The sequence below is a fragment of the Balaenoptera musculus genome, chromosome 11 (genome assembly GCF_009873245.2).
Source record: "Balaenoptera musculus isolate JJ_BM4_2016_0621 chromosome 11, mBalMus1.pri.v3, whole genome shotgun sequence".
NCBI classification, from domain to species: domain Eukaryota; kingdom Metazoa; phylum Chordata; class Mammalia; order Artiodactyla; family Balaenopteridae; genus Balaenoptera; species Balaenoptera musculus.
Genome location: NC_045795.1, coordinates 34,770,654 through 35,014,446, shown reverse-complemented (window position 1 = coordinate 35,014,446; position 243,793 = coordinate 34,770,654). Strand labels below are relative to the sequence as shown.

At 46.9% G+C, this 243,793-nt stretch overlaps 2 protein-coding genes, 1 long non-coding RNA gene and 1 pseudogene across 9 annotated transcripts; 2 read left to right on the top strand and 2 right to left on the bottom strand.

Moving 5' to 3' along the window:
* The first annotated feature begins 1,082 nt into the window (after positions 1-1,082).
* On the top strand, positions 1,083-111,561 carry DAAM2 (dishevelled associated activator of morphogenesis 2). Of its 3 annotated transcripts, none has more exons than XM_036868024.1 (26): positions 1,083-1,140; positions 66,675-66,900; positions 72,631-72,720; positions 75,898-75,972; positions 76,411-76,505; positions 79,066-79,399; positions 80,600-80,710; positions 81,903-82,006; positions 83,434-83,500; positions 84,534-84,651; positions 86,653-86,782; positions 90,423-90,481; positions 90,625-90,809; positions 91,343-91,642; positions 95,928-96,035; positions 98,209-98,235; positions 99,266-99,372; positions 100,550-100,634; positions 102,220-102,326; positions 102,458-102,546; positions 106,633-106,801; positions 106,980-107,087; positions 108,020-108,080; positions 109,146-109,277; positions 110,376-110,546; positions 110,769-111,561. In XM_036868024.1, the coding sequence occupies exons 2-26, from the start codon at positions 66,733-66,735 to the stop codon at positions 110,988-110,990; spliced, it is 3,222 nt and encodes a 1,073-aa protein (XP_036723919.1). In that variant the 5' UTR covers positions 1,083-1,140; positions 66,675-66,732; the 3' UTR covers positions 110,991-111,561. The 3 variants fall into 3 exon arrangements, with proteins under 3 accessions (XP_036723919.1, XP_036723921.1, XP_036723920.1); XM_036868025.1 differs by lacking the exon at positions 1,083-1,140 and adding an exon at positions 1,577-1,820; XM_036868026.1 differs by lacking the exon at positions 98,209-98,235 and having other exon boundaries at positions 1,091-1,140.
* On the bottom strand, positions 107,101-109,592 carry LOC118903205. Its single transcript, XR_005021748.1, has 4 exons — positions 109,511-109,592; positions 108,978-109,148; positions 107,734-107,820; positions 107,101-107,639 (listed from the first exon to the last, which is right to left on the bottom strand). It is a non-coding gene; the product is annotated as an uncharacterized LOC118903205 (long non-coding RNA).
* Positions 111,562-114,406: 2,845 nt separating the features above from the next.
* MOCS1 (molybdenum cofactor synthesis 1) lies at positions 114,407-150,015 on the bottom strand. 5 transcript variants are annotated; one of them, XM_036868027.1, is made up of 13 exons: positions 149,815-150,015; positions 146,778-146,836; positions 145,188-145,236; positions 142,562-142,688; positions 140,945-141,112; positions 124,460-124,624; positions 122,154-122,215; positions 121,750-121,861; positions 121,225-121,337; positions 120,610-120,720; positions 118,202-118,322; positions 117,685-117,732; positions 114,407-115,745 (listed from the first exon to the last, which is right to left on the bottom strand). In XM_036868027.1, exons 1-13 carry the CDS (start codon positions 149,935-149,937, stop codon positions 114,985-114,987), a joined length of 2,019 nt encoding a protein of 672 aa, XP_036723922.1. In that variant the 5' UTR covers positions 149,938-150,015; the 3' UTR covers positions 114,407-114,984. The 5 variants fall into 5 exon arrangements, with proteins under 5 accessions (XP_036723922.1, XP_036723923.1, XP_036723926.1 ...); XM_036868028.1 differs by lacking the exons at positions 145,188-145,236; positions 146,778-146,836 and having other exon boundaries at positions 142,562-142,703; XM_036868031.1 differs by lacking the exons at positions 145,188-145,236; positions 146,778-146,836 and having other exon boundaries at positions 117,670-117,732.
* A 28,270-nt stretch (positions 150,016-178,285) lies between these two features.
* LOC118904368 lies at positions 178,286-178,581 on the top strand (annotated as a pseudogene).
* Positions 178,582-243,793: the final 65,212 nt, after the last annotated feature.

Genomic DNA, 243,793 nt, shown 5'->3' with positions numbered 1-243,793 from the left:
CTTTGGGAACCATGTAGGATAAGGCATTACACTCTCTTTCTCTCTACTCTTCAAGGATGGCCTTTAAATCAAGCCATTTCCCTAAACCCCTTCAGCTAGATGGAGAAACAGATGACCATCAGAACCCAGACCTAGAAAACTCTACCTGGGTCAACACCCAGCATGGGCACCATCCGCTTGCTCACTCCTGGGAGCGTGGGGGTAAACAGAGAAGATCCAGACTCACCCTGAGGATGGTGTCAGTCATGGAGGAGACAGTTGTTCTTAACTAAGGCAATTTCCAGTCCAGACCAGCAGATGGATCACAATCACATTTAAGAAAAAAAATTAAAAGCAATTTTAAAAAGTATGAATAAGAGCTATTGTAAACGGCTCAAACTCTGTACGTAAGCAATGAAGTAAGATGAACTGACTGGTACTGAGTTGGAAAAGCTATACAGAGGCAGGGAGTGTGGAACATAATTTAATAAAAAGAAACTTTTTTTTCACGCACCCACTCCCAAAGGAGAAATGGAAAAGTTGTCAGGGTGTGGACCAGGGCTTCTAATTAGCTGTTCTGTTCTTCCTGATTTATCCCCTTTCTTGCCCTAGCACCTTCCTGGCACTTAGTGTCCCATGAAGGGACTTGGTCGAAGGAGAAGTCTCCCCACCTACCCCCAGCACCTGACTTCCCAGCCGGCTCAGACCAGGGGAGGAGGGAGGAGAAACCCACCCACCCCCTAGGTCACCACTTCTGCCTCCTTGACCCTTACATGTTTGCAAAACAGAGGGAGCCCTGAGGAGGCTCCTCGCCAGCGTTAGAAACAGCTACCCTCATTGTCTGCCTCGCCCTGCCGGCTGCGCTCTCCCTTCCTCCCTCCCCTGCTTTCTGTCTGAAAGTGTGAAAATTACAAATCCCAAGGAACTGCAATCAGAACTCTACCTAGGGAGAATTCAGAGTATCCTTGCCATAAATATCCCGCTCCAAGACGCCTGACGTCAGAGCGGGGCGGGCGGGCGCGAGGCCGGCCCAGGGGGAGCGGCGAGGTTTCGGTCGGAAGACGGCGAACTCAGTTCAGCGCGGAGCCGGCGCGGCGGGCGGCGGGCGCGCAGCCGGGCGCGGGGCTGCGGGAGCGGCGGACGCGCCATGGGCGCCCCGGGGTAAGTGCGGCCGTCCGGCTCTCCTCCCTGCTTCGCGTCCGGGGGCGGGGAGACCGCGGGAGACTTTCCGGGGCACTTCCCCACTTCTCTCCCCCTCTACTTTCTTTCCGACGCTGAAAGGGGATTGGAAAGGCAGCGGCTCCGCGGGCTGCCTGTTTTGTTTCTCCAAAATGCTTGCAGGAGCCGCCGAGGGTACTTGAGTGGGGCTCCCCGGGCCTGCGTGCGCGTCTGCGCCGATGGGTGTGATTTGCGTGTCTATCTGGATGGGCACATCTGGACACAGGAAATGTCTTTGGAAAACTTTAAAAAACAATGTTTGTGGCTTTGAAATCTGATTCCTTGTTGTCACAAGTGGACAGACATAGCCGGTGCCCCCCAAACTGACAACTTTTTGGTGGTGGCTTTTCCCGGTTCCTTCGGGTGATTTAACTCTTTACAAGCCCCCCGGCTCCCACTTGCAAGCCTGGCTCCTGGCCAGCAGGCTGGGCAGAGGGAGCGGGGAGGTTCTTGCTCTCAGAAGCAGTGGGACTCGGGAGAGGGAAGGAGCATCCCAGGAAAGGGGTCCTGAGTGGGGAATCCCAGCACCTGCGACTGCTGCCCATCCGTCCGCCTGCTGTGGCCCTGACAGCGCCAGGCATTGCGGCTTTGACTTAACCGGGAAGGATCTGGTCTGGAGGCAGGTAATTGCAAAGGGGGGGGGGGAGGTAGGAGGAGGAGGAGGTGGTGGCCAGGACTGAGCTCTGTGTCCAGCCCTGCCGGAGAGTGGAAGGGACGTGTCTGCCACATGTGCCCACGGTGGGGGCCGTTGAGGGTTCTCTGGGAGCGCCCTGGTGCCCCAAACAAGATGCAAGCTCGTAACATAAAGAAACATGTCTGAGCTGTGGGGTGGAGGAAGGGGAGTGGTGGGGGAGAGGGAGAGAGATTTTTATCAAAATTGAACACAGATTGTTGAGGTCTGGGCTTGATTTAACTCTTCTCTCTCTGCCTTGGCCACTTTTCCACAGTCCTGTGGTGGATTTGCAAAGTTTCTGGGAAGGTGGGAAGGAAAAAAAAAAAAAAAAAAAAAAAATCACACCTCTCCAGGAAAGAGTCCCTGGAGATTTTCCTTAAAGCCTACAAGGGAAAGAGAGCAACTTCTCATCTTTAAATAGTTTCAAGTTTTGTGTTGCCCCCGGCCCTTCCGAGTTTGGTGTCAGTTTCTTGGATTTCTCTGAAAAGTTGGCAGAAGGAGGGAATGGATTTCCCCTAGGTCGTAGAGCGGGAATTGTGCCCTGCTGAGTGTAGGCGGACGCGGGGCTGTATGGATCCACCAGCCCTGGGTTGCCCAGTGCACGCACTGGATGTCAGTAGTTGTTCCACAAAGAGAGCCCTTTCAGCTTCATCCCACCCGCGTCTCTGGTTTTGTATTTTGCAACAGAACCAACCTACAATGTTTGGGTGGGGGGAAGATTACTGGACTCTCCGTGTGTCCTAGAAAAAAGGAGAGAATAACAATAGAGGGACAGGGAGGAAATCTGGATACAGAAACGAACCCACAGGAAGTCGAAGATTTGGGAAGGATTTTAGAAATTATACAAATTGACCCCTAGGGAAGAGCTATAAAAGACGGAGCAGACAGCAATGTCAGCTATAGACTCCTTTAACTTCAGGAGTATGTCTTCAACTTGAGTGCAGAGAAGAAGGAAATCGCGCTGAGGGCCGTGTAAACAAAAGTGCGTGTGCATGGGTAGTGGGGTACCCGCGAGATGCACGTGTAGGCGCTTGTTTCTGTATCGGTGACTGCGTGGGGTGGTCGTGGCCTCAGGCCTGGAAGCGTAAACGGGCCATTTCTCAGTTGCTCTGGGAGCTGCATCGACCCCCATCTCTCCCTTTTTAAAAACAAAAAACAACAACTGTGCTATGACTGTCTTGTTCCCTGGTAGTTGCATGCTGCGGCTCCTAACTCCTCGCTGAGTTTACAGAGCTTTTCATCCAGACCCTCAGATGTGGAGGGAATACTCGTGCCACCATCAGGACAAAAAGAGGAGAGAAACTTCTCCTGGGCCTTAGAACTGAGAAGAGAGTCAGGAGTTCAGGAAGGGGGAGGGTGTGAGGGGGGTGACCAATAGAAAGGCCGGTGGAGGTAGAGGTTTTTAGTTTTGGTGAGTGTAGGGGAGGTTGAAAGACTACTGCTTTCTGTGGGAAAATGTCCCCTCCCCAGTCTTCATTCCCAACCCCCTGTCCCCAAAGTTTTTTGACACAAAACAGGTTAAACTTTTGCCATTACTTAAGAGCCTTGGATCCAGAGGTAAAGAAGAGGGCGGGGCGAAGTGTAGGCGGTCAGGAGGGTGCAAAGATCATCAGTAGGCCCAGGCTGGCGTCTTTCTTACAGTGCAGCCGATGGAAGTAATGATTTAAATATTCCCACTCATCCCCACCATTTACACATAGAAGGCTCAGTACCCAGGGGTGGAGGGGACCCATCTGGGAATCTAGGGTGGTCTCTTGTCCCAGCACAGGACGCCTCGGGGACAGCTGAGGGTGAGAACTGGGCTCTCACCTTTTCGTCACCCTCTCTGGAGGGTCAGTGGAATCCTGACCCTTTTGAGTTTGCTCCGGGGAACATTTCACCAACTTCAGAGCCGGGATGGATTCTCAGGCCACTGACTCTTGGGCCGATATGGAAGCCTGCTCATTGGCTCTTCTATCAGCTCAAGCTTCTGGCCCACTCTTTGGTCATCTCTCTGAGATCAGAATGCTTAGGGTGCATTCTCAGGCTCTCCAGAAGGTCCAAGGGGCAAAGGCACCTGACAGAAAGAACCGCTTGGAGGATGTCCTTGGCTTTGACAGCAGATGACCCTCTAAATCTCCACAGCCAGAGTCTCTGTGTTCAGGGACCCTGTGTCCTTCGGCTCTGGACTTCAAATGCAGCCTGGAACAACGGGAAGAGTACAGACATCAGAGCAGTCTGCCCTGGGAGAGAACTAGTAACCTGGGATACGTTACTTATTCCGTCTGAGCTTAAGCCTCAGATGATATTTACCTCACAAGGTTGTCACAAACATGCTATTTATGCAAAGGGACTAAAACAGAGCTAGGAATGTTGTAGACCCTTCATAAAGGGAATCCCATAATTTTATTTTCCAGTTTTTTAGCCATCAGGAGCCCGTGTGGTTTGGAAAGGACCTCTCCCCAGATCTGGCTACGTATTTTCCATTATTGAAGGCCACTGGGTGGAGTTTCTAGGGCTCGGGTCACCCTTACTTCCTCCCTCTAGAAACATCGGCTAGTGGGGATTATCCGGGAGCGTGGCTGGTTCGTTAACCTGAGGGGCGGGGGAGGGCACCAGGCATCCTGGATATCTGGTCTGGAAACCACTCCTGTTGTTTGAGCTCTTGGGAGGGAGGGCAGCAGAGCCAGTTGTATGTGTGTGGCTCGGGGCAGCGGGTGGGAAGGTGGGAGGGAGACGGGAAGATCAAGGACCAATGGAGTCTTGAAGGACAGGCCCGAGGTCAGAGGCAGTCACTGCCCCTCAAGCGTGCTCGGGTCAGAGTGAGAGGGGAGAATCTGAGGGGTTGTAAAAATGGAAGCTTCAGCCATCTGTAAACATCTTGGTGGGCATGGGCTGGGGAGGCTGCCCCCTCCCAGATCGACACACTGTCTGCTGGCGTGGCGTGGCTGGTCCAAAGGACGGAAGGAGCATCTGATGTGGAGAAAGCAGCTGCAGGTTCTCTTGGCGCATCTCAGAGCTTCTAAGTTATCCTTCAAGTTGACATTTAAGACTTTGAAGATCGCATTTGTTTCTGCTTTGTACACACTCGCTCTTTAACCATGGCCTGGGATGACTTTTCAGCTTTTAAGAGGCTCAGCCAGTGGCCAGCTTCTCTTGAGATGGCCCAGATTGGGGGTCAGTGAATTCCTCACTCCTGGCACTATCTATTTCTCCAAACTCTCTCCTCACATTTTTCTGGTTTGTTTGTTTTCTTGTTTCATTATGAGGTTTTAAAACTGCACCGTCCAAATGCTGTGCAGTGAGGAAATGCCTTTTCTTTCGACCCGTGGATCATCATGCTAGTGCTGGGTGAGACTTGTCAGACTATGGGCATTAGCAGGTGTTGTGGAGTTCTTTCTGGGTCTCCCCCTCGAAAAAAAGAAAAGAAAAGAAAGAAACCTGGGAAAGCGAAACTCGAGGGAGTTTGGTAGCTCTTTGAATCCTGGCTGAAGAGGAGCTAAATTATTTGTAGGATGCCCCACGGGTCTGTGCAAAGAGCTTCAGAATCGACAAGACCCAGGTTTGAGTTCCAGAACCGTCGGGTCACAAGCTGTTCAGCCTCTGAGTCTTCTTCATCTGTCAAATGAGAACAAGAGGTATTCTCACATCCCAGGGTTGTTCTGAAGATGAAATGGAATAATATATGGGAAGAACCTAGCACACTGATCAGTGCTCAGCAAAATGGTAATGTCCTTCCCTTTTTAGTTCTAAGCTCATGAAAGTACGTGGGTTTGGACATTTGTCCATGAGTCAAAGTAAATAAGCCACTTATTCAAGGCTTCACAACAGTGCTTAAAGGTCAGCTATCCCTGCCTGGAGATGGAGACCTTCACTATAAAAGTGGGGCACAGATCTGCGCTCCCCATGCCAGACAAATGGCAGTCCCATGCGATGCTCTACTAGAACAAAGGAAAGACCACCAGCTCACTTACCCATAAACCTGGGCCATTAGTGAGCTGTGCATAGAGCTTGCTTTAAAAATCCCATACACTGTCTTGGGTCCAAGGAATCGAGGTCAAAACAGGGGAGGGAAACCACTGAGGTAGGACCTAGCATTAAAACTGAAAAATAATGGCACGATGACAATAATACCTGACATTTGTATAGCAGCCTACAGGTTGAAAAGCATGTGGCCTCATTTCATCCTCATAACAATCCTATGAGATGCGTGTTATCCACATTTTACAGCTCAAACTGGGGGCTTAAAAGACTTACCCTCACAGGGAGATCAGCTCAGTGCTTTGTGACCACCTAGAGGGGTGGGATAAGGAGGGTGGGAGGGAGACGCAAGAGGGAGGGGATATGGGGATATATATATAGGTATAGCTGATTCACTTTGCTATACAGCAGAAACTAACACCACATTGTAAAGCAATTATACTCCAATAAAGATGTTAAAAAAAAATCATCTTTACCTTTCAAAAAAAAAAAAAGGCTTCCCCTATTTCACACAGTAAGTGGAAGAAACAGGAGGTAAGCAGCTACCCAAGCAGTATGTCTCAACCCATCACCTGGGAAGCTTGTAAAATTATCAGTGCCTGGACCCCCCCCCCCCACCCCAGGCCAATTAAATTAGAATCTCTGGGGTGGGGGGCCCAGGCACTGATTGTTCTACAAGCGCCCCAGGTGATGTGAAGTGTAAGTTGAGAGCCACAGGTCTAAGGGAATCGTGAAGAGGACCAAGGTGAGGAATCAGGGTATCAAGCACAGGTGAAACAAACAACCAAATCATTGCTAGGATTTAAGCTCCATGAGGGTGGAGACTTGCGTGGTTCTCTCTCTACCCAGAACCTAGAACGTGCTGGGCATAAGGTAGACACTCAGTGAACACTGGCTGAATGAATGAACTACTATAGATGAGGAGCCGACAATTTCAGCAGCCAAGTCCAGCCTGTCGCCTTGTCATGTAAGTAAACAAGCCTTGTATGTTCTTGGCATGTAGCCATGGCGTTTCTTTATGTGTTGTCTGTGGCTGCTTTCATGTGAAAAGGGTGGAGTTGAGTGCTGTAACAGAGGCTGTGTAGTTCGCAGAGCTGAAAATATTTACTGTCTGGCCCCTTAACAGAAAAATTTTGATGGCTCCTGCCCTGGTTCTCAGAGTGACCAGAGCAAGGGTAGCGTAGGGAGGGTTGTTACAGCCTGGTGGTCAAGAATACGGATTCTAGAATCAGACAGACGTGTGTTGGAACCCTGTCTCCGCCACTTACCTGTTGTAAGACCTTGCATATTATTTCACCTCTCTGAGCCTCAGTTTTCTCATCTGAAAAATGGGGAGGTTAATAAGTAATACCGCCCTCACAGGATGGTTGCGAAGATTGCCAGCCCCTGGCCTAGAGTAAGCACTCAGCAGACGTTAGCTATCCCACCTGTGATGGCCGTGGTTGTAGTTCCTGGCAACTCCCCAGTATGAAGGAGAACTAAAGTCAGAATCTAAATCTAGTGTCACGAACAGAATAAGGGATGTGGTAGGAAAAATAATCAGTCGGTAAGTTGGTGGGAGGGAGAAGGACTGACGTGAGGCTTTCGAGGTAAAGGGGGTCTTTGTTTTTAAAAAAATGCATTTATTTATGTATGTATGTATGTATGTATGTATGTATGGATGGATGGATAGCTGTGTTGGGTCTTCATTTCTGTGCGAGGGCTTTCTGTAGTTGTGGCAAGCAGGGACCACTCTTCATCGCGGTGCGTGGGCCTCTCACTATCGCGGCCTCTCTTGTTGCGGAGCACAGGCTCCAGACGTGCAGGCTCAGTAATTGTGGCTCACGGGCCTAGTTGCTCCGCGGCATGTGGGATCTTCCCAGACCAGGGCTTGAACCCGTGTCCCCTGCATTGGCAGGCAGATTCTCAACCACTGCGCCACCAGGGAAGCCCAAGGGGGTCTTTTTAAGACAACACAGGTCAGGTCCCCCAACGTGTGAGTGAGGTGCTGCTTGGCTGACGGCTGTGTCAGCCAGTAATGCCCATCGTCCCTCAAGGGTTAACTTAGGCTTTATTGCACTGAGTCTAGTCACAAGCATGTCCCACCTCTATGCCCTTGTTCGTAGTTTGTTCTACATGAAAGGCCCTCCCCCAGTCCTCATCTTCCTGGGCTACTTGGCCTGCCAGGCTTGCTCAGGGGGCCCCTTCGCTCCCAAGCTCCCTTAGCAAGCCTCCCCACCCCCCCCAGTCACCCCTCCCTCCTCCCTCCCACAAACTTAGCCTGCAGCTCTGACGTAACATCTAACATGCTGCGTCACAGTCAAGGCAGGAGTCTCTGTCTTGCCTTCTGCGTGTTTGGAGTGCATTAAAGCCAAATTGCATTGTAGAAGCCACACCTGGTAGCCAAACAGTGTCAATTAAACCCTTGGTTCAACTCAGTGACAGCTGAGTTAGCTCTTGGGGAATCCGTATGGGACTTGCCCAGGAGCGAATCCCCATAGCCAACCAGATAGAGAAGAGCGGTCCAGTTTATAGACTCCGTGGACCCTTCGTGTCCTCATCCCTCTGTGCTGTGGTGGCTCCTGCCCTCTGGAACACCTCTCCTAAGGGGTAGCCAGGGACAGGGAAAGAGGGAAGAAACTTAAAACCAACTCTTTGACTTCTTGTCAGCAGATGTGGTGAGCAGTTGGGTTTTGGCTTCTCTGGGCTTTTCATGTCTATGTGCCAAAATAATTGCGAGTTGGCTTGGTGTGGTCAGCTTTCATTAGCACGGTAACAGAGAGAGGCATGGTCACAGATAATAGCAAACAGCAGATAATTCACAGCATTGCCATCCAAATACATAAGTTGGTGTTGTATAATTTTTACGGATTTTAGTGGCAGATTTATGTTGGTGGCAAATATATATTGTATATGGAATAATATTAAAATTGTTATTTTCTAATGATTAAGGAGAAGGCATAGAAAAATCTCAGCCTTAAATTAAATATTCCCTTTGAGCAACCCCAAATGGACAATTAGAAGCTGATTTCTAAAGGGGAGGGAAGAGAGGGACTGAAATAGTATTTTTTTTTTAATTTTTTTATTTTATTTATGGCTGCATTGGGTCTTCGTTTCTGTGCGAGGGCTTTCTCTAGTTGTGGCAAGCGAGGGACACTCTTCATCGCGGTGCGCAGGCCTCTCACTGTCGGGGAGCACAGGCTCCAGACGCGCAGGCTCAGTAATTGTGGCTCACGGGCCCAGCTGCTCTGTGGCATGTGGGATCTTCCCAGACCAGGGCTCGAACCCATGTCCCCTGCATTAACAGGCAGATTCTCAACCACTGCGCCACCAGGGAAACCCTGAAATAGTATTTTTATAGAGCTCCCCACTATGCACATGGCACTGTGTCGATAATTTTTTAAAATAATTTTTAAAAATGTATTCTTTATTTGATTTTTCAAAATTATGACAGTAATTCTCGCTTGCTTAAACACGTGAATCAATATCATGCAGAGATACAAAAACACAAGTGGAAAACGAATAGCATCTCCACACCCTGGGAATTAATGTTTAAAGTCTAGAGTTAATCATTCCCTATCTTTTCCTTTGTTCATACAAATACTACAGCTGTGTATACATGTATGGTGGGGTCTTGTTTGAGTGTTTTTCACCGAGATGGAATCTGCGTATATTACTCTGCAGTATACTTTTCTTCCCTTTGACCGTTTATCAAGGTTGTCCCTATGATGGATGGAACTCTTTATTTTTTTCTGATTTCTTTATGCCTAGACACACACAGCTCTATATATCAATATTTGAGATCATGCCATTCTTCTAACGAGGTTCAATTTTTTTTTATCAGTCAGTTGTTAAACGTGGTTTCATCCTGGATGATCACCAGTTTGGGTCCCTGAGTCTGACATACCAGGCATCCATCACCCAGGAGAGCTGAGTGACTGACGTACCTAGTCTGTGACCGTCCTGGGTATGGCTGCATGCTGTGTGTGACCCTTGTTTGTCCCCTAGGGAAGCTGTTGAGCATCAGGCCCTGTGGCTGCCCCCTCCTTCTCATCAGATTCAGTCTTCCCTCCTTGGGTCTCCTCAGTCACTGACTATGTAGGAAGAGCAGCAGGAAACACCAAAGACGGGTACGTTGGACTGGAGAACGGTGTTGATGGAGCAAGTCAGGCAGTGCAGGGTAATGGTCAGGTGTGTGGACCCTGCGCTCAGATCAGCGCACTGCACCCCCCGACCCCGCAGGACCGACTCCCAGTGGCAGGCAGTGCTGGCCAGCCCTCTTTGGAATTGCCTTCGCTGAAGAGAATTGCCCCAGCGGCAGTCTCTCTACGGGGTCACCTGCATTCAGTGACCAGTGGGGCCCCTCTGCCCCAATGTGGGGAAATTCTAAAGGGCATCCCAGCTTCAGGGCTCCCCATGGGGCCGGCTGAGGCCTTCACTGAGGCTCCCTGGCAGCTGTACTTCTCCCTCTGCCCGGTGCCACCTCCTACCCGAACCTCCCACCCATGAGCGATTGATTCCAAGAACCCTTCCTACCTGCCCCAGAAGTTTTACTTATTTTACGTGAAATTGTTTTGGAAGAGTCCATTGTTTTCCAGATACTTGGTGGTGGCTATGTCAGAATATGAAAAAGTGCATTTTTTTTCTTGTGCTCTATTTTGTGTGTTTTCTAGGTGAGATCCAGCTGATTTCTCTACAGATAGAGTTGTTCATAACTGGGAAGGCTGAACAAATATTTTGATTTTATTGCCAAATTTGTATTTGCCCCTGCTCCCTCCCCCGAACCCCCAATGCTAGGCTGAGAGGTGTAGGCGTATCAGGCTGGAAGCGTGACCAGATGGCTTTGTTGGCATCCTGCCTGGAGACGGGCTGGACAAGTTGCCCTTTGGGAATTCCTCTCTATCTTACCAGTGCTTCTGCTATATAAAGGGGGTGGTCTCAGGGGGCTCCTCTGGCCCACTGGGAGCCACCTTCCTGCCTGTATAGGTATTCACATCATGCCTGCCTGGGTCTCTGCCAGATCTGATTCGTCCTTACGGGGGTGTTTGTTTCTTACTGCTTTGTCCCAAGCAAGGGAGATCTTTGGTGCTGTGTATTGAACATTCCACCTTCCGGATTATGTACACTGATCGGCTGCCTGAGTGCCAAAGCAAAGCTTGCCTGCATGATGGATTCCCGATGGGCCAGACTTGGGGACCCCAACTCACAGCTGACGTCTGACCCCGTTCCTGGGGGTCAGTGTCAACACTCCCTCCCTCACTTCCCCTCAGACACCACTGCCCCCAGCCTCAAGTTCCCCTGATCAGGCAGTGAGGGAAGGGAGTGATTCCAGGTCAGTGGGAAGATCCCGCAGTATCTCTACAGTGCCAGAGGCAGCTTTGAAGTTCTTTTGAAGCAAATTCAGAGTTTCTGTGGACTTTGGTCAGTGGACTTTGGGCAGTAGAAAGGCCAAGCCATTTTAACTCTTCTTTTCTTTTTTTTTTTAATCTCCATCAATATATTTATCAGTCTGTTCCCGATCATGTGATATTGGGCTGGCAGCTGCCCAGAGAGAGAGCTAGGAATTGCCTCTGCCTTTCTGAGACACTCAGTTGATAATTTACCATTACCACTGCCCTGAACAGAGGTGATGTTATTGATGTCTGTGGCTGCCTACATGGAAGCTGGGACTTACAGCTGATAAACAGACCAGACTTCTGAGTAGAAAGCTGTGGGTCAGAGCGTAGGCACTGGCTTCAGATTCTGGCTCCACTACATGTTAGCTGTGTGGCCTTGCGTGAGTTACTTCATCTCTCTGTGCCTTCATTTCCTTACCTGTAAAATGGCTTGTTATGAAGATAAAGTTAATGCGTGATTTGGTAAAAAGAAAAAAATAGTACTTGAAACCATGGCTGTCGCATAGTAAGTGCTAGGAAGTGTTAGTGATGATGATGATGGAGATGATGATGGAGAACAGGGACCCAGCCTCATTAGCGCTATTGGCCCCGCATCCTGCACGATGCTCGGCACAGAGCTGGGGCCCGATGAGCATTTATCAAGTAAAATATGCCACTGCCTTTTGCTAAGTGTCTACTGCCTGCTTAGTCTGCTCAACTCTCTACCAAAAAATATGTTTTACATTTAGAATGTTTAGTTCATTTAAAATTTTTATTGAAGTTCGACATGATTCAGAAAAATACAGCTTATAAGTATATAGCTCAATGGGTTTTCACACCTGTGTAACCAACATCCAGATCAAGAAACACAACATTCCAAAGCTCCCACCTCCCCCGTCCCCAGAAGTCCCTCGTGTCCCCTTCTGGTTACTCCCCTTCCATAATCCTAACTTCTAACAGCAAAGATTAATTTTGCCTGTTCTTGAACTTCAAGTAAATGGAATTGTACAGTGTGTACTCATTTATGTTCATCTACTTTTGCTCGGCATGATATGTCGATGACTCCTTCTCATTGTTGTGTAGTATTCCATTATGGGACTATCCACACTTTATCCACTCTTCAGTTGGTGAGCATTTGGGTGGTTTCCAGGTTTGGGGCTGTTGTGAATAGGCCTTGCTGTGAACACTCGTGCACTTGTTCACGGGTAAAGGTAGGAATGCTTCTCTGTTGGTGTGTTCCTGGAAGTGGAACAGCTGGAACCTAGGGAATGCATATGTTCAACTTTAGGAGATATTGCCAAACAGCTTTATAGAGTGGTTGTACCATGTTTTCCACTTTCTGTAAAGATGAAGAAGGCGTTCTAACTTGGTAGTGTAGGGGCTTGAGGCCTGGTAATATCCTGGGCTTCCTGAAATGTGCATATCCTCCGAGCTCTTGGTATCTGAGAGCTCACATGTTCTAGAAATCCTCGGGGCGGGGGTAGGCATGTCCTTTTTACCAGGCACTGTACTAGGTGTTTCACTTATACTCCTTCACCAAATCCTCGTAACCATTCCATGAGCTGAGATTTGGTGTTATTAATCCCTCTTACAGATGAGGAAACAGGCTCAGAGCAATTGAATGAGATACCTAAGATCCTACAGGAAGAAACTGTCAGAGCATGTAAAACAGGTGTGCCTGCATCTAAAGCCATTTTAGGATCTGATGGTGAATCATTTTGGCTTTGGTGCTGACACCGGAGAGAAACACAGACCCGCTAGAACCTGTGCCAGCTGTGGGTGGTGGCTTTGAGAAGACGTTCTGTGAGATGGAGCAGAAATAAGGCAACTCAATGACCTTGGGAGGTCAAATTGTTTTCCTGCCCAGGGACAGCTGGAGAAAGTCATAACTTTCCTGGAATGCAAGGGCGACCATGTAATTTGCTGTGTAAACCAGGACTCTTTCAAGAGCAAAAGGGCACTAACTGGATAGGATGCTGGGAAGCAGGCGTGAATTGGGACTGTCCCAGTTTTGCTCACTCCCCTGGAAGTCTGAGCCGGCATCCCTCTCCTGGTCAGTGGACTGTACAGGTTCTTTTTAACTCTTTCAGAACACTGTCTCTCTGGACTCTGCCCTCATGTGATGTACTTCTAGTCTCCTCTGTTTATCTTAAAAATGAGTCTGGTTTTCTTCTTCCCCTCTACACAACATTCCCCGCTCAGATGGGGCTCTGACAAGGTGAGCTTCCTTTAACAGATCTTGTTACCATTGAGATGCATTTGCCAACAGACTAGAAGCCTCTAGAAGTCTAGGGCTGTGCCTTAGTCACTGTGGTATCTATGGCACTTAGCCGGGTGACAGACACAGAGTTAGCACTCCAGGAATATTTGACTGTGTATGACATTTATCCATGTGCTTGTTCATTCATTCATTCATAGTTCATAAAACCAGAGCTTAGTTTGGATTCTGTCCTCTTTTTTTGATCTGACGCCTATTCCACTGGTCCAGAAAGAAAAGTCAGTTGAGTGTGTGTGGTGGGGGGGTGTGTGTGTGTGTGCATGCACACAAAGGACAAAGAATAAAAGGGATCAACTTAATGAGTAGCAAATGCATCATGGAATTTGGTGTCAGGATCTAGGTTTGAATTTCAGCCATCCACTAATGAGCTGCACTGGCTTAGATAAGCGATGTAGCAATTTAGCATTTCTGAGCCTCCATTTCAGCCATGTGTGCAGTGGAAACGACAGTAATGCCCGGGGTAGAGGCGTGAAGTAAATCTATGATGCAGGGTATATGGAACGTGCTCAGTACACTGTAAAGTGCTGTGTAATTCCTAATTGTTAGTGGTTGTGGTGGTTCAACAGCTATTTGAGAAACACCAGTGGGAGGCGCTGTGTGCTGAGGCAGGTCCTGTGCAGTGAATCCTCCATGAGCAAAATCTACACCCCCTCCAGGGCCTCTGGTCTCTCAGTGAGGCATCAGCCCGTACGTGGCAACCCCATGTGGCTGGGAGCTTTTATTAATAAACGAGGAAGGGATCAGCAAATTCTTCAAGGTCTTAGGGATTTGATGTGGGTGTCAAAGATAAGGATGCAAAGGATAATTAATTTCTCATTAAGCCCACAGCTGCATTTTCACCAGAGCAACAGCAAGAAGCATTTAAGGGCTTATGTGTGTCCTGCAGTATCTTTGGTATACTGTGGTGGCTTCTTGTGCAGATTTCTGGGGTCAAACTGCTGGGATGCAGGTTCAGATTCCACCCTTTATTAGAATTGTAGCCTTGGGCAAGTGTGTATCCTCCCTGAGATTCAGTTTCCTCATCTGTAAAATGGTGATAGTAATAGTACCTACCTCCAAATGAGGCCAAAAGTTAAGACTTGTAAAGTACTTAGTGCAGTGCCTAGAGCAGAAGTATGTACTCCATAAACCTATGCTGTTATTATTGGCCAAATAATTTGTTTTCCATTGGAATACGAGGTACTGTATGTGCTGATGCAATACATAGAGAAGGGAAGATTGTTTTGCGATGGGGGATGATGTCAGGGAAGGCTTCGTGGAAAAGAGGCATCCCCAGGGTTGGCTTCTTTTACACCTGGAGCAAAAAGGCAAAAAGTTCATGTCCATGATTACTTTGTTCTTAAAGCTCAGAGAAGAAGATTTAGCGTGGAAGAAATTCCTTTCCTTAAGAGACATAAGTTGAATGCCTCCTGGAACTTTGCAGTTGAATACCATGTGTTCCCTGCCCTCATGCACTTCCAAACTGGTTCATCCATCCTTGTGCCAGGGACAGGGCATATTAAGATGAGTCCTCCAAAAGTACTAACGGTGTTGTCGAGGAAGGATCTAAAAGTGAAGAATACTATCCCATGTCATCAGTGCCGTGAGTGGGAGATGCTCAAAGTTGAGAAACTTAGATTCCATTTAAGAGTGTTTGGGAATGTGAAGAAGTTATGGAATCTCCTTCCCAGTTTCTGTTGTGATGATAGGATGGTAAATACATGGTGCTTCCTGCAGCAGGAGGATGGACAAATGGTTCCTGTGGTTCCTTCGGTGCGTCTGTGATGTTCACATAGTTGTGTGTCTTACAGGTAAAGGGCACAATGAACACACTCTGAACTTTTCCTAGACAGTGTTGACAAGGTCTACAGAAATGCATTTCCCACGTTGCCCAGGGATTGTTGGCATTTCTGTTTCATGGGCTTCATCTCTAATGTTATGACTCATTTAAAAAATCTCTATCTCAAAGCCAGTTTGCAAGAGGAAGTCTTCCCTCTGGCTCCGGCCACAGCTCCTCCTCCCTCTCCAAGTTAAGAAGTGATGAAATACTATCCAACTTGTTCAAACTTTTATAAATTAAAAGAAAAATTCTTTTGGTTTTTCAAAGCATGCAAATGCAATTCTAAGACTGCAGTGATGCTGTAGAATAGTAAACACGTGAACAAATGTTCAACCTGACTCGGAATCAGGGAATTAACCATAAACTGAAGTCTTAAGGAGACAGCCATTTCACACTCATCAGATTGCCACCCCCCCCAAATTATACTCCTCCCATTGTATGTAGAGCCGAAGACAACTCCCATTCACCAATGGTAGGAATTAAATTGGTACGGACACTTTGGGGAGCTACTTGGCACTGTCCAGTAAAATTGAAGACATACTTACCCTACGACCCAGTGATTTCATTCCTACGTAAGTCTAGAGAAACTCTAATACTTGTGAAAAAAAAAGACATGTTCAGCAATATTCATGATGGCATGTTTTTTTTAAGAGCTAGAAAACTACCCAAATGTCTATCATCAACCAGAAGACTGATGACGTAATTTGATTTGTATGTACAATGGAATACTACAGACTACAGTGAAAAATGAATAGACTGTGCTATAGGGATATAACCCCAGAAACAATATGAAGTGGAAAAAGCAAGTTGCAGAAGAATGCCATTGCTATTAAATCATACAAAATAATATGCTTTTATTTGCACATATTTACCTGTGTAATTAAAGTGTAAAAAAACCATTATTTTGGAATAACCACCAAATTCAGAGAAGTGGCTCCCCCTAGGGAAGGCAGGAAGGAAGACCAGGGAGGGGTACGCAGGGCTTCCATTTGTATCTGCGGTATTTTATTGCTTGTGATGGCTACACAGATGTTTATTATCTATATTTTGTAGAGAGGTAAAATATTTTCTAATTGAAAACAAGGTAATTTCTAAAAATGGGCACAAACTCCTGCTCCATCCCCTCTGCCTGTTGGCAGACACACTGTAGAGTGACTGTGAAACTGCTCTCCATTTGCTCCAGGTCCATATGGGACATTTTAGGTAGATGTGATCATCTTCAAATGGAACGTTCTCCAAACATCTATACTGGACCCTGTATGCACACGGTATTCACTGTTTTTTGAACTTAAAATCTTGACCTATTTTTTTCTGACTTGTTGGTTTGTTGGGATCATATTTTGATATGTTGGTAGAGATGCAGAACAGGGCCATAGTAATAGAAACCAAACAGCAGCTCTCTGGCTCATTCTCTAGCGAATTGCTGGAGCTTCCTCTCCTCCCATCTCTCCCTTGGGAGTTACTGGGATCCCTTGCTGGTGCTGGCAGGTGACCATGGCCACAGTCCTGACATCCCTTTGATAAGGACGTGGGACCAACATTCTCAAGTATTTCTGACTGCCTGGGTTGGGGAGGAGGAAGAATTTCCCTCTCTGCACCATAACTTCCTGGTTTCAATGAAGTTCTCCATCCCTTCTGAGTTCCATCAGTTCAGCCCTGGCTCTGTTACTCTTGCAAACATCCTCAAGTGGGAAAGCACCCACCACTGGCAATTGCTTCACTTTCTTTTACTTGACAATGAAGCCGTGCTGACTTCTTCCCTAGGTGCCTATTGAAATGCAGTCCATCCATCTCTTTTATGTGCCTTCCTCTTTTCTGCAGCCCCCTCTCCCTTGGAATCTGGTCCGAGCTCAATCCCAGTGACACATACTGTGTTGGCCTTGAGTGCCCTGTCCTGTGTTGTGCGGCCTCTGTCCTTGACCGAGCCTGTGAACCTCAATGCTCAGTGGTTCTGCACCAGTGAGCCCCCTTCTCTGGCTTGCGTGGTGCTTGCACTGGGGACTGAAGCTGGGGGTGGCTTTCCTCTCTGCCTTCGGCTTATTTATACATCATATAATTCACCTTCGTTAAATGGGAGAAAGTTGCACGAAGCTGGGACTTCGGGGAGCAAATCCTGGGTACGTGGTTGCTCTGAGAATGGACACTGTAGTCCATATCAGTCAGGCTCTGGGCAGGAAACAGTTGGCACTCCCAAAAGAGCTGAACTGATAAGAACGTAATGAGAGGGCTATTTGCAGAGAGATGAAGGGCTAAGGAGATGGTGAGGCACCCAGGGGCCAACAACAGCAGGAAGCTGTTAATACTCCTACCCCTGAAGGGGTGAGGTGTTATCAGAGCCCTGTGCCAGCTGGAGCTGAGGAGGAAGGGCTGCTTGGCTGGAGCTGTGGCCCTAGAGGAACACAGCCCCTGCCAGAGCCGTGGCTTAGCAGAGAGACAATAAGGGAATAACACCTGAGATCTCTCTCCTCCCACCCTCCAATCACCTGCTGTTGCTTCCAACTGGTCGAGTCCCAATGGGCAGCAGAAGCCCAGGAAGTTGGGTGATGCATTCTGGAGAGGCCAACCTTCCCATTCCCCCCAGGGTGGGATCGTGGCAGAGAAGGGCAGGGAATGGAGGCAGAGGGGCAAGCAGAGACTAGGCAGCACCTTGTATATTTCTATGTATATTTCTATGTATATTTCTATGCAGTCATCATGTAACTAGAAAGACCAGGTGTAATGAGAAGTCCCCTGTGATTCAACCTGTAATAGCATTTAGGCGGTTTGGGCTATGGTTTGGGGGACTGGTTGACCCCTGGCTTCGATGGGTAAGCAAGGAAGGAGGTCTGGGAGGGAAAGGAACTGAGATTCGTGGTTATGGGTCATGCATTTTGTTCCGTGCTTTGAAAAGGAAGATGATTTGAATGAGGCTCAGGGATTGGCTATTTATCATGCTCCAGGTAGTTATCATACCTTAAAATGATTGAGCTTGGTGGTCTCAGGTGGCAGGTTGTGGTCTTGAGACCTGTTCCGAGCCCAACCCAAGTGACACACACCACGTTGGTCTTGAGTGCCCTGATGGAGACGCATGTGAGGCTGAGGACGCCCTTAGCTGGAGCTAATCTTCCGGGAGTTTTCCTCCTGGCTCCACTTTAATCCACATCACTCATTACCCTCGCCCTGAGGCTCACCTGAACACATCTCACCTGTGAAGGCTATGATAAATATCAGAGGCAGCCTTGATCGAATGACCCTAATTGTGGAGACATGGTCTCTAAACACTGTGGCAAGGTACAGAGAAAGGAGAAAATAACATATCTGAACTCATAGGGGTACAGGGCCTGCCCTGGAGAATTCCCAATCCAGCATGTACATGCCAAAGATAAGGGGCACCTGCAAAGCAACATATCAAGAGAAAGTTCACAATATACAAACAAAATGTGTACTTGGTAAAGAAGGGTAGGAGAATAGAGCCATTGAAGTTGGTGGGCTTTGGTAGCAGAGAGAGTAATAGCCCTCTGACCTTGGCTAAACATTTGACATCTCTCAGTAGGCCTCAGTTTCCTCATCTGTAAAATGGGCAAACTAAAGGTCTATTTCTCATTAGACAGCTGCAGGGGTTACATGGGAACATGATGTGAAGCACAGGGCCTAGCACACAGTAAAGGTTGGCTATTATCAACATCATTATTATTCCTGAAGGTGAATGCCAGTCATCACTTGGAAAGAGGAGTGAGGACTCCAAGATTCCAGAAGACTTGGCATCCCCTTGTGTCTTTTAATTGACCTAGTTCATTGCCCTATTCCAGCCAACTTCACAGGCCTCAGTTCTTTGACTCCCATTCATGTCCCGTCAAGGGTGACATGGGTGCTTGTGGAACTGTCCATCGGCTTGGTCCCCTCTGGGTGGGGAGTCGTGAAATGTTCAGGAGGAAAAGCATGAAGGGTCATCTTGTCTCGCATTTCCCAAACCGCATTTGATAAACCACTGGGTTCCCACAGTGGCCCTGGGAAGAAAGTTCTGTGGTTAAAGAAGTTGAAGCAGCCCTTCCATCTTTGCTCTTCTTTCTCTCATGGAGCTACAATGCTCAGAGAAGCACTGCAGTCAAAAACTGGTTTCACAATGTTTAAATGAGTATTCTCTCAATTTATTTATCTAAAGAGGACTTTTTCCATGGGACACCCCACAGGACTAGTGTTTTCAGGCATATATCGGTTAGAATTTGTGTTCAGCTACATGGTACAGAAGCCCAACTACATGGTACAGAAGCTTAACTAGGGTTCTTTATTTTTCTCATTTTCAGGACAGCAGATGCAGTCCTGAGTTGGCAGAGTGCCACCACAGTGCCATGAGGAACCCAGGCTCCCTCTATCTCTCTACTTCAGCCTTCCTTAGAATGAGATTTTTGCCTTTGTGCTCACTGCCTCTTGGTTACAAGATGGCTGCATCACCACTAGCTTCACATCTGCATTCCAGGCAGGAAGAAAGAGAAGGACAAAACACAAAAAGTGCATGTCAGCTAATTGTTTCTCTTTAACAAGCTTTTCTGAAGTGCTTTTAACAAGCTTTTTTTTTAACCTCTAGAAACTGGTTAAAACTGCTAAGGAGAGACTTCAAACTAAAAGGGAGTCTGGGGGGAAGCTAAAAGCTTTTTAAATGGGCATTTTGCTGCCTCAAACCAAAGCAGGGACCTCTTAGTATGGAAGAAGGAGAGAATTAATGTTAGGTGGGCAATTCGCATCATGTGCCACATACATTGATCAAACCTTTGCTTCTCTCTTCAGTGGGTCAAATCTAAAAGCATCCCATGCAAAAGAAATAAAAACAAAGGAAGCAAAGAAACCAACCAACCTTTGTAATCAATAGAAAACACACATTCTAAGCAACAAGGCACTTGGGCCCAAGACTCATTGGGAAGATGCTGTTGGTGCCCTGTGCAGGTCTTGGGGCTGCCGTGGGTGTTCCAGCTAATGGCTCACACCTGTGGGGACTGCCCTGGGGTTATTGAACTCTCTCACCCCGAGGTGCCTGGGAAGTACATCATGCTTACCCCACCCTCTCCTGCATCCTGTGGCCAGTGACTACCTAGGGAAAAGGTACAAAGGCGCCACTCCCTTGCCCCAAGCGGGGGCCGGGGGGCAAATGTGGCAGTGCCCTTCCTTCTCCAGAGCTCCCCACAGGATCAGGCTGAAGCTAGACGTCTCCTAAAACCACATTCTCGCCAGATCCTTCCCCTGCCCTCTCTTCTTTCCCTCATTCCCTTCCTGGTTTCTCCTGAGAGCATGGCCTAAGTACATGACATATATATGAATCTCTGTCTCAGGCTCTACTTCCAGGAACCTAGATCTAAGGTGTCCTGGGTCAAGCGGGGGGCGGGGGTGTGTGGTCTTCACCTCCTTCTAAGGGATTTGGTGTAAAACCCGTCCCCTCGGTCCTGTTTGTGGCCACTTTGACTTAGCCTGGGTGCCGTGGGGACAGCTCTTCATTTCACCTCGGTGATGGTTGAGGGGGGACAGCATCTTTGCAAATCCCGTCAAATATGTTTGGGGAGAACTCAGTGCAGGACACTCAGCAAGCAGAGTCTAGCACTGTTATCTTCTCAAGGCAGATATTCTTAGAAACATTGATTTGCATTCTTAAGCCCACGAACTGTTTGAAAGGACTTGTCATGTGTGGTGTGTGTGTGTGTGTGTGTGTGTGTGTGTGTGTGTGTGTGTGTGTGTGTGTGTGTGTGTGTGCGCGCGCGCGCGAGATTTTCCATCTTGTGGCAATGGCAGTGGGGTATTTATAGCTGGATCTACAGGGCCATTCTCACATGGCTAAAGAAAATGAAAACCTCATGTGGATTTTGTTTTGTGCCCCCCCCCGCACCCCCCGCCCCCCGCCTTTGCCATCGCAGACTCTCCAGTTCTTAAACCCTTGTTGTTGTAACTAGAGCCGCGCGGAGCATCGCTGCGATGGTGAGGTTATGTAAATTTACTATTTCAGGCAAAAGCGCCGGTTCTGCCCCAGTTAGGCCACAGGGCCTAAGAGGGGACTTTTGGGGCGAGCTTGCGGGTGACCCTAAGTGGCAGCCCCACCCGTCACCTCTCTCTCTAGAAAGTCTCCCCGGATTAACTCTGTGGAATGTGGATTCCCCAGGTCACCCCATGATCCCTCTGTGCATATGAGCTCCTTGGAAAGACAACTATTTTCTTTCCCCCTTGTTTTTTGGTATTCTTAAGCCTTTCATGTCTGTGTTTTGCCTTCTCGGTTAGACAGAAAACACCCCGGGGGCCTGGTCTGTTTGCCCAGGTTAGTCTGAGCTCTTGGCAGCGGCTGTGTGGGGAGCTTGGGGTGGGCGTGGCAAATGCTCAGGCCCCTGCTTTCTCTAGATGGATGAAGAACTCCTGGGGTTCTCTGGGCAGCAAGGTCGGGGTGTTGACCTGATCTTTATGGAGAGGCCGGAGTGCTTCCTGACCATTTCAGCTGAGGAGGCCAAGGGACCCAGGACCCCTGTAGACCGTCTACCATTTCTTTCTGGTGACCTGGAACCCACACATTAGCACTTTGGATTAAAGCAGCTGGGGCTGCAGAGGGTCTGCGCTGTGGCCTGGGGAGGGGTGCACGGCCCTAACCTGCCAGAGCATTCGAAGCACCCGAGGGGCGTACGATGGAGGGCGCTTAGTAAGCTTAGCTGCCGTGACCCCGGGAGCTGAGTCTTCTCACTGCCTGGCCATCCCCAGGGCTGTCAGGCCTCCTGCAGCTGGCCCACTGCACGGAGAGCTTTGTAAACTCCCACTCGTCAATCTCTCCATCAGTTGAAGGCCTACTGCGTGCCAAGCACTGGGCTGAGCACTTGCACACTTCAACACACCTCATTCTCATAACAGACTTGCAAAGTGGGTGTTATCCCATTTTACAGAAGAGAAAACCGAGGTTCTAAGAGTTTAGGCACCTTGCTTGAAGCCACGTAGATAGGTAGGGGCACAGAGGGCCTGTCTCCAAGAATCACGCCCTCTGTACTGCACCCTTATACATCGTAACCATCTCCTTTCTCCATGAGCTGAATAACCCACTGTGACTTCCGCCGTCCTGTAACTCTGTAGCATCAACAAGCATTATTCTGTATCCCCGCCTCCCCACCCTGCCTTGGTAGGCTTCTAGTCGCAGAGTGGAAGGTGCCTTCTGATCTGGGGGTCAGTGGGGAGCTTCTGGAGAGCCTGTGCCTTGAGCCCTCGGGTCCTGCACCTCCATCCTGCTGCCCTCCTCTCTGCCATGCACCCACCACACTCTCTTTTCCTGCGTCCCTCCTCTTTCCACTCCTGTGAGTTCTAGAGGGTTTCCAACCCTAGGGTAGAGCCAGCAATTCATTAGTCTTTGTCCTATTTCCAAGAATCCCAGATATACAAGAATTCCTCATTGAAAAGTCAAGCATTCTTGGGGAAAGTGTGTGTCACCGAGAGAGAGAGATTCCTCACATTGGGAAATGAGATCCCAGGCCAGTCCAGGAAAATAACTGTGGATTTCAGAGCCAGATGGAAGTGGATTGGCTCTCCCTGACACCCCATCCCCTGGCTACTCACCCCCTCACAAACCACATCTGGGGAATTTGCCTTCCCAGTTCATCTGAGGGCATTCACCGGATGACATTTTCCTCCGGATACAGAAGGGAGGAAGAGGCGGATTGGGGTGCACGCGTGTGTGTGTGTGTGTGTGTGTGTGTGTGTGTACACATAGATCTCCTCACCTGCAGGTCTCTTTCTGTGCAGTTCCTCTTGGTGTGAGCTACTCACCTCATGCAGAACATTCTAGTGAGTTTTGGTTGGGGGGAGTGGATCCCAGGATACAGAATGGCAGACAGTGAGTTCAGCTGGTCATCTCCTTCTACTTGGGGGCAGCTCCGCCTACCAGAGTGTCTCAGGTCAATGCAAGGGAAGGTGCTCAAGGACACTGAGAAAGGAACCTCTCATGGTTACAAATTCACAGGCTAGAAATAGAGGACAAGAGGCAGCGTGTGAACAGAGGGCAGAGCAGGTGCAGAGTGGGATATAATCAAGAAAAGCTTTGGAAGGATATGAAGGTAAAATACACACACACACACACACACACACACACACACACACACACACACACCTTTCCCTCCTTGATTATAAAAGAAATACAGGTTTATTATAGAAAATACAGAAAATACATAGAAGCAGAAATACAAAAATAAAATTAGACTGTAAACCCATCACTGGAGGACTGAAAGGGGCTTGGACCTTTCTGTGCCTCCACCCCTGCCCCCCAACTCCTGGCCACCAACACCCTTGGAGAACTTGCCCCCCTCCCCAGTCCAGTGAATATTTGGTCACTCACATTCCGGTCTCTCTGCACATTTTTAAAGCAAGGTTGAGTACATACTGTTTGAGCAGATGTTAGACAGTTTTGTGCATTGATTTTGTCCCCTCCCCTTAGTGTCACCAACTTTGTAAATGAGAGAAATTTTAAGCTAGGTATGGAAAGAGGTCCTGAGGCATGGTTTGGCGGAGAGAAAGCTCAGAACTGGAGGAAGGGCGCTTCAACACTGGAAGGTACCCACTGGGATGAAAGAGCTTTTAAACGATGGAGGGAGACAAGGATCTCAAGCTCAACCTCCCAACTCCTGCATGGGCTGTGAGCACCCAAAGCCTTTGACCGAGGCTTGGGTTCCCTGGCCACACATTTAGCTCTGATGCCATTACTGAAGCTTATTCTAGGGTGGGCACTGTAATGAGCCCGTCACATACACTTCGTTTTTACAACTCTGAGTTTTAGGTGGTTAGTTGTTCCACTTCACAGGTATGGAAACTAAATCTTAGAATAGTGAAGAACCTTAGCAAGGACGGTTCCACAGCAGTAGAGCTGTGATTTGAATTTATTATCTTCTAACCACTGCCCTGAACAGCTTGCCATCCATGATAGAGGGTGTTTCCTGGTTAAACGTTTCTTGCTCAGACTTTCTGGATGGACTCACCAAAGAACAAGAGAACACCTTCCCAGTGGTTCCAGGGAGGGCAGGTAATCAGAATTATTGTGTTTTCCCTGGGGCGGGACTTGAAAGCCTCAGCCCTGCCATCCGGAGTGGGCATCAAATCAGTAATCCCAGTGTCGCCACTACTCACCACTAGGCTCTTCCTCCAGGAAGTCTTCCAGGTTGAAGTCCAGTTGACACTCGTCCCTCCCTTCCTCCATTCTCTTTGTTAGTAGCCTTCTCCAGTTTCCAGCTACTCAGTAGTTGATCTTGTGGCCAGTTGTCACCTGAGCAGCCCTGTCTTTGAGATTCAGAATAAATTAGCTGGATCCAGCCCGCGCAAACACAGGAAGCCTGGCATCCCTCCAAAGGAGCAGTGGTTCTCGAAGAATGGTTCTGGACCAGCAGAATCAGTATCCCCTGGAACTTGTTAGAAATGCAAGTCCTTGGGCGCCCCCCAGCCCCCGACCCGCTACAGCAAAAGCAGCAGGTGCAGCCTAACTGTTTGTGTTTTATCAAGCCCACCGTGTGATCCTGGTCACACCAAAGTCTGAGAACCACACTGGTCTAGAGATTCCCAAGTAAGAGTGATGGCTTCAATTTTTCCGGTCACCTCCGGCTCTGAGTTCCTATTTCCATCCAACTAGTTAAGGTTATTAATTATTGCTGGTCATGAGCAGGGTGACCATGAAGTTACGAACACGGGCTCTGGAACTAGACCACTTGGATTTGAATTCTCGCTTTACCTCCACTCACTGTTGTCCCTGAGTGGGTGGCTTAAATTCCCTCTGCTTCAGACCTCTTATCCCAAATAAGGTTAACCATGACATTCCCCACAGGGCAGCTGGGAACCTTTGGTGTGTTTGCATGTCAAGTACTTGAATAGTGCCTGGCACATAGTAGGCCTGCAATAAACGTTCACTATTATTACTGGTTTCAGGCACATGGGCTCTCTTTTGCACTGTATTAACCCAGTTGTGAAATTTAGTCCTTATACCCTGATTTACAGAACACATACACATACCATTTATACAAGGGCTTTGTGAACATGGTAAACTTTAAGGAGGTTTGAGGAAACCAGTGGTGTTTACATTACAACAATGCAAACAATTGACATTGAAGATTGGGCAACCTTGTTCTGAGAGGTTGACTGCTCGGCCGGAAGTCCTATGGTTTGCACTTCTTGGTGCTCACCAGCAACTCAACCGACTCCCTGTTTATTGTGCTGAGTGGTTCAGCTACCTTTCCTCTCCAGCCCCACTCCTAAACTTTGGTCTTTGCCTCCCTTGGACAACTTCTAAATAATGGACCCTCTTATCTGATTCTTATGCTGGTTTCCGCCCCGTCAGGGAGGAGAGAGCAGCAGTGAAATGTATTTCCCTTCCCACGTGAGCTACACTGCCTCTCAGAGTGCTTTCGTGGCACGGTCAACTTTGGTTTATCTATATATGTATGTGAATATTGATATGGATCTGCTTATCTGTATATATATATATATATATTTTTTCCTGTTGGAGCATGTCGCTCCGTGAATGTTTTCCCTGCTGTTTGTTGTAAACCTTCACACCTGCACAACTAGGGATTTAGTCTCAACCAGGGTCTCTCAGTCTTGGTGCTAGCCTGGATAATCCTTTGTTGGGGAGAAGTGGTGCTGTTCTGGGCATTATAGGATGTTTAGCAGCATCCATGGTCTTTACCGGTTCGATGCCAGTAGCATTCCCTGGTCGTGACAACCAAAACTGTTCCCAGACATCGCTGGATGTCCTCAGAACTGACCCCCCCCACCCCAGTTGAGAATGACTGGTCTAAGCTAAGTTCTTCTGTAATAGCTTAAATCCATTACATCTTAATCTGTCCCAGAGTTTACCTCTGTAGTGTATTTATGGTTAGGGAACTGGATTTATCCATTGAGAAGAAGGATGCAGGGTCCCGGCAGCCTCTGGGTCACCAGTGATTCCTAAGGAGAATCATCAATGCTTTGTAACTGCATTTCCTTTAAGGCTCCACACTTAACCTACATGCATTTAAGCCAAGGACATCCTGCTCCCTTCCCAGTACCCCCTCTAATCTGCTTGACTCCCCCCACCGCCACAGCAGGGAACCTCACAAGAACTAGGAATGGCCTTTGGGTTTCGGCTTATAAATACTCACGGTCTCATTTTTCTTACTGAGAAAAATTTTTTTATCATGTTTAACATTCTTGTTGCCGTAGTGGAAACTTTTGTTCTTTGGAGACTTTCCCATTCCAGGCCCAGGGTCAGATTCCTCAGCGGAACTCTGAACGTTTTCTAGGGAAGTTTCTTTCACCAGTGAGATTGTACCTTTGATACATTTACACGACTGAGGTTGGATTCTGCGTTAAGACGTCCCAGGATCCTAAGGTAGACAACGAGGGAAACTGGAGGAAGAGCTGTATATCTGGGACTCAGTGGGAGGCTGTGATTTAAATCCTCTTATGGTTCCATTACATTTTTGGTTTTTTTTTTTCTCCTTACACTCTAGCATCTCAAATCTAAGACGAACAGACAGTGTTTCAGTCAGTATAAGTTAGATTATGCTGTGGTAACACATAGTCCCTAAAGTTCAGTGACTTAAAACAACAGAGGTTTCTTTATTACTCATGCTACCTGGTTTGTAGCAGGTCAACACAGGACCTGTACTCATTACAGTCACTCAGGAACCCAGGCTGGCAGAACAGGCACCTCCCTAAGTGTAGACGATTGCTGTGCCAGAGGGCTAAAGAGGGTCTGGTTCTGCCAATTAAATGCTCTAGACCACTAATGACACTTGTATTAGTCAGGGTTCTCCAGAGAGACAGAACCAATAGGATGTATATATCTCTATCCCTCCCTTCCTCCCTTCCTTTCTCCATCCCTCCCTATCTTTTATTTATTTTAAGGAATTGGCTCACTTGATTGTGGGAGCTGGCAATTCCAAAATCTGCAGGGCAGCCCTGCAAGCTGGAGACTCCTGGAAGAGTCGATGCTGCAGCTCAAATCCAAAGGCCGTCCAGAGGCAGAATTCCCTCTTCCTCGGGACGTCAGTCTTTTCTTTAAGGCCTTCACATGGTTAGATGAGGCCCACCCACATTCTGGAGGGTAATCTGCTTTACTCAAAGTCTACTGATTTAAATGTTTGTCTCATCTTAAAAAAAATATCTTCATGCCAACATCTAGTTTGACCAAATATCTGGGACCATGGCCTAACCAAGTTGACAGATGACATTAACCATCACAACACTCAGCTTCTACTCTCAGCTCGTGGGCCAGAATTAGTCACGTGGCCCCACTCAGACACAAGTGTCCAGGAAGTATGATCTGTTGTGTGCCTGGAGGGAGGAGTGGGGACCAGTGATATTTGACGGAGCATCAGTAATGATCACAGCTGTGACTCCTGTTACCTGAGAATGAAAGAAAGCCTCAGTCTGTGTTGTCCCCATTCCGATGGGTTCTGCGAAGTCGATGTGGAAATGGTTTTGTTTTTTATATTTTTTAATTTTATTGGAGTATAGTTGATTTACAGTGTTGTAGTAGTTTCAGGTGTACAGCAAAGTGATTCTGTTATACATACACATATATTCATTCTTTTTCAGATTCTTTTCCCATATAGGTTATCACAGAATGTTGAATAGAGTTCCCTGTGCTATATAGTAGGTCCTTGTTGGTAATCTGTTTTATATATAGTAGTGTGTATATGTTAATCCCAAACTCCTAATTTATCCCTCCCCGCCCCCCCCCCACCCCTACCCTTTCCCCTTTGGTAACCATAAGTTTGTTTTTGAAATCTGTGAGTCTATTTCTGTTTTGTAAATAAGTTCATTTGTATCATTTTAAAAATTAGATTACACATATGAGTGATATTGTATGGTATTTGTCTTTGTCTGACTTACTTCACTTAGTATGATAATCTTTGTGTCCATCCATGTTGCTGCAAATGGCATTATTTCATTTTTTTTATGGCTGAGTAATATTCCATTGTATATATGTACCACATCTTCTTTATCCATTCTTCTGTCGATGGACATTTAGTTTGCTTCCATGTCTTGGCTATTGTAAATAGTGCTGCAGTGAACATTGGGGTGTATGTATCTTTTCGAATTATGGTTTTCTCCGGATATATGCCCAGGAGTGGGATTGCTGGATCATATGCTAACTCTATTTTAATTTTTTAAGGGACCTCCATACTGTTCTCCATAGTGACTACAGCAGTTTACATTCCCATCAACAGTGTAGGAGGGTTCTCTTTTCTCTACACCCTCTCCAGCATTTATTACTTGTAGACTTTTTTGATGGCCATTCTGACTGGTGTGATGTGATACCTCATTGTAGTTTTGATTTGCATTTTCTTTTCACATGCTTTTTGGCCATCTGTATGTCTTCTTTGGAAAAATATCTATTTAGATCTTCTGCCCATTTTTTGATTGTTTATTTATTTATTTATTTTTGATGTGGAAATAGTTTTAGACTTAGACCTATCTGCCCTCTTTGCTCATAAGAGAGGTTCTGGAGTGGGTGGGTTACAACACAGCCTGACTTCTAGGGGACTACATTTTAAGACTGTTACTGAACACCTTCCTCTGTTTTTTCTTTACTGATTTCTTTATTACGTGTTTTCTGTGTGTGGTGTCGCATTCAAGAATCCTTGTATGTTGTGTACTTGAAGAATGCCCTGAAAAATAATTTAGCCTTTGTGACTTTGTGTTAGTACAGAGTCTTCAGGTTGTGTCTTTCTTGCTTGGATCAGGAACGGCTCGGGTGTCAGCCCTCACTTTGCCACGGTGTCACTCTGTGCTTCTGACAAGTCCCTTCCCAGTCTGGGCCCAGTTTTCCCAGCTGTCTAGAGGGGCATTGAACAACGGGGTCTCTAAGTTTCCTTCTGGCTCTAATGTTCTGTGTGCCTTTGGTCCACACCCTCTGCTAAAGACCCCTACCGCCACCCCTACCCTGAGCCAGGGTTTGTGGACTGGCTGCCTGGTTGGGTACAGCGGGGGCTGCAGGACAGTTTTCCTCCGTGAAACTGGCAGGATCATTCTGGGTTCTCACTTGAAGCTGTGGCCTCGTTAGTGCCCTGGCCATGCTGTGTTCACGAGCCCAGAGAGAATCCGTTCTACAGCCCAGCTGGGAAGCACCATCCCCCTGCCCGGCAGGTGGGGGAGCCCAGGGCAAGGATGTGTTAAGCTGGAGCACTGGGAAGCATGCAGAGGGCAGGGCCAGGATGTGGGGACCATCTGTTTTACCTGAAAGTGAGGTCTGGGAGCCAGGCCAGCCCTTCATGGCCATCCGGTCAAACCTAATGCCCAAGGGGCAGAGTTTCAAGGACCTCAGCACTACTTGCTTCCACAGTATTCATATTTGACCCTTCCATTACCCACTCCAACCAGTTGTTTTTTAGGTTAAACGAGATAATGTTAGAGGAAGGGCCTGGAAAACTATGCATGCTCTTCAAACAATAATAATTACTATTATCATGTGCTGCCTTATTCCATAGGTATTTTGGTGCTAGGGATGGAAAAGTGAACAAAGACACTAAATTAATTAGAATACAGAGTGATGCCAACCCTAAGCATGCTGTGGATGGGCAGAGCTTGCGGGAGCTCAGAGAAGGGCGCAATCAGCTGTGCTCGTCAGGGTGGAAGCCTCCATAGGAACGGTGACCATTAAGCCGGGTCTTAGTGTCAGGGACTTTACGGGAAGAAGAAAAGGGCATCGTAGGCAGAAGGTACTGCATGAGCAAATATCAGAGTTCTGGCTAGGCTTAGGGAAACCTCTGGAAGCCTGGCCTGGCTGCTGGGTGGGGTGGGACAAAGTGAAGGGAAGCATCAGAGGGGGTTGGTGATCACGTACGTTATGAAGGGTCTGGAATAACATATGAGGAGTTGGGTCTTAACTGAGTTTTTTTTTTTTTTTTTTATAAATTTATTTATTTTATTTATTTTTGGCTGTGTTGGGTCTTCGCTTCTGTGCGAGGGCCCTCTCCAGTTGCGGCGAGCGGGGGCCACTCTTCATCGCGGTGCGCGGGCCTCTCACTGTCGCGGCCTCTCTTGTTGCGAAGCACTGGCTCCAGACGCGCAGGCTCAGTAGTTGTGGCTCACGGGCCCAGTTGCTCCGCGGCATGTGGGATCTTCCCAGACCAGGGCTCGAACCCGTGTCCCCTGCATTGGCAGGCGGACTCTCAATCACTGCGCCACCAGGGAAGCCCAACTGAGTTTTTTTAATATTTTAATTACCAGGTATGGAAAAAGTTTTAATTTCAGTTTTGGCTGAAAAAAAGCTATTGCTTTAATTTTATTGAAAGTCTGCCTGTCGCTTGATAATGGGCAAAATGTAAATAGATTTCATCACAGTGTTGCCGGGCTGTCCTGTTCCAGGACATTTTGCTCCTCTCCTTCCTCTTAGAACTGCCGTGTAGAATAGAGCAGAGAGATCTTCCTGCTCTAGTTTTGGTCATTTTAAATATTCAGGTAGGAGATAGGAGGCAGAATATTTATTTTTTTCTCTTTATAAAAGGAAGAGCTGCTTATTTTAGAAAGTGTAGAAAATAAAATGGTAAAGATGAAAAAAACAAAACAAAACGAACACAAGTAATTCTACCCTCCAGACAAGTTTGGTGCTACCATTTGGGTAATTCCTTCCAGTGAGCATTGAAGGGCAGACACCTTGTCTTGCATGTTGCCTTGTTCACAGCATGAACCTGGCCCTGGTAGGCGCTTCATCAGCATTGTTGACTGATACAGTGAGGTTCCTCTAGACCCCTCTAGGGAAAGCTTAGTGGTTGAGTAGCACCACATATGTTCAAATCCTAATGTTTCCATTCATAACTTGCAGGACCTTGGCCATTTCCTCTCTCTAGGCCTTAGTGTCCTCATCTGTAAAATGGGAACAACAAAAATAACAGTATCTACACACTCAAGTGTGGGGACCAAATAAGTTCTTTTGTGCAAAGCGCATAGGAAGGGGCCTCGCACACAGTAAGTGATTCACGTTTGTCACTGGTTTTTGTACTGCCCTCTGGGTGAGTCCAGCCCTGAGGGAGGAGCTGTAGGTGGACAACCGTCCCTGTGAGAACAGTCTGTCTCATTGTCCTACACAGCAGGAGAGGGGTCAAGCTTGTCAAGTCCTCAGGATTAGACTTGTGAAAAAGCCAGGGTCCCGGTGCTTGTCCCTGGCTTTTCCCTGGAGGAGTCTGGCTCATCCCCACTGGCTCCTTCCTGTGTAGCTTTTTCCCCGTGGGCTCCCCAGACAGGCTGTCCCCTTCAGAAAGCAGCCACACTCTTTGCTGTTCCTCCGTGGCCCTGCCTCCCCTGCTCGGTGCCTCCCTGGGCTGCAGCTGGGACCCTCCAGCGGAGGGAGGCTGCTTTGAATCAAGTGCACACTCCCCAAGAATCCATGCCCAAGGAAGGACTTCCTGGCCACAACGCCCACTGCAGCGTTGGACTCCCACCCCTCCGCCCTGGCTCTGGGACATACAAGGATCATTCTTAAGGACTGAGCTCAGGATCCCTAAAAAGAAAGTTGGAAAATAGCTGGATAAACTTGGGAAGTGAAAGAAACCGTCATATCTTCCTGCTTGGATTGTGGATTGCAGTTTTGGGGTTGAATCTGGTGATTCTTGCCGGATGGAATCTGATGGGCAAACGTGGGAAGGAGGGAGACGGGGGTGGGGGGGTGGGGGGCTGGTGCTGGGATTCCCAGTGGGTAGTGAGCCTTGGACTTGGGGCTAGCCCCCTCCCCTCCTCCCAGTGGTTGCCACCCCTGAGGCAGGGAGCTGAAGGTTGACATCTGGAAATATCTGGAGCCTGGCCCAAGGGGTGAAGATCAGGGAGGGACAGATGTCAGATTTCTCTCATTTGGGGAAGACAAAGTGTGGTGAGTAAGGGCTGTTTGTGAAGATGCCCGAGGCCAAATGCAGTGAGTGACACTGTGATTTCTGTCTCAGCTGGGGACTCAGGGGTGAGGGGACAGACCCGGCCCCGGGCTTGTTCTCCAGGCCCCTTGGACAGGGCAGCTGCCCCTGAGCAGCAGCAGGCAGGGCTGTAGCGAGAGGAGGTAGGTCTGCCCCGGGCCGGGAAGAATGGAAGGCCTGTTGTTCTGAAGCCTGGGAACGCCGCCCTGGAGGGAGGCCCACGCTGCCGCCCCAGCTCAGAGTGAGAAGGAATCGGGGGGAGGGCTCCCTGCAGCAGGCAGAACGGGACTGAGCTGGCACCTCTACCCTCTGCAGAGCAAGTGGTCCCCCAGCCCTGTTTCCTGTGGCATGGGCACAGGTGAGCTCCCTGGCTTTGAATGCCCAGGTGCAGTTTGGAGGGCTGGGAGGTAGCCTCCCACAGAGAAGGCAGGATACAGAAGCAGCCTCAGCCCCTGCACTTACCCAGTCCCTGAGCTCCAGATCAGAGATGCTGTCTGCCAAATTCTGCTCCAAGAGCTCTTTCCTATGTTCTATCGTGTGCCCGGCTCTGGCTGCGGGTTTACCGAGATTAAAAAAAAAAAAAAAAAAATGCCATGATGGAATTGGGAGGGTGCGAAGATCTGGAAAGATGTTTTGGATGTGAGATTAAAGCTGTCTTTGAAAAGTAACAATAATTACCATTTATTCTGTACCTTGAATGTGCCAATCACTGTGCCAAGGGCTTTATGGGTACCGTCTCATTTAATTCTCGCAGTAATTCTTGGAGTCATGAATAATTGCAGAGATTTTATGGATGAAGAAACGGAGGCTCGGAGAGGTAAAGGACCTTGCCTGAGGACACAGAGCTGGCAAATGGCGGAACCAGGACTTGAACTTCTTCATTCATTTAATCATTCATTCATGTGTTAGTAGGCCATTAGGCTCAGCTTTATTAAACTATGTGCCAGCCATTCTAATGGACACTGAAGACACAGCTGGGCATTAGACTGGGGAAGGCCTGGCCAGCCTAACTCCACCACCTGGTCCTCAGCCCCATGCAGAGTCTTTCGGATGATGAGCCCAGAGACCCTTGGGGAGAGTTGTGTTGAGGACTCAGCTTGAGAATGTTCTTTTCCTTAAGAAATGTTTCCTGTTGTTTTCACTTTAATAATAATCTGAAAATTGAATGCATTCATTGTGAATCATCTGAATGGCCATCATAGAACCTACTACTGGCCTGAGATTTTAGTCCCCGAGTTTATGTTTCTGAGCAAGTTGGCACCAAGTGTGGTTTCCTAAAATGATAGTGTTTAACTTTTAATGCTTTGTTTCTTAAACCGGATTCTACATTGTACGCTTGGAAGGTCCAAATACCAAAGATTAAGAGAGGCTTCACTGATTCTACTGCAGGGAGGGTGCGGTGTAGTAAGGGTCTCCCATGAGCAGAGGGTTCAACATCCCCTTTCCTTGGGGCAGAGTGAACTGGGCTCAGCCGGGGCAAAGCAGCGTGGGCTTCCGATCTTCCAGCCTCCTGGTCTCCAGGATCAGGGGGCACCCAGCCCAGAGACTCAGGGAGGAACATGCAAGTCAGGAAAGAGGAAAGTCCCCGAATTAGGGGCCAGCAGCCCCTCTTCCAACACAGCATCTCTGACCTCTAGCAAATGGATGTTCCTCTCTGAGCCTTTCCAGATGGGGCAACTTGTGCCGAGGCTGGGAAGGGAAAGTGCCAGGCCTCCCGGGAGCGCTGTGTGATCTCCTCTCCAAGAGGGGTGTCCTCTGGCCACCCCAGAACTTCGGACCTCTCCGAGGGTCCAGCTGTTGGGTGACAAGGCTGTGGCAGGATCCCTGACATAGGGAACTGTAGTTGTGATCCAGGCCTCACCACCCTGAGTATGAGCAGGCATGTTGTGCTGGCCTGGTGCCTCGGCCCTTGGATGGGGCTGGGCGGCTGGTGTGGATCAGATAACCCCCCCAGTGCAGGCGGCCAGAGACGAGAGACCCAGGACCCAGACCTCCTTTTCTTCTTCGTCCATCTCCTTTTTCTCCTCCTCCTCCTGCTGCTGAGGTTTTGGGTCTTGCCGTGTGGTCACGCCTCCTTCTGAGTAACGATCCCGTGAATCTTTACTCTCTCGTTACTGTCCCTCCCCTAGATCCTGGGCGATCATCCTGGGCGATCATCCTGGGCTTCCTTTCTCCAGACCTCTCTCTGGCCCCGTCCATCTTCTACGTTAGGAGTCGCCAAGCTCTGAAGTCCCGAGGGCACAGAGTTTGGCTTTGGGGGCCGTAAGGTCTTTGTCACATTCGCTTGACTCAAGCACCAAAGCAGCCCGTGACAGTATGGAAATGAATGGGCGTGGCTGTGTTCCAGTGAAACCGTATTTACAAAAACTGGCGGACAGTGGGCCAGCTTTGGCAACCCTGACCCAGATGGAGTTAGCCTGTGCGGAACACATTTGCTAGTTGCCTGTGGCCGGCTGGACTCCTTAGCATGATGGGCCTACCCCCTGCTACATCTCTGGGTGCATCTTCTTCACTGAGTCCTTCTTGTGCTCCCGTGAGCCCCAGCCTCCATCCATCCCACCCAGCCTGCCTTTCCTTGAACTTACTCTTCCCTTTCCTGCCTCTGAGCCCTTGCCTGTTCAGTCCCCCCGCCCAGTCCTATCTACTCGTAAGATTTTGACTCCTTGTTCAGGTCAGATGTTCCCTCTTTGTGTCCTGCCATGACCCTGAACCCCTGTACCCTCTCCAACACAGGGAGTTCTTCCTCTCCTCTGTGACTCTGTCACTTTGTTCTTGCCTTGGAAGTGACCCTTCGTATGCTATACTTTAGTAATTTGTTGTTCCTAACTATATCTCCTCAAGGGCAGGAATTGATAGGATAGGACCGGGCTATCTCCGCCACCTCCCCCATCCCTGGCTCCGTGCCTGCCAGGCAGTAGGCAGGCAGGAAGTAGTGTTGGCACAAAGGCTCATGACCTCTCCCTTTCCCCCTCTAGAGCCCCTGTCACAGCTGGTGACTCTTTGGGGTCTAGCTGAGCCATTTTGGGAAATCAAGATCTCATCACGTGTCAGGCCCTGAAGCATCCTGGTGCCAAATCCATCTCTGGCCCTGTAACCTGAGCCTGCTTATTCCCTGCGCCCCGTGATTGGGTGGCCCTGTTTGTTTTGACATCCCGAGAGGGGCATGAGTGGGAACACGAGAGATCCAGATTTCAAAGCAAGAATTTTCTCTTATAGCCGCTGTAGGCCAGGCCCCTGCCAGCTCCAAGGCTCCTGTGTTAGCATTTTCAGTTAATTAAGAAAACAAGCCCCGAATCCCTGACCGCGATGGTTCTGCAGATTCAGGACAGAAGATGCATGTCAACGTGTAGGAGAGGCCTCCAAGCTCCTGCAGGCAGGGTGAGCCAGAGGGGTGCCCCCCGTGCCTTCTCAGCAAGAGAAGATGCGGCCGAAATTGGATCCTGGGCAGCCAGCTCCAGACGGGGCCCAGAGTGTGAATTTCTGCTCCCCCTGCCCCTCCCGGGGTGTTTTCTGAATGGATGGAGTATGGAGCAAAGCCAGCGGGATGAGAAGAGCAGAGGGGGATTCCAGAGCCTGGAATCTGCCACTCTTCTGCTCCAGAGCCAGGTTATTCCAACTGCCTGGCTAGTGGAGGACAGTGGAGAGAGGTGGCCCGGGGATGGCTTCAGCTGAGCCCACGGGAGCTGACCTGCCAAGGGGGAGCCCCAGTCAGGGCTACCCCTCCCCCATGCAGAGCCTTGGTGTGAATGTAAAAAGGGCATCCTTCCTTAAGGGAAATGTAGCTAAATATACTGCTGTAGGAGCAGCCCAATCCACCCTCTCCCTTGCCCACACTCTCTCTGTGGTACCCAGGAGAAGATGCTGGGCCTCCACCAGCACCATTCCCTGACCCGGGTGTCATTCAGCTGGTGGGGATTGGAATTGGGCCTCTGGGTGGTGCAGGAGCACAGGGGCACCAGGCATTGGTGGTGAGGGTCTGGCCTGCACCTTCTCTCCCAGGTGTGCCTTCCCTGCGGCCACGATGGATTCACACATCCCCGTGGAAGTGGGACTCTCTTGCAGGTCACAGCCTGGACATGGCATACGGTGGTCCTGGCGCCCCTTGGGCAGAGTGCGGCAGGAGAGAGACCCAGTCCTCCTCTACCACTACTGAAGGGTCCAGGGCAAATAGTTTGGCCTTTGTGAACCCGGTTTCTAATGGAAAATGGGGATGAGGCGCACACAGAATGTGTGTCCGGAAGGTGTAGGTGTGTTGGAAAATATTGGATAAGGCGTATGCCTACTGGGCCTGGCTCAGTGAACCTGTCTTCCTTCCCCACTGGACGTCTGTCTTGGTCCATCCTGCCTGTTGGCCGGGTATCTGGCTCCTGGAAAAGATACTGGGGAGAAATAACAAAGATGTGATGAGTTTCTGCTCAGCTCGGGGAGGAGAGGTCTGGGGAGGAAGGGGTGTAGGGTCAGCTCTCGGTATCTGGTTTAACTGTCCAAATAACCAACAGTTGGTGGCAGATAGTTTTTGACTTTTGAGAGCCTTCTCTTTATCCCCTGGGGAATCTCAGGGCTCCTTGCCTTCTCCATCTCATTGCTCCATCATTCACAGGGCAAGGCCACATTCTGCAAGCAGGAGGGGTCATTTGGGGAAAGCAAGTCTCTGAAAAGGTGAATATCCTTGTGGTGCTCTAAAGTGGGAGAGAAGTCATTTGAAGTTTTGGGGAGAGTTTCAAATCTTTGTTTCCTTCCTTCCTCCCTCCCTCCCACCCTCCCTCCCTTCCTTCCTTCCTTCCTTCCTTCCTTCCTTCCTTTTTTTTCTTTCTCTCTCTCTCCTTTCCTTCCTTCCTTCCTCCCTTCCTTCCCTTCCAACACAATCCTTAAGTTGTGTAGCTGGTATGACCAATAGCTCTTCTTTCCTGGAAAACATATCCAAAATGCCACCTGGTCCTCCCCAAACTCCCAAATCCCTGGACACCAGGTAGGTTTGCTTTCAGCTTCTGCTGCCGCTTTTTCTCACTTCGCCTTAGAGCCATTTTGCATGCCAAAATTAAGGAAACTATACATAAAATGAGGTGTGGAATATGAGAAAAGGTACCGATGGTAGATGAATAATGATAATCGCGTGTGAAGTCGCAGGTTTCTGTGACATCCACTTGGCAGGTCAGAACCTTTTGGGCTGACTGTTGGGAAGATCATCTCCTTTTTAAAGGGTTTCTAAATATTCTCCAGGCTTCAAAGAGAAAATCTGAGGTGAAGACTGGGAGAAGTTGTGAATTTGTTTCTGGAATATTAGGGAACATCATCCAAAGAGAGAGGCGGTATAGCTTGGGCCCTCGCAGGACTCAACAATCTTTAGGGAAACATTCACTGAGGAATCTTGGTGAAGGTTTTCGGAGTTTTTAAATTACATTTTTGTAGTTGTTGTTTCTGCTGAAGACAGCGTATGTAGAACCATTTAGAGGAAACCAAGAACTGAAGGACCAAACCAGGATTTGTGTGCCGCTGTTCTCTAGCAGGAAAGAAGAGTTCCTGCTGAGAATTTGAGGATGGAGTTCTAGACGTGGGCTGTCATGAGTTTGCTCTGGGTCCTGGCATAAGTGGCCTTGCTTTTTCTCCTCTGTAGAGTGGTCTTGAAAAGTATTGTCACCTCCACTCTCAACACCCTGTGCTTCCCAGCAGCCTTGAGGGAGCTTCCCTGCAGGGTAGTCAGAGAAAGGAGTCAAGTTCCTTACACACGGGCAGGGTTGGGGGGTGGGGAGGTGGAGCCTTCCAGAAGCAGAACAGGATAGTCTTTTCCAGGGTCAGATTTTTGCACCCAAGCTTGTGGAATGGCACTTGGTCACTCCAGAGGACAGTGGCCCTCGTGACTTGGCTCTCTGAGTAGAGGTCCACTGAGACACCCCTGTGCCTGGCGGGGTGTGGGGCTCGGGCCTGGGCTGCTGTTCAGGGCCTCTGTCTCTGTGTGCAGTATGCTTCCCCTTGACCTCCTTGGTCTGAGCATAGATTCTCTTAATGGACCAAAGGAGACTTTGGAAAATCCCAAACCCAGTTTCAGAGTCCAAGGAGGGTGGCTCCCTCAGGACCAAGCCCTCTCACCGGCTGTATCTTAACTCTTGCCCTTCCCTCTGCCTGAAGGTTGGTACCTGGTGAAGTAATTAGCCATCCTTCAAGGCTCAGTTCAGAACACCACCACTTCCATAAAATCTCCTCCCCGCAGTTTCAGGGAGGTGAAGTTCTCTTCCTCTCTGTGTCCCGGCAGACCTACCCCTGATGTGGCACTTAGCAGGAGGCTTGAAAACCACTGTTCTGCCTGGCTCTCTCTAAACCATGAGCTTCCAGAAGGCAAGGGTTCGGGCAGGTTGACTGTGCTTTCCTAGTCCCCCTGACAGGGTCTAGCACATAGTAGGTCTTCATTAAATATTGGCCGAATGACAAGCGAAGGGAACCTGTGCTCTTTGCAGTTTTCCCCTGAGAAGGAGGCAAGCAGGAGTGGCTGGTGTTTGGGCCATTTCCCCAGGGCCCAGCTTCACAGTGGTGTCTGAACAGAGTGCGCTAATCGGCACCTCCCCCCACCCATCCCTTCCATGCCAGGGGCTGGGAGCGTGTGTGGATGGGCCTGCAGTGAGCCCAGGGCTGGAGTGGGTGCCAGCACCGTGCCGTCCTTCTGTAGAGACCAAGGTGCAACAGCTCTCTGCTCTTCCTTGCCTTGGTCCCCAGTGGCCTGTGATTCCAGCAGCACCTGGGGAGAACCCCACTGCTTATGCCTGTGAAGGACGCCCATGCTGGAGGCTGAAGAGATACCTTGTCTGGCACCAGTTAGAGAGTTCTAGCGTGTTGAGCTTTTTATGCTTATTAAGAGGAACCTGGGCAATATCAACTTCCACGAATGCCAGGGGGATCAGAGGAGAGCAAGGGCTCCTGGGGGTCAGGAGTGAGCTTACCTTCGGGGAGTTTCTGCACTGGCGTACTCAGGCACGTTTGCCGTGTGCCTCCCACGTGTGCCCGTCACTGTTCTAAGCTCTGAGGGTGCAGCCTGACCATGTTCCTGCCCTCGGTGGGGGGCTTGCTTTCTAGTGAAAGTCCCTGAAGACTGAGAGGATGGGGGCTGAGGCCAGTTTCCCCCACAAGGTGATTCTGAGCTGGCCCCTTGGTGAGCGATATCGTTTCTCCGTTCATCAACCCCTGCATTCTTCCCCAAGACGTTGCCTGCCAGAAACACCTCGGTGTCACGCTTCCAGATTCCTGGCCCTCCCTCCTTCCGCAGGCCATGTTAGAGACCCCTCCCCTAGACTCCCACCTGCCCTGTGCCGCTCTGCCCGCTCCCCAGCCAGCTTACCCGTGGTCCTCCCTTTCCTGACTGACCAAGAACATCTTTGATGACCAACTCTATGTTTTATTCACGGCCACCTCCCTGCTGTGTGCCGTGCTTGGCACAGAGTGGGGCTTCCACATGCTACTGAGGAATGAATGAGCCATGGGGTAAACGCTGGGTTTCATTTGTTCATCTTCCTCATGCATGCTAAGCTTGTGCGTCTGTGTTCATCTCTTTCTGGGTCAGTCCTGGAGAGGGATGGACTCCTGGGGAAGTTGCTGGAAAGCTGGAGCATTGGGGGAAATGAAGACTTGGGAGGAATGGAGACACGGGAGAAGACCCCAGTTGGAGTCAGCTCTTCTGGGGGTCCTCCTCTCTGTGACTTGGCAGCATGAGGCTCGCCTGCCTTTGAAATACTCCCTCCCCCCGGGCTGGAAAGGTGGGTAGGGCTCAGAGCCAACAGAGCTGAGCTCTGAACACAGACCCTCGTTGTGCTGAGGCCTGTAGCTCCCTCCTCGTGGCTAGGGACGAGGCAATGCTGAGGGACAGACCTGTCCCTACAGGCCTCTGGTTCAGTCAGCCCAGCTGGGCCTGCAGGAGAGCAGGCCGCCTGGGAATGGCTGGGAAGGCCAGGCCTTGGACCCACCTCCCCCGAGGCCAGGATGTGGCGTGGGACCCAGGCAGGCGGAGGTTCCCACCGCTCACTCCTGCACCCGAAACGCTCCAGGCTCAGGCAGTGTCTCCCAGCAGGAGGGGGTGGGGAGAGACTCCAGCTGCCCGGGTCAAGACTCCACGTCAGGACCAGGGCAGCTCCACAGGCACCCACCTCTGACATTCATTCCTCCACCTGGACAGCTGCCAGGGGCCCTGCAGTCCAGCCTTGCCTTGCCACGGGGGGAAGAGGTTTGGGGATTAACCATTGCAGGCCCTGCCTGAGTCAGGCCGAGACTGGTCCTCCCGGATCAGCTGCCATCCATCCACCGTGTACCAAGGGCCGGAGTGGCGTATTCACAAATGTTTTCTCATTTCATCCTCACGTCAACCCCATTTTCCTAATGAGTAAACTGAGGCATGTGGAGTTATGTAATCTGCCTAAGGTTATACAGTTAGTAAGAAAAGTTTCCTGTATTCATTCTTTAGTATAGGGTCTGCTATGTGCTAGGCAGTAATTCTAGGCACTGTGGATACACAGTGAATGATGGACAAAAATGTCTCAGGGAGAGAGAATAAATAACGTATATAGCATCTCACATGGTGATAGGTCTATGTGGAAAATGAGGCGGGAGAAGGGAGTGGACGGTGCTGGAAGAGGTTTTTTTTTTTTTTTTTTAAACCATTATTTGTGCTATTGGATATTCATCATTGACTATAGTCCATGCATTTAAAAATTTTTTTTTAAATTTTTATTTTATATTGGAGTATAGTTGCTTTACAGTGTTGTAGTTCAGGTGTACAGCAAAGTGATTCTGTTATACATATATCCATTCTTTTTCAGATTCTTTTCCCATATAGTTTATTACAGAATATTGAGTAGAGTTCCCTGTGCTATAAGGTAGGTCCTTGTTGATTATCTGTTTTATATGTAGTAGTGCATGTATGTTAATCCCAAACTCCTAATTTATCACTCCCCTGCCATCTTTCCCCTTTGGTCACAGTAACTGTGTCTGTAAGTCTGTTTCTGTTTTGTAAATAAGTTCATTTGTATCATTTTTTAAATTAGATTACACATATGAGTGATATATGGGATTTGTCTTTGTCTGATTTACTTCACTTAGTATGAGAATCTCTGGGTCCATCCATGTTGCTGCAGATGGCATTATTTCATTGTTTTTTATGGCTGAGTAATATTCCATTGAGTATATATGTACCACATCTTCTTTATCCATTCCTCTGTCGATGGACATTTAGTTTGCTTCCATGTCTTGGCTATTGAAAACAGCGCTGCAGTGAACATAGGGGTGCATGTATCTTTTCGAATTATGTTTTTCTCTGGGTATATGCCCAGGAGTGGGATTGCTGGATCATATGGTAGCTCTATTCTTAGTTTTTTAAGGAACCTCCATACTGTTCTCCATAGTGGCTGTGCCAATTTACCTTCCCACCAACAGTGTAGGAGGGTTCCCTTTTCTCCACATGGAAGAGGGGTTATTTTAAATAATCTCACTGAGAAGGTGAACAATCATTGCCTCTCAGACAGTGCTTGCTGGGAGCCAGGCACAACCCTGATCACTGTATACAAGACCACTAACTCAATCCCTGCAATTACGTTAGGAGGCAGATTACTATTACATTTTCAGATGGGAAACGGAGGCACCGGAAGGTGAAGTAACTGGCCAAAGATAACACAGCAGATCAGTGGTGCTGGGGTCGGCACTCAGGCAGCCCAACTCCTGAGTTCTGGTTTGTAACCACTATGCTGTCCTGCTAAGCCTGCACAGACGGTGAGTGAGTGGGCAGGTGAGCGGCCCTGCAGGACCCTATCCCGACAGGCCAGGCAGGTGTAAGGGGGCAAGTGGCCTGGTACCCCCTCCTCTGCAGCCCTCTTGGTGAGGAAAGGGCAGAGCAGTGGGCAGATTCATTAGAGTTAAACCTGAGTGAGAAGGAAGGGCGTGACTGTGTTTGCAGAGAACAGTAGGAGAGGGTGAAAACTCCAGGCGAGGGGCTGAGTCTCAGAGGCTGCAACTCTCCCCTCCCCACCCCGGTCCCTCCAGGCTCCCTCAGCTCTCCTAGGACTCAGATCTGAAACAAGTAGGACTGTTTCTTGCTCTCGTCCACATCTGCCCTGCCTCCATGTCAATCCAAGAAGACCCTATTTAGTTATGATGATGATCATAGGTTTCCTAAAATGGCTGGGGAACGTGTATACGGTACAACTCACGTGTGCAGGAAAAAGTAATTATTTGCTCTAATTGATAACTTGCAATTAAAATCTTATCTTAGTAAATAAAGGTACTTTAGTCTCTTCTGATGTGAGACAGGGGCTCATGGTCCAGTGAGGTCAGGATTCAGACCCCCTGTGAGGTGTCTTCCAGGGCCCTCCTCCTCTGCGATCTGCTTGCTGGGGAGGCTCCAGTTTTCTCAAGGCTGCAGGGTCCCTGCTGACGTCCGCTGATGTGTTCTGTGTTCCCTCTACGTCTTGGGCCCCTGTGCTGAAATCCACTGAAGGAGCCAGGTCTGGTCTTGTCCCGGGGCCTTTGAAGGGTTACCTGGCACCTGTTGCTGAAGCTGTGACTTCTTCAGGCCCCGTGGCTCTCCCGGGACTCCCGCCTGCCCCTGGAGGGCCCCAGTGTCCAGCTGTTGCCTGTTGCTCTGAGCCCAGCTGAAGGCAGGGCTTCTCCAAGGGGCGTGGCATTTCCCCAGGTGTACATCGCTGTCCTGGGATTCTCCAAGTCATTGGCTCCTTTCTAAAGATGTCCCTCCCCCCTGGTGTGGAAGAGAGTGAAATCCTGGCCATTTAATTCCTTTCCCTCCTAGTCCTAAAAAGGTTTTCTATTCCTCATCCTGTCCAGAGAAAACAACATTAACTCTTAGTGACCCTTCCCTGCTCTATTGACCTTTTTGTTTTGGGGGTTATAAGTCTTTGACCAGAGAAAATAAGGCTGTGTCTTAGCGCTGATATTGGAAGGGTACAGGAGAAAGGAAAGTAAAAAAAAAAAAGAAAAAGAAAAAAATACCTGGATTTCCCAAAGGCAAAATATATTGGAAAATATTGTTAATATTTTCCTTGTAAAGTACTCTGTCTCAGGCATGCAGTATTATTCCTGAATTGTCAGTTACTCCTCATGACTACACTATGGGGTATATCCTGTCATGACAGACGAAGAAGGTGAAGCTTAAGGCAGTTAACTTTCCCAAAGGTCTTAGAGCTAGTTAGTGGCAGAGCCAAGCATAGAAGCGAAAACTCTAGATTCTCAACTCCATCCTATTCCTGAGGCCTTTGCTTCTCAGAAAGGAGTCTTGGGGTCAAAGTTCTTTAGCACTCAGTAAAAATAAAATGCTGCCCCTTGAATAACATATATCATCCCCAGAGAAAGGGGGATTGGCTTCAGTGGACTCAGCCAGGGGTAAAAATATCAGGACAAACGCCTCATGTCGTAGGAAATCTCATTCCATGCTAGCAAGGGCTGTTGGTCTTCAGATTCTCTCCCATTCCTGTGTATGGGAAAACTTTCATCTTTCTGTTCTCATTCGGTCTTGACACGAGCAGTGATTTTCACTACCTGTTGGGATGACTGTGCTTGACAAAAAGTGTGATGTGACAGCTTCCCTCCGCTCGGCTTCCCTGGTTAAATAAAGAGGCCTTCGAGTCACAGCTGTAGCTGCTTTGTGCAGAGCCTGGTACAGCCCTGACTCAGCTCGCAAGTCAGCCCAAGCCCTGCCCTTTTCTGTCTGCCAGTAGCTGTTTTCCAGCTATGAAGGACCGTGGTGCAACATTTGAAAATTCAGCTCTGGCCCCCGTTGGCACTGGAGTTGAAAGGCCAAGGCGGGTATCTGAGCACTACCTACAAATAGCCAGGGGAAATAACATTTTGCTTTATATATTTAGCTTTTATTACATAATCAGTTGTTGGTGTTATAACATTATTTTTTTTTCCTTTAAATAAAGGAAGGGGAAAAAAATCCCCCCACAGTCACACCACATGCACATGGATTCGTTTTCCCAAAAGCCCCAGTGCCCGGGGCATTCTGAGATGGAGGGGTGAGAAAGGGAAGGGAACAAAGTCAGCGGGACGTGATTAAGATGACCTGAAATGGCGAGAGCCAAGCCGCTGCACAGGGTCATTTACAGACTTACTGCTTTCTCTTCATTGCCTCCTCCAGGAAGCCTCCCCTGGTGTCCTCCTAGTCAACAACTAGGCTCTCCACTCACATCACAGTGCCTTACTGTGTGCGTCCCATATTGTATTATGACTGTTTATGTGCCTGGCTCTCCCACTAGACTGTCATCTCTAGGTGCTCAGGAACATATCTTATTCATCTCTTATCTCTGGTGCCTGGTACATCCAAGCAGGTCAATAAATGTCACTTGAGATGGTCCTTACGATGCCAAATACAGGGGCTGAGTCAGTTACTGATGATGACATGCACTGAGGCTCAGACAAACTTCTAAAGTCTATAGGATGGAAAGCAACATGGCACCATGAAGTGTGTTATCCATGTCTGATACGGGTGTGTTTTCTTTGGTGTGGTTTGTATGGGCAGCACAAAGAGGGTGCCATCTCACCAGTGGCTGCTAGGTCTCTTCTCATGCTAAAAAAGAGGATTGAAGAGCTTGAGCATGAACTTGAAGAACATGACAAGGGGGCCCCATTATCTCCTTAGGACTGTGAGCTCCCACTCTAGTGCTGCCTTCCTTAGGCTGCAGGAGGGCAGGGGCTGTGTCTCTTTTGTATCCGAATCCCTGCTGCCCAGCACGGTGCCTAGTCACAGAGTGTTACCAAGTCCAAGTTGTACTGCTCGCTGCATGACAGGCCAATAAGTCAAGAGAAATGAGTGGTTGGGGCAATGAATAGTGACTTTATTCAGAAAGCCAGCAGACTGAGAAGATGATGGGCTAGGGTCCCAAAGAACCCTCTTACCTGAGTTAAAATTCAGGCTGCTTTCATGCTAAAGGGGGAGGGGGTGTGGCTGGTTGTTGCAGACCTGGTCCTAGAATCCTTTGTTCTTGCAGCTGTCCACATAGGTCTGGTCACACTGTTCCTATCAGTATCCAACAAGACACTTGTGGTTCTCTGTTCTGCACCTTTATCCATGTATCTCTATATGAATGGAAAAGTGTTGTACCTTTAAAGGTCGGAGCCTTGAGAATGGCCTATCATGTGTATTTCAGCCTATAGGCAACATTCTTTTGCAAATGTGCAGATGTGCAGAGCATGACTAAGCACAGGCAACAGAGTACAGGGCTTAGAGCTAAAGGAACAGATCCAAGATGGAGTCAGGTTTGTTCTTCTCTGTTACAAGAACAGATGCTCAGTAAACATTTGTGGAATGAATGGATGGATGGATGAATGCACACATGAAGGAAGGAACTCTTGCAGTCAAGTGAAGTTCATCAGGGAAGACTTCAGGGAGATGAGCTTTGAGTCTAGTTATGAAAGAGGAAAGAGTATGAGGTGGCAGAGAGGGCTTTGTGGTCAGGTGAGGGGAGACAGGCCATTGGTACCTGTTGGTTTGGATACTTCTAACCAGATGCTGACACCGAATGGCCATCTCTTGAGGGAGAGGAAGACTTGGGGGGGCTGTGGGAAGTCCTACAAAGACACAAGCCTAGAGAGAAGGTTTTCCCCTTTTTATTTTGCTCCTTTTCCTCCAGCACTTGGAACTGAACACATTTCTAGGATTCCTTGAGTCCCTAGGGCAGGGGTCGGGGTGCAGTAGGGGGGTAGTTCTAACAAACGAGTCTGACAGAGGCATGTGGCCTTCGGCCCAGAGAGATAGGGAGTGGGGAGGGGGGAGTGAATTGAGAGTTTGGAGAAGAGGGAGTTCTATTTTGGGTGACTTTGACTCCCAGCCTCTCTGTCAGCCAGATCTGCAGCAGACCCCCACCCTCTGCACACAGTTTGCTTGTACCTTCTGTGCACTGGCTTCTGCTCTGTTTCTGGCTCCCCTCCTGCATCCTTTCAGACTTGGCTCTTTCTCTCTTTGGTGTTCTGCCTCTTGGTATTCTTGCCTGCATCCAAAACCTCTCAACCTTTTCAAAAAAGCTATCCCTGAATAACAGCAACATCTACAGATAATAATAAACATCTGCAATTTATCTCCAGTCCTACTATGTGCCATGCACCACACTAGGTGCTCCGTGTGTCCTGGTTCAACTCACAAGAAACACATGAGGTCATTAATCCTGTGATCGCTACTTGACCAGTGAAGAAACTGAGCCCCAGAGAGGTTGTGTGAACCCCAGGCAAGGCCATCCTTAATGTTGGTGACAAAGATCTGCCCAACTCAGAAGCCTGTGCCCTTCTCTTCTCACAGCTACACAGCCCTCCCTCTGAATCAGAAACTCTGGGGGTGGGGCCCAGTGAGCTGCATTTAACAAGCCCTCCAGGAGATTCTAGAACCAGTGCTTTAGCTGATCTGGCTGCGACCTGGCTGAAAACCTCCAAGTGCACCCAAGATTTGGAGAAAGCTGATTCATTCACTGCTATTACTCATCCTTAAGATTCCATTGACCCGCTCCGGGCATAGGGCAAGATGCTTAAGGTTCCCGAGACCTTGTTCCCCTGGTTGTGAAAGAGAAGCAACCCCACCCTTAGAGGGGAGCATCCCTGGCTTCTCGTTTCCAGGAGAGGATCTCCCAAGAGTCGTTACTCAACACTGAAGGCACTTAAGCATTTAGCATCACCTGGGGAACTTTTACAAGATATCGACGCCCGGCTCCCTCCCCAGACCAGGCTAGCATGTCTTGGGGTGGGATCAGGGCATGAGTGGCTGAAATGGACGTAGGGGTGGAAAACCTTGGCCTGTCCCTCCCCATCACTTCCTCAGGGGAAGGAGTGAGGCACCTCTAACCAATGGCTCTAGGAGGTTATGAACTGGGTCTGCCAACGCTCCCTCCCTTCCCTGGGCTCTGCCACCTGCAGGGGGCGCATCTGGCCAGCTCTGGGGGGTGAGGTCAGGAGCCCGCTCCTACGGGAAGGTCCACGGTCACCCTCCTATGCCAAGGACTGGACGTGTCAGCTGGCCTCACTCATGGGTGAGACATTAGGAAGTCCATTGGGCCAGAGAGACACAGCCGTTTACTCCCACAGCTCTGTCAGGAACGTGGCTGATATCGTGACCTCCATCTGTCTGCTTTATGTATCTGTTTCTCAACTGGTCCTGAACTTGAGCCAGAAGAGGAAAGTTTTATGTATGGACCCCACAAAATCCCAACACCAAATGTTGGACGGACTTAGTGTTGAATTTAATGAGATGCCATAAACAAGCCAGCTAATTAGTTAGTGGTCAGTAAAAGTTTGTTGCCTATGAATCAAAACCTAGGCCCCTCTGGTCACCACTAAACCTCCCTGGGGAGGCCTGAGCTCCCACCCTCAAACCTCCACCGCCAGTTAACTCCTTAGTCCTCGCTTCACTCAAGTCAGTAAATGTCGGTGGCTCTGGGTAAGGGTTCACAAAGGGTCTCTCTGCAGCTGAGAGAAGAGCAAATTATTTAGAATTGGCTGTACCTTTTTTTTTTTTTTTAAGAAGTTCCCAGGTGACACTGATGCTGCTGGTCTAGAGACACATTTTGAGATCACCTGAGCTAAGTGCAAACAAAAGGCCCGTGAGCGCTGGCTGGAGGGAATGCCGGGGGTGGGGGGGGGGGGAGGGGGGAGGGGCGGGGCATCTCTTGATCCAGATGGGGTCCAGTGTTTGACAAGCTTGGCTGCAAATTAGAATCACCTGGAGAGATCTGCAAATTCCAGAGCCCTGTAGGGTGAATGACTGATCCCATTTTCCCAGGACTGAGAGCTTCCCTGGGGTGTGGGACTTTCAGGATTAAAACTGGGACAGTCCTGGGCAAAGCAGGATGAGCCGCTCACCCCAGTGGCTCCCCCGCACCTACCCAGGGATTCTGTTTTAATTGGTTCTGGTTGGGATCCAGGCATAGATAGTTTTCAAAATGCCCCATGATTCTACTGTGCAGCCTGGGATGAGAACCTGGGTGATTTGATCACGACTCTGGAAAGAAGGGGTGACTTGTGGAAAAGGTTGGTACAAATGCCGGTGAAAGAGAAGGGAAGGGGATGGAGAGTGAATGAAACCGCCTGCATCCCAGTCCCTTGGGGAACTTGTTAAAATGCAGATTCCTGGGCCCTTACCCAGATCTACTGACCTGGAAGCTCTGAGAGCAGGGCCCCGGGATCTGCATCATTGAGAAGCCCCTTAGGATGCACTGTCCTTGGAGATCTGCTGCGAGTGGGAAAACCAAGAGCTAAACTGAAGGAAGAGAGCTGGAGACCCAGGCTGTGCTCCAGGTGGGTAGCTTGTTGAGGGTTTTTGGTCTGAGGCCAAGAGGAATGTGAGCAGGGTGCAGGTGGAGTCAGAAGAAAGGGGTCAGCCTCAGCCCGGCTGGAGGACAACCAAATCAGTAAGAAGGGATGGGGCCTTGAAGAAATGGTTACAAGCTAAGAGCACGTACCAGCTCCCTGAGTGAGCGCGAGGTGAGGTCAGTGCTGCCAGCTGGATGTGCAGGACTCATGGCCCCCCACCCCCTGACTCTGTGACCACACAGCCACGTCCTGTGTGTCTGAGTGGGGCCTGAGCGTCCACATGGGAGATCAAAGGGCCCATACAGGAAGCATTTCTAAGTGGAATCGATTGGGCGTGGAGACTGATTGGATAATTTATAATGTAAAGGAGGGAACAGCTTGTGGGTGCGTGTGCGTGTGTGCACGCGCACGCACCTGGTGGGCTTTTGGACAGCCTGTCAAAACCTGCCTCTCACCCCAGCCCAGTCAGTTATGTGCTTGTGACCTTGGGCAGGTCACTTCTCTGAGCCTCAGTTTCCTTGTCTGTAAACTCAGGATGCTAATACCCACTTCTCAGGGTTTGATGTGAGAATGAAATGAGATAATACATGCAAATACCTGGCATGTAGCCGTTCTCAAGACAGAGGAAGAGTTAAGGATCATTCTGTGGTTTGAACCTCGGACTGTGGTGTCATTCACAGAGAGAAGCAGGGGTGGTCCGAAGGGGGCAGGAGGTGAAGGCGGTCTGAGAGGAAGTTGATGGGAGTGGTGCCAGCGCTTCTGAACAGAAATGTGGGTAGTTGGAAGTGAGCTGGAGATGGGGGAGAGGAGGATTCGAGAGGGACTGCTGCTGAATTTATCTGAAATAAAGAGATGGAAGGTTTGCTGGGAGGGAGAAGGGTGAGGGAGAAGGACAGAGACCCGAGGTGTGAACCTTGGCAAAGCCCCAGCACAGCTGCTGCGGGCCTGGCCCTGTGCTGGGCGCAGGGTTCCTGAGAGACTCTGCTACACTGTCCCTCACCCTGTGAGAAGGACCTCACAGCCCAGTGAGAGTGACGCTAATTCAGGAAGCAGTCGTGGCTCTGATGGGAGAAAGGCAGGATGCTGAGGAGGGGCCCTTCACCCACACCTGTGGGGAAGGGCGCAGGCTGCCAGGTGAGTGGCCAGGAGGAGGGGGAGGGCCCAGGACGGAGTGTTCCAGACGGGGATCAGCTGGTTGAAATCAAGAAGGAGAGAGAGAGAGAGTGAGTGTGTGTGGAGCATGGGGACAGACGGCTCAGATTTCACATTGTTTGAAACACCACGAAGAGGGAACTGGGAAGAGGGCCTCTGGCGGGGGAACAGGATGGAAGGCGGTGATACTGATGCGCCCAAGTGCAGTTTTCAGGGGAGGTGGGCACTGAGGAGGGAGGCGAGGGGGAGACATGAGGGGCCCTGCTGGGTAAATAAAGCCCCTTAGATGGAGACAATCGGGGCACAGCTTGCAGGGGTGTCAGGGTCAGAGAAAGGTGATTAAGGAATGGGGGAGTCCATGCAGAGACTGGGAACTATGGAGGGGATGGTCTGAGTTCCAAAGAGGAAACCCTAGCGTCTGTAGCCTGAGGTCTCACAGCCAAGGTCTCGTTTCCCTTGGAGGAAACATCCCGTTCCTGGAAGCACAGAGAGGAAAAATATCTTATGCCTTTTATATGCAAGATGCCTTTTGTTTGCTGGAGGGTAGGGGGGAGAGTAGAAACAAACAGAAATGAAAATGTCCAGAGTTGCGTCTGGGAATGCCAAGATCTCATTTAACCACGCAGGTTTGTAAAGGCGCACACCTTTGCCTCGCTGAGTGCCGCTTGAGACACCTCTTGACGGTGTCTGGCCGAGGTCTGGATGCCTTTGACCTCCATTGGACTCTGAGGAAAGGTTGAAGGACCTGAGTTCATTGAATTTTCCATGCAGATTTATTTCTGGGGTTAATAACTTTCTCCTCTCTCTCTCTAACCCACTCCCACCCCCTGCCATGAGATAACTTTCATTCAGGAACAGGACCTGCTGCATACATGGCACTATGTCATGTTCTCAGGGGGCTCAGAGTCTAGATGGGGGAAAAGCTCCTTGGCATAAAAAAAGATAAATTAATACATTAAATAACACAACTGCCACAGAGTAGTATATGATGCAGTGTCCTAGAAACAGAGTAGACAACAGGGGCTCTGAGTTTATTTGGGAGAATTCAGGTAGATGAGGATGGGTAGGAAGGCTGCTTGGAGAAAGAAGGACCTGCATAGCGGAGGGAGAGGAGGAGCAGGAAGCAGAGGTGGGCATGGGGACGGGGTGAGGGATAATATTGCCGACCCAAATGTATTGGGTTGGCCAAAAAGTTCATTCGTGAGCCACTTACGGGAAAACCCGAACGAACTTTTTGGCCAACCCAAGAGAACCAGCAGAACCAATTTTTTAACTCTATTTCAAAGCTGACACATTCTCTCGCTTTTAGTATTTATCCAATTGCAGAAGGACACACAGTCTTTGAGTTACGTAAAGCGATCACATTGATGATAGGTTTTATAACGGATAGGGTCAAGAATTCAGGAAGTACACACTGTAACGTATCTCATCCATCTGCTCTTATTGAGTTCTTGCTGTGTGTGCGGAAAGAGCCCGGTGGGGGGAGTCAGAGATAAAGTGGAAGTGTCCAAGCCCTCTAGGAATTTTAATCCCTTGAGCAATGGCGTGTTTAGGGAGGAGTGACCAGGGAGCCTGCAGCGGAGGGGTGAGGTGGGATAAGGAGGAGAGATCAGGGTGGAGAGCAGCCCAACAGTTACTGAGTGGCCCATCAAGGCCCTTCGGGCAGGAAGCCACCCCAGATTAAAGTAACTTGTCTCTGTTCTGTCCTGACCATTCAGGGACTGTGGGTAACATTTTTGGAAACACACAGGGAGTGTCTGGCTGGGCTGCTCTTCCTGGGAAAGGCTGCCCGAGCTGGCTGCCTTAGAAGATGGGCAGGACCAGCTGTGCAATTCACGGGCCCCAGTGCAAAATGGAAATGCAAGGCTCCCTGTTCAAAAATGATTAAAGATTTCAAGACGGCAACAACAGAGCCTTAAACCAAGCCCGGGGTCCTTCTGAGGGTGCCCAGCTCGCATACCCAAGAGGCTGGTCCAGAAGATGGGATAGCCTGGATCTTTCTGTGACTCAGTGTGCGGTAAGATGATGGGGCTGGATTGCTGTCTGCGGCTGGGGTACAGGGCTTCTCTGTACGAGTGCTGAGTTCTTCCCTGAGAGGTAGTTGGGATGGGTGATGGGGAAGGGATGGAGAGGCTTCCATGGCTGGGGGGGGGGGGGGGGGGGGGGCGGCCGTTTACCGTGATGCTGCCATTTCTGTGCCATGGGAAGGCTGTGTCTGAGTTTTGGAATCAATTAGACTGAGGTTCACATGTTTTATGAACCCTGCTAACTTGGGCAAGTTGCTTACCTTCACTAAGCTTTAATTTCCCTGTATGTAAAAATGCACAATATCATCTTTGTAGGATGTTGGAATAAATTAAGTAAAATAATAAATGTGAAAGTTTGAGCCTAGCCTAGCTCTTAGTAAATGTTAGTATCCTTCTTTCTAAAAATGTGCTGAATATCTGTCTTGTAAAATATGGAGCATGGAATAGATTGGGTATACATTATTGTCAGCTATTTGTTTTTTTCCACCTCAGGCTTATTGGGGAAGTGGCTAAAATATAACACCAAAATTTGAAATGGCAGAGGGAGTGTACACCCCATTATAATATGCACCAAAGGACACCCAGTTGCATCTGCTGGACACACACATACACCCAGAGGAATGTGCACACGCACACGTGCATGTGTACATACATGCTCCGGAACTGAATTGAAACTAGGTTGGAATGAGATGGTGTATTACAGGAGAGAGCCCTAGTGTGGGTGTCAGCTCCTGGTTTTGAACCTCAATATCCTTATCAGTCAAAAATATTGACCTTGCTGGGTTGTCTTGGGATTAAATGAGATGATGGATGTGAACACCTGGTCTTTGGTCCATGGCAGGTACAAGCATCCTTAGGTGGATCTCTGCTCCCAGGCCATAGTGTGGTTCATGGGAAACTGAAGACAAGACATTGCCTTCCCCACAGTAACATTTCCTGACTATTATGCTTGGGCAGCTCCTTATAAACTAAACATGGACGATTTGAAATTGACGTGGGGGCTGATTATCAGTGATATTGCTGTTTCCTCTGCTCATATACTTCAGGAAGCTAGCTGGGTCTTCTCTCTGCAGAGACTTGAAAGTCAGTAGAATCTTGTGTGTTTGTTTCCTGGGGATGAACACACATGTACGCACACCATACAGACACACACCACCTACACGTCCATACTATACCACATACACACATAAACACACACACTACACATACCATGCTATAAACATACACATACACACCACCCCATACATATACCTCTGCACCATAGCGTCAAACCCTCTCACATGCTAACATGCATTAATATCTTCCCTCCCTCCCTTTCTTCTTTGGTCATTTCTGAGTATCTCCTGTACTTGCTTGTCCAGTGTGCAAGGGTTGGGTATCCCCGCACCCCAAACCCACATCCCTCCTGATGTCTTGTCCTAGAAACTCCAAGTCATGGCCACCTTTCTCAGTCCCCTTTGCCATCTCATCTGCCTCTAACAAATTCCCAGGCTGAAAGTGCCTTATTTTTACCCACCCAGAAGCCTGGGGCTGCTGTCAATTCAGGTCTACCCCCAGAGTGAAAACCGGGCTTGTGCTTCACTAGGCTCCCGGGGGCCCCTCAGCTTCTCTCGTGCTTCCGTGGGCAGAGCGCTGAACCTTAGCCACCACTGGGAGGAGGCTGGGGCCGGGACAGGGGAAGGGAACCCGGCTGGAGGGCCTGTGATGTGCCCAGTGCTGTGCCAGCTTCTTGATATGTGCTCTTTGTTTGATGCTCCCAGTAGCCCTGGGGGGTGGGCTTTGTCGTCCATGTGCCCATGAAGGCAGTGAAGCTCACAGGCCCTAAGTAACTTAGCCACAGGCTTAATATGAAAGCACACACTCCTTACAGTAAACCACCCGCCTCCTGGAAGACCAGACCAGACCAGATCAGCTGAGGCCTGGGCCTGGAGGGAGCTCCTTGTTCCCCTTCCCCCCACCTCTGGGCTGTGAGGTCTTTCCTAGAACCTGTAGAGCAGCTTACGATACTAGCAATCTTCTAGAGGGTTGCCAGCTGCAGTGGCCAGAGCCCTTGGCAGTTGGAGATGGTGAGGCTAGGAACAGACCTGTTTTGTTTGTTAACAACTCTGTTGGGGTATAATTGGCATACCATAAACTTGACATAATTAAAGTACATAATTTGATACATTTTAGCATATGTATGTGCCTTTGAATCCATCACTACCATCAAGATCATGTTTGACCATCATCCCCCAAAATTCCCTTGTGCCTTTTTATAATCCACCCCCTCCCTGCCCGCCCTCCACCCTCTCCATAGGCAATCACCCACCCGGGTTTATTCACTATAGATTAGTTTGCATTTTCTCAAATTGTAGACAAGTGGACTCATACAGTGTGTACCCTGTTATGCTCTGGTTCCTTGTACTTAGTGTAATTACTTTGAGCTCCATCCACGTGTGGCATATATCAATAGTTCATTCCTTTTTATTGTTGAGTAATATTCCATTTTATGGATACACTATACAATTTTTTTTTCTTGATTCGCCTGTTGATGGACATATGGGTTGTTTCCAGTTTGGAGCTATTACAAATAAGGCTGCTCTGAACATTCATGAATAAGACATTGTATGTGCATATGCTTCCTTTGTTTTGGGAAAGCACCTTGGCATGAGATGACTGGATCATATGGAGGTGTAAGTTTAACTTTTTAAGAAACAGCCCAACTGTTTTCCGTAATGGCTGTGCCATTCTGCAGTCTCACCAGCAGTAAGGAGTGCTCCAGTCCTCCCTGACACATGGATATAGATCTGATTTCAAAGCTGGTTTAGTATGAAATTTGTGAGCCCCACCAAATGGCTAATCCTAAAATGTAAGCGGTTGGCTTTCAGTTTGGATTGGGAACCCTGAGGGTTGCTGAACCTAGGAATGTAGAATCAGGTGCTCCTAGAAATGTTATTCAAAGGGCTGTTTGCAGAATGCTGGGAGAGGGGAAAAATGAGAGTTCGGCACTGGTCCCAGCCTGAGATCCTGTGGGGCTGGACCAGGTCTGGAGCTTGGTGTTTGAGAATGAAACAGATGCACCTGAGGCATTTTGGCAAAAAGGTAAAAGATGCGTTAAAAGGATGGGGCGTTAGGGCGGGAAGAAAAAGAACAATGGAAGGGGACTGGGAGCTTGGGAGACTATAGTTTTTTGAGGGCAGGAGCTATATCTGCATAGTTGCCCTTAAATCCCCAGCACCAGGAGCAGTGCTAGGCATAGAGTAACTGCTGAAAACAGTGGAGGTGGAATGAATGAACAATTGAATGAAGGGTGAACTAATGGAGCTCAGGGGATAGGATTCCATTCAACCAGCATCATTTAGCACCTCGTGTGTTCTGTGGCACAGAGCCTAGTGTCTGGTGTGGAAGGAACTCTGGAAAGCGTGTGGTTTGACCTCCTCATTCACAGACAAGCCTCAGAGAAATGATGCTCTTAGCCAAGGTCATTCCTGCCTTGCGCAGGTAACCTGCTGGGGCAGAGTTGGGACTCGAACCTGAGTCTCCTCATTTTTAGTCTAGTGTTTATCTTCTTCTTTTAAAAATAATATTATCTTTTCTGATGAAAAGGATAAATGCTCATTGTAGGAAATTTGAAAAAATCCAGAAAAGGATAAGAAAAATAACCCTAAACTCCAGCAACCCAAAGATAATTACTTCAAGCTGTCATACGTGTGTGTGTGTCTGTCTTTCTGCCTATCTGTCATCTATCTATCTATCTATCTATCTATCTATCATCTATCTAACCAATCCTTATATTTTAACATTTTGGCAGTTTTCAGTCATTTATAGCATTAGTAACCCTGGGATGCATGTCTGGTCCTGAACCCTTGCTGACTTCTCTGATTATCTTCCGGTGTCCTTTCCACTACACGATGACCCCTCTAAACCCTTTGTATGAACAGGGAGCTCAGAGTAGAATGGAACACCCCCCCCCCCCCGGGAGAGAGCTCTGCAGACATTCCCAGACCCACACACCTGCACTACCCCTATCATAACCATATCCACACTTTATGATGTTCATTTGATTGTCTCCCTTCCCCGCCACATTGAACTCGTTCACCCTTGTATTTTTCCGGCTCTTATTAGTTGGGTACTTAAGTGCTCAACAAATATTTGTCAGAGTGAATGAATGGATGGATGAAATTGTATGAACAAGAGTGACGGGCAGGTGAGGGGTCCCCCTGGGTCTGCCTTTTCAGTCGCTTGCGTCCAGGAGTTAGCTCAGCTCCCCTCCCCCCGCCCCTGCCCTCCCCTACTCTTCCCACCCTGGAGAGGTGAAAACTGCCTGCAGTCCAGGATTTATGTCCAGCCAGGCCCCGGCACACACGCAGGGCCTTTTCTGGTGTAAGTGCAGGACGCAGAGTGGGGCTAGCAGGATTGTAAGGAGGCACTGCATCTGGGGAAGACACAGCCCAGGGTCCAGAGTGTGACCAGGTGCACAGGCCCAGCGAGGGTCCCAGGGCCGGCTTGCCTTGACGGGACCTCGAGGTCCCCCCTTCATGAGTGACGGAATGCCTTTGTCTGGGACCCCAGGAGGAGTGGGCGGTAGGGAGCTTCTCCCAGGCCCCGGGTTGCCTAGAATGGTGTGAGTTCTCGGCACACTGGGCGCTCTGGTGTGGATGGCAGGATGGCCCAGGAGGAAGCTGGGGGTAGTTTTCCCTGCAGCCCTTCAATAAAGCAGCCCCATTGGTGTGGCCCAGGGGAGGGGCTCGGCTTCCCGGAAGCAGAAGAGGGTGAGGATGGGTTGTCACGTGTTGGGTGGTTTCCCTTTGGCCGGGAGCCCCGGGCCTCTGGCTCTAATGGGTAGCAGAGACTTGGGTGTTGAAATTCCTTCTTCCCTTTTACTTCACAGCTGTTGCCCAAAGAGCTCCCCACAGCTCCCTCCCCTTCTCAGCCCAAGTCCTTGCTTTCTGTGCCCGGTCTGTGTGTTGCCAAAGCCCCCTCATGCTGTCACACACGTGCGGGCACGCACGCCCCTCCGTGACATCCCCGGCATCTGTTCCCTCCTTTCCTCTTTGGCAGCTCAGGGCCTCATTAACTCTGAATCAAACAGAACTGCTTCCAGACTCTTCCCCCTCTCCCATCTCTCCTGTAATCCACCCTGATACAATGCCACCAGAATTGTTCGTCCAAATCCCAGCTCAGATCACGCCTCATGGGCTCTCCTTTACTGTAAGCCAATCAACTAATCAGCCAATAAACCAAGCATCCTTGAGCTGCTTCCTCCTCCTCCTCCCCCTTGGCCTGCCATTCAAAGCCTGCCTTTATCTGGTCCCCATCTTGTGTTCCGCTGCACCTCTTTGAGCCCTGCGTCCCAGCCTGGTACAGCGACTTCCTTTGGCCCCTCACTCACCTGGATGCCAGGTCCTCACTCTGGCACGCCTTTGTCATGAATGGGTTTCTTGGACCCTCCCACTGGCACGTGTTGACCTCTTTCCTCTGAGACCTAGCTTCAATGCCACTTCCTCTGGTGAATGTTCCAGGCCACCCCAGCCAGAAGCCACTCTCCCCTCCTTGCAGTCCCAGAGCCTGGAACTCCCTCCCCCCTTCTCTCCCTTGCATCCTGGTGGTTTATACACGTGCCTCCCCAATAACACCGTAAACCCGGTTGAGGATGGGATTTGATGTTTGGCTCATCTAAAGCACCAGAAAATTGCTTTGTGAATGGCAGTCACTCAGGGAACGAATGGATGGATGAATGAGTGAGTGAGTGAATGAATGAACAAATGCATGCTTGACCATGGCCTTGGAGAGCTACTATCTTGCTTGTTTTCTGTCCTGGTGAGACAAAGAAACCTATGTTCTCTTTATCATTTCTCAAAATGAGAAAACCAATTGGAAAATCCACAACTTCCACACTCGCCCCCAATTCAGAGAAATGTCACTTTGGGGACTTTTTCAGTTTCACTTTCCCAGCAAGACGCCCCTTTCTCTCCTTCTTCTCCCACCCTGCAGCGGGGACCCTGAGGCTACGAGAGTTTACTTTTACTTTCTTGCCTTTCCCAGAGCAGAGGGGAAACCATAATTTAGGCGGCTGCTAAAAATAGCTCCCCAGTCCTGGAAAGAGAGCTTGCTTATTTTTGAAAGTGCTCCCCGCCCCCTCCCCAGCCCTGCCTGAGGCTCACAATACAAGTCAGATTGTTCTGCGTTCTGTCCTGAGGCCGACAGGGAAGTCACGACTGGGCCCTGTCCACCACGTGGCCGAGCGCTGTCTAGGAGTGCTCACAATCTCCATTTTTTGTCCTAGTAAGAGGTGGATCTCATTCCCAGCAGCCTCTTAGACAGCACCCAGTGGGGACAATATGGTAGACGTGGGGTCTGGAGACCTGGCTTGAGTCCTAGGCTCACACTTTGCATCTTTCTGAGCCTCAAATTTCCCCACCTGTAAAGGAGGGGAGCAGGGCGGTGATCCTGTTTACCCTACAGGAGTGTGGTAAACATTTGAGATAAACCTTGAACATGGTAGATGTTCAAAAACTGATCATTATAACTTTATTATGATCAGAGTCACTGGATTTAAAGCAGGGCACTTCCTGTTTTAATGGGTAAGACAGGATTCGTGGTGAGCTCATATGCTATACTAAGTTGAACCATATGAAATTGATGGTTTTGTAGATTGAAAAGAATTGAACACTGTCAGCTATATATGATTCAACCTAATAACACAGGGATCAGTAAACTTTCTGTAAAGGGCCAGGGGGGAAATATTTTTGGCTTTGTGGGCCCTAGGGTCTCTGTTGCATGAAGCAGTCATGGACGATGAATAGGTGGTGTAGCTGTGTTTTAATCAGACTGTATTTACAAACACAGGCTGTGGGCTGGATTTGACCCCCTGTGATATTTGTCAACCCCTGTAATAATATGTAAGACTCATTCACATGGAGAACCTTTCTGTAATACATACAGTCGACATTTTCAGGTTTCTTCATAATTATAACAGTAGCTTATCTATATAGCTATTAATAGTGTTTACTATTACTAGGCACTGTTCTAAGTACTTCACAAATATTAACTAATTTAATGCTTATGACAACCCTATGAAGTATGTACTATTATTATTTCCCCATTTTACAGATGAGGAAACCGAGGTTCAGAGAGGCTAAGTAACTTACCTGAAGTCACATAGAGCTCATGGCAGTTGGACAGAACCCAACCAAGTCTGTGGGGTAGAGTTGGATGTTGGCAATTCAGGCAGCTTCAGGGTAGAAGCAGGGGTAAGCTTGTGAGGGGTCCCAAGCCTGTTTGCTATCCACGGAGCATGAGGGGAGGGTCTTCAGAGGCTTGAAGTGGAAGCAGGTGTGCTGTAGCGGGGTGGTGGAGGGATGGGGGGGCAGAAGGCTCCGGAAGTATGGCCTGGGATGGAAAAGCATAGAACGCTTGGGAAACCGGGTCCTGGATAAGGTGGGCCTGGGGCCATTTCCCAGGTGACGCCCAGTGGCACATGAAGGGTCAGTATGTAGGCAGGAATCTCCTGCCTGGGGAACTGGACATGGTTTACATTTCTTATGTTTCGTGCAGCATCTCTGGGGAGCTCTGGGCTCTATTCCCAGACCCGGGCCCCGGGGGACCTGGTTGGGAGAAGAGGGCAAAGGAGCGGGCTCCCCAGGGTGCCTGAGCTCTGCCGTCAAGTCAAGGTACCTGGATACCCTGTTGATTCCCTTTTCATACTAGTGTAGCCACAAATTAACAGGATGCTGGCCTCATGCACTCTGTGCTGTTTCTCCCTCCGTGCCTTTGCTTATGCTGTTGCCTTGCCTGGAATGCCTTTTCCCACCGCTTGCACCCTCCCTTAATTCTCTTATCTCTTTCAAGACTACGGGGCACGGGTTCGATCCCTGGTCAGGGAACTAATTTCCCACAAGCTGCGGCCAAAAGAAGAAAAAAAAGAAAGAAAAAAATTTAAAAAAAAGAAAAAGAATTCCCCGGCAGTCCAGTGGTTAGGACTCCGTGCTCTCACTGCCGAGGACCTGGGTTCAATCCCTGGTCAGGGAACTAAGATCCCACAAGCCGTGCGGCGCAGCCAAAAAAACCAAAAAACAAAAATACCCTTTTCAATATCACCTTCTCCCGGAAGCTTTCCCTGACTTCTTCTTCACCCGCCAGGCTGGTCCAGGTCCCCTTTCTCAGTCTCTCTCACCCCATCCTTCTGAATTGTTACTGCCTTGACTCCCTTGGCTTCCCCGCTAGAAGGGGACCTGCTCCAGGAAAGGGACTAGGCCTTGTTTACTCCTGTGCCCTCACCACCCAGGTCAGTGTCCAGCACACGATCTAGAAGCTGGTTAAAAGCGTGTATGTTCAAGGGCGACACCGCTGTCCTCAGAATCCAGCCCCTCACCCACAGGATGTGGTTGTTAGGCAAGCTGCCTGATCTTTGGGAGGCTTAAGGATCAGTAAGAAGGGATAGTCATGCTATTGGAGGGTTGGGGGCAATAAATGAGATAAAGCACAAAATTGTCAGCTCAGGGCCTGGCTCCTAGTTGGCACTTGAGAAGTGGCCAAGGAGAGATGCCAACAGCATATCCTTGCCCTGTTACCCCCACGTATGGAGCTCAGGAGAGGGGATAGGAAAAGGCAACTTGAACATCCCAAAGTGACAGCATCAATCCCAAGAGCTAAAGGAAGGGTTTATGAGTCAGCTTTGGTTCTGTGCCACAAGCACTGAACTTGGAGTCAGAATATTTCGTTGCAGTTCCAGCTGTGTCCCTTAGCTGCTGGGTGTCATTGATAAGCTGTGTAACAGCTGGTGAAGCCTCAATCTCAACATCTGTAAGGGGGGATAATAGTAATAACCACCTCACAGGGTCACTGTGAAGCTGAAATGAGATTGCGGAGCTGTGAAAACACCTGGCCCAGCCCACAGGAAATGTTCAATCATGAATTATTGAGTCTGGATCTAAAGAACACTTGAGAAAGCTCTGAGCAGGTCTCAGATCAGGTATTCCTTGGACACATGCCCTATGGCTTAGTGTTTTCTAGCTTTAGAGTCAAACAGTCATGTGTTTGAATCCTAGCTATGCCATCACTAGCTGTGTGTCTTTAGGCAAGTTACTTAACTTCTCTGAACCACAGGTTTTTTTTTTTTTTTTTTCTTTAAATAACTTCTTTAAAACGGTGCCATCCATCTCACAGAATGAGAGGTAAGCTATAGCCCAGTGTCTGGCAAATACCAAAGCCTCAAGTACTAATATTGTTCTGCTTTAACTTAAGACTTAGGAGTAAGCACTAATGATACGGGGATTTTGAGGCTTTAATTAATGTAAATAAAAACTGGTCTGTCGAGGAGCTGGGGCCAGGGTTTGGGGTTAAGGGTTAAGATTCTCATCTTTGCAAACCAAATGGGAGTTCTGGACTCAAGTAATAGGAAGTGCTTCCTGGCTTGGGGTGGAATGTGGGAGGAGCGCCCAGTGTAGGCTGAGGACAGCCCCTAAGGGGATCTTTGGGAAGGAGACTGAGCCAGGCAATGTGGATGGTTAGACCTGAAGGGGCCCTCGGAGGTCTTCAGTTGAACCCTGACAGAGAGGTAACTGAGGCCCAGAGAGGATGGCATTGTGGCCCCCGACCCACAGCTGCCTCGTGACTAGCCCTGTCCCCTGAGTTAAGGAGCTATGTTTTCTCCACAGTGTGGAAGGATGCGACCGTGATGAGGTAAAGTCTGGCCGGACCCAGAGGACTGGAGGCCCCGAGAGAGTTACAGGAGGGCTTATGGGTGGTGACCGGATAGTTTGGCGTCATGGGCCACTTGGTCTGGGTTTAGGGACTGACAGTCCTGGGAAGACCTTGTCCCCACGGGGAGAAGGGGAGGGGGCAGGCAGACAGGAAATGGAGGGCTTGGAGCTGTTGGTGTTGGGGAAGTTTCCATGGAGAGAAAGGTGGGTGGTGGTGGTAGGGGGGGTGGGATCAATTTCTCAGGCCCAAGTTCAAGTCCACTGGCTTTTGTTCTGTTGTTGCTTCCTGTTTTTCCATGTTGCTTCTCAATTCTCCTTTGATGGGCAGACCCTCCATGGCTCCTCTTTGTAAAAGGATTTTGCAGAAATGAATCACTCTGGCCACCTCCACATTTCCACTCCCTGCCCAGGGTCAATGACAATGGTTTACTTTTCCAACTAGAGGTAGCTCAGAGCCTGAGGAAAAGCCCTGATCCTCTGGTTCAGACGTCCCAGTTACCAAAGACAAAGATGGGTGGCTTCTTAAATCTGGCTGAGCAAGTTCCTACAATGCCAGGACTTGGTGGCCCCGTCTGTGCCCAGAGAAGGGCTCACGGTTCAGGCTCTGGGCAGGGCAAGTCTCACCTTGCCGGTGATCGTGATAATGAAGCCACAGTAGCAGTGCTGGCCTTCTTTATTGAATGCCTGCGGTGCTCCTGGCATTTTACTTACATTATATCGTTTATTCTTCACCAAAACCCAATGAGGAAAATGCCATTGTTACCTTGGTGTCACAGATGAGGAACCTGGGGTTCTCAGAGGTTAAGACCTCCTGCTCAGGGTTACCCAGATGGGAAGGCAAAGCCAGGAGTCAAATCCCAGTCCGTCTGACTTCAAAGCCTCTGCTGGAGTGAAGGGGGGCTAGAGCAGGGGTGGGAGAGAAATCGGGGCGGTGGGAGATGGAGATAGTTCCTCCCAGTGGAGGAGAAGCAGGTGGCTTTTGGGATCTCCATACCGTCTCCTGGTCTACAGGGAACCTTGTTTATTGGAGCTATTTCTTTTTTTTTTTAAACATTTCTTTTTTTTTTTTTAATACTATTTTTTTTTTTTTTTTTTTTGGCCGTACCATGTGGCTTGCGGGATCTTAGTTCCCCAACCAGGGATCGAACCCGGGGCCTGGCAGTGAAAGTGCTGAGTCCTAACCACTGGACCACTAGGGAATTTCCTGGAGCTGTTTCTAAACTGAGCTGTAGAGTCCGGTCTTCTCTGGTGGGGGAAGGCTGCAGGGGGGCTGGGGCAAGATGGAGACAAGGGGCATTAACATGGGAGGAGGAGCTCTGGTGAGGGTAGTGACCAGACCACAGCCTGAACGCTGGAGTCCTGGGTTTCAACCCCAGCTCTGTCCCCATAGCTGTGTGACCTCAGATAAGACGTTTCCTCCTTGGACCTCAATTTTCAGATCTCTTCTGTGAAGCTAGATGCTTTCCAGCTGAGGGCCTGGGGTTTTAGCCTTGGATCTTCAGAAGGGGCCCCAAGAAAGGGAGGAAGGGACAGGCTGAAGAGGGGTTCCTGGGGAGGAGGGCATCTTCAGGAACATAAACACGCTGAGGAGCTGTGAGCAGGCTGCCCTTAAAAGGGCAAGAATGCGGCGCTCCCGGGGCGGGGGCCGAAGGGGGTGCAGTTAGGGCCCTTCTCTGTGGGGGTGGCACTTCCTGTTTGGAGGGTCTGTGCCTACTTCTTCCTTCTTCCCTCCTCCTGAGGCCACTCCACCTCATTTCTTGTACTCAGGGGAGACCTTAAAAATATTTCAAGACAGTTATGGCCTGGCACCAACCAATCAGAGCAGTCAGAGCTGTGAACAGCTAGTGTAAGACTAACGGAGTAGGCTAGCTATATGCCAGCCCCCGGCCCCCGCCCTGACTGCCCTTGGGAAAGCCTGGCTCAGAGGCTGAAGGCAAAGAAGGACAAGGAGGGAGAGTGAGGGAGCGAGAAGTCGAGGAAGTGAAGGCAGAAGAGAGTTCGCAGGTCCTCCCAGACGTCAGCCCATCCCCCGCCCCGTCATGCCCTCCACCCAGCCTCACCAAGCCTCTAGGACCTGCGCTCCCATGCTTGTGCCCTCAACAAAGCAGTCTTGCCCGCCAGCTGCAGCTGCATTTTGGAAGCTGATGAAACCAAGGGGACCTGGTCTGGACTCTGCATCATCATCCTAAACTGAGGATGCGCAGAGGACCCAGGCGAGTCCACCCCTATCTACCTACAGAATTAGTGCTTTACTGAGCCTCACAGTGGGATGCCAGGGTTTCGTCCCACCCACTCTTGCCCATTGGCTATCAAGTCGCCTGGAGAGCTTTAATGTCTCCCTTCCTCCCTGATTCCTCAACCGCCAGCCTATTGCAGCCCTTTGTCAACATAAACCAGGATTCTGCACTAGTCTGCCGGCTGCTTCCTCTACCCCCAGCCTCGAGACTGTCCCCTTGTTCCATTCAAGGGTTCCTGATAGCTTAACTACTAGGAATCAGAGATTTCAATCAATACTTCTCGACTGATTGATAAAGACCCCTCTTCTCCTTTTCCATGAGCACAGGTTGTTTGCCAACTGACCAAAAAATATTTACTGAGCACCCACTAAGCACAAGGCATTTTATTAGCCATAAAGGGGGGAGATGTCAAAGAAGCAGGAGGCATGGCCCCTGCCCTCAAGGAGCCTTCACTGTAGCTGTGGAGAGGCAATACGTAAACCCAGAAAAGATGACCAATAATACAAGGCAACCGTGGATAGTGTGTTTCTTTTTTTAATTGAAATACAGTTGATTTACAATGTGCTGTTAGTTTCAGGTGTACAGCAAAGTGATTCAGTTACACATACATATATAGCTATTTTTTTTCAGATTCTTTTCCCTTACAGGTTATTAAAAAATGTTGTGTATAGTTCCCTGTGCTCTACAGTCTGTCCTAGTTGGTTTTCTATTTTATATATAGTAGTGTGTATACGTTAATCCCAAACTCCTAATTTAATAGATAGATAGATAGATAAAGGGAAGGAAGGATCAAATCCCTTTGCGTGAATAACCTGAGGTTTGTATATATTGTAGAAAAGATGTATAATTCTTGGATTGTATAGGGCAATATTTCTTAAAATATCTTCGGTAGAAAATAATTCTGTAGAAAATTTTTTGAAAGTTCTGTGTTCAGATACATTTAATAAATGCTAGCAAACATTTTTTAAAAAGTGTCACAAAGTTTATAAAGAAAGAAAAAGTGAAGCCAGTAAAAAAACTCTTGAGTGATGATTAAAATGCATCATGTCTTATGAGAGGCCAGCTCAGATGGCTAATTTATTAGCTAGATTGTTAGGGCTTAGGAAATAAAGCAATGTTCTCCTTGAGTAACCTTGGGTTCACTAGGAACAAGTTACGCCACATTTATCTCTTTTTGATAAGGTTCTAGAACTTGGTTCAAGGGAATGCCTTGGATTTGACGTATTTGGAGGTCCACAAGGACTTAGGAAACAATCTCCTGGGGTGTCTTTAAGAAATGAGGGCTAGATAAGCGCATGGGTTCATGGGTTCAGAGCTGGTTGAAGGACTATCCCCTGAGACTGTTAATGACTACTTCTTTGGCATTCCCAGACAAGGTAGCTACGTCATCTGGGCCTGTCGCTATCCTTGCTGTGGTCAAGATTTTTAGCAACAGTGTAAGTAAAGACCATGGAGACATTTTGATCATTCTGTTAATGACCCAAATCCAGGAGAAACAGCTAAGAATCATGACTCAAAAATACCTTGACCCCTTTGGGTGTATTACCCCAAAGCACTGAAAGCAGGGACACAATAAGATAGTTGTACACATTCATAGCAGCAGCATTCACAATAGCCAAAAGGAGGATGCAACCCAAGTGCCTGTCAAGAGATGAATGGATAAGCCAAGTGTGGTATATGCATACAGTGGAATATTATTCAGCCTTAAAAAGACAGGATATTTCTGCTACCACAAGTATGAACCTTGAGGACATGATGCCAAGTGAAATAAGCCAGGATAAATGCTGTAGGATTCTACTCACAGGAGGTACTTAGAGTAGACAAATTCACAGGGACAGAAAGTAGAATGGTGGTTGCCAGGGGCTAGGGGGAAAGGGAAATGGGAAATTATTGTTCAGTGAGTACAGAGTTTCTGTTTTACAAGATGGAAAAAAATTCGGGAAATGGATGGTGGTGATGGTTGCACAACAATGTGAATGTATTTAGTGCCACTGAACTATACGCATAAAAATGGTAAAATGGTAAATTTTATGTTCTATGTATTTTGCCACAATTAGAAAAAATCTTGACCCTAAACCTGTGATGTAATATTCAATAAGGATAAAGGCAGAATCTTATTTATATTCAAAAAATTAGGATATGTTAATATGAGGAGAATATGGCTGGGTAGCAGGGTGGTGGATAAGCAATGCTCTCTCTAGTGAACCCGCCCAGATCTGAAACCATGTTTAGGAACCATTGGTCAAGGATCATTTGGCCCTTTCAGGAAGCCCATGTGCAGATAATTGGGCTTAACCTACCTGGTAGCTGTGTGACATCAATGACTAGGGCCAATGTTCAGCCTCATGCTGGTCACCATAGAACTAGGCTCTCCCAGTGGCAAAGACTTAACCCTTTCTGTTCCAACAACCACCCAACTGTTGGGTGGCCCTCAGTTCTGATCTCTGGCCATAGTGATGTCCTCTGTTCTTGGTCAGTATGGAAAGCAGATTTGACCAGATTCCCTTCACTCTTGGCTGAACACCATTCCAATGATCAGCCCCATTTCCTTACTGAGGGTTCACTCTAATGGCTCCCCCAGCTCACCCCTCTTTCTGGGTGGGTGGGTGAACCCACGCCCTGTTGATATTTCACATTCATCCAAACATGCCTGGCTGCAACAGACTGGGCAGAAAGCTGTGCAAGCCTTCCATCCTCTGCTCCCTTGGAGGCCCCCACTCCAGGAACCATGCCATGTGATTAGCTCGGTGTCTCCCCTGCCGGCCGACTTCAGCCCTTCCCTCCCTATTGGATGACACCTTTAAAGCAGGTATCCCCAGACCCTGGAGTGAATCAAGCGAGTAAGGGATCCCTGCTGGAAACTGGTCTGCACGGGACCAGAGGACAGGGAACAAGATTCCCGTCTGTACAGTCAGAGAGAGGGTAGGCTGAGTGCCAACTCTGACCTCCTGGAAGTCACGTTCTGTGACGACAGCCCTCCTGTCTCCTCTAGGGGCACAGAGGGAGAATCTGAAAGTGTTCATGGCTGTGGGAGAAGGAAGGGGCTTGGCTGTTGGGTTGAAGGCTCCTGACAGCTGGACAACGAAGTCATGGCGGCAGGCCACGTCCCTGTTCACCTGGCTGCCGTGCCTGACCACTCTGTGCTTTCTGTTCTACCCAGATCACCATGAGGACCTAGGGCATCTGCCTGCGGACCATCCCCCCAGCTGGCAGTGACCATGGCCCCCCGCAAGAGGAGCCGCCATGGCCTGGGCTTCCTGTGCTGCTTTGGGGGCAGCGACCTCCCTGAGATCAACCTCCGGGACAGCCACCCCCTGCAGTACATGGAGTTCTCCAGTCCTATCCCCAACCCAGAGGAGCTGAACGTCCGCTTTGCAGAGCTGGTGGTGAGTGAGGGGGTGGGAGGGGAGGGGGGGGTTGGCAATGGGGAGGGCCACGGCTAGAGCAGGCAGAGCCAGACAGAGGGCAAGGACCCATGTGCTGGCATCTTCACCTACTGAAACTCTGCTTGGGGCTGAGGTGGGCCCTGAGGACATTTCAGCTATGGGGGAGAAACAGAGTCACTCACTGGGGTGGGCACCATGAAAGGTGGACCTCCGTCGTATCTCCACTGGATTTTAGACCTCGCGGGGTAGCAGCAGGCTCCCATGAGAGGAGCAGGTCCAGGCCTTTGTGAAATCAGGCAGGGAGGGGCCTCAGAGAACATCAGAGCACTTGGCACCTTTCTCTCTTCTGCTCGCTGGAATTTCCCTGGGATCCTTTTATCTCAAGCACAGAAAGAAGAGACAGGGTGGAATTCTGTAGGCGGACACCGGGTACCTCAGAACAGGGGATGATTTTCTTCTTTTCATTGACGTATAGTTGATTTACAACGTTGTGTTAATTTCTGCTATACAGCTAAGTGATTCAGTCATACGTATGTATACATTTTTTATATTCTTTTCCACTATGGTTTATCACAGGATATTGAATATGGTTCTCTGTGCTATACAGTAGGACCTTGTTGTCTATCCATTCTATACATAATAGCTTACATCTGCTCATCCCCACCTCCCACTCCATCCCTCCCCCAACCCCCTCCCCTTTGGCAACCACAAGTCTCAGAACAGGGGATGATTAACTAGAAACAAGAAGGTAGAGATGCCTGTATCACACCTGGAACGTGGGTAGGGTCTGGGATGATGACATCCCATGTCTAGCCTGGGGAAGACAGAAGCTCTATCGTTTATACTGGTAGCAGCTCTTCCTGACCCTTTGTGATACCCATTCAGACCACAGCAGCACCCTGTGTGTGACATGTCATACTCTGACCACAAAGAGACAGAACAGGAAAGAAGCATGATTCCTCTCTTGGGAGGTCTGATGGTGAGACAAAGCCTGCACACCAAAGAAAATCCCGGATTGGGGAGCAGGACCCGTGCCCAGGACTCAGGCCTGAACCCTGGCAGAGAGCAATAAGCACAAGGTCATCTACCATTAGCTCTTGGTCCCTCATTCTCATGGCTGGCCTGTAGAGAAACAAGGCAGTGTGATTGGGAACGGGGTTTCATACTTGGATTCGGTCGCGGATGTATCTGATTAAGGCGATCCAGCTCTTCAAATCACAGGACCACTGTAAGACGGGACCATGCACGTGATGAGAAAAAGTGATCCACCTTCCTCATCGTATCAGCTTCAGGAAAACTCACTGTCGTGATTCATGCCTTTCCTCAGGGTGGGGCCGGAGGTGGGAGAGAACAAAGCCTTTGCTAGCGTAGAATAGCGTTAGCTATTCTATAACAGCCTGATCCGTGTTAGTCCTGCGAGATCTGTTTTTTATGCAGAATACTGCTGACGCCAAATATGTGGGTTTTCCCACACCAAGCGGTTCTCCAGTTTTATACAGACATCAACTGGGCATCCTACGATTTAACTCAATTCTGACATTTACTACCCAGAGTTAGCGCAGACCCCTCAGGTTAAGGGCTCAGATCCACGAGACAGCCCCCAACTTCAGACGCCAACCACAGGTGGTGGGTCCCAGCTTCCCCACACTTCTGTCCAATGTGGCTACAAATCGGGGGTTCCCACCATCCCCTCCTCAGGTTTGATAATTTGCTGGAACCGCTCACAGAACTCAGGGAAACACTTTATTTACTATTACCAGTTTATTATAAAGGATATTCTAAAGAATACATGTAAGCAGCCAGATGAAGGTGTACGTAGGGTTAGACCCAGAGGCGTAAGGCTCCTGTCCTGAGCACAGGAGTCTGCCCTGTGGAGTTCGGGCTTCCCCACCCTCGCAGCCCATGGATGCATCCACCCAGCCGGAAGCTCTCTGAGCCTTGCCATTTAGGGGCTTTTATGGCAGTTTCGACATGATAGATTTTCAACTTGATCTGTAGCCCTTCTCTCCCCAGAGTTTGGGAAGTGAGGCTGAATGTTCTAGGCTTCTAATCAAGACCTGATCCTACTGGCGGCCAACCTCCACCTCGAAGCTATCTAGGGTCCACCAAGAGTCACCTCCCTAGGAGAAAAGAGGCTCCTGTCACCCAGGACATTCCAAGGGATTTAGGAGCTCTGTGTCAGGAACAAAAGATATTCCTATCACTTCTATCATTCATGAAATTCCAAGGGATTTAAGAGCTCTAGGATAGGAGCTGGGAATGAAGATGAAAAATATATTTCTTACATCATCCCAGGCAGGGACATCTTCTTGAGCAGAGCACGTGAGTTTTGAAAGAAGGACATGTCGAGGGGTGTTCCTTCCTTTGGCCCTTTTAGTCACCAAGTATTTATTGAGCATTTTAAGTGGCAGGGTTTTTTTTTTTTTTTACAAGGTACTTTGGCAAAAAAGGATGAGTCAGACCCGTCTTGTCTGCAGGAAGACTAGCGTGAGGTATTGATCAAACAAATGAAAAATAGTTCTTGAGAGACTGCTGTGTGCTGGGCCCCGTGGGGCTGCCAGGGATTTAGTGACGAACCAATAGGAGCAGCTCCTGCCCCCAAGAACATGACGCCGAACGGGAAGGCCGATCTTGAACAGTAGTGATAATGTGGTGGGTGTTTTGAAAGGAAATGTTTGGGGAGCTGTGGGAGTGTCTAGCGGGGAGGCTTCTTCCAGACCCGGGGTCATGGTGGCTCCCCTGAGGCAGTGACACTTCCACTGAGATCTGAACGCAGAGCAATGGTTAGATAAGTGAATGGAGGTGCAGAATAGGGCCACGGAGTCCCCCGCAGAAGCAGCAGCAGATGTGAGAGTCTCTAGTCAGGAAAGAGCTGGGTCCTTTTGGGGGGAACACCATCACGATGAGACTAACCAAGGATTTTGGATTCGATCCTAAGGGTGATAGAAAGCCACCGAAGAGGTTAAGCAGGGGTTTGAGGTGATCCAATCTACTTGCCTAAAAAAAAGTAGGGTCCCTCCATGAAGAAGGGTACCCTGTTGAAGAAGGGTTCTGTGTAGACCATTGGGAGGCTCTTGGTGCACTCCGAGCTGGGGAGGATGGTGGCTTGGACTAAAGTGTTAGCAGTGAGAATGGGGAGAATTGGACAGATTCAAGAGCTACTGAGAAGGAAGTATAACAGGATTTGTTGGGGTTGGTGAGTGAGCAGGAACCAGGAAACACCAGGTTTCTTACGTGAGGTTGTGGGTGGATGGTGGGACCCTGTACAGGGCAGGATGTGCCAGTGGAGACCCAGACTTAGGGGACTGGGAGGATGAACGCAGTTTCCATATGTTCTCTGTGCATCAGTTTCCTCACCTGTAAAATGGGCTGTTGCAAGTTTAATGAGTAAACCTTAAGCACTGAGAACAGTGCCTGGCACATCCTGACACTACATGAGTGTGGGAGGTACCTGAGGGTCACCAAAGTTGATCAGTATAGGAGGCACCTGGGTGCCAGGATCGGGAGCTCAGGACACTGGTGGGCTGGAGGTACAGGTTTGAGAGAGTTTAGGATCGTCACTGAGTCCTTGGGAATGGCTGCGAAGGCTTCACCCAGGGAAGCGTGGAGGGGAGGAGAGGACCCAGGATGGTGCCCTTTGGGACTTCAACGTTGGATGGTAGGAGAGAGGAGGAGAAGTCAGGGGTCCCAAGAGGAACATAGAGTGAAGCAGGAGGGACTGCCCAAGAGTGTGGATGTCCAGGAAACCAGGGAAGAGAGACTCAGTAAGGAGTGGATGGTCCGCCGAGTCCTGGGCTACCTGGGCTGAGCCAAATCGCCAAGAAGGGTCCTTCGATTTAGTGACAGAGACCACTGGTGAGAAAAGACAAGTGTGTACGTAGCCAGAATACAAGGTTGAACATAACTGCTCTGGAGTTCAGGAAGGGAGAGGTGTTCTTACCTGGGAGGGGCTGTGGAAGGCTTGCGGGAAGATGGTAACTTTGAGCTCGGGAATTAGACCAGGGTCCACAGGATGGGTGGGCCAGGAGGGCAGGCCGGGTGGAACTAACTGCATAAGCAAAAGTAGAAGAGATGCAGTTTGTGCTGGGCAGTGTCAGGTGCACAGAACTCTGTCTTTTTCTTTTATTTCTGATTCTGACCATGGAAAGGAAATGCTTCAGAAACCTTGAGCAGGGTCTGGGGACATTCCTGGGATATGAAGAGAGTGGTTCTAGGGAAGAACCTTCCTTTAGCATTAGATCTGCTGGAGTCTTTAGTTCGAAAGGCAGGTGACCCGATGGGCATAGTTTCAAGTTCTCTTTGAATGTGCCTTTGAGGATGGCAGCCATTGGTCACGTGGGGCTGCTGACACTTGAAACGTGGCTGGTCTGAAACCAGCATGAGCTGTAATGGGAAATCCACACCAGATTTTGATGACTTAGTTTGAAAAAAAGAATGTAAAATACCTCATTGATCATTTTTTTTTTTAACATTGATTATATTTTGAAATGACCATATTTTAGATATTTTGGGTTAAATACAGTGTATTATTAAAATTAAGTTCAACTATTCCTTCTTAATTTTTTAATGTGACCAGAACGTTTTTTTAAATACATGTGTCTCACATTACATTCCTATTGGACAGTTCTGATCTATGTGAAGGAAAGTCTAAAATGTTCTCGTTGAATAAAAGTAAAGGACAAACAGTATAGATATTGATATTTAAGATCCTTGTGCCTTCTTAGATATTACTTTCACTATCACTTTAGAAAATGTAAAGATTAGTAATACTATGCTTTTTTTTGTCTTAATGTAAGTTTTGCTTTTATTTTTTTAAAATAACTTACAAGAATTGAGCTGAAAAGCACATTATGTTCCCATGGCCCATTAACTATTTTTTTTTTGATGAGCCCCTGCATAACTCATGAATCACAGGAGGAGAATTTTCAATAAGAGAACTTTTTTAGGGGCCATTCAGCGCAGCAAAACCTATAAAATCATCCCAAACTACCTATAGAGTTACCCTAAATTTGATGATGTCAGAAACTGCCCTGTCCTGCTCCTGGGGAAGCGTGGGCCAGCTGCTGGGGCTCAGCCTGCGTGTGCATGGCCTTGTCTTGGTGGTGGTGCAGCCGGAGGGCTGTCCCTGGCAGGCACACCTCCATGGGCAGCAGACCTCCCGCGTCATGGCGTGCCCTTGTTGCCGAGAGAGTTGCTCAGCTCTTCATCTTTACCAGGTCTCCTCGGTTGTGCTGGGACCCATGCTGAGGTTGGGGGAGCCAGAGACTTTCTGGGGGAGACACTCAAAGGGCACAGAGACTTGAAGGGTGAGGGCAAAAACTGGATCAGTAGACTGATTTCTTTCTTTGTCAAGCCTTGATTTGTGGTGTTGACACGATTAAGAAGGACAAGGAAGGAAGACAGGAAACTCCAGCCAAGAGGACCAGGAGCTAGCAAAGCAATGCAGGAGATGGGCAGGGAACAGGGGGCCTGGATAGGAGGAGCCAGGGACGGGGACAGGAAGTGAAAGATGCTTGGATAGAAGCTCAAGGGCTTGCTGCAAGGAGATGGGAGGATGGGACTGAACTTCTAGAAGAAGAATTGCCCTATCATATCTTTGATGCTCTTTGGAGGAAGACAGCAGGCTGAGGGCTTTGAGGGAATTCGAGGGAACTGTAATTTCCTGTAGGGCTGAATATTCGAAGGTCAACCGTGTCTGGGTTTCAGACGTATTTCTTGTTGTCTTTGCAGGATGAATTGGATCTCACCGACAAAAACCGGGAGGCTGTGTTTGCACTGCCGCCTGAGAAGAAATGGCAGATCTACTGCAGCAAGAAGAAGGTGCCCTCCCTGATTCCCCTCTGCTGTCACTCAGGGTCCACAGCGCGGGCAGCCCTTGCCTCCATGCTTGCTCGTTCATTTAACCAGTATTTATTGTACACCTGTCCTGTTCTAGGTGTTGGAGGAGTGACAGTGACTAAATCAGGACAAAAATAATCCCTGCTGTCATGGAGCTTACACTCAGGGACATAGGATTCTGTTTTTCAAAAATCCTGTAAGCAGGTGCCCACTGGGTTCCAGGAGTTGGTGCTGGGTAAGGGAGCTGTACGATAACAGGTCTAGGGAATTCCCTGGTGGTCCAGTGGTTAGGACTCCGTGCTTTCACTGCCGTGCGCCCGGGGTTCGATCCCTGGTCAGGGAACTAAGATCCCACAAGCTGCGCAGCCAAAAAAAAAAAAGTCTAGATTCCTTTCTTGTGTCTGTGCGTATGCGGGGAAGGTGTGCGCCCTGGGCCATACCTGGGGGCAGCTCTGTTGGAAGAACTCCATTTGGGGGAAGTGAGTGGTCTCTTCTGGATCTTTAGCCCCCACCCCACCATCCCAGGCTGTGTCCCTGTCCCAGGGCAGCATACACATCAGGGACACACACTGGTCTCCACTCTCTCCACCCTTTCCTCCCTTTCCTCCCTTTCCTCCCTTTCCTCCCTTTCCTCCCTTTCCTCCCTTTCCTCCTCTCCTTCATTAAAAGATGTCAGTCCCGATTGTGGTCCTCCCTAGAAGGATGTGCCGGGCCGCAGTCAGGGCTTAATTGGGTTTTGTCTCCTCCCCTCTGCTTTCCCAGTGGCTGTGCTTTCTGCTGTCTTCCTCCATCTCTATGTCTCTTTACTTCATCTCTTTCTCTCGACGTCTCTCTTGCCTCCTTTCTATTTGAGCCTGTTTCTTTCACTCTATTTTTCTTTTCTTGGCCCACCTTCCTCCCCACCCCTCCACCCTCTCGTTTCTCAGGCTTGCAGCTTGTTCGCTTGACCTCAAGAGTGTATAGGTGTTTGGGAGCTAAGACCTGGTTCTTCCTGCACCTGAGGCTCAGAAGTCTCCCTCCTGGGAGAAGACGGGCAGGTCTGGGATGGTTTGGGGCTGTTTCTCCTTCGTGCTCCTTAAAGCCCATTCCTGGCTCTTTTATAATTCTTCTCGTGCAGGATATTTGTTCCATCCTGGGCTCCATACTGGGCCAGACCGAGCTTATAAAATTGGTCTCTATTCTAGAGTTGGAAGGAACTGAGGAGCAACCCAATCTAGTCTTTTTTTCTAAATAGGAGGCAAGGAAGGCCTAGAGAGGCCTTCACGCAAAGTCACCAGCCAGTCATGGCAAGTGCTGCAACGATGCTGGAATGCAGGCCTGCCAGGGTCTGAGAACCTGCACGCAGTGCAAGCCACTGTCTAGTAAACTCAATGTGCATGTATTAAGCACCTGCAGAATACTGTGCTCTGTGTTTAGGAATCTCATTGTGAGGAAAGCAGGTCTTTAAAAAGCTCAAGTCATGGAAGGGAGGGAGGGAGGGAGGAGAAAATTAATTTCAGGAGTAACTCATCCTATCTCGTGGTTCTCCACTTTCCAAACTGATTTACTCTGGAGGTCCCTGACGTTGATCCCTCATGCAGCTAAAATAAAAAATGCACTAAAATGTAAGGACGTCTCTCGCCACCTTCCAAACCAAGTTGTGTGTCATCTCCCCACACACTTTCACACTGCCCTCTCTTTCCACATGGTACTTCCTCTTGTCTCTAACACCCTCCCCCTTTCTTAGCTTCAGTAATCTTGAGTAACTCAGCCCAGTCTTCTCAGACCCCCTACCCCAGCCCCTGCATGAGCCTTCTGTGTTAGATGCCCCCCACCCTGCGTTTCCATGGCCCACAAATGGACAGTCCTACCATAGAGCACCGGTCACCCTGCCTCTGGCACAAGACAGACTACTATGTGTATGACTTTTTGTTCAGTACTTTCAGGGTTCAGTGCAGTGATTGGCATGTAGTAGGTGCTCATTAAAGGCATATGAAATGGCTAAACGGGGAGCCAGTGAAGGCAGGAAGGTATGTGTTTCATGATACGTTCGTTTGTGTTCTGTGATCTCCTCTCTAAGGCGGAAGCTAGGATTTGGGGACTTCGGTCATATATATCCACGTGAAGTCACACAGACCCAATCAAGGCAGGTTTCTCACTGATCTAAAATTTGGATTTTAAGAAACAAAATCATGAAGCCAGAGTGGATGAGGCTGAGGGATGCAGGGCAAAGTCCAGGCCAGCTGGCAGGCAGGTGGTTCATCAGGAAGGTTCTGGAGGAAGTAAATGTTCATGCTAATTTGAAAGCAGGAAATTGGCAGAAAGCAGATGAGAGGGAACATCCAAATGAAACAGGGACAGGGGCAGGAAGGAGGAGGGTGTGTGTAATGCCCAGAAGCAGATCCAGTGGCCGGAGGAGAGGACTGGATTTTCAGTCAGCATCAATGCTTGCCCAGCTCCCCTCATTCCTGCCCACACTTGGGGAGGACTTGAGGCTTTCTCTTGGGACCTGAGGGCCAGGTCTCATCTGGGCTCTGCCTCCCAGCTACATAGACCCTTCCTCTTTTCAAACCCAGGGCCTTGGGAGTGTCTCTTTCCCTCCTTTTTAAAGTTACAGTTTACTGAGTACCTACTATGTGCCAGGCGCTGCACCAAATGCTTTATGTCAATCAGTGCTTCCCAAACTGTCTGAGAGAAAGACCAAGTTTTTAAAGGTCCAAACTGTCACCGACCAATACTTCTGTAAAATACAATGGGAATGATATTATCAGAAAAAAAATAAAATTTGAAAAAGGAGATGTACAAACTATAAGCACACATTTTCATTAGACTCAACAGACTTAAAATTGTATTTTATTAAATAGAGTCAGAACAAATATAACAGGGAAAAAAAAAGAATTTATTTTTAATTGTATATATTGTTTGAAAGTGTATACACCTGCGTGGTTTCTGCCCACGTCACTGGCTGGTCCTGAGGTTGGATGTTCGCGATCTGCCTTTTGCCAAGGAAGAAATGGAAGCCTGGGGAGATTTTGTAACTTCCTCAAAGTCACCTCGTCTAGGCTGGGCTGGGAGATGAATCTGAATGCTGACCTGGGACGAAGCTCAGGATCTCAGACTGTGGGCCTGTCTTGCCGGGGGCGGGGGTGGTGGTCCATCCAGTCCTTCATCTTGTTCCAGGAACAGGAGGATCCCAACAAGCTGGCGACCAGCTGGCCTGACTATTACATCGACCGCATCAACTCCATGGCCGCGGTGAGCCTCGCCCCCTGTCCTGCCCCGGCCCTGCCTGGAAAGGCTCTGGGGAGAGTGGTCATCATCTTCCCCTGCACCCCACAGCCCACCCCCTCTGGGGATCAGCACCTTTCCAGTTATTCTCAAGATTTTATCCTCATCCCTCCCTCCCCTGTGTGACTTCAGAGCCCCCCAAACCATTGAAACATTTATTATGTATACATCATGCAGCCTTGGGAAATAGTCTGGGCTGATCATTCTCCCCATTTTACAGATGAGGAAAGTGAGGCCTGGGAATGGCTCTTCTCAGAGTCTGTCACTCTGTCTTAGTAAACCGTTCCCTGAGGCCTCACCATTCCTGAGGCGAGGGCGGCCCCTGGGTCACACTCGGGCTGGGAGTGGCAGGGAGCCGGGAGACAGGCAGCCCAGCGTGACCTCTGCCCCCTTCTCTGACCTCAGATGCAGAGTCTGTACGCGTTTGATGAGGAGGAGACGGAGATGAGGAACCAAGTCGTGGAAGACCTGAAGACGGCCCTCCGGACACAGCCCATGAGGTGATGTCCCCTTCCCTCACTTCCTTCCACGTCCCCTCACCCAGCGGTCCCCTCAGCTTCCCGAAGCTTCGGGCAGAGCTCCGCTCCTATCCCAGTCCCCTTGGCCACCTCCACTCTCCAGCATCCCCTAGAGCTCGCTTCACCTCCTTTCACATCCGGGCTCCCACTCCCCCTCTGTGAGGAGCTGGGATGCTGCCAGAGGATGGGCATGTTGGGGAGGGGAGATGAACACGGGAAGGTGAGATCAACCTCAGATCCTGAAGAGAAACTGAAGGCAGGTGCTTGTTTTATTGGGAAAACAGAACAGGATCAGGGGGTGGGCATACGGACAGGTACACAAGGAAGAGCTGCGCACATGAGGGGCCCCGCGCCAGAGGGGTGAGTGTGGGTGAGAAATACTCCAGCCACTAGGGGGCGATGTGGTGTCTCTGGATGAGATTTCTCCATCTAGAGTGGGAGCGGGCAAGGAAGGGGGGGATGGGTGTCTCAAGGGCTGAAAAGAGCCTCTCCCCACATCCCAGGCCACATAGTGAAAGGACCCAAGAGAACCACAGGCTCCTCTTGTGTCTGGCAACTCATTCTGGCTTGTGGGAGCCAACTCTCAAAATTTTCAGCAGTTTTGCAAGCTGGTTGTTAAACATAGCTATGATGAAAATGTAAATTACATCAACTCATGATTAAATAAATGCTATCAAAAACAAAGGTAATTTAGTACTTGAAACTTATCACTCCTTAATTACCTGATGATTTGACTACATTTTACTGTCCTGTATGCTCTTTCCTGTTACGTGTGCTCAGTGAGTTTACACCCACTGTGTGTGCCTGGTGGGAATACGTAAACGGTGCATCTCTTCCCAGCTCCACGTTCAATGACACACATTGATACTTTGAAATCAGCTATGCTGGCGGTATTTATACCATGGAAATTGGCAAACACCACAATCAGGCCTTTTTCTTTTCTTTCTCTAGAGCTCCAGTTGTTACCAGCACACTGATCTTCCTCTGTGTGTGTGTGTGTGTGTGTGTGTGCGTGTGTGCGCACACGTGCACGTGTGTGGTCTAGGTTGACCCAGCAGCCTGGAAATAGCATCAAGGAGAACGGGAGCCCCCTAATCCCTGCTTGTTGCTCAGGCGGGGTGGGGTGGGGGTCTGTATGGGCAGGGGATGCAGGAAGGATGAGGAAGTCACGAAGTAGAAGGGCTGCGGGGAGGGTCCCGGCTTCATCTCCCACTTCCATTTATTTTTCTTTCCCATAATAAAATTCTGATTACAAAAGTCACACACAGTCATGGTGGACATTTTGTGGAATACATAAAAGTGTAAACTAGAAAATAAATAATACCTGTTTTTAACAATTTAAGAGTACGTTCTATTTTTCTAGGCATATTTCTATAATCATGTAGAAATACAAATGCACTGGGGATCAAATGTACTAATTATATGTAGTGCTTTCCTCACCTTCATTTATGACATTTCCTCAGATCATTAATTATTGTTCTACTGAATCAAGGGTTTTAAGCCTCGGTGTGTGTGCGTGTGTATGTACGTGTGTGTGTGTATGTGTGTGTGTGTGTGTGCCATGGATGACTTTGCCACCCAGGTGAAACCTATTGACTGCTTATCAGAGGGATGTTTTTAAATAGTAAAATAGATAGGAATAGATAAAGTTAAAAATGAACCAATTAAATTGAAATACAGTTACCAAATTTTAAACATTTGTGAGAGAGCAATAAATGTACTTCTTTATGCCTTAAATAATAAGAACTAGCAACCACCATAATTTTGAAGCCCTGATGAGTGGAAATGATATTTTGAGATACCCATAGCAACTGTAATTAGAGATGAAAATAGCTGTGATTTCTTTGTGTGACAAAGTCACAGATTCTGCTAATGCCACTATAGTTTATTGCCTACATTCATCATTGAAGGAAATGCTAAATTTCAGGTAGAGGTTACCAAAAATAAAAGTGTAATTTTCTTTTCCCATCCAAGTTCATGGACCCCTGAATGTTAGCCATAGACCCCTTAGGGGAACACAGATTCCAGGTTAAGAACCCCTAAACTAAAGGGTTTTTAATGTTTTTTGCTGACATTCAAGATCACTCAGATGTTTTCTTAGGGATCCCTTGAAGAGTGCCTTCCCCAGCCTTGATCCCTTGATGCAGTGACTCTGATGACTCCCATGTCTGCAAGTCCTCCTTGTTGTCTGACTGTAATTCTCTTAATTCCCATCCTCGTTGGTGATGAGTCTTCAGGTTTAACAGCCATGATAATTATCCTAATAATTACCATGATCATCTCTTTCACATATACACCTTCATAGCTGTGTAACCCACAGTCAACGACGTGCAAATGCATGGTATTTAAAATGCAAATAAGATCTGAGTCTTGTGAGGTGATAGGATTTTAGTGCTTTAGATAAACTTTACAACTGAACCAAGTGGCTACTGCCAGTGGGACACAGTGGTACCCAGGTAAGGGGGTAGCTATTTGCAAAATGCATACAGAATAATATGCAACTGCAGGATACCTGTTTTGCTGATGGCTCTGGTCTGGGCAGGTTTGTGACCCGCTTCATCGAGCTGGAGGGCTTGACCTGTCTGCTGAACTTCCTCCGGAGCATGGACCACGCCACCTGTGAAAGCCGCATCCACACCTCCCTCATCGGCTGCATCAAAGCTCTGATGAACAACTCCCAGGGGCGGGCGCACGTGCTGGCACAGCCCGAGGCCATCAGCACCATCGCACAGAGCCTGCGCACGGAGAACAGCAAGACCAAGGTGGCCGTGCTGGAGATCCTGGGCGCCGTGTGCCTGGTGCCTGGCGGCCACAAGAAGGTGCTGCAGGCCATGCTACACTACCAGGTGTACGCAGCCGAGCGGACGCGCTTCCAGGTGCGGGGCTGGTGGAGGGCTTATGTAAAAAGAGCTGAGGAGCCTTAAGAGAGGGGCGGTTTGGCTGGGAAAATGGACTCCTCACTAGACCATGGGTTCCTTGAGACTGGAATATTGGTCTGCTTCATTTTTGTGGCTCAGTATCTCTGAGCCCAGTGCCTGGCTCATAAAGGGGCTCAGTCAAGAAATATTGAATCGAATGCCATTTCTGGAATGGAGATTTTAGGCCCTATGCCTGGGCCAGTGCCTACTATAAGGACACTAGGACCAGTCCTGGGAACTCAGGCCATGCTATTCTCTTTTCTTCTCCCTGACCTGCTCCAGGTAAAGAGATAGACAATAAGTATAGTGTCTTGGTACTAAGTCTTAATAGATGTGAACTGTTATCACAAACATTATGGTTTATCCACCACTATAGACTATATGTTTATTCTGTCATCAAACATTTTAAAGCACCTACTCTGTTCAGAAAGTGACCCCTGACCCTTTGCAGAAGATGCAAAGGAGATAAAAGGTAATGTCCATGCTATCAAGGAGCTGGGTAGCGAATACAGTTACTCTCGGTATCCTCGGGGGATTGGTCCCAGGACCCTCGTGGATACCAAAATCTGTGGATACTTAAATGTCTTATATAAAATAGTGTAGTATTTGCATATAACCTATGCACATCCTTCTGTATACTTTAAATCATCTCTGGATTACTTATAGGACCTAATATAATGTAAATGCTCTGTAAATAACTGTAAATACAATATAAATGCTATATAAACAGTTACTGGTGTTCAGCAAATTCAAATTTTGCTTTTTGGAACTTTCTGAAATTTAAAACATATATATATTTTCAACCTGGCATTGGTTGAATCTGCACATACGGGAGCCGCAGATAGGGAGGGCTGAGGAGCTGTAAACAGCTGTAAAGTGCTAAAGCATCTTTTCAGCATCGCCCAGCAAAATAAAGCAAGTCCCCAAGGCTGAGTGGACAGGACAATAAGGTAGGACTGGGGCTGAGATGTAGAGAGGCAAAGGATGCTTCCTGGAAAAGGTGAGCTTTAGGGAAGGTCCAAGATGAGTTGGGTAGATTGGGTGGAGAGAACAGATGGGGCATTCTGGGCAATTGGAATGGCAGGAGCAAAGGCACAGAGGCTGGACTCATAGGATCCTGAGCCCTCCTCTCTTTTTCCATCCTGCCTTTCCGTCCAGACACTGCTGAATGAGCTGGACCGAAGTCTGGGCCGATACCGAGATGAAGTGAATCTGAAAACAGCCATCATGTCCTTTATCAACGCTGTCCTCAATGCTGGCGCTGGAGAGGTGAGACATCTTCTCCGTGCCCTTGCTGGGCCCTGGCTTTCCGGACCTGGGGAAGAGGGCGTGAGTGCTGCCTGGGGAAGTGGCAGAGGGTCGGTGTGGCTGGCACTACCATCATTGTCCTCAGATTATCTGTATCACCTCTTGCCTCCTTCACTTGGGGCGAAGAAAGCACAGCTTGTCATAAACCTCTCTGTCATGAGGGGTTCCTGGGGAGCTTCCTGCCTAGGTCGCATCATGCATTATGTGTGTCATGGACAAACCCCAAGCTTGTCTGGCTGATGATTGTTTAGGATGGTGCGGATCATTTATGGGAGGAGGGCAAGTGTTGGCCCTTCTTTCTAGAGCTTTCTAAAGACCTGCTTCTGGACTGATTTCTGGGGTGGCTGATCATGCTCTTCTAGCACCTTCTGTTAGGAGGTGTGACTTCTGATTTTCCTTCTTTTGGGGTCAGAATGGGATTCCCAGACCTTAAAAATAGCAACAGTCGAAGAAGAACTTGAAGAGCAGGTGAACTCCCCAAATTCTAAGGCAATCAGATGCCCCAGTCAAGGTCAGCTTGTTGAAGGTCAAAAGGGGCAATTTAATGATCTCTGCTTTTCCCTCTTTTCTGCCAGCGTACTTTTTTTTGTGTCCCGTCCTGATGACCTGAGTTGGGTGGGGTGGATTGGGGGAATTACCTGTCCCTAAGATGCTGATGTCACCTGAGTCAGTACTAGCTATTTATGCTGACATCTGTTCTGGTTAGTTGCTAACCATACCTCATCAAGCAGTTCTTATGAATATCATTCCTGTAGGTAAGTAATATCATGCCCATTTAACTGATGAGGAAACTAAGACTTTTGCAAAAGTCACAAAACCAATAAGTGACAGAGCAGGGATTGGAACCAGGAAATGTCTGGTTCCAAAGTGTGTGCTCTGTATCACTCTTCAGCACTGCTCTTTGAGGCCAAAAACTTAGAAAAAACTGGTGAAGGACTTAAAGGAAGTGAGGCAGGAGAGCTAAAGGGAGTAAATAACAAGGTCAGAGGATGTCTCCTCCCACCCTTTCTTGCAACTCTGGGACTCAAAGCAGTTCTCATGAGTTTGCTGCAGGGGATGTGGTGGGACTGGAGTGGCAATGAGGGGGCCACTGGGGACTCCTGTGGAAATCAAGACCAGCCAGTGAGTCTGGTCCTCCCTTGGTGACCCCCAGGATAATCTGGAGTTCCGTCTACATCTACGGTACGAGTTCCTGATGCTGGGGATACAGCCTGTGATTGACAAACTCCGGCAGCACGAGAATGCTATCCTGGACAAGTAAGGCCCTAGTCACCCGTCCCCATGCAAACCTGTGGCAACAGCGCCTCGGTGGGGGGTGGTCAGGACTCCTGTAGAGGTTTCTGTTCCCCTGGAGACCGCCTGCCGCACCCAGCGTCGATTCAGAAGCAGCTCCGGGGGGCGGGAGATGGGCAGGTCCCCACCTTCTCGTCCCACATCACCTATGCCCCTGCCCGTCCTCTTTGCTGACCTCCTGTCTGACCTCTGATGTTATAGGCAGGTGGACCCAGTAGTCCTCCGCTGTGGCAGTACTGCCCGCTGGGGGGGAATTTGGAACCATGTAGGGGTGTTCTTTGGTTTTCAAACTGGCCGGTGGGGGGCACCACTGGCATGGGTTGTAGGGAGCCAGGAATGTTAAACGTCCCGCAGCGCCCCGCTGCTCAGCCAAGAAATGCTCCCCGCCAAGGTGCAAGCAAGCCACCAAGGCCTTTGTTGAGCAAAGGGCACAGTGAAGCTCCTGTGCGTCACTAGTGAGCCCCTCTGGTTCCACCCCACTCGCACAGGCTATTTTATTACGTTAGGTCTTAAGGGAGAGAGAATGGGTCCTTTTGTGGTGGCGTGGAGGAGTGGATGGGGTAGAAGATGAGAGATTGGCTTTGAGTGGGGACATGGGACAATACTGTTTGCAGGGCAGGAATAGAGATGCCAGACATAGAGAACGGACATGCGGGCACGGGAGGAAGGGGAGGGTGAGACAAATTGGGAGATTGGGTTTGACATATATGCACTATCATGTGTAAAATAGAGAGCTAGTGGGAACCTGCTGTATAGCACAGGGAGCTCAGCTCGGTGCTCTGTGGTGACCTAGATGGGTGGGATGGGGGACGGGGAGGGAGGGAGGTCCAAGAGGGAGGGGGTATATATATATATATTCACTGATTCACTTTGTTGTACAGCAGAAACTAACACAACATTGTAAAGCAATTATACTCCAATAATAAAAAAAAAAAGAACACTGGGGAAGGTAGATGTAGGGCAGTGGTCCTTGACTGCAGGTGCCAGGGGACATCCGGCAGCTCCTGGAGACATCTGTGGTCGTCACAAAGTGGGGGATTCTGCTGGCATCTGGTGGGTAGAGGTCAGGGATGCTGGTGCACGTCTTGGAACTCACACACCCACCTCCCAAAGCCAGGGATGACCCAGCCCCAAATGTCAGTAGTTCCGAACTTGTGAAAGCCTGATGGAAGGTGATAGGACCCTCGGTTGGCCTCCCCGAGGGATGGGCGTGGGATTCTATAAAGGAGAGTGTTGACATACAGGCAGCTGGCTTCTTTCTGGCTTTGCCTTGGCCTCACCTGAATGAAGCCTTCAGATTGAGTCAGTGGGGGGCTTGGAAGGGCTGTAACCCTCACCCGGGGCTGGCCTGGCGGTGATGTCTACTCCCTCTATCCCCCCGTCCTGTCTAGGCATTTGGACTTCTTTGAGATGGTCCGGAACGAGGATGACCTGGAGCTGGCCAGGAGGTTTGACATGGTGAGGAGCCTGCAAGGGTAGGGCGACTGCAGTGGGTCCCAGATGCCGTGCTGTGGTAGGTCCGCTGTTGGCCGGGTTCCCTGGTGGGTGCCCCCACGGCCAGGTCCTGCTTCTGGAGCCCTTGCAGTATGGTGGCTCTGCCAGGCCTCACCAGCAGACCCTAACCGGGGAGAGCATCTCCCACTGCAACCCCCAAAGGAAAGAGAGACAATTCTTACACATGGTTACTCTCAAATGCCTCCCCTGGGATGACTTTCTCCGTGTCTTCCGGTAATTTCCTGAGATACCTTTCCCCGTCACTAACCTGATCATGCTTAGCAAACAACATCATTTCCATTTTAGTCTTGGTAACCCTGAAAAATCCACACGTCTGCTGCTTAAATATTGTGTTATAAAATCCCTATCCACATGGAGACCTCCTTTGGGGTGGTGCTTCAATAGCCAAGCACCATCCCTTTATATTCTAAAAAAAAGCCCTGAATTTAAAGAGAAGGAAACTGACGTTAGCAGGGACGAGCAGCTTGCTGTTGTCACGCAGCGACAGGGTCGGTCTGGAATTTGCACCCGTGAACCTATGCTACGTGCTCCTTGAATCATCCAGGCCCCTGCTTCCTTCCCTTAGTTTGAATCAACCAGGGGAGATTTTACTTCCCTTGGGGACACCTGCAATGTTTAGAGACATTCTTAGCTGTCACAGCAGGCGCGAGGAGGATCCCCTGACGTCTGGTAGATATAGGGCCAGGATGCTGCTGCACAGCCCACAGTGAACAGGACAGCCTCCCACAGCAAAGAATCATCCAGTCCAAGATGCCAGTGGTGCCGAGGTTGGGAAACCCTGGTTTATACAATTAGCACAGCTCTCTCCTCCTTTTCTCTGCCCGTCTCTTTTTTAAGCCTGGACCAGAGGCAGGAGAGGAATGCTTCTGCGGGACGGGGTTCAGTGGATGAAAGCAGGGTCTTCTCCCTCCCCATTCTCTTCCTCTGCTGCCTTCCCCTCCCCCCTCCCCATTCACTGTGCCCTCCACACCCTCAGGTCCACATCGACACCAAGAGTGCTTCCCAGATGTTTGAGCTGATCCACAGGAAGCTGAAGCACACAGAGGCCTACCCCTGCCTGCTGTCTGTCCTGCACCACTGCCTGCAGATGCCCTGTGAGTAGCCCCCTCAGCCGGCCTGAGCCCCTGGCCCGGGGCAGCTGGAGACAAGGTGTCAGAAGCTCCCGGGGTTGGGAAGTCTCCCCATGTCTCCCTCTGCACCCCAGTTCCCAGGAGGCCAGGCCATGGGACTCAGGCCCGTGCTCTTCCCTTCCTCCTGGGAGTCAGGACTTGGCACTGTCCCCCAGCAGAGGAGCGGGGGACTCAGCCCTGAGCAATGCCAACGTCCCGGTCCAACAAGCGGGAGCTTGATCCCTGAAGAATCCAACAGCTCTGACTGCCAGCTCGTGGCAGGGTTGTGATCATTCTTCTCAGGGCGTTCCAAAAAGAAGTTTTGTGCTTGCGGGGAGCAGCACAGCTGTGGAAGGAGCATGCCTTTTTTTTTTTTTTTCTCTTTAAGATTTTATCAACGCCTCTATCTAGCCCTTGCTGGCTCCCATCCTACCACCCTTGTTCCTGACTCACTTTACAAATACCAAATGTCAGTATCTATAGGAGCAGATGCTAAGCTCTTAGGATCCAGGTGTGCTCGGTGACTGAATAAATTATACATAATTACTAACAGCCACGCCAGCATGCAATTTGAAATGAGCTATAACTGCACCATTTGGTATTTAAGCTCTTCATAAAATAGAATATTTGGAAACTGGCATGGCCCAACATAATGGTCAGCCGAGACAGACTCTCTTTAGTGGTGGTGATGTTGGTATTGGTAATCGAGGTGGTGGTGACAACTACGATTTATTGTTGCCAACTCTGGGCTGGGTGTGATGGGAGGTCTATTAAGATAGTGTCTCTAAACCTCAGAATGGCTTAAGGAGTGTGTGTTATTATCTCCAGTTTACAGTGAATGAACCTGAGGCTCAGTGAGTCTGTACATATGAAGGAATTTTGTTTCTTTGGGGTCAGGGCTTTAGACGAAACATATTCTACTTCTGTGAACACAGGGCTTTACCCTGTGTTCCTGGTTGAAAGGTAAATGGAAAACGATGACCACTTTGCAATGCATGTGTCAGTGGAGTGATGGAAAGGAGGAGAGACACAGTGACCTGGACCAGGAAGCTGCCAGCTCTCCAAAACTCAGTCTAGAAAGTCTTCATGGAAGAAGTGGGAAATCTGACTTCTGCTCTCATGACTTCCTGTGTTTAGTGCTCCAGGGGCATTGTGAATGGGTACCTCTGTTCTGCCTCAAAATGGGGCTGTGCAGATGTGACCTTCCACTTTGTAGGCATTATGGTTTGCCTTTGAGGCCAGGATCTTGCTGCTGGACCTCCCCTTGGTGGTCAGTAGAAACAAAGTACTTGGATCAAGAACCAAGGAAGAGGAGCTTGTGGCCATCACATGAAAAGAAAGTCCATGTCCAGCCAGACTACGATTAGAGGGGATGCCTGTGGGGCCCTGTGCAGGCGCAACACACAGTGCCTTTGCCTTCACAGTTCGGGGTCACCTTCACCACGAAATCTGCCAGGATTCCACAGCCACTTCTTCAGCCCATTCTGACCCCCTCTCAGTGTGCACCTGTAATGAGTTTCCGTTCATCTTCCTCTGTAGGACAATAGCATTGATAATCCTAAAACCTTTTCTTTTAAAAAAAATTTTCCCTGGAGACTTCATTATTCAGCGCGTAATGTTTGGAGCAGATTTACTTTCTTAAATGTGCTTTTTTAAGATAATTGTAAAAAAGCAATTTGCATTCCCCAGGCATAGGATACTCAGGGTACCAACAGGGAAGAAGACGGCCAGAAAGCATTTCAGGGAATAGAGAAATATATCTAGAGGGTTGACACATTCACAAAAGGTCAGTTGCAGATCAGCAAGAAATGATAGGATTTATGAGTCTTCATTATCAGCAGTTGCATTGCCTCCCCAGTCAGACGGGGAGCTTGTCAGGGGAGAGGAGGGACACACCTCTCCAGCCTGGCCCCAGGGAGTAACGCTAGGGCAGGGCCCCAGGGGGTTCCAGGGCTCAGTAAAGATACGATGCCTGTCATCCCTCAGACAAGCGGAACTTCCAGCAGTGGCAGCTCCTGGACCGAATCCTCCAGCAGATTGTCCTCCAGGATGAGAGGGGTATGGATCCTGACCTGGCTCCCTTGGAGAACTTCAACGTCAAGAATATCGTCAACATGTGAGCAGTGGCCATCCCTCACCTGTCTTCCTCTTCCTTCCCCATCCCTCTCCTACTTGGGGTCTCACCAGCGAAACCTCGGCTCCCTCTCTCAAGCCCAGACACCTCCAAATGGGCCTTGAGCAAGATCATCCAACAGAACCCCCCGAGATAATGGAAATGTTCCGTACGTGCACCGTCCAAAAGTGGCTGCTGAGCGCTTGACGCGTGGCTAGTGTGACTGAGGAACTGAGTTTTACATTTTATTTAATTTTCATTAAATTCAGGTAGTCACGTGACATGGCTGGCGACCACCGTACTGGATAGCACAGGTTTAAGGGGGGTGTACGCAACTCCCCGTGATCCACTGCATTCAGTGGATTGAGGGGGAATTACACGTATTAACACAGAGGAAGAGTCAGCCAACTGTGGCTACAGGCTAACCCCCGTCCTCCAGCATGTGTTGTATGGTCCACGAGCCAAGAATAGTTTTACATTTTAAAAGAGTTGTTAAAAACAAACAAACACAAGAATATATGACAGAGACTGTACATAGTATATAAAACCTAAAATAGTTACTCTGGCTCTTTAGAGAAGGTCTGCCAACCACTGAAAATAGAGCATGACAATTTAGTTATGAGGCTGTTGGAAAACGATGTCAGAGCCTAAGGTCTCTGGCTTATCATCTTTGACTGACCCTGGGTGTAGAGAAACACCGAGAAATGAGTTTAAAGTCATGTCAGCTAATAATCAGGCCTCATGTTAGCACACTGATTTTTTTTTTTTAAACTTTGGGTTTATTTATTTATTTATTTACTTATTTATGGCTGTGTTGGGTCTCCGTTTCCGTGCGAGGGCTTTCTCCAGCTGCGGCAAGTGGGGGCCACTCTTCATCGCGGTGCGTGGGCCTCCCATTATCGCGGCCTCTCCTGTTGCGGAGCATAGGCTGCAGATGCGCAGGCTCAGTAATTGTGGCTCACGGGCCTAGTTGCTCCGCGGCATGTGGGATCTTCCCAGACCAGGGCTCGAACCCGTGTCCCCTGCATCGGCAGGCAGATTCACAACCACTGCGCCACCAGGGAAGCCCCCAGCACACTGATTTTTAATTTTAAACTTTTACTTTCAGTATAAGCCTAAGTCAGTTGCCCTTAAGGAGATGAATTGGCTCTCAAGGATTCATTGTGCTGCATTGCAAAGCCAAGGAGAAAATGATTTCTGAACTATTCATGCTACTGTTTTCATTTGCACAAATAGCTGGGTGTTGGTGTAGTCAAAATCCTAACTGGTATGTTGGACAAGTACAACTAGCAAAGTAATCAAAAGGCAGCTTTATTTATTTTTTGAAGTTTTTTAAATTTAATTTTTATTTTATATTGGAGTATAGTTGACTTACAATGGAGTGTTAGTTTCAGGTGTACAGCAAAGTGATTCAGTTATACATATACATATATCCATTCTTTTTCAGATTCATATTTCCCATATAGATTATTACAGAATATTGAGTAGAGTTCCCTGTGCTATACAGTAGGTCCTTGCTGATTATCTATTTTATATATAGTAGTGTGTACGTTAATCCCAAACTCCTAAACTATCTCGCCCCACCCCCCACTTTCCCTTTTGGTAACCATAAGTTTGTTTTTGAAGTCTTCGAGTCTTGTTTCTGTTTTGTAAGTAAGTTCATTTGTATCATTTTTTTAGATTCCACATATAAGTGAAATCATATGATATTCGTCTTTGTCTGACTTCACTTAGTATGATAATCTCTAGGTCCATGCATGTTGCTGCAAATGCCATTGTTTCATTCTTTTCTATGGCAGAGTAATAATCCATTGTATATGTGCCACATCTTCTTTATCCATTCCTCTGTCGATGGACATTTAGGTTGCTTCCATGTCTTGGCTATTGTAAATAGTGAAGGCAGCTTTATTTTTATCTTCTACTAATTCTTTAGATTACTTAGTGGGGAAGCTTTTCCTCTGCCAGAGGATGACAACGCCTCAGGTGCAATGAAGTTTTTGCTGCTTCTTGGACAATGGGAGTCGTAAGCTCACTTTCAGCTGCCAACGTAGTCTCAAGTCTGCAAGTAGAAGGGCTAGTCTCAGACGTGCATCAATATTCTAGATTGGATTAAGCCTTAAATCTCTCTCCTCCCTGGACTGGGTCTGGAAGCTGCACTGGGAAGAGAGTGTGAGAGAGTGTGTGTGTGTGTTTGTGTGTGTGTGTGTTTGTGTGTGTGTGTGTGTGATGGTTGGCTTCTTTTTCTGTGTTGTTTCTCTTCTAGCCCCTTCTACCCCACCCCCCTTTCCTCTAGCTAACCATTTTCTGACCCCCACCAGAGGCAGCATGGGGGCAGGAAGGAGAAAGGGAAAAGGCCCTACTTGATCAGGTAATTTAGTAAGCAGGCTTCCTGCTCTCTGGGCTTGGCACATGGATAAAGATATGACATGTATTCCTGGGGTCTTCAGAAGTTCCTTGCTGGGTGCCTCTCGCTACAAAACCCTGGTCACTGGCGACACATGTTTTTCTTTTTTTCCTCCAGGCCTACTTGGCACCATCCCTTCCATCAGGTCCTGATTCACTGGCAGTACGATACACATAGACGTCCACTGTTGAAGTGTCCAGTTTTCTCCCAGATGGGTTTTTTGGATGAGACTTAAAATAGCTTCAGCCTAATTCCTCCACGATGCTCTCTGGCTCATGAGAAACCCTCATGCAATCTCTCATACTAACAGATTCTTGGACTGTCACGGGTCTCTGCCTACCCTCTGGACCTGCTTAGCCCCAGTCCACCATGCCTCCCTCCCAATGTCAGGGAACATGGGTCAGACTCTCTGGGTGGGCGCAAAGAAGTCACTTCACTAGATGGTGCTGAAGGAGGAACCCCCCCCACCACCGCCCCCCGCCAGAGGATGACAATGGCTCTCTCCAAAGAAATCTATTCGCAAATTATTTCCCCCATCATACTTCACTCCCTCTTTATATCCTTGACCTGGTTGAGGAGGCCAAGAGTCATGGATCTAACTCCTCTGTTTTCAGATTTATAAAAGAAATGATTATTGAGATCTCACCTTGGAATTTCACCTCTCTTATACCTTGATGTCTGGGTAAAACCTTCCTTTTCACCGCTTGTAATGAGAGTTTGACAAGAATGAAGGGGCTTCCTATGATTTAGACACATCCCCTCTTTACCCTCTACCCACTTACTCTGTGTTACTGGGGTGGGTGATTTCTCTTGCTCTCACACATTGGTCATTGGAAGTCTGGACCATGGTAAGGCCAATATTTTGATGTCTCTCAGATGCAAGAACCTATTTTTACAAAGGGGTACAAATCATTGTACAACTAAGGGAAGCCTGGGATTTAGTCCTGGCTTTACCACAAGTTAGCTGTCATCTCCTTTTCTGGTCTTAGGAGCTTCAACTCTATCCCAGAGAGGTTGGACTCTAAGGGTCCTTTCAGCTTTCTCAGACCATGGAGAGACAGGTAATGAGAACTTTTCAGGGATGGGACCTGGAGAGACATCTGGAGAGTCAAAATCCTAGCCTCCTTGATGTGGCTGGACAGATTGGAGATCAGGGTACCAATGTGGGGGAACTGGAAGATGCCATGTCTTCTGGGAAGCTGTGAGCAAACAGTCAAGAGACCCTTCACTCCCCACCAGGCTCATCAACGAGAACGAAGTGAAACAGTGGCGAGACCAAGCGGAGAAGTTCCGGAAAGGTGAGGGGCTCTGCCCAAACCCGCTACCTGCTCCCCACCCCTCCCCTGCCCAGCCCAGGACCCCATTTCCTCCTTTGGAGAAGGACACACACGCATTCACATCCTCTCTTCCCATTTCCCCTCCTGTCCTTCCTCCATCCCAGAACACGCGGAGCTGGTGAGCAGGCTGGAGAGGAAGGAGCGGGAATGCGAGACCAAGACGTTGGAGAGGGAAGAGATGATGCGGACACTGAACAAGATGAAGGACAAGCTGGCCCGAGAGTCCCAGGAGCTGCGCCAGGCTCGGGGACAAGTGGCAGAGCTGGTGGCCCAACTCAGTGAAATCTCAGTACGTGGCCCCTCCTCTGCTTTTACATAGTTGAGCCGAGACCTTCAGGCCAGTGGGGGGAAGGGCAGGCGTGGGGAGGAGGCGAGGACCCCAGCATGGAGGAGACCTCAGACCAGGATAGAGGGGACCCTTGAGGCTGCAAGGTTGGCACCTGTGTTAGACAAAAACAGTGTTCCTTCCTCCGGGTGACACTGTCCCAGGAAGCACACCGTGGAAAGCAGAGCACGGGTGGGCTTTTGGCTCCCCTCCCCCTCTCAGCTGGGTACCCTTGTGCAGGCCTGTCTGTATCAATCCCGCTGTTGCATGTGATGACTGTGACTTTGTCCACTGTGTCTGCCTTGTGTGTGTATCTGTGTGTTGGATGTTCAGGATGCAGAGGGAGAAAACAGGGCTTAAATGTGTGTGGGAGGTGAGAGCAGGCTTCGGAGTCTAGTCTAGGTGGAGAATAAGAGTAAGGGAAGGCACAGTGATGGGGGACTCGAAAGGCATCCTTGTTGATGCTTTGTCTTTTTGATGTCTCTGTCTCCCCACAGACAGGACCTGTATCTTCCCCACCGCCCCCTGGGGGCCCACTTACCTTGTCTTCCTTGATGACAACCAGTGACCTGCCTCCACCCCCGCCCCCTCTACCGTTCGCCTGCTGTCCCCCACCGCCACCACCCCCCCTGCCCCCTGGTGGGCCTCCCACTCCCCCCGGTGCCCCACCTTGCTTCAGCATGGGCCTGCCCCTCCCCCCAGACCCCTTCCCCAGCAGTGATGTCCCGCTCAGGAAGAAGTGTGTCCCCCAGCCTTCACACCCACTGAAGTCCTTCAACTGGGTCAAGCTGAATGAGGTGAGTAGCAAGGAAGAGGTCAGTGGATCCGTTCTCCTGCAGCCTGGGGCAGTTAGCCCTATGGATTGAGAGCCCGCTATTTGCAGATCTCCGTCTTGGGTGCTTTCTTTGATGGGGGTAAGTGTAGGCGCAGTGGATGCGGAAGATGGGGCTGCTGATGCCAGGCTGTCTGCTGGGAAGAGCACCGGGAGGAGATGGCTTGGCATGCGGTGATGCTCACCTTGGCAGAACCACCTACAAATGGAAGATGAGTGCTGAGGGTGACTGGAGTAATGCAGGGCCAAGCAGGGGCGCTTTCTAGACGAGACAAGGGCTTGGCTAGAATGTTAAGGGTTGGGTTGATTTGAGGAAAAGGGTGGAACATATAGGTGAAGATCTTGGGCCCGGGTCTAGAGATGGTAGAGAGCAGGGCAGTGTGTACAGAGGACTGAAATGATGAGGCCGTGACAGGGTAGCAGGGCAGGGGCAGTGAAGAGTTTGATATCAAGGTATAGCCATTTTGGCATCGTCCCAGGGGAAGGTGCAAACACTGGCGACTTTTCTAGACTGCTCAGCAGTGAGAGGCCCTCCTGAATATTATCCACTAAGGACTACCCATCCCAGGCCCACATGTGGGAGTTGACTCCTCTATTGGATTCTCATGAGTGTAGAGTAGAGATGCCCTGGGTCACGTTGGACCCCTGGTAATTGAAGGCCAGTTCCAGCCTGGGCCAAGCACTGCTCTGGTTCTGTACTATGTCCTCTTAAGAGGACCAGTGGCTTCATCCTTGAGGTAAATAGATACAAGAGAACTGGCCTCAGTTAGCCTGACTCACATTCACCCTCCAAAAACAGTTTGGAGCTGGGACTGATGGATGCCCTCTGACCTTGTTGTATGGGGCCAGGGGACTAATTCTTGGGCAATTCATTACCATAGCACTCTGTGAGCTTAAATTAGCTCCAGTGGAGACTTAGAGTGGGAGGAGACACAGATTGCTAAGTAGATGGTCAGCTAGTTTGCTAGGTGCCTTCTCCTGGTGGTAGACCAGCTAGCCCGTCAGTCTGAGGCCTGCTTTGTGTAAAGCTTTCTGCTGGGGGCTGTGATGGATAAGAATAAAAGGTGAGACATAACGTTGCCCTGAAAGAGCTTTGGATCTGGCTAATTAGGAAGTGTGTCCAAGGAAACACCCTGAGGTCCTGGGGATGGGTTGCAGGAGAGGTTCTAACCTCTAACCAAATCAGGTTTGGCTCTAACTAACGGTGTGATCTGCAGAAATCATTCATTTCATACCTGTTTGCTTGTCTGCGAGATGATCTCTGATTCCTTCTACCTCTGGTTTTGTTATCTAAGTGGAAAGATGAAGCATGAATATAGCCCATTCATTGCCTCCTGGGCTTCTGATAACATCTCCAGTCTGAGTTATTCAAATTGTAGAGCCACCTGTTAGCAGCATTTTGAAGGGACATTGTTAAAGTTCGTAACAACTGCATCACACAGTTCTGCCCTGTGGATACTTCTCCGTGGTCACAAGGCCAGCCAGAAAGGCCAGCTGCATACGAGCAGGCAAGCAGCTCTGCAGAACCAAAGGTCGTAGGCGGTGTGGAAACATTCATTGTTCATGATCAGAAATAATATTTTTTTAATTGTGGTTGAAAAAAAAAAAAGACAGAATTTTGTTTTTGCTTCTTGTGCTTACAACTTATAATTTAAGGTTTTAAACATGTAATGAAGGGTTGATTAGGCATCTCAACAATTAAGGAAGGCAAACAAGGCACCTAATGTTTTTGTAATATTTTCATCTTAAAGAGCTTTGTGCTTAGGATCTTCTCTGGGGTCCAGTAATAATAAAGCCTATATCAATTCCTCAGGGGCCCAGAGCAGGCCGGAGTCTCATTCCTAGACTGGAAAGTCCAGGTTTGATGGAACACATGATAAGGAGCCCTTGTGGGAGATGTAGCAGCAGGGGTGAGGGAGGGGGGGCTTCGAGTCATATTAGTGAACTTATCATCCCATTCCCAGTCTTTTAGTTGCATGACTAAGTTCAGGTTATTTCAGCATTTGGGCTGTAGTTTCCCAATCTGTAAAATGGGGGTAATTACGATAACCAGATCAAAGTGTTGTTGTGAGAATTGACTTAATCCATACAAAGTACTTGGAACAGTGACTGACACATAGAAAACCTTTAAAATAAGAATATTAGATGAGTTATTATTAGTGGGACTACCATGTGTGCTTTAAGTGTGTTCTCTCACTTAATCCTCACTCCAGTTCAGTCAGGTAAACGTGATTGAGACTCAGTTTCCTTTCATGGGACATGGGAAGAGAAGAGAACCCCTCCGTTTGCCAACAGCTTCACTTAGGGGCTGTCTGACCCCAAACGCTCGAGGAGGGAAATGTAATGAAATGTGTTTTTGAGAAAGAGTTTTCTGGCTTGTGAAGGATGTCTCTAGAGGGGCAGAAGCCCCAGGAATCTAGACTGGGAGAGGTGAGGTCTTGGCCAGAGGGGTATAAAAATTCAAGAATGATTGTATGAGGTGGGCGCATCTTTAGGATGTAGAGGATGTTAGGAATGGATGTACATCTCTCTGGCCTCAGACCTCAGCTGCACCTTCAAGAAGGGTCGCAGGTCCTTCTGGTGACCGTGGGGAAGGGAGAGTGTTTGGGAAACGGTGAGGGGGATCCTGGGTTGTCTGTTGCCTCAGGGGAAACTCTTCCGGATGCTGAACATCCAGCTCTGTCATTCCAGGCCTTTCTTTCTCATCCTGGCCTCACTGAGGATAAGAGCAGTGGGAAGCTTTACCTCTACGGGCCTTCCCTCTCCACCCTCCTCCACCCTGGGTCTAGAATTAGATGGAGAACGAGTTAGAAGTTCCCCCTCCCCGCCTTCCCGGATCCAATTCCCCTTCCCATCTTCTCTCTGTCCAGGAGTCTGGCTCCTCTTCCCAGCCCCCTTCCCCTGACCCACGCATGCTCCTGTACACACACACACACACACACACACACACACACACACACACAGACACACAGACACACACACACACACACACACAGACACACACACAGACACACACACACACACACACACACACACACACACACACACACACACACACACACACACACACACACACACACACACACACACACACACACACTGGTTGTTTCTGCCATGAGAAGAATGCGTCTGTGTTGGGTTTGGCCGGTTGCCTGCATCCCTTGCTGCTCTGAGCTTCCCAGCCCAGCATTCCACGAGAGGGTCCCTGGCCTTAGGAAGGCCACAGGAATGTCCCCACCCGCCCTGCTCTGGCCTCGCCTCCCCTTTCCAGAGTTTAAGAAAATAAAAGTGAGTGAAGGGTACGTTTCTCTCTCCGAGCCTTGCTGAGGGTGATGGAGGGAGGAGGAGGCATCGGCATTAGGAAGGTCCCCGGCTGCCCCCAGGCAGAGGGGGGGTGAGGAGGTTCGAATTTAAAGGACAGCGAAGCTCTGGACGAGGTGAGGGGTCCTGGGAGGGGGACTCTCATCTCGGCCCTCGAAACCATTACTGGGATGTTACAAGACCACTAGGGCATTCCTGGCGTGGCCAACAGCTCTTCCCCAGATCCCCGGAGTGGCGTTCAGTGCAAGGGTCCTACACAGAGGTGGGCAGTGCCTGAGTTGAGAGACCTTGGAATGTAACCCCTGGGTCCGTTCCAGTTATGAGGGATGGGACACCCTCTGACCAATGGGAACTTGTGGCAGAGTCTTGCTGGCCTGAGCAGTCACTAAAAAGGGGCCAGGATGTCCCAGGCTTTGGCATTCGTCCACTTTCTGGGAATCTGGGAAAGTGGGAGGAAGACCGCTGGGAGAGAAAATGACCATCTCAGATCCAGGAAATACAGTCAGCCCTGAAGATTTGAGGATCCCAAGTATGTGTGGGCACTCTTCCTGCCATGATTCCAGCCAACCCTGACCTTGGGGGAAAGTGCTCTGAGAACACTGGTTTGGTTTGGTTTTTCTGGAAGGAGTTTCATACCCTCCTTTCATACTTGCCCACCCATCACTCCAGCACTCCCTTGATTTCTGGAACGTGCTTACATGTAGCCCCAGGTGAAAAGGAGGAGAAGGAGATTGTCTGTGGCCTCTCCCCTGGAGCAGAGTATTGAAGAGGAGGGGAGGGGGAGGAATCGACCCCCTTCTGAAGGTCTGAGAGCCTGGCTATGGGCCTGTGTGCACCTGGAGGACAGGTGGGGTTAGGGAGGCTTCGGGCATCTCCATCATGAAGGAGCTGAGTCAGCCACGGGGTCTCCTCCCTTCCCTGAATCTTAGGAACGTGTCCCTGGCACCATATGGAATGAGATTGATGACATGCAGGTGTTTCGGATTCTGGACCTCGCGGACTTTGAAAAAATGTTTTCAGCTTATCAGAGGCATCAGGTAACACCCTGCCCCCTCTAGCGTCTCGAGTCTTGACTTCTGGTCTTGACTTCACACACACCCTTCGAACTCGACCCTCAGCCCCTCCCTTCCTCTCTTCCTCCCTCCCTTCCACATATACTGAATTGATTTTATTCTTTATCAGGTACCATGTTCTTTCTGGGGACATAGATATGAGTTAGGGGGGTGCAGTGCATAGGGGGAAACATCCCATTTCATTAGTTCGTATTTGCACATCAAGTGGTGAAATAATACGTTGTCCATTTCTCTCTTTGGTCTTGGAGCACTGGAGGTGGAGTAGCAGGGCCAGGCCACTGTTGACCTTGCTCTTTTGCTGGCCCTGGGACCTAGGAACTACACCTACAAGGCATTATAACCTTTCCACCACTTCTTCCGCTATACTTCCATCTCCCAACACTCCCAGGAGCTGAGCAGAGGGTGCTAACGTTTCAAGGAAGGTGGAGCTGCTTCAGGTCACACTGCGGGGCTGAGGCTGGGGCTGGCCAAGAGAGGCCCTGGCTTTGCTCTGCAGACACTGTGTACAGAGGCTGACCAGCAAGCCTACTCTTCCCGAGGCAGGACAGGGGCTGGGCTTGGTGTCAGGACGCGGGCGCTCCTGAGGCAGTACCTGCTGGGATGGCCAAAAATGCCGATTCTCTGACCTCACCCTCCCGTGAATGTGAGGGCCTGGGAATCTGCATTGCAGAGCTGGGGGCCTTCCTCTGAGGTCCAACCTGGGCATTAGCAGCCTAGAGGCCTCGGAGCGTTTGCTTTGTCTCTGGCCCGCCTCCCAGGAGTTGTTTCCTCTCCAGGCTGTGCTGTCTTCTTCCATGTTTTCTCCACTGACTTCAGGTTCCAGCCCTGAGGACTTTCCCCAGGTGCCTGTGAATGGGGTCTGGGCCCTCTTGGCTCCTGGGCAGAGGCAGCATGTCGTGGCCGGTCTCCCCACTGCTTTCTGCCAAGGCCAGAGCCGTGGATGACCCTTCCTGAGGGCGGGCAGGACCGAGAGCACGTGTGACTGCTCCCGGGGGACTAGCCAAAGGAGCATTTGCTGCTCCTGTGATCAGTGCTTTCCGAGCCAGGGATGGAGGGAGTGTGTGCCGGGCGGATAGCAGACCTGGGCGAGCACACGCCTCCCCCTATTTTGGGAGTCTTCCTCCGGGCCAGGGTTCCAGCCTGGCCCACCCAGTCTCCAGGGCCCTGAGGTAGGGCTACGGTGGGGGCCGGGGGGAAAGAGGAACTCCGGGGTTTAGGACAGGCTGGGCCTGGGGCCTCCCAGTTTGGAGAGTGGAGGAGAGTGAAGACGGACAGCGCCCTGCTTTGTCTCCCCTCATCTCTCTGAGCCTGCTCGGTCCAGCACCCTGTTTCAGGGCTGTGCTCACCTGCACTACTGTCACTCTGCAGGTCGCCCGGACTCTGGGGTGTTGAATTCACAGCAGCAAGGCTGGAGACCCAGAGGCTGTGCTGCCTGGTCGCCTCCTCTTTCTGTCTTGGGGTCCGGGGTGCGTGGGACAGGGACGGTCCTATGAGCGTGGTCTTCCCTCTGTGCCCTCTGTGTGTCCTGAGTTAGTGACTTCAACCTCACCCGGGTCAGGAAGGGAGGACCAGGGGTGGGCTCTGTCCCCTCTGCTCCCTTGGAGATCAAAAGACAGACAAGGGGCAAAGCGTAAGGGGCAAAGTTCAGGGACGCCTGCTTTCCTCTGTCTCAGTGAATGCAACTTTCATGTGCTTTCAGCTCAAGTTCGGTTGTGGTTGTGTCTCCTCCCCTATTTTGAAAGATGAAGTCATGCAGGGGTGCAGGAATGCCCTCTGCCCTCTGGGCAGATTCCCAGCAGAGGAGCAGGAAGAACTGCAGCCAAGGCCTGGGGTGGGGCAGCTCGGGGGCCTGGTCCGACTGGGGAGTGGTGGTCCCCCTGGGCGCAGGGCACTCAGGAGAGGCTGCCTGTCCTCCACTTGGTCTGGCTTCTCTGTGAGTGCATGTCTGCTAGAAGCAGCTCCTGTTCGGTGCTACTTGCAGGTCTCCATCTCCAACCACGGGAGTCTCACTGGGATGGGGAAGACAGTAGATGCTGAGGGGTCCCCATGTCTTTCCTACTGTTCTTCGGTCCCCAAACCTCTTGGCTAACGTTGTGCATGTTTAATTCTCTATTGGCTGTGGCTGCTACCTGCCTAGGAGCTGATAACTAATCCTTGCCAGCAGGTGAGTCACTCCTGGGGCTCTGGACACTCCAACTTTTAACCACTGTGCTGGGCTGCTGCCCTGTACTGGGCCCAAAAGAGAGGGCTTGTCAGTTCTACCTTCTGCCTTTTTACCCATCTTAACAGGGTGGCGTCAGGGAGTGTCCCCAAAGAAAAAGCAGAAATGTAGGGAAGGGAGCTAATGCAAGCAGACCCCTGCCAGCAGTGGAGGTGAATGTCTACTGGGGTGAGGAGAAAGCTTCTAGGTCTCTTGTCTTACCCACTAGGCCCAAGGCAAGGCCGTCCTGTAAGACTGCACAGGCCGGGCACTGCACAATTCCAGGGGCACAATTCACAAAGACAGTGATGTGAGTGGCAGCCCCTGGAGTCGTCCAACCTGGAGCATGTGCTTGGAAGGACCTCCCAAAGGAAGAAACAGTCTCCTGCCTATCTCACCAGGGGCCAAGAGAAGGCCAGGGGATCTTCGATTTCTTGGGAATTGCCCGCTGAAACTCCAGAGGAGAGAACTTTGCAGAGAGTTGTGCCTCAGTTTCCCCACCTCTGAACTTGTGGATGCCTTCCACCCCGGGCACACTGGGCTGTGCCTGAAGTCCCCAGGGAGGGGTCCAGGAACTATGACTTTACGGGGACTTGGAACCAGCTTCTCGTCATAAGATTGGGGAGGCTCTCTGGGTGGGCTGTGGGGGGTAGGGGTTGATTGTCTGGGACACAGTGTAGATCACACTACACAGCCACAGGGGTCAGTCACTCCCCGTCTAGTTTGCCCACAGAAGGGCAGTCTCTGATAAAGGGGCTTCTCATTGCCCCCGACCCATTCTAGCCCGGGGTAAAGCCCCAGAGCCTCCTATTGGAGTCAGATATTAACCACCCTCCTCTCTCTCTCCTGTCTTTTTGTTTCCCTCTCTTTCTTCCGCTCACACCAGGAGCGTTCCCTGGTTGGCAGGGGGGTGGCTCCTGGGGTGGTGGGTAGGCAGGAAGAGGACTGGGGAAGACACACACCTCACCCCTTCTACTTGGCTTGTCGGTTGCAGAAAGAGTTGGGCTCCACGGAGGACATCTACCTGGCCTCGCGCAAGGTCAAAGAGCTGTCAGTCATTGACGGCCGGAGGGCGCAGAACTGCATCATCCTTCTCTCCAAGTAGGTGCTCGCCCTGCCTCTACGGCCCCTGCTCCACAGTAGGTTGCAGGCGGGAGGGACTGGGTCCCCAGGAAGCAGAGGCCTGAGCTGGGGCTAGAGAGAAATATGATGGAGCTGAGTGCCTGGGGGAGAGAGGTGCCTGGCAGAGGAATGGGGTGATAGCAGCCTCTGGCCTCCCCCCCCATCTCCTGGCTGTCCCCTGGGGCAGCAGGGGGCCCTGATCTCGAACCGTCTCCCTGGAGCCCGTGTTGAGCGGCAGTGCGGGGCTCTGCAGACAGGAAACTGCCCCATCACGAGGCCCCTGACCAGCCTGGTCAGCGTCTGGCAGCGGAGTTGCTCTAAGCCCATGGAGGGCCCCGCTCGGCTCGGGCCACACAGCAGCATGATCTCAGCCCCCAAGCATTTCCCGCGGCTGCAGAACAAACAGGGCAGTATCTGCACTAACAGCATAGCTTCTGTGCGGGGCCTCCCGCTGGAGCCGGGGTCAGAGGTCACCGCCTCCCATACTATTCTTAGCACTGCCCCAGCTGCCCCGGGCCGTCCATCCCCGCTTTCCTCCCCACAAGGTCCTAAGCCTCAGTTTCTCCCCCTTAATGCTTCCCCAGGGCCTCCCAATGGGTGTGCATCTGGAGGGGCTGTGTGTGTGTGTGTGTGTGTGTGTGTGTGCACGTGTGTGTAGGGGGCTGCTTCTCCCTCTCCCAGACAGCAAGACGTGTTGGAACAGCTGTGCGGGACCCGAGGCGCTGTCGGAAGACTGAGACCTGTTCTGTCTTGAAGGAAACAGGAAACTGCCCCCTTAGTGACCTGCCCATATTCCCATCCTCCCGTGGAGATGCCGTGGGTATTTTCGGCATGAGGGGAAGGATCAGAACCTCTTCGCCCTGTCTCAGTCTACACTGAAGATGGCCCTTTTCCTCCCAAATGTCCCTCTCCATTAGGATGGAGACTCAAGCAAGAAACCAGAGACTCACGTCTCTAGAGACTAAAAGATCTCAGGACTGAGTTATAGAGTGAACCATGTGAGTTTAGTCTGAGAAGGCTTTGCAGAGGAGGGAGTGCTATCAAATGTAAGCGAGAGAGAGAAGGCCCGGGCTCTGGCTTCTGAAGGAGAAGGTCTGGGGTCTGTCCTGAGCCGAGGGGCCAGGCCAGGCTGCTCAAGGTGGGGTTTTTGCCTTAGGTTGAAGCTGTCTAACGAGGAGATCCGGCAGGCCATCTTGAAGATGGACGAGCAGGAAGACCTCGCTAAGGACATGCTGGAGCAGGTGAGGCCCCTGAAACTAGGGGGCAGCCGGACCCCCTCCCGACAGCCCCCAGGGAGGCCGAGTCTCTTAGGTCAAGGAGAAATCGGGCTGGAGGCTGGAGGAGTGAGGGAGAGGTTTATAGAAACTTCCCTGGGCCAACCTTTCTGAGGGGAGATCAGAAAAGGCTGCATCTTTTCAGGGGATTGAGGCCCCCAGAAAGGAGATATGAGGAGTGACCCCCCCCCACCATGGGCCTCAGGGCAAAGGCAGTGACCCATTACCATATCTCCCCCAAATCTCTTCCACATCAGTCTGTTGTGTCCTTCAAGAGAAACCCAGAAAACACCAAGCAAAACCACCATCAATTGGACATTAAAATTAAGAACTCTGTTGATCAAAAGGCACTATTATTAGAGTGAAAGGGCAAGCCAAGCTTTAGGAGACCTTTGCTTTATATATAGATCACAAGGATCTCATATTCAGAACAAAGAACTTTACAAATCAGTGAGAAAATGGCAAACAACTTAAAAATGAGCAAAAGACTAGGTACTTCATGAAAGAGAATTTCCAAATGGTTCAATACTATCAGTCATCAGAGAAATACGGTAAAAGATGTTCAACACTGTTAGTCATCAGAGAAATATGGTAAATCACAGTGAGGTAGCACCATCCACCCACCTAAATAGCTAAAATTGAAAAGGCCAACAATGCTAGGTGTTGGCAAGGATGTGAAGCAACTGGAACTCTCATTGGGTAGAACCATTTTGGAAAACGATTTGGCAGTACACATACCTATCTTAGTGCCCAACAATCCCACTGGGTATAAACACTGACTATAGGAATATTTATAACAATTTTATTTATAAAACCCCCAAACTGAACAACTCAGCTATCCATCAGTAGGAAAGTGAATAGACTGTGGTATATTCCTACAATAGAATAGTGCTCAGCAACGAATAAAAAATGGATTACCAATACCTACACGGAGGAGCCTCAGATATTCTGTTGAGTGAAAGAAGCCAGACCCCAGGGAGAACACACAGCATGAGTCCATTTGTACGAAGTTCAAGAACAGCCAAATTTTATCTAAGGTGATAGAGTTCAGTTGAGAGGCTACACTGGGGGACGGGGGTGGCTTGGCTTACTGAAGTAGCTAGCACAAGGGAACTTTCTGCGGGGATGGAAATCTTCTTAGTTTACTCTGGATGGTGGTTCAGTGGGTGGATAGTTTTGTCAAAATTCATTGAATTGCACATTTAAAATGGATGCATTTTATTTTATGTAAATTATACCTTAATAAAGTTGGTTTAAAAAGAAAAAAATCATTGAGCTGTACACTTAAGAACAGTACACTTTACTGTAGGTAAGTTATATCTCAATTTTAAAAAGTAAAAAAAATTAAAAGAAGGAAGTCTAGAGCTGGGTGTCCTGTGTCTCCTTGGGTGGGGCAGGTGAAACATAAACCACCCCCATGAGGATGCACCTCTCTTTTATGGGGGGCCCTCCCCATCTTGAGCCTGGTCAGTGTGTGGGCTTCCATGGGCTGCCCACCCCCCATGTCAGCTTCTCACCTGTTTCCTGTCTGACCTTCACCTGCTCTTTGCAGCTCCTCAAGTTCATCCCGGAGAAGAGTGACATTGACCTCCTGGAGGAGCACAAGCATGAGATAGAGCGGATGGCCCGTGCGGACCGCTTCCTCTATGAGATGAGCAGGTCGGGGGCAGCAGGCGTGGCCAGGAGGGGGCGGCGGTGGGCGGGCCAAGGAGAGGGCTGGAGCTGCTCTGGGGCTGGTGGCGGGGGTGGGGGGGGGCCCTGCCTCACGATGCAGCCCTCCCTGTCCACAGGATCGACCATTACCAGCAGCGGCTGCAGGCCCTCTTCTTCAAAAAGAAGTTCCAGGAGCGGCTGGCTGAGGCCAAGCCCAAAGTGGAAGGTATGGCTGAGGGCTGGGGAGGAGACCTGGGGGTGGGAGGCAATGGACAGGCACAGAGGAAACCTCCTTCCTTATTCTTGATTCCCCCCAGAAAACCAAAGTCAAGGACAAGATGTAAATCTATGATTTTTGTAGATGTATGCACTTGTGTATATGGGCACACGTGCCGGCCATGCACCCCATTCCCTGTGCCTCAGCATGCAGGCTCTCCAAGGCGGGGGGATCTGTTGACATCTGCCCCAGCCTGGAACAGAAATGCTGAAAAAATGATGATGGCAGTAAGCACCTAGAACACTTCTTGGCACAGATTGTTCTGCTTGAGAGGTCCTAGGTGCAGAGAAGACCTCTGGACACGTTATTTTAAGTGTGAGCTACTAAGAAAGTAGGAAATTGGGCAACGGGATCCCCAGAGGTATCTGATTTGCTGGGGTGGAGAACCCCTCCCACCCTTTTTCAGGTGAGAACTTTGTAATTAAACGAGAACCACATGCCAAGTACTGTGTGAAACACTCCACGTGGATGGTCTCATTTGGTCCTCACAACGCTATGGGGGCCATTCTCTCATCTCTAAGATGAGGCTATGTTAGTGGCCCAAGGCTGTGTTACTGGTAGGTGGTGGAGCCAGGATAGGAACGCGGATGTCGTTCTTCAGAATCCATCCCTTCCCTCTTGTCCTGTAGTACTTCCCAGAGGGCATGTCCCTGGAACTGCCTGGGGATGGCAGAGGACGGAGGCACAGGGAGCTGGGGGGAAAGGCAGGTGGTCAGGAGGGTGGGCAGCCGTGAGGACCCCAGAGGGAAGAAGCAGGAGAGGCTGTGAGGCTGATCTGCGGTGAAAACAGGATCAGCAGATTGGAATGAGAGAGCCAGTGTCCAGGATGCTGGGGGGCAGGCTGGGGGCAGAGCAGAGCATGGGCCCCCTCTGCTGGACACCAAGCTGCCTGCACTCCCTGGGAGGCCCAGGCCAGAGAATGGTCCTTCCTGGAGTTTGATGAGCGGCTTCGGGAGGATTCCCGGGGTAAGGTGGAGCGTGGCAGGGTTAGAGGCAGACGTTTTCTGTAATCTGGATGGACACACACACACACACACACACACACACACACACACACACACACGTGCATGCACGCAATAAGGGGTCCACAGGCTGTGTGGTCGTAGATAACGGGTCTGAGGGGGAAGGAAAGGGTTCAGCAGTGACTCTGCAGGTCTGAAGGCACCTCCTTCCCTGGTGATGGGTGAGCCCTTATTTTCACACAGCCTTCTTTGTCCTGCTATTGACTGCCTTTGGGGCGTCAGGCACAGATAAAGGGGTTCAGCCCAAGGCATGTGTTCAACTATTTGTGTATCTTGGGTCAGTGGAGCAAATGTGAGCAATCGCCTGTCATTTGGATCTGTGGAACCAGAGCAGTTTAGCCACCAGGTAGATTTATTCTCAGATAATTTCCTGCTCCTAGGAGCTCACTCCTAAACTCTCCCTAAGAGGTCGTCAGTGTACGCTCAGGAAAGAGCTTCCCTTTAATATTGAGCTAAGCAGAGTGAGACGTGTTTGGGATGGCAGAGCCTGCTGAGGAAAGTAACAGTCACTCTGCTATAGCCATGGCTACTGTTCTAGAATGGTCTGGAGGTCTCTTCTGTCCCAGACTTGGGAGGAGGTGGCTGAAGTGGTATTTGACAGAATCAGGTCAGTGGGCTTGACTGGGGGCAGAGAGGTGAGGATGGTGCAGGAGTTGGGGTCCACGCTCCTCCCTCCAGTTCTCCCAGGAAATATTCCTGGAAGAGCTAAGATGTGGCCTGTCCCAGCTGGTTGGTGAGCTGTTGACCCCTGTGCCCAGAATCCCTCCATCCCCAGGCAGGGCCTCTGGGTCAATTTGCCAAAAGCCAATTCATCAAATCTGACAAATTTACCAGTTCTTCTATGAATATATTCATGAACATATTCTTGAATATGTTCTTCTTATGAATATGTTCATTGCTGAATATGCCAAATTTACCGATGCTCATTATGAACACATGCACTGAGTGTAGTCAAGATGAATATGGCTTCACATGTAAACATTCTTATGAATATATTATTCTTAGGACTATATCTAAAATGTCTGCATTGCGTATGGGAGTTTTCCCATTTACACTGATTCCCTTTGAACTCTTGTCAGTTTCTGTTTTGCCAACATTTTAGCATTTTTAGGATTCCTCTGCAGATTTTTCAAATAGCAGCGTATCAACCTTAGAAAAACTATCCCAACCAATATGCGTTGCCGGAAACTCTGAAGTAGTTTACTTCAAAACAAAACAAACAAAAAAAACTTGTTATTGAAATATGCACATAGAAAAGTACACAAATCCTAAGAGTCCTAATTGATGAATCATCCAAAAGTGAATGCACCTGTGTGATAGCACGCAGGTCAAGAAATGGAATGTTTCCAGTCCCCCAGAGCCCTTCTTCATGTCCCCCTCTCAAACATTACTTCCTCCAAATCCTCTGAAGGTTTGTCTATCTTGAACCTTCTATAAATGGAATAACATAGTACAAATAATTTTATGCTGGTCTTTTGTTCAGCATTATGTTGTAAGTTATCCCTATTATTACAGGGAGCAGTGGGTTATTTACTTTCAGTGCTGCGTTTTATTCCATTGTATGAATATACCATAATTAACCAATCTAGGTGGAATTTTTTTAAAACACAAACTAGAAGCCATTCAATTATTCATCAAGAGTATTGCCACTGTTAGGTCACAGAATAGGCAGATGTTTGAGTTTAGAAGCCACTGACCCACCTTACCTCTTACTCATTTTTTTTTACAGCTTTTTTTTTTTTTTTTTTTACAGTTACTTACTTTAACTGCTTTTGAAGAGTTTTGCAAACTTTTAGTCAAATGGTTCGCATTTAATCTTCATAGCAGCATCTTAAGGAATGTTCAATTTGGCAGAAGCCAAAGATCATAATACAATGGTTAGATCTTCTCACCACCACATTTAATAATCCAAAATCATATTCTATAACTGACAGCCAATTTTCAGTGTAGGATTGTATCCTAATTCTGCACATCCACCATTAAATACAAAATAACAGAAGAAGGGCCAGAGCACCCACATCAGAATGAAATACTGACGTTTTGGTTACTGTTAGCCTTAGTTTGTATTTCCAAGAAAGGTATCATTTAAGGAATTGGAGGGAAATTTTTAAATGCCTAAAGGTTGGAAAATTCTTTTAAATGATATTCAATAGGCTGTCTAGTAACCTATTTAATCAAATCTAAGACACCATCAACTGCAAAGCACACCATTATCTTATAAAACAAAAATATGAAAATATTGCAATTGATGATGTTGTAATTTAATTGACGAAGATTTTTTTCTTTCCAAAAAAAATCAACAAAATTCAGCACTTCAAAAGAGGCAGAAACAGTCCCATAGTATGTAAAATGCTGAAATTAAAAATTTTAATCACTAGGTTTAGAAAAGTAAAAGTATTATATTCTTTTTTTTTTTTTTATAAATTTATTTATTTATTTTCGGCTGCATGGGTCTTCGTTGCTGTGTGTGGGCTTTCTCTAGTTGTGGCGAGCGAGGGCTTCTCACTGCAGTGGCTTCTCTTGTTGCGGAACATGGGCTCTAGGCACATAGGCTTCAGTAGTTGTGGCACACAGGCTCAGTAGGTGTGGCTTGTGGGCTCTAGAGCGCAGGCTCAGTCGTTGCGGTGCATGGGCTTAGCTGCTCTGCAGCATGTGGGATCTTCCCGGACCAGGACTGGAACCCGTGTCCCCTGTATTGGCAGGTGGATTCTTAACCACTGAGCCACCAGGGAAGCCCAAAGTATTATATTCTTGCATATATCCACAGAAAGAATATGTTAAGAGTCTTTAAATATATGCAAGGAAAGATACATTCTCCAGTATAGTCTTAGGAAGAGTTGGCACATTTTGAGAAAGGGTTATTTGGTGAATTGGCTTTTTGCGAGTTTGCTTCCCCTGGAAGCCCCTCTGAAGCTGACACTTAATGGCGCCTTTTCTGGACTTTGTGGTGGCATCATCCTAGGGTTCAAGGGCCTGGTGTATGTGGGGCTCTCACCTGTCCCTCCTCCCCCAGCCATCCTGCTGGCCTCCCGGGAGCTGATCCGCAGCAAGCGTCTAGCGCAGATGCTAGAGGTCGTCCTGGCCATCGGCAACTTCATGAACAAAGGGCAGCGTGGGAGCGCCTACGGGTTCCGGGTGGCCAGCCTCAACAAGATTGCCGACACCAAGTCCAGCATCGACAGGTGGGGACCTGCCGGCTTCTGGAGCCCCTGTCTCGCCCCACCCTGGCCTCTCCCCTCCTCCCCGTTACCCTCCCAAAATATGTCACAACTTTCCCCTAACACCTCACCCTAGTTTCCGCCGGACCCTCGTTCCCAATGCCCCTTGGCCCCGTAGTCCTGACCCGACTTTCACCCACAGAAACATCTCTCTGCTACATTATCTGATCATGATCCTGGAGAAGCATTTCCCTGACATCCTGAACATGCCCTCCGAGCTGCAGCATCTTCCAGAAGCCGCCAAAGTCAAGTAAGGGGTCCTCTTGAGGCTTCCTTCTCCCTGTGATCCCGCACTCTCTCATCGTAACTTCCTACTTCGGGGCTACCCTGAGCTGCCTCAGAATGAACAGCATCTGAGGGTTTGCTCTGGGAGAACCCAACAAAAGACAGTCTTTGCTCTCAAATCCTCATCTCAGAGATTCTCTCAGGAAACAAAGTGGGGAGTGGGGAATTGCGACGGGGATGGGGAGAATGCCGGCAATGGGGTTGTTATTAAGTCACTTACCACTGCAGGCAATCAGAGCTTAATCCTGCCTGCAGGGTGTGGGAGACAGTGTAGGACACTCACTCCATTATCCCCACAAGGGGTAAGATGGGCATCATCTACCATCTCCTGTCACTCACTGGCTGGGGGCGGGCAGTAACGCTCTGGCCCGCAGAAAAAGTGCTCAGTGGTTGGAAGTCAGGGCTGTCCACTACAACGGATGGTCCAAGGAGATGGCGGGGGTGGGGTGGCGGGCTCCAGGGGCATCTGCTACAGGCGAGACGTCAGACCTGAACGTATACAGGCTGGTAGAAGCATCTCCAATAGAAGCAGAAACGCAGAGGTAAATAGCTAATACACATCAAAGGCATACTGCTTGCAAGATACCATGTTAAGAGCTGATGAGCATTACCTGATGGTAATAAAAATAAATCCAAGCCAGAGGCCGTGTGTTGGAAACCTTCCAATATGCAGCATGATATTTCCGATCTGGAAGGATCTATAGGACATTAGTTTCACCCGTTATTTTATAGACGCACAGACAGAGCACAGAGGGGAGGTGATTTGCCAGGGCAACATGTTAATAGCCAAAGCAGGGCTGGAACCCGGGTGCACTGACTCCCAAAGCCATTGGGGTTTGGTCTGCCCTGTACTAACCCCAGCTCCTCTCCCTCCCTCTGTGTCACCCCCCCCTATAGCTTGGCAGAGCTGGAGAAGGAGGTGGGCAACCTCAGGAGGGGCCTCAGAGCAGTCGAGGTGGTGAGTACATCATCTATGCCTATGTGACCCAAAGCTCCTGGCTGGGGTGACAGAACAGCTGGCACAGCAGGTACAGCCTGTAGCATAGAGTGAGTGCTCAGGAAAGGATAACGGAATTACCCAAGGCTTAAATTTAGACTCCTGAAGAGGGGACATCCATCTGAGACTGTAGCCTATCACTGTACAGTGGAGTGGAGTGAATGAGAAATCTGCCACATGTTTAAGGTTGATTCAAATCAGTGGGACAGAGGATCTGCATGCCTTGGAAGCTGACTTAGGGCAGGTAACACCTAGTGTGACACTGGGGACCACTGTCCCCAGAAGTTCTTTCCGTATGTCTCTTCACCTCCTCCCTGGGCCAGTAGAGGACCCAGGGGCTATACATTTTTTTTTTGCTGGAGACCCAGATCTCTACTATTCCTGATCTAAGGGCTTCTCAGATGATACTCTCTCTAGCCCAGGGTGGAGGTGGCCCACTCCTTTGTTCCCATCTAGGAACTAGAGAGCCTTCTCATCTCCACTGGGCGTGTGTGGGGAGGCGGCTAAGGGGATAATGGGCTTCGAGAAAGAAGTATGAGAAGGAGCCTTTTGTTGCCATTATGGCGGTGGGGGGATGAGGCAGGGGGCTGCTTTCTAATTTATAGCCCTTTAAAGTGCTACCCAAAATGTGGTCCGTGGTCCACGAACCAGCAGCATCGCATCAACTGGGAGATTTGGAAATGCATCTCACGCTTTAATCGGCACACAAATCACCCAAAGGTCTTGTTAAAATGCAGATTCTAATTCTGAGTGGGGCCTGAGAGGCTGTTTCTTAAAATTTCACGCTGCTGGTCCCAGAACACTCTTTGGGTAGCAGGATCTAGAGAAAGAAATATGGCAGGGGGGACTGGGTGATACCTCACAATCTTTGCCACCCTTAGAATTTGAGACTCAGGGTGTTCCCTCTTCCAAAGGAAGGCTCAGTGTCCTGCGATTGGCAAGGAGGGTGGAGGACGTGGTGAGTCCCAGCATCCCTGACTCTTGTCCTGGCACTGGTCCGACCAGCACTTGGCTCTCCCTCCTCAGGAGCTGGAATATCAGAAACGCCAGGTGTGGGATCCGAATGACAAGTTTGTCCCGGTCATGAGCGACTTCATCACGGTCTCCAGCTTCAGCTTCTCAGAGCTGGAGGACCAGCTCAACGAAGCCAGGGCCAAGGTAAGGGCGCCCCAAGCCCCCAGGCTGACCCCGCCCCCACCCCTCTCTGTCTTCACCAGTCCTACCACAGGTGGCCCAGAAGGGACACACCCAGAGGCACAGAGCTTTGAGGAGAAACGGTTTCCTCACTCCTACAAGAAAAGCGACAGCAACGTTGTTGCAAAGTTCGCAGTCCATTGACCAGATGTCAGGCGCCCCATTAAGTGTTTTCCATCCTCTATCTCACCACCTACCTTCTGGGCTTGTTGAAAGGCTATTATCCCATTCCACAGATACGTGCACTGAGATCCACAGATGTTAACTTGCCCAAGGTTGCCCAGCTGTGATAGACAGAGCTGGGTTAGAAGCCTGACTCCGGAGCCTAGCTTTGCTCTCAGTTGCTCTGCCTCTTCCCGCTTCGCACTCTGACACACCTCTGGACCCCCAACTGTGGGAGTCTTATTGAGATGTGGGTCCTCATTCAGGAGGTCGGGGGTGGAGCCTGAGATTCAGCCTTTCCAACCAGCTCCCGGGAAACACCCCTGCCGCTGGTCCAGGGAGCACACTTAGAGTAGTGAGGGCTTTCTTAAAGGGTTTTCAGTGGGTTGAATTAGAGATGGTAGCTGTCAGTAATAGTGCCAGGCATGTAGCTAGCACTCTGCATCACTAACTCATTTAACACCTCCCAACACTATAAAGTAGGTCCTATTATTATCCCCATTTTACAGATGAAGAAACCGAGGCACAGAGGGGTTAAATAACTAGCCCGATAACTAGATGATCTGACATCCTTTTGGTCCTGACCTTAGGAAGTGCTTCCCAAGGTCTGCAGCTCCTGGTCCTGTACCTACACCCTAACAGACCCAGAGCTAACAGACCCAGAGGTCACTCTGGGCAGCCTCTGTCAGCCAGCCTGTGTCTCCCACCTCCCCAGGTGTCAGCCTCAAGCCTTTCCTTCAGCCTTGTCCTTACCCTGATGACAGTGTGTGGGGGGAGGGCGTCTCCCCTCTCTAGCCCTGCCCCCCAAGCCCCCCCCACCTGGATGAGCTCTGCTCTGGCTGGAACTCAACTGCCCACCAGGCTCGGGGGTGACTCTCCACCGACCCTTCTCTTCGACAGTTCTCCAAGGCCCTGATGCACTTTGGGGAGCAGGACAGCAAGATGCAGCCGGATGAATTCTTCGGCATCTTTGACACCTTCCTGCAGGCCTTCTCGGAGGCCCGGCAGGACCTGGAGGCCATGCGGAGGAGGAAGGAGGAGGAGGAGCGGCGGGCGCGCATGGAGGCCATGGTGAGGGTGCTGCCGGGGCCGGGGCCTGAGCAAGGCTGAGGGAGGGGAGAGTGCAGTGGGCGGCGGAGGCTCAGGGTGCCCTGGCAAGGAGGGAAGTGGGGCCAGTTGGTAGACCCAGCCCAGGCCAGGCATCCACCCGCGAAGGCAGGCAGGTGTCTGTGACCTGGACCGTGGTGGATGTGCTGGGCCGCGGCCTCTCACCCGCCCCCCTCGCCCCTCCAGCTGAAGGAGCAGCGCGAGAGGGAGCGGTGGCAGCGCCAGCGGAAGGTGCACGCGGGCAGCGCGCTGGAGGAGGGCGGCGAGTTTGATGACCTGGTGTCAGCCCTGCGCTCGGGCGAAGTTTTCGACAAGGACTTGTGCAAACTCAAACGCAGCCGCAAGCGATCAGGGAGCCAGGCCCTGGAAGCCACCCGGGAGCGGGCCATAAACAGGCTAAATTATTGACCTGGGGACTGGCCGCAGTGGGAGGCCGGGAGACAGGGACGGGCCCAGGGCGGCGGAGTGGAGGAGGCCGTGCTAGTGATACTTAACACAATTCGGTGCTGGATTTAGAGCCCTGGGCTGGGTCCTGGGAGCGGGGCTGTGTGGCAGGACCCGGTGTCTCCCCACCTGAAGGGGCTCCCCTCATCTCCTCTTCCCATTATTCTTTCTGCACCCTGGCCCCAGGGGTCACTCTCTGAGGCGGACTTGGACATCCCTGGCCAGCCCTGGCTGAAGGGGCCCTGCTCCCTAACCCCCAGCATGGACACCCGAATGTTGGCACAGAGCTGTTCCATATCTAGCCTGGAGAGAGGTCCACGGACCTTGTCCAGATTTCACGTGCCGTGGGGAGTAACGGGCGGGGGCACCCAGGCTCCCATCTCTCAAGAGTAGGCGTAATGGAACGTTGATCTGGGGCGAAGTTTCCTATTGAAAGGAAGAGGCGTGACATATGCTAGCTAGATGTGTTCCAGGAAAAAAAAAAAAAAAAAAAAAAAGATGCTGGGAGGATGATGCAGGGACCAAGTCATCAGGACAGGGTGACAGTGCCCGTTTCCTACATCACGAGCCCTCTGGCCCCTCTCTTGCATGTCTTAAGTCTCTCTCCCTTCCCTCCTGCCATCTCCATCCTATACTAATCCAGAATCCCGGAAAACTCACCTTTGGGTTCCCACGACTAGGGCTCACTATCAGGTACTTGATGGATCTGCTAAGGGAAGGGGTTCAAGAAAGAAGACCCCATTCATCACCACACCTCGTATGCTGGGCACAGGGACCCTGGACTGAAACTCTCCTTCCCCACCCCCACCCTGTACAACCTGACCATTGTCTTGAAGCGAGACAGTGACCTCACACGTTGGCTCGGGGTTCCAGGGGGCAGCACCTGAATGGCCAGCTCCACCCAGAGCGCCTGGGTTACCACTGAACATTACTCGGACCCCGTACTCCTCTGACATCTGCCACCAAGCAGTAGGCACAGTGACCTCCTGCTCCGTCCAGCCTGCAGGAGACGCTTCCAACTGCGTTCGTCTGGCTGAGGCTGGCCCTGGGGCACCGGTTCCGAGGGCTCCAAGGGCAAGAGCTGCCCTCTGCAGTTACATGCCACCTCTAAGGGAGTAAGGGGACCTCCTCAGGGGCATTCAGATGGGGGGGGCGGGCAGAGCAGGCAGGGGTGGAAAGCTGAGGGGGTCCCACCCCCCCAGCTCTGGGACCTGACTTGGTTCAGCCGACTTCCATTCTGGTTCTCCTGTCCGTTCTCACCTTCATTCTGTCCACCAGGAGCTGTCCTTGTGGGGCAGGATGATGGCTGGTATCTACACAAATTTTCTAAAAGGACAGAGGTGAGCTGAACTCCATCAAGGCTCATTTTTAATACATTTCCAACCCCCCAGAGTTAACCTCTCATCCTCTGTATCTGGGAGACCTGCCTGACCCTCCCTGCAACCCCACATCAACAGGCTCCCTGCCCTTCTATCCTCCTGCCCTTCCCTTTTGTTTCTCACCTTCTGACCTCCTCCTCCAGCTCAGGGTTATTGCCAGTGGACAGACTGGTGGGCTGGGCCCACTCTTCAGCTGCCTATCTTTTCTGGGGGTGGGACCATAGTAGCTGCAGGGGAAGAAACACAGGGTTGCTGAGCCCAACATGTGTGTTGGTTCAAGGGGGAGGGATCGAGCAAGTGTAAGCCTGGTCGGGACCAGTGTGAGGCAGCCATCCTGGAGTCCAGGCGAGGGTAAGGCGCAGGCTCACCAGGAAGAGTGGCCGCAGAGCTGTGTGATACCCACAAGCCCCCGCTGGAAGACGCCGGCGCTGGGGCAACGGGAAGGTTGTGGTGGGACCTCGCAGGGTCCTCCCCCAGACTGGCCAGGCTGAGGTCCACCTCACCCACTGGGACCGGGAATAGGGAGGGCTCCATGTCTAGCCAACAGGCCTGCCCAAACCCCGGCATTCCCACCCACCATGGAAGACTGGATACGCACCAGGGAAGAAGGAATATGGAAGACGTTCCAGACACGTTGGATCCACAGAAAAGCACAGTTCGGTTTAACTGTTTACAGAGGACACGTATATTGATTGTTCCAGGGCTCAGGCTTCTCACCTCTAAAGATTTTTGCTTTCTCTATTTATTATTTTTCTAGATCTGGCCAGTGGCTCTGACACCAGACGCCACTGTAGCCAGATCGCCAACAGTGCCTTGGACCACAGACCATCACGGCTGACTCAGCAAGAAGTGCTGGTGCCTAGGAGACGGCTGAGTTGGTCCTTGATACGCTAAACGTTTACGCCTGTTGTATTTGTTCCTTGGTCGTTCCCAGGTGCCCTTCCTGCCACCTTTGGGTTAATTTCTCCAGCTAATTTTGTGTACAATGTAAAATTCAGTTAATCGGATGCAACCTATCCCCTTCTCAGCAGCAACACCCGCTCCCCCTCCCCTGTGAGGGAAGGGAGGCGTCTTTAGGGCGGCGGGAGGAGAAAATTCTCCGGGTGGATGGGGAAGGGTCTGGTCCAGGCTCTTCCCCACCCCCATCCCCTTTCCACCCGCTGGGGGAGCCGTGACCATCCCCCCCACCTCTACCACCTCCACGCCAAGGCTGTTCTCACCAGCTGTTTCAGACGACAAATGAGGCTAATGTACAAAATCTGCAGTGTCCTTTTCGCCTGCACCTTTTTTATAAGAATATATTGTAATACTAAAAAATATTAAATCCGTGCCACCCCTACCTAACCTGCCTTGAAACTTGTGCCTTCTTCCCACGCGGGGATGTGAGGCGTGCTGGGGAGCGGCATAGCCCACGGTGTGCTGGAAGCAGATCCTACCAGCTCTGCGAGCCCCGACTGTTACATCCTCAGGAATTCCGCAAGCCAGTTCACGTCGTAAGGTAGCTTGAAATCGGCCAAGGTGGGAGGACTTAGACCATGGAAATTGGCCTTTTTTTCTTTTCCAAGAGCTAGTTGTTAAACATTTGCCAGCACACCTGGGTGCAGGGCAGAGGAAAGACAGGCAGGGGGCCGGGGGAGTGGGGGGGTGTGTGGTGGGGGGACTGAGGCTAGAACTAGAGACACCTACCCACATTGAGAGGACCCAGCAAGCACGTCCAGCGTTTGGGGATGTGAAAACCAGGAGCCTCTAATTACACCCCCTGACCTCTACCAGCCGGCGACGGGATGAGCTTCGGACACCCCTACCTGGCAGTGCTGCATCTCTGGGCCTCCCACTCCACTCCTACCTTCTCCCCCAGGGAAGGCGGGGGCGCACGGAGAACACGCCCCTTTGCTTTTCCAGCGTCTCTCCTGCTCCTCTTCCCCCAGGGGGCGTCGGGTTGAGGGGTGGGCCTGCCATCACAGCGGCTCGGTGCCCTCGGCACAGACACAGTCCTCATTCTTGCATCCCCAAAATGGGCATCGTGGCTTTATTTTGTGCACTGTGAGGGTGAAGGCGAGCTCCATCGCTCCTCCTCCCCTGGTGTGTCCCAGGACGAAGGGGTGCAGGTGGAAAGGCCGTGCGTGGGGCAGGTGTGGGAGGTGTGCTTGGTCAGGAGGCCTCAGGGCTGCGGCCCACGAGGCTCCTGCTTAGGAGCCCTTGTTCCCTCCCGGGGAAGGAAGGAGAAGAGAAAACCCAAGAGAGAAGGGGAGGTTATGGGCTCGACTGTCGGGGAGAGTCCACAAGTCACTCGATGTGATTTTGGGGTTATCTAGCCTTGCTCGCTGTGGCCAGCCCCCTCCCACGACCTTAGTGAGGGTCCAGGAAGGCTGACGGGCCTGCTGGTTTCCTCTCGGAAGAAAGGAAACCTCGCAGGTCAGTGTAGGTCATCAAGCAGTGGAGGGGTGGGCTGACCTGGGGTTCCTACCGGTTGAAGGTAACTGGTGATGGGGTGAAAGGAACTTGACATCTTTCCCTCGGCTGAAATCGCATCCCATCTCTTGACCTGGCTGGGCCAGGGGTGAGAGGGGGCAGGAGCTCTATGTCCGATGGAAGTCCCCCCGCTGACCCCCGGTCTTGCTGACGAGCTTGATCTCCGCCAACATGATGTCCCTGCTGACGGCCTTGCACATGTCATACAGGGTGAGGGCGGCCACGGCAGCGGAGGTCAGGGCCTCCATCTCCACCCCAGTGGGGCCCCGAGCCCGGCAAGACGCCCGGACCACCACGGCGTGGCGCGTGCTGTCCAGCTCCAGCTGCACCTGGACGTGGCTCAGGGCCACGTGGTGACACAAGGGGATCAGCTGGCTGGTCAGCTTGGCCGCCTGGACACCTGCCAGCTGGGCCACCACCAGGGCGTCTCCCTTCTTTAGCTGGTTCTCCTGGACGAGCTTGTAGGCCACAGGCCCCAGGAGGACCACGGCTGAGGCCACGGCCACCCGCTCTGTGTCTGGCTTCCCACCCACGTCTACCATAGCCGCCTGTCCTTCCCTGTCCACGTGGGTCAGTTGGTCTGAGGTGGGCAGAGGTCCTGAGGGGGTGGCAGGAGCCCAGGGCTCTGGGCTAAGGCACTTTGGGTTGGCATCTGAGTCGAGGTGGGAACCGTAATGTCTCTGAGGGAGGCCAGACCCCAGCCACCGCTGGGCGAGGAGAGGGATCTGGGGGAGCCGGCCCCCTTTCCACAAAGTCACCATCTGGCTGGAGAAACTCACTCTGTGTCTCAGACCCTGAACATGGAGGGAGTCCCTGAAGGAGATGCTTGGAATGGCTGGTGGGGAATCTTGGCACATCAAAAATAACTCTGGAAGGAAGAAGGAAAGAGAAGAAAGACTCAGTCCAAAAGGTAGGTCTTTTTCCCACCTCCCTCCCCAAGCCTCTCCCCACCAAACCCCGAGTTCTCCCTTTCACGTTGGGGAAAGTGGAATGAGGGGCGAAAGGCACAGCCAGGAGAGAGAGAAAAAGAGACGATACACAGAGAGGGGGCCCCGGAATAAGAGCGTGCAGCCCTCCTCACCAGGAGGTGCACAGGGCAAGGGGCCCGCGGGCTCTGCCTGCCCTGCAGTGGGGTCTGTGGGTGCTCCCACCTGGGCTCCCCTCCTCGCAACTCTCCTGTTGCCCAAGTTCTCTTAAGAAACACCTAAGGTCTGAAGACTGAAGCCTCGATCAGATAGATGACTGCTCTGTCCCTTCATTTTCTTCAAACGATAGCGAGGCCTCAGCCTGAAGTACCAATTAGTTACTCTCATCTTCACATCCTCCGGGAAGGGCTAACAGAAATCATATAGTTTATAGACAACACACTAAGGTGAATATTTAATCTATTCAAACAACGTCTCAAGCAGATCAGAAGCATACACAAAGCGACAGGCTGATTCGAATGGTCCCAGGGGCCTTGGGGACCTTGTAGGCTCTTGTTACTCAAAGGGTGGTGCAGGGACCGGCGGCACCAGCACCATCTGAGGACTGTTAGAGATGCAGCCCAGACCTCCCGAATCCGAATCTGAAATAACAAGATCCCTAAGGGATTCACAGGCACGTGAAAGTCTAAGAGGCCCCGTTCTAGGCAACTCTGGGTTTTACAGAGATCAGACCACTTTAGTTACTCTATATCCTTGACAGTATTATTATTCCTTCTGAAGCAATGAGGCCTCCCAACTTCCAGCTTTCCATCATGCTCTGGCCCCCCTACCTTGTCAGTGTCAGAGGTACAATTATCAAGGCACCCCCCACTCCTTGCCATCAAGGCGTGTCAGCACGGGTCAAGGCCCAACACAAGAGGATGACGATGGCGGAGGTGAGGGCAGAAGAGAGGTGATACAGTTTTCTTCCCGATGGCATGCTGTGGCGAGCCGCCCTTCCTTCTCTGGGTGGCTGGTTTGGTCCCTGGGCTGTCTCTGGCCCACTCCGGCCCACATGCCTCAGGGCTCACTCTGCTCCAAGTGCTGGAGAAAAGAATCCCTTCCCCTGGTTGTTCTCACTGCTTTCTCTTGCTTAGGGCACAATTCAGGGGCCCAGAGCTGGCTGTGGCCAAGGGGGCGAGGCCTCCCCTGCTCTAGCCTGGGCATGCGCCAGAGCGATAACAGCATCCCCAAAGCTCCGCCTGGACCAGCTAGTTCCCCAGGGTTAGAGACCACATATGGCTCAATAAAAAGGTGTTTCTGTTTGAAGCATCCTATGCGCATAAGAGACGCCCTGGGCACATAAGTTCCCGGGAGTTAAGGAATTGGGCAGTTGAGATCCTGGCTCTGTCCTCCCTAGAAAGCTGAGTAGCACTCTTAGCTTGCTGCCTAAGCGCTGCCCACACAGAAGTGTAACAACACAAGGACCAACGGGCACTAATGGTCCGGACACGCGCGTGGATTGACCCACAGGACAGAAAGGAAGGGACGCCTGTGACTGTATCCAAGCTGGGAGATTCTAAAGCCGAGGACAAGATCTCTGTCTTACCCAGAAGCTCCATTTTCAGGGGACAACTAACATAGCGATCACCAACCCAGAGGACCCCCCGACCCGATTTCTGGTGAGACAGAACGATGATTTCTGTGGCATGTGCAGTAAGAGGGAGCCAGGGAAGGGAAGAAAAGCCGCAGTAAAGGCTTGGAGGGGTAGGAAAAGGTGAAGGATGAGAACCTCAGGATGAAGTGCAGGATCAGGGTGGGGGGGTGCCTACAGCAGGGGCCCCGCCCCACGGGATCCCCCTGCGACAAGGGTGAGTGGTTACGTACTGATGGGTCACCCACCGATGAGGATCATGGGCCGGTTCTTCATCTGGGAAATACTGAACATGCCTGGGGCGAGGGAAGGGTGGGGAGGGAGAGGAGAGCAGGGAAGCGGGAGAGAAAGAGGGTGGGGAAAAGAGTTCACTGAAACGGACAATGGACACAGCGGTATGACAGCCCCGGGGACACGCACTCACCTACCGCACCCCGACAATAAACCCCCGCCGTACACCGCAAGGTCGCCCATGATGGAGCCCATAACAGTTTTTGGATGCCAGGACCCTGCCCTCCCTGTCCACCCCTCTTTCTCCACCACCCAGTGAAACAGCCCGAGAAAATGTGGGGTCCCCCGTCCTGTGCAGGCTCTGCTCTGCCAGCTTCCCCTGGGAAGGAGAAGTATCACCGCACCCCAAGTCTAGAGGTCCACCAGGAGTGATGGAGAGCACGGACCACACTGAGTGCCACTGGCTCACTGCAGACCTCCCTCCTGCTGACAACGGCCCACTCACCACCCAGCCTGGCCTCCCCGCCCCCTTACCTGCATGCTGCCGCTTCTTCCTGCCCACGGCAGCCCCGATGACGCTCAGCAGCTCCTCCTCAGAGGCCCCCGCCCGCAGGTGATCCCGTAGAGATACCTCTGAGTTCCCAAAGAGGCAGACCTGGAGAGGTCACATTGCGGTGAGGCCAACATGCCCCCCTCATCCTGAGCCTTGGTCCCGATCCTTGGAGCCCCCCCTGGGCTGGGCATGAGGGCCTCCCGTGGCTGGTCATACTCAAAGCAGGTCTTCCTGCAATGAGGGGCCGAAGGTGCCAGATGGAGGAGTCGGAGGGGCTGGAAGGGCAGGAGGCAAAAGCAGACACACCCCAAGGCCTGCATCTGACTTCCGGTCATATTTCCTTCAGTGCGTGGCGCGTACTTGAAAAAAACCAAATAACTGCCAATGGCAGATATGGCACATCAAAATCTAGATCCACACCCTCTCCTGAGACATTCCATGGCAAGGCCTCTTCATTGCCATGAGGACGGACCCCGGTCAGTGGGAGCTGAGTCATGGCAGCCCCTCCAGGCCTGGCACGTGCATCCACTTCCCCCCATCCTCCTCCAGTCCCTTTGCTCCCGGACCTTGCCTGCCTGACCCTGCTCTGGTCTTTGGTCCCTGACTGGGGGCTGAACAGCAGAGGGCTGGTGGAGATGGCATCCTGAGGTCATTCAAACTTGACTCAAGGCTCCCCTGATTCTGGGAGAGGTTGGGAGCTCTGGGGGGCTCGGGGTGGATGGGGCAGTCCCAGAAAGTGGGACACCTACTTCCTCCCATGAAGCCCCACAAAGCACCTACCACGTGTCAGCTCTGTACAGGGTGCTGTGGGCATAGAAGCACGTTTGACAAGCAGAGACCATCAGAGAAGCTTTGAACGCGATCTGAGCGGAAGATACACCCACTTCCCGGAGCTGGTCAGTCCCCTTTCCTCGCTCCCCACCAGCCCCCAGGTTCCACTCTCTGCCCTTCTCTGCAACCGGAGCCCCCCTCCTGCTGGCTTCCGCCTGGGTTTGGCTGATGGGAGGTCAGAGGGTGACAGCAGAGAAAGGCCGGGCACTTCTCGGCAGCGGTGCTTCCGTCCACAGTCACAGCCCCAGCCAGGCGGCCGCTCCAGCTCTCCTGGGAGCCCAGTGACGCCAACTCCGCCCCTGCCCCTTCCTCCCAGGGGTGGGACGGCAGTTTGCTGCTGCTCATCCAGTGCCCTTACAGGCCCCCTTAACCGTGCGCTATAAACAGCCTCTTCCTCACATTCTCCTTAGAATCCTCCCTCCACCTCCTGCAGGGGCGTGAACGGGACTGACTGACACAGTTATCACCGACTGTCCGCTCAGTCCTGGGCCTCCAGCCCAGAAAACCCCCTCGCTTTACAACAACCTGCCGCACGGTTCCTAGCGGGTGTCCAGCCTGACGGTCCAAACCCACCCACCAGCACCCTCGCCCCCGATCCCAAGCGGGTCCCAGAGCTGACCAGACAGCCGGGGGCCTCTCTCTCCACCCACACCTGCAGCTCCAAGTTCTTTCACTCTTCCTTCCCACCTTCACCTTAACTCTTACCTATCTGGAACATCACTAAATGGCCATCTAACTGTCTTTCTATTTCCAAATTCAACCCGGGAGTTATTCTTCCTAAAACATGAATGGGGGATCCTGCCCTTGTATAAAAACTCTGCCCAGTGTCCTCCTGTCAACAGGACACACTCTGAACCCTGCATGGGGTCACTCAAGCCCTCCACGAGGTGGCCTCCCCATAGCTGACTTTAATCTGCTCTGGCCAAATCAGGATGAACCCCAGATACGCATCCATCCTCCCCCCCACCCCCCGCCCAGTCTCCATGGCTCACTGAGGTCCCTGTGCACTCCCTCCAGGTTCACCACCAGAGGCCTGTCCGGCCCCTCATTTGATGAAGAATCCCGTGCTGCCACCCATTAGCTCTTTGGTGTCACGGGGAGTCTCTGTGACCTCACAGAAGATGGGCATGTCCACACCTCCCTTCCACCCACCCATCCCCAGGGCTGAACGCACAGCATGTGCTGATGAGATATTAGATACGAGTAACGGATGCTGGTTTCAGGAATGAACCCCTGGCCTGGTGGGAGGGGCCAACCAGGGTGGGGGCTGGGGGCAAAGGGCACATCGATCCCCGCCCAGCCCTTCCACAGCACTGAGTCCTGGAGAGTGGCTCCTAATCAACCAGGGACCCGAGGAAGGAAAGAACCAGGGTGATGGTTCCATGGGAGCCACGAGTTCACCTTGATCTGCTGCTCCCACGATCCCCCCATATCTGACACTATTTCACCATCACCCCGTGTACCCTGCTAGCCTCACCTCCCATCAGGGGGCGCGGGTAGGAAGACATAAACAGAGCGCAGAAGGGACAGGGGTACCCGTGGGGAAGGGGACACTCACCTTGAGGTTCCCGTCAGCTGTGATTCGCAAGCGGTTGCAGGTCCCACAGAAATGCTCAGACATGGACGTGATGAAGCTGACTCGGCCTCGGAAGCCAGGGATTTTAAAGGCCTGTGGGTGAGCAGCGGAGGGGAGGGGGATGGGCAGCTGAGTGCCAGCTCTCTCCCTGACATCAGAGCCCTTACCTCTCGGCCCTCTCCCCAGGAGCTCTGCAGAAAGCAGCCCCCAAGGCCCTCGGACAACAGAAGACTCCAGTATGAAGCCCATGAGCTCTCTGCCTGCACTTGGCCTGCCCAAAACAAAGGCTACTAAAGATGCAGGAGGAACCTGAGGGCAGCACGGCCAGGGACAGCCACGTGGAAGAGCCAGACAAGCACCCGCTCCGCCACTCAGTCCAGTGCATCCTACAACAAGTTCCTTAACCCCTGCCCCACGTCGGGCCTGCTTCTGCGTCAGTGAAGCAGGGAGGCTGCTATGATGGCCCTGTAACACTTCCTGCTTAAAAGGCACTGTCCTGCATCACTGACTCCACCCCCAAAGCAGCCCTGCCAGCTCTCCCGTCCTAGGGTGGAAGCACCACCTTTCTCCCGGCCCCATCCCTGCCCTCCCGCCAACCTTGGCTGTGCTGGATTCCTCCTCCGGCAGCTTCTCCAGCTCTGGCCACTGCTGCCTGAGGGTGTCCAGCATCTCCTTGTAGCTGACCATCTTCCTGAAGTTCCACTTGTTGCCTGTATTGGGGAGTGGGAGCTACTGAGTCACAGGCTGCGGGGACCCAGGGGCTTCAAGTTCACCCTTCCACAGCCCAGGAACCAGTTCTCCGCCGCCGGGTCAGGAGGGCACAAGGTGCCTGAAATGAGTGGATGGAATCACAGCCACGCCCACTCTGAGAAGCCTCCGACCCCCATCGCAGCCCAGGTGCCTGCCCAGGCCCCTCCCCACCATCCCCGGAGAAATTCCTACACAAACAGCGGGATCCGGGGTCAGCAGCACCCACAGGGGCAGCCAGACCTTGTCTGCCCTACTCAGCCTTTCCCAGGGTTCTTGACAGCCCCCCGCCGTGCTCTCAGCGGGGCTGTGGTCCAGCTCTGCCGACAGGCCCGGCCTCCTCTTCCCCCACCCACCCCGCCCTGCAGCACTGACCGTCAAAGGGCATGTACTCTATGAAGCGCACGTCCAGGGGAAGGCCCTCGGTCAAGGCCACGAAGTCCGGGAGTTCGTCCTCATTCAGGCCTCGCATCACCACACAGTTCACCTGGCCCAGGGATAAGGGGACCACAAGGGCTATCCCCACTGCGTTCTTTTCCAGGGATGACTCTTGTCGGGGATCTGACACCTGCCTAAGGCTCTCCATCCAGGGTCCCGTTCCTTGTGTCCCTCCCCCAATTCTCCATGGGTCGGAAGATTCCATGGCTCACTGGTTTTCTCCCCTCCCTTGTGGGGAGTGGGGGGCAGGGCTGGATGGAGCGGGCCAGGAAGTGGTGAGGGGTACACCGCAGGTGCACTGGCCAGGGCTGGGGGCTGTCTTGGGGCCAGGAAGTCCTCACCTTCACAGGACTGTAGCCCAGCTCAATGGCCTTGTGGATGCCCTCCATGACCTTGCGGAAGCCTGTGGGGAGGGAGAGGAACAGGGTCCAGGCACTGCCTTCCTCTCCCCCACGTCCTCACACCCATAGAAAGCACCAGAGCCACAAGGAACCTCAGAGACCGCCGAGTCTGGGGACCAGATAGTAAATATTTCAGGCTCTGGAGGCCAAGAGGCAAAATTGAGGATATTATGTAGATATACATCATAAAGATTTTATTGACTAAATTCAGAATATGGTAATAATTGAGTATAATATTTGTAACACCACTCTAGAATAGAATGAAAGAGTGGGATTCTTTTTGCAGGGATAGTATTTTGCTTAATCGGGATTCATGGTTAATGTTCCCTATCATTAAATTCATTGCAAATGTTATCTGCAAAATCCATTCTTAGCTCGAAGGCTGTAAAAAAAACAAACCAGGCAGGGGGCTGGAGTTGGCTGGTGGGCTGTAGTGTGTGGACCCTGATCTAGGTGAACCCTCTCATAGTCCAGACGAGGAAACCGAGGTCCAGAGAGAGGCAGTGCTCAGCTGGGGGCCTCGCACAGAAGGCAGGTGCCCCAACTCCCTCCCGGCGCCTGCTCACCAGTCCATCCATTCACCCACTCTTCATATTCTCACCGAGCACCTACCAAGCGTAGGTGCTGGGCCAGGGCTGGTGAGCGATTCCCGTGCACGTGGCTCTCTCCTATCTCTGTGGTTAGTGCAGTAAATGTGATCCCAGGCTGGCTTCTCCTCCCCAGCCCAGCTCACTCATGTATCCAAACATGTGAGCGCCTCCGGCATACAGGCCCCTCCTCCACCCCCAGCCAGCCTCCACCGTTTCCTTGCAGCATTGTCAGAGTAAGACAGCAGGAAGAGATGGCAAAGGAAAGACTGTACAGCTTTTATACAGAATGCTGTTAGGATAATCTAGAAGTTCTCTCTTCCGTCAAGCCCTCTCCCTCCAAAAGGAGGCAGGGGACACAGGGATATGAATGGGAAGGCAGATCTGGCATCAGGATCTACTGTCTCCAATCCTCATTCCAGGAAGGAGTCAAGGAGGCAGGGCCATGGGGAAGTGGGGCGGGGGGGTTCTGTGGGTAAAGCTCACGGTTATACCTTCCACTTTCCCACCTCAGAGCCCCTGCGGTTCTCGACTGACATTCCTCCTCAGAGTAAGCTCCCTTGATCTGAACACCCCATTCCTCAAGGGCCAGCATGAACGCCTCCTCCTTGAAGCCCTCCCAGTCTCCCCCTGCTGGGGGAGAGAGCCCTAGAGAGAAAGAGTTCTCTCTTCCTCTCTGAAGTGCTTGAACTGACACCACAAGACAAGCAAAGGTGGTTCCGTGGCATCAAACCTTTCGGCCCTTTGTAGCCTGTAAGGCAGGACAGTGTCCTGTGCGTCTGTCCCCTCCACAGCGCCTGGAGCAGCCCTTTAGAGGGCAAAGACCCGCCCCCCCCCCCCAGCACTTCCTCAGTACACTGCCAGATATAAACAGGAAGTCACACGCTGGGGGAGGGGGGAAAGAGGAGGTGGGGCTGAAAGCTGGAGGCTGTTTCCAGAGAAGCAGAGGGAGAGCTGGGTCTCCCCGGCATCTCTCTGATCCTCCAGAGAGGTCTCAGTAATGCACCACCCTCCCCAAATCAAAGGGCATCTGAGCCCGTGCAGAACCTCCCATCCCAACCTGGGGCCCACGGATGGTGGGCGCTGGCCTAGTGAGACCCGGGGCTCGGGCCCCTCCACTCTCCACTGCCACCCTCTCTGATGGAGCCTGGCAGGAGGAGGCTGTGGGTGTGCTTGCTGCAGGAAGAGGCTTACAACAGGATGGGCTCAGGGAGCATCCTTAGGTGCTGGGGGACCCTCAGCTGGCAGTGCTGGCCCTGTCCCTGGAACCCCAGGGTAGCTGCTTTCACCCCAGGCTGCCCCACATTTCCTCAGAGCTCACTATAGGGTAACCAACTTGTCTCAGTTTGTCAGAGACTGTCTTGGTTTTAAAACGGAATATCCTGTGTTCTTGAAACCCTCTCAGTCCTGGGCAAACTGGGGGCAGGGTAGGGGGAGGCTGGTCACCACAGCTCATTAGCATCCGATCCCAAAATGTCCCCAAGAGTGTGGCTACAGAGACGAGGGGCCTTTAGCAAGACTGAGGGGTGAGGTGTAAATGCCTAGGCTTAGCTATAGCCCAGACACCAAGAGGGAGACCAGGCCCCTTGCGCCAGCCACAGCTCCCCAGCTACGAGGGCCTGGGAGGGTCACCATCCACCATGAACCCCATCTGATCACCTTTCCTGCGGACGATGAACTCAAACTTGGCTGGCACCAGCGTGTCCAGGCTGATGTTGATGGCACTGAGACCAGCTTTCTGAAGCTGAGGCAGCAGCCGGGCTAGGCTGATGCCGTTGGTGGTGATGCCAATGGTCCTCAGCCCTTCCAGCTGGTGGAGCTGTGCTGGAGAGAGAACAGGAAGGGGTATCAGCCTCCTTGCTCTTGGTGAGGCCAGGAGAAGGGCTGGAAGGAGAAACTCTGAGCCAAATAAGATGGATGGAAAAGGGGCTCTCTGCGGACCTCTATTAACCAGGCTTAGAGTAATAAGAAATATAAGAATAAGAAATAACCAAAAGATCAAACACCGAGGGCTCACTTTGCTAGAGTGCAGATGGGATCAGATGGATCAAGGAGACCAGAGCCCAAAGTGCACACAGGAGACGGTTCTATACAAAGTGGGAGGGTAACTAGCTGCATCCAGCTTAGCAGTCACCTAGGCAAGGAGCAGGAAGGGCCCTGGGCCTGTCAAGGAGGGTGCCTGTCTGGGGAACTATATATGGATGAGTTGGGTGCATTGGTCTCTCTCCCATGCCTGTGAGCAGGAGGAAGGCAGCAGCTTTTACCCCAAGGCTACAGTACTTAAGCGAGCTGAAGGGGTGCAGGCAGCCCTGAGTAGCTGCAGATACTCAGGAGACGGGATCCCTGGAGTCCAGAAGAACTTCACTTCCCTTCTCCACAAACTCAGGGGCAACCAGCATAAACAGATATAGCACTGACAGCCAGGCCAACAGAAGCCTTGGGCACTGAAATGAATACACAGCTAAGAATCAGTAAATATGGGCTTCCCTGGTGGTGCAGTGGTTAAGAATCTGCCTGCCAATGCAGGGGACACGGGTTCGAGCCCTGGTCCAGGAAAATCCCACATGCCGTGGAGCAACTAAGCCTGTGCACCACAACTACTGAGCCTGCGCTTTAGAGCCCATGAGCCACAACTACTGAAGCCTGCGTGCCTAAAGCCCATGTTCCACAACAACAGAAGCCACCACAATGAGAAGCCCATGTACCACAACGAAGAGTAGCCCCCGCTCGCCACAACTGGAGAAAGCCCACACGCAGCAACGAAGACCCAATGCAGCCAAAAATAAAAATAAATATAAATATAAATATAAAAAAAAAGAATCAGCAAACATTTTAAAAGAATGCTGTGATATGGGGAGGGGGAAGGGTAAGCTGGGATGAAGTGAGAGAGTGGCATGGACTTATATATACTACCAAATGTAAAATAGATAGCTAGTGGGAAGCAGCCGCATAGCACAGGGAGATCAGCTCAGTGCTTTGTGACCACCTAGAGGGGTGGGATAGGGAGGGTGGGAGGGAGATGCAAGAGGGAGGAGATTCAGGTTTTTGTAAGATGTTACAGAAAAATCCAAATGAACTTTTTGGCCAACCCAACAGAAGAGTGAAAGAGGAAGAAGGAAGGACAGAGATAACAGAAGATGACTCTTTCAAAAATCAGAGTTAGATAAACATAGATGAAAAAATCCTCAACAAAATATTATTAGGAAACCAAATTCAACAACACATTAAAAGGATCATACACCATGATCAAATGGGATCTATTCCAGGGATGCAAGGATGGCTCAACATCCACAAATCAATCAATGCAATACACCACATTAACAAATTGAAGAATAAAAATCATACGATCATCTCAATAGATACAGAGAAAGCATTTTATAAAATTCAACATCAGTTCATGATTAAAAACTCTCAATAAAGTGGGTATAGAAGGAATGATCCTCAGCATAATAAAGGCCATATATGACAAGCCCACAGCTAACATCTTACACAACAGTGAAAAGCTACATGCTTTTCCCCTAAGATCAGGAACAAGAGAAGGATGGTCACTTGTGCCACTATTATTCAACATAGTATTGGAAGTTCAAGCCACAGAAATTGGAAAAGAAAAATAAAAGGCACCCAAATCAGAAAGGAGGAGGTAAAACTGTCACTATTTGCAGATGATATTATACATAGAAAACTCCAAAGACTCCACCAAAAAACCAGTAGAACTAATCAACAAATTCAGTACAGTTGCAGGACACAAAATTAATATGCAAAAATTCATTGCATTTTCATACACTAATAACAAATTATCAGAAACAGAAATTAAGAAAACAATTTACAACTTACAATTGCATCAAAAAGAATAAAATACCTAGGAATCAATTTAACCAAGGAGGTGAAAGACTTGTACGCTGAAAACCGTAACGCGCTGATGAAAGAAATTGAAGACAACACAAATATTGATAAATGGAAAGATATTCTCTGCTCATGGATTAGAAGAATTGATATTGTTAAAATGTCCCATACTACCCAAAGCAATCTCCAGATTCAATGTAATCCCTATCAAAATTCCAATGGCATTTTCCACAGATATAGAACAAACAATCTTAAAATATGTATGGAACCATAGAAGACTCTCAATAGTCAAAGCAATCTTGAGAAAGGAGAACAAAGCTGGAAGCATCACACTCCCTGATTTCAAACCATATTACAAAGCTATAGCAATCAAAACAGTATGGTACTGGCATAAAAAAAGACACATGGATCAATGGAACAGAATAGAGAGACCAGAAATAAAGCCATGCACATATGGTCAATTAATTTACAACAAAGGAGCCAAGAATGGAAAGGACAGTCTCTTCAATAAATGGTGCCAGGAAAACTGCATAGCCAAGTACAAATGAATGAAACTGGACCACTATATTATACCATACACAAAAATTAACTCAAAATGGATTAACTCTTGATCTGAAACCATAAAACTCCTAAGAGGAAACAGGCAGTAAGCCCCTTTGACATTGGTCTTGGTGATGTTTTGGATTGGACACCGAAAGCAAAGGCAACAAAAGCAAAAATAAGTGGGGCTGCATCAAACGAAAATGCTTCCACACAGCAAGCGAAATGAAAAGTCCACCTAATGAATGGCAGAAGATATTTGCAAATGATACATCTGACAAGGGGTTAATATCCAAAATACATGAAGAACTCATACAACTCAACATAAAAAAAAAAACCTATTAAAAAATGGGCAGAGGATCTGAATAAACATTTTTCCAGAGAAGATACACAGATGGCCAATAGGTATATGAAAAGGTGCTCAACATTACTAATCATCAGGGAAATGCAAATCAAAATCACAATGAGATATCATTTCACATTTGTCAGAATGACTATGATCAAAAACACAGGAAATAACAAGTGTTGGCAAGAATGTGGAGAAAAGGGAACCCCTGTGCACTGCTGGTGGGAATGTAAATTGCTGCAGCCACTATAGAAAAGAGCACAGAAGTTCCTTAAAAAATTAAAAACAGAACAACCATATGATCAGCAATTCCACTTCTGGGTATTTATCCAAAGAGAGTGAAAACATTAACTCGAAAAGATATATGCATCCCTATGTTCACTGTAGCATTATTTATAATAACCAAGATTTGTCCATCAATGGATGAATGGATAAGGAAAACGTGGTGTGTGTGTGTGTGTGTGTGTGTGTAATGGAATATCATTCAGCCATAAAAAAGAAGGAAATCTTGCCACTTGTGACAACATGGATAGCCCTTGAGGGGATCATGCTAAATGAAATAAGTCAGACAGAGAAGACAAATACCGTATAATCTCACTTACATGTGGAATCTAAATAAAACCAAAAAAAAAAAACCACACACACCAAAAAACCAAACCAAACAATAGTCATGGATGTGAACAATATTTATCTACAAGGATGTTGATCGTTGAGCAATACATAATAAAGGGATGTAGGAAAACATCCAGATGGCCAACAACAGAAAACTGGCTAAATTATGCTTTGTCTAAATGATGATGGAGTATTATGCAACTAAAAATGACTCTGTAAAAGAATAAGTTAGGATGTCGGGAAATACACGTCACATTAAATCCAGAGGGCAGGTTAAAAACAGTAGTTGAAAACTAGGTGCGAAGAAAAAAGAAAGGAAGGTCGCCAAACTAAAATGTTAACAGTGGTTACAGTTGGGCAGTAGTGATACTATTTTTGCTTATCTGAAATAAACATGTATTACTTTTGTAGCAAGAAAATGAAAGTTTAAAGATAAAAGTTGTTGTTTTAAAAACAAAGAAAAGAACTTTCCTCTGGGACTCTGACAATATGGAAAATTTGTAGTAGTTTTTGGCTCCCTCCACCAAATCAACCCTGAAGAAACACAGAATCCTGGAACTTAAAAAAAAGACAATCTTGAGAAACTCACAGGAAGATGGACAGTCCTTTTGAGCTGGTATGGGGGAGGGGGTGTGTAGCCTGGGGTTGAAGGAGACTGGCAGAGAATGGAAGCAGTTAAAGGAAAGCAAAGCAGTTCAAGCTCTCTCCTTACCCTCATCCACTGATGCCTCAGAACAATCAATGCTGTCCCCTTCCTGAAGTATTTGGTGGTAAGAGCTCCAGAGAACTAGCTTAGGAGGTCAGCTCAGGGAAGCTGCCAAAGCCCTGCTGGGATTCATTCCTCCACCCTCCCCCTCCAAAGCCCCAGGACTGGTGGATTAAAACGGAGAGTAACTGCCTCCTTCCAAATCTGTTTCTCCCTGAGGGTTTGAAGGTGAAGTTCTGCAGACTGTCATATTATATCACTCCAGGAGGTGCCATTCCCATCATATTCTAAGTCAACAGCATCTCCCAGAGTTATGCAAGTAAACAACCTGCGCTGTGTCCTACGTGGCCAGGCTGGTCACTGGTGGGGAGATTACAAACATGGGTGAATAACTGGGATTTTCTGGGATCTTGAGCTCACTGGGCCTACTGAAGACTAAGATCTGGCCTTAAACCTTTTCCCATTAAGCAGTGCCATACAGAATAGCTAATATCCTCAGGGGAACAAACTTACTGGCTAAACTAAGGAGACCCTTGAGAAGTACAACCAGTGCTTCCCCCACCAAAAACAAAACAAAACAAAAAAACCCAAAACACCCCCAACCCTCTATATATATCAATAGAAAAGAAATGATCAAACAGACCAAGAATGTAAGATAAACATAAATGCAATAAAAGAAATAACATATATGTATAGCTGATTCACTTTGTTATAAAGCAGAAACTAACACACCATTGTAAAGAAATTACACTCCAATAAAGATGCTAAAAACATAAAAAAAAAAGAAATAACAGAAGATATTAACAATATGAAACAAAATTTTTCATTATAAAAGGGAACAAGGGAAAGTAGTAGTTAAAAACAGTATTGTGAAATAAAGAACACAAGAAATAAGTTAAATGGTAATATCAACACAGGAGAAATTGATGAGTTGGGAGGTAAGATTAAAGGGCTCTCCCAGGAAAAAAGAGGAAGAGAATAAGATACCAAAATATATTTTAAGAACTGTGGAGGCCCTAAGTAGAAGGCGCAACAACCAGATAATAGAAGTCCCAGAAAAAAATTAAACTGGAGAGAAGGAAGTAATGTCTGAAAACATAATAGAGTAATGAAGAAAAATTTCCCCAAATGTAACATAAATGTAATAGAATGAAAGAACGATTTCACTGAATGCCAACAGGACAGATGAGGAAAAGCCTATCCTAGACACATTATAGTAAAATTTAAGAAAATCAAATAACAAAGGCAACACTCTAATAACTTCCAGAGAAGAAGAGTATATTACCAAGAGCAAAACCCATACTGACATCAGACTTTTCCCAACAGCCAGACTGACTGTAAGGAGACAATGCAGTGACATTCTTAACATAATGAAGGAATGAACCTTGAACATAAGATTTTAAAAGCATTCAAAATATTATAAAACTACTACTTTAAAACATTTAAAAAACTACCTGGTATGTCAGATTTAATTAGATTCACCATCAAAATTAGAGTCACCATTAGACCCACATCAAAAAACTTTTAGAGGAAATATTCAAATAAGAAGAGAAACAAATTCAGGAGATGCTGTAAGAATTATGGAAATTATGAATGATCAAATACCTTGGTAAAGTTTGTTGTTATCTTAAAAGGCAGAGCGTGTGGGGGCTTCCCCGGTGGCGCAGTGGTTGAGAATCTGCCTGCTAATGCAGGGGACACGGGTTCGAGCCCTGGTCTGGGAAGATCCCACATGCCGCGGAGCAACTGGGCCTGTAAGCCACAGCTACTGAGCTTGCGCGTCTGGAGCCTGTGCTCTGCAACAAGAGAGGCCGCGATAGTGAGAGGCCCGCGCACCGCGATGAAGAGTGGCCCCCACTTGCCACAACTAGAGAAAGCCCTCACACAGAAACGAAGACCCAACACAGCCAAAAATAAATAAATAAATAAGTAAATTAAAAAAAAAAAAAAAAAAGGCAGAGCATGTGCTTACAAGAGATACAGAGGGGCAGACTATTTGTAATGACCTGAAAGAAAAATTATAGAAAATATCAACAATACAGGTGGGGGAGGGTTGAAAAAATCAAGGGCCTAAGAGTGTGCTAAACTTTTTGCCTTGTTAGGAAGAAAAAAGGGGGAGGGTCATTTATTTAAAAGTCAAAAAGGAGGAAAAAGAAGCACAAAAAAAGTATGACAGCTAAAAAAAGTGTAGAAATGAGTCCAACTATTTCAATAATTACAACAAAGGCAACTAGAATAAACTTGCCAGTTAAAAGTCAAAGATTGCCAAATTTGATCAAAGTAACAGCTATGTGCTATTATAAGAGACATATCTAAAGTATAAGAATACACAAAGGTTTAAAATGAATAGATGAAAACAGATAAAACAGCATACTAAAGCTAAAAGCAAGCTGATATAGCTTTAGTAAAATAAAATACATAGACCTTAACACTAAAAGTATCATTATGGAGAGAGACCTACTACATAGTGATAAAAGATCCAATTTATGAAGAAGACATAACAATTCTAACCACATATGAACCTAATAAAACCACCTCAACTATAGATAAAATAAAAGCAACAGGACCTCTGGGAGAAACTAATAAATCCACCTACTTATTTATTATTGGCGGGCCAAGCAGATAAAAAGCCAGCCAAGATTGACATAACCAAAGGTTTGGGAAATAAAATTAACCAGCTGGATCCAATGAACAAATATAGACTTCTTCTGTAATAATTAAAGGACAAGCTCCTCAAGTATATAAAAAACATTTATAAAAACTGCCAATATACTATGTCATAAAGCAATTCTCAATAAATTTAAAAGGATAAGTTTCATAGAGATAAGATTCTCTGACCACAATATAATTACACTTTAATAAAAATATGAATTAAAATCCTCATATTTTGAAATTAAAAACACTTCTAAATATCTCATAGATCAAAGAAAAAATCAGAATAAAAATTAAGAAATACTTAGAACTAAATGTTATGAAAACAATAGGCTACATTAGGACAGAAACAGAAATAATGAAATAGAATACGAATATACAATAAGAGGTTCAACAAGTTCAAAAGTTGGTTTGTTGAAGAATAGCACAATGGACAAACCTCTTGCAAGACTTAACAACAAAAAGAGATAAAGACACAAATAAACCATATTAAGAATAAAAAAGACAAAACTGCAAGTAAAACTAAGATAAAAAGATAATAAGAAAATATTACCAACAATTTCAAACAACAAATCTGACATAATAATGACAAGTTAAAAAAAAAAAAAAACCTACCAAAACTGACTCCAAAAGTAGAGAACTTGAATAATACAGTAACTATTAAAGAAATTGAAGCTGCAATTAAAAATCTCCCTGCAAATAAAATACCAGGCACAGACAATTTACACGTGAGCTCTACCAAACTTTTAAAGAAGTGATTACCACCAATGTGATGGTGTTAGAAGGTGGAGCTTTTAGGAGGTGATTAGGTCATAAGGATGGAGGGATGAGTGCTCTTAAAAAGATCCTACAGATTTCTCCAGTATCTTCTGCCTTGTGAAGATATAATACAATGAAAAGTCTGTGACCCAGAAGAGAGCCCACACCTGACCATGATGGCACCCTTATCTTGAATTCCAGCCTCCAGAACTGTGAGAAATCATTTGCTGTCCGTAAGCTACCCAATTTGTGGCATTCTGTTTTAGCAGCCTGATACACTACCTAACTCATTCTTTGAAATTTAATACCACAAATCAGTTAAGGCAGGCATGAAAATGAAAAATCATACACCCATTTCACTCATGGATATAAATGCAAAAACTTACACAAAATATTAACAAACTGAACCTAACAGTAGACAAAATCATAGCAGACCATGCCTAGGTTGAGTGTATTCCAGGTACAATATCAGAAAAGCTATCAATGTCATTCAGAGTAACAGAGTAAAAAAGAAAAATCATAGATCATCCTAACACACATTAAGAAAGTATATAATTAAAAAAACAAACTTAGTACTAGGAAGGGAACTTCATTACCTAAAAGTTATTGTGAAAAAAAAGTAATTTGTGAAAAAAACTTCTGAGAAACATCATTCTAAAACTAACACAACACTGTAAAGCAACTATACTCCAATAAAAATTAAAAAAAGAAAGAAAGAAACATCATTCTAAATGGGGAAACATTAGGAGTATTTTTCTATTACCACTACTATTCAAAATTGTACTTGAGATCCTAGATATTGCAATAGGACAAGAAAAGGAAATTAAAGGCCTAAAGATAGGAGAAAAAATTGTCTTTAGTTGCAGATGATGTGGTTGCTAGTGGAGAAAACTCCAAAGACTCTAAACAGACATATTACAGCATTGATAAGAGAGTGATAAGAATATCAACCATGACAATAATAGGAAATATAATATTAAACATGGCACTGTAACTCTCAGGATCCTAGCATAAAGCAGAATTCATCCCAGATGGTTAAAATAAAGAATTTAATGAAAGGACTACTCACGAAGGTGTGGGCAGACTTAATGGTCTCAACAATGAATAGTACAGCACTCAGACTAGCAACACTAGGGATCCATAACCATGCCTTGGGCCAAAAGGACCTGGGGAGGAAATTAAGTTAGGAGTCCAGTTAAGTCACCATGGAAGATTGGCTGCCCTGTAGGAGTTTCAGCTCTGAAGGGAACTTAGCTACAGTCAAAAACCCAGTGTAGAAATAGAGCAGGGAGCAGGAAAAAAAAAAAAAAAAACCTGATCTCATTGGCCAAACCCATCAGGAACCCAACAGGCAAGGGACCCTGGGTGATGTAGAGCCTAGGGGTCAACTACCTAGAACAGGGCATAGGAGGGAAATGGCTGTGGGAAGGTGGGGATGTGAACAAAAAAGATGTCAATTCCCCCCAACCTGATACAATGCAATTAAAATCCTAACAGATACACAAACAATGAACAATCTGTAAAGGGAGTTACAAAAACTATTCCATTTACAACAGCATCAGAAAGAATAAAATACTTAGGATTTAACTTAACCAAAGAGGTGAAAGACTTGTACAATGAAAACTACAAAACACTGCTGAAAGAAATTTAAAAAGACATAAATAAATGGGAACACATCCCATGTTCATGAATTGGAAGACTTAATATTGTTAAAATGTCAATACTACCCAGAGCAATCTACAGATTCAATGCAATCCTTAACAAAATCCCAATGATATTTTTTGTATAAATAGAAAAACCCATCCTAAAATTCATATGGAATCTCAAGGGACCCCAAATGATCTTGAAAAAGAACAAAAAACTGGAGGTTTCACATTTCAATTTCAAAACTTCCTACAAAGCTACAGTAATCAAATGTGTGGTATTGGCATAAAGACAGACATAAAGACCAATGGAATAAAACAAAGCCCAGAAGTAAATCCTCACATATACGGTCAAACGATTTCTGACAAGGGTGCCAAGACCATTCAATGGGGAAAGGACAGTCTTTTCAACAAATGGTGTTGGGAAAACTGGATATTCGCATGCAAAAGAATGCAGTTGGACCTAAATGTAAAACAATAAAACTCTGAGAAGAAATCATAGGAATAAAGCTTCATAACATATCCAAGAAATCGCTGCCAAATCCAATGACCCAAAGGCACTGGTAACAAAAGAAAAAACAAACTGGACTTCATGAAAATTTTAAAAAATTGTACATAAAAGACACTATCCACAGAGGAAAAAGGCAACCTACAGAATGGGGGAGATATTTGAAAATCATATACCTGTTAAGGGAGTAATATCTAGAATAATAGAGAACTCCTAAAATTCAACAACAACAAAAACAACCCAATTCAAAAATGGGCAAAGGACTCAGAGACATTTTTCCAAAGAAGATATATTAATGGCCAATAAACACATGACAAGATGCTCAACATCACTAACCACTAAGGAAATACAAATCAAAACTACAATGCAATACTACCTCACACTTACTAGGATGGCTACTATAAAAAAATAAACCCAGAAAACAACAAGTGTTGGTGAGGATGTGGAGAAACTGGAACCCTTCTGCACTGCTGATAAGAATGCAAAATGGTATAGCCACTGTGGAAAACAGTATTGAAGTTTCTCAAAAACCCCAGAATTACCACATGATCCAGCAATTCCACTTCTGTGTATAAACCCAAAAGAACTGAAAGCAGGGTCTCAAAGAAATATTTGTACATCCATGATCATAGCAGCATTATTCACAATAGCTAAAACATAGAAGCAACCCAAGTTGACCAATGAATGAATTACCAAAATGTAGCGTATTCATACAGTGGAATATAATTCAGCCTTAAAAAGAAATTCCTCAATAGGCCACAACATGAATGAACCTCGAGGACATTATGCTAAGTGAAATAAGCCAATCACAAAAAGACAAATACTGCGTGATTCCACTTATACGAGGTTCTTACAGTAGCCAAAATCATAAAGCTAGAAAGTATAATGGTGGTTGCCAGGGGCTGGGGAAGAAGAGAATGGGGAGTCATTATTTGATAGGTATAGAGTTTCAGATTTACAGGAGACTGGGAATAGATGGTGGTGATGGCTGCATAAATGTGAATGTGAATACTTAATACCAATGAGCTGTACATTTAAATAAGCTGGTAAATTTTATGTTATGTGTATTTTAACACAATAAAAAAAGAAAAAATATCCCAACAGAATTTTCCAGGGAACTTGGTAGGCAGATTCTAAACTTTCCATGGATGGACAAAGTTTAGAATAGCTAAAGCACTGCTGAAGAATAAAAAGGACTTGCCTTATGAGATAATGGACTTATTATGAAGCTACGGAGATTAAGACTGTATGATACTGGCATAGAGGTAGACAAACTGAATAGAACAGAACCCAAAACAGACCAGTGCACACATGGTAGATTTATGGAGGAAGTGGGAACTATTCAATGAAAGGAACTAGAAAAAATGACCATTCACATGGAAAAAAATGAAACTGGATTCCCTGAAATTATCCACAGATTAACTAGACTTAAAAGCAAAAAGCAAAACTAAATATTCTAGTAGAAACACAGGTAGTTGTTCTGACCTTGGGTGAGGTGTTTCATTAATAAGTACAAAAAGCACTAACCAGGGCTTCCCTGGTGGCGCAGTGGTTGAGAATCTGCCTGCCAATGCAGGGGACACGGGTTCAAGCCCTGGTCTGGGAAGATCCCACATGCCGCGGAGCAACTAGGCCCGTGAGCCACAACTACTGAGCCTGCGCGTCTGGAGCTTGTGCTCCGCAACAAGAGAGGCCACGACAGTGAGAGGCCTGCGCACCGCGATGAAGAGTGGCCCCCGCTCGCCGCAACTAGAGAAAGCCCTCGCACAGAAACGAAGACCCAACACAGTCGAAAGTAAATTAATTAATTAATTAATAATAAAAAAAAAAAGCACTAACCATAAAAGACAGAACTGACAAATTCAAGAACTACTATTGTCAAAAAAATTGTTACACAAAGTATGGCTTGTTTTTCAAATTGGAAGACATTTGCAACATACATCAAGAACTTGGAACAAACCAATATGAAAGGATAAATAACCAAATAGAAAAACAGGCACATGATATGATTTGGTATTAAAGAGAAAAATAAATATACATGGCTAATAGGTGACAAGATGACTGACCTCATTCTAAACAAGGAAGTACAAATCAAGACTACAATAAAATAGCATTTTATACCCAGTCCACTGGCAAAAGTCCAGAACGATAATACTGAATGTTGGGGAGGATCCAGGGGATTCTTATGTACTGCTGGGGGGAGTGTAAAGTAGCACAACCACTATAAGACAATGCCAAATTGTTTGCCAAGATTAAACATTCACATATTCAGTAACCCAGCAAATTCCACTCCTAGAGAAACTGTGTACCAAGACACATGAATGAGAATACAAGCATTTAAAGCAGCACTGTTTATAATATCAATAAACTGGAAACAACCCAAATGTTCGCTAACGGGAAGTGCGGTATATTCATTTAATGGAACAGGAGATCGCAGAGAAAATGAACTGCAACTCTGGATGACGTATGTTAATTTCAGTTGCGTCAAAAAGAGTAATTCCTGAAAGACTGCACACAGCACGATTCTTATAAAGTTCAAAAACACCATCTCATTTTTTAAAAAGCAAGGGAATGATAAACACCACATTTAGGAGTGTTTCCTTGGGAGGGAGGAAGTACAGGGTAGGAAAGTCCACAGAGGTGGTTAAAGATTCTTGCCAGGGTTCTGATTCTTCCAAAAAAATTGATGAGGTAGTGGGTTTCCTTAGGAATTCATAACATTATTAAAACATGTAAATAAATTTGTATGAATAAAGTAAAAAAGGCCATGCACGGATCAATAATGAGATTATTTCACAAACCCAGGATTATGATTTAATCTAATTCAAGGTAACTAGAGTCCATCAAAAATAAAATGAAACAAAAAACTTCACGCCATTTCAAAAACCTTTAATGGCTCTCCAGTGCATTAGGCCTCTTGTGGGCTCTAAGCTGTGAAAACTGGATACTCCATAATTCATTTCTTCAACATAACGGAAGAAAGGAAAGGAGGAAGGAAGGACAAAACAACAAAACAGGGAAAGCCTGCAGGACTGACTGATTCTCCAACTAAGCTGTCATCTGACAGCGAAAGTCAGTCTTGAAATTAGAATCCAAAATAAGTCCTCTGCAAACACTGCCGACACTATCACAGTATTGATATTTGTATGTTTACAGGCATACCTTGGGGATATTGTGGGTTTGGTTCCAGACCACCGTAATAAAGCAAGTATCACAATAAAGCAAGTCACATGGATTTTTCTGGTTTCCCAGTGCATGTAAGAGTTATGTTTCCACTATACTTCAGTCTATTAAGTGTGCAATAGCATTAGTCTAAAAAAATGTACATACTTTTATTAAAAAATACTTTATTGCTAAAACTTACTACTATTAAGCCTTCAGGGAGTTGCAGTAGTGACAAAGATAACTGATCACAGATCACCATAACAAAAATAATAACAATGAAAGTGTTGGAAATATTGTGAGAATTACCAAAATGTGACACAGAGATACAAAGTGAGCAAATGCTGTTGGAAAAACGGCGCCGATAGACTTGCTCGATGCAGGGTTGCCACAGACCTTCAATTTGTAAAAAAACGCAGTATCTGTGAAGAGCAGTAAAGCAAAGCACCATAAAGTAAGGTGTGCCTATAGTTCCCCTCTTTTAATTTCTTTTGGAAAATCTCAAACCTTCACCATCCAACGTGGCTGCTGCTACGTACACGTGGGCACTTACATCAATGAAAATAAAGTTCCAATTTCAGTTCCTCAGTCACAATAGCCGCTTGTGAAGCCCAAGGCTGGCTACCTCATCAGACAACACAGATAGAGAACATTTCCATCACCCCAGAAAGTTGCATTGGACAGCGCTGCCTTACACCCATGAAAAGGAGGGAGGAGAGGAACTTGTTCATACACAAGCCGGGATGGAGGAGTGCTGGAGCGTCTTGGGGTTGGTGGAGGGGATCACAGACGGCTGACAGAGAGCTGAGAGGACTTCTCAGGCGGAGATCGACAACACCCGTCCCGAGGCTGACAGCCTCAGGCAGGGACCCGGAGTGACCAGGACAGCCTGCTCGGTGAAACCGGCAGCCCCTTCACTCTGCGCCCCCGGGGTGGGGTCCCTCGAAACTCTCAGCTGGGAGGGTGGGATAAGTGCTTATGAACATCCCCCTCCCCTTACCCCAGCCCTTCTCCCCTAATAGCCCCACCTGCCCTGCCCTTCGGGGTGGTTTTGCTCTGAAGAAGTACCTCTGGGGAGGATCAAAGGAGCTAGGCTGGGAGATGTCAAAGTGTTAGCAAGCACAGCATCTACCATTCGTCTTGGAGCACTGGGGGAGGGCTTGGGGAGGGGTAGAGTTCCCAGTCCCCAACCCCTGCCCCATCAGTGCACACCCTTAGAGCAAGAGATAAATCCTCCAAAGTCAGTCACTGCAGCTGGTCCCTGTCCTAACCAGCATCTATGTGGTGATAAACCCTTGCCAGCCTCACGCTATCAGCCAGGACCAACAACCCAGGGCCATCAGAGCAGGAAAGCCTGGGAGGTGACCAGCGCATAGATTAGGACACTGAGGCCCAGGGCGGGGCAGGAACCTGCACAAGCTCACACGGCCAGGGGGCGGAAGAGCCCAGAGAGGGAACAGGGCTGCCGCCTCTCCTGGCTCCCTGGCCTCCTACTGAGCAAGGTGGTGGCTTCCGTGGAGACTCTGCGTCCTCCCGTCTGCGCTCAGTCACCCCTCTCTGACCAGCAGTGATCACAGGCTCGCCCACAGGCCCTGGACAGAGGGCAGCTGAAGTGCCCTGACTGAGGAGGCTGGGGCCTGGCAGCCAGCCAGGTTTGGCCCTTTCCTGGAACCCAGGCTGCTTTTCAGGCTCTGAGGGGGTCAGGTCAACTCCCCTGGGCCAGCATGTGTAGCCTAGGAATGATGGCAGGATTCCAGGTCAAGTGATCGGTGGGCGTGGGAGGGAGCTGGCCACAGGGAAGGAGGGAGGAAAGAGCTTGCAAGGGTCCCTGGGCCCCTCCTCGGGGCTCCCACAGCACCTGGGCTCCTCACCAGATGGCGGCAGGCTCCAGGGGCTGCTTCCGCCAATGGGCTGGGGGTCCCTGAAGGCAGGGCCTGCGGCTCACTCCCCTCCGACACCAGCACAGTGCCGGGAACATAAGAAGGCATTCCAGAGAACGTTTACTGAAACAGCAAGTGAGGCAGAGAGCTGGGGGCTGGGAGATCCCACCCCGAGCAGCTGGAGCCGGGGCCTCAGCAGTCAAGAACATGGAAACTTATTTTCCTCGGATTCCATCTTTTACAATTAAATGCTCATGGTCTCTGCCTGACCTCGGGGCTTAGAACCAGCATATGGCGAGAGGCTCTGCTGGGCCACACACAGCACTCGCCACTAGCTGGGCATTTCCTTCTCATTTCCTCCCAAGGTCCACCCTATAAGGTAGGTTACCCTCTCTGTCTGAAGGCTTAGGACGGACTTTAAAAGTTGCTCAAGATATACTACTAGTATGAGGTGCAGCTGAGATTCACACATGGACATGTCATCCTTCAGAGATCGTATTTTGAACCACCTTCACTCATCCAGCAAACACCAGTGAGCCCCAACTGTGTGTCAGGCGCTTCCCTAGGTGCTCGAAACACAGCTGTGAACAGAACCTGCCCAGCTCTGTGAGAGCTTTCATGCTAGTTAATAAGGAGACAGATAAAAACCAACCAAATAACACCACGTGGTAGAGTAGGATCGCCACACTTTTTCTGTTAAAAGGCCAGACAGTAAACACTTTTGGCTTTACTGGCCATATGGTCTTTGTGGCAACTTAGCTCTGCAACAGGGGAGATATGTAAATGAGTGGGTGTGGCTATGTGCCAATAAAACTTTATTAATGGACAGTGAATTTAAAATTTCATATAATTTTCAAGCGCCACAAATGTTATTCTTTTGATTTTCTTTTTCAATCATTTAGAAATATAGAAACTATTCTTAGCTTGCAGGCCGCACACACACAGGTGGTGGCCCAGTTTTGGCCCATGGGCTGTACTGTGCCAACTCCTGGGAGACAGAGCAGCTGGGGTATGTGAGGGGGAATTTAGACAGAGCGGCCAAGGAGGTCTCCCCAAGCAGATGACACTGGAGCAGACCCCTGAATGAGGCAGGCAGGGAGCCCTGTGTTCCTGGCAAAGGGAACAGCATGTGCAAAGGCCTGGCAGTGTGAATGGAGGGGAGGATGGAGGCCAAGTGGCAGGAGAGAGGTCTCTGCGGTTGACGGGAACCAGATCACGCGGGCCTCCAAGCCCTGGTGAGGACTTTAGTCTAAATTTGACATCAAACCACTTGGGCTCTGGCACTTACTAGCTTTGTCACCTTGGGCAAGTTACTGAACTTCTTTGTGCCTCAATTCTTTACAAAATGGGAATAATAATGGTACCTGTCTCAGAAGGCATAGGACTCTGTGAGCATAACGCCTGAAAGGAGTGTTAGCTTCTGATATTAATATTGGAGTCCAGCTGGATGAGGCACGAGCTGGGAGAGGTGGTGGCAACTTTTGCCAACTCACCCACGATGTCCACCACGTCCGGCCGAATGAGCGGCTCCCCGCCCGTGAGTCGGATCTTGTCTACGCCTTCTTTCACAAAGAGGCGGGCCAGGGTTAGGATCTCCTCTGTGGTCAGCAGGTCTGCCTTGGGGGTCAGAGGGACACCGTCCTCGGGCATGCAGTATTGACCTGAGGGGAGGGAGGGGACGTGGAGGAAGGAAGTGACTGCAGCAATCAGGTTGCGATGTCGCCAGTCCCCAACTCCCCCACCAGGCCACAAGTGTCTCCTGAACCCCACCCCAGCCATGAGGAAAGACCCGGCCAAGTCTGAGGTGGCACAAACCCTAGGCCAGATTCTCTTTGGGGCTCACCACTCTCACCTACAGAATTTAACACCCCTTCCCCAGCTGGTCTTGCTGTCCCTCAGGGCTTAAAGATGATAAATGAGGCTGACAGCTCAGCCTGGCTGGAGGTAGGGCAGGCCAAGACACTGGCCCCTCAGCGAGGGGCCGCTGGGCGGGGTCTGCCTGGAAGGCCAGGGCCCTGGGCCCATTCCTTCTGCCATCGTTCACCTCCTTCATTTCATCTGGTTTTGACAAACAGGGACCCTTCTCTGTGTGTCCTAAGGTGAAGGAGGCTGGGAGGTGCTCCCTGGCCTGGGCAAAGCTGCTCTCCTCTGTGGCTACACATGTTCTCACACCCAGCCTATCTCCTTCAGGTGATCATCAGTCCCATTTCACAGGTTGGAAAACTGAGGTACCGCCTGTTCAGGGCGAGGTAGCAGAAGGGGATAAATGAGGCGAGCCCTGGCCGGTGAGGGGGGCACCACCTCCTCCCATCAGATCCCATGGTACGGGTTTAATCAGTACCAGTGGTCAGGATCCGCTAGTGGCTCATTCAGTCAAATCAGTGAAGGGTCCAGAATTGGTCTTTTAAGATGGAACAGATTAGGTAACAACATCAGAACATCGGTACTGCACGTAATGAATATTGTTTGGTTAAACATTTACTACACATGCACGTATTTACTGGGCCATGAAGTAAATATATTTCTTACTGTGAGCTACAGTGAGAGAAAGGAAGGAAGAAGAGAAGGAGGGAGGGAAGGAAGGCAGGACAGATGGACAAACACACTTCGGAAGTCCCTCCAGCAGTGGATCTGGCCCAGAGCACTCCGCGTGGGGTTATGAAACAAGGACTCTGTGTACTAGCCTGGCCCCAGACAACTCGTCTCATGGGACTGGGGTTGGGGTGTCTTTATAGCTGGCACTGCTGCCTATCTCACTTGTTTACACCGTCCAGCAGTCCCCATGCCATGTCCTGAACCGTGGGGACCGCAAGGAAACAGGAGGGAGGGGAAAGAGCCCCGAAGAGTGGGAGATCCCAGGCCAACCTCAATCCTAAACCCAACAGCAATTCTGTTCTCCAACTTAATCCCAAGTAGAACCCAGCTTCCAGGATCATAAAACTCACCCTTGACCCCTACCTTGCCCCTGAACCCCACCTGGCAAGCAAGGAAGAAGGGCGGGTGGAGTTTTCTAGAAAGAGGAATGGGGAGGATTGAGAAGGATTCCTAGACAGGGGGTGATGTGAGGGGCTACTGCAGCAGAGGGACAGGAGCCCAGGAGGGCGACTCACATCTGAGGTTGCACTTCTCGGTGAGGGAGATCCGCAGGTAGCTGTGGCGCCGGCCGAAGCTGTCGGTGAGGAAGGCAGAGAAGGGGGCTGCATGCTCCCTCAGGAACCGCCTCCGTCCGGACGGCACCTGCGACAACAGGGGCTGGGGGAGAGGTGCGAGGAGAGCCCACCTGGGGAGAGCAAGCCCTCTCCCCTCGACCATCCCCTCCCTCCTCTCTGACACCCGCGCACACTGCTAGCCTTTCCATCCACATGGGCTCCGCAGTCCTGGGGGTCTGGTATTCTCCTCTTATTCACAGGTTGGGAAACAGGCCTGGAGGGAAGGACCTGCCCCTCCAAGGTCCTACACTCAGCCCCAGGGTGGAGGACCCCTGCAGGGGTGCAGCTGCCTACCGGCTGGGCAGCAACACAGAGGGAAGGGCACTAAGCCCCAGCCGGCCCCCACCTCCTCCTTGTTACCCCTCCCTCAAAGGAAGCCTATCCAGGAACAGCCATCTCTAGCATCTCTTGGATGGGTCACTGGGAGGGCAGGTACCATTTGGCACCTGGCAATCATGCCACCAGACAAGCATGTCCAGAAAGGAGGAGGGAGACAGCAGGTAGCTGAGAGGGAAGGTGGCCTGGGACACGGAAGCCACTTGTCCAACCCAGGCCTCCTATTCCTTACCTTGAGCTCGAAACAGTCACTCACTGTGAGGGAGGGGGTGTCACACAAGCTGCCTCCCCCTTGGGGATGGGGGGCTCTCTGGGGCCTCCTCACCACCCAGGAGGACCCAACAGGCCACACCCCCAGGAGCAGCCGGGGGCCACGCCCAGCTGGGGAGGGTAAACCCACGGGGAAGGCTCCCCTCCCACAGAAGGCCTTGCGGGGAGGACAGCACACTAGGGGGACCTGCAGAGGGAATGAGGTCACCAGCCCCCAGGAAGGAAGAATGGAGGTGCCAGGATGGCCACCACACTAACCCCGTGCCCAGTTTAGTCCTTATCCTTCACCCACCCATAGCCAGAAGAAAGGATTAAGGACCCACTGTTTGGGGTATAAGGGGAGGAGATTGCCCGAGGCTCCCCGCAAGGCCCAAACTCATCCTGGGGAGAGAAAGGAGGCAGCCAGTCTCACCCTTTCCTAAATCTGAACTAGCTTGCTCTCTCCCCCCTTCCCCACCCCCCCATTTAGAACACAGCCCTGGGTCATGACATGTTGATGAGATAACTGCTCCACAGAAGTTAACGTTTGCAAGGCATCTTAAGGTTTCCAAAGAATGTTCTCTGTTCCATCCCCACACCTAAAGGGATTATTATAACCAACTCTTGAATGGGGTCCAAGAACACCCCTGGCAGAACCAGGATGCAAATCCAGGTCTTCTGATTCCAAGTTCTAAATTCTTTCCCCTAGTTGCATAGGGTGTGTCCAAGAAGGTACACGGGATGGTACACAGGGCGGGGAGAAGTCATTTCTCTAGAATCTTTAGAACAAAGAAATCATGACTGTGGTGGTCATCCGTGAGGTCTATGGATAAGATTCTGGACTGGGGACACACTGGGAAAGTTCTCTAACTCCTCCAGGCCTGCTCTCCCAGCTGTTAAATAAGAACACAGTTGTGGGCTAAGGTTGTCTTGCTGTAAAGGACGGGGCTAGTCAGGACACTGGTAGGGAAACACCCAGGATTCTCATGATCTTGTAACCTAAGAAAGCAGGCCTCCAGCCCTCTTGAGGTCCAGGAAGAAGAAACATTTACTTCAGAGACCTCCTCAGCCCTGGCTACATGTTAGAACCATCTGGGGAGTTGAAGAAAAAAATTCTACTGGAGACCAGCTGAATTTAGATCTCCAGGTGCTGTGTTTTTCACCTCTCCAGGTGATTCTAATGTATAGTCAAGGGCCACTGACTGACTCAGGAGGTAGAAGGGATACGAGAGAGAGCAGGGGATGTTTCATGACTCTCCTGGGTCCATAAAACTGACCTCGCTCTGCCCGCCCCAAGACCAGTTTCCCACGTCCTCTAAGAAACCCTGCTCACAGCCCCGTGACGAGAAAGTAGCCGTCATTTCTCTGAACTGCAGTCTGAAATAATAACAACAGTGTTCCTCCTTCCCTACTCACCCCACAGCCTTTCCACCAGTACCCTTGGGGGTACTTCAGAATCACGTGTCCCATCCCGGGACTTCCCTGGTGGCGCAGTGGTTAAGATCAGCCTGCCAATGCAGGGGTCACGGGTTCGAGCCTTGGTCCGGGAAGATCCCACACGCCGCGGAGCAACTAAGCCCGTGTGCCACAACTACTGAGCCTGCGCTCTAGAGCCCGCGAGCCACAACTACTGAGCCCACACGCCGCAACTACTGAAGCCCACGCGCCTAGAGCCCGTGCTCCGCAACAAGAGAAGCCACGGCAGTGAGAAGCCCGCGCACCGCAACGAAGAGTAGCCCCCGCTCGCCGCAACTAGAGAAAGCCCACGCGCAGCAACGAAGACCAAACGCAGCCAAAAAAATAAATAAAATAAATTTATTAAAAAAAAAAAAAAGAGTCCCATCCCCATCGGCCACCACAGTCCAGGAGCTCAGACACCTGGGAATCAGCAGCTATTCACAAGTCAGTGATTTGTTAGTCCCCCCAGACCTCACCTCCTCACCTGCCAAGACGCCCTCCTCACCCTAATCTTCACATCCTGGGAGAGGTGGCTGGGTGAGGGAGGAGCCAAAATAAAGCCGGGAATAGGGAGCAAGTGAGAGGACCAAGGAGCGTGACTCAGCACAAACCGGAGAATGGAATTAGGCCCTCTGTTCTGGCCATGGGAGGGGCAGGCCAGATTTCACTTTTGAGACCTGGAGTAACCTTATCTAGATTCATTCAGACTCTGTACAGCCAGTAGCTGACGAAGCCTCCTAAACACACACACACACACTCTCTCTCTCTCTCTCTCTCTCTCTCTCTCTCGCCCTCTCTCCCCGCCAGGATTGCAAACTCCGCACTTGGGTATTAACACACCTCATCCCTGCCTCCTCTCTCCTCCAACACTGCATGCCCTACTTTCCTTCTTCCATTTTTTTTTTCTTCCCTTTAAACTCCCTGGAGGAAAAAATATCAGCACCAGTCAAAGGAGCCCAGAATCCTGGGAGAATTACTGGGCGGATTAGACCGCAATGCCTCTTGCCCAGGAGGGGCTGGGACATGTCAGAAGCAGAACACCCTTAGCTGCTCGTATTTCCCGGCCCCGGCCCTGGACCAGGCTGTTTCCCCTGGGTGGGAAGCCTTCCTGCCTGACTCTGTTTCCCGGTGTCATAGCAGGTGTCGAACCGCTGTGTCAATGAACAGACAGGCAGGTCCCTAATCCAGAGGGAAAGGTGGTGCGTGGAAAACCCAGTTACACTGGGGTTGCCATTCATTTCTAGGCTGGTCTCTACTGTCAAAATGGTTTAGCCTCGTACAGTGGTTCTCAGCTTTTGTTACACATCAAAATCACCTGAAGACCTTCTAAGACGTGCTGATGCCAGAGCCCCAGCCCAAAGATGCGGACTCAACTGCTCTCTGGGATGGGGCCCTAGTGGTTTGTCTGAAACGTCCCTGTTCAGCTCTGCAGCCCAGGCTGAGAACCACTGGCCCTGCCACACCAGGACCCAGTGCCATTTTAATCCGGGGTGGCTGCGGTTCTGAGCATAGGCTTGGGGAGCAGGCAAACTTGAATTAGAAGCCTGGCTCTGTTCCCAGCTAGCTGTAGAGCTAGTCGCCTACCATTCTCTAAGCCTTAGCTTCCTCGTCCATAAAGTGTGGACATGATCCTACCTAACTCAACCGGAGGAGCTCCTGTCACACAGCAGGTGCTCGGGAAGTGACTGCTCCCATTCTCTTAATCTAACTCCTACTTACAAACATCCATTCACCATGTATCCATGGAGGGGCACTGTGTGTGCGTGCTGTGACTAGTTTTCCCACTCTTGTCAGCTTCCCTCGTCTTGCAAAGCCCTACTCAATGGCAGAGGGCCCAAGGCTGGGGTTTCAGACCTGCTGTCACACCACTCAAAGAAGGACAAGTGGGGTCTGAGCTTCCCAAGAACCACAGATACTAGTGCTACAACCAGGAACTAGGCAGCCTACCACATGCTACTGGTTATATCTTGTCTACCAACCCAGTGCAGACTGGGATGGAGTGGGAAAGTGGTAGGAAGGAGTTAGTTAAAGGAGGGACCCTGCCCTCAAAGTGCCTTCTCTAATATTCACTAACCTTGGGCCTTTGATCTGAATGATAAAGGCCAACCCCCAAACAGCTCTGGAGTGTAGACACTAGAGGAGCAGGAGAAAAAGAGCACAGGCCAAACCCAAATATCAGTGGCCCTGATTTACCTGCTCTTTGGGAGGATGTATACCCAGGGTGGCTCAAAATTAATCTCTGTTAAATGAGGGGACCTGGCAAAGTGCCCAGCCCCAGGCCTTGACCTCTGCTCCCCCTCCAGCCCCACCCTAAGTGTGAGGCCTTCACACCTGTGGCTCCCAGCAAGGATAAGTCACGCTTCGCTGAAACAAAGCTGTTGAGGAGCTGGGCAGGTTGGAAGTCCAGGCAGCCCCCTGAAAGGTCTCCTTTCCTTCCGCGTGTGACTGCCCCGCCCCGGCCCTCCTCATGTACCAGTCCCTTCCTGCACAGACCTCTCCCACGTGTGTTCTCTCCGGCCCCCTGAACAGCTGGGTGCCTTTGCCTGACACACAGTCATCCTTTCCTCTGCCCCTGCCCCAGGGAAGCAGGCCCCGGACCCGAGGCCAGCCCCTTGTCATCCCAACAAAGCCTGCACGGAGCCTGAGAGGGAGAAACAAGGGTGTAGTGCTTGCAACTGGGGGAAGCCCTCTGTCCTGCTGCCCCAACCAGGCCGGAGGGAGCTGTGTCTCCCCTACCCGCCTCCCCTTTGCCCCTGCAGAAGTTCCTCGATCTGCCCCGGGACCAAGCCCAATGCCCCCATCCACTGTCCTCACAGCCAGCTCCCTCCTCTCACTGCACATCTCTCCCACACCTACACCCCGACACACAGACAACACCCAGGGGCTTTCCCGCGCCTCTCCAAGCACTTCCCATCCCAAACCAGACCTCAGGGCCCCGTGTAGGGTATAGGGAAAGGCACCCTACAGGAAGGGAAGGGAGGACAGGGGTTCCAGATGCCCCCACCCCTGCTCCTGCCAACTGGCAAGCTCGGTGGATTGGTTGAACATACCTCTGAGAGTCTCCTAAGGACATTCTGTGCCCTCCCCCACTGCGTACAGATGGGCTAGTCCATTCCACTGGTTTTAAAGACAGGAAGAGAGGGGAAGAGACAGGCCCAGGAGCCGCGTCAAACTGGGAGCAAAGCGAGCATGACAGCCTGGGGGTCCCTGTCCAGTGCTCTGTCACGTGCACCCTCACCAGATCTGTTTCAAACAGCCAAAAAATACCTGCTAACTCTACTGCCTGCAGAGCACCGTGTAAGCACTGTACCGAGAAAGGCAGGGGAGCACCCAGCACCCAAGGAGCAACCTGTCTGCTGAGGATAACCCTGGTGGGGAATGTCCAGGGTGGCAGGTCTGTGATCAGATAGTTGACAGAATGACTATCCTGAGTGTCCAGGTGGGAGGGGACTTAGGGGACACAGTATGTGGCAATGGCGGCAAGCATAATAATTACAACAAACATGTGCATTACACGTGCACAGCACGTACGTGTGCCAGGTTTTGTTCTAAGTATATATATATATAAATTATATTAACTCCTTTAAGCCCTATAACCACCTTATGAAGTAGACACTGTTATTCCCATTTTACAGAGGAGAACACTGAGGCACTGAGAAGACTTGCTCAAGTTCACACACCTAATAAGTTGTAGGGCTGGGATTCAAACCGAGGCATTCTGAGTCCACCTTTTTACCTGCTAACTCTACCTGCCCTCATGGTGTAAAGGAAAGGGTAAGAGCAGCCTCTCTTTTACTCTCCCCGCAGAAAAGAAGCAGGAGCACAAGTGTTAAGAGTTTGAGCTCAGGTTCCCTTACTTTACAGCTCAGGGACTCCAGGGAAGTTAACTTCCATGAGCACCCTCACCTGAAAATACAAACTCTACTCACTTCACATGGTTTATTGTGAGGACTGAGAGAGACCACGAATGAAGCCACTTAGCACAGGATGAAAGGCACAAAGTAAATTAGAGGCAAGGGGGAGAAGAAACTTCCCTTTTCCTGAATTCTTTAAAGATCTCTCATCTTTGCTTTCCCATTTTTCCCTCCACGAAGTTCAGAGTTCAAGGATACTGACAAACTTCTCCACCTCCCAGAAAAGGGATCTGCTTATCAGAGGATCCCGGGGTGGGGGGTGGGGGGAAGGGGGGATCAGATCTGGGGAAAGCAAGTAAGGCTGAGGCCCTCACCCTCAGGTGCATGATCTGATGAATCCCAGAACTTGAAGCCCTGAGCTAGGAGGTGGGAAAAGAATGACCAGATCAGTCTAGAAAAGGTGTCACCAAATGAAAAGAGATGCTTCTCCCCAAATGATTCCCTGACAACATGGGCAAAACAAATTTAAAACTTCTTATGCCGGAAACTCCTCTGAGATGCTGTTAAGGACTGAGGGGGGACTATCCCAACCCTAAAGAGACAGCGGAGTCCCTAACCTGCAAGGGCCCAGGTCCTGACTCCATTCTGCTCTAGAAAGAGACTGAACCCTCCTAAGGGAAATGACGATGAAACAAAAAGAGTCAGTGAAGGACGGGTCACACAGCCCTCTGACTACAAAGTGACAATTGACTACTGGCAGCACCAAGGTGACATTTTTAGTCAGTGCCACACTATGAAGTGGGGTGTCACAAAAACACCTGATCACACACAACCTCCACTGGGGGGCAGGGAGGAAAATGTTTAAAGAAGAGGCTGGGTGTGAGGCAGGGCTGAAAGGGGTACTAATAACATCTCATTGGTCCCAGAGTCCTGCCGCCTGCTCCCCCATCTCTGGGAGTCACTCAGACCTGGAAGGGGGTTGCACGGATGGGTTGGCAGGGAGGTTTTTAAGCCAGGCCCCAAGGAGCGCCGCACCCCGCCACCCCTCGTTGGGATACCAGGTGAGACTGGTCAGTCTATCTAGAAAACATCATTCCACTCCTCTCCCCACCCCTAAATAAGCGCTGAGGAGTCCCTCGCAGAGGCGGACACCCCTCCCAGAAGCAGCTACCGCGGACGGGCCGGGGTGCTTCTGGGCAAAAGGTGCAGCTGCCAGGCCACCCCCTCCCCAGGAAAGTGTGGATGCGGGAGGCTCACCTCCACGGCAGGTTGGGAGGGCTCCCCGGGGTGTGGCTGCGTCACCGGAGCGCCCGAGCTGCAGCTCCGGACGCTGGACCTCAGGACCCGCCGCAGCATCCGGGACACTGGCTGGGCCGCCATGAAGTCTGTCGGCCCCGGCGAGACTACACGGGGTAGCCGGCTTCGGAAGCACGTTAGCCCGGGACTCGCTGCCCCGGGTCCTCGCGGCAGGGGCGTGGTGGGGGCGGGGCCAGACCAGCCAATCGGTGAGGGCGCCGTGCCGCGCGGCCTTCTGGGAGTTGTAGTCCACACCGTCTGCTCCTATCCCAGGAGGCTAAGTGTTCTAGGCCTTGCAAAGCACAAGTTCAAACTCACCCAAAGATCTTGAGTCTTTTCCTACAGGCAGCTCTGGACTTTGTGCCAGTCACACCACGACCTAAGTGCTTTAGGGCCAGGTGAATGAAATTTAAGGAGGTACCAAAAAAGTGGGTTATCAAGATAAATAATATTTTAATGCAATATTTTAAAAAGTCAGGGACTTCCCTGGTGGCACAGTGGTGAAGAATCTGCCTGCCAATGCAGGGCATACGGTTCAAGCCCTGGTCCGGGAAGATGCCACATGCTGCAGAGCAACAAAACTACTGAGCCTGGGCTCTAGAGCCCAACTCCTGAGCCACAACTCCTGAGCCCGCATGCCACCGCTACTGAAGCCCGGGCACCTAGAGCCTGTGCTCTGTAGCAAGAGAAGCCACTGCAATGAGAAGCCTGCACACCGCAACAAAGAGCAGCCCCAGCTCACCGCAACTAGAGAAAGCCCCTGTGCAGCAATGAAGATGCAACACAGCCAAAAAATAAATAAATAAAAATTTAAAAAATAAATTTAAAAATAGAATCAATGCAAAAAAATCCATAATGAACAAAATATCCACATTTTATATAAAAACAATAACTGATCCTGCATGTTTACGACTTACCTAACTCCCTTCACTGTTGTCTAGGCCCTGATTGTAGGATGGTCAGCTCCCTCCTTCAAGATACACTTCTCCAGGGACTTCCTTGGCAGTCCAGTGGTTAACACTCTGCACTTCCACTGCAGGGGCTGTGGGTTCCATTTCTGGTAGGGGAACTGAGATCCCACATGCTTTTTTTTTAACCAAAAAAGCTAAAAAAAAAAAAAAAAAAAAAAAAAGATGCACTTCTCCAACTGTGCCCCCAAAGGAAGGTAACAATCTTGGCCTCTCTGTTAAAAAAAGTAGGTAGCAAGAAGTCATAAAATGAGTGGATATCATCTTTGGAATGCTTCCTACACACCAAACACCATGCTAAGCATCACTTAATACTTACAATAATCCTACAGTTACTAGAATGTCAATTTTGCAACTTAGGAAACAGAAGCTTAGAGAGGTTAGGTAATTTTCCCAAAGTCACCTGGCTGATAGGTGGCAAAACTGGGGTTTAAACCCAGGACAATATGATTCCTAGAGTCAAGATTCAGTACGTATCAGGAATTGGGTGGGGTGGGGGGTGTCCCTTTCTCTCTCTCAAAAACAAAGAGCTATAGTCTTTAAGGTTTTTCATGGAATGCACGCTCAGTAATGAGTCTATGTACTAAGAATCTTATGCTCAAATAGGCCTATCTGTTGTATCCAAAACTATCACCACGGAATTGCAAGAACCAAACACTGAATAACATCATGGGAAACTCACTTTTAGTCTGATGCTAAAATCCTAGCTTTTCTGAAAGTCTCATTGCATTTGTACAAGTCAGTTGTAGTCAGTTATCTTTTCCTTTCCACTGGTCTATCAATTCTTCAAGACCAGGATCTACATCCTTATTTCCTAATATACACTTGGCAGCTAGTATATTTCAGTCAAACTTCAGACAATACATGCAGGGGGTGAGAGTGTGTCTGAGTACATTTGAAACAGTAGGACAGGCCTCACGGAAGTCTATTTGCAAAGGGCCCGAGGACCATGGAGGACTGTTCAAGCTCTGTCCATGGCTAAGTTGGATGCCTGTCTTCCCTCCCCCACCCCCCATCCAAAAGGATCCAGGACAAAACTTGGAAACAACCAAGATGTCCTTCAGTAGGTAAATGGGTTAATAAACTGCGGTACATCTAGACAATGTAATATTATTTCAGTGCTAAAACGAAATGAGACATCAAGCCATGAGAAGACATGGAGGAACCTCAAATGCATGTCACTAAGTGAAAGACGCCAATCTGAAAAGGCTCCCTACTGTTATGATTCCAATTACATGACATTCTGGAAAAGGCAAAACTATGGAGACAGGAAAAAAATCAGTGGTTGCCAGGGCTTAGTGGGGAGGGATGAATAGGTGGAGCACAGAGGATTTTTAGGACAGTGAAGCTATTCTTTGTAATACCACAGTGATGGTACAGATCATTATTCTTTTGTCCAAGCACACAGAATGTACAACACCAAGAATGAACCCAATTGTAAACTGTGAACTTTGGGTAGTTGTGTTGTGTCAATGTAGGTTCATCAGTTGTAACAAATGTACCAACCTGGTGCGGGATGTTGATAGCCAAGAAGGCTGTACATGTGTGGAGGCAGGGAGTATGTGGGAAATCTCTGTAGCTTTTTCTTAATTTTTCTGGAACCCAGAACTTCTTTTAAAAATAAAGCCTTTATTTAAAACAATCCAGGATTGGTTTTCTGGGCATATGCCTGTCACTGCCTCTCTCTCATAATAGGAGCTTCAAGTATCCAGCCTTCTATACTCATTCAGATCCCTCCTCATTCCACCAGTAGCTGTGGACTCTCTTTGCTAATTTAGGCATTTTAATTAAGCAATGAAATTTTTAAAAGTTTTAGAAAATACTGTTTCAACAATTCCTATAATTTCTCCTCTTTTGGACCTTGTTCACGATGTTCTCCATTTGCCTCTCCAGACCCACTCCCTGACCCTCCCCACCCTGCTCTGGGGACTAGGACATTGACGTCTACCAACTGCTTGGATGGCATCACCCAGGCACCCTTGTCTCTGGTTTCCAGGTGGATCTGGCTAGTAGGAGGCACAGGCAGGAGATTAGAGAGCAGAAAGAGAAGTCAGAGTATTTATTTCTCCTGCCTGTTTTGCTGTGGCTTGGCACTGACTGTGCTTTTCTACAACTACACCTGGCATTGCATGGCCCTTCTACCATGACTCCAGCTCTAATCAGGTCCAACAACACCATTTCTAGCCATTACCCTTCAGGTTGGGTGGGGTTGGCTTTCCTCTGTTGATAGTCACGGATGCCTCAACATCCCTGGGCACTCTAACTCTGCCCACACCTCAAAAAATGGTCCCTTCAAAAACCCCACCTAAGTGTGCTGTCTGTTTCTTGCTGGTTCCATGACTGATAAAGGATTCAAGGACTTCTCCCTCCCGTAGTACCCTAGATTCACCCTTGTTGACAGTGATAATTACAACAGAGTAATGCCCCTGCGCCACCAGGGAAGCCCCTGTGCCTCACCTTATATTTAATAATCCAGCAAAATCCTATTTAATTGATTTTTCACAACCACCATCCTGTGCAGTAGATAAGACAGGCCAGTTTACTTCTGAAAATCGAAGAAGTTATTTGTCCAAGGTTAGGCAGTGAACTTGCCAGTGAGGACAGGCAGCCAGATCTTCCTGCTGCCAAGCCAGGCCTCTTCCCAGTCTGGCACCTGCCTTATTCACAAACACTTGCCCCTCCTTGACTGCTCTAGGAAGGGAACATGTCACATGCAGTGTTCTCAGCCCAGCCAATTTTGGCTGTGTCCCAAACGAGCAGGAAACACCTTCTGAGGTATTTCTAGAAATATCAGCCTTTGATACTCTTTGTTTCATTTCTCCACCCCGATAATTACCCCAACTTAATTTAATAAGCAGCAATCATATAATCCAGACGGTGGGACTTGATTTTGCTTGCAGAAGAATCAGGTTTGAGTGAGTGGATCTGATTGTCTTTGGGGAATTAGAGGCTGTTTTCTAATTCAAAGGAAGAACGAAGAGGGAGTTGCTTTCTTTTAAATACATGGACCTTAATATAGTGAACTCCACCTCTGCAGGTTTGAGTAGAATAAAGTCAAGTGTAATATCATCCCCTGCCTCCTAGGCTGGTGGCAGGGAAATCAGAGTCAGAGGGGTAGATGTCCAGACCTCTCTTTCATCCTGCCCTCTGCTCCCCTGCCAATGTTTTCCATGGATAGAAACCAAACAGAAGCCCGAGGGCAAGGGAGTCCATGGAATCAACCTCTTACAGCAGATAGCGGGGCAAAGCGAGGTGGGAAATGATCCCAGGTAAGGGTGGAGCAAATGGAGAACAAACAACCCAGAATTCTACTAATACAGATATCAAAGGGCATTCCTTTCCTGTAATGGGGCCAGGCAATATCTTGAAAGAAATAGTAACTCACATGAGGAATTCATACTTATTAATTATCCATTGCTGGGTAACAAGTTACCCCAAGTGTAGTGGCTTGAAACAAACATTTTCTCACACAGTTTCTGAGGATCAGGACTCTGGCAGTGGCCAGCAGTGTGGTTCTGGCTTGGGTATCCCATGAGATTGCAGTCAAGATACCCACAAGAGCTGCAGTCAAGCTTCAACTGGAGGTGGAGGGTCCAAGTCCAAGATGGCTCACTCACACGGCTGTTGGCTGGAGGCCTCAGTTCCTCCCTGGCTGTTAGCAGGAGGTTTCTGTTCCTGGTCTTGTGGGCCTCTTCAAAGAGCTACTCACAACGTGGTAACTGGATTCTCCCAGAGTGAGTGATTCAAGAGAGAACAAGGAGGAAGCCACTTGTCTTTCACAGACTGCCCCCAGAAGCCTACTACCATCACATTTGCCACATTCCATTTGCTAATGTTCCTAAATTCAGCCCACATTGAAGAGGAGGGGAACTAGCTTCCACCTTTTGAAGTGAGGAATATTTAAGAATTTATGCACTGATTTTGAACCACCATACACTCAGAAGGAGATGCGGAGGAGAAAGTGTTCAGAGTGATCTCACAATAGTGATGAAGGGCCATATTTACCTATATGCCTTCTGCAATATAAGCCCTCTGAGGGTTGGTGCCAAATGTAAGTCATCTGTAATCACAGCACCTAGCATAGTGTTTAATGCACAATAACCTCCCAATAAATGTGCATTAAATAGTACATTCTACATCTTTGACTTGCCTTTCCAACCAGGTGTCTATGTCAGTCAGATTGGGCTAGATTGTTCTGTTATAACAAACAACTCCAACATCACAATGGCTGAAAACCACAAATGTTTCTCATGTGTGTTATATGTCTAGCAAGGGTTAGCTTGGAATTGTTTCCCATCAGTGTTGTCCTCACTCTGAGCCCCAAGCTAATGAGGCAGCTAATATCCACAGAGAACGTTAGTTCATTGCAGCACTATTTACAATAGCCAGGACATGGAAGCAACCTAAGTGTCCATCGACAGATGGATAGATAAAGAAGATGTGGCACATATATACAATGGAATATTACTCAGCCATAAAAAGAAATGAAATTGAGTTATTTGTAGTGAGGTGGATGGACCTAGAGACTGTCATACAGAGTGAAGTAAGTCAGAAAGAGAAAAACAAATACCGTATGCTAACACATATATATAGAATCTAAAAAAAGAAAAAAAATGGTTCTGAAGAACCTAGGGGCAGGACAGGAATAAAGACGCAGACGTAGAGAATGGATTTGAGGACACGGTGAGGGGGAAGGGTAAGCTGGGACAAAGTGAGAGAGTGGCATGGACTTATATACATATACTATATACTAGCAAATGTAAAATAGATAGCTAGTGAGAAGCAGCCGCATAACACAGGGAGATCAGCTTGGTGCTTTGTGTCCACCTAGAGGGGTGGGATAGGGAGGGTGGGAGGGAGACACAAGAGGGAGGAGATATGGGGATATATGTATATGTATAGCTGATTCACTGTGTCATAGAGCAGAGACTAACACACCACTGTGAAGCAATTATACTCCAATAAACATGTTAAAAATAAGTAAATAAATAAACAAATAAATAGGGAAGGAGTGTGCAAAAGAGCAAACTGGTGGTTAGAGCTTCTTCCTGGAAATGCCACACATCACTCTGCTCAAGCAAGTCACGTGGCCACATCTAATTTCAAAGGGAAGAGAAGCTTAGCCCTCTGGCAGAGAGGGGAAGCAGATATTGGTGAACAATAAAAATCTTACCAAGGAAACAAACTTCCCCTTGTGCTTTAATGTATCATCCAGGTTCTTCTACTCCCCTGGGCAACTCTTCCCTTTATTCATCCCTGTGGGTTGCATTGCATACTGAAACGATGGTTTCAGGGGGTTCCTCCCTAGCAGACCAAGTTCAATGCAGGAGCCCCACACTGGGAACCAAACCCACACCTCAGGTGTAACCTCTGTGATTTAGTCTCTTTCTATTGGTTTGGTTCAGGTTCCTCATCAGTTAGGAATCATAAACGGGTCTTCAGTTTTATTGGGATTAAATCATATAATGCATAAGCAAGTGCTCTATTGCTTTTATGATATTGTTTGGGAGCAAGGAGTGCCTTACTAGGTCACCAAAACCATCCTTGCCCCACATGAAAGAGCTTAGAGAGATTGATTACATCGGGTTCATTAAGCCTCCAGGCGAGCTTTTATTAGAATTAGGTAATCCCCATGAGGGATTTGTGGGTCCATTATAAACCATGAATACCTCAAATCAAATTAGCTTAGCTGCTTTCCAAGAATAGGTCGCTGAGAGCAATAATGGGAAATGAGGTAGGTATAATAATGAGTTGGGAAGATTGAGAAGGGACTGCCAAAAAGGATGGGTCCCCATCTACCCCAACTACCAGGGGGTCCTGGGACCTTCAGCATGTGGGAGAAGAGGAGGGCATGGGAAGGCATTGAGAACCTTCTTCTGAGACCTTCCCAGACCTTTCGTACACTGGCTCTTCATCACTACTGTGAGATCACTCTGAACTCTTTCTCCTCCGCATCTCCTTCTGAGTGTATGGTGGTTGAAAATCAGTCCATAAATTCTTAAATATTCCTCACTTCAAAAGGTGGAAGCTAGATCCCCTCCCCTTCAATGTGGGCTGAACTTAGGAACATTAGCAAATGGAATGTGGCAAATGTGATGGTATTAGGCTTCTGGGGGCAGTCTGTGAAAGACAAGTGGCTTCCTCCTTGTTCTCTCTTGAATCACTCACTCTGGGAGAATCCAGTTACCATGTTGTGAGTAGCTCTTTGAAGAGGCCCACAAGACCAGGAACAGAAACCTCCTGCTAACAGCCAGTGAGGAACTGAGGCCTCCAGCCAACAGCCGTGTGAGTGAGCCATCTTGGACTTGGACCCTCCACCTCCAGTTGAAGCTTGACTGCAGCTCTTGTGGGTATCTTGACCGCAATCTTATGGGATACCCAAGCCAGAACCACACTGCTGGCCACTGCCAGAGTCCTGATCCTCAGAAACTGTGTGAGAAAATGTTTGTTTCAAGCCACTACACTTGGGGTAGCTTGTTATCCAGCAATGGATAATTAATAAGTATGAAGTCCTCCTGTGAGTTACTATTTCTTTCAAGATATTGCCTGGCCCCATTACAGGAAAGGAGTGCCCTTTGATATCTGTATTAGTAGAATTCTGGGTTGTTTGTTCTCCATTTGCTCCACCCTTACCTGGGATCATTTCCCACCTCGCTTTGCCCCGCTATCTGCTGTAAGAGGTTGATTCCATGGACTCCCTTGCCCTCGGGCTTCTGTTTGGTTTCTATCCATGGAAAACATTGGCAGGGGAGCAGAGGGCAGGATGAAAGAGAGGTCTGGACATCTACCCCTCTGACTCTGATTTCCCTGCCACCAGCCTAGGAGGCAGGGGATGATATTACACTTGACTTTATTCTACTCAAACTTGCAGAGGTGGAGTTCACTATGTTAAGGTCCATGTATTTAAAAGAAAGCAACTCCCTCTTCGTTCTTCCTTTGAATTAGAAAACAGCCTCTAATTCCCCAAAGACAATCAGATCCACTCACTCAAACCTGATTCTTCTGCAAGCAAAATCAAGTCCCACCGTCTGGATTATATGATTGCTGCTTATTAAATTAAGTTGGGGTAATTATCGGGGTGGAGAAATGAAACAAAGAGTATCAAAGGCTGATATTTCTAGAAATACCTCAGAAGGTGTTTCCTGCTCGTTTGGGACACAGCCAAAATTGGCTGGGCTGAGAACACTGCATGTGACATGTTCCCTTCCTAGAGCAGTCAAGGAGCGGCAAGTGTTTGTGAATAAGGCAGGTGACAGACTGGGAAGAGGCCTGGCTTGGCAGCAGGAAGATCTGGCTGCCTGTCCTCACTGGCAAGTTCACTGCCTAACCTTGGGCAAATAACTTCTTCGATTTTCAGAAGTAAACTGGCCTGTCTTATCTACTGCACAGGATGGTGGTTGTGAAAAATCAATTAAATAGGATTTTGCTGGATTATTAAATATAAGGTGAGGCACAGGGACTTGCCTGGTGGCACAGTGGTTAAGAATCCACCTGCCAATGCAGGGGACACAGGTTCAAGCCTTGGTCCAGGAAGATCCCACATGCCACAGAGCAACTAAGCCCCTGCACCACAACTACTGAGCCTGCACTCTAGAGCCCGAGAGCCACAACTACTGAAACCCGCTTGCCACAACTACTGAAGCCCGTGCATCCTAGAACCTGTGCTCCGCAACAAGAGAAGCCACCACAATGAGAAGCCCACACGTGGCAACGAAGAGTAGTCACTGCTCGCCACAACTAGAGAAAGCCCGTGCACAGCAACGAAGACCCAACGCAGCCATAAATAAATAAATAAATAAATAAATAAATAAATTTATTTATTTATTTATTTTTTAAAAAACTGTTAGGAAAAAAAGGATGAGGCACAAAGAGGTTAAGCAACTAGTCCAAGAACACATGGACAGTGTGAAGCTGGGATTTGAACCCAGAAGTCCGGCTCTAGAATCCATGCTCTTAAGCACTATGCCCCGTTGGTGGCCTTGACCCTGACCACACCCCTCAAATAGTCCCTTCAGTTAATTCCCTGAGTATCTCTTTAGAGCTCTCACCTCCTTCCTGCTGTAATTCTGTACTATAGTCTATTGTCTTTCACAATCTTACAAAAGATTTAGAAGAGACTGGGACATACTTAAGAAACTAATTTTGAGTTAAAAGAACTTTATATTTTATATCAAAACCAGATTCTAGGTAAAGAAAGTCTGTTAATTATAAACGAAAAATAATTCCATTCCCTAGCTCTTTTCTAAAGAATATTATGAAGCTAACATGAATGATAACACAAGTCCAAAATCTCTTATCTGGAGGCCTTGGGGCCAGATAGATTTTGGAATTTAAAATGTTTTGGAGTTTTGAAAAGTCTTATTTAATATATTATACACACTGTATGTGTATGCAAAAGTGTTTGAATATATTACATAACACAGGGTCTAGGAAAGCCTTCAGGAATCAAACAAATTTTCTTCAAGAAAACAGACATTCACACTAAGCGGGATAGATAATGCTTATAAGTAGTTCATGCCAGTAGGTCACGTTTTGTTGACAAATGAAGGATGGAAAAACTTTATTTTTCAGAAGTAGTTTGGTTTTTGGAATTAGAGATAAAGGTTTGTGGAGATGAGGTAATACAGAATCGGGCCAAGGATAGTAAACCTAATAAACTGTCATCAGAGAGAGGAGTACACACTTTCCCCTTCTAGTTCTGGTTACTTCCTCAGGGAGGAGGATGGAGATTCCAGCTCTGTTGCCTCCCCAGGTCAAGATGAAAGAGATTTTTTTTTTTTCCCCTTGAGATTTGGTGCACTGGGGCTGTCCTTATGCTATGAAACACTGACCCTAAGAAAGAAATCAGAGTTTTTGCTTTTGGGGGTGGGGATAGCTTCTGTTTGCACCTCCAGACCCCCTTCTCCATCTTTTCCACCTTGCTCCAGGTCTCAGAAGGCTGACCTGTAGAGGCGACCTGTGCCCTCTGGTTTCTGACTGAGTTTGTCCAGCGGGGAGTCCTGGCAGGAAATCAGAGCAAGGGAAGGGCAGTGGCCGGGTGCTAGTCTCTCAGGTCCTGAGTGGCTGCCCTGGGATGGCCATGTTCTTCAATTGCAGTCACAGCCTCTGTCAAGGTGTCCTCCCCACGTGGCTCTCTCCTTCCTGGGGTCGGTTATCCATTCCCCCGTCCTTGTTCCTTCAGGCCTAGGAGTGGTTACCACCCTTCAAACACACACACACACACACACACACACACACACACACACACACACACGTCACCAGCTCCAGGATACTGCACTTCCCCTTGGGGTTTCCCTACACCTTTACGTTTATGATTTCCCTTTCCCACTTCTCAGCATTCGAAACTTTATAAATATGCATGCTTCTTCCCTGTGTGCTGTTACCCATGGGTCCATTTTTTGAGACACAAGAAAGGCCCCCAGAAATGTGTGAGGGGCCGGGTGATCAGGCAAAGATGTCAAGGGCGAGGTCATCCAGAGCAGACCCAAGATGGCAGGCATCCCATCATTCAGTTCACTCCCTATGGCCTCTGCAAGAATCATTTTTCCTAAGAGATGACTCCTTGGTCATCTGGCTCTTCGTTCTTTGGCTATCTTTCCCTCCCCCAGAGTGACTGTATTCAGAAGGCATGGATGTGCCCTCAGAGTTCTGCCTCTACAATACACTAGAAGGGAGACCTAACTCTGGGCAACTGGAGATTGTTCACGGGACTCACAACTCTACCAGCTTCCGGCACTGCCAGCCCCTTCCAGCCCTCCCTGTTCTACTCTTTCCCCAATCACACCTTGTTTTTCGTCTACCCTTGACCTTTGGGGAAAGCGATAAGAGTAGAGAGAGAAAGAGGAGTAGCTGATACCTGCTGGTTCATCTGACTTCCATGCTTACTTCAAGGCTGCTCTGTCACAGTCTCGCAGCCAGCCATTTCTTGGTTCATTGCTCAACTTTAGGACAAACTGTTTCCCCAGCTCCTAGCACACGGTGCAGCACAGGCAACAGAAGAAAGGTCAAGTCATCGGGTTCTCTATTTTAACACAGAGTAGATAGAGCTCAGTCATAGGGAGGAAAAATGCAGGAAGATGTCCCAGCAAGCATGGGGATGACCGTGTCCCTCCTTGTGCTTCTGCAGCAGAGGGTCAAAGGGCAAAGCATTGCCATAGCACCTGCACCTCTCTCTCCTCCTGCCCCCATTCGAAGACGAGAACGTGAGGCTGAGAAAAGCTTTTATCTGTCAATACATCCCAGACCAGACCTCTCCCACCTCTGCAAGGACTAATCTCCTGCTGGCACACTGCATTTCTCCTCTCCTTGATTATGCTAAAACCTCCATCTCATGCCTGCCTTTAATTACGCTTCAAAAGGCCCCCTTCTATTGACTTAGGCATGTGACTTCTATTGACTTAGCCATGTGACTTCTATTGACTTAGCCACGTGACCTGGTGAAGGGGCCGTGGCTGGGTGGGTGTGGCAGACACCAGGCCGGTACGGTACCTTAGCCCACACTCCCTGGACCCTCCAGTGTACACAGTAGCTGTGGTTTTTATCTGCAGCACGGCAGTTCTTCCCACCTGGACCCTGAGGGTTTTCTCAGATGCCAGAAGAGCTTACTGGCAAGGGTGAGGGGGTGAGCGCTGGTGAGGGGACACCTCCGGAGGCGCCCCTCACGTAGTGGGGCATGGGAGGCAGTAGATCCATGACCAGGGGAACCATCCTGAGGCCTGGTTCACACAGTTCCCCAGGGGGCCCCGGAAGGCCTGCACCCTGGCTGTGCGTGGCTGTGCTACCCATGGGTGCCCCCTGTCCTGCCTTTTCTCCCTTCCCTGCCTCCCTTACCCTACTTCGCTGTGCTTCTGGGGTTCACCTCCCAAACAGACTACCTGTACCCAAGTACCTGTCCAGGGTCTGTTTTCGGTAAACTAAGACAGTTGGAAAGAAAAAAAAAAAAAATTCATTTACAGTTGCTCTCTGCTTCTGTTACTTCTCATTCACTCTTCCACCCCACAGAGAGCTGGCTCCGTCCCTGACACTTTGAAACTCCAGATCTTGCCAAATCCAGTGATTCTGTCCTCTCACACTTGACCTCTTGGTAGCAGTTAACCGACCATTTCCTCCTTGGAGCACGCTCCTTTCCTGGTTTCTGGGACAGCCTTCTCTCCTATTTTCCTCTTACCACTGAGCTTTCTGTCATGGTCTCAAAGATGCCCTTTTTTTCCACTTCCCACTTAAGCATCCAATTCCTCAAAGCCCCTCCTTAACCCTCTTCTGTTCTCACTCCTCACACTCACTGGGGGCCACCAACTTCACTGGCTTCCATTCCCACAAATGCCAGCAATGCCCCCATCCATGCATCCCACCCAGGCCTCCGTGTTGAGCCCCCTCCTGTGCAAACCTGCCTATTGGATCGAACCTCTTCTATGTTTCATGGATCCTCAGGTAGGCAGGCTCCCAACTGACGTCTCTGTGGTGGTACATTTTTCCTCTAAGAAATCTGTCAGAGAAGGATAGAAAAAAGGCAGGAATGTGAGGAAGTGGGGTTGGACAAGGTTGTGATCGTCTCTACCTTGGGAAGCAATCTAAGCAAAATGAAAGGTGAATGGAAAAAAACTAGTGAAAAGAAAGGTAGCAAAGATACAGGAGAAGCTTTCTGAGAAGGCAGAGTGGGAAGACTAGAAGGAATGAGGAAGAAAGGTTCAGATTCAGAAATACTTGCAGGTGCCAGGGAAATACGCTGATGGCATCCTTGCTAGTTGGCCTGTTTCCTCCTTGAACCAGGGGGCAAGATCACTTGCTGGGGGTGGAGTGAAATGGAGGATTTGAGAGTGGAGGTAAAATTTTGGAATGGGGCATGAGTTAGGGTGAAGCAATGGAAAGCACAACACAAACTGGCTTCAAGAAAACAAGGAGGAGATTAAGTGACTGATACAACTTGACAGTCTAAAGGCAGACTTGGATGCAGGCATCCTTTGGCCCAGAGGTTGAGGATTCCATCTGACTCCTGCGATTCTCTTATCCCCCCACCCCTCATGTTTTAGCAGTTATAGACACCGTACCCTCACTGCAACACCCAGAGCCAGGTGGTCTCCTCTGGGGCTCCTGCAGAAGACAGGGGAAGCTTATTTCCCAGATGCCTCTACAATTGTCTCCTGGTGTCTCATTGGCCCAAATTGGGTGGTGGGCTCATCCATGACGAACCAATCACTGTGGCCAGAGAAATGGGAGAGCTGATTGGCTGAAGCCCATCAGGGTCCACCCCTGGAAATGCAAATGAAGTCAAACCCACCCAAACAACATGGTTGAGAATGGGGGAGGGGCACTGACTCAAAGGAAAATTTGGGTGCTTTTGGGAGGAAATGCTTGAGGTGGGGGAGCCGGGGGAACAGATGCTGGGAAGTCAACCAACAAAGGTCCACCATAGTTCGTTTCTGAGGAAAATGTGAGAAGCAATTGTTGAAACATTTGTCAAGGTGATAGGGATAGAGTAGGATAATTAAATAGTCAGTTTAGAAATCCCACTAGGGGATTAAGGACAGAAAGGGAATTTTAAGAGAGTTCTGGAGACTGTTGTAAACTAATGACCACTCAGGAAAAGAATCCAGTAACCTAGCAACCATCTACACTACCTTGAAGGAAGACCAGGTGCACCCAAGCGCCAGACACACTCAGGCCACAAACCCTGATAGTTAAAACACAAGACAGTAGATATGGGGTCTGAGTCTTGTTACATGAAGTCAGAGAGTTAACTGTCCTTGAAGAGTAGCATTTCTACATGTAGTCACGACAGAAATATAGGTGAAAGGGGACATTATACTGAAACCTGAGATGAACTACTGTATTTTAGTATATGTTACCACCCTTTTGCTAATATACATATGATTTAGATAGCACCATGATGGTCCTGGTTTAACCATATAGGGCCAAAGGAGGAATTAATGATGTAAGCCTTGACATCTGCCCAAGAATGAGGAAGAAGGTGGCCTTCTCCCCCCAACCCTGCCGCTTTTTCTTTGATTATAAAAGTGTTGCCTTCTTTGTTCTCAGGGCTGCTCTCCCTTGCCTGCCTGCTTGTATCTCTCACATGCATCCTATGCTAATAAACTCACTCTTTGCCTGCTGCTTTGCCTCACGCTGAATTCTTCCTGTGCTGAGACAAAAGAACCTGAGCTTCAGTAAGTCCTGACACCAGGTGAGCGGGAGGGAGACGCAAGAGGGAAGAGGTATGGGGACATATGTATATGTATAACTGATTCACTTTGTTATAAAGCAGAAACTAACACACCATTGTAAAGCAATTATACTTCAATAAAGATGTTTAAAAAAAAAAAAAAAAGACACTGGGTTCGAATCTCCTCCTAGTCAGGGATCGTGGGTTCAGGTCTCAATCTGAGCTGCGGGGGCGGGTGTTCAAGTCCCAGCCCATAGGTTTAAGTCCCAATCTGAGTTTTGGCTGGGTTTGAGTCCCACCCGAGAGGGAGTGTGGTTTCAAAGGCGTGCTGTGCTCAGGCGGGGTTTTGATGTGTGTGGAGCAGAGAAATCTGTAGTGGCTTCATGCCTCTTGGTTTTATGATTGTCTGTGGCAGCCTGGTGGTAGGAGGGGAGAAAGTGAACAACAGGATTGATCCAAAGTTAGAGGCCTGCCAGGTACCTGTGAGGACAACTGGGCAAGATGTGAGCCGAGGGTACTAGAGGGCTTGAAGTGATGGTGGGGGAAGCAGGGAATTTGGAAAGGAGCTGAGAGATTAAGCTTAAATGGAGTGGTTCAGGGACTGAACTTGCAGGTGAACTCAGAGAAGGTTGGGTTGGGAGGAACAAGAAGTGTCCCCGGGAGACGGCAAGAGAGACGCAGTGGGCTAGACAGAGAAAGCTAGCGAGAAAGAATGAGGGCGACATATTGGCATTTAAACTTCAGAGGGAGGCAGTGATGGGATGGGGTTTCCCGGGTTCTATTTTCTCAATGAAGACATCATGACACACGTATGACAAGTCAGAGTGGGCTCGATAGCAACATAGTAAACATCTAAAAACCCACACCAAAAAAAAACGAAAACAAAAAACCCACACCAGCCTCAGGAATCTGAGACATATCACCAAGGTTTCATCTGCCTGGGTGTCCTGTCCCCCAAATGTCAGTCCAGCTGGGCTCTTTGGGCAGAAGGGCCACTGGGGGCTACTGGCCATCTCCCTGTCTCCGAAACTGTCTATATAACTCTGAGACCACCTCACAGTTTTCCTTCAGCCACGGGCTCTGGAAGAGTTTGTTTTGTTTTGTTGTTATTGTTATTCTGCCTTTTTCTTCCAGGATGGTTCAGAGCACCTTGGTTCTTGAGACAGAAAAGAATGGAAAGGAAGGATGCCAGGAATAGAACACACTGTATGCTCTAACATTTTTATTTTGTAATCAAACACATACTCTGGGCTAAGGGGACGTGCACATAATTTCTACAGGATGAGCAGGCAAAAGGAGACTTAGGTGGGATCTAGAGTTCTAGCTGACTGGCTTGACCACTGACGTGCTCTGTGAATTAAATCCAATTATTTAAATATACAGACCCTCGGTTACTACATATACACAATGAGCTTAATTATGGCTTTATACCAGACGTCAGCAAACTTTCTCTGAAAAGGACCAGAGAGTAAATATTTTAGCTTTGGTGGGTCATACAGTGTCTGTTACACCTACTCTGCTGCTGTAGCAGGAAAGCCGCCACACAATATGCCGACCAGTAACTGTGGCTGTGTCCCAATATGACTTCATTTACGAAAACAGGCAGTCACAGACTAATTGTAAAACGCAAAACTATAAAACTCTTGAAGACAACGTAGGAGAAAACCTAGATAATGCAGGAGGAAACTAGATAGCCTTGGGTATGGCAATGACTTCTTAGATACAACACCAAAGACACAATCCTTGAAAAATACAGACTTCATTAAAATTAAAAATTTCTGCCCTGTGAAAAACAATATTAAGAGAATGAGGAGACCAGCCACAGACTGGGAGAAAATATTTGCAAAAGACACATCTGATAAAGGACTGTTACCCCAAATATACAAGAACTCTTAAAATTCAACAGTGGGGCTTCCCTGGTAGCGCAGCGGTTGGGAATCTGCCTGTCAATGCAGGGGACACAGGTTCGAGCCCTGGTCTGGGAAGATCCCACATGCCGCGGAGCAACTAGGCCCGTGAGCCACAACTACTGAGCCTGCGCGTCTGGAGCCTGTGCTCCGCAACAAGAGAGGCCGCGATAGTCAGAGGCCCGCGCACCGTGATGAAGAGTGGCCCCCACTTGCCGCAACTGGAGAAAGGCCTCGCACAGAAACGAAGACCCAACACAGCCAAAAATAAATAAATAAAAATAAAGAATTATAAAAAACAAAACAAAACAAAACAAAAAAACTCAACAGTAAGAACACACACAACCCAACTTAAAAAATGGGCCAAAGAGCATAACGGACACCTCATCAAAGAAGATATACAGATGGCAATAAGCATACGAGAAGATGTTCTACATCCTATGTCATTGGGGAAATGAAAATTAGAACAATAATGAGATTTTTCTACACCCCTATTAGAATGGCCAAAGTTCAAAACACTGACAACATCAAATGCTGATGAGGATGTGGAGCAAAAAGAATTCTCATTCATTGACAGCAGGAGTGCAAAATGATACAGCCACTCTGGAAGACAGTTTGGTGGTTCCTTACAAAAGTAAACACATTCTTATTATACGATCCAGCAATTGTGCCCTTTGACATTTACCAAAGGAGTCGAAAACTTATGTCCACACAAAAGCCTGTACACAGATGTTTCTAGAAGCTTTACTCATAATTGTCAAAACTTGGAAGCAACCAAGATGTCCTTCAGTAGGCGAATGAATACATAAACTGTGGTATATCCATACAATGGAATATTATTCACTGCTAAAAAGAAATGAGCCGTCAAGCCATGAAGGATATGAAAGAACCCTAAATACATGTTACAAAGTGAAAGAAGTCAATCTGGAAAGGCTACATACTGCATGATTCTCAGTATATGACATTCTAGAAAAGGCAAAATCATAGAGACGGTAAAAAAAAATCAGCAGCTGCCAGAGGTTGGGGAAGGATGAATAGGCAGAGCACAGAACATCTTTAGGGCAGTGAAAAGACTCTGATACCATAATGGTAAATACATGTCATTATACATTTGTCCAAACCCGTAGCACGTACAACACCAACAGTGAACCCTAACGTGAACTATGGACTCTGGGTAACTCTGATGGATCAGTGCAGTACTCTGGTGGGAGGCGGTGATAATGGGGAGGCTGTGAATGAGTGGGCACAGGTTCTACATGGGAAATCTCTGTACCTTCACCTGGCTTTTTGCGATGAACCTAAAACTGCTCTAAAAAATTAAAGTCTTAATAAACAGGCAGCAGGCAGGATTTGACTCCTTGAAGTATAAAAAGGGCAATGTGGGAGCACATAACCTGTTTCTTGGGTCCCTTTGACCTAGCTTTGGCCACTAATGGGGACTCATCACCTCTGTGGTCTAAACCAACCTCTCTCACCTAGATGTTTCTGGGAGGCCCAGTGGCTGTCTCAAAGATGCTAATAAATACAACAGACTATTTTTTTCCTGCTCATCTCCCCCGTACACACACACACCTTTACTTTGTTAGTAACTAAGGACTGCTCTGACAGGTGAAAGACCCTCAGCCCTTTAGATGCCAAGCCCCTCACCCCCTTGCCCTCACCTGTGCCCAGTACTACCCTGCACTACCAGATGGTAGCATCGTATGCTGTCAAAAACTACACAAATTACACTATGTTCATAGCAAATAGGGTTGAAAGCTTCTCATGTTATTAACATCTAATAGAGGGCTATTAAAAAGAAAACAGGTAAACTGGTGTCCATTTAGGCCTGATGTAATGGGGAGAGAGATTTAATGTGGGGATGGCATGAGGGTAAGGCTGATGTATTAGAATACCTATTGCTAGCTGCTAGAATTAACTTCTATTGTCAAGCCACTAAAAAGTCATTGGTTTATTTTTCATCTACATCACAGTTTGATGCATTCTGGGGCAAACCACACAGTCATTCAAAGACCCAATCTTCTTACATCATAGGACGCCACCATCTTTTAGGAATTTGCCTTTCTCTGTGTTCAACCAGAGCTGGAAAAAGATGGGAGAAGGAGGGAGTAGAGAATTTTGTAGGGAGATTTTTATGAGTCATGCCTAAAGATGGTAACATCACTTCCATTTATGTTTCCTTGGCCAACCAATTCATATGGCCAAACTTAGCTGCAAAGCAGGTTGGGAAATGTAGTCAAACTGTGGGTCCAGACAAAGAAGAAACAGGTTTGTTGAACATATAGGAAGGCTATGACAGGTGGGGATGAACTGAGTGACAGACATTACTCTCTACTCAGAATTACTTTCCCGGTTGACAACTGAGTCTGTGTTCCTGTTGGGACACAGTTCTCTATGGGTCTCGTCTTCTGAGCAGAGAAACTGACAGCACCCCGGGCTATCTTTTCATGGAGGTCCTACAGATCCTTGGAAGGTGGAAACAGTGTCTCCCTCCAGAGCAGAGGGCACATTTGTTTGATGTCCAGGATTAAAAAGATAGTGCATCCCTCTGGGGCAAAGGTTAGACACATTTGCTTGCAGCCCCTTTAAAGACTGAGGTTTCCTAAGTTTGGGGCTTCTCAGGTGTGATGCAAATCTATTATGAGCTCAGCATCCACCTGGGCTCAGCCCTGCATTGCCCCATGGCACTTGGTGGGCAAGGAGAACCAGTGCTAACGTGAAGCTCATGCTGCCTGCTGCACTATGAGTAATAAAGTCCCTTGTTTCCAGCCAGGCATTCTGTGTCTTCTGGAAGCAACCATCAAACTGCCAGGCTAACTTGTCAGCTTGCAAGTAAGGTTAAATCTCAGACCCTTTGGTTTTTGAGAGTTACCTGATCAAATGCATCGTGGTCAACATCTAGTAGATGCCTCTGGCTCATTAACCTTCTCTAGACTTATGGGACCCCAAGTAGCAGACCTGACTCACACTTAAGTTGAACACCCTGTGCTCAGTTAAATGAAATGACATCAGTGGTAACAGTGAAGCCCCTATAGGCACGTGTAACCTAATATCAGGGCCTCCGCAACCTGGAGCCCCAGGGCACCATTCACATCATAGTCTAGAAATATGCAATGTGGCTGCTCTAACTATTGCAATACTTCATTGTTTCTAACACCATCTATGGGAAAATACACCATTATTTTAGATGCCACTGTGGGAAAAAAAAAAACTGCCAATTAAACCATGACAAAAACGCTCTCTATTATTTTGATTTTTTACTGTATATTTATTGAAAGATCTCTTTGATACTTATTTAGACGGATTTATCATATCTCAACCTTGTGTACACATAGGAAGAAAAATAACTGTTCCTATTCAACATTACTGGAGGGTCTAGCCAGTACCATAAGGCAAGAAAAAGAAAAGGCATAAAAATTGGAAAGGAAGAAATAAAACTGTCTCTGTTTGCAGACAACATGATTGTTTATGCAGAAAATCCCAAAGAATCTAAAATAAGTTCCCAGTATGTTTATCCTGGTTGGAGGATACTAGATGAATACAGAAAAGTCAATTTTATTTTCTTATACTACCAATGAACAATTATAAATTAAAAATTAATGCCATTTGCAATAGCATCCAGAAAGGCCCATGAAATACTTAGAGATAAATCAAATATATGAAAGGTTTATGCTTAAAACTATAAACATTGCTGAAAGAAATAAAACACCTAAATAAATGGAAATACTGTGTTCATGGATTGGAAGACTCAATATTGTCAAGATATCAACTCTCTTCAAACTGATCTGTACGTTTAACACAATCCCCAAATTCCAAAATTCTAGGCTTTTTTTTCTTTGTAGAAAAGGAAAAGCTGATTCTAAAATGTATAAGGAAGAGCAAAGGGACAAGAATAGCCAAAATAATTTTGAAAAACAAGAATGAGTTTAGAGGACTTACACTATTTTGAGATTTACTGTAAAGCTAAAGCCATCAAGATAGCATGGAATTGGCCAAAGGATAGACAAATAGACCCGTGGGATAGAACAGAAAACAGACTCACTTATATGTTCAACTGATTTTCAATAAAGTTGAAAGGGCATTTAAATGGAGAAAACGTTTTTCAGCAAATGGTAATGAAACAATTGGACATTAACCTATACCTTGTACCATATACAAAATTTAACGTGAAATGGAGTATAGACCTAATTGTAAAAACCTAAAACTCATAAAACTTCTACAGAAAAACAGGAGAAAAATCTTTGTTACATCTAGTTTGGCAAAGATTTCTTAGATAGGACACAAAAAGCCATGAGTCATAGAAGAAAAAAAAAACAAAAAAACTTGACAAATGGGACTTCATGAAAATTACATATTCTGCTCTTGGAAAGACATTGTCAAGAAAATGAAAAACAGGCCAGAAACTAAGATAGTACTCATGAAACATCTGATAAAGGATACCCAGAATATAAAGAACTCTCATAACTCAGTAAGAATATAATCCAACTAAAAATGATTTGAACAGACACTTCTTCAAAGGAGATACATAGATAGCAAATAAGGCCACGAAAAGATGCTCAACATCATTAGGAAAACGTAAGTTAAAACCACAGTGAGATACCACTACAAACTAGGAGAATGACTATACTTTTAAAAAGCTGATCATACCAAGCCCTGGAGAGGTTGCAGAGTAACGAGGACTTCCATTCATTGCTGGTGGGAATGTAAAATGGTGTAGACACTTTGGAAAACTGTTCAGCCGTTTGTTATAAAGTTAAACACAGACTCATCATACAACCCAGCAATCCTACTCTTATGTATTTACCCCTGAGTAATAAAACTGTATATCCATACAAAAACCTATACCTAAACATTCATAGCTTTGTTCATAACTGCCAAAAATGAGAAACAATCCAAATGTTCTTCTATTGTGAACAGATAAATAAAGCCTGGTATAATCACACAATTGAATACTACTCAACAATAAAAAGAAATGAACTGCTGATAAATGCAAAAACATGATGCTAAGTGAAAGAAGCCAGGCACAAAATGCTGCATGATGTTATAGAAAAGAGAAAACGATAGAGATAGAAAGCAGTGGTGGCCAAGGGCTGGGAGTGTGGGTTGGGGATTGGATACAAAGGGGCACTAAGAAATGTTAAAAATATTTTATCTCTTGATTTCAGTGGTGGATACATGACATTACACATTTTTGTCAATTCATAGAACTGTATACCTAAAAAGGGTGCATTTTACGATATGTAAATTATACCTCAATAAATCTGACTTAAATTTTTAAAAATTGGTTAAGGAATCCCTATTTTTTTCCCCATAGAATCCGAGTCCTCTGAATTCTTTTCTTTTTTTTTTTTAATAGATCTCTATTGGAGTATAATTGCTTCACAATACTGTGTTAGTTTCTGTTGCACAACAAAGCGAATTATTTTCAATGAGAGTTGATGTCAGAGTTTTTCACGCTCTATCATCCTCTGGGAAATCAGCAGCTTTGGTAATATTCTTTTTTTAAAAAATTAATTTATTTTTATTTTTACTTATGGCTGTGTTGGGTCTTCGTTTCTGTGCGAGGGCTTTCTCTAGTTGCGGCAAGCGGGGGCCACTCTTCATCGCGGTGCGCGGGCCTCTGACTATCGCGGCCTCTCTTGTTGCGGAGCACAGGCTCCAGACGCGCACGCTCAGTAGTTGTGGCTCACGGGCCTAGCTGCTCCGCGGCATGTGGGATCTTCCCGGACCAGGGCTCGAACCCATGTCCCCTGCATTGGCAGGCAGATTCTCAACCACTGCACCACCAGGGAAGCCCTGGTAATATTCTTAAGAGGGCTCTACTACTGTCTCTGGGATTTTCTTTCAAGCTGCTGATGCTCATCTGACAAGCTTTGATGCTGGGTCTTTATTGAGCTTACTAACAGTTGTCAAATAGAAGGTTTGCAGACAACAATCAGGATTCATATTTCCGGTGGCATATTGGTCAATTGCAAATCCTGTACATTTTAGTCAACAGACCGTTTAAAGACAATGTGAATGTGGGTTAACATCTAACGTTTGTGCACAGGCAGACAACAACAACTACATTGTGGCTGCCACATGCATAACAGCAATTGCACGAATGTCAACTTCAGGGGTATTAAAATGTGAGAAATGCTCATCTTCCATTTGATAAGATATTATTACTGGGAGAAGCGGAGAAGCTGGACTCCAAAGGCCCTTTTGAAAATCCTGTCAAAGACAGTGACATGGCGGACTATTTTTAATTAGTGTTTTAATTTTTTTCAGAGAACTATGTTTTCAATTATTTTAGGTAACGTGTATACACAATACAAAATCCAAACTGTGAAACAGAGAATACAGTGAAAAATAAGTCTCCGTCCAACCCCTGACCCTCAGACACCAAGTTCCCTCCCTGAGAGAGAACCACTGTTGGGGGTCCCCTATGTCTGAACTGCTTGAGAAGGATCACTCTGGCAACAAGGCAGAGACTGAAGAAGCGGGAGGAACAAAAGGCCATTTGTCAACTAAGAAGAAATGACAGGAGTCTGGTGGTGGGGGTGCAGGAAATGAAGACATAGATTCAGATAGTGGGTACGTATATCATTGAGAATTGCGCTTAGTTACAAATACAAGCAATCTGAATAATAGTGACTTAAGACAAAGATTTATATTTTTCTCACATAAAAGAAGTCTGAGTGAGCATTTAAGGGCTGATGTAGCTGTTCAGTTATGTCATTAATACTCAAGCCTCTTCTATATTTGTGCTCTACCATCTTTAGAAGGTTGCCTCAAGGTAGCAAAATGGCGAGTGCTGCTCCAGCCATCATATCCATATACCAAAGACAGAAGGAAGGGCAACAGTGCATGTGCTTGCTATCTCCTATTTATCCTAATTCGTATCAACTCTCTGCCCTTCTGCTTTTCTATCTGCTCTCTGTTTCAGCAGGCTGGCTTGTGTGGGCTACATCAGTGGCTTTGTTGCCTTTGGCATTGTGATGGGTTCAGCCAATACGATCCATGGAAGGAGATGAGAATGTGAGAAGAGAATGAGCTCAGGATTTCTTTCCCCCTGACTCCCCTTCTACAAAGTCACATCTGGCTGGCTGCCTCTCTTTACCTGAAGGCCACTGTTCTCAAGGCAGTCTGCTCTACCCGACCCTCTCCTTACCAGTTCAGAAATAGAGATAACAGCTTGGCTGACCCGAATCTTGTATCCTTCATGATTTCTATACATAGTGTGCCAGCTGTTCCCTTGCTGGGATTCTGAATGATACAAGTCACAAGCTAGTTGAGTCAGCCTCTTTTAAGAAAATTTCCTAAAAGTTTCACCCAACAATTTGTAGTTAGAAGTTAGATGGCCATCCTTACAAAGGGAGGGAGGGATATACAGGTGGCTTATTGTTGGTGGTGGTTTTTTTGGGACTGGTCATTTGTAATGAAGAAGGAAAGTTGGATACTGAGTAGGAAGCTAGATGGTTCTGTCATAGGAGGGACTAGAGGGAAAAATAAAGATGCCCTGTGAGAAACAATATTAATTTGCAATCAGCCAGACTGAGGATGGAGGGACAATGCATCAATCATTGAATTTCCAGTAACAGTCACATTTTAAAGGTCACTGTCAAATTCATAGGTGACTGCCCTTGAAAGTCCCAAACTTTGAAAGTCTTTTCCTCCCCCGTCTTAAAGAGCCTCTTGTAGAATCTGATTAAAAATAGACTTTTTTAACTCTGAAAAAACACACATAAACCATACGCACAATTGTTTAACAATACTCTTTCTACACAAAGATCCAACGCAATAAAATCTTTTTTTTTTTGAAGCATAGCATAGTTGTTAAGAAGTTGTACCCTGGAGCTAAACTACCTAAGTTTGAAATCTGGTTCCACATGTACCAGTGGTGTGTCCTTGAGCAAGTTACCTAGCCTCTGTGTTTGTTTCCTCATCCATAAAGTGGGTGGGGTGGCCACGAGGAGGCACTTGGCAGACCTTCTAGTTCAGGGAGCGTATTGGCTGAGGGCCCCTGCTGCTGCACTTTGGAATCCACTGTGACATTTGTGACAGAGCCACTTCTCCCATGGGCATCTCCCCACCAATGATGTAATATGGCAGGAAGATCAAGGCAGACCCATTTCTGGAAGACACTAGACTCCATCAGCTAACTTTGGCTCGAAGACAACCCCCTCCCTGAGTTCTGATGAACTTCACTAAGACTGCTCTGCAGTCTAAGACACTTCTACCAACCTTCCTTCTCTTTCTTCTTCACTCAATGTTAGACTTGGGCTGTGGTCTAGTGACTCTCCCAGCCATTTACCAGCTCCCCTTCATTTCCTTTTTCACAGACATTTTCCTTAATAAAATCTTGGCACACTTATTCTGATCTTGGCATCTGCTTCTTGGAGGACCCGGACTAACACAGTGGGGATAATACTAGTTCCTACCTCTCACTGAGTTGTTGAGAGGATAAATGAGTTAATTCATTTACTGTGCTTACAATAGTGCTTGACAGATAGTAATAATTCAATCCATTTCAGTTATTAAAGACAGACCAGATCTTACATTTCTAGTATTATAGCAGATTAGATAACCCCAAAAATCTTCCATTATTAAATACCATAAAAGTATGATGAAATATAGAAAATAGTCTTCTACCTGCATAGCTGAGTTTATAAAAAATATAAATCCTAGGGGCAAAATGGAGAGAGACCTAAAAAACAGAGCAGTAGTCTTGAGTTCACACTGCAGCTGTCCCCAGGGAATTTGATGGAGCCTTTGAACATAAAGCTGAGAATTGTCAAAGAGCTTTAGAAAAAAGGTGGGGACTAAAAGCCAAACCATCAGCAAAGAGAGATATAAAGGAAGCTTGTCCATCTTCACTTGTATCTGGATAAAGGGAAAAGATCCCTCAAGACTGAAGGCAGAGTTTGGCATTAATACTAGTCTTGTGGCCGAGAACTCCCAAGCTGATAATATCTGTGACAAAGTGAATACAAGTCCTCTCTGGAGGGACAAATCCTCAGCTAAGGATTCTCAGGATTCTCTTCAATATAGCCCTGCTGAAGATGAACTCACAATCCAAAATTGCAGAACAAACAAGGAAATACTCCACCATGAGTGAGCATTAGCAATATGAGGAGCAGGATTAGATTTCCAACAACTTAAGATAGTTATTTTAAATATTTTATAATTTCTGGCTGATAGAGCTATCACATTAAAGAACAGAATTTTAAAAAACATAACGACTGCATCTTTATTCCTAACCCACCCCTAGGTTCTTCAGAACCTTTTTTTTTTTTTTTTTAGATTCCATTTATGTGTTAGCATACGGTACTTGTTTTTCTCTTTCTGACTTACTTCACTCTGTATGAAAGACTCTAGGTCCATCCACCTCACTACAAATAACTCAGTTTCATTTCTTTTTATGGCTGAGTAATAGTCCATTGTATATATGTGCCACATCTTCTTTATCCATTCATCTGTCAATGGACACTTAGGTTGCTTCCATGTCCTGGCTATTGTAAATAGAGCTGTAATGAACATTGTGGTACATGACTCTCTTTGAATTATGGACTTGAGGACATGGGGAGGGGGAAGGGTAAGCTGGGACGAAGTGAGAGAGTGGCATGGACTTATATATACTACCAAAGGTAAAATAGATAGCCAGTGGGAAGCAGCCACATAGCACAGGGAGATCAACTCAGTGCTTTGTGACCACCTAGAGGGGTGGGATAGGGAGGGTGGGAGGGAGGGAGGTGCAAGAGGGAAGAGATATGGGAACATATGTATATGTATAGCTGATTCACTCTGTTATAAAGCAGAAACTAACACACCATTGTAAAGCAATTATACTTCAATAAAGATGCTTTAAAAAATTAAATTAAATTAAAAAATAAAAAACATAACAAAAGATTGAGATTCTCAAAATCTCAATTTTTTTGGTTCAAAAAGAACCAAACAAAAGTTTTAAAGATTCCCTTTTCTGAGGTTCTCTAGAAAGCAGAGCCTGAGGCAAGGATTAGGATGCTGATTTTTTATTCAGGAGATGAAGCCTGTTGAGATGAAGCCTGTTGAGATGAAGGCAAGGAAGAAAAGGGGAAGTAGGGCAAGGAAAGATGTGAAGCAAGGTGATATGATGCATTACAGTGCTTGTCTCTGTTTGATAAGCCATGAAGAGACAGCTGGCCACTGTCTCTTTGCCTAGCACCCAGGACTTCTCTGGAAGGTTTTCAAAAGGAAACAGACTTCTGATTGGAAGGAGAATTTATCTGCCCAGCTCCCTCCTGTTTCCCATTTCCTATTGCTCAAATCCACTCCATAGAGAGCTAACCCATAGGTGTTGCACTGTTCATCCTTTGATGTCACTCAGGAAACCAGATCCTCTGTTCAGAAGTAGAGGAGCAACTTGGTGCAGACACCCTGGCATGTGGAAGGTGAAGCAATGCAATCCCAGGCCTCCAGCCAGCCTGGGGAGCTCAGCAGAGTACCTGTACACTTGTGTGAGTTACTGGCAGTTGGAAGAACTTTGAGAATAGGGAGGCAGTTTGACTCTGAGAAGGAACAAGGTTAGTTTCTGATGTTAAATTAGATATGCAGTCATTGAAATTGAGAAATACTCTCCAGTGGATAAACAGTATATTGGATCCAGATGAAGACAAAATTGTGGATATAAAGAGATAAATTAAATTATACCTATGTGCTGTATTCTGGATAAAGAAAAAAGGGGGAAAAAAAAAGAGGCATGAAAGAGTAAAAAGTCCAATTTATACCCAATAGGAATTTCAGAAGGTGAGATTAGAGAATAAGAGGTTACACTGATAAAGAGCATGCATCCTTAGATTCAGTTTCTATGTGATATTTTTGATGCCCAAGGGCAGCTTCTGTACACAGAGAAGTTTATTTTCATTTATTTGGGTTTGATTTTTAATACTTTACTTACTGAAATTATAAATTTAAAAGTCTAGATTTTCTTAAACTCCTAAATTCATCTTATAAGTTTTATTACACGATTTTAAATCCAGTAAATTTTATATAAAATAGAAATAATTTTCAGGGAAACTTTCACATAAATTGGACTGATTACTTAAGGGAATTAGATTTTAATTAATGTTAAGTAAACTTGAATAGGACAGGCTAATTACCTTTAACTACTTCAAATAATATGTATACATTAATGTATTCAATTTTTTTTTTAAAACATCTTTATTGAAGTATAATTGCCTTACAATGGTGTGTTAGCTTCTGCTTTATAACAAAGTGAATCAGTTATACATATACAATATGTTCCCATTTCTCTTCCCTCTTGCATCTCCCTCCCTCCCACCCTCCCCGTCCCACCCCTCTAGGTGGTCACAAAGCACCGAGCTGATCTCCCTGTGCTATGCGGCTGCTTCCCACTAGTTATCTATTTTACATTTGGTAGTGTATATATGTCCATGACACTCTCTTACCCTGTCACATCAATTTTCTTTAAGACGCTGGAATGTCTAAACTCAACAAACTTATGACCCAATAAGCTAATCCTTCCCACATTATCAAACAACTCTCTAATGCAAGTTCTTTTAACCACTCTACCACTGTTTATAAACTAAATCACTTACACCATTCAACTTCGAATCAAGCATTTAATTTGGAATTGCAGGCCAATTTGTCATACATTTTAATATGCCAAATTCAATTATATTTTACAAGTATTTTAAATGCCAAACACAGTGATTATCTTGATTGTAACCCAAAATGATTAATGCCATGGGTTTGACATACTTCATAATTTCATATTTCTGGGGTTAAGAGACACAATCCAGTAAGGTTTACTGTGACTTTAAATTCCTGAGCCAATAACTCATGATGACAGTATGCTTGTCACCTGAGGCAAGTTGGAGGTGCATATTGAACAGACATATTTGGTATAGGGATGCCAGATCTGCAGCTGCCTATGTCCAGTATGGTCTTTCCTGCATCACAGATTGACATACTGAGTCCAGTTTCAGTAATCTTGAAATTATAGGAGACCCCAAATCTATACCCTTCAGGTGGGGTTGATACCTCCTGTTCCAATTACACAACCACACAATACTTTTTGTAACCTCCTTCTGTTCGGATGACGAGATTTTATCATCTGAATTCTTCAACCTCCAACCAGATTGCAACTGATTTTGTTCATTCATCTCATTACTGTCTGGCTGAACTCTATTTTCATTATTTTTTTCCTCTGTCTTTGGACCACAAGGTTTTGGCAGAATCTAGTCAGACTTTCCTTATCTATAGTCTTTGACTGGCTTTATGATTACAGCAATCATGAGTGGCATAAATAAAAATAGATGCACACTAAGACACACTGAAGTGCAGAAGAACAACAAAAACAGAGAGAACATCTTGAAACAACCACAGCTTTTTGTGCCAATAGTGCTCCTACAAACATGGTGAACATGCCTAAAACCGGCGGGACTTTCTGTAGGAAGTGTGGCAAGCTCCAACCCCACAAAGTGGCAGGCTACAAGAGGGGCAAGGATTATCCATATGCCCAGGGAAAGTGGCATTATGACAGGAAGCACAGTGGATATGGTGGGCAGACTAAGCCAATTTTCTGGGAAAAAGCTAAAACTACAAAGATTGTGCTGAAGCTGCAGATCAAAGAATTCTGGCTATTAAGAGATGTAAACACTTTGAACTGGGAGGATTTAAGAAGAGAAAGGGCCAAGTAATTCAGTTCTAAGCTTCATCTTTTGGTGTTATGAGGATAACAAAATCTTGAGGTTAAGTTACAAAAAATAGAAAAATGACATATCACCAAAGTGAAGTGATAAATAGATAGCAGACTTCTAATCAACAACACTTGAATAATATCTTTAAAGCAAGAGAAACAATGAATCTACAGTTTTATACCCAGTCAAGCTATCATTCAGGAATGGGGAAACAAGTCATTTTCAGAAAGGCAAAGACTAAATTCATTAACAAACACTGAAAAAACTGCTGAACTACATAGATCCTTCTGTATGAAAACTCTTGCTATTTGCTATCTGAAACTCAGGAATGAAATAGATGGTGTACTTTTCAATCTCAGTATTCAAACTCATTATCCAAATCTAGGAACCAAAAAATTCAGATGACGAAAAAAACTTATACTAAAGGAAGAAAGAAACTAATTCACAAAGAAAGAAGTGAGGCTCATGAAGGACTGATGAGCAAGGAAACTGATAAGCATATAGGTAAATTTAAGTGATTAAAATAATAAAAAACAACTATTTTTAGAGGAATACAAAAACTATGCAAATAAAGTATATACTGATGAACATGTAAAGTAGGACAGGTGATAGGAATGAGCAAGTTCAATGTTTGGCAAAGAGCAGGCAGAGTTTAGGAATGTTGATTGTAGTGGACATTGTTGACACTCGACCCATATTCTCTGTCCACCTAAGTTCACTTATCAACGGGGTAGACAGTGTAACAAGCTGCCAGGTGTTGCTCAAGCACATGTGTCTCTCTTCTATGCCTGATGTCTTTCTCCTGCATCATAGAACTTTCTCTGACTTAAGCAGGTGTAATCTGGAAGTGCAGGGGCATTAACACTTCCAGGGATAAATTTCAACCAATGGGGGAGTCAGTAGATAAATGACTCCACCTCCTTATCTCCTTGTAGGACAACTCTGAAACAAGTTCCACTTGGTTGTTCAGAGGATTTGAGACCCCGTTACCCACAATAACCTGCTCATGAGCATTTCCCAGACCTGCTTTTCTCTTTTCCCTGCCTCACTTCCCCCTTCCCTTGTTTGTGCTTCCTGATGTCACTTCCCAAATGCCTGTACTCAAGATCAGGTCCTAAGGGCAGCTTTTGGGAGAATCCAACCTGAGACACTGATTAGTTTTAGAATTTAATTCATGTATGCTTGTTACAATTCTAAGAGTAATCACTAGAATGGTGCAGACAGAATGTGTAACTTCCAAACAAATATAGGTGAAAAGGAGAAATTAAAAAAAAACAAACAAACAACCTTAAGTCAATAAAGATAGAAAAAGGGATGAGGGGGAGAGAAACTTAAGAGAATAGATGTCATATTTCATAGACTGTAAGATGACATCACTTGTAAAATACACCTAAATTTTGCATGCTACCAAGGAAGAAAAAAGCTTCTAATGATGACTTCAATTATAGAGGTATTCTAATTTCAAAGATGTTTAAATGTGGGGAAAAATATGTGTCTTACAGTTGATGAAATTTGGCAGTGCAAAGTAAGATTTTAGAAATAAATGTTAATATTCAATAATCACAATATGAAGGGACTAAAATCATGTAGAAGATCAGATTGTCTAATTAGTTTCTATTTTTAAAAAAATTAGCTGAAACTGTACATAAGAGACATACTTCAGACATAAAATATAAGGTCACATGTAAAAGAACTGAAAAAGGTAACACCAGGCAAATACTGACCAAACAAAGCTGGTACAGCTAACTCAAAATGAGACAGACTTTATCTCTAGAAATGCTTTTTGCTTTAAGGAGGGTCACTCCATAATGATAAATTTTCAATTCATGAGATATATTTCTAAATATTATACACCTAAAACATAGCCTCAAAATATATAATACAAAAATATTGAGAGACCAACAAGGAAAAATGTCAAATCAATAGAAGGGAATTTTTCACATATATTAGTTTTCTTGTTGTTGTTGTTGTTTTGTTTTTTTATTGGAGTATAATTGCTTTACAATGGTGTGTTAGTTTCTGCTTTATAACAAAGTGAATCAGTTATACATATACATATGTTCCCATATCTCTTCCCTCTTGCATCTCCCTCCCTCCCACCCCTCTAGGTGGTCACAAAGCACGGAGCTGATCTCCCTGTGCTATGCGGTTGCTTCCCACTAGCTATCTATTTTACCTTTGGTAGTGTATATATGTCCATGCCACTCTCGCACTTTGTCACATCTTACCCTTCCCCCTCCCCATATCCTCAAGTCCATTCTCTAGTAGGTCTGTGTCTTTATTCCCGTCTTGCCACTAGGTTCTTCATGACTTTTTTTTTTTTCCTTAGATTCCATATATATGTGTTAGCATACGGTATTTGTTTTTCTCTTTCTGACTTACTTCACTCTGTATGACAGACTCTAACTCCATCCATCTCACTACAAATAATTCAATTTCGTTTCTTTTTATGGCTGAGTAATATTCCATTGTATATAGGTGCCACATCTTCTTTATCCATTCATCCGATGATGGACACTTAGGTTTCTTCCATGTCCTGGCTATTGTAAATAGAGCTGCAATGAACATTTTGGTGCATGACTCTTTTTGAATTATGGTTTTCTCAGGGTATATGCCCAGTAGTGGGATTGCTGGGTTGTATGGTATTTCTATTTTTAGTTTTTTAAGGACCCTCCATACTGTTCTCCATAGTGGCTGTATCAATTTACATTCCCACCAACAGTGCAAGAGTGTTTCCTTTTCTCCACACCCTCTCCAACATTTATTGTTTCTAAATTTTTTGATGATGGCCATTCTGACCGGTGTGAGATGATATCTCATTGTAGTTTTGATTTGCATTTCTCTAATGATTAATGATGTTGAGCATTCTTTCATGTGTTTGTTGGCAATCTGTATATCTTCTTTGGAGAAATGTCTATTTAGGTCTTCTGCCCATTTTTGGATTGGGTTGTTTGTTTTTTTGTTATTGAGCTGCATGAGCTGCTTGTAAATTTTGGAGATTAATCCTTTGTCAGTTGCTTCATTTGCAAATATTTTCTCCCATTCTGAGGGTTGTCTTTTGGTCTTGTTTATGGTTTCCTTGGCTGTGCAAAAGCTTTTAAGTTTCATTAGGTCCCATGTGTTTATTTTTGTTTTTATTTCCATTACTCTAGGAGCTGGGTCAAAAAGGATCTTGCTGTGATTTATGTCATAGAGTGTTCTGCCTATGTTTTCCTCTAAGAGTTTGATAGTGTCTGGCCTTACACTTAGGTCTTTAATCCACTTTGAGTTTATTTTTGTGTATGGTGTTAGGGAGTGTTCTAATTTCATACTTTTACATGTACCTGTCCAGTTTTCCCAGCACCACTTATTGAAGAGGCTGTCTTTTCTCCACTGTATATGCTTGCCTCCTTTATCAAAGATAAGGTGACCATATGTGCGTGGGTTTATCTCTGGGCTTTCTATCCTGCATATATTGGTTTTGATGGAGCAAGCAAATGAAAAATTAATAAATATTTAGAAGATATTAATGACATAACAATTGTGATATAATGAGCATATATTGAACCCTTATACTTCAAATTGAGAAATATAAATTTTACTCAAACATAAATTGAACATTTATGAAAATTAGCTACATATTAGTCCACACATCAAATCTCTACAAATACTAAAAGAATATCATACAGATTACATTATCTGACTGTAGTACAATTAAGCTATAAAGCAATAACAAAGATCATATAAAAATATATTTGGAAATTTAAAAACCACACTGTTAAGTAGTTTTGGGGTGAAAGACCATATTGTAAGGGACATTTAAAAAATATTTCAACTAAACGATAAGGAAAATCTACATGTCAAAACTCATGGGGTACGGCTAAAGCAGTACCTTTAGAGAAATTTACATCCTCATATGCTCAAAGAAGTCTGAACATTTATGAGTTAATCATCCAACTCAAGAAATTAGAAAGAACAGAGTTCAAAGAAATTAAATAGAGGATAATAAAGATAGGATCTGCAATTAATTGTTGTAGATTGGATTATTGGTCTCAGTTCTTCATTCACCTGTAATAGGATTATACATCCACACCCTTTACCCACAATGGGAGGATATTGCAAAGTTATCAGGCAGAATATGCTTCCTTGCCTCATTGAAAAGGGGCCTTATCATCGACTTGCTTTACCTAATGGAAAGTTAGTAAATTTGATAGGAACAGGGGACTTAAATAGGTTTGTGCAATTTAGTTTGGTTTCTTGCATGCCTGCCATTCCCAATGAGAAGAGCAAGCCTCAGACAGCTGCTGGTCTGAGAAGGATGAGACATGAATATAACCTGCAACTTGGAGTCTGAAGCCTGGATTGCAGCCTAGCCCAGCTGATGTAGCTGACTCACATATCCTTTAGCAAGAATAAATGCTTGTTATTTAAATGCTGAGTTGTGGTTTGATATGTAGTATTGCAGCAATAGCTAATTCATTCATGAAACAGAAAATATATAGTAGAGCATTGCCAGACATAAAATCCGATCTTCTGAAAAGACATCTATTACAAACCTTTGCCAGACATAATGGAAGACTGGGGGCCAGAGTGGTGGGGGGAGGAGTGGGAGGGAGGGAGGGACAGAGAGGAGGAGGAGAAGGAGGGGAGAGAGAGAGAAACAAATGACCAAATGATGAATAAAAATGGAGACATAGCTATAAATATATCAGTGAGCTCTAAAATGAAAGAATGCTGTGAATAATTTTATGCCAATAAATTTGGAAACAAAGTAGACAATGTCCTGGAAAAACAATTTATTGAAATCAACTGAAAGAAAAAATAGAAAATCTGAATAAGTGTATAACTATTTTTTAAATTAACTAGTAATTCAGACTTCTGATGGAGTAGATGATAGAATAAATATACTGTTCCCTATTCTATATTCAAAGTACAACTAAGAACCCTGAACATCAAACATAAAACAAACATAAGATGACTCTGAAAGGTTGAAAGAAGGCAGATCAGCTAGGAACCACAAAGTAGTGAGTTTCCTGGGTTTTCTTTTTGCCTCATAAATACCAGATTTGAAGCTGAGTATTCCAGAAACCAAACTGCTAACAGGTGCAGACAAAAAGAAGTTCCAACAATACCATACTTAGCAATAGTAATCAGACCACTTACCATCTCTATCTTACTCAGTCTAAAATGTCTGCACTCAGGTTAAGGTTGATTTCAATTTTTTCTCTCTAAGAATGATAGATGGGTTGAGGTTTGAGTAATTAAAGGTTCTATTTTTACACTTTTTCTTTCTTTCTTTTTTTTTTCTTTGGCCGCACTGTGAGGCATGTCGGATCTTAGTTCCCCGACCAGGGATCGAACTTGGGCCCTGGCAGTAAAAGCACCAAGTCCTAACCACTGGACTGTCAGGGAATTCCCTATACTTTTTCTAAAATAACATATATATATATATTTCTTTATTCCTAGAAGGCCTTTTATGTAGTTAACATCTTAAAATGACAAAAATTAATCCATGTACCTAGTCCAAGTAATGTAGAGTACAGACAGTCTCTGACTTATAATGGTTTGACTTACAATTTACAATTGTGAGAAAGTGATATGCATTCTATAGAAACCAAAGTTCAAATTTTGAATTTTGATCTTTTCTTGGGCTCGACTTATGTGGTATGATACTCTCTCATGATGCCGCTGCTCCCAGTCAGCCATGATATCAACAACCATTCCGTAACAAACAACTGTTGTTTTTCACTTTCAGTACATTATTCAATAAGTTGCATGAGATACTCAACACTTTATTATAAAATAGGCTTTGTGTTAGATGATTTTGCCCAACTGTGGGCTACTGTAAGTGTTCTGAGCACATTTAAGGTAAGTTAAGCTAAGCTCTGATGTTCTGTAAGTTAGGCGCATTACATGTGTTTTCAATTTGAGATATTTTCAATTTACAGTGGACTTATCAGGACGTAAGCCCGTTGTAAGTTGAGGAAGATCTGTAGACAAAACAAATTAGAATCTCCTTCCTCAGCCTTATTTCTCCAGAACCACCACTTAAATTCCTGACTTTACTTCTGGTATTTATCTATATGTCATTAAAAAAATATGTTTTTTAATTTTTTTTATTTTTGGCTGCGTTGGGTCTCAGTTGAGGCACGTGGGATCTTTCGTTGCAGTGTGTGGGCCTCTCTCTAGTTGTGGCGCACGGGCTCCAGAGCGCATGGGCTCTGTAGTTGCAGCACATAGGCTCTCCAGTTGCAGTATGTGGGCTCAGTAGCTGCAGCACTCAGTCTCAGTTGCCCTGCAGCATGTGGGATCTTAGTTCTCCGACCAGGGATCGAACCTGTGTCCCCTGCATTGGAAGGCGGATGCTTAACCACTGGACCACCAGGGAAGTCCCTATATGTCATTTTAAGTAGTAAAATATTCTTGACTGCTCACATTTAGACAGACCTGTGTTATAAAGGTGAGAAAATTAGCGAGCTTATACTTCTTTCCATGTCCCTTCTCACCTTCCCCCATTTGACTTTATTATCCTTTTCACTTTGTCAAGATTTACATTTTTGTTCTTTTAAAATTACTTGTTTTCTTTCTACAGATTCTGAAAACTGAAACTAAATCAACTTATTTATAAAATTATGATTACTTAGCTTTTATTTGTAGCAGAATCCCAAGGAGTATGATTGAACCCTTCATAGAAGGAAGTGCAGCACTTAATCGGTGCCCCTTGAAGGGGACGGGACCAGGCACTGATGTTACAGACACTTTCTTTTCGTAATTATTCAGCTTCCTTTACTGGTTCTGGGATGTACTCAGCTCCTACCATATCTCATATTTCACTCCATCTTTTTGGATTCCTTTTCGTAAAGTACCATATATCTTTCATTTTTAACACACAGGGTTAGTGGGTGGCAAACTTTCCGGATCCTTGTACATCACCAGTGGCTGCCATCAGTGCACGCCCCTTGGATCTCTGGCTGCAGAGAGAATAAAGGATCCGTGGTCCCCACTGCTGCCTCCAGAGATCCATCAGGGAGTTCAGGCTGAGGCTTCCCCTAGGCTGCCTCCAGCTAATGATGAGTAGGGCGATCCGGGACCCCACTCGGGCTTAAGGACTTCCTGGAAGTCTTTTTTATTTTTTTTTGGCCACGCCGTGCAGCTTGCAGGATCTTAGTTCCCTGAGCAGGGATCGAACCCAGGCCCCTGCAGAGGAAGTGCACAGGAGTCCTAACCACTGGACTGCCAGGGAATTCCCCTGGAAGTCTTTTTGAACTCTTCTAAAATTGCACTGCAGTCTAAGACACTCCCACCCACCCTTTCTTCCTTCCCTCTCCCCTCTCCCTGGAGTTGGAGGATCAGCATTGAGGTCTGACAGCTTGCCCACCCTCTTGGGCTCCTTTGTCTCTTTAGGTGTTTGCCCTCATACACTTCTTACACACATAATTCTGTCTTGGCATGTTTCTTACAGGACCAGAACTTGCATAACATCTTTATTTCTCCTCACATTTGATTTGTTTTTTTGGCACCTAGATTTCTATACCCAGCCATTTTCTGATTTTTGAGGGCATTGCTCCATTGTCCTTTAGTATCCAGAACTGCTGATGAGGTCTTTATTCTTGTTTCTTTGCAAAAAAATATTTTGAAATTTTCTCATTCTTGAGATACAGAAATTTCACTAGTATATACGTAGATGTGTGTATTTTAGATTTTTTTTTCTGCTTAATAATTGATGGGCTCTTTCAATTTAAAGACATATTCTTAGCTGTTACTTTCTTAATAATTTCCTTTCCTCTGTCCCACCCTCATTTTCTCTGTTCTGTTCTTCTGAGACTTCTCTTAGAACTTCCTGGTTTTACACTCCTGAGAACTACGTGTTTTGGCAAAAGAGCTGGGTTTTGTTTGTCTTCTGTGGTAGTTGGTTCTGGAATATGAGAAGCCCAGGGCAGGTTGTAGAACCAGAACAGGATTTGCCGGGAGAGAAGCCCTGAGAACCACAGGAAAGCAGATAACAGGCCAGGTGTGTGTGGCTTTGGATTCTCACCCGGTATAGTTATGAGCTTGGAAACACGCCCTTTGTGGTTATGGGAGAATTTGTTTCAGTACAAATTATATTTTCTCTCTCTTTTTAAAAAATTAATTAATTAATTAATTAAATTAATTTTTTGGCTGCATTGGGTCTTCATTGCTTTGCGCAGGCTTCCTCTAGTTGCAGTGAGCGGGGGCTACTCTTCGTTGCAGTGTGTGGGCTTCTCATTGCGGTGGCTTCTCTTGTTGCAGAACATGGGCTCTAGGCGCGTGGGCTTCAGCAGTTGTGGTGCACAGGCTCAGTAGTTGTGGCTCACGGGTTGTAGAGCACAGGCTCAGTAGTTGTGGTGCATGGGCTTAGCTGCTCTGCGGCATGTGGGATCTTCCCAGACCAGGGCTCCCAGACTCGTGTCCCCTGCATTGGCAGGTGGATTCTTAACCACCTTGCCACCAGGGAAGTCCCTATATTTTCTAAATTTATGGAGAATATATAACTGAGTGATGGGGGAAATTCACTGTATTTGAAAGCCTTCATGTTCCCCTCTTTTTAGGACCCAGTGAGCTTGAGCTCTTTGTGGGAGGGGATGGTCTGGAAAACAAAGGTGATGACGTCTGAGCTGGCATTTGAAGGCTCCATTGTAGAACCCAGGCATAGGGATTAACTTGGCCTGTGGTCAAGAAAGTACATGGTAGTTTTGGAGAGGGTTATGTTCCCCTATGTAAGTGGGGGATTCATGTACAGCAGGAGACAAGGCTGGGATGGAGAACTGGGGAGTCAGATTGCAGGGGGTCCTTACCTGAATGCCCTGCAATCAATGTGGACTTTCTCCTGAAGGAACCCTCTGAAGGTTTTTGAAAGGGGAAGTGCCATGACTGCCATATTTGGGTTTTATTAAGATGCTGCTGGTGGAAGGTAAATTTAGAGAAGGGAGACAGGAGACTGTCCACATTAGGGCAAACCAGTATTTCTGTTTTGAAGGCTGGGACTGGGCAGCCAGTCGAGGGCAGGGTGAGCAGTTAGTTATCTGTCCAGGATTTTGGTAGCTGGGAGGCTGGGAAAATGAGAATCAAGGAGGCAAAGGCAGGAAAGCCCAGAGAAGAAAACTAGGAGAGTACTGTTCTGCTCCCCCAACAGAGAGAGAGAAGGAAGAGGCCATTTGTGAGCTGTGAAGGCACGGAAGATGGAGAAAGTGGACGAAATGCTGTAGGACCTGGCCAAGAAAACTACCTGGGAAGGACTAAGAAGAGAACCCACTTGGGGCAGGAAAAGATGAATGTGTGGGAGAAGCAAGTTTCCTAGCTCTGTGGGTTGCAAATGATCTTAGTGGCTGCCAAGCAGGTGTGCAGAAAATCAAAGGTTCCTTTCTGACATCTCCTTTCCTTCCAGGACATTGTGTTCACCTGGTTTTCCTTCTACCCCTCTGGCTACTTGGCCTCAGTCTCTTTATTTGGTTAGGTGGTTCCACTCTTCTAGACCTCTAAATGTCGGGGTATCCCCGAGGCCCAGGCCCTGGACCCCCTCTCTGTTTACTTCCACTCCTTGGATGATCTCTTCCAGCATCTTGGCTTTAAATGTCATTGGTAACCTGAGGACCTCCTATTTATATTATCTATCAAACTGCCTACTTAATATCTCTAGTTGGATATCTAATAGGCAACTCAAACAAGTAAAAGGAACAATTTTTGATTCCCCCTTCATCCTCCACCAACCTACCCCTCCTCCCCCACAATTTCCCATCTCATAAAATGACAATTCTCTTCATCTTGGAGTCATTCCCGGTCTACCTGGTCATCTTTCCCTTCTGAGTCATATTCAATTCATCAGCAGATGCTGTCAGTTCTACCTATGAATCTCTGTCCTGCCCCTGAGCACATCTTACCACTCCCAATGACGGCCACCTCCTAGAATAAGCCAATACAACGCTTCTCCCCAGGATTCCGGCAATAGGAATCTGTTCTCCAGTGATCATGTCACTCTCCTACTCAAATACTCCCTCTGGGGATGGCTTCCCATCACATTTAGAGTAGAAACTCAATATGGCCCCCAAGGCCCCATTTGAGCTGCCCCAGCTTCCATTCCCTACCTCTCTTCCTCTCCATTAGCTCAACCAGCCACCCCCCATTTTGCTGTTCCTTAAACATACCAACCACATTTCTCACCTCAGGGTCTCTTCCTGGAATGTCCTTATCCAAGATATTCTCCTGGCTCACTCTTTTAATTCATTCAGGTCGAAGAGTCTTTCCCTTACCACTCTTGTTACCCGGTTTTATTACTTTTTTGTAGTCCTAATCACTACACAACATTATATTACATGTTTATTTTTTACTATATATTTATTCCTTCGATGAAAATTGTCTGCCACCACAAGAACATAAGCCCCAGGAGGAAGTTTGCTTCTCACTGATGTAGCCTCAGCACCTAGAAAAGTATCTGACCCGTGATAGGTATTTAAGGAGTACTTATTCGAATAACAGACGGAAGTATGATTGGGCCCAAACTGGAAACTGGCAGGGTAGAGATCAAAGGTCAAGGGCATTGGGGAGTTGAGGGAGTTGGTGAGAATACAGCTGGCACAGTTGGCCATGGATCCCAAGGCAGATATGAAGGGGAGAGGTCAGGAGCCTGGGTAAACTTGGTGATGGGTGGCGGGGGTGATCGGGCATCAGTATGTGTGTACAGAGGGAGGAACAGAAGAAAGGAGCTCTAGTCAAAAACGCAAGTGCTGGAGTCAGATAATCTGGAGAAAAGAAAATGTGAATACATTGAGTAATTACGAATTTTTTCAGAACAGGAGCTACTTTTTTTTTTTTTTTTTTTTAACCTCTGTAAAGAGTTTAGCACATACCAGACACTCGGTCCACTGGTGAACGAGGAGACCCAATTTCCAGGCTCTGCAGGTGTACATTTTTATCCTGGTTCCTTGTGTTTTCCAAATGCTGCAACAAGAACACCACATTCTCATGCCGTGTTCACGTCTTACAGTCAATGATTCCTTCTACTCATTGCCACCTGGGCTCTTCCCTTCTTCTTAGAGGAATCCGGGACGAAGCGAATCAGGCCCTCTGAGTTGGAAGTAGAAACACTTGCCTGATCTTTGCCCAGAAACCGGTGGCAGCATCAAGACTCAGTCACCTCATTGGCACGATGAGTGGATTCCACTAGTGTTCCCCCAATTCTCCTCGATTTCTGACACTGGAGGATTTCAGACACATACTAGTTCTAAATGCCTCTGCAAGATTTCTTTTTGAATCTGACCTTCCCATTTCTACTGTTCCAGGCTACTTCTCCCCTCACTACTGAATAGCTTCCTCCTTCGTTGATCCTACAGTTTTGCAAAATGCATCCAGATTAATCTTCTAGGTACTTCCTCATAACCAGGACGCTCTCTGCTGAGGTATAGGTTTCTTGCACCCAACACAGTCCCTGGCACACAGTAGGCATGCAGTGAGAGCTTGCTGATGGAACTGAACAGTGTTCAACACAGGGGCAGTGAGCTAAAAGCCAGGCCTTCAGTTCTATGTAGCTGACCATTTGCCTCCTCTCAGGCCAGTCCCGTTTCTACCTCTGGAAAGCCTTTCAACCTTCCCCTCCTCTTCCGTCCCCTCCCTCCATGTTCCATCCCAAGTGATGGGTGGAGAAAACAGACCCAGCTTCTCAGGAAAGCAGGGTGGAGTCTTGCACCCACAGGAGAGAATAAACATAATCCTTGGGATTTATGCTGACAGCAACAACCTTGCAAAATGCATTACCAAAAATAGAGGGAAGGGTGTTTTTGTTGTTTTTGTGTGTGTATCTGTTTCACTGCTGGCAGGATTGAACAGACGCTAAGTCAGTCAATTTCATGACTTCAATTCCACATTACGTGAAAGAAGGCAGGGAGTCATGTTAAGGGACCAACAAATGACCTGAAAATGTGTATAGTTTTTTTTTTTTCCATGGAATTTTGACTATATCCTACTTGTCCTTACTCTTTCTCCCTTCTGCCAGCTCTTCTCTCCCCTCCCCCTCCAACTGGGGTCCAGGCTGAAGTGGATGATATTCAAGGAATTTCCTGGTTCTAGAAATCCACCAAGAGTGGTGCCAGGAGTCCCGATTAGTGGATCCTACATCGCCTGCCCTTTTCCCAAGATGAGGAACAGACAAATCACTAAGGCATGGCTCTCTGGTTGCTCTTCTATCCAGCCTCAGGTCTGGCCATGCTCCAGATTTATGTTTTGGGGAATGCAAGAATCGCAGCTTGCTTTGGTGGAACTGTGCCCAAGGCTGCGAATAGAGGTGTTGCTATTCTGGCCCCAGGTTGAAAAGAGAATTAAACAGAAGGTGGGGTATAGAAATAAGCTAGAAGAATTGGAAGTAGGGATAATTTCCCCCATTAGGAATATTTTGCCAAAATTTGGACTGTAGAGCAGATACCTTGTTTTCTGATGTCTTCACAGGACGTGTGTGAGTGCCATTGGTGACAACCGCTGATGTGGAGGAGACATGGGGAGGGGTGCTGTCCTGGTAATAGCAACTCTGGCATAGCCAGTGTCCTTGACATTGGCACCCATAGATCAGACATTATGGGATATCTGGTGATGGTGGCCCTTTCAGCGTAGATACCAGGGCCCCTGATATCTCCCATGGGCTTTGGTAACTCATCAAGCATGGGGAGGGGGGTGATATTCATGAATGAACTGCAAAAGGACACATCAGCCCAGTGAGTTAAGGTAGGGTTTTTTGTTTTGTTTTGTTTTTAAAAGCAAATATGGCAGACATTACTGTTAGCAAGATGCCAGGAGTTATCAACTGGCATCGACAATTCCCAAAACCATCGAGGAGGAATATGAGGGGGCTGGAGGTCATTCAAAATAGCCAGGGAGGGACCCAGAGAAACGCCATGTTCTGCTAGCATGTCCATCCTATGTCTCTGTTAATGATGATGACCATGGAGGCTGGTAAAGGAGCATAGCTTGTAAGCTGTAGAGCCCTATTCCCATGGGAGGAGTTGTGTTCATGTGCATGGAACTAGGAATACTAGGGCAAAAGAACCTTGATTAAAAAGAGACAATCACTGAGGGACCAGGCAGAGAGGATGGGGTGCCCCTGACTCCTAGATAGGTTGATGAGGTACAGAGGCAGCCGGGGTTGATCCTGCAAGATGATTTCCAAAGATTCCCACTAGATGGCAGTGTCGGTCAGCACATGAGTCTGCAAAGGTTTCCTGGAGAACAGCCTGGGCTCAATGGAAAATGTCATTTCACAGATGAGAAGATGGAGGATGGGGAGGCAAGGTGACTTGGTCCAAGAACACCAATGACTAGCCCTGTCATTGGGCTACAAGCCCTAGCCCTCAGGCTTCTAGGGACAATGCCATGACCCCAGGTTCTGCTTCTATAACTGTAGAAGTTATTTTTAACATCTAATCTCCCACGACAAGAAGTGCCAATCTGAGCAGATCAATTGCTTTGATTTTCATAGAGAGGTCACGAGTCTTAGAGGGCAGCTACACTGAGGCTCCCCATGGCCTGTGGGATAAAGTTCAAATCTACAGCCTGGCTTGCAAGATATTCCCTATGTTGCAGGATTTCCTTCCTTTTAGGACATCTCTAGGTTACTTAAACAGCACCATGCAGAGTTTAAGGAGCTTCGTGTTCGGAAACCTATGCAGTAACAGTCCCTGAACTGCTTCTTTGGGAGGCATCCCCTGACCCATTTAGGAGATTTCATCACTGCCAACTTTGTGCCATTACTTTATCTACTCTCTACTGTTAAGGATGTAGGTTGGAGGGGGTACGATGGCCGGGGACCCAGAGGAGGATGTGTGGGCATTTCTGTTTTTAATTTTTTTCTTATATTTTAAAAATATTTCTTATGTTGGTTTCTTACTTCTAAGCCTGGTGACCTTAGCTTCAGAAATAAGAATAATAACAGTTAACATCTGTGAGTACTTAGTACATACCAGGCATTCTACCGTCATGTACACTGTCTTATGTAAGTTCCAGAGCATGTAAACAACACGACGACAGAGGCACTTATATTATTCTTTTTTGACGTATGAGAAAGCAGGCTCAGAACTTGTGATACAAAATCTGAACTTCACAGCATCACAATATCTTAAGGCTGGGTGGTTTCTAGAGCTGACCTAATTCTTTCTTCTTCCTCCATCCAGAAACTAAACAGTTGCAGAGATTCAAGGAGATAATTTCACCACCTCCTCTGGCTACTCGCACAAGGCTCTAAATCTTAATTGCAGAAAACTTTCTTTTTGATGCAGACACAACTATTTTTTAAAATTTCATATTGGGGTATATTTGATTTAAAATGTTGTGTTAGTTTCAGGCGTACAGCAAGGTGATTTAGTTACACAGTTTCAGGCGTACAGCAAGGTGATTTAGTTACACATATACATGTATCTATTCTTTTTCAGATTCTTTTCCCATATAGGTTATTACAGAGTACTGAGTAGAGTTCCCTGTGCTATACAGTAGGTCCTTGTTGATTATTTATTTTATATATAGTAGTGTGTGTATGTTAATCCCAACCTACTAATTTATCCCTCCCCACCTTTCGCCTCTGGTAACCATAAGTTTCTTTTCTATGTCTGTGAGTCTATTTCTGTTTTGTAAATAAGTTCATTTGTATCATTTTTTTTAGATTCCACATATAACTGCTATCATATGATATTTGTCTTTCTCTGACTTAACTTCACTTAGTATGATGATATCTAAGTCCATCCATGTTGCTGCAAATGGCATTATTTCATTCTATTTTATGGCTGAGTAATATTCCATTGCACATATCTACCACATCTTCTTTATCCATTCCTCTGTCGATGGACATTTAGGTTGCTTCCATGTCTTGGCTATTGTGAATAGTGCTGCACTAAACATTGGGGTGCATGTATTTTTTCGAAGTATGGTTTTCTCTGGATATAAGCCTAGGAGTAGGATTGCTGGATCATATGGTAGCTCTATTTTTAGTTTTTTGAGGAACTTCCATACTGTTCTCCATAGTGGCTGTACCAATTTAGTTACCCACCAACAGCAGACACAACTATTGAAGCATGGAAAATCCCCCCAAAATTAACCTATAACAAGAGACTCCAGATTGGCCCTGAACCACCTTCTCCCCACTTCATACTCTGCAACTGAGAGGCACTGTGCACATTTTGCATTGCTAAGAATGCTGCAGCTCTAAAGTAACTTACAGTAAGAAGAAGCTTGGAGTAATAGCTTTCCTCGTGGGAGGCTCTCTCCTGGCTTTAAGTGATCTCGCTAGGCCCTGCTTGTGCCTCAGCGATGGTGTGGTTGCCCAATTCCAGGTAGATTTTCTGGGTTTCATGCCACATGTCCAGGACTCTAAAAGCTGTGGGTGAATTAAAGCAAACATCACTGTTAACACACATTCACTTTCACTTATAAGGAATCCAAGTCTCAAAAGCAGACAATCCCTTAGGAGCATCTCTTTAAAAGAAATCCACAGTCTCAATGGACATTAGCTGTGTGGGCATTTCTCACAATCCCCTACTAGATGAGTAAGGACTCTCTTGGTTGTGACAGAAATCCAAGTAAGTCTACCTTAGACAAAAAGGAAATGTTCTCGCCTTCAGGAAGGGTGCAGGTGCAGCTGGGGAAGACTGGAAGCAGGCATTCCATGATCTTCCTAGAACATTCTCATGGCTCTTCTCTGGTGCTTTAAGTGTCAAATTCATTTTCTCCTATGGAAGACTGACTTTCTCCACTCATCTCTTGCCAACTTCACTACCAGAAAGGAAAAGGCTTTTCTCAAGCAAGACTTAGTTAAAACAAGAAGAAGGAATAACACTTGCAGAAGAGGGGCCTGTGATCGAAGCAGGGACAGTCATTCCTGCTGCCAGGGAACCAGGTGCCCTGAGTGGTCTATCTTGGGTCATGTGCCCTCTCATAGCCTATGATTGACAACTTCCGGCTCAAACTGCAGAACTGGAGTAGAGGGGGAGAATTCTTCAAAAGAAAAGTGTTCTTACTAAATGAAAATGGTATTTGGGAGGGAGGAAGGATGCTGAACAAGCAATAATGGATCTCTATGTCTCAACTCCCCAGGTACCCAAAGGACACATTCACAAAAAGTAGAAGATTTAAACTCAAGTGCTTCTATTAGCTAGGTCAAGGACATGTAACCCTCAGAGCCCTGAATTATGCACAAGGCTTGGGTTTGAGGTTTAAGTAGAACTTGCTCCCTACCCCGCCAACTCAAAAGTCATAGGTCAGTAATCAACGTGCTTAGGAAAAGAGAGCAGAGCTTCAAACTGCAAGGAGGAAGGAATTTGGCAAAGTTACCCACTCAATAAAGATCACAAAGCTTCCAGAAGGGCTCTCTCATTCCAACTGACAGAATCAGTGCCCTGAGTCAGGAACTCCCTAGGAGGCCTAGCTCTGCCCCAACTAGTAAATGAGGCCCAATCAATATCTCAGCGATCTGGGTAGATAACAAATTCTCCTGGGTGGTGAGTAGGATTAGGAAGGAGTGGATTGATTGGTGGAACTGTTTCCTCGGCATTTACCCACTTTGTGTTCTGTTGGCCCAGTGAGCTCAAGATTATGGTCCTCACTCACATCTATGGTCAACCAGGAATGAGACAACCCCCTTCAGTAGGGGACACCAGGAGTCATCAAGGGAAACCTCTGAGGCTACCCCTTAACATTGACCACTAATTTTTATAAACTCCTGGAACCAGAGAAATGGGCAGTTCTGCTATTGATTCTAGAAACTTCTCAAATGAACAGAATAAGACATTTAGCCCCAAATCATAAACTTACCAAATGTTGACCCCCTACTGTATTTGCCAACCAAATAATTGCTAGCCTTATAGAAAATTTTGGTTCACTAGAGCAGTAAACACCTAAGTAGCACAGTACAATGACCGCAGTATAAAAACTGTCCCAAATTGAAACCATATGAATCTTCACCCTTTATTAAATTCCCTTGGAGACATTTAAGTTCTAGCAACGTATTCTCCCTTTTTTTGTTGCCATGGAGAAAACAGAATCTCTCTTCCCTGGGGGAAATTAAAGTCCCGGAGAAATTAGAGGCCAGAGTCTCATTGTAATTTTCTAATATATCACAATCAGCTAGACACAGCCTCACTGTGTTCATTCTGTTTACTTCCCTGCACACACCCCCTCCTCCCACCCCTCACCTTTCTCAGATCCTTTTCTGCCCTTCTCTCTGCCCTGGGAGGCTGGTCCTTGGGAACTGCATCATTGGAGCTCCCTTGTTTGCTGGCTTCTCATCAGGTTCAGCCAATGAGAGCCATTGATTGGAGACTGGAGGGTGGGAAGAGGGTTGGAATATTTCTTCCAGCTTCCTCCCTGCTTTGGGACACATTTCTGGCAGTGGCTGTGCACTTGAACAACTACAGATTCTGTCTAGAAACCCCTTCTACCCAGATCTAGCTCTCAGTGGGCTAAGATAACACTTTTCCCTCTCCTTTCTTATTTAAGGGTATTACCAGGTTCCTGCTGTTGCCAGCCTTGGTGACTCAACCACCCTGTTGATTCCCTTAATTCTGTCCATACCTCTGACCATCCTTTAATTACATCCTCTTCCTTTGACCCATTGGTGTTGCCTCCTGTTTCCTACTGTAATCTTGACTTCACACTTAAATACCTGGCACCAGGCAGTCTGGGTCCTTCTCCAATAGCAGGATTCCAGGATGTCTTCCACGAAAGTGGATGGAATCATTTCAGCACCTGCACTGTTGAATTAATTCCAACTTGAAGTCTCATCTGTTCCACTTTTCCAAAGTTCCAAAGGGTAACAGGACATAGGGATGTCATAGCACCAATCCTAGACCCATACCATTTAGTTACAATAGCATTCCCTAAACAAGAGTGATGTTTCCAGAACACAGTGCTTATTACGGTCTCTGGGCCCACACTGCTGTTGCCAGCTGTCGACACTAACACAGACGAAGTGCCATCTGAGAGGATTAAGGTAGACAAGAAAGCAAAAAGAGAAGAGAAAATCTGAACTTCAGCTTCACTGGATGCCAGAGCATTAGTCAATAACGCTGTTCACCAAACATTCACTCATCTTCCCCATTCCAAGCACAGAAAAGGACTGATTTCCTGGTTCCTTGTGGTTGGGTGGGGTGTTATGACTAGTTCAGCCAATGAATCTTGAGTAGAAATGACTGGAAGTGATGTGTGTCTGTCTGTGGCTGAGCATTTACTATCTGGTGTGAGACTTTCCAGAGAGCTCTTTCCTTCTCGTGTGATGACCCGCCAAGTTCAAAATTTTGGATGCTTCACCAGCCTGGGTCCCTTAGTGACTATGATGAGAACCCCCAAGTTAATCCATTATGAACATGAAGTATGAGAGAAAAATACATCTTTGAGCCACCAAAATGGAGAGATTGTGCGTTACTACAGTACAATCTAGCTTACCCTGATTCAAATTATTTTTTAACATAGTAGAAGTCTAATGAACTCAATGACCTTTACCACTTGCTTCTTTCCAAGCCTTGCGGAAGCCCCACTTGAAGAGCTATAGAACCTGTCATTGCTTATGCTCCAAAAACCAAGTGCAATGCATCATGTCCTCTGTCTCACACTCTGTAATGTCTTTCTTTAGCCTTTGGATCCTCCGGGCCATGGCTGATTTTACTACTCCAAAGGCAGCACCAGAATCCCTCTTTTCCACCAGTTTCCCTGCAGCATCAGTTCCCCTGGAGAAGCAAAAAATGTCCTGAGTAGCATTTGAGAATGAGTTTCTTGAGCTGAGGAAGGGGGAGTTGTGATAGCAGAAGCCATTCTACCCACAAAAATGAAAGAGTTTTCTCTGAATTGCATTTGCTCTGGCCCAGCCGACAGCCCTTCCCTCTCCATGTGGGGTGAGGTTAGCTGGCAGAGACTCATTACATGTGCAGACACTTCCACAATTTAATGTCCCAGAGTGAGTCTCCCCTGACCCTTGGAAAGACATTTCTAATGAAGGCCATGACAAGACCCAAGCTCATTTAAGATCCTGAACCAGCCATATACCAGAGACCACAACCTTCTAATAATGTAGTGATTGGTTCCCAGATTCTGTGAATGTACCCACTTGATCTGCCATGATTTTCCAAGTATTATAAGCAGAGGGGGAGGAGTTTAATAGCACTAGATGGTATTTCCATGGGACTCTAGAATGTCAGTCATTTCTCCAGTTTACAATGTTCCTTAGAGAAGCACAAGGAACAGGAGCTAAACTGAAAAGCAATTATTCCTTGATTACCAGCTAGACTAGGGTCTCCTCCTTCTGATAATAGCTCTTTTTTTAAAAAATTTAATTTTATTTATTTATTTTTATACAGCAGGTTCTTATTGATACTTACTCTTTGCAAAAGCTAGGTAGGAGGGCCAAGAAGGCATGGTAGACAGCTTCCAATACAGCCTGCAAAGATTCCCATCTAGTGCTATCCAGACTCAATCTCCAGCAGTGATCCCCACGCCTAGAAATATCCACACTCTTATGCAGTCTACCCCCACCTTGTATAAGGATTGGTCTGTGTGATTAACGCATGCAGCCATAGCAATGGCATGACACCTCTAAAATTAAGTTATAAAAGACTTCAAAGCTTTGTTTTGGGTTCTCTCTCCCTTTTGGATCACTTGCTCGGGAAGAAGCCAGTTGCCATGTGTTTTGAACATTGAGGGAGCCCTATGGAGAAGCCCGTGTGGTCCTCCTTCCAACAGCCTGGGAGGAACCAAGGCCAGCCAATGCCCACGTGAGTGAGCTTGGGAGCAGATCCTCCAGCACCAGATGCCTGGTGCCCCAGTCAACAGCTTGACTATAACCTCCTGAGCTAGAACTACCAAACTAAGCCATTCCTGGCCCTTGAGATTATGTGAGATAATGTTCTTTTAATCTGCTAAATTTTGCAGTATTTTTTTTACATAACAATAGATAATAAAAGGCCAATGGCTCTCTGAACCATGGGACCTTCCCAAACCTCTGGTGGCCAACAGCGTACCAGAACTTGAAGCAACATTCAGCCTCTTGGTTCTGCCTTCTGGGGTTGAGTGCCGTGCCTCAACGACCCACCCATCAACTCTCTATCCTTTTGGGAGCAGAGGGGTAAGAGAATAGGAAAGGAATGGGTATACAAGTAGATCTGTGATGAAGAAAGGAGACAGTTTGAGATTTATTTCCACTTTTACATATACCTAGACTAATGCTTCTCTTTATTATCTGTGTAATGGTCTGTTGTTGGCCGAGCTGGGCCTTTCTCATTGTACAGGCAATGCTTCTACTTCTCTTCCAAGTGTACCTAAGTGCATAGATACCGGATGAGAGGATTTGCTTTGGAAATTGGGGGAGCAGTTTTGGTTGGAGAGGGAAGTCTAGGAAGCAAGTGTAAACAAAGGTAGTGAGGGGTCTGAGCTCAACAGTCACAGTGGCAGAGGCTGAACTTGCCCTTCAGGAGAGATTCATACACAGAGTGAGGCTCTGGGCCCTGGAGGAACACTCTGGATCTGGGCAGGAAGCTTTTCTCCCTCTTGCTGCTGTAACCCAGGAACTCAGGCATCTCCAGGTTGGAAAACCCAGGATGCATGTCCCTGGCAGTGGTGGGTCCCTCTCCCTCAGAGACAAGATCAAGTTAGCTTAAATCACCAGAAGCAGAGAGCTGACACCAATCTGGAGTTAGAGCCCTCCTTCAAAAATACCTAGAGTAGTTTCTGCTTTCCTAACTGGGCCTTTATTAATACAGGCCCCATCACCCAGGAAATCAGAAGAGGAGGAAGATGGGAGACTAAACATGGGCATTTTTTTTTTTTCAGACCTATCCTGACACCAACTGGGTGTCTAAAAATTCCATTCTAAAGATAAAAAATATAAATTAAAAAATAAAAAAATAAAAATTCCATTCTGACACTAGCAGCTGATGGAAGAGAAGCATAGGGCAAGGTCAGGATGTGGGGGTCATGCAGAGCTCCTGCCTCCTCCAGGTGTGCCACCCTCCCGGCACCTCAACGGGCTCACCAGCTGGGAAGTTCCTTGAACCTCTTCATTTAGGGGTTTTTACGGTTGTTTCATTATGTAGGTAGGATTGATTAAACCATTGGCCATTGGTGATTGAACTCAATCTCCAGCCCTTCTTCCTTCCCTGGAGGTTGAGGGGCGGGGCTGAAACCTTCAACCTTCTCATCATGTGGTTGGTTTGCGTGACAACCAGCCCCACACTGAAGCTATCTAGTGATCTCTCCTCCAACTCATGAGTCATCTTCCTAGCACACAAAAGATAGTAAATTCCAGGGGTTTTAGGAGCTCTGTGCCAGGAACCCAGGTCAAAAATCAAATATTCTTTATTATACCACAGCAAGAGACTTTAGAATAAAGTGACAAAGTTGGGGCAATTGTTGAATCTCCCCAGAAGTACACAGAGGCCGTAGTGCTGGGACTCTGGGTCCCTGCCAGAGTCCTGCTCCAGGTCGCAGGGGTGTGTCCCACAGGTGAGCTCTGTCATCACTCATCCTATGGGAGCCATGAAACGGTACATGTTTTCAGAAAGGAGCCACTTCAGGTAGAACTGAACTCTCAAAAATGCCTTGCACTACCTGCTCAGGGATTCCTTCAAGCAATGTCCCAGGTGACAGTTTCCTTTGCACTAGGCCAAACCTAAGGTATGGAAAGAACACAGACTATTACCTTGAATATTTAATATTTTTCCCTGGGAGTCTTGAAGCATGAAGAAAAAAATGAGAATGTTCAACATATGAAGAAAATGATTCTTGGCTCCAGGAAAAATCAGACTAAGCATATTTTGATTTCAGTATTATAAAGGCAATTAAATTACCTTTATAATATAGCAAATACTCCTATAGGAAAACTATAATTTTCTTTTTAAAAGGTGGTTTTATTTTTTTCCCCCTTTTTATTAATTTTTAAAAATCTTGAGTTGACAGCGCTGTTACTAATACCAAAACCCACGGATGGTTCCTTGGCACATTTGACTGGATGAAACTGATGGCCTTGGGTTTCCTATGCAGCCATGTTGCACATCTAGGGAAACAAGTTTGTACTGGCTATAGGAGACTACAGAAAGGAGTTGGTCTCATCCTTCCCTGGGAGTGGGACTGTCTTCATTTAAAGATAAGGTGGGGTGCACTGTGAAGGGAAAGAACTGAAGTTATGTCACTTACTTTAGCAGTTTTCTGCAAAGCAAAATATCCTGGAAGCAAACAAAACAGTTCTTGAAGACTTGCCTTATACTGTTTCCCTGCACATGAGCTTCTCAAAAAATAAAAGGCACCAATAAACGAGTTACTTTTTCATTTCCATATGTGGGGAAATGTACAAAGCTCTGGTAATATACCTACTCACAAGTATTGCAGCTGGTAATGTTTTCATACACTTGCAAATGTTAAAAGTCAAAAGTACTTCAATCTTGTACTCTTTGTAAATATGCAAAGTTTTGTATATGATTCTTTTACTCATTAAAAGCCTGTAGTTTTTAATATGTGATTTGGAGGTCTTCTTAATTCTCGTTTGGGGATTTTATTTATATTTACATTTTTGCCCCCCAAATCTTGCTTTTATTGTTTTTAAGGAGGCTGGTCAGGACACTGAAATAACAAAATGCTTTTAGAAATTAAAGAAAAAAGAAAGTAAGGTTATAAAAAATTTTTCTAAGTCAGGCAATGAGATGCCTGGTACATTTGGGTCACACACATCTGATTTCACATCAGACAATGGCTTATTAAACACTGCCTGGGTACAGACACTGAATATTTGAATATTCAAGAATGTTTATTGTATTGAATGAAGAGAAAGAAGGCTAAATTCAATCAGCTGTTGGGCTGCTGAATTTTTACATTTTAGGACTTAGTTTCCTCATCTGTAAACTGAGAGTCTTAGATAAGACTTCTAAGGCCAGTTTTAAAAAATACTTTAAAGCCTACAGCTTCCAGCTTCTCAGTCAACTGTTTAATACTATCAACTCTATTAGCTACAGGTCAGGTTCTCAAACTTGGCTGCACACTGCAATCACCTGGGGAGTTTTAAACCATCCCAAAACCCAGCCACCGCTCTTGGATTGACTGAATTGGTCTTGGGTGTGGCCTGAGCATTGGGAACATGGGAAGTGGGTGGGGAACAGTGGTCAAGGGGGTTAGATGCTCCCCAGGTGATTCTAATGTGTCGCAAAATTTGAGAACCACAGGTCTAGGTCGTGTATTAGAATTACCTAGGTTGCTTCTTAAAGGTGCAGGTACCCTGCTCTCAGGCTCAGATTCAGTAGGTAGAGGATGAAGCCTAAAAAGCTACTTTTTAAACAACTTCGGGGCTTCCCTGGTAGCGCAGTGGTTAAGAATCTGCCTGCCAAGGCAGGGGACACGGGTTCGATCCCTGGTCTGGGAAGATCCCACATGCCACGGAGCAACTAAGCCCGTGAGCCACAACTACTGAGCCTGTGCGTCAGGAGCCTGTGCTCCGCAACAAGAGAGGCCGCGATAGTGAGAGGCCCGCGCACCGCGATGAAGAGTGGCCCCCGCTCGCCGCAACTGGAGAAAGCCCTCGCACAGAAACGAAGATCCAACACAGCCAAAAATAAATAAATAAATAAATAAATAAATAAATAAATAAACAACTTCGTCCCGTGGTTGATGCAGTGGTTCTCAGAGCCACGATTGAGAGGCACTGCTTTAGATAATAATTCTTGGGTGCTCACTTATGGTTTAGATAAATGGGACCAGCCTGAAAGAACAGCTCCTCCGAATTGGGTTCTATCTTTGGGAAACTGGAAGACAGTGAAGAACATTGGGGCAAATGGTCATTCCGTGCAATTATTATAGGTTGAGATTTACTGGGGAAAAGTTTGGGATGTTGTCAAGAGCAGGAAAATCCCTCCAGCCATGTGAAATCCCCTGTGAAAACAGAGACCCAGATCTGAACTGTTTAGACAGAGCCACAGGAGACCATACCCCAGGCCAGAGTGTCTGGGGCTCAACCAACCTCTTTCTTCTTTATAAAGACCCATCCATGTCTTCTGAGTCCTTACAGTCTTGGACATAAGCAAAGTGCTCAGTGACATTCTGCCATAAATGCTATGGCCCAATGTCACAGTCTTTGGGTGGGCCCATCATATCAGGACACCCAGTGGGCAGCACTTTCCTGATGGTCTGGTCCCATACAATCACCAGTGCCCTGCTCTGGCATCCAGGATGCCCATTTCATCTGGACTCTCTGAATAATGGTGGAGAGGAGCAAAGGTGTCTGGTTGGGTGTAGCAGAAGCTGCTGGGGCCCTGTCCAGACTCTTCCAACCCCTTCTGTTTCAGTGCATGCTGGTCTGACTTCCATTTCCCAGCACCTGCTTCTCTGCCTGAAGACCTTTTGTTTTATCCTCAAATACAATAATATACACACGAAGCCCTCAACAAATGACTGATGGGAGTTGGAGTGAGCTTCCTTGCCTCTTGGGTGGGATAACTCTGAGGTATGTTTCCTGCAGTGGTTCCCAGAATTCCTCAATGGGATTAAACTTCAGAGCCCACAGTGGCAAGTAGCACACCCTTTATTGATGCTCCCCTTCCTTGTCTCACTTCCCCACTCCCCAACCTGACTGATTCCATCCATGGATGAGGTTGGCCAGCCTGTCTTAGGAGGTTTCTGGATGGGAAAAAGAGGGAAAACTCTACTACGTAAGAGCATTGAGACAGTGACCCTGCCCCACTAGTGAAGCGTGGCCCATGAATGTCAGATTCTGACCTATTGCACTAGCCATTCCTCTCCCACAGAGGAGCAAGTTGATGCTAAAAGGTAGTAGACATTCCTCTGTCTTCATGCTCTCTCATGGAAGGGGAGAGGAGGTCCCTTCTTTCATGGTCCATGTCTGTAGTGGTGTTAAGTCCATTCCTCCACTGAGCACAAGTCTACTATGTAGGTAGACCTATTAAATCTCTTTCAAGTCATCTCATTTCTCTTTGTCTCCTGGGTCATGCCCCTATCTCAGGCCACCAAAAAGCTGGGATCAACACCACAGAGCCTCACGTGCAAACTTTTCTTCATTTGCCCCTCCATGTCCTTCTCTGTGCCCAGGAGGCTGACCCCCACAGACTGCATCACTGAGGTTTCCATGCCATCTGTCTTCTGCTTAGGTTAAGCTAGCGGGAAACATGGGCTGAGGTCACAGGGGAGGGGTCTCCTCTCTGTCTCCCTACTGGCTGGGCGTGATCTTGACAATTGTTGCATTCTTCTACAGCCACAGCTTCTGTTAGGTGGCCCCTCTCCTATGGCTCCAACCCCCTCCCCTTGACCTTGTGGGATTGGTGTGGTAAAGGCTCTCACTGATGCTAGTCCCCAAGTGCTGCACCATCCTTTCTGGGCTTAATCTGTCCACACCTCTGTAAATGTCCTTCATTAACCTTTCTTCAATAAAACCTTATGAGTGTGTCATATGTTTCCCTTGGGAAGCCTGATACACCCTCTAAATCAGGGGTCCCCAACCCTGATTAGGGTCTCCCCTGTTAGGAACCGGGCTGCACAGCAGGAGGTGAGCGGCGGGCGGAGTGAGCAAAGCTTCATCTGCCGCTCCCCATCGTTCCCCATCCCTCAAATTACCACCTGAAACATCCCCCCACCCCCCACTGTGGAAAAATTGTCTTCCACGAAACTGGTCCCTGGTGCCAAAATGGTTGGGGACCACTGCTCTAAGTGATCCCCCTGCAATATGCCCCTATAATCCATTCTGCACACAGAGGCACAGAGCCACTTTTCTAAAATGCAGATCTGCTACTGCTCTCCTGATTAGCATGTGCCAACGTGATTAACTGCCCTCAGGTTAATTTCCAAACTCCTACAAGTTCCCACATGATCTGTTCTCATGTTTCCTCTTGTCACCTTCCCTCTTGTTCTTTTCAGTCCAGCCAGACTGAAATTTTTAGTTGCTCAAAACCTCCTTGTCTTGAACATTTACAACATACAGCTGTACCCACCTCATCCACAGTTTTACTTTCCACAGTTTCAGTTACCTGTGGTCAACCGTGGTCTGAAAATACATGAATGAAGAGTTCCGGAAATAAACACTGCATAAGTTTGGAATTGCAGCCATTCTGAGTCATGTGATGAAACCATGTGCCAGCCTGCTCTGTCCTGATTGGCATGTGAATCATCCCCTTGGCCAGTGTATTCATGCTGTACACACTACCCACCCATTAGTCACTTAGCAACCATTGGGGTTATGGGACCAACTGTCACAGTATCACATTCACATAACTTTTATTACAGTATATTGGTGTCACTATTCTATTATTGTTGTTAATTTCTTACTGTACATAGTTTATAAATTAAATGAACATATGCACATATGTATAGGAAAAAACATAGTGTATATGGGGTTTGGTACTCTAGTTTTAGGCATCCACTGCCTTGGAATGTATCTCCCGTGGATAAATGGGGACTACTGCATGGCTTTCTGCCTGAAACCTGCCCTCTTCCTCCTTTATCTCCTACCCCTGAGCGCTACAATCTCAATCTTTTATCTGGATAGATTCTACTTGTACGTTAGGTCTTAGTTTGGATGTCACCTCTTCTCCCTTCAACAGTCTGGATTAGGGACTTAAGTTTTCGTAGCACCCATTTATTTGCCCACGTATCCCAGCAAACTATGATTTTCCTGCCTTCCAGAGCTCTCGTTTGTATCATCCTATTTCCAGTCTCAGGAACAATGCCTGGGAAAGGAACAGGATGGTCAACAGCTCAGTAACTATGACATTTGTTCACTGGTTTTGTTTCCTGCAGTAATTATCTCCTGCTCAGCCTGCAACTGTGGTATACAACTAAGAACCTTATAGCAAAAGGAATGTAATACAGGAACTCTCAGGCTGATTGGGATCCTATAAAAAGAAAAAAAAAATAGAATGATTCTCTGGCTTCAGATCACCCTACTCTCAGGGCTTAATGTTGATGGATGGTGCACATCCATATTTTAACTCAGCCTCTGGATATTTGAGAATCCCTCCACATATATAGACCTCTTTTCAAAGATAATTACTATAGAACCAGTCTCATCTCATGTTTTTTAAAAAAATCTCACATAGAATTGGATTATGGATTGGCTATAATCTTGTCTTATAAAGCATTCATCATGAACCCATGAATAACTTGACATTTAGCTATTTTTAATAATACTTATATTTTCCACCCCCCTCCACCCCCAAATTAAGATCTTGACGATAACCTACCTCCAACAATGCAGTTTCATCCATCCCCTGCCCCTGCTTTTCCTGCCTCAGGTAACTACCATCCTGAATCCTGTGTTGATTACTTATCTGCTTTCCTTTTACTATAACTATAGGTATAAAGAGCATCTGTTTGCATTTTAGTGTTTTTAATTTTATAAAAAAGGCATCTGGATATAATTATATATACTACACATAAAAATAAACCTTTGGATTTATTTTTTCACTTTATTTACTTGGTTAAAGTTCACATGTATTGTTATATGTCACTGCAGTTATTTTGTTCTTTCTGCTGAATAATCGCCCACAGTAAATACATCATAATTTATTCATTCTCCTACAGGGGACAGGCATTTGGATGGTTTCCAAGGCCATTGCAAATAATGGTGTTACAAACAGTCTATTACATGTCTCCTGTTGCATATATATTAGTCAGAATAAGCTATTATATGCTACAGTAACAAACAACTTTTAAAATCTAAGCCTTAAAACTACAAAGGTTTATTTCTCACTCATGATATGTCTCCTCGTAGTCAAGAAGGAAGGCTCTGCTCATTATAATCACTTAAGGACTTAGGCTGACAAAATAGTCATCACTTCAAATGTTGACAGTAGGTGTGCCAGAGGGGAAAAAAGGGAGCCCTGAAGGGTCTGACATCAGCGTTTCAGTGATCTGGCATGGAAGTGACACATCACTTCCACTTAGAATTCACTGGCCAAAACTAGACCTATGGGCCCACCCAGTCACAAGGGACCAGGAGGTTCATTTTCACAGAAGAGGGGAGAACCAGATATATTCAGAAAACAGTTTGGATATTCAGCTTTAGGAGATAGTGCCAAATACTTTACAACCCAGCCATTCCCCTCCTGTGTATATATGCAAAGAATTTTGCACATTGTTATTTATTAATGCTATCTTCCAGAATGATTGTACCAAATTATACTTCCACTTGCATGATAAGAAATCTTGTGGATGCACAGCTTTTCCAACTCTTGGTATTGCTAGATTTCAAGAATTTTCTTTTTTCCAATTGAATGGGTATAAAATGGTATCTCACTGTGATCTTGATTTGTACTCTTTTGATCACTGATGACTGTCATGTTTTTATGGTTATATATGTTTCATCTTCTGTGAAATGCCCACTTATGTCTTTGCCTATTTGCTATTTACTTGTAGGACTTCTTTCTATATTCTGAATACTAGTATTTTATAATTAGTATGTATTACAGAAATCTCTCAGTTTGTAACTTGTCTTTTCACTTCCTGGATGAAAAACTCTTAATTTTAACATAATCGGCTTTATCAGTTTTCTGTCATGGTTAATGCTTTTCCTGTCTTAAGAAAAATTTCCAAACTCCAAGTTGCAAAAAATGAAACTTTACAATTCTCAGTAGGAGATAAGTGAATTCTTTAATTCATATAAAGTTATTGGACGTGTCTGTGTTTGAGGGCTGTATAAGTTCAATTTGATTTTACTCCATATGGTTAAAATTTTCCAGGGATATTTGTTGAAAAATTGTTCCTTTACCTATAACATGACATACTGCTGTCATGTTATGTTTCTGGGGCTCCCTATTCTTTTTGTCAATTTGTCTATTTTTTTCAGTACCACCCAGTTTAAATTAATGTAGCATCATATTTAGTGATTGTATCTGATACAGAAAGACTCCTTTTTACCTTTTTTTCTTTTTTTGTAGATTATTCTTGGCCATTTGACATTCCACATAAGGTTTACAATCATCTTACTGAGTTCTATAAAACCCCAGCATTAAACTTTCAATCAAACATGCTATAATTCTCCATTTGTTTAAATCTTTAAAAATATGTCTGAAGGTTTATTTTCCCTATAGAGGTGTTACATATTTTTTGTTGGATTTATTCTTAAATCCTTTATATTCTGATAGTGTTATAAATGATGTCTTCTTCTCTTCAACTACATTTTCCAAGTGTTTGCTGCTGCTATCTAGAAATACAACCAAATTTGAATATACACACTATTCTTACATCCAGGCTTCTTAACACATGTTGTTTCTGATAAAATTTAAAGGAATCTATATACAAGTTACCTTCTATAGCCAACAGCAGTTTTATTTCCTCCTTCCCAGTCCTTATGCCTGTATTTTTCTTGTCTTATTACACGGGCTAAGACTGTCAATATAATGTCAATCAATTAGTGAAAATTCTTGTTTCATTTCTAGTTTTAAAATAAATGCTTTTAATGATTCCCTAGTTAAAAATTTCCATCATAAATGACTATAGAACATTATATGTCTTATCATGAGCTTTTTAGATAACTGTCATGAACTGTGAAGGGTCTGAGATTTTACCCTCCATGCAAGCTAGTAAATGAGACTACCATATCTTTATAGACTCTGGCAAAAGATACGAGGCTCTTGGGTAAGAGATAAGGGACTATTACCCATGGTGCAGCAGGAAGCATTATCTTCATGCTCATATCTGATCCCCTTGCCCCTCAAGCCCTACGAGAACAACACAGGGCTGCCAAGGTGGATGCTGCACATGCAGTGGATTTACGCTATAGCTGAGAAAATCTGAATCTTTTAAAATAGACTACAAGCAAATATGTCCAACATTCAGCCTGAAGTGAGACATTATCTTTATTATACAAGACAGTAAAAAAAACCCTGTCATTTGCTTCAGAAAGACAATATCTTTCAAGGCTATCTTCTAGGCAATGATCTTGAAGAGAGAGTCTGGAATAAATGACATGGGAGCTTCTGCTCACAAAATGTGCATAAATATAAGATCCATGGAGAATTGTCTCTCAATATTTCCTGTTAACCTGTTGATGTGGCAGGTTATACTTATGAGTTTTCTAATATTAAGTGAGGGTTTTCTCACTTTCCTCTTTTGATGTTTCCTGCTTTAGCTTTTCCAGTATCAGTCTTGGAGGAAGGGGTTAACATTGGCTAGTTCAGCACCTTGGTAGTTCTGGTGGCTTCTCATCCTTCAGTATGGCTGCAAAGGCTCTCTGTACCTACCAAACCTTGTGTGAGGAGGTCAGGTATTCCCCATCCAACTTGAGATGGGAAATTAAGACTCACAGCATTCAGTGATCAACCCAAAGGCCAGGATGATCTCCACAGTCAAGCTGTCTCATTTGAGGTGTGGGCCAGTACGTCTGACCTTCCATCTGCATCTCCCTTCTCCTACTTTCCCACTCACCCCCAAGGTAAAGAAACACACAGCTTGTCAGGGAACAATATTCCCGTCAACTTCCTCTACTGCCAACCCATGGCTGTCAAGATCATGCCTCTTCTTAGGCAGTTTTACTTAAATTTCCCAATCAGGCTAAATGGAATACAGAATAACCATCATGGGGCTCTGCCCCAAGCAGATTTCCAATGGGGACATGTACTGGGCCCACCTGGATAAGAATGAAACCAAGACATGAATAGGCAAGTAACCATTAGATGAATTCAAGCCTATCAATCTCCATTGCATGATCCTTTCTGTCTACCCAGAACCCTCGAGCTGCAAAACCGTCCCTAATCAGCATCCCACAGCCAAACCTTTTTCACCTTCTTCTCCCTCCCCCCTTTCAAAGCTTGTCAGTCCTTTGTTCCATCTTAATAATTTAAAGAACCATCTGTACAGTTAGGAATAATAGATGCTGGTAGATTTATGACCTTCCCCTCTAACATAGGTATTTTATCAGATCTTGTTAAAAATGCTCGTAATTCCATAAGAGTGGTGAAAATATTTAGAGGTAATTAGGTAAGTAGGTACCTTGGAGAAGCATATATCAGGGATTGGTATTTTTTTCTTCCCTAGGATTGATTCCTAGATGCTATAAACTACTGGCATGGGAGATACAGCATAAGAATGGGGATCAATAGGAAGGGCATTTGGGGGCTTTATCACCCCTGCAGGGACTGGGGATGGGAACTCACACATCTAAGCACAGGCAAGAACTACAGAAAGGATGTGGTATCCCACCTCTAGATCTCCAAGTCTGCTCACTCTCATCTTGTACAAACCATCTGTCTTTTCATACCTGACTATCCTTCTGGCTTGAGAGACCCCAGCAAGGAAGTGGGAGGAGGGCTGGAGAGGTCTAAATGGTAACCTGGAGCTGTTAACTCCGACTTTTTTAGGTTTGCCATCAGCTGCATGGATGTGCAACCACCCAATAGCTTTACCGGTAACTCACCTCACCAAATACCCTGTTTCTCACTGAAGTGGGTAGGGAGGAGGGGAAGATCAGTTTTGGATGTGTACCATTGAATGAGTCCTCTTCTGCTTTCCTAAAGCCTTTGGAACCATGTCAGAACTCCAGCCATTCCCAAGATACGCCATGTAGCCAACCACCACTGGGTGTATCCAGACACTTCTCCCTCTCTCTAAATTCCCTTCCCCACCTGATCTAGGTATGTCTTTCTCCCTCTAAATTCAGTCTAGCTGTCATCTGTGAAGTTACCAGTAAAGTCCTCTCCTTTCTGACTGCCTTCCCAAGAGGGGGATTTGACTACCTTCCTTGCTATTTACTAGAAACATCTTCGAGGTGTCAGATGCGGAGGGCCATCATGCTGTACCGCCTTTGGTAACTGCCTCCCTTTCTTTTTTTTTTTTTTAAACATCTTTATTGAAGTATAATTGCTTTACAATGGTGTGTTAGTTTTTGCTTTATAACAAAGTGAATCAGTTATACATATACATATGTTCCCATATCTCTTCCCTCTTGCATCTCCCTCCCTCCCACCCTCCCTATCCCACCCCTCTAGGTGGTCACAAAGCACTGAGCTGATCTCCCTGTGCTATGTGGCTGCTTCCCACTAGCTATCTATTTTACATTTGGTAGTGTATATATGTCCATGACACTCTCTCACCCTGTCACATCTCACCCCTCCCCCTCCCCATATCCTCAAGTCCATTCTCTAGTAGGTCTGTGTCTTTATTCCTGTCTTGCCACTAGGTTCTTCATGAGCTTTTTTTTTTTTCCTTAGATTCCATATATATGTGTTAGCATACTGTATTTGTTTTTCTCTTTCTGACTTACTTCACTCTGTATGACAGACTCTAACTCCATCCACCTCATTACAAATACCTCCATTTCATTTCTTTTTATGGCTGAGTAATATTCCATTGTATATATGTGCCACATCTTCTTTATCCATTCATCTGATGATGGACACTTAGGTTGCTTCCATGTTCTGGAGTCATGTACCAAAATGTTCATTGCCTCCCTTTCTAATAAGGGTTTCTTGGAAGCAAGGAATCCCTTTATCTCTCTCGCCGGTACTTAGCACGGTAGGATTCCTTAAATTTGTTCATAGGACATATCCCCAGGCAGCCAACAGGATACGTCTCTTCTTTTCAGGGTTTCTCGCCTCATTCCATCAGGCTGAGGGGTGGCAACAGCTCCACTGTGACCACCATAGTATCCTATGTGAGTCCTTTCTACCTCATCCTCGCCTGGTGAAGAGCCCCCTCACAAATCAACCTTCTTCCTAATAGGAGTTCTTCTAACGGGAGCCATCTGTTTCTGTTGGGATCTTGACTGATATTTATAACTTTATAAAATATGTTTATAAATACAGTTTTTACAATGTCATTATAAATACGTTTCTTAGGTTTTATAGTTTAATATTTGTTACTACGTTGACACAGTATTTCTTCTGAAAGTAACGTGTTAGGGGGCCTGCGATCATACATGGCATCTCAGAGAAAGTAGCGAGAGAGGTTGAGAAGCCGCTTGGCCTTTTAGGGGGATGCTGGCAGGCTGCACAGGCAGCCCTGCTTCGTGGTTGGTGAGCCGCAGCGTGAGCGTCTTGTTCTAGAACCCGCTAAGAACAGGGACGAGCTGTGTGCAGTCTCTGGTTTGACAGAGGAGCTGGGCACGCAGTGCCTGGCCAGCTGAGGGCAGGAAGACCCGCTCGGGCTCTGGGTGGCAAGGTTGCTGAGCACCAGCCCAGGCCAGGCCAGATGGTCCCCTGGGGCGTGTGAGGGCAAGGAGCAGACCTGCTCTGTCCCAGTCACAGACTGTGCAGGCTGCAGGCAGTTTCCTTCCCTCTGAGGTCTCATCTGTGGGGGACCCACAGCCGCCCGAATGGTGCTGATATCCTTGTTAAATATTTAAACTTCATTTGCCGGAGCAGCAGGTAAGATGCAATTAGATGTTACAGGAGAAGACGCCTCTGAGAGCTAGTTCGTTCTGCATCTGGGGACCCTGCACTCTCCTTTCCACTTCCTTCCTCAGGGCAGCATCAGGGAGCCTTTGATCCCCCTCAGCCTAGGCCGACAGCTTGCTTGGGATGGGAGACTGGCTGCACGAGATGCTGTAAGTCCTGATGGGGATGGGAAAGGTGTTGGAGAAGGGGAGGGCCGTGTGTTAGAGAGGATGGGAAGAGAAAGAGTGTTGCAGGTGCAGGCCAAAGGCTGAGATGTGGGAAAATAGGCTCTCGCGTTTGGGCTGATCCTATACAATTGGGGAAATACTAGCTGATATTTACTACTGTTTTAAAGTTTGCAAAACACTTTCACATTCATTCTTATTGAATTCTCCACGGACCTGTGAGGTCAGATCATCAGTGATAAATCAAATGGGCTTAGAGTTTGGGGAGAATTTCCCCAGAGTCACAGAGTTGGCCCTCCAACCCAACTCTGACGACACTTCTCTCCAGGCCATGATATGGGACCCTGTGCCTCACATCCTCTAGGCCCACCTCTTACTCCAGTCACTGCTGTCATGTTCTGCCCAGAAGCTTCTCTCACTCCTGACTCCTGCTGACACAGCTGGAAGCATGGGCACCGAGCAGCTGATGTCCAAAGGGACAACTGTCGACCAACGGAAGAAGGGAGCCAGTAAATAAGTGCTCCCCAATTTTGTCCCTTGGATGGACATTTCTGGGGGCCCTGATACAGCGCCTAGAGTCTCAGGGCGAGCACACCTTCCTCGTCCACGTCTGTGACCAGCCTGATGGATAACACGTGCTTGTTTTGGCATCCCCTCCTTTCCTGTTGCACTTAATCTGTTTCCTCACTTGATTTCTTGGACTCACTTCTCAAACTGAATTGCCCACACATAAGCCCTTCCTTTAGGCTTCGATTTGTGTCTTTCAAGCTAAGACCATCATGATTCCTTTTTCCATCAGTGCAGGTGGGAGGGGTGGGAACAGGACTGATATAGATGGTTTGCTAGTTACTACCTGTATTAACAGGTTAACTGTTGTAACAAGTTGCCAAACTTGGTGGCTTAAAACAAATTTATTCTCATTAGTTCTGGAGGCCAGGAATTCAAAATCAAGGTGCCAGCCGGGCCACACTCCCTCTGAAGCTCTAGGGGAGAGTCTTTTCTTGCTTCTTCCAGCTCCTGGTGACTCCAGGTGTTCCTTGGCTTGTGGCTACATCACTCCAATCTCTGCCTCTGTCTTTACATGACCTTCTGTGTCACAGTTCCCTCTTGTTTCTCTCATAAGGACACCTGTCATTGGAGTTAGGGCCCACCCTAAATCCAGGATAATCTCATCTAAATATTCTCAATTACATCTGCAAGGATCCTATTTTCAAATAAGGTCACATTCTCAGGTTCTGGGGGTTGGGACTTTGACATATTTGTTGGTGGGGGGAGCATTATTCAACCTGTTATACAACCCCTTTGCAGAAAATATGGAGATATACAGGCACCTTGAGCTGAGAATCTCAGGATATGAAAACCTAGAATAGAAGGCAGACAAAGAGAAGGTGTGAACCCAGAGAAAGTGCTGGAGGGAGTAGAGCCAGGTGGTGCAGTGTGCAGGTGTGGCCAAAATGCAAGGCTGAGAAGAAGCCAGATATAACCAGTGTGTGGGCACCTTGCATGGAATCTGGCCAGGTTCTGCAAGCGGGAGCAGGCCCTAACAAGCTGGCCCTTAAAAAAAATTTCAGAGGTAACTAGATCTCATCCAGGTAACTTTGCACCTTCATGGAAGATGGAATGCGCAGGTCTGGAGTATAGCAGCAGACTAGATCTGGTAAGAGACTCAAAGTTCATGCCCTAAGGGAAGTACAAAGGCATTCTCTTCTGGATTAAATTGCGGCCGTGTATTGATGAGATGGAAATAACAAGACTCCTGAGTTTGGTCCAGAATGAAAAGTACAAGACTGAGAGCCTGGATATAAGGAAATGAACAACAGGCTCTGAGCATTGGCTGTCTAGGCACTAGACATTGTGGTGGGTGATATCCAAGTCTAATTAAAAATGCACAACAACTAGGTATCTTTAAAGTAATAAACACTGATTACAGATACATCTTCTATATACTATATAGAACTTGGAAAAGCATAAATGTTGCTTGTAATAAAACCAACCCGAAAAAGCCACTGTTGTATTTAATGCTTGCAAAAATGAGATTGCACTGTTTTTAATTACATTTTGCATTTTCACGTGTCAAAGTACATCAACATTTTTTCATGGTGGTAGAACATTCTATTGTATAGAGTTACCATAATTTAATCACATTGCCAAGTATTTAAATTGTATTTTTGTATATTTTCTCTTATTATAAGCACTACAATGGCTGCTTTTATACACTTGTCTAATGACAAATTCTCAAGAGTAGAATTTGCTAAGTTAAAAGGCTATGTCTATTTTTTTCCTTCAAGCCTAATTTTCTTTTATTGGTCAGATGAGATCTCAAGTGTACAACCCAATGAATTTGACAAAAGGTATCCACCTACTCAAAATATAAATCATTTCCACCACCTAAGAAAGTTCCCTCACATGCCCTTTTAGTAGTCAACCCCATCCCTACTTTTTATAGGCAAACTCCATTCTGATTTCTTTCACATTAGATTAATTTTGCCTGTCCTTGAACCTCATAAATATGGAATCATATGGTTTCTCTCTTTTGTGTCTGGCTTCTTTCAGTGAACCTAATATTTTTCAGATTCACCCATATTGTCACATGTATCCACAGATCATTCTTTTTTTACTGTTATATTTTGTATTTATACATTTTAATTTTTATTTCATTGTAGGAAAAATGCTATAATTTGGCTTCTGTTGATTTAATATTATTGTTATTTTTATTGTACTGTATGAATATACAGTTTGTCCTCCATGTATTAATATGTGGGTTTTGTATCCACAGATTCAACCAACTATGGATTGAAAATATTTGAGGGAAAAAAATCCCAGAAAGTCCTAAAACGCAAAACTTGCATTTGCTGCGTGCTGGCAACTATTTACGTAGCATTTACACTGTATTTACAACTATTTATATAGCACTTACGTTGTGTTACTTATTGTAAGTAACCTAGAGATGATTTAAAGTGGAGGATGTGCATAGGTTATATGAAAATACAATGCCATTTTATAGAAGGGACTTGAGCATCCACAGGTGCTGGTATCCATGGGGATCCTGGAATCAATCTCCCCACAGATACCAAGGAATGACTGTACCACTGTCCCATAATCCTGATTTTACAGAGAGGGCACAGGAAAATGGTGCAGTCCTAGAATGTCAGGGTCTAAAAGATTCCCACATCTTTGCCCCCGAAAATGAGTTGGAGATGATCTAATGCAGAACATTCTAGACATAAAGCTTTCGTTCATAGAAAAAACTGTAAGGGGATGGGGATTTTCTCGGCACTGTTCTATAGGGTCTCTGAGAGCCTTTGGAAGCTTTGGGTCAGACATCACTCATTTACAACTTCCTTCAGAGAAAGACAGGGAGTGGAAGAGAGACATGGGAAGATGTAAGGGTTGGGCTTCTGGATAGCAGAATTTCTCCCTGCCTGGTAATTTAACGACTCCAATACTCCCAGGGGCAGTAACTCTGGAGGAGGTCGGTTAATTACTGCCGGGTCACAGAATAAAAGTTCCCCAAGACCCCCGTTTTCTGAGCTGCATTTCATACCAATTAAAAGTTTAATCCAGTGGGACTCTTTCCCGGCAAATTAACATCATGGACTTTGATGAACTGATGCCTTTAACAGACTATGGTATTTTGGTGGACTTAGTCACAGTTGTAACTCCTCTCCTCAATGAGGTCAGCTAGGCTAGACCCGGACATTCAGGTCATTGGCACCAGGTGGACCAGAGCGGTGAGGGTGCAGGAGAGTGAAGTTCAGTTAGGAAAAGCTCTTTCAGTGGGCTCATTCATTTTTGACCAACTCTATTTATGATCAGAAGCAACTGACAGGAATCAGTTATGCTGTAGGAGTTCACTCAATCACTGGAGTTCTTAGAATGCCAGGCACTGGGTACAGGAAGATAAAGATGACTCTTTCTACCTCTAGGAGTTAGGATTCCAGAGGGAAGAAGACTTCCAACATCCTCCTGTCCCCACAGACACACATTCACAGTTGTTCCTATGAACTAAAGATTTATATCTAGAATGTTCTGGTTAATAACCTACTACAGTGGACACATCCTAAGTGTAACTCTGTTGTTGCCTTGTGAATTTTAACAAGTACTATGGTATACCCGCTCTACCAGCATTGTGGGGTAGAGGAAGGAATACAGAAGCAAGGGGAACTGTGGTTAAGAGTCACTATCACTTTAGTCTGGAGGATGGTCTTATAAAATCTAGAATATTCGATTGCCTTAATTTCAGATGGAGCCCTATCTACAAATTATTTCAGGGCTCCTCTAAGTACAATCAGATATCAGGAGATTGGGCTGATAATTAGGTTGGAAGTACTCATGGAATTTTAGTTGTCAGACTTTAAATCATTTTAACAGCAGCCTCTATTTTCTGAACCAAAATCAGACTAGGGTCTAAAGTAATATGGTTCTTGCTGCTACAACTTCAACCCATTCCTTCCTAAGACTGGTGCAATAAAATGCAGCCATGGACACTACCTACCTCAGTGGTGATAAGGTCATGGTGGAGACCTCTATCTAGCTGTCCCTCATGGAGGGGGTGTTGAGGGTTCTAAATAAGTCCTTAGAGAGGTCCAGTCAGCTCAGGGATCTAGTAAATTATCTAAGAAGACTTTGGAGGAAAATAATGGGAAATTCTCACCCTTACCAACAGAAAAATCAGGGGTTTGAGTGCCCTGAACTTTCTCAAGCTAGGCTCTCCATCTTTTCTGTAGCAGGTGCCAACATAGACACACAGGACAGGCTAGGCCCAAGAAGTGTGGAACAAATGACCATAAGTGCCCTTCATCCCCAAACCCTCACCTTGGGAATAAGCTCCATCATAAGGGAGTTTTGCCTTAAAATATCTTGCACACACTTTCAAATGCATGGTGAATATTCCTACTCTATCCTAGGCTGCTTTCCCCACCCACCCTGAATGTCTCATTTCTTGAATTCATGCAGACCTCTATTATTATTATTATTTTTTTAACAGAACACTTTCCCCCTCTTCCTCCCATCCTTCTTTTCTTGGCTAATTGCTACTGATTCTTTAAGTCTTAAGTCTTCCAGTAATAGTGGAAGCAAGTGTTGATGTGGCAGTACAATGTCACATGAGAGACAGCTACTCTGGAGGGTCACCCCAGAGTAGATTTTACATGAGTGAAAGATAAACTTTTGTTGTTTAGAGACCCTTTTAGAGATGTTTGTTACTACAGTGTAACATAGCATATCCTGCCTACTACGTGGTATTAGACTACAAATATTCTAGTTAGGTATCGATGACTCAATGTCTTACTTCCTGGGGCTGCTGTTGTCTCTACCTTGAGTTGCCCATTCATGTTTTTATTTCCCAAAGCACCGCAAGCCTATTGAATTTGTTACAGAATTTGAAAGCTGTCACTTAATACATTAACATTTGAACTGTTGCTCAATGAAGTACAGTGTAGATTGGGACAGCACTCTAAATCTTACAGCTATGCCATCTGAAACTCCTGGACTTCAAGATTACCATGGCAGGAGAAGAGAATGAGAGAGGAAAAAACATCAGAATACATGTTATGCCCACTCATATTCCATTGGCCAGAAATAGCCCCAACCTAATTGCAAGGGAGGCTGGGAATATGAGGAGAGCATGAAGTACTTGGTGGAAACCAACTGTCTCTAATTCACCTATTATCCACCCTTTGCTGAAAGGCTGGGGGTACAGGAATTGGGATTACACCCCTGCAAAGCCGGAAACAAAATGAATGTTAAAATCCTTCTTGAAATCCTCAGCCAGCCCCATCCCAGGAATTTCTTCACTTCTCTTAGAACCCATCTGCTAACCTCTCCTGTTAAGTATCCTCCTCTCCTTCCCAGTGAAATTCAATGGATGCTCACCCTTCACCCCACGTGGTACCTGTTTTGCCTTTCCAAAGAAGGGAGGTACTGATGGTCTGAGCCATCTGCCACAGTCCCGCCTGGGCACAAAAGCCCTTCCATGTCCCCCATTTCTTGTTTGTAGGGAGAAAGCTTTCTGCCTCCTAGACCTTCCCTGAGTTCCAAAGGGCAGATTCCAGCAGTTACTAATTATGGGAGTGAGGGGTAAGATGTGACAGGGTGAGAGAGTGGCATGGGCATATATACACTACCAAACGTAAAATAGATAGCTAGTGGGAAGCAGCCGCATAGCACAGGGAGATCAGCTTGGTGCTTTGTGACCACCTAGAGGGGTGGGATAGTGAGGGTGGGAGGGAGGGAGACGCAAGAGGGAAGAGATATGGGAACATATGTGTATGTATAACTGATTCACTTTGTTATAAAGCAGAAACTAACACACCATTGTAAAGCAATTATACTTCAATAAAGATGTTAAAAAAAAAAAAAAAGAACAATAGTGCAGGATGGGGCCCAGTTCTGGTTTCTCCTCAGGGGATATGCATAACAACCTGATACATATCTTGAGTTCTTCTACAGGAGCTAAGGCCCCCGCCCACGTGGAGGATGGCAACTGTAGGCTGAGCACGAGCACAGGGACACCAGACTGGTTGAAACCAGAAGGCTAATGATTGAGATTCTTGGAACACCACCCTATTATCTCACCAACCAATCAGAGGAGGGTTACACACCCTGCAGCCCTCCCCCCAGGTTTTGCCTATAAACACTTCTTTCCTGAAACCCCTCAGGTCTTTTGAGCTTGAGCCACTGGTTGTGCTCATTTATTGGCCCTGCAATAAACCTTTCTCTGCTCCAAACTTCGACCTTTTGGTTTGTTTGGCCTCACTGTGCTTGGGGCATAGGAACTTGGGTTCAACAACACACTCTTAGATTAATGACTCACAGAAGCTTTAAAATTCATTTTTCCAAACTGGGATTAGAGAAAATTCTCCAGCAAAGTACCCTCTTCCTAGTGGTTTCTAAATCAAAGGGGATTGATAGAGCGTTTGTTCTTCCTTTCTTTAGAGCAGGTGTTAATAAATTCTGATCTTCAGTTTAATGCAGTCACTACTGCTACACGCTTATGTAAAGTTTTATTAGGACATGGCCACAGCCATTCTTTCACGTATTGCTATGGATGCATTTGGGCTACAATGACATGATGACTATTTGTGATGGAGGCCAACTGTCTGGCCCTTTAAGAAAAAATTCGTTGACCTCTGGTTTAGAACAAACTCAAGGGAGGGTTTTTTCTTCTTTGGATACATTTGACTTTCTCTTGAAACTCTCTAAACCCTCCCTCTCACCGCCCCTCCCCCGACCCCCCCCAGTGTAGACCCCTGTAGCTCCCTTTTCACTGTCTTTCCCATTATATTGTGACTGCCGGTTCACTTGCTGTGAGAGCCCGGAAGATTCTATCTTCTCCATCGGTTCATCTCCCTTCACAGCACCTTGCTCATTAAAGGTGCCCAATACATTTGTTCAATGACTGAGCTCTGACGTCACCTCATCAAGTTACGGCCTGAGAAAGTAGTTGCCTTCGCCCTGTTATTTTCATGGGAGTGGAGGCATTGTGGGAACCACTGGAGATGAAGACTGCTTAGACGGATGCTTTCAGATGGAGGCCGGGAATGAGTTACAGGGAGCGAAACAGAGCTTGGGACGGCAGCCAGAGCGCCCAGGCCAGTGGTCTTCGGTGACCTCAGTACAATGATCATTTTCTCTGAGTTCCTCGATGCGTAAACGGATGGGAAGCACTGACTTAGAACTGAACACAGGGGCCAGGGATGTGCCAGCACCCTGATCTGTCCAACTAGGGGACCGTGATGACCCCAAAGCCATTGTGAGCTGAAAGCTCCTTTCACAAATGAGGCAGCTCTGGTTGGATAAGAACCAAAAGAGTTGCACACCTTATGGATGGGAAGGCTGGGAGAGAAAGGAGCATGAACAGGGAGACGAAAGAGACCCATTCCTCTTTGCCATCAAACTGGGCTGCCCACTCCACCTGGTGTCTTCCAAAGTAGTTCACTGAGCCAGGCCCTTCCGTGAGCTCTGCCTAATGCTCCAAATATCAGGGCTGTAATTACTTCTCTCCTCCATGGACTGTGACATTTACATGTCACATCTGCCTCTGACAGCCCGGATAGCCCCCAGGAGCTCCTTCACTTGTTCAAACGTGCATTTTCTGAGCACAAACATGTATCACATTTATCAAAACATCTTGCTTGTCACCAGGGAATAAGGATGAATAAGACAGCCCTGCCTTCCTGGAGGAAGCTTAGAGTCTTACACTGAAGTTTGCAACTTGGTCCAGCTTCCTGGTGCTTGATGATTTGGTCACCCCTGGATACGCTCCACAGAGCTTTACTATAGGCCCCCTCAAATGGACCACACGAGGGAATGGATGCTAAAGGCTCATCATGTGACCCTGGTCACATATACCTGGTCCATATACCTTTCTGGGAACAAACGGTAAAGTCTTTGTCATTCTGCACAACTGACTCTCAGGTCCTGAGATGTGTACCCTTAGCAAAGCTGATCTTTCCCCTCCTTCAATCCCCACAACAAGTCTTGCTCTGGAGTTTTTTAAATTACGGAGGAATTTTTTAAAAACACCCACAAACCAAAAAATAGAAGTCACAGGAGCCTGGTTATCCAGGTGGGGAAATCAGAGGACTTAAAGAATCTAAACTTATGGAAGCCTGGTACACACTCACCATCCTCTGTGCTCCTCCACTTTGTCCCCTTCCTCTCTGTAATGCCACCCGAAGTGCCACCTATTAGGAGTCCCCTAGATGCCAAGCAAGGAAGGTGGAGGGGCACTTCCCAGTACCTGGGAAAGCAGAAAACAAAACCAAGGAACTGATCAATATATCTGGTGCCACTGGATATAAATTGATATACTGGTAGCAAGTTATTTACAAATGATGTTTACCTGTAAGGGACTGGACATCATTTCCAAATGGACAATTCAGAGTTTCCCCTGTGAAGATCACTTGCTTCTCCTCTGCTCCTTCTCACCAGTTCAGCATCACTACGTCACTGAACCCTACGCCAGTGGTTCCACACAGAGGGACAGAAGGAGCTTGCAAGAAACAGGTCTGTTACACCGTCTAGGAGATCACCACATTCTTCCCCTCAAAAGAAAAAAAAAAAAAGGAAATTCTAAATGCTCCAGGTGACATGCAGCGTATCCATGGATGGATGTGGGAGAGACAAGGAAAGTAGAGAGAATCCGCTGACACTTTGAAATCCCAGCCCGAGTACTGTGAGGCACCCCAGGATCTTCTACCTGAACACCCACCTCACCCCAACCCAGCAGAAAAGGACTTTGCTACAGACTGAGTTTTACTTCTGTTGAGTTGGGGCAGCCAATGTGCTTTCTGGGATTTGTACCAAGGGGCTTAATTATTCCCTTTGTCAACAGCAATGACCACAATAAGCAGACTCACTATTAACATTAGAAGGAAGTAGGCTCAAGAAGTGGATGCCTTATATATGAAAAAGTCGGTAGAAATAAACTATTTTGATAAGAACTTCCATGTCCTTGTTCCGTGCAGCTGCCTCAGTTTCCCTCAACTCTCCCCAATAGTCTGTGACCTTCTTTGGGAGAAACAGTGCATTTAAGGTTAGGCATAACTTTGCCAATCCTTCAATCCACGAGAAAAAGAAGCCCCCTCCATCCCCCAATTTTGTGGGCCTAGGGAGAGGCAGGACTGTCTGGAAACCAGAAGGAAGTTCTCCTGAAGGATGCGCTGGCAGACACCCACACAGCAGCGCCCCTCAAATGGACTACACAAGGGCACGGATGCTAAAGACTCACCTTAAGAACCTAGAAAAATCCTTATACCTTTCTGGCACTGATTAACTGGTATTTTTCAGGGTAAGGGGACAAAGAATTAAGACCTTATCCCCTGCACCAAGAGGTGAGCCTTCAGCAAATAGCCAGAGTGCAGCTCTCTAGACCTTCCAGCCTGATCCAACTCTCATGCCTCTACCATGTGTGATTTGAGGGCTGGGATGTGAGAGAGCCCTGCTGCACTGCCCCTCCTCCTGAACTTTGGAGATGGAGAAAATGTGTGTGTGCAGGTAGTGCAGACACTTATTCAGACCTGATGTTCAGTAACCCAATATATGGCTGGTAAGGAATTCACAAAGCTCATGTCTTATATTCCCCCAGAAACTGGCCCTAAGACAAGGGAGGATTCACTGCAAGTTGTTTAAGGGGTGCATAGGAACTGGTAAGGGATTGAGGAAGTAACATAAGGAAAGGAAGGAAGCCAATAAAGTCACAGAGGGCAACTAGAACTTAATTCCACTTGGAGACCTTGGGTAACAGTGCTAAACAAATGCCACAGAATTATCCCACTCCAGTGTATGTGTGTGTGTGTGTGTGTGTGTGTGTGTGTGCGTGCGTGCGTGTGTTTGTGTATGTGAGTTGTGGTATTTATATACCTCTCAGTCAATTGTTGAGAGCAGCTCTTAGGGAATGTTAATTGCCTAGTGCTTTGGGCCTGATGTCAGTTGCCCTGTAATTTCAGAAAAAGCTATCAGGCACAGAGATGCTGATACTGACAGTTGGAAGTCAAGTCCTGATACTCTAAAGGTCGAAGGCAAGTAGGAGGATTCCCAGATTCTGCCTCAGCTATAACATATCAAATAGGCACAACCAGACGACACCCAAAGGGAGAGCTAATGAAGGCACAGGAAAGACTTTCTAAGTCAACATCAGGATCTACATGGCTTGGTGTTTGTCCTTTCCTAATAACCCCAGAAATCCCCCCTGCCCACAAGAACGCAATCTCATTTTACAATAAGTAATTGGAAAATGGTTTTCACTAGTCACTTTACATCCAGTATATACAAATCCAGCCATCTTGTTATGAATCCTTTTCCACAAGAACCAACCTCCAATGTGAGTTAAACAGCAAGCTCTCTCCTGGTTCATTTAAATGATTAAATTTGCACAGGTTCAAGGACATGTCTAAGGTGGGTATGACTACCCACAGAATCTCAATTTGTAATAAAATGAAATTACAGTCCAGCAAATATCTTAGATTTAAAGAAGGTAGGAACATTTCATACCTATTATCTACCTCACTTTCTCTAATGAAAATCCTTGATCAGGCAGTAAGATACAACAGGGCTTAAACAGGAAAGATTTAGAAACAAAACTGTTTTCAGAGCTCTTGGTTAGAGCAGGGTCCCCTCAATGTCTCTGAAAAATAAGATTAGTGCACATGGCTCAGTTTGAAGCCACCTCAGAATCTACTCATTTGACCACCACCCACCTAAGACGGTCTCAAAACCCTTTATAGCAATCCAGCCAAGGACTGAGCCTGCAGCTGCTCAAATAATGGAGGAGGACCCCCTGACTTCCAGGGGATCCACTCTTTATTCACACAGCCCTGAAAGCCAGGGAATTTCTTCTAAAGCCAAACAAGTCTGCCTCCCTATAATTTCTGCTGTCAGGGCTGCACAGAAAAACCCACCCATCTTCCTCAGGTCAGCCTTCACATGTGGAATGATAACGGCAGTGACCACCACTTGTTGACCATTTGCTATGCACCAGGCACCATGCTGGATAGTCTACCCATGTTGGCTGCTGCAATCCTCCTAACACCCTTAGGAGGTAGTTATGGATTCCTACTTTATACATTAAAAACTGATGACTAGAGTGGAAATCATGAAAATTGCCCAAGCTCTCTCAGCTTGTAAGTGGTTGGGCCAGATTCAAACCCAAGACTGATTTGAAAGCCACGTGACTTCCCTGACCATCCAATCATCTCTTCCAAAGTCTTTCTGAGGTTCTTGAACCCTTCTTCATAAGCCCTTTGGCCATATTCCTATTTCTGCCAGCATGCCTTTCTCTGTTACATCCCTCTCTCTCAGCCTTGACATTTTTCACCTCCAGAAACCCTTCTTGGACTATATGCTATCCAGAATTCTCATCTGGACTGTTACTTTATCCATCCACCTTTGAAGGTACTATCCTGCCTCCTTAGTTAGCTCTGACATCTCCTACTATGAAAGGCCATTATCTCCCACCCCCTTTCCCCTGTAGCCCTCAGCTAGCCCCAGGGGTGGGATGTTAACCTTAGTGCCAAGACGACCTTATGTGGTTCTACCCAATAGACTTCAAGTCATGGAGCAATGCCAGATCAGCACCCAGCAGAATAAAATTAGTATGTATCGTGGACCAGCTGACACACTGAAATTAATATCCCTACAATTCAATAATTCAGTCAAGGTATATTAGATTCTAGACATACCAGATACCTACAAGCCAGTGGCACAGGAAGTATCTTTCTACTGTGTTCTAAAATTCCACTGAGTGTCCTTCCCTGTTCTTTCTCCTAAGGAAGAATACCAGTAGATTTGGCATCATTATACATGGAATAGTGGTGGTAGATTTGGCAGGTGGGGTTGCCCCGAGGCTTGGGCACCCAAAGAACCTTTCTCGAGCCTATTGGTATTTGAATCCAAGCGGAGCACCATATGCCTGCTGGTTCCAGCTACCTGCCCCAGGAGAAGTAGGAACGCATAGGGCTTAGGCTCCTCTGCAAGGAGCAAACACTCAGGGGCTATTTTCTCATCATTGTCCTCTCTTGCCAGACCTACTTAGTACCTGCAGGTCAGTACTCTTGACCACAGCGCTGACAGCAGAAGGCAAAGTGGTGGTAGTATTGGGTCCAGAGCAGGGACAAAGGCAAAGGACTCCATGTAAGGGCCCAGGCTTGAGAGATTCATATCAGAAGAACTCTTGGGGAATTCTGACTAGTCTGATTAGTATGTCAATTGCGATTTCTGGATGTGGTATTCCTATTTCATAGATGAAAACTGGGCAAACCATTCTACTTTCAAACCAAAGTCACAACTAAGTGGCAAACTCAGACATTGGAATCAGCTGTCCGAGCCAAGTCTAAGACTTTTTCAGGCCACCTCAAGTTGATGCCCAGCGTCTCAGGTTGGGTTCTGTCAGAAGAAGCCCCAAGATAAAGATGAGAGGAAGTTATTTGGGAGGTGAGCCCAGGAAAACACAGATAAGAGAGGGCAGAAGTGAGACACAGAAGGGAAGGCAGTCAGTGAACGATAATGTTACCAAGCTCATCACCACTGCGGGGCACTCGGAGAGCACACACACCTCAGGCAGCCGGGGGTTCATACATCACCTCCTATCAGTCACTGGCTGAGGGCTGCTCCCTATGGTGTTAATTCCCTGCCCCTTCAAGGCTGCCATTTGCCAGATTTCAACAGCCAGTGGAAGCCCTCAGATGAGGAATCATAGGCGCAGCTAAAGTCGAACTTGAATACACTGAAGCGGTGGAAGCCAGGGGATGCGGGCAGGCCACCAACACAATCTGACCTAAATGGGTTCTCACACATCATGCCAAGTTCAGTAACATCTGTTTAAAGTGCACTGTAGCATGTATTTAAGAACCAGGCTGCAGAGCCTTGAAATCCCTAGCCAGGTGATATCCTGAGACTCAGAGCCTGGCCCTAGTACCTGTGCGAATGGGCTTAGCTTGGTCCTGAGGGGCATTTGGGGGTGTCGAGTCACCCAGGCACATTGCCTGCTACAAACATGGGGGTTGAACATCGTGTCTCCTCTGGAGTTGATTCTCACCATAGACCGATGTCAAGGGTTGGCAAGTTTTCTGTAAAGCACTAAACATTTTAGGATTTGAGGGCCATCTGTTCTGTTTGAACTAGTTGACTCTTCCAGTGTAGAAAGCCATAGCAGTCATAGCCAATATATAAAGAGTCCTGGGAACACCAGAATGAGTTGGTCACCTTCATCAGAAATGTGTGCCAGCCACCCTGAGAACGGATCCCCCAGCTCCAGTCAAGTTTTCAGGTGACCGCAGCCTCCTGAGCTGCCCTGAGCAAGAATCACCCAGCTTAGCTGCCTCGGATTCCTGATCTGCAGAGCCTGGTATAATGTTAAGCTAACTTTTAGGGTAATTTTTTGCACAGCAATAGATAACAAATACATGCACACAGTAAAGAACCAGCCTTTCTGCCAGTTCTTGGGAGTGAAATTTGATGAGGGCACATACAAAGTGAAGAGAAAATTAGGAAACCTTGGTCCTAGACGTGTTCCTCGAGATACCTTCATTATCCCCTAGCCCCTCTGCCGTGGGAGGCTGAGCTGCATCAACAGGTTTCATCACTGCTGTCTGGAGGAGTTTAGTCCATAAGGAGCCTGGGCAGAATATCAGAGTAGGGGAGGGAGGTCACTTCTGCCTGGCTGTGCTCTTGACCAAAGGGCACCGTTAAGAAGAGCTGTGACTTTTCCTTGGGACTCATCCTTCCTCCCCAACCCCAACCTCAGGGCCCAAGGCTGCTACAGCTGTGCGGCTTGTTACTGACCACTCCTGTGGTTCCCCTACTCCCAACCCCCAGCTCTGAAATGAGCTCTTCTGGAAATAAGTCCTCACTGAAGGATCCAAACTTGAGGGAGACACCTGTTCCCTATTGGGACCCCACTGACAGATCCAGGGGGTGAGCCACTGCTGGGCTCTGACCTCAGCATCAGTGGCATCCCCTGGCAGGCAGCTCCCCTGTGACAGTGCAGGGAGACCTGGGGGTTGATCCAAACTCTGCTGACAGGTGCTTCTGGGAGTGAAACAGGAACAGCCTTAATATTTGTCAGCAGAATGTCACCACCCCATTCTGATAAGCAATATTTTAAGCCGTGCAAGGAGCCTCTGACAGTGGGACGTGCCCTGAGAGGTGGTGTATGGCACAGCCAACAGCATGTGCTGGGAAAGAGTGGCTCTCGGGGCAAAGCCCAGACAATGTCCAGGCCACAGAGCCTTGGGATCCCCAGCTAAGTAGGATCCTGAGACTCTGGGGAGCACCTGTTGGGGATGGTCTTATCTCAGTCCGGAGGGTCATCTGGGGATTCCTAATCACCCACGCACGCCCCTAGTTGCCTTCCTGACTGAGCTAGGCAAAAGAAGCAGGCAAGACAGCCTCACCTGACCAGTCTTCATCTCAAGGAGACAAGGAACAGGGCAGTCAAGTGGCTGCAATAGGAGCCAGGTGGGGACTGAAGCAAACGGGCCTGGGGTCTAGTCCTGCCACACAGCCCAGCCTCCATTCCAGCACCACAGCTGAAGGAAGGCAGGGCATGTCTATAGGCGTCCTGACCACCCCTGCTCCTAACCTCAGCTTGGCCATTCCTCGGCCTCTGGGTCAGACAGCAGGGCAAGCGCCTCTGCTCTCGACACTCAGACAAAAGCGGGAATCCACAGGAGCTGGGAACCGGTCATAAGCACTCGTGGGTGAAGGACAGACAAACTTCTCCGGCTCCTCCAGCTCCAGTTCTAGGTGATCATAAAGGAGAAAAGCAACCATGAGAAGGGAAGCATTCTCCCCTCCAGGAAGTGCTGCAGTTCTGCTAACTCTTAATTCATTACTGGTGTTTATCTAATTGTCTAGTTCCTTAATGCATTTACTGCTCTGTAATCACTAGCTCTCTGTCCAAGGAGGATTCCCAAGGGCCTCTGTCCTGCTGTCTCAGTCTGACTCTGGCTGTTTCGGGAAGGAGAGAGGAAGAGAAGGCAGCAGAGGAGGCTGTGAGTTTGATTCTGGTCCATCCTTTCAAGACCAGTGCAAGTAGCACCTTGACTCAGACCTATGTCTAGAGGAACTAAAGTGACCCATGACAAAACCCCACTGTCTCTTGTGCAAGCCGCAGGGACCCCCACCTGCACCCTCCCCGGGGATTCAGGGGTTGTCATCCTTGGGTTCCACAGCCTGGAGCCAGAACAGAATTGGCAAAGAGCAGCGTCATGCAGCGGGGAAAGTCTTAGAGGGGGGAATCTGGGTGATACATCTCCACATCAAGGAGGGACTTGATGCCATGCCTTTCGGGGGGAGTTCGTGCCCAGTGACAGGGGGTCTGGGTATAAAGGCCTGGTCATTCTGGCCCAAAACTGATGGGCTCCAGTGGCTGCAGGGCTCCCTGCAGGGTTGCTACAGGCTTTGTTAAGTTGGCTTCACAGCTCTTCCTCTGCCCCATCCTGCTTCTTCTTCTTTTTGTAGGTGCTGACCCCTAACCAACTTGCACCTGTGACAGAGAAACTTGACATACAGAGGAAACATTCATAGTCCGTCCTTAAAAAAGCTCTGTGTATGACAGATGGGATCAGAGGAGGGTCTTAAAAGCTATTTACATGTAAGAAAATCTAGATGAAATGCAGAATCACTCAAACGAGCCATAGGGGGCTTGGAACCAATGGCGCAGCAGCAAAAATTGTGACTCTGCCTTAAGTTTACTTCAATCTAACAGTTCCCCATCTCTAGCCTGAGGTACACAGGGGATCCCCACCACCCCTCCGGTCTGAGCACAGCCTGCCCACTGCCAAGAGTAAGCCAGGTTGCCATGCTTCCAAGGACAAAGGACATTTGCCGCCTCTGTGGGCCGTCAGCCAGCTCCCTTCACTGGGACCCCATTCCAACTCACTCAGACGTCCTCAGAAGCCTCGTCCTCTCCCCGGGAGGATGCTGTCACTGAACTGCTTAATCACCTCACCCAGAGCTGCATCATTTAGCATCACTGTGGAGTTTTCCTTGACAGCACACAGGGGGGTCGCACACAAGGCTGACATGCACGCATGCGCCTGGAGACAGTGTCGACTGCACAGACAGGTTCTCATGCACCTGGTGGGGAGCATATGACGGGGATGGGGTGTGTGGGTGAGCCCACCTTCAGATCCCTACACACGTCCCCAGACTGCCTGGGCTCCCTCAGATCAAAGGGCCCCAAGTGCACTTTAACTCTACACTTTAAGAGAAGGGATAGAGCAGTACGAACACAGGAACGGGAGATAAGTGCTGATTATTGGTCATTTATGGGTTGTTCTGTGTTGACCCCTCAGTGCTACTCTGTCTTGCTTTGCACGTAGGTGGCTGGCCTGTGGGGATTGCAGCACCCATCTATCTTGCTGTCACAGGTTGATTTCTCTAGAGAGAAACACTGAAATGGAGTCTGGGATGCAAGGTGTTCACTAGGTACCAACACCTGTGAGAGGGAGGTAAGGAAGCTGGATGAAGCAGAGAGAAATCAAACTGTAATGCAGGCCCAACGAACTTTTAGCCAGCCTGGTGGGGACTTCTGAAGTCTACTCAGCTATGTCATCCCCATAGGGGACACTGAAAAGGACCTGTATACCTCTACCTTGCTCAGTCATGGGCTAGGGGCGCTACAGGTCAGACATGACCTTGAATGAATGGCTCTATGTACCTGGGAAGCAAGGTGGTCCTTGAAAGGGGGCACATCTGTATCTTCCACACTTTCCCTCTGACTTTCAGGGCATTCAGCCAATGCAAGGCACCTACAGAAGGTCAGAGAGTGGGAGGAATGAGGTTGCAGTACTTATTCCCCATACTTCCTAACAGGCCACCTCTGGCAGCAATCGAGTCCCTCTACCAAAAGCCACAACTCTTTTTTTTTTTTTTTTTTTTTTTTTTTAATTTTATAGCTACTTTATTTATTTATTTATTATTTATTTTTGGCTGTGTTGGGTCTTCGGTTCGTGCGAGGGCTTTCTCTAGTTGCGGCAAGCGGGGGCCACTCTTCATCGCGGTGCGGGGACCGCTCTTCATCGCGGTGCGCGGGCCTTTCACTATCGCGGCCCCTCCCGTTGCGGGGCACAGGCTCCAGACGCGCAGGCTCAGTAGTTGTGGCTCACGGGCCCAGCTGCTCCGTGGCATGTGGGATCTTCCCAGACCAGGGCTCGAACCCGTGTCCCCTGCATTAGCAGGCAGACTCTCAACCACTGCGCCACCAGGGAAGCCCAAGCCACAACTCTTATTGGGCTGCCTCTCTTCCACGGTTACAACTTGGACTAGGTTCCAGTAACAACCTCCTCTCCATACCCCTCCAGGTGCTCGCGGTGGTAACCGTTCTCCTGTCTATACTCCCTTGGTGCTTCACAATTCTTTGTTAGTTTCCTTAACCATACTTCTATCTCTTTAAGAGTCCCCTTATTAACCACTCTTTAGTTAAATCCATGAAGTATGCCATCTCCTTCCTGCCAGGATCTGATTGGACCAGTAATCCAGGGATTCTCTCCATGCTGGTTCTCTTGTCCCACATTCCTTTTAACATCTAAGATCCTCTTCAAATTAGACAGGCGTTTAGGGAAAACCTGCTTTTTAAGACTATAAGGTGAGGAGTTTAATGTATAGTAGCATACAGTTGGTTTTGAGGTAGGAGATACATGGGTCCCAGCCTGAGCAGCTGCAACCAGACTCCTGCTGACACTTTGAGATAAGATACTAGCAGGAGCATTGGGCCCTGATTGGGTAAAAGACAAAGTGACCACATTTTTCTCATTCTTGTGGTCAGGGGGATTTCCCAACCTACACATGCGCAGAGAAGGTCCTCAGTCCAGGGAAGGGGTCAAAGGGAGAAAGAGTCACCAGCCAACCTCCCAGAAACCTTCATGCTGGAATCCATCTTGGCTGAGAGATGTGCGTGCCTGTCAGGAAGGACCCTGAGTCAGGCCAAATATGGCCACAAGCAAGAAGATTGGCCAGAGACAACCTGGAAGACTGCCCCCCCCCATATAAGCGATCTAAACCACCCCCATTGGGCACAACTCACTCCAAGTTCACCCGTGTGCTCTTCCACAGGTACTTTGTTTCTAGTAAATGCTTTATCTATTTCACAATCTTGCTCCCTTTGCTGAATTCTTTCTTCAAAGAAGACAAGGACCTCGGTCCTGCTTCCAGCTGTCTTGCCCCCCGAAACCAGTTTCTTAATCTCAATAAGCTACAAGCTGCTGTTTGTAGAGTGAGAAATGCAATATACACTTTGGATCTCAGTTACGTTTCCTAGAAACAGACCGTGAAATGAGGATATGTACAAGTGATTCATTAAGGAAGGGTTGCAAGGAACATTGAAGGGAGTCTGGGAAGCAGGAAAGAGAAGAAATCAAAGCAGGTGTATGACTCAGGCAAGGTCCCACAAAGGGGAACAGCAGGCTGATCCCATAGGGAACTCCAGCGGCTGTGCCTCCCAGTTTGATGGGTGTGGATCACCTTTGCCCCAGGTGTGGACAGCCACTGACTAAGGACTGCCCTAGGGAAACAAACTCCCAGACTGTTCCGGCTCTCTGTCTGCAGATGAGGTAGTTCCAAGCTTGAAGGCAGTCCTCCAAAAAAGAGGAAGTGTAGGTACAGCCCTATTGGAGGCAAAAGCTCAAAGCCAGGGAGAGACGAACAGAAACGGTAAAAAGGAGTTGGGGTGACACAAGCAAGATGGCAGAATAGAAAGCAGCAGGTTTGCATTCCCTGTGGAAACAATGAACAATACATAGGCTAAAGAAGCTTTGCAAAGACTCTAGAACCAAGTTAAACTGTAATAACCAGCCTAACCAAGAAAAAGCTGCCCTCGAAACAGTAGAAAACTCTCTGGCATTTCTGTTTGCCATTATTCCACCCCCTTTGGGGTCAGTTGGGAGGAAGCTGCCAATTCCTGGGCCATCCCTCAGAAGGGAAGGAAAAGAATGGAACTTGCTTGCAATGTTCTGGCTTATCTGAGGGCTGCTTGAAGGATTGGCTTCTGTCTCATTCGACTTGGAACACTGATGGAAAGAGCAGCATAGTTTGGATGTCACGTTAGAGGCCCCTGAAAGCAGTGGGAGTTACAACAGTGTGAGAGCTGCAGGGTGACTGCAGACACATGGGCTCCTGGGGGCAAGAGATTATGGGCAAAGGAATACAAGAGAACATTAGGAGTCCCTTTAGGGGGTGAGACTCTCAGGGACATTAAGACATTTAAAGGCAACTGGGTATATAGAGAATTGGAGTAAGAACACACAGAGGACCAGGGAAGATGCATCACCAAATTAGGTTTGAGAGAACATTAAGCCTTTATGTTGGGCTGATTAGCAAAGGTTTTTTCCCTACATGAAATTCTGCAAAGACTGGGAGAAGTGCCTGTTTTCAAATGCCCAATTTTCAAGAAGCAATTATAATGCATATGAAAAACAGGGAAACATGGCCCATTTAAAGGAACACAATGAATCTCTAAAACTTGACCCTAAATAAATACAGTCCTCTGACTGGAGGAAGACTTCAAAACAGTCATCTTAAGTATGCTAATGAGCTAAGTAATACACAACTAAACTAAACCATGAAAATGATATAGGAACAAAATTAGAATAGCAACAGAGGTAGAAATTGTAGAACAACCAAACAAGTTCTGGAGCTGAATTATAATAACCGAGGTGAAAAATTTACTAGAGATTCAACAGCATACTAAACAGGCAGAAGAATCAGTGAACTTGAGTGATCTGAAGTTATTCTTTCTGCTCCTCGGAGTCAATAAAGAAAAGTGAACAGAGCTTGAGGGTCTTATGGAACAATATCAAATAGGCCAATATATGCATTATGGAAGTCCCAGAAGAAAAAGAGAAAAGGGTCAGAGAGCTTCTGTGTAGTACTAATGACCTAAAACTTGCCAAATTTGAGGAAAGAAATGGATGTACAAAAACAGGAAGTTCAAACTCCGAGTAGAATAAAGGGACACACGCTGAGATGTTATCAAACTGCCTAAAGACAAAGAATCTTGAAAGCAGCAAGAGAGAAATGACTCATCACATAAAGAGAGCCCCTATAAGACTATCAGCAAATTTTTCTGCAGAAACTTTATAGACCAGAAAGCAACAAGATGACATAAAGTGCTGAAAGAAAAAACTGTCAGAGAATACTGTATCTGGCAAATCTGTCCTTAACAATGAGGAATAAATACTTTTCAGATAAAGAGCTGAGGGAGTTCATGATCACTAGACTTGCCCTATAGAAACAGTAAAAGGAGTCTTCTGGTTTAAAAGAAAGTATCTAAACAGTAACTCAAAGCCATATGAAAATATAGAGTTCTCTGATAAAGGTAAATATATGGACAAATATAAAAGCCTGTATTATAAATTTCATAGCTCTTAAGATTTAAAAGAAAAGCATGAGAATTAAATTTATGTTTGGTACACAATATATAATGATGTCATTGTGATATAAGATCAAGTATGGGATACCCATGCACCTATGGTCAATTAATCTATGACAAAAGAGGCAAGAATATACCATGGAGAAAAGACAGTCCCTTCAATAAGTGATGCTGGGAAAACTGGAGAGCTACATGTAAAAGAATGACATTAGAACGTTTCCTCACACCTTATAAATCAAAATGGATTAAAGATCTAAATGTAAGACCTGAAACCATAAAACTAGGACAGAACACAGAACACTCTGACATAAATCACAGCAATATTTTTTTGGATCTGTCTCCTAAGGCAAAAGAATAAAAGCAAAAATAAACAAATGGGACTTAATTAAACTTAAAAGCTTTTGCATAGCAAAGGAAACCATTGACAAAAAGACAACCTACTGTATGGGAGAAAATATTTGCAAATGATGTGAACAACAAGCGGTTACTATCCAAATATATAAATGGCTCATACAATATCAAAGACTTGATTAATAAATGGGCAGAAGACCTGAATAGATATTTTTCCAAAGAAAATATACAGATGGCAAACAGGCACATGATAAAGATGTTCAATATCACTAATCAGAAATGTAGATCAAAACCATAATGAGATATCACCTCACACCTGTCACAATGGCTATCATCAAAAAGTCTACAAATAACAAATGTTGGTAAGGATGTGGAGGAAAGGGAACCCTAGTGCACTGCTGGTGGGACTGTAAATTGACAGTCTCTATGGAAAACAGTATGGCAGTTCCTCAAAGAAAACTAAAAATAGAACCACCATATGATCCAGCAATTCCACTCCTGGGTATATATCCAAAGAAAACGAAGATACTAATTCAAAAAGATACATTCAACTCAATGTTCATAGCAGCATTATTTATAATACCCAAGATATGGAAGCAACCTAAGTGCCCATCAACAGATGAATGAATACAGAAGATGTGATATATATCTATATCTGGGTAGATATATACGCACACATACAATGGAATATCTCAGTCATAAATAATGAAATTCTGCCATTTGCAACAATGCAGATGGACCTAGAGTATTATGCTTAGTGAAGTAAGTCAGAGAAAGACAAATTCTCTGTATTATCACTTACATGTGGAATCTAAAAAAATAAAACAAGTGAATATATATATAATAAAACAGAAATAGATTCAGATATAAAGAACAAACTAGTGGTTACCAGTGAGGAAAGAAAAGGGGGAAGGGACAAGATGGAGTAAGGGATTAAGAGATACAAACAACTACATAAAAAATAGATCAACAAGGATATATTGTACAGCACGGGGGAATATAGCCATTGTTTTGTAACAATTTTAAAGGGAGTATAATCTATAAAAATACTGAATCACTATGTTGTACACCTGAAACTGGTATATTGTAAATCAACTATACTTCAATAAAATATGCAACAAACAACAAAAAGACCAAGTGTGGGAGGTAAAACTATAAAGGAGTAGTTTGTATTTAATTGAAGTTATCAGTTTAAAATAAATTGTTATAGTTTAGGATATTTGATGTAATTCCCCTAGTAGCCACAAAAAATATTTATAGAATATACATGAAAAGAAATGAGAAGGGAATCAGAACATGTCACTACAGAATTAAATTCAACTAAACACAAAGGCAGGGAGTAAGAAGAAAATGGAGGACAAAAAGCTATAAGACATACAGAAAACAAAGGAATGTCAAGAGTGAGTCCTTCCCTATCAGTAATTTAAATGTAATGGATTAAACTACTTGATCAAGAGACAGATTGGCAGAATAAAAACATAGGATGCAACTATATGTGGTCTACAAAAGACTCAATTTTACCTTCACTTACTCCTTCTTTGGTGCTCTTCCCTTTTTATGTAGATTCGAATTTCTGACCTATGTTTTTCTTCTCTAGTTACAATTTTATATGTGAGATATACCTTAATAAAGCTGAAAAAACTTAGGAACTCTTATCTTTTTGAAGTTAAGGAGAAAAGTTTTTAATGACGGCCCTGCTTCCAATCTGCCAGAGCTGATTCCTCTCCTACAGAGGTCTTGTTAGGGGTCTGTGGAAAGGAGTCAGCCTCCACGCTCCCTGCCATTTCCACAGCTGAGTGAACTACAGGGAGCAGCTCAGCAACCCTCCTAGCTGGCCTTGCCCAGGTCAGGCTCAGAGCTGTGATACAGCCTCTGGCAGAGGTTATGTCACTTGCCATTGGGTGGATGTGCACAGTCTTCACCTCTGCCCAGCCAGTACTCATCATCTAGCTGGCCTGGACTCCAGTTCTTAAATTTGGTCTCCTAGTCTGTCCCATCCACTTATTTCCGGAATCCATCAATATTACTGAGGGTCATCCAGGGGTATCAGAAGCCTGTATGTTCCTGGACAAAATTCTGGAATGAAAGAAGGGCAGTCATGACTTCTCCCCATGCTAGAAGTTCTAAACTTTATCTGTTCACTAAGTCAGGTAATGAGTGTTGGGATCTAAATAACTTAACATTTCTTGCAAGGTGGGTCTACTGGCAACAAATTCCCTTAATTTGTTTGAGTGAAAGTCTTTCTCCTTTACTTTTGAAGGATGTTTTGTAGGGTGCATAATTCTAGGTTGGTTCCCATAATTCTCTCAACACTGTTTCACTCCACTGTTTTCTGGCTTACCTGGTTTCTGAGAAGTTAGATGTAACTCTTATCTTTCTTGCTCTATAAGTAAGGTGTTTTTTCATTTGGCTTTTAGCTGTTTTTTTTCATTTGGCTTTTAGGATTTTCTTCTTTATCTTTGATTTTCTGTAGTTTGTAAATACTATGTCTAGGTGTAGGTTTTTAGGGGGAGCATTCATCCTGCTTGTTCTGAGCTTCCTGGATCTGTGGTTTGGTGTCTGACATTAACTTGGGGGATGTTCTCCGTCACTAGTGCTTCAAATATTTCATCTGTTCCTTTTTCTTCTAATATTCTCATTATACATACACTACAGTTTTTGTATTTGTCCCACAGTTGTTGAATTTTTTTTTTTAGTCTATGTTTTTACTTTTTTGGCTTGAGAATTCTACTGTGATATTCTCTAGGGCAGATTCTTTCCTTTGCCATGTCTATCTAGTTTATTAAACCCAAAGACATTCTTCATTTCTATTAGTGTTTTGATTTTTATGTCTAGCATTTTTGTTTTCTTAGGATTTCTATCTCTAATTACATTGCCATTTGTCCTTACATGCTGTCTACTTTATCCTAATGGAACACTTAGCATATTAATCATAGTTGTTTTAAATTTCCAGTCTGATATTTCCAACATCGTTGCCATGTCTGGTTCTAATACTTTGTCTCTTCAAATTATGTTCTTTTGCCTTTGGTATGCCTTCTTTTAATTGAGTTATAATTGACATAACATAGTTAGTTTCACATGTACAAAATAATGGTGCAATATTTATATGTATTGTGAAATCACTTTTTTCTTGATAACCAGATATGATACTGTACTAGGTAAAAGGCACTGCTGTACATAGGTCTTTAGTAATGTGGTGGTGAGATATGGGTACAGAGAGTGGTGACATTCTGTAATCCTATGATCAGGTCTCCATCTTTTAGCAAACCTCTTGACTGAATTTCCCAAATGTTTCAGAGATTTTCTCCACCTGGAGGTGGACAAGGTTGGCTAGAGTGGGCTGGAGTTGGGTATTTCCCTTCCTCAGGTCAGTTAGGCTCTGATAATACACCAGCAGGCTGGGCTCTAGTTAACTAGTTTCCTATCATCAAAATGTCTACAAACAGTAAATGCTGGAGAGGAAGTGGAGAAAAGGGAACCCTCTAGCACTGTTGGCGGGAATGTAAACTGGTACAACCACTATGGAGAACAGTATAGAGGTTCCTTAAAAAACTAAAAATAGAACTACCATATGAACCAGCAGTCACACTTCTGGGCATGTAGCCAGAGAAAACCAGTCCGAAAGAATACATGAACCCCAGTGTTCACTGCAGCACTATTTACAATAACCAAAACATGGAAGCAACCTAAATGTCCATTGACAGAGGAATGGATAAAGAAGATGTGGTTCGTATAGACAATGGAATATGACTCAGCCATAAAAAAGAATGAAATAATGCCATTTGCAGCAACATGGATGGGCCTAGAGATTATCATACTAAGTGAAGTAAGACAGAGAAAGAGAAATATAATGTCACTCATATGTAGAATCTAATTAAATAAAAAAACAAATGAATTTCCTTACAAAACAGAAACAGACTTACAGATACAGAAAATAAACTTATGGTTACCAAAGGAGAAAGGCAGTGGGTGGGGGAGGGATAACTCAGAAGCTTGGGATAAGCACACACTCATTACTATATATAAGATAGATAATCAACAAGGACCTACTGTATAGCACAGGGAACTCTATTCAATATTCTGTGATAACCTATGAGAAAATAATCTAAAAAAGAATGAATATATGTATACGTATAACTGAATCACTTTGCTGTACACCTGAAACTAACAACATTGTAGACCAACTATACTCCAATAAAAATTTAAAAAAAAACAACAAAAACACTAGTTTTCCCTGAGGGCAGGTCTTGTTAAGAATAGAAGGATCTGGTATATTTCAAAATGGTGGTTTTCTTCCTTCCCTCTGTGAGAATTCAATATTTACTGTGGAACCTGGTTGAACACATAGAGGTAAATCTCAATACTGTGTACCCTGAAGTTTTTAATGGAGTTATCCACATTAAGCCTCTAGCAATTTGTCAATCATAGTTCAGGCTTTCCTACCCAGCACTGGTTTCCCACAGTTTTTGCTTCAGAGTCTTGGCCCTGGTAAACCATGACTACCTGTTTTCTCCTGTCTCTCCAATCTTGGGGGTAGCAGTGTGCCCTGTGTCTTACCCTCTCTTATGGATTCTAGAAGGACTGCTGATTTTTCATTCTGCTCAGTTTTTCACTTGTTAAGACAGAGTGGTAACTTCCAAGCTCCTGACATATGGCACCTCAGACTCACTTTAGTTCTAAGGACACGTGTAATGTAAAAATTAACAAACAAAAAACTCAATTAAAATAGAGTTTTGAGACCAAAAGGGGAACTCTCGTGCTCCATGACAACTGAACCTGACAGGAAAACTAAAGACTTCTTGCCTGGCAAGATCTCAGCCAATGAGAGACCATCACAATTTCATCAATGAAAAGCCACTCTACTTTAAACTCTCAGTTCTTCCAATGGACTCTGTTTACTATAGCCTTTCGAAACTTCCTTTTCCCCCTCTATAAAAGAGTTCTCTCCTTGTGCTGGACTTGCACATAGCATGCCATGGTCACAGATCCCAAACTGCAATTCTTTGCTGATCCCAAGTAAACCCATTTTTTTGCTGGAGAAATAACTTGCAGACTATTTAAGGTGAGTGGGTTCAAAGTGAAAGGATGAAAAAAGATATTCCATGAACATAGCAACAAAAGAGCAGAGATGGCTATAGCAATATTAGACAAAATAACTAAGTGAAAGCCTGTTACAAGAAACAAAGGACATATTATATAGTGATAAAGGGTCAATTCACTAAAAATTATAAATATATGCATCAAACATCAACTCTTAAATGTGAAGTAAATGTTGACAGAATTGAAGGGAGAAATACAGCTCTAAAATAATATAAGACTTCAGTACCTCACTTTCAGTAATATGGAAAGACAACCAATAAGGAAATAGAACTTGAACAGTATAGCCCAATCGTTCCTAACAGACATATATACAAAACAGTCCACCCAACAAAAGAACACACATTTTTCTCAAGTTCACATGAAACATCCATGTTAGACTGTAAGACCACAAAACAATGATTAATAAAAAGGATTGAAATCAAAGTATCTTTCCTTATCCAATGGAATGAAACTAGAAAACAGCAAAAGGAAGACTTGAAAATCCACAGATGCATGGAAATTAGACAACATGATCTTAATGGATCAAAGAAGAAATCACAAGGGAAGTTAGAAAATATCTTGAGGCAAATGAAAATATAAAATTCCAAAACTTATGAGGTGCAGTGAAAGGAATACTATGAGGATAATTTATAGCTATAAACACTTAAAAGATTTTAAAACAACCTAACTTTTTCACCTTAAGAAACTATAAAAAGTAGTAAAAACTAAACCTAAAGTTAGCACAAGGAAGGAAATATTAGAGATAAATGAAATAGAAAATAGAACAAGCAAAACTAAGAGTTGGTTCTTTAAAACAATCAAGATCAATGAACGTTTAACTAGATTGACTAAGCAAAGGAGAAGACTTAAAATCATAAATGAAAGAGGAAACATTCTAATTTTTATTCTGTAAAATTGGTTGTAATATTATGAACAATTAGGTTATTCCATTTTTGATACATAAATGAAACAGATAAATTCCTAGAAATAACCACCAAAACCAAACCATGAATAGAAAATCTGAACAGACCTACAACTTGTAAGCAGATTGAATTAGTAATCAAAAAACTCCCAAAGCAAAGCCCAGGATCAGATGGCTTCACTTGTGAGTTCTAATGGACACTTAAAGTATTAACAGCAATACTCCTCAAACTCTCCCAAAAAATTGAAGAGGAGGAAATATGTTCAAACTCATTCTATGAGGCCAGCATTACCCTGACACCAAAAGCATATAAAGACACTACAAGAAAACAAAACCACAGACCAATATTAATGATGAATGTTGATATAAAAATTCTTAACAAAATACTAGCAAACAATTCAACAGCACATTAAAGGATTACACACCATGACCAAGTGGAATTTATTCATGGAGTTCAAAGATGGCTCAGTATATGAAAATATGGTACATTAACAGAATGAACAGGGGCACGGGGAATCACATGAACTTTTCAATTGATGCAGAACTTGACAAAATTCAATACCCTTTCATGAATAAAACACTCAAGAAACCAGAAATAAAAGGAAACTCAAAATAATAAAGGCCACATATGAAAGTTTACAACTAGCATCATAATTATGAAAGACTAAATGCTTTTCCTTTAAGACCAGGACTACCACAAGGATGCCTTCTTTTGCCACTTCCATTTAACAGTGTGCTGGAAATCCTAGAGCAATTAGGGAAGAAAAATAAATAAAAGGTATCCAGATTGGAAGTAGTAAATTTACGCTAGCAAACATTATCTTATATGTAGAAAACCCTAAAGATTCCACACAAACATATTAGAACAAATGATTTTAGTAAAGTTTCAGGATACAACCCCCCCAAAGCAGTTGTATTTCTATACACTAAACAATGATCTGAAAAAGGAAGTTAATTCCATTTACAATACCATCAAAAATAAAATATGTAGGAATAAATCAATATACTGAGAAGATGCTGCTAAAAGAAATTAAGGACACCAATATGCAGAAAGACATCCCATGTTCATGGGTCGGACTTTAATACTGTAATATTAATATTACCCAAATTGATGTACAGATTTCATGCAATCCCTATGAAAATCTCAATGCTATTTTTTGTAGAGGTAGAAAAAAAATCCATCATAAAATTCATATGGAATCTTGAGGGACCCTGAATAGCCAAAACGATCTTGAAAAACAAAGTTGGAGGTCTCACGTTTCCTGATTTCAAAGCTTATTACAAATCCACGGTAATCAAAACAGTGAGATACTGGCATAAAGATAGACTTATAGACCAAGGAAATAGAGAGCCCAGAAATAAACCTTCATGTATATTGTCAAGAAATTTTTGATAAGGGTGTCAGAACCATTTAATGGAGAAAGAACAGTCTCAACACAGGGTGATGGGAAAACTGGACATCCACATGCAAATGAATGAAGTTAGAAACTTACCTTACACTACACCATAAACAAGTAACTCAAAATGGATCAAAGATCTAAACATCCTAAGAGCTTAAACTGCAAAACTCTTAGAAGAAAACATAAGGGAAAATTTTCGTAACGTGGAATTTATTAATGATTTCTTGGCTATAATGAAAGCAAAAATGAATTACATCAAAATTTAGAATTCAAAGGACACAATAAAGAGTGAAGAGGTGACCCATGGGCTGAGAGAAAATATTTGCAGATCATTTCTGATACTTTAATACCCAGAATAAATGAAGAACTCCAACCCCCCAAAACAGATAATCCAATTAAGAAATGGGCAAAGGACTTGAAAATATATTTCTCCAAAGATATACAAATGGCTAACAAGCCCATAAAATGCTTAACATCATTCATCATTAGGGAAATGCAAATTAAAACTATCATGAATACAATCTCATTAGGATGGTTACTACAAAAAAACAAACAAACAAGTGATAGTGAGGATGTGGAGAAATTTGAGAGATTGTGCATGGCTGGGGGGGATGCAAATGGTGTAGTCACTACGGAAAACAGTATGGTGGTTCCTCAAAAAACTAAGGATAGAATTACCATGTGATTCAGCAATTCACTTTTCAGCACATACCCAAAAAAGTTGAAAGCAGGATCTTGAAAAGATTTGCATACCCATATTCATAGCAGCATTATTCACAATAGCCAAAAGGTACAAGCAACCCAAGTGTCCATCAACAGATGAATGGATAACCAAAATGTGGTATATGTATACAATGGAATATTGTTCTGCCTTAAAGGAAATCTGACACATGGCAAATTCACAAGCTTCAACATGGTTGAATCTTGAGGACATTTATATTAAACGAGATAAGCCAGCCATGAAAGGATAAATACTGTGATTCTACTTAAGAGGTACCTAGAATAGTCAAATTCAGAGACAGAAAGAATGATGGTTGCCAGGGAGAAGGGGAGAAAGGGAATGGACAGTTGTTGTTTAATGGGTATTCAAGTTTCAGTTTTCCAAAATGAAAAGAATTCTGGAGATTGGTTGCACAGCGATGTGAATATACAGTTGACCCTTGAACAACATGAGGATTAGAGGTGCCAACCCTTTCAACTTATAGTTGGCTCTCTGTATCCCTGGTTCCACAACTGTGGATTCAACCAACCTTGGATTGTGTAGCACTCACTATTGAGAAAAATGCGTGTATAAGTGGACCCACGCACTGTGCTATTCAAGGGTCAACTCTACTTAATATTGAAGTGAACACTTAAAAATTGTTAAGATGATAAGGTTTATGTTATGTATATTTGTCACAATTAACAAAAGGAATCTGAGTCTTGATGGGGCACTGAGTGTCCACTATACTTAAGAATTTTTTCCTGTGAAAGGCATTTTGTAATTACGAACTTAGGCTCTTCAACTGTTGCCCTGGGATACATTTGTAACACGACCTTTTGCAATAGGACTTAAAGGGCCACTACCTCTTACCTTGGTGTGCAGAGTTGAGAGATAAGGGTGAGGAGATCTCTTTGGAAGTCCCTGGGCTCCTCACACTATGTCACTACTGATGCTCCCCTAGATTAAAAAGGAGGGTCTGCTGAACCTCAGAATTCTCATCTGAAAACCTGCCTCAGAGTTGTAGAGGACTGAAGGAATCCAGGTCAAGCACACAGCAGCCTCAGGTGATTACAGCACAGCCCCAAAGACAACCCAGGTCCTGGAGGAGCCTGGGGTCTCTTCAAAGGAACAGAGTCTAAACAGTCATGAGACATACTTTGCTCTCTTAAAACTGAGTAAAATCTCAGTAAACTGAAGTCTTTTGTGCAGTGAGACAACTTAAACCTTCTCCACAGTTTTGCCCTTCACCAACCCCACAGGAAACAGCTCCCCCCTAAACTCTGTTTAGCCTCCAAACAGACTCACTCCCACTGCTCCCAGTAATTTTTTTTTTTCCTTTTAAACTTCTGCAATAATTTCTCTGCTGGCAGTAAAGTCACTATTATAAACACAACTTCCCTGATTCTCATGTTTTCCTGATTACTTGGATCTGAATGAGGACTAGGAGCTTGAGGGATGGTAGAGATAAGGGAGGAAGAGGAGGCGGCAGAGAACACTCATACATTAATCATTTGACCACATCACACTAATGACTATTTGCTAGAAGTTAGCCATGTGTCCTGTAATATGCTGCCAGGACTGTGGGTTAGGAAGAATGTATGCCTGGTTATCACAATTTTCCCTTAAACTCATTCCTCAGGAAAGATGGAGTCGAATTATGAGACTCTAAAAGGACTGAGCTTTATAATGACTGAGTTTACAGTGACTCACATTTTGGCGCAGGCTTAGTTGTTTTTATTTTAAATACAAAGTGCCATGTGAGGAAGATACATGAACCAGAAAAGACCCCAATTCATGCTGGTTCAGGACTGCTAGAGGTCACCTGACAGAATTGGCAAAGGCAGTGAGCAGTGTGTACGCACAAACACACATGAGCACACACAGTAACACCAGATCATTAATAACCCCTTGGGGTATGTCCTGTGTCCTCAACCAAATTTTAGGTGTCACTATGAAGCCTTTGAGGGATCACTTTAAAAAGCAGAGTAAGTTACACTATAGGAAACAAATATATGATCATAGAAAGAATAAGGGGAAAGACTGGTGTTACATGATGTGAATGGGTCCCCATGGCTTGGGATCAAGTTTCTTGCAGTTGTGTCTGATTTAAATATTGCCTGTCACATGACTAAGCACATGAGCTCTGGAAAACTTAGATGACTCGGTGTGTCACTAGTGATGACACAAATGTTAAAGCTACATATGAAGAGTGAATTGTTATGTGACTAGAAAAAGCAGTATTTCAAGCATGTCTGATGATTTTAAATGTATGTCTAACCCAATTGGTAGACATTTGACAGTTTTCAGCACTAAGAGTGTATATTCAAGTGTCCAGAAAACACTTACATCTTCTCATTGGAAGGTGGAAGTGCCTGGTTATTTGTTATCACCCTGTAT

Coding starts and splice junctions, on each gene's coding strand:
- DAAM2 (XM_036868024.1), top strand. CDS start 66,733: ATGGCCCCCCGCAAGAGGAGCCGCCATGGCCTGGGCTTCCTGTGCTGC. Junction 76,506..79,065: donor CTCCGGACACAGCCCATGAG/GTGATGTCCCCT, acceptor TGGTCTGGGCAG/GTTTGTGACCCGCTTCATCG. Junction 102,547..106,632: donor GGCCAAGCCCAAAGTGGAAG/GTATGGCTGAGG, acceptor CTCCTCCCCCAG/CCATCCTGCTGGCCTCCCGG.
- MOCS1 (XM_036868027.1), bottom strand. CDS start 149,937: ATGGCGGCCCAGCCAGTGTCCCGGATGCTGCGGCGGGTCCTGAGGTCC. Junction 142,689..145,187: donor TGAGGAGGGCGTCTTGGCAG/GTGAGGAGGTGA, acceptor CTGTTGTCGCAG/GTGCCGTCCGGACGGAGGCG. Junction 115,746..117,684: donor CCGGCCCATGATCCTCATCG/GTGGGTGACCCA, acceptor TCTTCCTTCCAG/AGTTATTTTTGATGTGCCAA.